This window comes from Equus caballus, chromosome 23 (assembly GCF_041296265.1).
Source record: "Equus caballus isolate H_3958 breed thoroughbred chromosome 23, TB-T2T, whole genome shotgun sequence".
NCBI lineage: Eukaryota > Metazoa > Chordata > Mammalia > Perissodactyla > Equidae > Equus > Equus caballus.
This window is the reverse complement of record NC_091706.1, coordinates 33,735,530-34,023,887: the sequence shown is the minus strand read 5'-3', so window position 1 is coordinate 34,023,887 and position 288,358 is coordinate 33,735,530. Positions and strand designations below refer to the sequence as shown.

Below are 288,358 nucleotides of genomic sequence, written 5' to 3'. Positions count from 1 at the left end.
CATTGTGTTTGGAATCCGAGTGAGAATGATCGATTACAGTGATTGATGTCTTCTGACTCTGCTTGCCTGATTGTAATAGTCAGGACTCATTGAGTTGTAAGTGACAGGCGCACAATTAAAATTATCTTGGGCCAAAAGGTGAGTTTTTAAAAGGGTACTGGAATACCTTATGGAACTCTGAGAAAGTCCATGGAAGAGTTGGGCTACAGAGACTGCTGGAATTGGGACTAGAAAACCTCAAGGATTCTCTTCTGTTGGCTTCGTTTATTCCCTCTGAAGGTAGGGATGTTACATCTCATGGTTCTCATCACAGGAGAGTGATTGGCCCTTTCCTGTTGGTCTCTATTAAGAAATCCCATGGAAGAGCCCTGACTGGATGTGGGCTAGAGGCTGATAGTTGGACTTAACAGCTACGGCTAGTGATGGAGTGATCGAGCAGGGCCACGTAGCACAGGCTTGTTCCTGGTGGTTCCAGACAATGAATTAAAGTCATTGTTGGCTGCCCTAAGTCAGATTGCAGCACTGGCCTTGATGTACTACAGCTCTTCTCCAAGAACCAGAGAGGTCTATTTATGAGCTGGGACGCCTCTTCCCCAAAACAATGAGGACAACCAATGCCCCCCTTATGTTTCTTATCTCTTAGTTTTCTGAGTTTCTCTGAAGGCCATTTTTCTTCCAATGGACTTGTTCTTTTTTTATATTCTTTATTCTGCTACAGCCTTAAGCTGATTTCTATGAGGAAGATCCATGTTGATTTTCCATATTTTTATTCTCAAAAGACCATCTTATTTCAAGTTTGATGAAATGTGTCACTTAAAGATTGTTGCCTTGTTCTTCAGATTAAGAAAAGGGGGATCAAAAAGAGTTTGTAAGTAACTGACTGAAAGTCATCCTTCAGTATTATAAAAGTTTCCATTTTGTTGAGCCACATTGTCTTTTCAAAAAGATAACTGAATATTTTAATCTTCCACCTCTATTTACTTTGAATTCTTGTTGTAATAAATCTATATCTCTTTATATTCTAATTTTATTTTTATTGCTCTATTTATTCAATAAATATATCTCAGTGCCTACATTGTATCTAACTCTATGCTGGGAGGTGATAATAAAGAGAGGGAGGAGGACCCGAACATGGGTGCAATGGGTTTCTGCTTGCTTTAAGTGAGTTCAGAGATGCCCAGTGTTGCCTTGCAAGGTTGGCCTGCCCAAAGCAACACTCTGATGTTTGACTGATATTCTTATCATTTGAATCATAACTTTGGATGAAAATACAGTAGGGAAACAAGTTCATTGTCATCTAGTAACACTTAATACATTTAAAAATTGTGGAATATTTCCATAGAAAATCCTCGTCAAACACGCGTCTACTCATTACCTGCGTATAATGTAAGTTAATACTTTTATATATTTGCTTCATATTTCTTTAGAGAAATGACTTAAACAGCCATCCAATATATCTACCCTATTGATGGACATTAGCTTCTGAATTTTCACTATTACAATAAGGCTGCATTGAATATTCTTATACATGTCTCCTTGAGAATGTATGCAAGGGTTTCTTTATACTCAGAAATAGAATTACTGGGTCCTAAGATATATGCACCTTCAATTTTGCATGATATTGTCACCAATGGTGTATGAATGTACTCATTCTTTTATATCCTTGTAAACATTATAAAGATCTTTAATTTTTACCAATCTAATGGGTATAAACTGGTACCTCAATGTTGTTTTACTTTGCGTTTTGCTTATTTCTGAATTTAAGACTGAATTTTAAGCCTGAATTTATCTTCAATATTTATTAGCCATTCTGATGTCTTCTACTGTTTAGAGCCTTTGTTCATTTTATATGGGATTTTTTCTCTTATTGATTTGTAGAAATTTTTAATTTATTCTGGGTACTAATTTTGTTTTGGCTAATTTTATAATAAATATCTTCTTGTCTGTGGCTTCTCTTGTAACACTGTTTATGGTGTCCTTTGATCAATGGAAGTTTTAAATTATAATTTAATCAATACCTATATATAAAATGTCAGACTATACACCTTTTAGAAATTATACACACACACACATATGTAACATATATTGAATCATCCATCTATAAATAAAGGAATTATTTTGTGTCCTTCAACAAATTTTATAATTTTCTCCATAAACGTCTTGTAAATCTTGTAAGCTGTATTCCTATAAGAACCTTAGAAATTTTATTGCAGTTATAAATGGGATTTTTCCACTTTAATTATGCTTTCTAATTTCTTGTTGCTAGTATATGGATATGCTATTTTTGTATAGTGACCTTGTGTCCAACAGCCTTCCTGAAACTTGCCTATTGCTATGATTTGTCGATTCTCTTGGATTTTTTTAATGTAGACAATCTTATCATCTGTGGAAGATGAAAATTTTTTCTTCCGTTCTACTTATTATACTTATGCTTTTCGTTTGTTTGCTTTACTGCATTTGCTAGAATCTCCAGTACATCGTTGAATAGAAATGCTGATGGAGGACTTCTGTGACTGTTTAGGAATGTTTCTGGGAGAATATTTTCATCACCTTGGTTTTGATTCTCATTTACTGTTTTCTTCTCATAGTATTGTTACCTTTTTCTGTTCATTTTAAGTATGTTGAATTTTCCTGAACTAGCCACAGTGAGGTAATTCTTTGGAGGGGCAATGAGAACTTTGAGCAGTTTCTTCAATATCTTAGTTCAAGATTGCCCTCTTCTGTTGGAACAGTGAAGCGAACTTTATTTCCTTAATGATGTCTCTTTTGGAAGAGTGATAGTTCTAGGACTCTTAATTTCTGGGCTTGATTTCTTATTTTTCTTTACCTTGCAAGTTGCCCTCCGCTTTCCCAGAGGCAGCACCTTCTCAAGACTGCCATTGTTGTCTTGCATGCTTTCCAAACCTCTTTCTTGGAAAGCCAACATTCACATCCTCTGGTCTCAGACTCATTTTCAGTATTTCTCCATCAGGGAAGGATGCTCTCTCTCTGGGGGCCATCTCCTCTGTGTTCCATCCTCAGTAGGGATTTGCCACTCTCTCCTCTTCCATGTAATCTCTGCCTGATTTTGCTCCAGCATGGGCTCCGTATCTGGTTCTCCTGATTCTGGATTGTTCTCCCAACTACACATAAGCTGAAGTTTATAGTCTTCTCTAGCCTCTGTTGTGTTCTACACATGTGTGGTTGTGTGATTTTATTTGCTTTGCTGTTGACATGTATGGTTTTGGAGGATGTCAGTAGAGATTTGGATTTAAGGAACCAAAGGATCTAGGGGTGTGTTATAATATTGCTCTCCGACTGTGGGTTTGTCATTTTTGTCTTTGTGATTCTGTCATTTTTTGCCCTACATATTCTATGTGTTTTTAGGTTTATTGACTTAGGATTATTATATCTTTTTGATGACTTGTTCCTTTAATCAGTAAGTGATGATCTTTATAACTAATAATTTTTGACTCAAAGTCTATTGCATGTGATATTAATATGAGAACACTAACTTGCTTTTGGTTAATACTTGCTGGATATATCTTCTTATATTCTTTTACTGATGTGGGGTCGGTGAGCCGAGGAGTCAAAAGAAAGATTTCTTAGACTCTTAAGATCTGGCAGTAGTGCTCTTTTATTTAGAGAATAGAATAGCATGGGGACAGGACCCATGGGCAGTCAGAGCTTCTGCTGCCCCAAGTTGAGGGTTAGAGCTAAATTTAAGGCATAGGTATGTGAGTTATCTCTTTACAAGACAAAGAATATGCAAAAAAGTTAAAATGGTATCAGTGCCTGTAGGGTCCAGCCATTTGGTGGTCCCACAACTTTTAGATAAGAATCAAACCGGATTGAGTAAATGGCAGAAGTCACCGCTTGAATATTATCCTCAGCTAAAGACAAAGGAGGATTTGGCGGGGGGCGGGGGGGGGGGGGGGGGGGGTCAGTTACATGAGGTTGCCAGACAGTAAACAACTTAAGTCCGTGCCTCTGGCATTGATTAAGAGTTTCTAGAGATAAGGCCATCCCCCTTCTTCCTGGCACAGAGAGGGAAGCATCTTCACAGATAGAGGTTTCCCTTAGAAATGTAAATGTTTCCCAACAAAGGGACAAGCAAATTCCACCCCTCAGAGCCTGCTTCTCATCTGTAGTTTTAAAATTAACCAATCTAAAAATCCTCATCATTACTTTCAAACTTTCTTTGAAAATAATTTTAGGTATAAAAGCATAGAGTTGGACTATATAACACAATTTGATTTCAATTTAAGTCTGAGAAAATACTTTCGCTGTTAGGTTTAACCTCTTTACTTTCATTGTGGTTGCAAAGATATTTAATTTTATTTTTGTGATTTTAATTTGTCTTACAAGCGGAAATGATTTTCTTCTCTTCTTTTTGTTCTCCTTTCCTACTTTCTATGAGGTTGGTTTTTTACATTAAAAATCCCATTTGCGGGGCCGTCCCGTTGGCACAGTGGTTAAGTTCACATGTTCCACTTCTGCGGCCTGGGGTTCGCTGGTTTGGATCCTGGGTGTGGACATGGCACTGCTTGGTAAAGCCATGCTGTGGTAGGCATCCCACATATAAAGTAGAGGAAGATGGGCCTGGGTGTGAGCTCAGGGCCAGTCTTCCTTGGGAAAAAGAGGAGGATTGGCAGCAGATGTTAGCTCAGGTCTAATCTTCCTCAAAAAAGAAAAAAAAATCCCCTTTGCTGGTTTGAAAGTTACACTTCTAATTTTTGTTCTTTTAATTGCCAACACTCAAACTTTAGTATTCATCAGGATCACCAAGAGGGCTTGTTAAAACTCAAATTGCTGGGGCCAACCCCATGGCACAGTGGTTAAGTTTGCACATTCTATTTTGGTGGCCTGGGGTTCGCTGGTTCAGATTCCAGGTGCAGACCTATGCACTGCTCGTCAAGCCATGCTGTGACAGGTGTCCCATGTATAAAGTGGAGAAAGATGGGCATGGTTATTAGCTCAGGGCCAGTCTTCCTCAGCAAAAAGTGGAGGATTGGCAGCAGATGTTAGCTCAGGGCTAATCTTTCTCAAAAAAAAAAAAAAAAAAAAAAAAAAAATCAGATGGCTGAGCCCTACCCACAGAGTTTCTAATTCAATAGATCTGAGGTAGGACCCAAGTATTTGCATTTCTAAGAAGTTCCCAGGTAATGCTAAGGCTGCTACTCTGGAACCACACCTTGAAAGCCTGACAGGAATTGGTTACCACCAGAAAAATATAAGCACCTGTACCCAATAACAATTCTGGGTTGGACTTTCTTCTTGTCTTGGAATTTTTTTACTGGTTGAGTTCTCTTACTTCCCCACCACCTCAGCCATACATTAAAATGTTTAAATTTCCTTGTACCCAACATTTTTAGGTGTGCAGTTCTCAGAGGAGTTTCTTTGACCATCTAGTCCCATAATCTGGCCAGGAACAGAAGTAGGGCTTTAACTTCTCATAGGAGAATAATATTTTCCCCCACCCTGAGTTCCAAAAAGAGAGAAACTTTCTTGCAAGTTTCCCTGGACTGATGGCTGGAGTTTCTTTAGTCTCTTTTACGTGGAAGTACACCCTTTACAGACTCCTGGCTGTAAGCAGGAATTCAGCTCTTTGCCTTCTGTGAACCCAAGACTGTGTCTCCTACCCTTGTTGTGCAGTTCAAACTCCAGCCTCAGCTTTGGGACATCAGTTTAATCATTCTGTGTCATTCTAATGAGGGACATCTAATGGGACATTCTAATGGAACATCACTCATTCTAACGAGTATCCTCTGCATTTCTAGCACCTCAGGGTTTCCCTTTGAGTTTGGCTGTGCATGTAGAGCTGGGGGCTGGGCGGATGTAGTTCATCCAGGATTTCTGTGTGTTTAATGGGGTGGAGGTTGGGGAAGCCATGTAATCTCAGTCCACCAGGTTGTCTTCTATTATCTCCTCAGTTGTCATCTAGCAGAGATCATGGGGCATAGCATCAAAAATGTTTGAGAGGCAGAAAGTGGATGGTAAAGAGAATCCCAAAAGTCTGGGCTGCCCCTGGGTTGAGGGACTTGGGATTGATAGAGCATCATTAGTATAGGAGAGTAGCAGGTGGTGCTGAATTGAAAGTAATTGAAGGAAGAGCACCCCGCTGCTGGGAGGTAGCACTGTAAATAAGGTATTGGAGCATTGCGGGTTTTAAAAGTTTTATTAGGGCCAATCTTCCTTTACATGAAATGGTATTTATGTCATGTAAAGTTATACCACTAAAAATTTAAAAGGTCTTTCTTTTTGGAGTCATTCTTTTCTCAAATACTGACTTATCCCTCTTAGGTGTACATTGACAACATACGCTGAAGAATATGCTCCACCATATGATTATCAGGCTACAACTCCACTTGTGAGTATAAGAGGGCTGAAAAGCCATATTCTAATACTTATTTATATACTTAAAATGATTCTTTCCATCTAATGTAAATAGTCAAGCTTGGGAAGAAAGGACAAATTGCTGAGATTTGTGATGTTTTATATTATTTAGAGATATTAGCTATTTGTGGGAGTCAATGGAATGTTTTATGGTTATGATTTATTTTTGGAAGTTTATAGATTACAGGGAGAAAATATTGCAGTGTCCAAAATATATTAGTTACTTTCTTCCTATCTTGTTTTATTGTCCCCTTCCTGAATTCAGTTTATCTGGAATAAAAACCTACCTTTCTACTCATTTGTATTGCATTGAGACATAAAAGTGGCTTAATTTAGCTCTGGGAAATGTGTATGTTGATAAAATATGTCTGGTTTATAACTTCAACATACTTGTACTTTAAAAATTATATAACAGAAACAAGACAAGGCTGCTTCCTATTAGTCTTGTTCTGGAAGTCTTAACTAGCACAATAGATAAGAGATTTAACTGTTGCAAAAGGGGAGGAAAAAGTCATCTTCATTTTCACATAGTATGATTATCTTCTTAGGATAACCAAGATACTAAACTAAGAAGTAATTAGAGTAAATAAGACCATTTAGTAAGGTGATTGAATACGAAATAAGTATATCAAATACCATAGCTCTCCTTCATGTCAGCGCTAACTGCTTAGTAAACTATAAAAGAAAAAACATACAGATTTGTGCTATGATAGCAACACAAATTTAAAATACTTTTATGAGGAAAATTCTAGATCAAACACAAAAGAAGGTGTGGTAGTTTGTCTCCAAAGATGGCAGACTTTGCTGTTTGCACAGGCCACTTCCCCAGCAAGAGGTGAATATTCTTCCACCTTTCGAATCTTGGCTGTCAGGTGACTGATTTGATCAATAGAACGTGGAAAAAGTGACCCTATGCTAGATCTAGGCTAGCTTTAAGACTGCTTCCAACTTGGAGGCCTGAGATACCATGTAAGAAATCGAGGTGGCTCTGCTGGAGAGAGGCCATGAGGAGGAACACTGATGAGCTTGACTTATGATTGAGGAAGCCATCTTGGGCATCTAGTCCAGGTGAGCCTGGGCTGCAGCTCTCTCTGCCATCTGATTGCAACTCATGAGAGAGTCCAAGAAGAAGATAATGATAAATTGTTGTTTGAAGCTGTTGTTTCTTTCTTTTCTTTCTTTCTTTTTTAATATGAACCCAAAGGTAATAGAGACAGAAATCTCAAATACAGGGGAATAACTACCATTTTAGGGGACTGGAAAACTAAATTAATTGTAAGTTAAATTTATAAATTTAATATGATGATAATAAAAATCCCAATGGATTTTGTTTTCTATCAGAACTCTAAGATTCTAAGACTTATTTGAAAGAATAAACAGATTGAAAATAATCAAAAGTTTTTTGAAACAGTAGCACAGCTTGAGAATAATTGAAAGTTTTTCGAAATGGTGACATAACCAATTTAGGGAAGTAAAGAACTCATGATACCACCTTCATTTTATCTTATATTCTTATTTATTTATTTTATTAAAAAATAGCGTTCAAGCCATTAAAAAAAGCAAATATGATAGCTTATGGTTAATATGCCTTGTGTGCTAATTGTGTATATTATGGATAATATACAAAAAGAACTCATATATATTGGCAGGAAAAATGTTAAGACCCTAGGGAAATGAGCAAAGGACATATATAGACAGTTTACAAAGTAAGAAATATAATTAACTAGCTAATAAATGTAGGTAAAATCCCAATTTACAAATAATAAAAGATGTGAATTAAAACAATGATTTATTTTGCTAATAAAATTGGCAATATTTTTTAAAATAATAATACTCAGTGGAGTGAAGATGGGGTGAGATGGGCACTTTTATCTGTTGCCAGGAAGATTGTAAATTGTTTTAATCTTTCTGGAAAGGAATTTGGCAATAGGTATCAAGATACTATTTGATCTCATCATTCTTGTTTTAAGAAATTTCCCCAAAGAAAAAATAATTCAAACTAGGGATAAAATTTATATCCAGAGATACTCATCACTGAATTATTTACAATGGCAAAACTTGGAAAGTACCTAACGTTTTAGTAGTGGGAGCAGTACTAATTAAATACATTATAATCATATGATGAGATACTTTATAGCCTTTATAATGTCCATAGATATTTCTTAGTATCTTGGGAAAATTTCATTTAAAGTTAAAAGAAACTTTAAGATACAAAATTGCATGTATACTTAAACTATGTAAAAATATACTGAAGGAACTGTCAAAATGCTAATAAAGTTAGCTATTGAATAGTGGAATTCTAGGTGATTTGCTTCATCTTTACACTTTTTAGACTTTTCGAATACAGCATGTATGATGGTTTATAGTCAGCAAAACCACAAGGAAACAAATATATTGTTTAAAAATACAATTCAGGCTCATTTCCTTATATACACGGGATTTAGCTCCATCTCTAAACAAAAGGACGTTGCAAGACATAATTAAAAATTCACAAAATTCAAAGGACTGATTTCCCCATAGGCATAAACATAAAGAATGTGGGATGTATTCTCAGGGTGTATAAATCTTAGCTATCGTGCTCTATATTTGTGATTTTAATTTTTTCAGCATTAGTTCTACCATTTCTCATGTGGCTTGTTTCCACATTAGTAGCACAGCATGCCGTGGCAGTTGTTTGGCTTTATTTAGAGTTTCGTTCATTCACTTCTAAGTTCTATGCCAATGTGATTGATTTTGAGGCATGTTTTTAGCACTGCTTCTAGCACCCCCATTTAATGAATGCTTGCATTACATTGTCACAGGATACAAAAAATATTTTAAATGATCATGTCAGCAGATGGTTAAATAACCATAGAATAGTGACTGAATTCCAACGTAGATGTTACCATGCACATAAATAAGTGTATTATTCATAAAATGCTAAGGAGGGAGAATAATTTTTACTTGCTGGAGACTTCACCATGTGGCCTTAGCATAAACACAGTTCACCATTCATTCACTGAGGCCACAGCCTTTGCAACTATGCAATTCCTGAAGAAATCTTAAAATATGTGGATTCATATTATTTCAGATTTTGTGCATGAATTGAGACCTTATTAATTTTTATATTATGGTCTCTTACATTTGCTTAATTCATATTTGCGTAAAGTAGGACAGCGTTATAGGAAGTCTAAAGGGAACTCGAGATAACACCCCATAGCTCTAGACATCAATAAGGAAATACAGAGTATTAGCAAACTATGAAATCATTTCCAAGGAGAGAAATGGAAGCGAATTGCAAGCTACTTCTTCATAACTCCACCTCTTAAGCTTGGTACTTATTATGGCTCATCCCAATTTCAATGAAAAATACCTTCTCTTAAAAGCTTTGCCATCCTTCTCCCAAAGAACCAAAATAGAGGAAAAGTTGCAGTGAAGATACATTAGAGGATTGGTCCAAGACTGGCTGTTTGTAGGTATCTGAGCCTTTACAGCAGGGGCTAAGTGAGCTGAGAATAATGGTAGAGAGCCGACTGAGCACACTCAGGATGAGTAAGGAAAAGAATTAGTTCAGGCAGGGACTAGCAAACTCAGGAAGTTGAATGGTCAAAGGAATGAAAATGTTGAGATAAAAGAAAAGCAAGCATGGCAGTAGTGAAGGAGTGAGACAACTAGAAGAATTGGAGGAATGAGCAAAAGGGATATACTGGAACTTATTGGAATTTCAGATGTAGAACAATTCTGGGGAATGACAGAGCCCAGGAGGTGGCCCTGGGAGTGTTTCTATAATGGAATCAAGGCCATTGATTTGAGAAGGTGAAAAAATGGTAAGACAGAGTGTTGGCTAGATTCTAAATATGGGTGTTAGAAATCAGCCTACAAGACAGCAGGAAAGAAGGGTGGGGCTAAAGACTGAGTCAAATCACCAGTCCCTCAGTGGGAGCACTTTGGAGGTTAACGGCTCCTCCCAGCTGTGCAGTTGCCATTGGGGTACATCTGTTTGGTTGTTATCCAGTGTGAAGTACCATTTTGTTTTCCTAAATAGAGCTGCCTATTGAATTATCTTTCCAGGCATATGAGTAGCTTTAAACCAAAAAGTGTTGCATATCCTAGTTCATTCAGGGCTGGAAAGCCTGGGAAGTTCTTAAGAGAGAATTACATCTTAAAGTTGGCATGCATTCCAAATTGACCACGAGGGGTCCATGCAGTGTTGCATAGTAGGTGAGAAAAGGGGCTGCGTCTGCTCAGCATTATTCCCAACAACAGCAAGATTGGTCTGTCCTACTGCTGGGGCTCCTTGCACTGGTCTGGATATAGCATTGTTAAAATAGTGATATTTCTGTGCTCATTGGAAATTCGCTGTGGCCTTAAGTCCCTCAGAATCTTGCCACCTGAGTAGCCCCAGCCCCTTCTCTGGACTCCTGGGACCCAGGGCTGCTTTATGGCTTTCCTGGGGCCTAAGCACTTTTGCCTTCTTTGGCTCCTTCTTCCATTAAAAAAATAAATTAATTAAACAGTATATTTTACAACTGCTTTAGTATAAAGACAAATACAATCCAAGTTGGATTATATTCTTTTTGGAGGGGATTTAAAGGCTTATTAAAGAAATATACTTCTTAGGTTATATTTCTAATTGGCATTTTGTAAAGATTACCCACCTTTTTTCCCTTCTTTTACACTGTCTCCTTGCCTATTTATGACTCTGTTATTGTCTTTTAGGCCATGTTATATGAACATCTTATTGTTAACCCTCTTGAAATTATTACAGATATACTAATGAATGTTATTACACAAAACTAAAGCATATAATAATCACTTTTTTCTTGGAAGTACTTTGGACTTGTATACCCTATTTTAAGCAAAATTTTCAGTGTAATAGCTACCATTGGTTTCTGTCCTGAGATGTTTATGGATATTAAATTACCAGCATCATTTCCTGGCTTAGCTATGAGCCTCTATCATTTAATAGAGTTAGTTTTTCAAAATGGCATCTGCATTTTTTTTATTGTGGTAAAATATATATAATATTTTAGCCCTTTTTTAGTGTGCAATTTAGTGGCACTGAGTATGTTCAAATTGTTGTTATATTCATTTTGAAAATTCTGATTTTAAGAAAAATGAAAACATTTTTGTGGCCTCCTGAAAGTCCTGTGAGCCCTAGCCACCTGTGCCTCATGGCTGAGTGGGCCTAGCCTGGGCCTCTGGAACTTTAATACCTGCTTGACCAGAGGCCTCCAAGAGTTGTGCAGTCTGACTGGATGGTGGGTACTGATTGATAAATATCAGTCATCCCAGACCACAATGCACCTTGGCTAGGAGTCAGAGGTGGATAACATCATTAGAAAGCCTTTGTTGTTCAGTTAGGCTCATTCACATTAAAGACACTTCCCAGAGGCTGGAATTACCTTTAGTTTTCTGCTTCCTAGGATGGGATGCCTACCAGGGGCCTTGAAAAGAAAATAAGGGAAAGAATGGCTTGCTGAAAAGCACTAAGAGCTGGGACAGAAAGTGAATCGAGAACAGACCGAGGGCTTTGTAGGAACCATCACGTGTCTGAACTACATTAGCTTTCATCCCCACTTCTTTTGAAGTCCCTTTCCTTGTATCTTTGCTCCATTCTGTGTCCACCTGATCTTCCATAATTCCATTCCACCACAGACAGTCCTTTTATTTTTCTCTTGTTCTTTTTTTGTGTGTGGGGGTTCTCTTTTGAAAATATATTAGCATGAAAAGTTGTGCAATGTAAATCTGGCCACATGAAATTATCGTGTATAAACCTTGTAGTCTAGAATAAAGTGTGGTTTTGCCAAACTTTTTTCCAGAAAATTAAGGCTGAAATTTAACTAGGTAATGTTCCAGACTCCGTGATGTGTCTTTATGACTTTTATTTTTGTGCTACTTGTCTTTGTACTGCATCTTATTATATCTACTATTTAATTTTCTCCTTTTTGTCCTTTTAATGTTCTGACTCAATATCTACTAACAAAAGAATAATGGCCATTTGATAAATGTTTGTTTAGTTTATTATGTGCTATTGACTAACATGAAATGAGAGAGAGTTTTAGATTCTTCTGCAAATGAGGTAGTTGTTGGGGGTGGAATTGGAGAAGAGGGAAGGGGTCATGTGATTGTACCTAGTATTTTTTGATCAATGTCAAGGTGTTCCAAAATGCTGCTAACCAGCATTAGTTAACCATGGAAACAGCCCTCTCTTACTTGGTTCAGAAGTAGAAGGTGGCCTTCCTGACCCTAAAACCATACCTGAAAGATCTCAGTGTGTGTCATACACATGTGTGCTGACCTTGTATGTATAGATGTAGGCGTGATTTTATAGCTTACAGGCAGACACTTCTTGTCCTGAGTCTCATGGCATTCTGCCAGCACTAAGGGACCACATTTTCTAGGCCCAGTTTCAATCTTAGGATCTCCTGGCAGTTGCTCCTATAGCTCCATAGGCTTCCACAGCTTCCCTAGCTGATTGGGATACAATAGGATTTGTCTTTTTGGGGGAACTATATAGTTGCTGATGGGTGAGTAGAAGGACGGAAGGAAGGAAAGATCTCTCTCCTTCTCTCTCTCTATGTATATACACATCTTTATATATGGAGAGATATATATACAGAAATAGAACAAATAGGGATAGATATGATAGATGATAGCTATCCTTCCTATCTATCATATATATCCATCTCCTGTTGGTTCTTTTTCTTTGGGGGATGCTGACTGATAAAGACAGAATAACTTTATTAACTCTTTGGCTCTCAAATTCTACTATTTGATTTGTTTCTCTTGCATTGATCCTGTCCCATCCTAATAGTTGTTCATGACTAAGTAATCTTTTTGATTAAGGACATTGGCAGACATTCAATTCAACTCTACTTGAAAACTAGGAGATAAATATTTTAACTCCTGCTTATCTCGTATGTCACCAACAGTTGACAAACTGTGGGTCTGAATTCTCAGGAACTCAGATTCTTAAGTATGTTTTAGTGTTGTGTCCTTTTAGTGGAAAGACACCAGTTTCCTCTTAAACTATACCTTTACCTTTGAGGTTAATTGTCCATGATCTCTGTTTTGTTTCTATGTCAAGTCATAAAAGCTCAGTTCTACTTCAGGAACTTGAGATTGTGGGAGATTTTATTTTCTTCTTTTTGATTATCGTTAGTTTCTATAGTGAACATATTTGACTTTGTAAAGAAGAAAAAACAAAAAATTTAAAAATAGAGAACCCTGGGCCTCAGATTTATACCTAACTACACCATTATAAATATAAAAACAGGTATCCTCACGTAATGTAGACTGAGGAGTAAGAAAAATAATATTTGTGTTTCATATGATTAAAATGATACTACCAATCAAAATTGGTGCATGAGAAAGAAAAATGTGTCAATAGCTAAGGTTTAATAGTGGATTGCTTAGCTTTTGATGCTGGCCATTCCTAAGTTTATATGATGTTAATCTTTAAAAGTCAGCTTTTTTGATGAAGTGATCGTTCATATAGAGCTCCATATTTTTCTTCATGATGACCGGATTCACTAATGATACAAATATTTAGTTTTATATCAATAGCCCAAACTTCCTGGCACTTACCATGACTATTTTCTTTTAGTTAAATTACCTGTATTTGTTACAAATGCTTTCCTTTGTAAATTTTATTAAATAAAAAGGGGTAGTAAATGTTTCTTGAATTTGTAACAAAAATATATCCAACTAGTTACATGTTCATTATAGCTACATTGCCAATTACTCTATGTCTGTAATGCAGTCATTGGGAGAAAAAATATCCAGTAGAAATGAAATCATTTTAAAAGTAGTGAAGGAAATGAATGAAGGGATCTGTCTGAGATGCCTATGTCCCGTGATCCCCAGGGTTCATGAAGTAGATTTGGCTGTAGAGGAATTGTTCTTTTCCTCCCACATCACTGTGCATGTGTGCTTAGAACACAGCCTTATTAGGGGAAGGCAGGTCTTCAGTCAAGTGCATATAAGTGCTAAAGAATTTTGTATATGATATGTAATGAAAATAATGAAACAAAATACTACAGCTCTCTACTTTTATATCTACTTTCATTCCATCCAATGTGACATTCACATAAATAAGCCTGTCACCTCAAATACCTGTTTAAGAGTAAATGCAGTACCCCAAATGAGCACACTTACAGGCATGCTAGGGAAGAACAGTCTTTGCTGTATGAATGCCAGGTGGCTAATAGCTTTCTCTAATGGTGGACACAAGCTTAGTTTGCAGTGACTGATTTGGCCAGGAAACATTGCCCCTTATACATTTTTATGGATGATCTGGATGAAGGAGTTGAGGCTATGCTTTCAAATTATCTTATAATATTAAATTAGGCAGAGTTACTGATGTTCCATAAGGCAGGCCTAAAACTGAAAATAACCTTGAACAATAAAGCTATCAAAAATAAACTGTCCTAAAGAAAAAGGATGAAATCAAATAAGAGTAAGTGTAACCATGGAACAGTACCTTGGAAGATTGGGAAAAAGTACGTGAGGACTGGGTATAAGGTTGCCTAAGAACATCAATGTCATTTTATTCTGGAAAAGGCTTTGGGAGATAACGGTGCTTAGAGTAAGAATATAGCACCCAGGGGGCAAAGGGGGTGGGGTGGGGAGCGGATGGGGATCTAAGAGTAAGATACCCATCACTTAAAGATACAGTGATACATCTTACTGACATAAGAGATAAAACCATATTGTTTGTCCTTCATAATGAGGGAAGGTCAACTGGGGGACCCACTCATCAAGAGGACCCTCCTGTAACATACTAACCTGTCTTTCCACGATCTGTTAAAAAGAAGAAGGAAGAGAAAGAGAAGAAAAGGAAGGAAGAAGTTTTCTTAACCTTAAAGCAGGTTTTCCACGTGGTGATTCTCTTGCTCCATCTCTAGTGTTGCCTGTTTCCACAGGGCCCGTCTGCCCTCAGTGTTCCTTTCTCTCACACTCTTTCTTTTCCATCTTTTATCAGGATGTTTCATTCTGCTTTCTCAACACTACCCTGAAAAAGCACACTCAAAGATGATGGGATTGATTCTTACCGTTGGTTGTATTTTGTCAGATCTTGTGCTCCAGATGCTTCTTTGAAAGTGAGAAATTGTTGGCTACAACTGCATTCTTCCACCTCCCTCTCCCTTCAGAATCTATGACGTTGCAACACTCTCTTCTTCTCTGTCCTTCCTGGCTTCTTTATGGACCCAACCATGGGTGTCTCTAATAAGATTTGGATCCCAGAACAATGTTCTTCTCATTTTATACAATCTCAGAGAATTCATCCACTCCATGGCTCCCCAACCATCACTTTTTTGGGGTAACTTATTTTATGTAATTTCAAACTTGTGGGAAAGTTCCAAGAGTAGCACAAGGAGCTCCCATATAATCTTTACCCAGAGTTACCAGTTGTTTACCATTTGAGAGTTGGCCGGAGACATTGTGCCCTTTACCAGTAAATAGTTCAATGTGTATTTCCTAAGCACAAGGACACTTAGCTATGGTAAAGTTTTTAACCTTAGGAAAATTGGTACAGTATAATTATGTAATCCACAGTCCATATGCAAATATCATCCATGATCTCAATAATGTTCTTTATAGATATTTTCCCCAGCCGATGGTCACTACTGTGCATAGGGCATTGACCTCTGTCCCAGCCATCTGTCCCACAGCACCACCTTCCAAATAAAGATTTTATACTGTCATCTAAGATTAAAAGTATCTAAAATGGACTCATCATTTCCTTCCTAAAACAAGTCCTTCCCCATCTCCATGTCTTTCTTATTCTTTTTAGTGGTGTTAAAACTCTCCCAGCCATCCAGGTTTGAAGCCGTGGATCATCTTGGTTCTTTAGCCCCAGTTAGCCAGGTAAGTCCTTGAAGTTCTTCCTGTGAAATGTCTCTTCCAGTCCGGCTCTACATAAGCCATTGTGTGCTGATGCCCACTCGTTCCACACCTCAGATATATCCTTCCAGTTGCCCTCATCTCCCTGAAGGGCTCAGAAGAAGCCTGCAGTGGCTGTCCTATGTTAAGGGAACTTGTCAGAACTCAGGATCTGTGTAGCACAGAATAGTGGGCCAGCCAACAGCAGCATGTGGTAATTCCTGAATCTGTTTCTATACACAATTTCTAAACGCTTCTTCCCACCCCGACTAAATAGATGTTGAACAAACATTTAAATATTACGTTAGGGTGTTGAAAATATAGCAACTGACTGCACCTCACATATGCAGAGGAAATGTGTCTAACTAATAACTGACCTTCTTCCTGAACCTGCCACCAGCGGGAAGACACTAACTCTTCAATCCATTTAAAGCTTAGTCTGATTCCATAATTTAAATAGTTCCTATAGGCAGTGTTTAATTTCCTTTAAAAAAAATTCACATTCTCAGAGATCTTCTCCCATCCCATTTGCAGAAAAGAGCTAACATAGCAGAACTGAGACTGCTAATCGTTAAAAAGCCTGCTTGCAAGGTTGGCCCTAGTTGGCATCTAGAAACTTGGCTTTCGGGATAAAAATTCCTTAATAAGAATGGTTCTCTGTGCCTAAACTGTGCAAACAACGTGGTTTATGCTGAACACCTGCTTTTCTTCTGGGAGTCTGGAATTTTGGTATGTGCGAAGCAGAGACTGCCTACATGACCAGCCCCCAAGAAAACCTTGGCTACTGAGTCTTTAGAGAGCTTCCCCAGCATTTCACAACTCGTTGCTGGGGCATTAAGTGCATCCTGTGTGACTCACTGGGAGAAGACTCTTGGAAGTTTGCACTTGGTTTCCTCTGGACTTCAGCCCATGTGCCCTTTCCCTTTGCTGATCTCGCTTTGTAGCCATTTGCTTGACTAAATCATAGCCTCAAATACGAGTATATGTTGGGTCCTGTGAGTCCTCCTAGCAAATCATCGAACCTAGAAGTGGTGTTGGGAACCCCGATACAACTACTTTTCTCCCTGTGGGAGATTGTTATTTTCTCAAAATGGCAGCAACATGTGCTGCCATCCCACATGCTCCTACAGAGTGATTTTGACACTCTTTCCATTGAGAGGCAGAGTCCGTGTTACCACCTCTAGAATCTGGGTGAACTGTGGCGATGGTGGAAATGATGCTATGTGGCTTCTGAGGGTAGCAATTCAACTACTTCCTGGTTCTCTTTGTGCCATCCTCATTCTTAGAATCCAGTTACTATGCATGAGGAAGCCCAAGCAACCATATGGAGAAGACCTGTGCAGTTGTTCCAGTCAACAATGCCAGCTGAGGTCTGAGCAGATAGCCAGAATAACTACCATTTAGAATGAGAGAGGTTTCCAGCCACAGCCCATAAGTCACTTCCAGCTTTCAAGTCTTCCCAGATGAGACCCCAGACACTATGGAGCAGAGAGATGCTGTCTTTGCTGTACCCTTTCTAAGTTCCTGACCCAAAGAATCTGGAAATGGCTATTGTTTTACGCCCCTATCAATGGGTTGGCTTGTTATACAGCAGTAGTAACTGCAATTCTCCCTAAGATGGCATCCAGGTATATGGAGAGAGGGATGTGATTTAGCATCCTGACGCCAGAGGACAAGAGTGAGGTTTTTTGTACGGTGTTCTCTGCCTGTTCTGGTCTCCGGGGTGGTATCCCTAGTCCATCTGGTTGCCCTTTTCCTTGCCAGCATCAGTAGCTAAAGTCTGTAGACATTGTAACCTTCAGTCTTTTTTTGTTTCTCTCTTTCTGGGCTTGGTTGGAGCCCAGATGGCATGTTTAGAATGACTCAGCCTCATTTCCACTCCCATAGATACTGTAGATCCCACAGAAACCTTCTGTGACTCCCATTCAGTCCAAGTTCCAGTGTTCTGCTCTGCAGCCCCTGTTAGTACTCCCCTCTGTAGATTTGCAGCTACTTCAGGATCTTGTCTTTTTTTTTTTTTTTTTTTAAGATTTTATTTATTTATTTACTTTTCCTTCTTCAAAGTCCCCTAGTACACAGTTGTATATTTTAGTTGTGGGTCCTTCTAGTTGTGGCATGTGGGACACTGCCTCACCATGGCTTGATGAGCTGTGCCAGGTCACGCCCAGGATCCGAACCAGTGAAACCCTGGGCTGCCGAAGCAGAGTGAGTGAACTTAACCAGTTGGCCACGGGGCCAGCTCCAGGATCTTGTCTTGCCACAGGATACCAAAAGTGGCTCAGGATTGATGATTCTCAGGCCTCCTGCTGCCTGACCCTGTTTCTCCACCTGCTTGGGTAGGGCTATGCTGCAGGCAAATGAAAGAGCAGCCTGAGAAGTGCTCTGTTTAAAGAATTCTCATGAGGGGTGGGGGCCAGGAGACTCTCTATTCCTTTCTGCCATTATTCTTATGTATCTTGTGCACTGCTCTCTGTCTAGGTCAAAGGGACTCTGCCTGATTAAAGTCTAAGGATGGGAAAATTGGGAAATACATGGGCTCTTTCTGCTATCCTACTTTCTCCTTTTTGCTTATTTTCTCCTTCCTACAATTCCCCAGACAGACTCTTCTCTGTCTTCCTGTTACCACACAAAGGGCATGATCTGCTCTCAGCAAGACAAAAGGCAATCGTCAAGAGGCAAGATGGTGGCAGAGAAGAGATGTTTTACTATAGCTTGCCAGCAAGAGGGAAGATGGCTGACTAATGTCCAAAAGAACCATCTTAAGGGGGGCACAGAAACTTGAAGCAGTTATATAGGCCAGTGGGTTATAGGGGAGGGGATTAGGAATGTTGACCCTCTGGTGTTACAGACTGGGAGTTGCCACACTAAATCTTTCAGTATTCACTGATGATGGCTATCAGCATAGACTCTCTGTTTGGGGGGTCATCACATTCCTAAGGAACTCAAAAGAATGAAGTTATCGGTCTTATTGCAGCGGGGAGATATATGCACTAGCAGGGGTCATAAAATCTATGAACAGGTAGATCTCCTGGAGGGTGCACATCCAGCTGGGTTAGTTAGTCAGAGGTCATTCAAAGTTACAACATGGTCTCTTTTTTTACAATATGGCTTCCCTTATGTCTACCTTGTGTTAAGCCGGTTTCATATCCATTCCAACTCTTAGTTAAGCCTTAATGGCAAAGGATATTTTTTCTAGACATTTGGAGAACTCTATAATCTGAGTCTTGCTAAAAAAAAATCATATTTTGCATGTTAGAAGGTGATAGCACTTTACTGTTGGCTTGCCATTTTTTCTGAAACAAATTTTGATCTCCCCTTAGGCAAATGGGTAACTACACACAGTGAAGGGGGAAAACTACTAATAATTTTGAAATGATTACCACCTGTATACTTCATTTGAGTGGTACACCAAATTACTTGCTAGTCCAAGCCTCCCACCATCTCAGTTTGGCCTTGGGTCTGAGCCGCAGTCGATATCAAGGTCCTGTAAGGTGTCTGGTGCAGCTGCTTTCTTCTATTCTACTTTGTGCCTCTTGTATTAAACTTTGAAAAACGTACTTGCTCTGCTTTCTTATAATGATTATATCCTCCAGGTTCCTAATAGTTTGTTCTTAGTTTTGAAAACCTGCTTTGTTCACCTATTCTATATTTGCATCCTGCTGATTCCTGATTATATGCTTAGTCGTAAATTTACTGTTTGCCTTTACTCCTACTATTTATGTTTGCCCTGCTCCCTTGGTTTTGACTCATTTCTCTTCTGACTCTCAGTACCTCAGTGTTTCAATATTGCAGATTATTCAGGTATACGTTGCTTAGGATGCTTCTAGTAGGTTGTACAAAACCCATCTCAAGCCAGGTCAGACAATAAAAGTGATTTATTGGCTCACATTTTTGAAAAGTCAGGCTTCAGGAAGGATTGATGCAGCAATGTCGTCATACTTCTTACTGACTCTCAAATCTGCCTTTTATGATGTTGGTTTCATGCTAGACTGGTCATAGGAGGGCTGCCAATAGCAACCTGAGATAGATGCTCCCTCATTTATGTCCAATAGTGGAAAAAGTGTTTCTTTCCCCTAAATCGTTGAACAAAAATCTTGGGCTTAACTCTGTTTGGACAAACTCACGCCACATGCCCAACACTGAACCAATCACCGTCACTGAGAGTAGAGTGAGATTATCCTGATTGTCTTAGGTCAGTTAGATTCGCCCCTAGAGCTGGGAGAGGGGCAATCTACCTAAATTGTGTGGTGGCTACACAATGGGAAATGGGAGAAGTGGAATCAGGGTGAGCTGGAGTCACCTCTTAAAGTTTGCACGAGCTGATTATGCTCACGTCTTCCCAACTCAGTGTTCACTGACTTCGCTTTGGTAGCTTGAAGTCACTCATAGTGGGAATATTTATACCACAGAAATTGGCAAATATTGCAAATAAGTTATGTTGGCTTTTGGTTTTTTTTTTTTTGCCAGGAGAGCTGGTTTACCAATACAACTGAAAATGGGAGGTATTCAATTTTGTGTATGGTAATAGGCAACAGTCTCTTAACCAGTTTTCCTAACTTCAGATTACTCACCCCTACTTAGCCACTTTTTAAAAATAACAGCTTTACTGAGATATAATTCACATGCCATAAAAATTCACCCTTTTAAAGTATACAATTCAGTGACCTTCAGTATATCCAGGGTCATACAGTCATCACCACGATCAATTTCACAACATTTTCATCACTCCAAAAAAAACTCCATGCCCTTTGTATTAGTCAGGTTTCTCTACAAAAATAGAACCAATAGGATATATATATGTGGAAATAGATTTATTATAAAGAATTGGCTCACACAATATGGAGGCTGAGAAGTCCCACAGTCTGCTGTCTGCAAGCTGGAAACCCAGGAAGGCCAGTGGTGTCATTCAGTCCAAGTCTGAAGGCCTGAGAACCAGAGGACCAAGAGCAGGATAAGACTAATATCTCAGCTCAGGCAATCAGGCAGGAAGGAGCTACATTCTTCCTTCCTCTGCCTTTTTCTTCTATTCAGACCCTCAATGGATTGGAAATGCCCACTCACTTTGGGGAGGGCAAACTGCTTTATGAATCTACCAATTCAAATGCTAATTTCATTGGAAATACTCTCACAGACACAACTCAGAAATAAGGTTTAGCTAAATATCTGGGTGCCCCCATAATCCAGTAGAGTTGACACATAAAATTAGCCATCACACTCATTAACAGTCACTCCTTATTCCTCCCCCTCCCCATCCTGTCGCAAAGTTACTTTCTGTCTCTGTAGACTTGCCTATTTTGGACACCTTATATAAGGAATCATCAACGTGTGATCTTTTGGTTTAGCTTCTTTCACTCAGCAGGATGTTTTCAAGATTCCTCTATGCTATAGAATCTATCCGTATTTTATTCCTTTCATTGCCAAATAATGTTTCATTGTGTGGATAGACATTTTGTTTACCCATCCATCAGTTGATGAGATGTGAGTTGTTGAAATCCAATTCTAATCACAGTTCCGGAACCCAATCCTTACCACCTTCAGTCTTTAATACCTTCTGCTGCCGGAATCCTTTTCCTAAAACATCACATTTAATCTTGTCACTCATCTTATCAAAATAAATCATCCTCTCCGCCTCGGAGATGCGAAAGGAACACGTTGAACTTGCATTTGAAGCTCTCTTCAGTTTCACGAGGGCTGGGGTGGGAATGAGCAGATCCTGCCTCCCTCTGGGGGGCAGTTTGGGCCAGTGATGCTCAATCTCACTTAAAGGGCCTCTGCCTGACCAAAACCAAACAAACACACAAACCCCAAAGAAATAGAACCCACCAACAAAAAGCAGAAACCCAAACTGCACGAAAAGTGACATGGATATTATGTAGCTTTAGGATTTTATTGTTTGTATTTCTTTTCATCTCTTAATTATTAAGAATTTCACGAGGGTCCTGGAGGGATAATGGATCTTACAGTCAAATAGCTAGTTGGCAGTCCTGGCTGAGTTACTTAATATCGGCATTCTTTAAATTCTCTCCTGAGATTTTAAGCAAATGACCTTTTCTTATGTGTAAAGTGGGAGTAATAATTCCTACGTCAGAGCCGTGTTATGGATTAAAAAATATGAACACTCAGCTACCGTGCCCAACCCGTAATAGGCACTCAGTAAATACATAGACACTATAACGATTGTTATAATTGAACATATGGTTAAATTTTTCAGTTATCTTCAATAAAGTCAACCTAAGATTAGAACTATTTGGGTGTTCTTTCATCGTTTTATAGTTTGGGTGATTTAATTTCAATATTGTCTTAGTGCTTTAAAATTAGTACCAATTTAAAGCAAAAATTAGATAATCAGTTCAAGGGCTTTATGTTCCTCGTCTACCATTACCCTTGATGTCATCTGAAAGAGTCCATATTTCCTTTGGGAAATGGTCAATGATAGTGTCTCATTGTATTACAATAGAAGCTTTCATGAAGTGATCTAAGGATATATGCCTTAAACATTATACCACATCAGACTGAGGTAAATTCTCACAGGAATGAATCTTTGAGCTTTACTGGCAAGTATGACTTGATAGCAATTACTAAAGTTATATCTGAAGATATTATTCTTTGGAATAATTATAACATTAATTTTAAAAAAGTATGTAATGATAGCTTGTTTTGGTCTTATGTAGATGATCATAAAATTTAAATTGTTCTTTATGCTGTATATTTATGGTTTAGAAAAATTTTAAATGTATAATAATTTATCTTTTTACTTTTATAAATAAAACAATTATGAACTACATTCTTCTTTCAGAATTAGAAGTACTTATAAATGCAATAGCCATTTTTTTCATTGAAACATTTGAAAGATTAAATTAATAAATTGTTTGAAAATTAAACTTGGATCATGATAATGCTAACACATTGAAGATCAACTTTTGTAAATCACTCCTTTTTACATATTTCAGCCATTCAATTTTATTTCTCTTTTTTTTCCCCTCCCCATAGGATTATCCTTGTCAAGATGATTATTCAATAGTCCACAGAAAATGTCGTTCTCAGTTCACAGATCTAAATGGTTCCAAAAGATTTGGTGTCCACACTTGGCATGACGAGAGTGGGGTTTATGCTAATTCTTATGTAAAACAAAAGCTCTTCCCATTGACTGGTGGTCCTATTGTCCCCTTTTTAAAATAATGTATGGAATCAGATTCTCTAACTAATGAAAGAATAAGGGATGTAACGCTTGAAGATTTTCTACCCTAATAAATGCAATGGAAATGTTACTTTAGTAGGTTCCTTTAAAAACAAAATCTTGGGCCCAGCTCCGTGGCCAAGTGGTTGAGTTCGCACACTCCGCTTCAGCTTCGCCAGTTCAGATCCTGGGCACGGACATGGCACCGCTCATCAAGCCATACTGAGGCGGCATCCCACATAGCACAACCAGAGACACTCGCAGCTACAATATACGACTATGTACTGGGGGGCTTGGGAAGAGGAATAAAAACTAAACAAAGAAGATTGGCAACAGATGGTAGCTCAGATGCCAATCTTTAAGAAAGAATAAATAAATAATGGTATTTGTTAAAAAAACAAGAACAAAATCGTACATTCTAGACCAGTATGTATACATCCTTCTTTTCACAAGCTACTCTGGTACTTTCCAAAGTTTAGTATGTGTAGCACTCAGGGTATACAACGCAATTCTAGATGGTACTTGGTAGAATTTTATTTCATTATATTTATGGACTGTATATTTATTTTAATTTTTATTGGAAAAATGCATAAAGCTAGCACAATCAAGCTTATGATTGCTTAGGATGTGGCTAATTTTTAAAAAGTGAGCTAATTTAAATTCCAATTTTAAGTGATAAAAATATAAGCGGTATTTAGATTTGCCATGAAATTCAAATGGCTGAGGTTTGGGCAACACTGGCCCTATAATAACAGTGAGTGTGTGTGTGTGTGTGTGCGCGCACGCGTATGTGTGTGTGCGCGTGTGTGCATATGTGTGTGTATGTGTATGTGTGTGTATATGTGTGTGTGTGTATGTGTGTTGGGGGGGAATGTCTATTTATGGACTTTGATTTATCTATGGTAGCGACCTGAACTGTGATTATTTATTCAGTGTAGTGTTTGCCCTTTTTCAAGATAATACTTTTTGTGTGTGTGGAACAGCAGAAATGCAAACAGAACCTTAGTGAAACTTTAGGGTTTTGATGGGAAAGTCCAGTCGTCTGGTGTTAGATTTAGAAGAAATCTTATCAATTATTTTGACTTACCCTCCTATTTTACAGATGAGCAAAGAGAGACCCAAAGAGGTTTAAGTAGGTTGCCCAGGGTTAGATAAAAAGTGCATTCTTTTGATCTTTTGAGTCAGTTGACTTTGAGGTACATTTGAACTTTTATTTCTTCTGAGAACAGGGTTAATTATTTGGTCAGCCTAGCTAAATTTACTCTCATTATTTTTCTTTAAAAAAATAAATTCATCAAATAGTATTTCATGATAAATGCTAATTTAGCACAGCCTCCAACTCTCGATTAGCAAAATATGGGAAAGATTATAAGCGTTGTGAGCAGAGAAATGGTAATTAATAAAGAAAATGTGGATATGCCACGTAAGCCTTCACCAGCAGTTTTACTATAATTTCTTGCTGCTTTAAAGTATGTCTCTATATAGACACACACACACTTATATATTTTATATGCATAAATATATATATTACATATGTATAACGTTAATTCTTTATATATTGCCTATTCTAGTGGATACCTACCTAGAGTTACCTTTCCTCCCACAGACTACAAATTCAAGTTTAATCCCTCCTAACGCTCATTAACGTATCTAGGGGGGACAGCTGTTTGAAGAATGCAAATCTGGATGTGAAGCTACTCATCATTTGATTTTTTTTTGTAAGGAAATAGTCTTAATGGCCATATTATTACCTTTGAACAATGCCTAGTACTTGGAAAATAAAGTTCAAATTCATATAGGAATTCTATATTGTCACAATGACTAACATCACATTTTGCATACATGACCTGGGTCTGCCGTGAGAGATCAACTTAGAAATCTGCTTTTGTTTGGTTAGCAGGAGAATGAAATAAGAGAGACTGTATTTAAACTAGTCACGTAAAATGGTGAATTGAAATAAACACTACAGCCAGGGAATTCCAAGTATTCAGTTGCTATCCATGAGTGAATGAGTAAATGTTGGCTCAATGAACTCTACAATGTTACTCTGAAACCTAGATCTTTTAAGTGTATTGGTATTGATTTCAATTTCTTGAGATAACTGTTTCAATGGTTCATCCTACAAGTATCAAAGACCATTTCAAACAAGAAAAACTGGAACTCAGATTCGGTCGTTGGAGAATGACTTCTTTAGGAAGTGACCACACTGCCTCCTGATGGGTCTACATGTATACTTCATGGGATTCCACCTGAGACACCAAAATAACACTATCTCTTGTGTGTTTATAAAGTTAACATTTGATATATCTGTATCTGTTTTCAAATTCGTTCAGTATTTTTCTTTCGGTCTTTGTGTGTTGCTATGTCAGACGTTGGTATAAGCCCACTATGCCAGCATGCAGACTGCTGCTGGGAGGATGGGAGATTGTTGGGCAGATCCTGGTAGATCTATCACAGTGGTGCTCCTTGAGTTAAACTTGGCCTACAAATAAATTTTATTTAGTCTGCACTGTGATTGTTTCATTAAATAAAAAAAGCAAGCCAAATTTTATAAATTAGGACATTCTACTTAAAAATTTGGATTTCTGTATTCTTGACCAATTGACAGATCTGGCAGCAGTAGGCCTCGTTTTGGTATAACAACAATCAACAGGGGTAGGGTGGGAGGCCCTCTGTAGATCAGGGCTAAAATAATCATTTTGCTGCATTTCTCATCTGGTACACTTCAGTCATTTATGGAGACATTGTGACCCTTTTCCTAAGGAGAGGAGCGACAAATATGAAATAGTAAGTTGTGTGGTGGAGGGGAAAGGGCAGTAGAAAAGTGGCAAAACTGGTAGCTTCCTGGTGACTGAGATTAGGATGGTAAAGGCAAAGGCTGCATCCTAACATCCTATATTTCACTCTAGAAATATAGAGAAACCTCAGACCCTCTAGTTTATAGTAGGAATCCATTTGCAATGAGGCAAGAAGTGAGGGTACAGATCCAACCCCTGGGATGTAAAACTGGCAGACAAAGACAAGAAGCAGTGCCCAGCCAACTCACTGGTTTATTTACAAAGGAAAGTCACTTCCTGGAGACCAGTGCTCCAGATTCACTAAGACCCTAGGCAAAGATGGTAAAATCTTTCCTATGAGACATAAGAGTATAGATGGTGGGCTAGGAGAGGCCACAGAAGTGACTGGCATTGCCACCTCAAGAATAGAGCAGGAGACTCTATTCTTGGGTTGGAAGAATTAACATAGTTAAAATGTCCATATTACCTACAGCAATCTACAGACTCAATGCAATCCCAATCAGAATCCCAATGACATTTTTCATGGAAATGGAACACAGAATCCTAAAAGTTATATGAAACAACAAAAGACCCCAAATAACCAAAGCAATCCTGAGAAAAAAGAACAAAGCTTGAGGTATCACACTTGCTGATTTCAAATCATACCACAAAGCTATAGTAATCAAAACAGTATGGTACTGGTATGAAAAGAGACACACAGATCAATGGAACAGAATTGAAAGCCCAGAAATAAAACCACACATGTGTGGACAGCTAATCTTTGACAAAGGAGCCAAGAACATACAATGTCTCTTCAATAAAAGATATTGGGAAAACTGGACAGCCACATGTAAAAGAATGAAAGTAGACCATTATCTAATATCATACACAGAAATTCACTCAAAATGGATGAAAGACTTGAGTGTAAGACCTGAAACCATAAAACTCCTAGAAGAAAACATAGGCAGTATACTCTTTGACATCAGTCTTAGCAGTATCTTTTTTAATATCGTATCTCCTCAGGCAAGGGAAACAAAAGAAAAAGTAAACAGTACTACATCAAACTAAAAAGTTTCTACAGGGCAAAGGAAACAATCAACAAAACAAAAAGACAGCCCACCAACTGGGATAAAATATTTGCAAATCATCTGTATATCCAATGAGGGGTTAATATCCAAAATATATAAAGAACTCATATAACTCAATGACAAAAAACAAAACTCGATCAAAAAATGGGCAGAGGATATGAACATACACTTTTTCCAAAGAAGATATACAAATGAGCAACAGGCACATGAAAAGATGTTGAATATCACTACTTATTAGGAAAATGCAAATCCAAACTACAATGAGATATCACCTCACACCTGTCAGAATAGCTATTATTAAAAAGACAAGAGGGGCCGGCCCTGTGGCCGAGCGATTAAAGGCCCACATGCTCTGCTTCAGCGGCCCAGGGTTCACGGGTTCGGATCCCGGGTGCAGACCTGCTCCACTCGTCAGCCATGCTGTGGAGGCGTCCCACTTAAAAAGTAGTGAAAGACTGACACAGGTGTTAGCTCAGGGCTAATCTTCCTCAAGCAAAACAAACCAAAACACAAGAAATAACAAGTGTTGGAGAGGATGTGGAAAAAAGGGAACCTTCATATACTGCTGGTGGGAATGTAAATTGCTGCACCCCAAGTTCACTGCAGCATTATTCACAATAGCCAAGACTTGGAAGTAACGTAAGTGCACATCAACCAGATGAACGGATAAAGAAGATATGGTGTGTATATGTGTGTATATATATGTATATATATAAACACACATATACACAATGGTATACGACTCACCATAAAAAAAAAAGACAAAATTGTGCCATTTGCAACAACATGGATGGACCTTGAGGGTATTGTGCTAAATGAAATAAGTCAGATGGAGAAAGACAATTACCCGTATGACCTCACTCATATGTGGAAGTTAAACAAACACATAGATAAGGAGAACGGATTGGTGGTTACCAGAGGGGAAAGCGGGTGGGGGGAGGGTGAAACAGGTAAGGGGGCACATATGTATGGTGACGGATGGTGACTCAACTTTTGGCGGCGAACACCGTGCAGTCTATGCGGAAGAGAAAATGTAATGATATACACTTGAAATTTATATAATGTTATAAACCAATGTGACCTCAATAAAATAAATTAATTTTAAAAAAAGAATAGAGCAGCAGAAAAATTCTTTGTTAAAGCCGTGCTGACCAACAGCTATCTTTATTTCAGAGACAGTAGCAGAGCAGTTTGCCAATAGGTGGAAGCCCACTCCAAATAGCTGAGGTGGGGCAAGCGTGAGCAACCATTGTATAGCAAAGTGGAAAACCCAGACAAAATCTCACACAGGAAATTAGTGCTCCACAAATTAAGATCGTAAGCTTTATAAAACATTTTAACAGCTTTATTGAAATATGATTCACATACTGTAAACTTCACCACTTTGAAGTGTATAATTTAATGATTTTTAGTATTTTCACAGAGTTGTGCTACCATCACCACAATGAATTTTAGAACATTTTCATCACTCCCTAAAGAAACCCCATACCATTAGCTGTCATTCCCCATTCCCTCCCAATCCTTCAGGCCTAAGCAGCTACTGATCTACTTTCCATTTCTACAGATTTGCCTATTCTGCATACTTTATGTAACTAGAATCATTCACTATGTGGTTTTTTGTGACTGGTTTATTTCACTTAGCATAATGTTTTCAAGGTTTATCCATGTTGAATGAAGTGTCAGCACTTCACTCTTTTTTTTTTGCTAATAATATTCCATTGTATGAATATACCACAATTTATCTATTCACAAGTTGATGGACACTGGGCCATTTCTACCTTTTGACTGTTATGAATAATGCTGCCATGAATATCCATATGTGAGTTTTTGTGTGGATGTACGTTTTCATTTCTCTTGGGCGTATACCTAGGAGTGGAACTGCTGGGTCATATGGTAACTCTGTGTTTAACCTTTTGAGGAATTGCCAAGCTATTTTCTAAAGTACCTTCACCATTTTATATTCCCATCAGCAGTGCATGAGGGTTGCAATTTCTCCATATCCTTGGCAACATCTGTTATTTTCCATTGTTTTGATTATAGCTATCCTAGTGGGTGTGAAGTGTTGTCTCATTGTGGTTTTGATTTGTATTTCCCTAATGGCTAATGCTATTAAGCATCTTTCCAAGTGCTTATTGGCCATTTGTTTATCTTCTTTGGAGAAATCTTTAGTCAGATCCATTTTCCATTTTTTAATTGGGTTATTTATCTTTTAAGATCATAACCTTTTATAACAAAATTTTTAAAAAATCGGAACATATCTGAAACAAATAGACTTTTGGGGGGCTTGAGAAGCAACGTGGAAAATTTTATTTAGAATCAAATGTCGGAATTTCTGTTACAAAGCAAGAGAATATTTGAAAATGAAGAGAGTCCTGGAAGACCTTGGAGGCAAGCCCTGTCATGAAAATTTATAATGCATGTGTGTGTGTTTAACGACTATTTTTGATAATGGGAATGATAATAATGATGATACAGTGAGTCAATAAAGTAATATTGAGATTATTCATCAAATGCTGCGGAAATATATTATTTAATTTTTCATCATGTGGTTCTACTTTTTATTTGTCAGGATGTAACTGAGGCTTGCTCTCCAGGAGTCAAACTCATCTCATTTTCGGACACTCTTCCCTCACACTAAAATTTCCCCTTTAAGCAGAAGATCTTAACCTGCTGTGCTCCTGAACTCCTTTGACAATCTAATCAAATCTAGACCTTTTACACTGAAATATTTACAAATATTCCTGTTAAGAGAGGAACATTGGGAAACACTCTGACCTCACTAAGTAATGAAGTTTTCCTTTTCTTTGGAAGAAGATGAAATAAATTGTGCATGTTTAATAAACTAATATTAAGGTCTGTGTGCTCATGTGCAGAAGACAAAGTTTATATGTATATATACATAGACACACACTTAGCGTATTTATAAATGGCAACCAGAAAAGAGAACATGTAGTTTTATCAATTAGCTTTTGCTAACCACCTGAAAACAGACTGACTTAAAACAACAAATGTTATTTTTTATTGTCCTGTGGTCTGTTGGGCAGTTTCTCTAGTCTGGGCTGGGTCGCCTGGGGCTGGATGGTCTAGGACAATCTCACTCATCTGGTTGGCACTTGGCTCAAAGTCAGCTGGGACGTAAGGGGTGCCCTGGCAGGAATGGTTCATTATGTGCAGAATAGGCTGGTCTTGTTCACAAAGTGGCGGTGGCAGGGTTCCCAAGAGCAGCAAGTGGGGAAGCCTCTGTGCACAGGACTTGTCAAACGTTTGTCTGAGTTACGTTTACTAGGGCCTGGCTGGAGCAAGTCCTGGGGCCAGCCCAGAGTCAGTGTGTCAGTGTGGGTGGGCTGAACCAAACAGTGTGGACAGAAGGAGGGGGTAATTTGTGTCAATTTTTACAGTGTGCCACGGTACTCTTGCGCGCTTCTTATGAGAAGTTCTTCTCACAGAAGTTCTTCTTTCTCACAGAAATTATGCCTCTTCCTGTTCAATATTTCTATCAGAGAATAGAGAGGGATTTCCCTAGTTGTCTTAAGTTGGTAACATAATTTGGTGCTTTTTTGTCATTTTAGGCCCTTGTTCCTGTCATTGGTGGTCCTCATGGAGTCTAGTTACGGTTTGGGCTAACCCTTCTGGGTCTACTTTTATAACAAAGCAAACCCTCCACTCAGGGGTCCCCAAACAGCCGAGAATTGTGAAGAGTCAAATAGTACAAGTAAAGAATAAAAGAACAAGAAAAAATAACCTGTTGACTTCTCTCTGTCACCTGGTGTCCGGGAACTATCTCACTGCCATTAAAGGATTAAAGCAGTTCTAGCTCAGGGCGGTAGTCAGCCCTTAGATTTGGCCCATGGTAGGATAGTATCATCCATCCTCAAATGCCACATAGCTTGCCCACTTTCTGCCTGATGTTGTATGTATGTGAGAGCCTTGTTTTCCAAGTCATTTATCGGCCATTGTTTTTATGAACCAGAATTAACGTGTGAAAGATATAAGCGTGCTACAGACTCAGAGAGGCTCAAAACATAGAATTGTGATCATTTTCTACTGTTTTAAGAAACATCCCCCTCCCCCAGTGAAAAAGTCCCTAATTATCTTCTCAAGCCTAGAATTAGTTTCTTCCTCCACCATTTGTGCTTTTTGTCTGTCTCTCTATTATGGCACCCACCTGGTTGTTTTATGGCCATTTCACAGGAGATCTTGGAGAGCAGCGATCATATCTACTCATCTGGGGGCCGCCTGCATCTAAAACACAGCGGGCATTCAGAAATGCCAAAGGAATTAGCATAAAATCTGTCATAATCATATGTTGGTATGAGAGAGTGCATGAGTAATTGATAATAACTGCAATCCGTATGATCAGAATGGCTTTGGCTAAAAAGATTCAGATAATTAGCACGTTTGTATTACCAAAGCCTTCAGTGGTAATCTTGGAAAATGGGAAGAGTTAGCAAAATTGGCCCAGGAAAATTTTATGTCCTGTGTGGCAAGACAGTTTGCCAGAGCATCCATCAATCTGGCCGAAATCCTCCTTAAAGTAAAGTAATATTTGCTTGCAAGCCAATCAGAACAAATACTGCTCGTGTCCCAGAGATGGTGGAAGTTGAATGATGTAGTGTAATGGGTGCGATACAGGCAGCCGGTCAGGCTGAGGGCTGCAAAGGTGGCGTGAAAGAGGAGCCGAGTGGAAAACTATTTTGAGGAAATGCTGCACCAGAAATAAAGCAGTGTGTACACTCCCTTTCTCGGGGCCACAGTCATTGTACACATTTGGTTATCTGAAGTATAATTGCCCATGGCGGCTGTAAACTTAGAATGATGATGCTGAACTAGATGTTTGAGGATAAATATTTAAAGTAGTATTATTCGCCTCTTTGTGTTTGTCTTAAGCTCTCTTCACTTAAATTTCTTATTATAGAAAATGAAATTGTTCTATAAGTTCTCTGAAGGCCACTGATGATAACTCATTTTATCTCTACCCATGGTCCGTTTTTTTGTTGTTTTATGGACTTGAGAAATATTTATGAATAAGTGACAGAATTTTGTCATTTTTTTTGTAGTCCTCTGACCACAAACTCTACATTGTTCTTACAAGTCACTTTTGTATCACAGACTGGGAGTGGACAACAGCTGTCCCAATGAGATAAAATAAGCCAAAAAAAAAAAAAAGCTGAAATAAATAACCAAAATGAGGTGTGATAATGACATTCAAATTTGCCTTCCCCTTAGTATACCTATTTACAGCACCATAGATGACCAAGAATTAACTGCAGAAGTAGCTACTCAGTAGGGCTGCTATTAAAAGAAAAAAAATTAATGGCAGGTGCCAATTCCCATCTTCCAGACAAAGCTGTTTTTTTAACATTCATATTCCCTTTATGAAAACTTAATTTATATTAACAATACCTAGGTCTTAGAAAATACAGAAGTTGACCAAATAGTAAAATTTGTAACAAAATATGGCAGACAGTCTGCAGTCTTGGTGGACAGCAATGAAGGAAGACGTATTTATAGAAAAAAATTTATAGTAATTCAACTCTGAGGATTCTAGAGAAAAAAGCAGGTTACTCTATTGTTCTGAGTTTGCTAATATTAATGAGCAATCTGGTTAAAATTTAAATATGAAATCTTAAAAGCATTGCTTATCTACAAATTTTATTTTGTAGACCTATATGCTCCTTGAATGCTTTCTAGAGAGCATCCAGGGCACGACCTAGAGAAAAACAGATGACTCTGTTAGAGGAGAAGCATTAAAGCAGTCCCGTAAGTTGGGAGGAAGAGTCTGGTCTCTCCAAATGTGCTCTTGAGTTGTCCCTTCTGGACCTTGACACATCAGTTATCCACCCCACCCCTTAATCCTGCTGCTCTGCCAAAGCACCGTCGCATTCTCACAGTGGATTCTACTTATCTATCTGCACCTTCTGCCCACAACTCCTTCTGCTGGCTTCTGCGTTCGTCTGTGCTGCACTCTCCCTGTTGCCCTTCAGATCCACTCCCCACGCTTCCTCAGCCTGGTCTCACCTTGAGTAGTTGCATCAGTAGACTACGTTGCCCTCTGGCTTAGAGTTGGTAGATTTAGCAAAGAAAAATATAGGACAGCCAGTTAAATTGGAATTTCAGCTAAACAGATAATTTTTTAGTGTAAGTATGTCCATGTGAGATGAATACTTAGACTCACCAGAAATTCATAGTTAACCTGCAGGTAACTCAGGAAACCAGAGTGAGGTCAGAGTGTTTCCCTGCCCTGGTTCCCCCTGGCTGGGTTGACACAGGCTGATTGAATCCCTTGACAGAGGGTCGCAGCTCCTGTCAGGCGGTCTCTTCATCCTTGGGTTCCAGGAACCTCTCCTTTCCCAAGTTCCTTCTGACCTAGGGAAGGTAAATACTTCTCCAACATCCACGCTCTTTGTTCCTCCTTAATACTACGTGGGTACTGCATTAACCCTGGCCCTTTCCCTACTTCTTTCTCACACTTCCCACACCTTTTTCACTGTATCTTTATTAAATACTTCTCAAATAGCGCAGCTTTAGCATGCTGTCTGTTTCCTACTTGGACCCCTAAATGGTTGACCTCTTAGAGACCTAGTCCCCAAATTGTCTTTTAGACCCTGACACCCTTAATTTCTCCCAGCAGTGGCAATGTTGACCTCAGATTCCTTCTATGAACCACAGACGCACTGCATCTCCCCACTCCAGCTGCTTCATCACTGGCTTGTCTTCCTTCTCCTACCTCTAATATCCAGGTATTTCCCAGGATTGACCTTTACCCTGCTCTCTGAATACATTGCCTTGGAATCAACTATCACCTTTATGTAGAACTGTGACTTCATTCTTGAATTTACCATGACACCCGTGATAGAAAATATTCACAGGTATGACATAGTGCCTTGGATCTGCTCGGAGTGTGATGAGCTCCCAAGAAATTGGTTAGGAACTAAAACATGGTTGTGATGGTTAATTTTATGTGTCCACTTGGCTGAGCCATGGTGCCCAGATATTTGGTCAAACATTATTCTGGATGTGTTCTGTGAGGGTGTTTTGGGTGAGATTTACATTTCAATCAGTGGGCTTTGAGTAAAGCAGATGGCCCTTCCTAATGTGGTGGGTCTCATCCAGTCGGTTGAAGGCCTGGATAGAACAAAAACGTTGACTTCTCCAAGCAGGAAGGAATACTGCAGTTGACTTCCATCAGATTTCAACTGCAGCATCAGCTCTTCCCTGGGTCTCCAGCCTGACAGCCTGCCCTGCAGATCTTGGACTTGCCAGCCTTCATCATCACATGAGCCAGTTCCTTAAAATCTCTGTCTACCTACCTATCCATCTATCTCCTTGAGTGCGTTTCTCAGGAGCTGGAAACCTTTCCTGGAAGTGTCCTGCCTGCAATCTCAGTGGCCAGAATTGGGTCACATGCACAGTTCTGAAACAATCCTTGGGAGGGTGATGCTGTGACTGGCTTAAACAAAGCAGAGTCTCCCCCTGAGCTGCGAGCGAGGTTAGCTTCCTCTGGCTCAGGGTGGTTACCTGAGGCAAAGCAGGGTTCTGTCAGGAGGAAAGAAGGGGGGAAACAGATGTTGGGCAGGGAGCCCACAAAGTCCACCAAAGGGGTCATCTGGACCTTGGCAGTCCCTTTTCTTCAGGCAAACAGATGCTGTCTTGGTACTCTGCCAAACAAAAGATTTGTTTCTTCAAAAAAAAAAATCAGGGGCCGGCCCAGTGGTGTTGTGGTTAAGTTCATGTGCTCTGCTTCAGCGGCCCAGGGTTTGCATGTTTGGATCCTGGGCATGGACCTACACACTGCTCATCAAGCCATGCTGTAGCAATGTCCCACATACAAAATAGAGGAAAATTGGCATAGATGTTAGCTCAGCGACAATCTTCCTCAAGCAAAAAGGGGAAGATTAGCAACAGATGTTAGCTCAGGGCCAATCTTCCTCACCCCCACCCCTCCCCAAAAAATCAAACTGCACTGAACATATTGGTCTTTGAGAACTTACTTCAGTTACTGGGGCATGAGTATGAGGTATATCACACAGCTTGTGACAATTTACTTGAAAACCCCCATTAAGTGTCTCTGCCTTCACCTCTCTTCCTCCTCCCCCTTCTCTTGCATCCTTTCATTCACCCAAACCCTCACATAGCTTCTCTTTCCTTTTCTATTTCAGGAGTTGAACTCACACCCTTTTTAAATGAAAATGTGAATTAAATGCCTAAAAGCGTACAACATTGGAAAATATACCCTTTTCTCATGCAGGGAAGTTCTGTCTACTACTATTGATTAGAGAACCTGAAGGCCCAGCCTCCACCCTCCAAAGATTTATGAAAGTATTCATTCACTCACCAGTTGCAGGGAAAAGAAATTTTCTACATATCATTCTATTGTGAAAAGTCTATAATACTCTATTTTCTTTGAAAGTGTAAATCCTTCACGATCTTTTTATTTTAACTAGTATTAGTAAAAGGCTCCTTGTGCCCTATCTCACACGTGAGTGTAATGGATTGGAGTGCTGAGACTGTGTGGTGGAGGCCTTCGAAGCAATAATAATCAATAACCCCAGCCCCGTCCTCTCTCCTGAGCTTGAGTCTCATATACATTGCTCATCTCTGCCAGGTGGGAAAGGAACCTCATTACGTTCAAAAGGAAATAATCTTCCATTGCAAAGTTGTCTCTCCTGTTTCCTATTGCTGTTATCAGCATCACTGTCCTCCCAACAGGCATTTTAAATTCCTTTCTCCCTTGGTTTTTGTGTTAAAGCACTTCCAAAAATTTGGTCTGGGGGTATTAATAGGTGTTCCTTGAAGAAAGTGTCCTGTGGCCAAAAGCCTTTGGGGAATGCTATATACCATCTCCCTATCTTGGAGCATTACAATGCATATCCACATATTAAAGGCCCTGAGAAATTCTGTAGAACAGAAGGCAGTCAAACCATATTTAATCTGGCATTTCCCAGACTTATGTAGTCACAGAATGATTTTTGCAGGGAATATCTGTCCATATATGCCGAGATATTAGTAATTTATGGAATAGAGTAGGGAAAACATTGATCAAAGCAATTTTTGAATAAGGATGAGGGACAAAATTAATATTTGTTGAGTGTCTAGCAAGTACCATATACATAGATGAAGTAGATTTAAAAAAAAATAACAACACTACTAATAAGGAGAAAAAGCCCAAGTACCTCTTTTATTAAACAGACTTAGATAGAAGTCTCGCTCCATGATGATGAAATAAAGTCCTGATTTACCTTCAGTGTTATGGTAGTTGGCGTGTGGGCGTTCTGCACTTTCTCCCTTATCTTTCCAAACAAACGGTGATGACTAACTCCTTCTGCTGTGTACATTCTCAAAACTGCTTGTGTCACATTTCACTCTGAGATTTTCGTTAAATAGCACTAGAACTTGTGCCTTATGGCTTCAAGTATCATTTTAATAAAGGCAAAACTGAGTATTTATAGGTTATAAATATTTTATTCTACATTGTATTACCAGACTAAGGACTTAACTAGAGTCTTTTTACCTTAACCCTTAATGTGTTGAATTCATATAGGTGCCTAATAAGTGTTCATTTATGAGAATGTAAGACTCTATGGGTTCTTAGCCTAACTTCAAGAACTATCAGAAAAAAACAGCATTTAATTAAACTTTATTTAAGTCTATACAAATGGGTAGAATCGCCAAGTAGGAAAACAAATTGAAAGGGATAATCTGAAGAAAATTTGGAAAGATGTGAGAGGAGAAATTCAAGTTGTGATTGGACAATGAGGAGAGATAAAGAATGGATTAAAAGGAGAGTACTTTTCAATATTGTATGCTTTAATGCACTTAATTCACATTTTTGTTAAAAATTTATACAAACTGGCAGTAGATTGAATTTAGGTAGTATATTGATAAGATAGCTGATCTGACATGGGCAATTAAAGAGTTGATTGGGCTGTTTTTCCTTAATGAAGCCCAAGAGTTGGCCGCAGAAAAGCCCGTAGTCACTGCTTAAAAAAACAAACTGCCCAGTGTATATAATGGCTTTTTAAAAATTGAAGTACATCACACAAAGAACTATTTCTAAAAGGCTCAAGCAAATACGGGAATCTGAAAACGCTTTTCTGTTCAAGCAGCTGAAGAGAACATAGGGAAGTCATAAAGTAAAGAGCATTTCTTTTCAGGATGCCTCTTCTCGTAAGTAGTTTAAAGTCCAGTGGAGTGTGCAAAAAGCTCTTTCATAAAGCAAGAAAATAGAAAAAGAAGCTGTTGGCATTTCTGATTTTATTGAATAACTGCAAAACAGTGGCTGTGAAAGAGAAGAAAAAACTCACGGAAATGGGTAGTTGAAAGACATAATAAAAGATAAAAAAAAAAAAAGCAGATGAAGTGAGTGCGGAGGCAATGTAATGCCTCTCACTTCAGAGAAGTCAGGCAGAGAAAATTATCCCAAGAGATTGCCAGACAGATGGCATGCTAAAGCGTTTTGGATTTCTCTGAAGATGGGCTTGCCCCAGTTGGAGTCCTCGAGCAGGGGAGGGAGTTTTCTGAGCCGTCTCACGTCTCAAGTGCTGCTAATGAAAGGAAGAGGTGGTGACTATTCATGGAAAAATATCAATGATGAAATTTTGAAACATGTCTAGACTTTTAGAACCAAGAAGTAGAAAATGTACATTGGCTACTCAGCTTGAGGTGATGTTTGACTTAAAAGTGTTTGTGGCACTCCTATTTTGGGACTCCCGGAGAAATGGTTGATTCTAAGGTGCAGCAGAGAATATACCAGATGAGTCTGGAACATCTTACAGTTCCAGAAAGTAAGCGAGTGCTAAACACACACACACGCATGCACACACACACACCCACAGAGTGATAGAGATATGTCAAAGGGACGCAAGAGTCAACTGAAAGAACTCCAAATGGTCTTAGCTGGAACATAATTTAAGCCAAAAAATTAAAAAAAAGTGTTTTGGATTATAATCCAAGGTATAAAATAAATATCCACAATTAAACAAATAAATAAAGGAAGGAGAACAGAAAAATCTCCCTTGCAGAAGAGTTCCAAACAATTTATGTAGATACTCCACCCTTGTAGACATGAGCATAACTTCCAAATTGTTAAACGTGGGCTGCACATAGTGACTTTCTTCCAAATAGTACCATATGGAAATGGGGGAATAAGGGTAACTTTATAGTGGAGAATCCTGAGAAACGCTACCTCAGCCAGGTGATCAATGACAACATCAGTAGTGCTAAATTATGTTGATAGTATGTCCCCTTGATATGATGTGAGGAAAATGGCACTTGACCTCTGTGGTCTTCCTCTAATACCCCATAACTCCAGTCTAAACATGAGAAAAACATTAGATAAATCCCAACTATAGGACATTCTACAAAATATCTGACCAGTACTCATCAAAACTTTCAAGGTCATCACAAACAAGGAAAGTCTGAGAAATTGTCACAGCGAACAGGAGCCATCCTAAGGACACATGATTACTAAAGGTAATGTGACATCCTGCAAAGGATCCTGGAATAGAAAGGGGACATTTATATGTTAGAAACTAAGGAGACTTGAATATAATATGGACTCTAGTTTAATGATAATATATCGACAGTGGTTCTTTAATTGTGACAAATGTACCATGCTAATGCTAATAATAGGGGGAACTGGGTGAGGGATATATGAGAACTCTTTGTACTATCTTCACAATGTTTCTGTAGACCTAAAACTACTCCAAAATGAAAATTTTACTTAAATATTAAAAAACAGCCTTTGTCATAAATGCTGGCATGTGAAGATATTGGCTGAGAAATTCTTACAGAGATATCTTATTTGATAGCCAAGCCTTGTGATATTAAACTTGTTTTTCCCATAAGCTGATTTGCTTGGATGAAATACCTTATTTTTTAAATGGTTAAAACTCTTCGATATAAATTCATAAAAACTAGTTCCAAAAAAATCTGTTAGGTTAAAAAAAAAAGCAGTAAAAAGTAAAGAAAAGGTAGCTGGGTCCATAGATGCAAAAAAAATACTGTGTAATTTTATTTATAAAAAGTTCAAAACATACAATTAAGGGAAAATTAATCTAGAATGTTAGAAGTTGAAACAGTGATTATCTTTAGGAGTATGACTAGGAGGGGCATTAGGGCTGCTTCAAGGAGCATAATGGTCCTTTTCTTGATCTGGGTGGTAGTTACCAGAGTATATTCACTTTGTGAAAATTCATTGGGAAACAGACTTATAAACAGAGAGTAATATATTATGATAATTGCTATAATGGATATGCATGCAAATGTACTGGGATTCTAGAGGTGATCTTTGGTCTCTCAGGGGAAGTCAGAGAGGGCTTTGCAATAAGGAGGGTCATGTGAGTTGATACATGATGAAAGAGTACACATTTGCCTAAAAGGAAGTGGGTGTTGTTAAGTGGAACAAGGTAAGATGAAGAGAGAATTCTAGACAGAGGTAACAGCTAGAGAAAAATCAGAGGCAGGATGGATTTTGGAAAATTCCTGTAGTTTGGGAGAACGGCAGGAAGTGACTGTTATTTTTTATTTTTTTTAAAGATTGGCCCTGAGCTGACATCTGTTGCCAATCTTCCTCTTTTTTAATTCTTCTTCCCAAAGCTCCCCAGCACGTAGTTGTATATTCTTGTAGGTACTTCTAGTTCTGCTATGTGGGATGCCACCTCAGCATGGCTAGATGAGCAGTGCTATGTCCGAGCCCAGGATCCAAGCTGCCTGGGCCCAGGATCCAAGAAACCCTGGGCCACCGAAGTGGAGTGCACTAACTTAAACACTTGGCCAGGGGGCCAGCCCTGAGGTGAGTGTTATTGACTGAATGTTTGTGTCCCTCTAAAATTCATAAGTTGAACTCTAACTTGCAATGTGATAGTATTAGGAGGTGGGATCTTTGGGAGGTGATGAGGTTTAGATGAGGTCGTGATGATGGGGTCCTTATGATGGGATTAGCGCCCTGTTAAGAAGAGACCGTAGAGCTTTCTCTCTCTCCACTGTGTAATGACACAGTATGAAGACGGCTGTCTGCAAGCCAGGAAGACAGCCCTCAACAGACACTGAGTCTGCCAGCACCTTGATCTTGGACTTCTCAGCCTCCAGAACTGTGAGAAATAAATTTGTTACTTAAGCCACCCAGCCTATGGTATTTTGTTATAGCAGCCAGAACTCACTGAGACACTGAGGCAATAGAGGAAGACAGGAGCAAGATCATAAAAGGCTGTGCATGTCATGCAGAAGAAAAGACTTTGTCTAGGAGGTGGTGAGGTTTAAGCAGTGAGTTATATGATAAGAGATATGCTTAGAAAGATAACTCAAAGGCAGTATAGACGAATGCTTGGAGGGGGACAACTGGAAGCAGGAATACCAGTGAAAAAGCTACCATAAGGGTGCAGGAGAGAGACGATGTCACTGGGAACAAAGAGCAGTAGACAGAGAAGTTTAAGATTTAGAGTTGGCAGGTCTTAGTGATTAATTAGATGGGGAGGGCAACAGGTAGGAGTCCAGGATGACATCAATGGCACCATTAGTGAGGATGGAGCAGACTAAAGAAAAAGTGGGAATATGGAGAAAGATGAGTTCTGTCTGGGCTGTGTTGAATTTGGGATGTCCAGGTAGAGACATCAGGTAGGTAGTTGGATATAATGGGAATGGGGCCCAGAAGAATGGCCTGGGGCTATAAGAGTTTTCTCTGGTGGACATATAGCTGGTAATTAAAACTAAGGGAGTCTGAGTTTACTTGTGAAGAATAAGTGAGTGAAAAGATCATTCATGGGTGAAGGTGTGTCGATAAAAGTGTTAGAGTTAAAGCTGTTGGAGAGTCACTGAAGTGCTCCACCATGCACAGGTCCAAACTCCTCAAGGAGGAGAGTATGGTCAAGTGTGGTTGCGTGGAGTGACCAGGAGACTGGAGGTCCTAACAAGGTGGAATTATAGGATTTGGAGTAGCTGGGGGATGAGAAAACGGAGAGAATGTGAGATTGTGATAAGAGAGCACGTTACTGTTTAACATTTTCAGGCTGGGCTAGTTCCAAGTTGTATATAGAATGTAAATTCCACGATGGCAGGTGTATTCCACTTCTGTATCTTCAGTAGGTAGAACAGAGTATGGCATATGGTAGGTGCTCCATAAACACTTCTTGAATAAATGAATGGGAACATTACTGAAGTAGACTGAATGGGAAGTTAATAAATTGGATGAAGTCAAGGTCGTCTGTTAAATTCTTAGAAAATTTGAATAGGTGTCATTGATTTGTGTTTAGGAGTACGTGTCTCTTGCTTTCTCTTGTGGCAAGCAAATTAATAGATGTAGTCAGGAGGTTTCTATTTCCTGGGATATGGTCATATTCAGGAAACATCTTTTACTACTTCCTGCTTTAGGGAAAATAAATTTCTGTGATGTATAAATGTCTATATTATATTTTTGTCAACACATTCTATTTTGAGGATTTCACCAGATTACCATTTTAAAGTGTTTGCTCTGAAATACGTCGTGTCACCTATGATGTAGTCTAGCTCACTGTTTAACTTGAGTACATTAAACCTTTAGTTCCATCCTCAAGTTTACAGGAAATATGGAGAGTAGAAGAGAAGCTAGATGACACCATGCAGAAATAACCAGACGAATAGAGAAGGTAGGACACTCTATAGGGCAGTTGGCCCAGTTTATTCAACAAGTCAGTGAGGTTTAAAGTTAAAAAAAAAAAAGAGGGGCAGGCCTGGTGGTGTAGTGGTTAAGTTTGTGTGCTCCTCTTCAGTGGCCTGGGGTTCACGGGTTTGGATCCTGGGTGCAGGCCTGTGCACTGCTCATCAGGCAATTCTGTGGCGGCATCCTACATAAAAAATAGAGGAAGATTGGCAGGGATGTTAGCTCAGGGCCAATCTTCCTCACACAAACAAGAAAGAGGAGACTTTGCCAGATTGAAGAGGGATCCTAGATTAGGTTGTTGTTTGGACCAAGCAATTGCAAAAGCATTTTGTGACAACTGAAGGTGTTAGACTATGGACTAGACATGAGAAAATGGAAAATTTAGTGATGTGGAAAGGTGTGGCTCATTAAGTGAATGAGGTGAACTATAAAGCACCATGTACAATATGATGTAATTTTGGTAAAAATTTTATCAATGTTTATAAATGTATAAAAAAGATCTAGAAGGAAATCCAAGAAGCTCTTAGCAGAGGTAATGTCTGGTTTACGGGAATATATTTTTATTTTCTTGCACTTGCTCATCTATATTTCTAACTTCTACAATGAATTTATATTTCTTTGCAGCATTAAAAATTTATTTTTAAAAAAAATTAAAATGAAAAGAAACTGAAAATGAAGTTTAGAAAGGATACTTTCATTGTAAACACTACAAAAGAGTGTAATAACTTCCTATATTAAGGAAACAACTTCCTCTATTTATGAAATAAATCCCATAAGGCTGCTGTAACAAAATACCACAAACTGGATAGCTTAAACAACAGAAATGTCTTGTCTCCCTGTTCTGGAGGTTAGAAGTCTGAGATTAAGGTGTCGGCAGGGTTGGTTCCTTCTGAGGGCTGTGAGAAGAATCTGTTCCATGCCTCGCTCCTAGCTTCTGGTGGTTTGCTGACATCACCCCAATCTGCCTTCATCTACAGATGGCGTTCTCCCTGTGTGCATGTCTGTGTCCAAATTTCCCTTTTTATAAGGTCATCAGTCATAGTGGACTAGGGGCCAAGCCTACTGTAGCATGACCTCATCTTAACTAATTACATCTACAGTGACCCCATTTCCAAATAAGGTCATATTCTGAGATACTAGGGGTTAGAACTTCAACACATGAGTTTTGGGGGAACATAATTCAACCCATCACACTTCTCAGGAGAGGATTCCTCATTATTTCAAATTGCGAAAACTTTCTTGCACAAAGGAATGTCGGCTACAGGCCACAAGCTGTTTTATCCTTTAGGACTGAACCAAAATGCTATTCTTAATTAAGACTTTTCAGCCAAGAACATACAATGGGGAAAGGATCGTCTCTTCAATAAATGATGTTGGGAAAACTGGACAGCCTCATGCAAAAGAATGAAACTGGACTCCTATCTTACACCATACACAAAAATCAACTCAAATGGATGAAAAACCTGAATGCAAGACCTGAAACCATAAAACCCCTAGAAGAAAACAGGATGTAAGTTCCTTGACATCGGTGTTGGCAATAGTTTATTTTTATTTGACACCAAGAGCAAAGGAAACATAAGCAAAAATAAACAAGTGGGACTACATCAAACTAAAACCTCTGTACAGCAAGGGAAACCATCAACAGGATGAAAAGGTGACCTATTGAATGGAAGAAAATATTTGCAAATCATATATCTGATAAGGCGTTAATATCCAAAATATAAACAGAACTCATGTAACTCAAAAGAAAAAACAAACAATCTGATTAAAAAATGGGCAGAGAAACTGAATAGATATTTTTCCAAAGAAGATGTACAAATGGCCAATGGTATGTGAAAAGATGCTCAGTATCGGTAATCATCAGGGAAATGCAGATCAAAACCACAATGAGATATCACCTCACACTTGTTAGAATGGCTATTGTCAAAAACACAAGAAATCATAAGTGTAGGCAAGGATGTGGAGGAAAGAGAACCGTTGTGAACTCTTAATGGGGATGTAAATTGGTTCAGCCACCATGGAAAACAGTATGGAGTTTCCTCAAAAAATTAAAATAGAACTACTATATGATCCAGCAATTGCACATCTAGATATTTATTGAAGGAAATAAAATCACTATCTCAAAAAGGTACCTGCACCTGCATGTTCATTTCAGCATTATTTACAAATGCCAAGACATGGAAACAAACTAAGTGTCCATCAGCAGATGAATGGCTAAAGAAAATGTGGTGTATACCGTGGAATATTATTCAGCCGTAAAAAAGAAGGAAATCCTGACATTGGCAACAACATGGATGGAACTTGAGGACATTATGCTAAGTGAAATAAATCAGACAGACAAAGACAAATACTGAATGGTCTCACTCATATGTGGAATTTAAAAAAACCCAAACTCATAGATACAGAGAACAGATTGGGGGTTGCAAGAGGTAGTTGGGGAGAGAGTGGGTGAAATGCATGAAGGGGGTCAAAAGGTACAAACTTCCAGTTATAAGATAAGTAAGTCCTAGCATGTAATGTACAGCATGGTATCCATAGTGAACAATACCATATCATATATTTGGAAGTTGCCAAGAGCAAATCTTAAAATTTCCCATCACAAGAAAAAAAATTGTAACTTTGTGAGGTGATAGATATTAACTAAACTTGTAATCATTTCTCAGTATATACATATATCAAATCATTATGTTGTACACCTAAAATTAATACGTTGTATGTCAATTATGTCTCAATAAAAAAGAAAAAGACTTGTCTCTTTACCTGTAAACAAAAAACGTCCTCAGAAAATGACCAAGCTATAGTGACTCTTTCATACACTTGTAAGTTTTATTTGATCTTTAATTCAGACACTCACAGGCTAAACAAATGTCTGCAAAATTTCGACCACTTCCAATGAGATTGATAGAGAAGGGTTAAAAAAAAGAAGAAACAATTATTTATTACTACGAAAAATCTTATCCTTTGGAAAATTAGTATTAGTCTCTATCACACAGTTTTAAACATATTTATTATGTAAGACCCAGAAATGAGGATTCACTGTCAAAATATTTTGTCTTTCTCGATAAGGCAGAGAGTGCCATGGAATGAACTGTGGTCTGGTTAACGCTTAAAATCTGGCTCCCTCTACTGGAGGACACGACACTTTTCCTCTCTTTTAACCTGAGGTCTGAGAAGCATACACAGAATAGGAGTTCACAGCTCAGGGTTTTCCAATCTTCATGCGTATATGGAAACTGTCTCATTGGCCAACTTGTGGTTTGTAACAGGGGAAAAACTTGTAAATTTCAATATTTATAAATTGGCCACCACCTAACCTCCACCCTCCACTTCAAACAGAGCTGATGATTAATTCAGCCCCTAAAGCAAATAAGAACATGGCCCTGACATTCAGTCTTCCCTTCACTGGGACACAGGCTGCTGGTCTGCCTTTGGGCTTTCAGAGTTGGAAGGAACCCCAGAGATCCTCCAGTCCTACTCTTCATTTTCCTGATGGGAAAGCACAGGTGCAGAGAGAGGCAGTAATTTCCCAAAATCATGCAGCTAGGACAACTTCAATGTGCAAATATAACAAATTACCTTTGACGCACTTCTCTAACATTTTACAATGATTAGTGCATCCAATCAAGTTAATACATATTTCTTGATTGCCTACTATGTGTCAGATACCAAGAGATATGCAAAGATGTGTGAGACATGATCTTTGCTTCTCAAAAAATTTACCGTTATTTAAATTGTATGAATGATGATTCCAGGTTAGACACAGCTGCCAGGTCTTCAACTCCAAATGGCCAATTAAATAAACTTTTTCACATTAAGAAGCGCTAATTCTTGACAGATGATTGATAATTTCTTTGCATAGCCAGTTAATCTCCTTGATTAGGTGTTGGCTCCTATGCAGCTAGCTTTGGGATTTGACTGGTTTTCGGAACTGGAAATCAGTGACTTTGATGGGGGAGGCGGTGATATTTGTGTTGGAATGCAGTCACAAAATTTCAGTTTTGTTGTTAATGTAGAAAATAACTTTGGATTATCCTAGTGAATGATCTAAAGTTGCTTTTGAATGGAAATGTCAGACTTTCCATATAAGGTTGATTCCTTGGAAAGCACATTTGCGTGTCTGGTTCTATTTATTGGTCCAGCAGTCTCAGCCTTATGCCCATCTTGCAATGCTAAGATGCCTATGCAAGTCTTTTGTAGTCAATTCAGTAAGTTACTTTTATCTGCCCACTGTAACTTTCACATCAGTTGTAGTAACACCATAACACCATTGCTACATACCTGTATGTGGATATAGACCCTCGCCTAAGAGTGAACTAGTAAGCAGAGAGAGAGTGGAACCCTAACGCCATTCTGACTTTGTTTGGACCACTCTACTGCTCACTTATTCTGCTGCCCAAGAAACAATATTAAATTACTATTCATGTGGAGGTGATGCATTATAGTGATTGCCCGAGCTTCAAAGCCCAGCTCTGCCATTTGCCAGCTGTGTCACCTTGGAAAAATTATTTAACCTCTTTGTGCCTCACATTCTTCATGAGGTTATTGTGATGAATAATGAATTAATATCCATGAAGCCAGTAGAACAGATTCCGGTACATAGTGAGGCGCATATGTGTGTTCATTTACATTATTATTACTTGATTTGTATATGCAAGGAAAACTAATATGGTGTTTATAAATTCTAAGAAAGGGCTCAAAAGGCAATTTACAAAATGAGACCCAACCAAATAAATATCATTTCATGCTGGTGCTGGACACAAAGATGTAGCGGGAGTTATTCTCTGGGGAAAATGAGCCTTTTCAGTAACCACAGGCACTAGGGTGAGAAATCTCAATTCTAACCTAATGAACTAAATGTCAATCCCCTGCTGTTCTCATATCTTCTGCTTAGAAGATATAAAAGCATTATGGAAATGATTTTTTTAAGTCCATTTATGGGGGAAAAAATCCCCTAGAGTCAAAAGTCAAATAATCTGTATTTGAGCACACCACAACTCTTCCTCCTGAAACATCTTTAGAAAGCATGGCTCTTCTATTTCAAGCTCCCTGTTCTTGGGTGCTAGGTGTTAGCATCAGAGAAAAGGTACAGCTTCAACCAAAGGACTCTGTGTTCTTAATATTCACAATGAAACAGCAGATGCTTCCCTCAGCACCTCTCTGAAGACTTTAGATATGAAATACCTTCCAGAGATGAGAATCATTCTGAGGTTTGGCCGTACCTCATTTTCATCAAGGTAGATGGAAACGTAGTTATTGCAAATGACTAGAGCTTTTCCAAGCATTTATCTTTTAAATCTCAGATGAGACTTAATCAACTCTTTCCTGTTTTATATCACCGACATCTCTTATTCTGTACAGCCCGGAAATCAAGCTGAGCTTGAATTAAAATCCTCTTTTCCAGGCTGTTTCTGAAAGATAAAAAGACTAATTGGTTTGCAGCTTCTTCAAAGCCCATACAACAGGTTGAGTTTAAGATGTTTAATCATTTGTGTTACTGTAGAGTATCTATCCAATTACTGACAAACACACACCTTCTGTAAGCTGTTTTCTCCTGGTGCTTGTGATTTCACCAGAGCAAAGCATGGTTTCACCACAAGCATCTCGTCACTATTAATTGGGGATCTCACACCATGTCACTAGTTGCTGCAAACCCATTTGGCATTAACAAGTGAACAGCATGTACTCCATGGCCATTCTGCTGTAAGTTAGCAATGAATAAACTCATTAAAATGGAGGGTTTTCACATTGCAGTGTGAGGAGCGCTGCTGACTTGCTTCATGGAGAAACTGATGAAAATTATATTTAAAAAAATTAAAGCCTCTTGAAATGTTCCTAAGGGCAGACAGAAAATGAAGAAACATCTATTCAAGGAAATACACAAAAATTTGGTAAGATGAGAGTCTGTGGTATCCGAAGCAAGACCACTCTCTCTTTCTGCCCTCCCTGCTCAGTAAGGCAGACTTCATGCCGGACTGCTGCTGCTGAGGAGACAAGGGTCCCTCTTCCCCTAGCTCCCAGTTGGAGGGCTTTCTTCCCAGGAGGAACAGGATTTCAGCATTTCTCATCCTCCCCCCAGCTATCTGTTGCTGAGGCTAAGTCCCGGGTGAGTGCAATCAATAAATCAGGGTGCCTTTCCCCTCAGGCCCCACTCATGGAATGGAAACTGTACCTTGGGCATGGCATTCTGAGAGTAGTGGGGCCCCATGACCGTTACCCCAGCTCGTGAAGTCATGACTCCATGCCAGGAGAGGCAAGCTCAGGCTGCTGCCTCCCTCATCTATGGAGCACTCAGCTCCTAGAGCACAGGTGACACTCAGAGAGAAACTTACCTTTGTCCCCACCCCCAGCTCCAGAGCCCAGGCTCAGAGATTTTGCCTGGGAGACTGGGGAGAAGCAGACCATAAAACAGATGGCTCTCAATCTCTTGCCAAGGGAACTGACTTCCTTTGCAACAGACCATGGAGAAGTGCAAGCCAAAGGGCACTCTTAAGATCAGTGGAGCTAGTGGTGAAATTCAAATGGGAGGCAAATTTAATGAAGATAGAGCCCAGACTATAGGTTGACTACTTTGCAGGAGAGAATCAGAATAAGACAGTTGGGAGGAGCCCTCCCGGGGTGAGAACAAATATCAAACACAGACATCAGAAACCATTCTTTCAAAGGAGCGATTTGACTGGATTAGCTTATAGAGCTATTTATGACCCAGGGTATTGTTGGAAACAATAGAGCAATCAGCTGGCAATTACTGTAGTTTAACAGATGGGTGTGGTCAGGGAGCAAAAGAAAGGAAGAGAGCCCTACCAATGGCACTGTCAACCCGGGGTTAATGAGGGCACGCCCAAAGGCTTGCCTCCTGAGGAGCAGCATCAGAGGCCTAACACTTTGCCGATAGAAGGAAATTGACATCAATAATCCAGCCAATTAAAAAATAAAAAAAAAGTGAATAACAGCCCTGGAGAAGGCAGTTTAGTACCCAGAATGGCTACAATACACTCTCTGAAATATCCAATTTTCAACAGAAAATTATGAGGCCTGCAAAGATACAAGAAAGTATGACCCATGTATAGGAAAAAAAAGCAGGCAGCACACACTGCCTATAAGAGTAACCAGATGTCAGACTTCGAAAAATATTTCAAAATAGCCATTAAAAATATGTTCACAGAACTGAAAAAAAAGCATGATGAAGGAAGCCAAGGAAGGGATGATGACAATGTTGAATCGGATAGAGAATATCAATAAATAGATAGATATTATATATATAAAAAAGAACCGAATGGAAATTCTGAACTTGAGAAGTTCAATAATTGAAATAAAAAACTCATTAGAGGGTTCAGCAGGAGATTTGAACTGGTAGAAGAAAGAATTACCAAACTTGAAGATGGATAAATAGAGATGAAACAAGTTGAAGAAGAGAGAGAAACCAGTTCACGTTATGAGGCTATTATTACACTGATATCCAAACCAGACAAAGACATCACAAGAAAAGAAAACTACAGACCAATTTCTTGTGAATATAGACACAAAAAATCCTCAACAAAATATTAGCGAACAGAATCCTACTACACATAAAAAGAATTGTATACCATGACCATGACCAAGCAAGATTATCCCGGTAATGCAAGGTTGGTTCAGCAGCTGAAAATCAGTTAATGTAATAGATCATACAAACAGAATAAAAAAACAAAAATCACATAATAATTTCAACTGATGCAGAAAGGCATTTTTGCCTTTCATGGTAAAAACATTCAACCAATGATGCCCTGAAAAAGGGCATCTACAAAAACCTCACATCTAACATCACAGTTAATGGTAAAAGAGTAGATACTTTCTCCTTAAGATCGTGAACAAGACAAGGATTCCACTCTTGCCACTTCTGTTCAACTTTCTGCTGGAGATTCTAGAAGGAGAATTAGGCAAAAAAGAAATAAAGGCATTCAGATTGTAAAGGAATTGTTCCAAGCACTGTTGTGGGGCAGTTTTTCTCAGGGAGCAAAGCAAAAATGTTGCGTCCTCATGGAATTTACCTTTTGCTAAGAGGAGACAGACAATAACCAGTAAGTTTAATAAATAAGTACATCGTAGGGTGTGTTTGAAGGTGGTAAGTCCTATGGAGAAAATAGACCATAAGAGCAATGATTTAATGTGTTTTCACGTGAAAAACCTGATGCCCAGAAGAACGCCTGGCTGAGGGGACATAAAAAATATTTATTGAATGAAAGAATGAATGAATGTAGTTCAAACTGTACATTCGGCTTCTAAAGGTTTGCAGTTTGCACTTTTGAACTGTTTCTTTTCTTTCCTTCTTTTTAATCACAGTGGCTGTGGAAAGAACTTCACATCTGTTCCCTTTTCCTGTTGTGCTTTGTTCTGAGAGGTGGCATAGTGTAGTGGTCAAGCACAGAAGTCTCTGGAAGCAGACTGCATGAATTCAAGTCCCAGCTTTACCAATGATTATTTCTGAAAATTTTGATTGTATTTATCTTTATTTAAAACAATTTTTAAATTGCACTCATTTCATCAACTAAAATTTGAGGCTTTGTGTTTTGAAGACCTCTTTGCTACAGGTAATGGATGTTCCTTGGCTTCATCCTGATTATTCCATTGAGTTCTTATATTCAGTCAAATTTATTTTGTTTCAGTTGTTTGCAAGAAACTGTGCTGGGTCCTAAGGGAATTATATAACAATGCATCCTAGGTAGATGTTAATGATCCTTTTCTGCAATTAATAGGAAATTTGATATATCTAGATTCTGTGCAAGATGTGAACTTCTTGTCAGATGGGATGTCTCATTGACCTCTAACATCCTCAGAACCTCACATGGTGACTGGCATGTATAAATATGCAGCAAATGTTTAATGAATAAATAAAAACTTATTATCCCGTAACAACAATCAGTTACATATGCAAAAGGCACATTTGCCACTGGTTGGGCACTCCGTTTAGAATATCTTTGATTTGTTTGAGGTTTGCACTCCTGGGTCTGGACTCTCTTTCAAACCAACAGAGCCTGCAGGGATGGGGGACCAGGGACCTGTAGCTTGGCAGAAGCCCAGAACACACCCCTATGCCTTGGACATCAGCCAGCCTGGGGCCAAGTTCGGAGAGTTACTCTTTCCCTCCTTGGATGTGCTGTTGCAACTCTCCCTTGTGAGCTGATTTTTCATTTCTGTGTGGTCATATGTTCTTATTTCCTCTTTTTTTGTTTGGGGGGGGGTGGTTTCCTGTTTCAAAAGTAAAACAACAGTAGGGTTTATTAAGATGTCTCAGTCAAATAGTAACTTATTAGCTATGATATATGATACTAGGAAATAGCAAACCCTTTGGCTGTTTATTTTCCTCTTTATTTTGAAGAGTAAGTATAGAGATGTCTCCACTGCTATGGATACCAAGTCTTGAGATAATAGAATCCTTTTAACATAATCCAGTTCAGTTAGATTGGCTTTTCTCTTGAATACTATGTCTACCCAACGTACTATATTATTTTTTTTCAGTTACGAAAAATTCTATCCCTTTCTCCCAACATCAGGAAGTATTTATTTTAATTTTTCCTCCAGTTTTGCCCTGAAGATTTTCTTTTTCCTGTATCTTCTCTTTCCTATGCTAGAAAAGATGATATGGAGAAATACGCTGTATCTCCGGCTTCCTTCTATCTAAGCAGGAAACCTGATTTATGTGGTCCCACGTAATTACATACAAATATTACAACATGATTGATCCAGATGTGATGTTTAGATTTTTTTAACTCAGTCTTCAAAAACCAAGTTGATGATAAAAAGTATATAACCATCTCCCTGACATTCCATTGGTTCATTGTCAGAATTCTTTAAAAAAGAATCTTTTTAAGATATATAATTTTGAACACAGCACTAATGTAATTTATTGTCAGAGAGGAAAAAAATCACCAAGTTTTCAAAATAAAACTGGAAAAGTGGCAACTCCTAGGTCAGAAGTGTGAGAAAAGTCTATTCCCATGCATAAAAGTAGTCAGGCACCTTGCTAAGAATATACATTTTTAAAAGTTTAAATGCCAGTTAAATCATTCTTCTATTTTTCAGAAGAAACCGTTTCAGTGGATTTATTAAAAAACTAATTTGGGGGGCCAGCCCCATGGCCGAGTGGTTAAATTCGCATGCTCCGCTTTGGGGACCCCAGGTTTTGCCGGTTTGGATCCTGGGCATGGACATGGCACCGCTCATCAGGCCATGCTGAGGTGGTGTCCCCCATGCCACAACTAGAGGGGCCTATAACTAGAATATACAACTATGTGCTGGGGGGCTTTGGGAAGAAAAAGAAGGGGAAAAAAAGGAAGATTGGCAACAGATGTTAACTCAGGTGCCAATCTTTAAAAAAAAAAAACCTAATTTTTTTGAGCTCCTACTTTGGTCCCTCATGCCTCATTTTAACTTGTGGTTTTCTTTAGAAGGGGTTGGTTTCATTATATAAATTTTAAAATCTGTGCAAGAAACAATTTTCTGGACTGTTTTGCTAGAGGCTGCCATATTGGAGACGAAGGGCCAGCTTATGAGTCACGAGGTGTGGATTGTAGTCCCAACTCTGCCTGTAGTTGTGTGGCCTCAAATGAGTCATTTAACCTTTCAGGTCTTAATTTCCTCATCCAAAAATCAGAGGCCAGACTACATAATTTTCCACAGCCCTCTTGATATCCTAAAATATTTACCCTGCTTAAAATGTACCCACATTTCCAATTGATATCCAGCATCGAGGTTAGAAACTGTTTTAAATGGGCTTACTGAGTTCAAAAACCAAATAGAAAAGAGAAAGCTTTAGAAGCACAAGCCTGCTAGCAACTTTATTTCCATCCTGCACTGCATGTAAAATAGTTTTAAATTTGCAGTGGAAAATAGGAATTAGGCCACATTCAGGTGGATCGTTTCAAAATCTTTATTGTTGGTGATCCTTTCTCCAGATGGAAAGTAAGTGTGTGAAAGTAGTACTGGCTAATGCTAGCATTTATGGTTCCCTTAGTAAATGTAAGACACTTTGCTAAGTGCTTTGTATGGCTCATCTCATCAATCCTCACAACAGTGTTGTGAGGCAGGAATTATTATGCCCATTTTAAAGATAAAGATGGACATAATAAAGAATAAAAAGCATCTTTTGTCCGAGGTGGCTCAGCTAGTAAGTGGCAGAGGCAGGATTTGAATCCACGCCGACTTTATGTGTCCAGAGCATATAAAGTCTGTAATGCACAGACATTCAGCGTTTGTTGGAGTTTTTTTGTGGCTTATACATTCTTTATATGTCTCATCACATATTGTTATCTCCTTTGCAGTGGTCCTTCCTTGCATGCCTGATCTCCGTGAAAGGCACCATGCCCATCAATTGCACAAGGTAGAATCTTGGGGATTACACCTGACACTTCCCTTTCCCTCATTTCCTTCCCCACATCCCCAATGCAGCCCATCACCAAGTCCTGTCCATTTTATTTATTAAGTAGCTCTCAAAGTGGGTGTATGAGTCAGAGTCCCAGAGCAGCCCTGGCATACTTTAAGGGTTTAACCTAAGAGACTTTAATGAAAATCATTTATAGAGGTGAGGGAAAGCTCAGTATTACCTACAAGAGATGGGGGATAGCCAAGGGACTAGCAACAGTGGAATGCTGTTAGCATCTGTTATGAATTGAATTGGGTCCCCCTGTTACCGAAACTGAAGTGGGTTCCCTACTGGCGAGTAAGACTCTCCACCAGAAGCAGTTGTCTCACAAAGTAAAGTATATTTGCAGCAAATAGGAGACCATGAGGAATCATTTCTAGAGTCATGGCGTCCTCAAACAAAGGGACGCAGGGACATTTATTTTAGATGGGGAATGAATATTCAAAAGAGAGAAGTGGGTATTCTCTTGCACAGGGTCAGTTGGAAAACATGCTTCCACATACACTGCAGGTTATGGTGATAAGGCCTAAGCTCCTCCTGGAGAGGCGATCTTAGCATTCAAAATAAGGCACAGGTCATAGATGAAGCTCTGGTGGTGAGGCTTGGTCTGGTCCAGGTAGGTTGGTGATTGCATCTCCTTAATGAAACAGAAGGAAGAAAAACAATTTGGAAAAACAATTAAAATATTCAAACCCACCCTTGAGTTCTTCGGGGTAACTAGTCAATGACACCCCTAAAACATATGTTAGAGTCCTAACGCCCAATGCCTTACCCTCTTGCTTAAGACTTTAACTGGCTCCTCATTGCTCTTAAGGTATAATACAAATTTAAAACTGAGCTGTAAGGGCATGTGGGGTCTTGCCCCTCACCTGGGACTCTTCTGTATGTGTGTGTGTGTGTGTGTGTGTATGCGTGTGTTTGTCTAGCCTCACTGGCCTTCCCTCATTACTTCTAATGTATTGTGTTCCCTCCCACCAGAGACCTTGGTGTGTGGATACTGTTCCTTCTGCCTGACGTCTTCCTAGGTTTTTTTCACCAGATAGAGCAGTCCAGTGAGCAGTCCTAACTTTTGAGTCATCTCAGGCTACAGAATGTGCGTGAATGAACCTTCAGATGGTTTCAGTCTCCAGCATCAAGTCAGAGTCTTCCTGACTAAGTAGCTGAGCCCCAGACATTGTGAAGTGGGACAGGCCATCCTCACTACAACCTAGGACTTTAGAGTCCTAACCTACAGAATCCTTGAGCTTAAAAGAAATTATTTCAAGCCACAAAATTTGGAGATAATTTTTTATTAGTGCCTGATGTGTATATGCATAGAAAATGTTTTGAATATTTGTATTAAATATATGAAGGATGAGTTTAGTTGGGGATGTGATTTGGAGAAGATATAGTAGGAAAAGTGAGGAGATTTTTCCGTGTTTAAGGGCATATATTCTTTTATGAAGCATAAAGTAAGAGAAGTGTTGTGCGTTTGAATGAACCAAGGGTTCTATAGAGAAAGTGACATGGCCCAAGGAACAGAGTTGGAGTTGGGGGTGGGAGGAGTCCATGAGCCTCAGGGCAGGCCTTCCAGAAGAAATCTCACCCCTCCGTTCCCTTCCCACTACCACATTTGATATTCTAGTTTGTGTCAACCAAATGCCACCCCAGGGTGGAAGTGAGCGGGGAGAATCTTCTATTTGGGGGCTCTCCACAAGAAGACCTTCTTTATTACAGTCGATTTCTGTAAGAGCTGCTGCAACCACAAAGCAAAAATCGTTATGTATGGCTGTTGAAAAGCTATCTATAGATTTAATGAGTGAGATATCATCCCTGCCCTATAAAAATTCACAGTGAAAGAATGAAACCCAGCTGCTACTGCACAGGCTTTTGTTTTCAGAGACATGCTACTGGTATCCAGGAACTAAAAGGGCCCTGAGGTGAGACTGAGCCTTGTGTGTTCAAGTGACAGAAAGAAGCCTAAAGCATCATGAATAAGAGGAGAGGTCAAAGCTGAGAGTTAAGCAGAGGGAAGAATATGTTGGGGCTTTTAGTCTAGAATAAAAAGTTTGGATTTTATTCTAAATGCAACAGATAACCCTTGGAGAGTTGTAAACAGGAGAGTGATATGATCTGATTTTTACTTTGAGTAGATCTCTCTGGGAGCCATGTGGAGAATGCGAGCAGAGGGACACCATTCAGAAGGTTGTTGTAGTTGTCCAGGTGAAGGTTCATGGCACCTTAGTCTTGGGTTTTGGTAGAAAAATGGAGAGAAGTGGTTGGATAAGGGATGTTCTTTTGGGGTAGTGCTGTCAAGACTTCCTAATGGGGCACATGCGGGTTAGGAGAAAGGGAGAAGTCAAACATGACTTCTAGTTTCTGACTAGAGGGACTGGGTGGACAGTGGTGGCATTTATTGAGATGGTGAAGATTAGGGGAGGAGTATTTTTGGTGGGAGAAAATGAAGAGTTCTGTCTTGGCCATCTTAAGTCTGAAAGGCCTGGGGCCATCCAAGTGGAAATGTTGTAATGACTCCAACTTCGCCTCCTGACTCCAATCCCGGCTCAAATTCCCTCCCCGCTCCTAACTCCCCCATTCTATTCCACAAGCCACTGCTCTATTAATCTTTCTAAAGCCTGGCTGGAATCTTGCAAGGTCCATGCTTAAAAATATCTAGCATGCTCTTATTGCCCTCAGAATCATAAAGAGATCTCAGTCTGGTTTTCAACTCTTACATTATGCTCTGAGCATCTCTTTTCAACCTAATCTCTTGTTTTAACCATCCTATATCTACCATATGATCCAGCCAAACTGGACAACTTTCTGTTCCTCACATGGGCCTTGTACATTCCTACTTCCAAATCCTTGCTCAAGGTTTCCCCTCTGCCTGGAATGTCCTCAAACTCAAGGGGTCTTAATCAATTAGGACTCAATTGAAATTATAAACTGCAAGAACGTGACTCTAGGCCTTCATGGATATCGGTATAACACTGACACTGAATCGTTGCTTTTGTGATTCCTCTTAAGTGTGTCTACTACCCTTCTGGTGTTTAAAATGCTTTAATATAAAGTAATTATTTCAAATGCTTATTATTAAACAGTGATGCCTTGTACTGTGACCAAAATACTTATAAATGAAAGCGTCATGTGGCTCCAAATGAATAGAATGAGTGGTACCCATCTCTGAAGTCTCTTTAATCTTTACTGAGGAGCCATAAGAGCTAAACTCACCACTCAGAAGTTCAAAAAATGTTTTGAAAGGTTAAAAGCCTTGGCGATAATTTATGGGAAAATCCAATGCAAACCTCTTTTCATAAAGTAAAAGAAGGGCATCAATATGACTAAAGAAAAGCAAGGTAAGAGTAGGATTTTAAGAATAAAAATACCCTTGAATAGCAACTTAAATGCTTGCACCAACCAATTCTTACTTGTTGGTTTGTTAGACTCCTGCTTTAGTGAGAGGCCTTGTGTTGCCTTTTGAAAGAATTTGCAAACTCCTGGTATCTTTAACAGACTTTTGTGCTCTGTGGGCCACGTCATTATATCCACCAGAAAACACACCTGATAACAAGTAAGAAGAATTAGCACTTGCATGTTTTGTAACGGACATGGTGGTTAGATATTTATCCAGAATATTGTATAGAAAAAGCCACTTTAGGCTCATCAGAGTTTGCATACTTATATTCTTTTGGAAAAAAACAAGTCACAAGTATAATACCTCTAGGTTGTAGTTAGTAAATTTTACCATCAATTACAAAATATTTTCAAGTTCAGTGTTAGGCAGGGCACTTACCTGGGTTCTACAAATGCTTTTTTTATCGTTTGCATCACACATGATGAAAACAATGGTTATTATTTTTGAGTTTATGCTAAAGTGACAGAATAAATTGTATCTATTGGTCATCAAATTGAATTCTATTAAGATGCATAGTTCAACATAGATTGAGCTGTATAGTGAGCAATGGATCTTCTTTTACCCCAAGGTTCAGAATTCCTACTCTAGGCACTTAAAAATTCCCCTTTGAATAGCTCTCTTATCCCTGGGTTTATTTTTGAGGCCTTAAAATTTCATTCCCACCCTGAACATGTTAATTTAGTTTAGAACGGATGTGTGTGACATCTGCGTACATACGTTCCCAGCAGAGTTCTTGAGAGTGGAAGATCTGTCCTCCAACTTTGAAGCAGATCTCTTATGATGAACCCACTTGAAATCACTATTTCTGGATCTGAGAAATTATACTTACTCCCTATCTCTCAAGCTATCTGTGTTTTATGTGGCAGGCAGGCAATTTAATGAGTTGCCTTTTTATCCTCCCAGTGTTTTCCCCTAGCACATTGCAGTTTTCCAGCTGGGTTCAGGCTTGGGACTAACTTCTGGGCCTGGAAGTTGGCCCGGTAGGCCCTGCCCCAGAGCTATGGCCTCCTCACAAAGCCAGCTTTGTAATGAGGCTCCTTGACTTTGGAGAAACCCACTAGAGCATGAAATTTCTTTCATCAACTCTTGGGAGCTCTGACAAGTGTTCTGAGCATTTTCACCAGGCGTTCTGACTTCCCAGTGAGGTTTCTATGGCTCCATAGTCAACATTTTCCAATACTGACTTTGGAGCATTTAGGAGAGAGCTCCAAGAAATAATGTCTGTTTTACATGAAAAAAAAAAAAACAACACTTGTCATTTCAGAAGTGATTAGGAATGCCAGTTATATTTGAGAATGCACTGAAATGTCTCATGCCACAGGCAGGTGTATACTCCTGAATGGGAGGCCCCACACAGTCAAGGATTCAGGCTTACACATGCTGATGGTCTAGGGGTGAGTAATGCTCACCACGCCAGAGTCCACAAAGTACTCCTGACATCTGTCAGAGGACCATGAAAAGGTAAGGGTAGGAGACAGAATATGCCACCCCAAAATATGACTATAAGAGACCAGAATATGCCACCTTAAATAGGCCTCTTTGGCATACGGATTATTTTGAGAAACAACAGACATAGGAAAATCTCTGAAAACAGAGTAGAAGTTACCCTTTAGCAAGGAAATCACCATTTGTAAGGTGTCTCCTTCTCTGTACCAGGAAGAGAAAGATGACTGTGAATCATAACAGACTCTTATTAATTGAGAAGGCACTTAAATTTGCATAACAAAACTTACTCTTGTTGACTATACTTTTTCTGGCCACTTTCCCATAACTTCCCTCCCCCACATTTCATTTGTTTTAGCTGAAAATGGTATTTAAGCTCAAGTTCTAGCCACCTCTTTGAGTTTCTTCATCCTTGAGTTTCTCCCATGCATACGTGAGATATACATGTTAATAAGCTGTTTGTTTTTCTCTCTCTAATCTGCCTTTCACAGCAGGAGCCCTGGCCAAGAAACTGGAAGGATAGAAGGAAAAGATTTTTTTCCTCCACTATATAGAGATGTGATAAACTTGAGCCCAGTGTCACCTACAAACTTGACTTTTTTTTTTTGCAGATTTTGGAGCATACGGATACTTTTCTACTGCTCCCATCTGGGGAATCAATCAGGTTAAAAATAAATCTCCAACTCTTTGACATCAGTATTAAAAGGATCTTTTCGGACACCATGCCTTCTCAGAGAAGGGAAACAATAGAAAGAATAAACAAATGGGACTTCATCAGGCTGAAGAGCTTCTTCAAGGCAAATGAAAACAGGATTGAAACATAAAAACAACCCACTAACTGGGAAAAAATATTTGCAAGTCATATATCTGACAAAGGCTTAATATCCATAATATATAAAGAACTCTCACAACTCAACAACAAAAAAATCAAACAACCCAATCAAAAGATGGGCTGGAGACATGAACAGACATTTCTCCAAGGAAGATATACGGATGGCCAATAGGCACATGAAAAGATGCTCATCATTGCTGATCATCAGGGAAATGCAAATCAAAACTATACTAAGATATCACCTTACACCCATTAGAATGATAAAAATATCTAAAACTAATAGTAACAAATATTGGAGAGGTTGTGGAGAAAAAGGAACCTTCATACACTGCTGGTGGAATGCAAACTGGTGCAGCCACTATGGAAAACAGTATGGAGATTCCTCAAAAAATTAAAAGTAGAACTACCATATGATCCAGCCATTCCACTACTGGGTATTTATCCAAAGAGCTTGAAGTCAGCAATCCCAAAAGTCCTATGCACCCCAATGTTCATTGCAGCATTATTTACAATAGCCAAGACATGAAAGCAACCTAAGTGCCCATCAACAGACGAATGGATAAAGAAGATGTGGTACATATATACAATGGAATACTACTCAGCTGTAAAACAGAACAAAATCATTCCATTTGCAATAACATGGATGGACCTTGAGGGAATTATGTTAAGTGAAATAAGCCAGTGAGAGAAGGATAATCTGTGTATGACTCCACTCATATGAGGAATTTAAAATTATGGACTAAGAACAGTTTAGTGGATACCAGGGGAAAGGTGGGGTCGGGGGTGGGCACAAAGGGTGAAGTGGTGCACCTACAACACGAATGACAAACATTAATGTACAACTGAAATTTCACAAGATTGTAACCTATCATTAACTCAATAAAAAAAACAAGACACGAAAAAAAAATAATAAATCTCCAAAAGTGACTCTGTCAAAATCCCAGTCCATAATGCTCTGCATCTCTCCTAAGCCTCTCCTACTGTGTCTACTCTGGCCCAGTGTGATTTGACGGAGAGTCAGGTGATCTTGGAACCATTTCCAAATCACTGGGTTACAGTTCAACAGGCATTAGGTTTTAAAGGTAGTTCAGCACTAATTTAAATGTAATTCAGATTTTTACAGTAACTTCCAGAAGTTATTATAAATACTTAGAGTATATGTTATGAGTATTTAAGAATTACTGAGCTGACCCCAGTGTGGGAGGCTTCTACTAAGTGCTTTGATTGCATTATTTTATCCTCATGAAATCTCTCTGGGGTAGGTGCTATCTGTGCCTATTTTACAGGTGAAAACAGAGATTCAGAAAAGATAGCTCGCCTACCTAGTAAGGGTTGAAACTAGAACCTGAACCTAAGGTTATCCAAGACCAAAATATGTGGTTTTAACTACCACACTACTTTTTTCCTCACTGTCCTCTGTTTTGTTTTTACTTTCCGGTCAAAATCTGAGCTAATTTTCTCCATTTCCCTGGCCTTTGGGAAAGTACTAACCTTTCTCTTAGACCCCAAGTTCATCCCTTTCTTTGGGTTTCAGGCAATTGTTGGGAAAATAAAATCAAAAACAAAATCTCCCAGCCCAGAAAATCTCTCCACAAAAGTGGAAGAGAAAGAAAACAATTTTAATATTGACTAAGCATTAAACCAGAATGTTTATGGTTTGAAGGGATTGCAATGACGGGATTGCAGAGACACAGGGAAATCTCCCTCTTGTCTGGGGCTGAGGGGTGGATGCACTAGATAGGTTTTGCAACTTGCAGTGTCCAGTGACAAGTTAGACCCATCTCTTCCCAGGACACTGGGGGATGGGCCTTATTTTTCTTAATCATTACATCCCAAAGAGGTGGCTGACAGGTCCTTGAGGAAATTTTCCTGAGTTGTGAGACTGGCAAGAGGCTTATTTAGCTATTAAAAAGATTTACATACATTTAAAAAGGGTGGAGAACGAAATTCTGAAAGGAAAGGGCAGGAAGGAGAAAAGTCTCTGTTACTTTCCACAGGGAGAATTAAGGCCTCTTATACTTACCTTGTATCTTCCTCTTACTCTAAGTCCTAACTCTTCTGGCTTACACTGAGCTTGACCTGCCCTGTTCCACACACTCAGGTTTTGGAGTCAGCGCCTTTTTACTGCTTCTGCTCCGACGGTGTTGTACTCCTGAAACTAATGCAATACTGTATGTCAACTATCCCTCAGTAAAAAAAAAATTTAAAAAGATCGTATATTTTACTACTTTTTTGTAATGTTCCTCCTACATCACCCCACCTAGGATTTAACTTCTCTGGTCTCTCAAGTCTGTCTAAAACAACTACCACTCCCAGACTCAAGTCTCTGAGTCTATTCTCTTTCCTTGGGAAAGCGTTAGGGAAATCATTAGCTTCTCTTCAACTGAATCTACATTTGTCTTATTCTAGAGGTAGACTCCCAAACACACGTCCTGTGAAGGACCCTGCCCACAGCCTTCGGTGACTCAGATTATACTTTCTGGAAGAGGTCAGCCTCCAGGAAGAATTAGGAAAAATGGTAAAAGTGGTCTGTCAGACATAGATCTATCTTACAGTTAAATGATCACAAAAAAACATTTCATTTACTGCCTGAGCTTGATACAAATCAAGTCTCAGTGGGATCCCAGGCTTATGTAGGGGAGGAAAAAGTTTTCCTCAACCCTCCTAAGGTCCCTGGCGGGGTCTGAAAATTAAACTGACAAAGACTGATTAACAGGAGAAAAGCATGCAAGTTTATTTAACGTAAGTTTTATGTGACATGGGAGCCTTCATAAGGAAAGGAAGACCTGAAGAACAGTTACACCTGAGTATTTTTATGCTAGGTTTGATGGCAGGTGCACAGTTGTGGTGGAATATGATAGGCTAAGGAGTAGGAGGGAAGTGCAGTAAGGCGGGGGTGGGAGGGCAATTTAACAAGGCCTGTTCATTCAGATTCCTCTCTGTGTCCCTCTGTCTAGGAGATGAGGGTGGTCCTTTCCTCTTGGTATAGGGAGGGAACAGCTCACGTAAGGGTCTTACGACCTGCTTCAGGGGACAAGGGCAGGGGAAGTTCAGAGAGGCCTTCCTGCTTCTGCTGTTTTCTCAACCTCCTTCAGCTTAAAATATTCAATGTGCTGAAGTGCTGTATTTTGAGCTAGAGTGTTCTGAGCCCGTCACTTTCCATGAATTGCACGTCCAACTTTGGAGTGCACCTCCTGAGGGTGCCTCCCCTCTAATTCTCCTTTAGACAATTCTTGTCCTCCTAACATCTCTTTTACATACGGAGCTGCCTTTTAAAAACAGCTGATTTCATCAATGGAGGAAGTGATTTAATGTTGAAGGGAATTAGGATACGCCACCAAAGTATGCCACTTTGGCATAAGAATTATTTTTAGATGCAGGCATTTGAGTTCCTGAAATCCCTTATCTGCCTAAAAGCAATGCCTCCCCAAAGAACTCAAATGTTATAAATCCCCTCCCAGGAGCAACTCTGATCTTCCTTTCTGGGAGAGGAGAGAAGGACTCCACACTCAGATGGATATTGTCACAAGCTTCATGTCTTCACCTATTCTCCTACAGACCCATTTATCTTTCTAAAAAGTCATTTGTGTTTCCATAGTGCCCTTTCTCGCCCTACTTCTAAGAAGTTATTTGTCCTCCCAGAAGTGTCCCTCTGTCCCTCCTTCCCGCTTTTCCCCTGTTAAGATGGTATATAAACTCTCAAATCTCACCACTCCTTTGGGTATTCACTTCCTTCTGCGATGTCTCTGTGCACATAACATTAAAATTAAGAAATTTACGTGCCTTCTCTCCTGTTAATCTGTCTTTTGTCAGTTTAATTTACAGTCACTCCCAGCCACTGAACCTAAGAGGATAGAAGAAAAAATTTTCTTCTCCTGTCATGTCTAGGATTTGCTTCAAAATAATTTTGGAAGGGGACAGCGGATGGGAAAGAACTGGCCACAGGTTGATGGTTGCTGGGGCTGGTGATGTCTGCTTTTGTATATACTTAAAGTTCTCCATACTGAAAAGTTTTTTTTAAAAAAAAACTTGATTTCTTTTGTTGCTAAGAATTTGCTGATTTGGTTTCCTATCTTTGGTTATGATTTTGATTATTAGGATAACAACAAGGAAGAATTTAGGGCTGAAAATCCACCCACCAGTTTTTTGCAGGAGATATTTGGTTGCCTCTGTGAGTAGAGTAAGTTATCACCTATGTGTAAACTAATATCTATTGTATATTGAAGGCCTCCGATGCTAGACACCATGTGTGGTACTTCAAAAACACTGTTTTGAATCTTTACAAAAACCCTGCCAGGTAGGTGTTATTATCTCCATCTTATAAGTGTGGAGACTGAGACTCTGAAGACCAAGGTCACCCAGCTAGTAAATGACAGAGCTGGGACGCAAACCCAAGTATGCATGTACCTCTCAACTCTGTGCTCCTTCGTTAATATATTTGACAAAAGTTTATTGAATGCCTGTCATGTACCAGGCATTGTTCAGAGCCATGAACTTGGAAAATGCTCCCTCTGCCCAAATCAGCAGAACCCACAATTCCCTTCTTCTACCCTGAACCACTTCCAACCCATGGATTTGACTCTGGGCAGGAAAGCAGGACCTGACACTAATCTTCTCCCAAGTACATGGAAAGCCAAGATACAGCAAAGTTATTGTTAGGAAAAACTGTCCAAGACTTGGAAATATGCAAAAGAGATTACTGAATGTGCTTTCAGTGGAGTGCTGGGCTTGTTTAGCGGATGCTGTGGGGATTAGCTGATTCCATAGGGGTGACCCCTCTAGTTGTCTTTCTATTGATGGGTTTTGTACCACTTTATAGGGCTAGAAATTACAATGTAGAAAACTGATAGCAATGCGAATGATTCTGACCCATAGCAAGAGTATAGAGACAACTGATGTCTGCCCTGCAGAAGAAATAATCCCAAACATTACATTTTGTTACCTGATAGGATATTACTGAGATTTGCTCTGATTAGCAAATTTATGTCAGCATTCCTGATTGCCAGCGCCTGGCTGGTTTGGAAAAGAAGTCAGAGACCAGATCATGATAGGTCTTGCAGGCTGTAGGGAAGGAGTCTGTACGTTACTAAAAGTGATGTGAAACCACTGGGAGCTTTCCAGCAGAGAAGTGGCATGATGAGGGTTATCCTCCATGAGGACCACTCAGGCTGCAGAGTATTCTGAAGTCAGATAGACATGGGGCTTTGGGAGAGCTATTGCATCTTCCTCTGCCACAGATCCCTCTTTGTCAAGTGAGTAAAATGATAACTGCAGTGCAAGATTGTTGTGAAAATTATGTGAGGCTGGAGACATGCCTGCCTTCCCTCTCCTGACATAAATCGTTGCTCCCTTAGACAAGCGTGTCTGCACTAAGCTGGGCTGGGCTGACTTAGCCACAAGAAGCATCCAGACAGCATCGTCTGAATGATCCTAGTTTCATCTCCAAGGGGAGAGAGGGGTCATGGGGGTAGAGTTAGGCTAGTTAGGGGACTGAGGTGGAGTGAGAATAAGAATTTCAACACATGCTTTATGAGACCTGGCAAGCCTGTAAATCTAGGTCAAATAAGAGCAATTGAACAGGGTTTTGTTTTGTTTGTCTTAGTAGACAAATGCGTAATATTCCCTATTATTCTTTGAAAGCCAGAAAAGAAAGAAAGAAAGAAAGAAAGAAAGAAAGGAAATGCTCTAAAATGCATTTGGGGTTGAAGAAATTATCTCCTACATGGATATCTTGGTCTTCCTTTTTGAAGTTCTCTGAGTAATGTCTATCTATCCCTTTTGCTTGGAGCAGTTCTTTAAGCCTAGTTATAGGAGAGGGAAACTGGGACTAGAAAAACCCTGAGAAGAGAGAAGAAAAGAAAGAGCCTTTGGTTCCCTAGAATGTCTGGAGGTTCTCCTTGCCCTTCATGTGTGGGGGGTCAGTTGAGGTGCCCTACACCTGGCGCAGCAGCAACCCTTGAGGTTGATATCTCCTCCACTGTACAGATGCTGAAACTGAGGTCCAGAGAGCTTAAGTAGTAACAATAGCTGGGAAGTAGCACAGGTAGTGCTGAAAGCAAGTCCTCCCTGACCAAATCTCACACTCATAAACCTCGTGATAGGCATGTATCAGCATTTTTATAGGGTTTCACCTATACGAAGTAACTATTTCTAAATTCAAAATGTTTGAATTTTGAATTAAACAAAGATTCCACTGTTATATTCCCTGCCCTCATAAATTCCTTTCCTGCTTAGGTAGTAAAGAGCACATGGATTTAAGATATTTTAGATTTGGGATCTATAATCTTCAGTTCTTCAAGAGAATAAATATTCCTGACATTAAAAAAAAATCAGATTCCTTTAATTTCTTATTAGCAATACAGGATGTTATTGAAATGGTGCAAGAGAATAAGTTTGCTTTGTGTAGAATAAATTCATTAGGATGGTTAAAGCAAATATATTTCAGAATTTTTTTTGTTTGTTAAGAGAACTGGCCCAAGTTAGATAGCAGAGAAGCTGCACGTGCCCAGGGAGTCTTTTCTGTTTGGGACAGTGTTGGAAACTGATATTAACAAGGCATGCCATGGCTTTAATGCGCTAACGCCCTGGATTAGCTCAGGTTGGATTTTGCATCATACTGGGTTTGAGGGATTTAACATACAGCCACTTCTCTGCCATGTGATTATTTCTGTGATCTAAGGAAACTCTGTCTCCCTACCCCTGAATTGACAGAGTGGGACATGGGGCATTAAGACTGAGTGAGGAGTGTGTGTGTGAGAGAGAGAGAGGCTTGGTGTCTGTGTTTTTGAGGGCAGGGAGAACATGCGGATTTTGATTTTCGCAGACACAGTGCACTAATTCATCATCACATAAATTCTGGTTGGTGGCAGCCCTCTGCGGTATAGCCCACTAGTAAGAGTTTCTTCTTTCATTTCTTCCAGTTCTAGCCATTTTTGTAAATAACTAAAGCAATCAGTTCCTTAGTTTATTTTTCCTCCTGAGATGTATGTAGGAGAAAGGAGAATGAAACAGAGAGCTATTTTTGAGACCAGCAAGGGGCTCTCTGACCCTCCTCCTTACATTTCAAGAGAGGGATTTAAAAGCAGCCTTCTTTTCTGGTTAGTTCTTGCATATCTAGGGAAGGGAAGCAGAAGGGAAGCACTGTCGGTGGTGGTGGGTGATACAGTGGGCTGCCAAGGCTGTGTTCCCTCCAAAAACCGTGTCATCGCATATCACACTCGCTCCTCAGCACTGGGTCTTGTTCAACCAGGACTCATTGGGTGCATGTGAACGAAAACCACTCAAACCAGCTTAAGCAAAAGGAGACTTTAGAAAACAGGCAAGGAGGTGTTTAGAACACTCCAGGGTACGAACAAAGCTTAGACAGGAGCAGATGGGAACCAGAGCCTGAGACAGAGTCAAGAGGGAATCTCTGTGTCCACTTCATTCTTCTCTGTCTTTCAGAAAGACAGGCTGGCTTCCACTGCTTTTCTCATTCACCTGATAGAAAAAACCTCCTCTTCCAACAGATTTTGAGTTTAAATATTACAGTAGAGACTCTCCAGAAATACTTCTCTCTCTGTCTCTCTCTGCCTCTTTCTGTCTCCCTGTCTCCCCATTTCTCTCTCCCTGTCTCTTTCTCCAATTCTAAATTCTTAGAGAAGAGATTGATCTACCAATCTGGGTCAGTTGCTCACTCCCAGACCAATCAACTGTGGCCATGATATTGGGAAGTTCCTATTGCACAGCGAGGCTTCATAGAGCTCCATGGCTGTGACCATGCAGATGAGGGATGTCCACTCTACATGTGTTGGTTTGGGAAGGTATATTCAACTACAAATAACACCTTGAGATTTTCCAGGAACTATGGAAGCAGACAGGCTGACCTTCATAACTGGGGTCACATTTCCTATGAGTATTCTGTTTGTTTCCTATAACTTTAATAATAGTTCCATGTCATCTCATGAGAAATTTATTCACTGTAGCTTTAAGGAGGCAAAATGAAGCACTAATAGCTTGCAATGGTGATCTCAAGAAAGAAAAACAATTCTGGGAAAAGGGTATGTGATTTCCCCATTTAATTCAAAGCCTGAAAATCTCTAATGTTAAGCTTCAAATATTCCTCCAATATTAAGGTGAAAATGAATAAAATCTGTGTCCTCTATGGCCAACCTTGGAGGACAATGATTCTCCTCCAAAGACGACGGGGCTGGACCTCATGGTCTTGACTCTATTCTCCTTTATCATCTTCCCCTTAAGAATCTCCTGTCATTTTCTAATGTTAACTATCATCCTGTTTGGGGTGTGGGTAAACTGCCTGATTTTTAACATTGCTTCTCAAGGATGAACACATGACTGCCCTGACACCCCAAAACTCAGTGGTGACAAGGTTGGCACATTCAAATAAGACTTTCCTAAATGCCAAGAGAAATGAGATAAGCTTACAAAATATAGTTGCTCTTTATGAACATTTGGAAGAGTGTGCTTTCCATTCATTTCTATTTTGTATTTTCGTCCTTGCTCTTCACAGTACTGCAGAATGTGATGAGCATATGAGAAAGTGCTGCGAGTCCCCTCCACACATGAGTGTTACTAGGCAGTGGGGGAGAAAACGTCCCCAGAGAATGGCAGGGAGAGAATCCCTGCCTCACCCATGTGCCTTCTGTCGTCGTGTATTTTTTAAAAATCTTCTCTGCAAAGTTCACTTTTGTCATTGTGTTTGTTTTCTATTGCTGCTATAACAAATTGCCACAAACTTAGTGGCTTAAAAGAGCACAAATTTATGATCTGCCGGGTCTGGAGGTCAGCAGTCCAACACAGGACTCATCGGGCTAAAATCAAGGTGTTGACGGGCTGTGTTCCTTCCTGGAGGCCCCAGGGGAGAAGATGTTTTTTACCTTTTCTAGCTTCCAGAAACCACTCTCATCCCTTGGCTTGTCACCCCTTTCTTCCACCTTCAAAGCTGGCAAGGTTACAGCTCTCTGACCCCGCTGTGGTCACGTCTCCCTCTGACCAGAGCTGGGACAGGTGCTCAGATTTTCAGAACCCACGTGATTGAGCTCACCTGGATGTTGCGGGATGGAGGCCTGATCTCAAGGTCCTCACCTTAATCCCATCTGCAAAATGCCCTTTGCCACATATTCCCAGGTTCTGGGAATTGGAATAGAGGCATCATTGCAGCGATGGTCGTGGTCATGCAAACCACTTTTAACTAGAAGAAAAAAATTCTATCATAAGCATAAAATGACTGAAATGGCTTCTGCTTTCCAGGGAGGTGATACAATTCTTCTCCACCATAGATTAAACAAATTTTTTTCCATTTATTAGGAAAACACTATGATGGTCTTCACAGGCCTTTGTGGCTGTGAAAGGCAAGGCCTTCCTCAGCTTCAATAGGATGGGAAAAGCTCAGAAGAAGAAGAAAATTCTCCAAATAAAAAAGTAACAAGGACTTGGGGAACTGCACATATACTCAATATTTGTCACAGACACGTGCAACCCATTTACACACCCAGTTTAATGAACCTCTAATTTAGACTCTCCAATGTGACTGGAATCCCACAATTTCCTCCTTTTTGTGTGTGAGTTTTTTTATAGGAATGTTGCTTTTCTTTTCTTTTTTTTTCTTTGTGAGGAAGGTTGGCCCTGAGCTAACGTCTGTTGCCAGTCTTCTTTTTGCCTGAGGAGGATTGTCGCTGAGCTAACATCTGTGCCAATCTTACTCTACCTTGTGTGGGATGCCGCCACAGCATGGCTTGATGAGCAGTGCTGGGTCTGCACCCGGAATCCAAACCTGCCCCCAGGCCACCAAAGTGGAGCACAAGAATCTAACTACTAAGCCAATGGGCCAGCCCCAGAAACATTGCTTTTGACCTTCTCACTTTGGGTTATACACATGGAATCTCTGTCAAGAAGGGCATGGAGAACTTCCTTTGCACTAGTTTATAGGGATTCCTCCTTACTCCCTGCCCCAGGGGGATATCCCCCATCCACGTGGCCTTGCACACTTTTGTATGGTAAGCTATCAAACACAAGCACCTATAGAATTGTGGGTGCGGGCATGGGGGAGACCTCAGCATACAAGCTCCTTCTTTGTGGCTCACTTTTTTGTTTTATAAAGTGGGGAATATTTTCTCTGCTTGTTCCTGTGGTCTCTTCTTTATTCCTGGAGCTGTCCTTGCCTGGAATATCTTCTTTCCTGAGTTCATTGTCTTTTCAAGGCCCAACTCAGGCCCGGTCTCCTCCCCAAACAGCCTTCTCTGATTATCCAAGAACAAATGAAACACTCCCTTCTCTGAACCATAGTTCTCTTAAAAATACCACTTCTCATTTAGTCACTAAATATTACCATAGTTTCTGCCTTTCTTTCTTTCTGCGAGACACGTTCGAGAGGTCTCTGAGTTCCTGAGCCATTTCTTACGCATCTAAGTTTTCACAGTGCCTGGTATGTGGTAAGGACTCGATAGATGCTGAATGTAGTAGACAACTCTTATTGTTTTCTGCCCAGAACCATTCGCTTTGGCTAATAATAGCACTTTCCCTTTCATTTGGTAATTAGTCCATCCATCTATCCATCCATTCACTCACCCCTGTGTCCATCTGTTCATCTATCCATGCGTCTGTCCATCCATCCATCTAATTTATTGGGTACCTAGAGCCCAGCACAGCTCTAGGTGCCTGGAATCCATCAAAGAACAAAACGTGCAAAAACTCCCTGCCCTCATGGAGAGGGGAGAAAGTCAAAAGCATAAGTAAGTAAATTATATGTTAGAAGGTAGTATGAACATTGAAAAGAGAAAACTATAAAGCAGGATGAAGAGGGTTGTGAGTGTCAGGGGAGGGAAGTAGTCTGTGATTTTGAACAGGATGGTCAGGGCACGCCTTGCTGAGAAAGGGGTGTGTGAGCCAAGACTTGAGTGATGTAAGGAGGTGCATCCTGTGGCTATCTCAGGGGAGGATGTTCCAGGCAGAGAATAGCTTGTGCAAAGGCTGGAATGAGAGTGGGCTTGACGTATTTAAGGCAGAGCAGGGTGAGCCAGTGGAGAGCAGTAGGAGATGAGGCCAATGAGTGAATAGGGACCAGAGCACCTAGGGCTTTGCAGGCCATCAGAGGGACTTTCACTCACTCCTGTCCAATCAGTGGTTTCAGAGGAGTCTCCCAGCTTGACAGGGGTGCTTCCTCACTCCTATCCAATCACGTGGCTCCCTGATAGCCACATTCGTTAGGACAGGGGTGGTTCAGGACCAAATCCAGCCCATGTGGAGTCCTCCCACAGAATTTTAAACTTGAAACGGGGCAAACATCAAGATCTATTCCAGATATTGCAGATGCACTTTCTCAACTCTGTTCCCATCTCCTTGTAGCATGACTGCATGTTGGAGGAAGGAAAGCTAAAGAACATATCACCAAGACTTTTTTTATTGTGGTAGAAAACATAACATAAAATTTACCTTCTTAACCATTTTTAAGTATATGTTCATTAATATTAACTACATACACATTGCTGTGCAACAGATGTCTGGAACTTTTCCAACTAGCAAGGCTAAAACTCTATACTCATTAAAATACAACTCCCCATTTCCCCCCCCCCCCCTCCCCTGACTAACACCATTCTTCTTTCTGTCTCTCTGATTTTGGGTATTCTAAGTACCTCGTATAAGTGGAATCATGCAGTATTTGTCTTTTTGTGACTGGCTTATTTCACTCAGCATAATGTCCTCAAGGTTTATCCATGTTGTAACATGTAACAGGATTTACTTCATTTTTAGGGCTAACTAATATTCCATTGTATGTATATACCACATTTGCTTTATCCACTCATTCGTTGGATGGACACTTGAGTTGTTTCCACCTTTTGGCTATTGGGAATAATGCTGCAATGTACATGGGTGTGCAAATATCTCCTTGAGATCCTGTTTTCCGTTCTTTTGAATGTAAACCAAGAAGTGGGATTACTGGGTCCTATGGTAGTTTTATTTTTAATTTTTTCAGAAACTTCCATACTCTTTTCCATAATGACTACACCATTTTACATTCCCACCAACAGTGCAGAAGGGTTCCAATTTCTCCATGCCCTTACCCAGACTCTTTTATAGCTGGGTTTTTCATGTGACTTAACTGACACCAAGCAGATGCCCCTGAGAAATGTGGAAGGCAGTTCACATTGTGAAGCCGTTTCTGGGCAAGCGCGGTTTGCAGATGTTCGGTTTTCTGTGACAGTTGTAGCTGAGATCCAAGTGGCTGGTTCTTAGCTTTGTGGGTGTCAAGAAGCAGAACACAGGACATCAATTTCACTTGCACAGAGAGCAGCAGGGACAGGGGGTGGCCTGACTGTGGCAGGAAACTCTGCAGCTGTTCCTGGAGCCTCAGCCTGGTGCCTGCAGTTTCTCCCGGCTCTTCCAGTGACTCTGTAAGCACCTACTTCTGGGGGCGATGGAGGGAGTGGGGATCACGTGGTAAAACACGACCACCAGGTGTCTGCTTTTTGCTTAAATTTGCAGGATGGGTTTCTGTCATCTGCAACTGAACTCTGACTAATATAGACCCTTCTTGGTAGCAGCTGCAGGGTGAAGTGTAGTTGAGCTTTTCCATGGTTGGTTCCCTGCTCTGGGGGAATGCTCATTTGCCATGAAAGAGAATGAAGTCAACTCAGACCGAAGCGTAGACTGAGAGAGAGTTTAAGTAAGACTGAATATAGGTTCCCACTATCCGTGAGGCCATGCAACACACATTCCAAATTCATAATTTGGTTATCCAACCTGCCTTTGATTACTTGAGATATCCCAAAATATTTACTCTGAATTCCCCTGTTGCTTAAGCCTCTTTAAGATGGATTTCTGTCACTTAAGATGAATTTCTGTCACTGGCAAATCAAGAGTTGAATTGAATTGGGGTGTAGAATACTTTGAAGATGTTATTACTGGGTTATAACTTTTACATAATTAGTCCGCTAAACGTGTCCCCTCTCTTCTCTCTCTAATTTACGGCTAGTTATTTTGATCGTTTAGAGTTTGGAGGAAGGAGGTCAAACCTAAGCCGAAGGGGCTGCGTCTGCTCTGATTCACAGCCACAGCTGTCACCCTAACGGGTCTCTCACTGCCGGAAAATCACCTCAAATTAAGGGGCCTACTGTTGGCAGGTTAGAAACCAATAAAAAGCAGAAGTAGCATATAACTGGAGCACAAATGGGTCACCACGCAAACAGCTCCACCTAGAACAGTGATGCCTTCCTGCTGGAATGTAGCGATCTGCCTTGTGGAAGGAGCACACCAGTGTCGGCATTTCAAGCTTATGAAGACAAGCCAGTTGAGCCATAAACAACCCCAAAGCCAAATACCTCCTATCCCAAAGAGTGGCCTATCTGAAATTTCAAGCAAAACTGAACTAGTAACTGTAAAGTCATACCCCCTAAGCCCTGCCTGTTTCTACCACTGGGTGGCAGCCAGCTGCCAGGTGTCAGGTCAGCTATACTAGACAATTGTCTTGTGGGAGTGTGGCCATCCTGTGTGTCCTTCCGTTGTTTGGAATGATCCCACCCCCCTACCCTTTGCTGAAAGCATACACCTGGTAGCCATGTTTCTCCATGTGATTCCTCCTCCCTCCATCGCTCCTGCTCCCCAAATTCCTGAGCCAGCCATTGACTGGCTGGTGACCCACCAGATTTTTTCTCCAGAAAGTAAAGGGAGGAAGAGACTACCTAGTTGGTAGTGGGGGTTTAAGTTCAAGGATCCCATGGACTAAAAGCACAACCAATTAAAGAAAAAAAGATAGATAAGTTGGACTTCATCAAAATAAAAAACTTTTGTGTGTCAAAGGACATTATCAAGAAAGTGAAAAGACAACTTGCAGAACAGGAGAAAATGTTTGCAAATCATATATCTGACAGAGTCTAATATCCAGAATATATAAAGAACTCTTACAACCCAAGAACAAAAAGATAAATAACTCAATTTTAAAAGTGGGCAAAGATCTGAACAGACATTTCTCCAGAAAAGATATACAAATGGCCAATGAGTATACGAAAAGATGCTCAACATCATTAGCTATTAGAGAAATGCAAATCAAAACTATAATGAGATACCACTTTGTACCCACTAGGATGGCTATAACAAAAAAATGGAAAATAACAAGTGTTGATGAGGATATGGAGAAATGGAACCCTCATGCACTGATGGTGGGAATGTGAGACGGTATATCCACTGTGGAAAACAGTTTGGCAGTTCCTCAAAAATTTAACATAGACTCACCATATTTAACCCAACAATTCCATCCCAAGAGACATGAAAACATATGTTCACACAAAAACATATGTTCACCAAAAAATGTTCATACCAGCAATGTTAATAATAACCAAAAAAGGGGGAATAACCCAAAATGTGCACCAACTGATGAATGGATAAACAAGGTGTTGTGTGTCCATACAACTCCTTTGGAGATATACCCAGGAGAGGAATTACTGCGTCATATGGTATTCTGTGTTTAACTTTTTGAGGAATTGCCACCCTGTTTCTGGGAATTAATTTTTGCCTGCTTCTTCCATTATTTGAGGTACCTGATGATAAGGAATACAAAATCAGCAGTAAATAATATTTATTGCCATGCACTATACAGGTTCACAGAATCATTTTTACCAAAGAAACTTTTACTGAGGGCTCACTGTGTGCCAGGTACTAGACTGGGTTACATGGGCAGAGAAAAACGTGAGAGGCAGGAGGTGGTCCATGCTGGGGGGCTTACCGTCTAATGCGGGAAAGAGGCTAAAATAAATAGAAATGATGAAACACGCACACACACACACACACACACAATCCTATACAAAATCAGGAACTGGGTTGAAACAAGGATGGATTTTGGTATAAAAGATGGATCCTAAGCAAAGTTTAGTTTGGTGGAAAAGTGGGCTGAGAGAAGAGGCCCTCCCGATGAAGAGGAACAAACCTGGGCCCAGGGCTCAGGGCACCATGGCTCAAGCCAGCTCGGCCACCAGCTGACTGGATGAGTAGCTACATTTCTCTGGGCCTCAATTTCCCAGATTGCAAAAGGGAGAGAGGTGGATTAGATGATATCTATGGCGTTTAGGGATTTTACAAGTTGGTTTTCCTGTTGTAGTAGAAAATGGAGTTGGTTTAATAAGAGAGGAAAGTCTTGGGAAGAGAACTATAAAACTTATTAGCAAAACCTAATCCTTCTGATTAGGGCCCACTCTTGGCATCTGAAAGGAGTGTATTACAGGTTTATTCTCATGGATGTTTATAGGAGTGAGGGATGTTTGCGTGCATGGCTGGGGGGAGGAATGGAATTCCACATACATCATTGCCATTTGACTAAGTGATCCAGTTGCTGCTACCAGGTGCCCAGATATGACTAGTTTGTTCCTAAAACTGAAACTGAGACCGTGGAAACAAACGGGGGGAGGAGGAGTGTATTGGGGGAAATACAGCATTTTGGAAGAATAATTCCTTAAACTTCCTGTAGTACACATAGAGGCAAGGCAGAGAGTAGAAGATGAGGATGCCCTGATGTGGCTAGAACTCAGAGCTGACTTGCTGACCGCACACCGTGGCCTCCAGCTCTCCGCTCCGTCGTTCCTGCCGGGCTCACCTTCTCTCTCTACGTCACCTCTCAGCCCTCAGCCATTCTTTATTCTTTCAGTCGTTCAGTGTTCTCTTGGATCCTCTTGACTCCCTACAAACTCTAAACTTCAAGTCAGTTTTTGTCCCTTCCCCAATAATCCTCAAATTATTTGCCCCTCAGACCTCCCACCCTGTTTTCCACACTGGTGAGTGCTCCCTCAATCCCCCTCACCGTGACACAGGTCACCCACCCTTCCTTTTGGGACTTGCTGCTTGGGAATTTCTCTATATCGTCTCAAACCTCCTTTTCATCTCAGCCAAAATTCTACCGTGTTCCCTAGCAAGACTGGTTCCTGACAGCCGTCCCTTTAATAATCCTGTGTATCTGTATATTTTGTCCCTTTCCACTGGCATTTCCTAATTTACAACAAACAAACCACTTTTTTTTGGTCCAGGTTTAATGCGCAGAAATGGTAATTAACAAAAATAAACAAAGTAAAGTTAATATTTTAACCCAGTCTCCTGGTTATTGTTGAAACTTGGTGGACCAGAACTTCAAGCAGCTCTTGACCTATGAGGGAGGAGAAACTTCATCCCAGCATCCCCAGCCAAAGTCCTGACATTTACTCTGATTGGTCTGGCTTAGGTCGTGTGCTCACCTCTTATCACTGTGCTTATGGAGTGTAATGTCATGATTGTCATAGCCTTAGTCACATGCTTTACTCCTATAGCTGGAGTAGAGTTTTCTTTCCTGAAACCGCATGACTCCCTTAAATGAAATAAGAGCGTTTGCCCCTTGCTCATTTACTTGCAGGACTTGCAGATTAGATTGGACCCTACTTACTGACCCATCCCTACACTTATGTGTGGTTGGTGCTGTAACCTTTCTCAGCCCTAGTCCTCTCACTCAAGCCAGAGTGCTGGATGTTAACAAAGAACCATGTGGAAAACTCCAGAACCATGTGTGGAAGCCTGTGGGCAGAGATGAAAGGATGCAGAGAAGTGGTGAGGGGTAAGGACCGGTCGGCCCTGTAATAGTCATGTGGTGATGTCATGGCTTTAACATCTGCTGGGAGGCTCCTATTGCTAAAAGTGGAACAGCTGATTAGGGGACAAAATGAATAGCGCTCTACTGAATTCTGACCATAAAGTTAAAGCCAGTTGGTGAAACAGAAGGTACGGGAAACATGAGAGGAAGTGACTGAGTCACCTTGGAATTCTTAATGGCAGAGAAAGGAACAAATGGGCATGTTCAGGCATATCCATTGGATTTTTTTTCTTTTAATCAGAGGAAGGTAAAATGAGTCCATAGTCAGTTTCTCAAAGGGGCTATCACTTAAGAAGAATAGTAGCTTTAAAAAAAGGAATGACTACTCTGTAATCTTGGGTTATCCTAATGAGAAGGACACTGAGGAGACATTAAAGAAACAGAGCACGCTCAAGGAATGATCCAAGCCTAGATTTAGAAGTAACAAAAACAGAACCTCAGAGGCAGGGCACATAGTCAAGGATGAGTATAAGACCATGGACGTGGCACAAACTGCACAAATGAAACGTCCTGGGGACTAACTGTGAATAAGTTGACACTCGAGAAAATGTTAAAAGCCCCTGCTTGCAGGGCATTGTCTGCATGGCACTCCACGTACTTGCCTTGCTTCCTGAGGCCCTCCCCTTCGCCCACACCCCGAGTGAGTTCCACAGCCATTTTGCTCTTACGCTGTCACCTTTTCATGTGTACACATGTCTTACTCTTCTCAATTTCAGCCTCTCTTCAGCACAGTCTCTCACATGTACTACATGCTCCAAAACTGAATATCATTGACAAAGGAGTAGGTGAAGTTAATGATGACTCCAAGTTTCCAAGCACTGATTACAGGGAAACTGGCAGTGCCTGGGATGAAAGAGTGAAGCACAATGGGAAAGTCAATTAGCTTCAGAAGTCAATGCATTCAGTTTTGGGGTATAGTGAGGTCACAAATTACTTGGAGTTAGTTTCCAAAGATACCAAGGTAGGAATCTAATGCAGGTAAAATTACCATTTAAATCCTTTAAATCTCAATGTCTCTCTCTAAGTGATTTCAGTTGCATTAGAACTGGTCATTCTCTCTCACGTTGAACACATGAAGTTATTAGCTTATGTTTGGAGGACATGCTGCACCAAAAATTATGCTTTTCTGGGCATGTGAGGAGGTGGTGAGGGTGCTGTCTGTATCTTTCCAAAGAGGGTATCGGGAACTATGCATATTCACAGTGCATACGACACTGGACTCTGTTGTAATTATGTGACATCAAGGTAGAGATGCCTAATGAATTTACGTGAGTGGTTTAATGCTTCATGACTCCCTGGCTGATAACTTTTTAATGCAACCTTTAGGGGAAATTGCCTATCATTTGGCAAAGCTAAATAAACAAATGGACTTTCACTAAGAGGCTTGGAAGTTGGTGCAGAGTTGGAGGGGAAAATGAGTTTTCTCCACTCTTTTTTTTTTTTTAGAAAAATTAGCCCTTAGCTAACATCTGCCACCAATCCTCCTCTTTTTGCTGAGGAAGCCTGGCCCTGAGCTAATATCTGTGCCCATCTTCTTCTACTTTGTATGTGGGACGCCTGCCATAGCATGGCTTGACAAGCAGTGTGTAGGTCCACACCCGGGATCTGAACCAGTGAACCCTGGGCTGCGGAGGTGGAATGTGTGAACTTAACCACTGCTCTACTGGGCCAGCCCCTCCCTCTACTCTTTTTGATTTTCCCCCTCTTCTCCACACAAGGGGAGAAAGCAAAGAATATACTAGAAATGCACTTCATTCCTTCAGCCAATGTGGACTATTGTATCAACCAGCAGGTTAGTAGACTGGAATAAAAAGACTACTATCAGCCTAACCCTGTGCGTAACTATTCATGGTTATAATTCAGAGGGGACATTTTAAAACATTAATTAGCTTTGGAGGGAAAAGTGCAAATCCAAGTGCAATGTTTCACTTTGCTAGAATCAAGAAACAATTTTAATGACCCTGATGAATGTGGAACCTAGCAATTCAACAAAACAACCCATTAGGCAGAAAATATAAGCCTCATCATAGGAACAATCTTGCCATCAGCAGTGGTCAACAGTCAGTAGTTGACTGATAGAAATTAGCCATGAGCTAAGCCTAAACATGAACACCATGAGTCCTTCACCTCAAACGTTCCAGAAGGGTTGCCTTGTTTTGTTGATATTGCTGTTAAGGAAAAAGAAAGTCATGAATCTGGATATCCTTCCCCCTAACATTAACCATCTGCCCAAATGTAACCTACTTATTTCCTGGCTGACATTCGACTTTTGTGGTTCTTTTTTTTTCATAGTGATTATGAAAAACCCCTAATGGTGACTGGTGCTCACTAACATCATATGGAACAGTCATTTGGAGGCTGGCTTCCAAGTTCTTCTTCAACTACAAGCCCTTTCCTTCAAAATTCCTTAAATTCAAATATTGAAACTCTAAGAGGGTGGCAAGGCAAACCCATGTTCCTTGTGAAAACCTCCCAAAGGAAATTTATTTTGAAAGTTCTTTTAGAGGGTAAGAAGGAAGAGTTGAGCAGAAGGATGCAAGGCCAAGGTCAACTGGCTCTGAGGGAAGGGAAAGAGGGATGTAAGCCTGTGTTTCAGGATCCCCTCAGGTGCAGGGAGGACTAGTGCCTCTGCTAATGGTGAGCAGCTGTTCAAACAGAGGTGCTAACCTCAATGTCTTAACCAAAAATGGTTGAAAAATAATGTATAAAACAAGTGACACGTTGCCATCTCTAAGTTTGAAGGAGCATGTAGCAAAGTTGGATTAGAAGAATGGGAGACTGTCAAAGATACTCCTTAGCTATTTTGCTCGAACTTTTACTTTTGTTTGGGCTCTTGCCTGTATGGGGTTAATCTCTTGAGAGAGAAGTCTCAGCTTCCATGAGCTCAAGTCTGTATTGCATAAGTAATGCTGAGGGAGACTCCAAAAAAATTTGGAGTGATACGCATAACTAGTCACACCCTCAGAAGTTTTCTCATGAGCCTGAAATTCGACGAAGCCTGAAATCATTAAACAGAAGGGAAGAGTTAATTTTTGTTGAGTCTTGCTTCCATATGTAAGACAATTACCAGCACCTGCAATGAGATGCCTTATGAGGGTCCTTGTTTTGCGGTTCCCTGAACAGGGGTACATTCAGATTACCCATATTTATCAATCTGTATTTTCCACTTGCCTATCACCCTTTTTATTAATTAATTTAAAGTCCTCTATTGGAGGTGTCTGGGGCAGAGGCTGCGTTGCCTCTGCCTTTGTGTTTTTCCAGCCCCTATCTTTTCCACAGTAGGTGTTCGATTCACGTTGACTCATGAACATGTAAAGCCCCACTGAGTAGAGAGGATATGTAGGCAGAGGAAGTGGAGAGACTGACTTCGTCTCTCACTTGGTAGGTGATGACCTCTTGGAGATGGATGTGAAAGCCAAGAGTCAGGAGGGAAAGGAGCAGCTTGAGCTGGAATTCCAGACTTTCCCCTGCAACTGCTGGGTGATAGACGAGGCTGCTCTATTCTGTTCCAAGTTCTCCGGCTTTTATCCTCAAATGTTGGCCATAATTTCAAGGCTGTTGAGATGGATACCGTCTTAGTGGAATTTACATTGCACCACTTAAAAACTGTTTCCCTTTCACTTGGCCCTGAGTGATGTGTTTCTCCTCTTTACTTCTTCCTCTTGCAGAGATAAAATGCTCTGCAAGGAGTTAATGGTTTTACAGCCATGCAGCTGGCAGCAGTAGATCATAGAGCTCAGTGCAGAAATCCAATTATTTCCTTTGTCTGAGATGAAAACCAATACTTTGGGGGTGGGGGAAGGGCCTCTGCTGTAGAGTTGCTTGATTTAAGATTTTGTTCTAGAAAGGACAGGTTTTCCGAGGCAGCTTGGCTCCTGGGTCACAGAAGCTTGCCTTTCTCTCCTCCTTGATGCTGGCCACCTGAACACACTTGGGATCCAGGAAACAGGACAAAAGAACCCCTTAGTCTATGTTTCTGGCTACTTTAGGGCTTAGGATGAGTAGTTAAACTAGCGTTAAATATCCTAGGCGCATGATGATGGTGATTCCAGCTTCTTGCTATCAATGCAGGAGTATTGGTGGAGTAATTTGAAAAGAAAAGTGGCCACTGAGCCCTTTTAACTAAGCCTTGGAGAGAAAACCCAGAAAGAAATACATAAATGCACAGAGAGATAAGATAGATAGCTAGAAATCCTTCGTTCTGGAGTTTTTCATTGGCTTAGATGGGTAGGAGAATTTCCAATTCCAAACCAAGGATAGAATGTGTCTCATTAAAAAAAAAAAGTAGCCATTGCAAAATGCAAAAAGAATAGAAACAGTTTCACAGTTATCAGAAACCACTGTCTTCTAATCTGATACTCTCATCTATTCCGTATCTATCTTGTCCCAACAATCTTCTAGAAAGGGATGATTATGTGCTTATTCGCAAAAAAAAAAAACCCAGAAAACTGAGTGACTTATCCAAGGACACAAAATGATTAGAATCAGAACTGGAATCAGAAACTGGGCAGGATGGGATAGGGTGGGAGTGTGGACCTTGAAGTCAAAGAGATCTGAGTTTGAATTTTTGTTCTGCAGCGTAAGAGTGCTTATCTGTCCATTCATTCCTTCATCTATAAAATGGGGGAATAATACTTACTTTGGTGATATGTTAAGAGGATTAGTGATAATGTACATAAATGTATTTTTCCCATAATAATCCTGTAGAGTAGGTGAAAAGGAACAGCGGGTAATAAGACAGAAAGGAAGTCAAACCCAGATTATGGAGGAACTAGAATTCATTAGCTGTGCCTGCCAAGATAGGCTTTGACAACAGTGATATGGCATGGCCAAGCCTATTATAGGCTCAGTGGAAGCCTCTAGGAAATCTAGCACTGTGAAGTAGCAAAGCTTTTCCTATACGGCCATAGTTAAACTCTTGAATGCTGACTGGGTCCTTACTCCAGCCTCAGAGTATAAAAGGTGGGATTCTCACTTTGCATAGGATGCTCTGTCCTCTCAAGCTCAGCCATGCCTCTATGAAGAACTAGGATCCACTCACTCACATGTATCCTTTCCTGGTGTATATCATTTGCACTGCTTATTGGCTGGTTTGGAGGTAAACCAAAGTGAAAGTATGCTCGTCCAAGTTATCATTCTTGTCAGTCCTCAAACTTGGACATCCCTGTGTGGTCTGGCTTAGCTAACTAACTTAAGTCAAGGAACACTGAATTAAAAAGATACAAGATAGCTCAGGGAATGAAAGGAAATGCTGAGCAACCAGACTTCAACAGACAGGGGTCTGGGTTTATCTGGGGATCTGTAGGAGGCAGGAACAAATGAGCAGCCTTTTAGGGGTGCCACCAAAGGGACTGATTAGTTTCAATGATTTTTCACTCCCCTGAAGATTCAATTTCTAGAGGAAGAATCTGACTGGTCCAGCTCAAGTCACGTGTTCACAGTCCCACCCAGATCCTATCTAATGAAGGAGGGGCATTTTCTTCAAGGAGAAGGAAGAAGGGAAGCTGAGTAGGTCAAAACGTTGGCTGTCTCTTCTCCTGTGAGGACGCCCAGTGGAAAAGTTACAACCTCCTCATATTGTAGTCCCACCATCTCTCTGGGGGAAGCGACCTTTGCAGAGTACGGTGAGAAATGATTAACCAAAGCCTGTGCACGTTTTGCATATCACTCCTGAGCTAAGTACGTCTATGTTGTTAGTGAGTTATCAAGATTCATTATAATTTAATATGAAAATTGCTACTGAGCACCACATGGTCCAAACATTGCAGGGCTGCATTTGGAACAGGACGTCTCTATTTTGGCATCTACGCACTTATCAGGAAATACACCTCCTGATATGTGCATAAGAAGCTTATTCAATTCTAGGTCTTGTTGCTTAGAAAGGTATCTCTCCTGAGCAGCCGGAAGATGGGAGCTGCTTGGGATTGTAGCAGAAAGAGTGAGAGAGGGACCGGAGTCTTGGCACTCTAGAGCTAAGCATAGCTTCCTTAAATAGCTTTCTGGGGAATAGCGGATGAGTCTCAGATGCTCTGTCTCTGTAGCATAATATTCTGGTTCATCTTGGGTCAAAGCTTTCAGAAACAACTCTCTGACCCCCAACCCACCTCCCTAAGCAAAGTGGCTTCTTTCTGAGGCTGGGATCTCTATCCATGTGCCTTCTCCCTATTCTCTCAGGGGCCACACAACCCTATCAGAATCTGGTTTTTTTTTTTTAACTTTTTACTGAGATTATGATAGTTTACACCCTTGTGAAATTTCAGTTGTACGTTGTTGTTTGTCAGTCGTGTTGTAGGTGCACCACTTTGTGCCCACCTCCCAAACTCCCCTATTCCCTGGTAGCTACTAATCTGTTCTCTTTGTCTACATGTTTAATTTCCACATATGAGTGGAATCATACAGAGATTGTCTTTCTCTATCTGGCTTATTTCACTTAACATAATTCCCTCAAGGTCCATCCATGTTGTTGTGAATGGGACGATTTTATCCTTTTTTTATGGCTGAGTAGTAGTCCATTGTATATATATACCATATCTTCTTTATCCAATCATCAGTTGATGGGCACTCAGGTTGCCTCCACGTCTTGGCTGTTATAAATAATGCTGCAATGAACATAGGGGAGCATGTAACTTTTGTAATTGCTTTGGATTTCAATTTCTTTTTGATTTCAATTTCTTTGGATAGATACCTAGTAGTGGGATGGCTGGGTCATATGATATTTCTATTTTTAGTTTTTTGAAAAATTACCATATTGTTTTCCATAGTAGCTGCACAGTTTGCACAGAATCTGTTTTTAGCAAAGGATGTGAGGTACTCATTCATTAAAAAAAGAGTAAACAATAGCTAATATTTGCATAACATGCCATACACATCTAAATGTTATCTCTTTGAATCTTTGCAATGACGCTAAGAGCTAGGATGCTCATTTTCCCCTCCTTCTCCCCTTGCTACCTTTCTCTATCCTTCTTTCTGCCCCCAGGAGACTGACTTTCCATGGACTGTATCAGTGGTCTTCCTTGCCCATTGGTTTCTCATTGGGTTTGGCCAATGGGAGGCAACAGCAGCATAGAGGAGGGTGAGAAGAGAGGAAGATCAATGTATCCCCTCCACCAGCTCCCTCCCTGCTGGACCAGGGATTTACAGTATCTGTGTTTCCTTGGAAGGCCGCAGCTCCTGCGGTGTAGCCCTTTCCTATGGCTACAGCTATAGCTCTCTCCTTTTTATGGTAACTGTGCTCTCTCCTTGTCCCTCAGATCTGGGACTGGTAGAGGGCTCCCTGTTTCAACACTTCCCAGAGTGCTCGGCACGCCTTGTTGGTTTCTCTGAACCCTGAACTTTGTTAATAGCCCCTAATTAAACCCTCCTCAATTACCCTGTTTGAGTGCATTATCTCTTTGCTGCTGGGACTCTCCCCGTTACAGCTGAGTATTACTGTCCCTAATTTACAGATGAGTAAACTGTGGCCCAACAAACAGCATGTTGAACCCAGGTTATCCATCCACAAAACTCAGACTCTCTCTGCCAACCTAGTCTATGCAACTGTCTTCATATTTAAGAGAGCTCATTGCCTTCAGCTGAAGTATTACACTGGCCTTTCAGGCATCAACGCTTGTGTGGGGACATATTTTTGGAAGAGCGACCCTTCCTTCTTCCCACTAGGAGTGGATGCCACTCTGTCCTGCTGGCCAAATGTGATCTGGGTCCTGGTTTTCAATTTTTGAAGAACTTTCCTTCTTTAGTTTAAAAAGAATTGCTCTGAATCCCCTTTTATCACTCAGGAATGCCTCTTGAGATTTTGATATTTTCAATCCTGTTAAGCAGAACTCTTAAACTTAATTATTTGAAAACAACCTTAATAAAATTTGACTCAAGGCCAGTCTTGAAATACCAGATCAGAGAGAAACCTAATTAGCTATTTTTTTTCCTACTCTGGATGCTGCACAGCACATTTGAGCTGGAAATGGCCTTAGCGATTATCCAAGTTCTTAACCTCATTTTGAGTAACATAGGCCCTCTTAAAATTTGAAAAAGCTATGAACCCTTTCCCAAGAAAAATACAAATTCTTTCTCTCTCTCATACACACACACACACACACACACACACATACATATGCATACACACAAAATATTACATATGATTTTTGTGGTTCAATGTAATCCCAAAGCCCACTCATGGGCCCCCAGATTAAACCACCCTATGGGGTCAGCCCGGTGGCATAGTGGTTAAGTTCGTGCACTCAGCTTCAGCAGCCTGGGGTTCACAGGTTCAGATCCCAGGCACAGACCTATATACTGCTCTTCAAGCCATGCTGTGGCGGGGTCCCACATACAAAGTAGAGGAATCCTAGCATAGATGTTACCTCAGGGACAATCTTCCTCAGGCAAAAAGAGGAAGATTGGTAATTGATGTTAGCTCAGGGTCAATCTTCCTCACCAAAAAAAAAAAAAAAAAAAAACAAAACCCCAACACAAAAACCCCACTCTATTCTAGTCTAATCCCTTAGGTTTACAGATAAGGAAGCTGATACCCAGTCAGGTAAAATGACTGGCCCAGGGTCTCACAGCTCGTTAGCTGGCATATCAATCAGGTTGAGCTAAATTAGGCTGTAGTAACAAACAGAATTTCAGTGGCTTAAAACAACATATTTCTTTTTCATTCTTGCTATGATTCCACTGTGGTTTAGCTAGGTGCTCTGCTCCATGTCATTTTTACTTAGGGGTGCAGGGTAACAGACAAATGTTTTCTAGAACACCATCTGGCATCATGAAAGAAGAAGAGACAACATTGCAAACTAGGCACTGATTTTAAAGCTTCTGCCTGCAAGGGACACATTGCTGCTGGTCATATGTCATTGGCCAAAGCAAGTCATATGGCCAGGTCTAACTCAAGGGTGGCAGAGAAATATTTGATGGATAGCACAGTGACTAAGAAAGCTGGGAAAGTCAGAATGAGAGCAACGCTCATTTTTCAAACTAAAATCTCTTCTTCCTACTGTCTGAATTGCTCTTATGTTTTCAATGCTCTTTCATTTTTGCTGGCCCTCCAAAGCTTGGAACCCATGGTGCTGCCATGCAAGCAGAGAGGAGTTTCTGGCTTTTTCTTACTTTAGCAATTAGTCATAGTTGTGGCTCTATTTACACCTTTAATTGTTTGTTCATTCCACAATTTACCAGATACCTACTTTGCCCTGAGGGCTGTGGTGAAGATTAAGTTAGAAAATTCACAGAGCCTGGTGCAGAGTAGTTGCTCAAAGTATGTTGGTTCATTTGTGTGTGTGTGTTTATTTTTATATCTTGAAATCAACATAGAATAATGATTGAGAGCACACACTGTAAGTATAAGATTTAGATAATTTTATTAATCTCTCCGTGCCTCAGTTTTCTTATCTATTAAGCTGGAATAATAATACCAAACTCTTGGGCTGCAGTCAGGATTAATTGTAATAATACATGCAAAGCCTCTCCTCAGGACCTGGCTCAGAGAAAGTCCTTGACGAAATTAGCTATTGTTCGTGTTATCAGCATGATTATTGGGAAATGTGATTGCTGTTTGCCAAGTGGGCAGTGTAGCAAGAAGGAAAGAGCATAGCTTTGGAATTTGGTAGACTTGGGTTCCAATCTCAGCTCTGCTGTGGCGGGAATTTAGGCAGGTTACTGCTCTGAGCATCAGCCTCTTCTTCGGTGATATGCGCCAGCCCTACTCAGGGTGTTTGGAAGACTGCATAGGGATGTGACTTTCTAACGTCTCACACAGTGCATGGCACGTTGGAGACAGCGTATTAATATTAGTTCTTCTGGATGTTGTAAGGACATCCAAAGAGAACAAGGGAAACAAGTCCTCCCTCTTGCCTTCCAGGGGTTAATAATTTCATTGTAGAGATAAGATATGTCCACAAATAACTATAGATACCCTAAAATGGTGTCATGAAAGACCCACAGTTAATGGGCTGTAGAAGTTTGCAGTAGGTGAGTTCCTATAAGAGGGTCATTTGAGCTGATCTGATGGCTTTGGCTGCAAAAACATTGCTCCTTACTAAAGAGATATTTCAATTTACAAACACATTTAATTTTGCGTTCTCTCTCCTTATCACCCCCCGCAAACCTCAGAATACCCTATTATGCACCACTGGTAATTTTTGTATAGAGAGGAGAAATTCATTGCCCTCACTACCAGCACAGTTTGCTGAGCACTCTGCTTTCTGGCTGTGATATTTACAGCATCTCAGTTAAGATTTAATTTTCTGTTGTTCCCTGAACTTCACAGCCTTCATTTTTCATTTGCTGTCTGAGATTCATTGCTCTGGCACCCCAGAACCACTGCTGGAGAGACTGACTTAACATTCAGAATCAATGAACACACAGGAGAAACGTCATACCAGAGACAGGCCACAAGTGATGTTTAGTGGGGGTTAGCTTTGATCCTTAGCAATAGTTTTACATTCTTCTTTCCACTTCCTGTAGCCAACTGCATTTCGCTACCTAGTTATCAAATAAGATGCCTTGGAGGTACCTGAACTTGGGCATTCTCTCCTGGAAATGTTACAGTCTAGGATCTCTCTGGGTGTTATTATTATTTCCTTTTAATCTTGGCCTCTGGACTTACTTGATACTGTAGGAAACCTGTTTTTTTTCTTTTTTTCATCTCATGAGTTTCTTGCCAGAATTGCCCGATAACACAAAAACTTGTCTAAAGAGATCTCAGGGCCAGCAGGCCTCTTCCCTGCCTCGTTATCTGTGGATTTGTCTGGTTGGAGAGATAGCATTTTGATTATTTTTCCATTCCAGAGCTCACTGCTCTCTACACGACCCTTTCACCTAAACCCCATGAGAATGTTCACTGGGGATAGAGGTGGTTGAATACTTTCTCATCCCACTGCCTTTCACTCTGCAGCCCATCTGCTTAGGTGTTAGCAGGCTGACTGTCCTTCTGGACCTATGATGTTTTGGTAACTGCCTGCTCTTTGCCAACATGTATATCCACATTGTTGTACTGGGAACAGCATTTTCATACACTATGGCTTTGCTTTCCTTTCATACTTCATCAGTGGGATGGGAACTTGACACAAACCCTCTTCCCTGGGATTCCAGATACGAGACTGCGAGAGAGTTCGGCCTGTCTCTTTACAGGGGCTGGAGCCACAGAGGTGAAAGTGAGCGGAGTTAGACGGCATTTTCCTTCCAGGAAGAGCCAGGGCACAGTGAGAAAAAATATGGAGCAGGCGTGCAGAAAGGAGAGAACAGAGGTATAGAGATGGAGGGTCCTGAGGGCCACTTGGAGCTCTGGTTTCTACAGACAAGTAGTGCCTACTTTTGTGAGAGGTCAGCTCTTCATTGGGAACCACAAATATCCTCAAACCTTTCCTATAAATCTCATTGGCTTCGACTGGTGAAAGTTGGTTTCTGTCACAGGTAATCAAAGAGTCCTGGTGGGCACAATGTGTTTTTTTTCACCAAATTGCTGGCTTTATGCTTCTGGTGATAGCTAACAAGAGAAAAATTAGGTTATTATTCAGTACCTTTCCGACCACAAGGGAAAACGTTAAAACTTCAGCATGCTCAAAATAGAATCATCAAATATACTCAAAGGAATTGAAAGCAAGGTCTTGAAGAGATATTGTGTATCCATGTTCATGGCAGCATGTTCACAATAGCCAAAAGGTGGAAGCAACCCAAGTGTCCATTGACCAAGCAATGGATAAACAGAGTCTGGTACATACATACAATGGAATATTATTCAGCATTAAATAGGAAAGAAATTCTGTCACATACTACAACATGGATGAGCTCGAGGACATTATGCTAACCAAAATAAGACAGTCACAAAAAGATAAATACTATATGATTCCACTTATACAGGGTACCTAGAGCAGTCAAATTTATAGACACAGAAAGTACAGTGGTGTTTGCGAGAGGCTGGGGGAGGAGGGCAAGGGGCGTTACTGTTTAATGAGTACAGAGTTTCCGTTTTGAAAGATGAAAAGCGTTCTTGAGATTGGTTGCCCGATAACATGAATGTATTTAACACTACTCAACTATATACTTAAAAGTAATTGAGAAGGTAAATTTTATGCTTAGCGTATTTTATCACAATTTTAAAAAAAGGAATCATCAAATTCCCAGAATAATATCATTGATTTCTGGGATGTGGACAAAGATAGTGGAATGAACCTGGATTATGAGTGGGAGGCTCACATTCTCTTCCTGGCTTTGGACTCAAAGAAGTATGATTTGTCCACCATCATTTAATTTCCTTATACCTCACTTCATTCTTATGTTCCTTGAATTTATTTATATAAGTACCTGCTAAGTAGGTTCTGGATCCCATGCGAAATGCTGGGAGCATGAAGATGAATAAGATATAGGTTTCTGGAGAAGCTTGTTCATAGGAAGTAATCTCTGGGTGTGTCTAGAAATATCAACAAGAGGAATTCACCAGGTGGGAAAGTGAGAGATGGCATTCCAGACACACAGCAGCATGCACAAAGGCCCAGAGGCATGAATGGGCCTGATGTGTTTGGGAAATTCTGAGAAGCACTTTTGTGTTGAAGCCTGGGCAGCAGATGGGGGCAGATAAGAGAAAAGAGTGCTAGGAGATGGGGCTGAACAGCATGACTGTGGAAGGGCTTCTTATGGGTTATTTTGGAGAAGGCAGTTTTTCCCTCTGCGTGTTCTGTGGACCACTAGCATCTGCAGAGGATCATGGACAAATAATCTGGGAGATCTTCCCCACTCTATCCCCTTTAATTGTGTCTGGAGAATGACTTGTTTTGCTCATGTTTCCTGGCTATTGAATAGAAGGAGATTAGAAGGACCGTTTTGGACTATCCCTAAATCTGCCCTTTCGCTGCCCTCTAAGTCCCCAGACAAAGCCCCTTGGACATCCTAGTCTCAGGACTTATCTTTTCATCATTAACAAAGTCACACTTAATTTTTATAAGTATTTCATTTATTCATTCAACAAGAATTCATCGAGCATCTACCAGGTACACGAGGTACTGCTGCAAATGATCTCAGTAGGAGGTGAAAGGGAACAGTGGCTCCAGAGCACAGATCCTGGAAGCAGATGGGCTTGAGTCCAGGGCTCATTTCTGCCTTGAGCAAGTCAATTTGCCTTTCTTTTTTTTTTCAGTTTCTCCCCCCCCCCCCCGCTTTTTTTTTGGTGAGGAAGATTGGCCCTGAGCTAACATCTGTTGCCAATCTTCCTCCTTTTTTTTTCTCCCCGAAGCCCCAGTACATAGTTGTATATCCTAGTTGTAAGTCACTCTAGCTCCTCTGTGTGGGATGCCACCACAGCATGGCTTGATGAGTGGTGTGTAGGTCCATGCCCAGGATCCAAACCACCGAAGTGGAGCACACTAACTTAACCACTTGGCCACAAGGCCAGCCCCATCCTTTTGCCTTTTTGAGGCTCAGGTAACTCATCTATGATGTGAGAATAATCATAATACCTACTGTTAGGAGCTGAATTATATCCCTCCCCCTCTAAATTCATATGTTGAAGTTCCAACCCCCAGTACCTTATATTTGGGGATAAGATCTTTAAAGAGGTAATTAAGTTAAAATGAAACCACTGGGGTGGGGCCCTAGTCCCATATGACTAGTGTCCTTATAAGAAAGGGAAGAGACACCGGGGTGCACATGCACAGAGAAATGGCCACGTGAAGAAGCAGCAAGAGAGCAGCCATCTGCAAGCCACGGAGAGAGGCCTCAGAGGAAACCAACCTCGCCAGCACCTTGATCTTGGACTTCCAAGCCTCCAAAGCTACGAGAAAATTATTTTTTTGTTTAAGCCTCCCAGTCTGTGGCATTTTGTTCCAGCAGCCCTAGCAAACGAATATACCTACTTTATGCAGGTACTAAGAATGTTAAATCACATGATGCACATATAATATAACACTTAGTACGGTCCCTGACACACATGAAATGATTAGTACATGCATAGGATTACTTTTGCTCTTGTTATTACAGGGATAAACTAGATGGAGATGCCATATTGAAGATGCACTCTGCTGAGATGGAGAACTATGGCGTTTCTATCATGTGTGTTTCTAGAATATGTTGAAATATCTATAAAACAGGATGGAAAGTGTTAAGTGCCAAAATGGGGTAAAGAGCATTCCGTGGTAGTCAGAGGAGAAAGCACTGGGAGGAGTGAGTCGGGGGTGGGAGCAGTGCTGAGGTAGATTTGGTTGAAGGTAGCATCTGACGTGGGTGGATCGGATTAGTGCATACAGATGCATGCAGGATGTTAATTGCATATGTGTGTTTAATTATGTCTATTACATATTAATATGCTGCGTGCATAAATATCCATACTTGATTGACCTGGAACAATAGTCACTCATTCATTCGGTCAATAGATGTTTGTTGGATGCCCATGTGAAGGTACTGTTCTAGAAGGTACTGTGCTAAGGGAACAGCAGTGAACATGCAAAGTCTCTATCCTCCTTGATCTTACATCCCAGGAGGGGTGATGTTCATGATTGTTAAGAATAAAATGATTTTGAAATGGTATGTGCAGTATGATTCTATTTTTAACATATATGTGAACATTCAAATTTTATATTACAGAAATGAGATCATGTGTGTATAATTCTATATCAAGAGAAAGTGAGAGAGCTAGAGCAACAGAAAGTTGGAAAGATAGATGTAAAAGTGTTAACTGTGCTTCTATTTCAGGGCTGGAATGATCTTTTCTTAGTTTTATTTGTATTTTCCAAATTTGGGGGCAATAAACTTGTGCTTTATATATAACGTTAGAAAAGTTGTGCATTAAACTACATTGAGATATCACCTTACGCTCGTTAAAATGGCTATAATCACCAAGACAAAAAATAACAAACGTTGGAGAGGATATGGAGAAAAGGGAACCCTCCTACACTGCCGGTGGGAATGCAAACTGGTGCAGCCACCATGGAAAACAGTATGGAGATTTCTCAAAAAATTAAAAATCGAAATACCATATGACCCAGCTGTTCCACTACTGGACATTTATCCAAAGAACTTAAAATCAACAATTCAAAGAGACTTAATGCATCCCTATGTTCATTGCCACATTATTCACAATAGCCAAGATGTGGAAGCAACCCAAGTGCCCATCGACTGCTGAATGGATGAAGAAGATGTGGTATATATATACAATGGAATACTACTCAGCCCTAAAGACAAAATCATCTCATTTGCAACAACATGGATGGAACTTGAGGATAGGATGTTAAGCGAGATAAACCAGACAGAGACAGAGACAAACACTGTATGATTTCACTCATATGTGGAAGATAAACAAATGCGTGGACAAAGAGATCAGACTAGTGGTTACCAAAGGGGAAGGGAGTTGGGGGGGTGGGCATGAGGGGTAAAGGGGCACATATATCTGGTGACAACAATGTACAACCAAAATTTCACAATCTTATAATCTATTATGATCTCAATTTAAAAAATTGTGTATTATATATGCAATGAAACAACCAGGTGCTAAAAGTTAGAGTGTAACAGAAATTGCAAAAACCCCTGACTCCTTATTCCCGTCTCCTCAAGGGCTGTCACATTTCCAACCCCAAAAGCCTCTTTTTGTTGTTTTTGACATTTCCACCTGAAGGCATGTTGATGCTCGACTCTTTCCCCTACATTTGCTACCGTCCCCCTTGTTTGTGGTCCATAAATCCTTTTATTTGAGAAAATAAAATCTTCAGCTTGAGGGAAGTGCTTTTCCCAGAGAACATTGTTCTCAAATTCTGAAGCTTTGGACTTTTAGGAAGAAAAACACTCCATAAATGCAAGTGATGGCTGTTTCTATTTGTTTTATGGTTCTTAAGAGTATAGAAGATGTTCAGATAAAGCTGCCTAGAAAGTAGCTCATGGATTTTGTAATGAGAAACAAAGCCCTCAGAATTTAGGGCCCCCTTGATGGTGGGGGTCTCCCATTCACAAGAGGGTTTGTGATATAAAAGCATGGTTCCCTTCCTGGTCCCTGAATGCATAGGAGATGAGCCCCGACCCCCCAGCCCTGGAGCCAGAACCTCAGCCATTGGGTGCATTGGCAGAGCCAAATTCTAGGCTGAGGTTCAGGAAAAGTTTGTCGGTCATGGCATCACTTCTGGCAAACACAAGTATATCTTTTTTTCTTCCACTGAGGCCCCAGTTTGCTTGGCATGACCTGGCTTATCTGGCAAAGCTAGTTAGTGGTGCCCCAGCTTTCCGGAGCAGCGCGCCTCTCACCAATAGGCTGGGTGTGGTGATTTTAATGGGCTCACAGTTCAGAGTATGATATTTTCACATTTCCTTTTGTTTATTTACTCTGGTTTCTTATCCCAGTCATTCCCATCTTTTCTTCTTAATTCAAATGCTGAAATTTTCACTGCAATTTTGCAGTGCATGTATTTATTCCATAAATATTCTTTCATTCTGATTGGTTACTCGTGATGATGGGCCCCACTGTCATTTTAAGTAAAATTAATCAATTTGCCTATGTATTTTTGTTAAAGATGAAGGTCCAGTGGGGGCACTTATAATTTGAGTAATGATTTACATGAATTCTGGGCAAAAGAGAATGAGTTCTTTAAATATCCAAAATAGACATACAGAGATATGTTCACACCACTGGAAAAAACTTAAAGTTTTAAAAAAAAGTCTGATTCCTCATCGAGAAAGCTATTTATGTGATTGCTTCACTTTGTTACTTAAAATTTTTCAGTTTTTGTTGTTCTCAGGGTAAGTACATTAACTGACCTATTGGACCTGGCACGAACTGGCCCCTGCCTCTTCGGCAGCCTCAGGCCTCACGTTGTAACCAGAGCACAATCAATTTCTTCCATTTCCTCTAGAGCACTAAACACTTCCACATCCAGGTCTTCATGCTGTGTTTTTTCTTTCTGGAATACTCCATCCTCTGTCTGGGTAACTCCTTGTTATTTCTCAGGTCTCAGCTCACAAGTGGCTTCCTCTGAGCAGCCTTCCCAAATCCCCTTGGTCTTAGGTAAAGGCTGCCTCGTCCGTGTTGTGTGTCATAGTATGTCATTGCCTGTCCACTTCTCTGTCTCCTCCACTGGGTCTGTAAAATTGCCAAGGGTAGAGACCATGTCTTTATGTATCCCCTGTGCCTAGCACAGCACCTGCTGGCACATAGTCGGGGCTCAATAAATATTTCTTGACCAAATAGATACATTGGAATAATTTGTCCAGAGAAGAAGTCAGGTTTAAAGTGATGAGTTTCATGCCGCTATTAACTTGGGTGCCTGAATTATCCAATCAATTCAGATTGGACAGTTACTATTGAACACCGTTACGTGTCAGCGGCTTCCACCTACACTATTTCATCGATCTTCCCCTTACCTTTTTATTTTGCAGGTTCAGCAAGGCTGAAGAACTTGATCCTGGCAGCCGATGCATAGAAGGAATCCCAGGCTTCAGAGATCTTGGCCCTATATTGGGGTGCTGCCTCTTTAAACTTTTGAACTTTACGATGCTCTGTTGTTGCAACTGTCTGCTGGGCTACCGGATTGGAAGCTAAGAAGCCTTGAATTACCTACATAAAAGGTACAACTTAGATAGAAGTCAAAATAGAATCCTGGGGGGGGGGTGGGGGTCGGGGGAGGAAGTGCTGGTCTGGGGATCTAGACACCTGGGTTCTCTTCTTACCTTTGTTACTAACTAGCTGTGTGACATTGGGCGTGTCGCTTAGTCTCTCTGGGCCTTACCTTTCTCATCTATCCAATGACTGGGAAGGATGGGATAGTTTTATTAGGGGCCCTCCAGCTTTAAATTCTAGGATCCTAAGCTTGAAAGCTGGTACGAGGCATCAGAATTGCACAATGCTTCCTGCTCAGGGTAGTGTCAGATCTACGTGACAGAGCTCCCCTCCCAGGGGCTATTCTGACATCACATTCTGATGAAGAAGTGAAGAGGATGAACACAATTTCCTATCACCCTCTGACTTGGTTTTTTGTACAGGTACAAGTAACAAAATAGTAACCGTGAGCCATGGGGGTGTTGAACAAAAAGAACAAATCGCCGTAATATGCCGCCTTTTCATCAGCTGTCCTTATTGGCCTGTGAACGAGCCCTGGCGAGCGCTGGCCCTCGTCTGCACACCTTCCCGTCTTCACAGAACAGCCCCTCCGATCCACACTCGTTCTGTGAAAATTGTTTGTAGCTCTGTGCCTCTTGAAACTACCTTATATATTTGAGCAATTAGCAATCAGACTTCACATCTTACTGCTGCACAAGCAAATCTCAAATGTAAAACTGCAAATTGTAGGGAACGAAAATAGATTTTAAGTTGTTTGCATATAAATTGATTTCCGTGAACAATTAAAACTTACCATATTTGTAATGACTTTTAGAGGTGCCAAAGGAAACAGAATAATTATAATAATTATATTACCCACATGTGAACTTAGTAAAAGAACAGGAAAACTGTCGTTCTGAATTTTAAAATACAGCCAATTTTGGCTTTAATGAAGCTGAAAACAATAAAGTAAATTAAAAATATGTGTAACTTTAAAACCTCGAGGTTATGAGGTTATCATAGAACATATATCAGTGAGTACTTTAAAACTCCCTTTAAAAGTTGCAGTTGTGGGGGCCAGCCCGGTGGCACAGTGGTTAAGTTCACACGTTTGCCTTGGTGGCCTGGGGTTCTCTGGTTCGGATCCCAGGTGCAGACCTAGGCACACTTATCAAGCCATGCTGTGGCAGGCGTCCCACGTATAAATGTGTTAGCTTACGAATATTAGCTCAAGGCCAATCTTCCTCAGCAAAAAGAGGAGGATTGGTGGCAGATGTTAGCTCAGGCTAATCTTCCTCAAAAAAAAAAAAAAAATTGAAATTGTGGAAAGGGAAACAGAAATTAAAATTAACAACAGATTTGAACTTGAGGATTAGTCTGGGTTAAAACAATAACCATGGCCAAAATGATAGAAAGTGAAATAGAAAATGAGGATATTTACTTTTCCTGTTTTCTCTGTTTCTGTGACTTTGAAACTACATCAGAAACTCAGGAAATTCATTTTTTTCTGTCCCCAGCTGTATCAATTCAGGCAAGTCACCTTAACTCTCTGGAGAGAAATTTTGCTATACATGCAATTAATATATTATAAAAATTATTAAGCCTTAGTAACTTCACGAAAATTCTAGAATGTCCTACCATGAGTGACACCACAGATTGTGGGCTTATTCCAAATTAAATAAATTCTGGAAGTGGATGTCCATTCTTCACGGGAAAAATGATGCCTTTTGTTTCCATATTGAATCAACTTCCCGTCTTAAAATGGGATTTCTGTTAAGAAAATGGCCTGATCATTGACACTGTGGTGTAGGCATGTAAAGGCCAAACCCCACAGAAGAGAGTTGGGAAATTCCCAAGATTCTTAACCTGAGTGGCAAAATGTACAATATACCCCACTGAAGGACAGATTCAGAATCAAATGATATATTTCTAGCAGGATTTTTGAAGTATTGAGACATCTCACGGAAATGGATCTCTTTTCTCTTTTAAGAAATGCTGCACACTTTTGCGGGAAGTTCATTAAGAACAGCATTGCTTTCTTATTGACCAGGAAATCAATAATAACATCCTAGAGCTTTATGGTAGCTTTTCTGAAAGAACTTATACTCAGGTGAAAAATTCTATTTTTCATGTTCATAAAATTCCTGATTTGATTTGTCTCAGTGACAATGTAAAAATATGTATAACCTATGGACCATCGAGAGCGTTTATTTCACCTTTGAAGCTCAGAGAGAAGCAAGGAATGGGGTGCGCTTCAGTGTTAAATCGTGCAAGGGAACTCCACTTGAGTTTCAAAACAACCACAACCTCGACAAGATAGATTTAGGGAGCAGGGCTCAGGACTCATTGTGACGTTGAGTCTGAACCAGGTGTTCAGGAGTGACCTCTGTAGAACTCCGGGATGAGCTACAAGAGTCAGCTGAAACAGGGGAAGCTCTCCAGAGAAAAAAATGATGATTGATGCAAAAAGGATCCAGTTTGTGGAAGAAAGAATGGTGCTTGGCTCCATGGCTCAGAAGAAAGAATGGGGTTGGAGGGTATATGAGGAATAGTGGATAATATGAAAGTTATGGCGAGAGATTGTAAGGCTGTAAACCTGAGGTCAGAGCGGGAGAGACAGTAAACTTGAGGGTGGTACATTTGACTTCCCATCAAACATGCATTTCTGGAAAGTTGTGTGAGAATCTAATTGTCGTAAAGTAAAAACGTGTTTAATAGTTAGCTACTTAAAGGAGATTTATGTCTGTAGGGGAGAGAGTGCTTTTGTAACATGAACACCAATCCCCTATTTTTACTTCTTTGAAAATTCAAGATTTTTGTATATGCTGAGTTTTCTTAGAGCAGTGGGCAACCGAATCAGGCAGTTGGAAGGGTTATTTTACACGTTACTTTAGCTTTAGGTGTGGCATCAAGAAAGGACAGAATGTTCCCAAGTGAAAGAGGCTCTTGAAGATTTCTAATTCAACTCCATTCTCCAGAAGAGAAAACTGAAGATTAAGTGCTTTGCTCAAGGTCCACCAGGGGTTCCCTGAGAGTTAACCAAGTGTAAAGAGATTCCTTCACAGTCCTCAGCTGCCGGGCTGAAAAATGAGTGCTGGAACCCAGTAGTCCTGCTTTCTATTCAGGCTTCATTCTCTGCATCTCCCTTGGACTGGATAGTTTACTGTGTATGGAAAGTGAAACAAAGCCACAGGGCAGCTGCAAAACATTTGTCCTCTGGGCCCTCTCCAGCTTCAAAATTCTATGATTTTATATCATCACTGCCTTTCTTGTTTTTTAAGACTGTTACCTAAAAGTATTCGTTGTAAGATCAGAGGCAGCCAAAAAAAGAAATAACTGTTATTGGCTCCCAAATGGCCAGGGAGTATAGTAATATGTCTTACAGAAGGAGATAGATAATGTTAAGAGAAGAAATTTATCTTCCAGAAAGCAATAAAGCTTTAAAAAACACCAACCCAGTTTCGCATCACTTCTACCAGAATCTATCAAATATGGCACCTTAAATTGGTCCAAGTTTCACAGATACCAGGAAACCACAAGTGTGATGTTTTTGACGATGCCATATATCTCTAAAAACACGTCATTTTGTTCCAGCTTTCTCTTCTGTGCGTGCCATTTAACTTGGCTTCTTGTCATTTCTTCTCAGAGATTCCACATGTATCTCTAGTTCCCCAGAAATGAGCCCTTCATTTGTAACTGCAGAAAATGCATTATGTGAGAATTCAGAGAGAGAGATTCTACACCATTCTTAAGCACCCACTTTTGTGTTCTCTGCAAAGCCCCATAGAGATGACCCACAGATAAGGGCTCTAATTTTAATCTCGGTATTTGGAAATTATTTCTTTCTAAGTAGCAGCCTTATATCACCTAATTCCCATTGTGGTCTCTTTTTTCCCTTATCTAACACACACCCTTCTTGCTAAAAATGTTTTCGATACTTATGCATTCATATGAAGTCTTTCATGTGGCAACATTTTTACTTGACTTACCCAAAGGAGCATGGGAATGACTGTTCTTAAAGAGAGATCCTAAACTAAATTACCTGTAAATAGAAATCATGTTCTGTAATGACAACATTAATCTACATTTTAAATTGTATGTAAAATATAAAAAAAAACGTTTTATCAACAGCCATTCTGTGCTTCAATATAGGCGGAACCATAGAATGAAAGAATGCTAGAGCTGGAAGAGATATTCGAATTTCTAGGGAAGTTTCCTCATTTTATAGATGAGGAAACTGAAACCCAACACAGGCAGTTTCAGAGGAGAACTAGCCAGGCATTGCCTCAGCTTCCAGTCTATAAAGGTCACTGAAACAGCACTGGCATAATTGAGAAATTAGAGCCAAATAACTCAGGTGCTCATATACAGCTTGTCATTTGTACACAGTCAGCTGAAAGTTGACAGTCTGCTAAAATACCTGGAACTAAAGAATGGCATAATATGTTAACCAAGAGTAAGTGATGTATTTTATTGTCTGAATTTTAATTTCCTCAATATGCCTACAAGCACACTAATTTTTAAATTCACAAAAGAGGAAAAGAAATACAGAAGAAAGGATGACATATTCTTAGAGTTTTTAGAAACACTAATCCTATTTTGGCCAATAGAAAATATATTGTTAATGAAATTTACTTCTGAAAGCAAACACTTTTTAAAATTTAAATTCTCTGTGTTCCTACAATATAACAAAAGTGAAAAAATTAGGGTTGAGAGAGTGCTAAATCATTAACTTGTCTCAGATACCCACAATTCTTAGGAGAGGCAGATACTACCAAGATCATGGAGCCATGGCTACATTCATATCAGTGGATGTAATTCAACAAGTATTGATGCTATGCCTTTACCAGAACGCTGGAGCTACACAAATGAAATAGTGACCCAGTCTCTTACCCCAGGATCTTACATTCTAATCATGTGAAAGATGCACAGACATGAACAATATCACAGACTAGCTCTTTGCTGAGACAGCTGGAGGTCCCTAGGACCACGGGAGATGGAAAGCCTGTGCCTACTGATGGAAACTGAAAGGCTTCACAGAGGAGGCCACATTTGGACTGATAATGGAAGGAGGAGTAGGAGTTTGTCAGGTGGAATAGGGCAGGGAAGGGGAATGAAGAGGTCATCGGTCAGTGGGAACCTTAGCATATGCAACAATAGCCTAGAAGATTGGGAAACTTATTCTGGCGAAATGTTCAGCTAAAACATTAGCATTATTCTTTAAAAGCATCAATTTAAAAAGTAGGGAGGTGTAGTGGTTGCAATGATGCACTACTCAGATCCCTCTTTGAACCTCAAGGATTTATTCCTCCAGCTGCTGAGAGCGATGCTGAGATGGTCCTCAGTTATCAGCTTTCTCCAGGAAGACTCATCTGAAGGGCGTGCCCTTGCCTAAGGTCTTCTCCTTTTTCTGGGGCACATGCAATGACTGGTCATGGTGGAGGTTCCCCAACTTGAGACAATGCTGAGTGGTGCCTTCCTATTTCAGAGCTCCCTGAGGGACTGACTGAGTCCACCTGCATCACAGCGCAGCTTTTCTCTCTGCCCCATCCTGCTTCTACCCCTTTCTTTCTATCATCCCAAAAGAGCTCTAATAAATTTTCTGCATGCTACTCTCCACCTCAGAGTCTGCTTCCTGGGCCAGGGGGATAACTAAATGTTATAAGATCAGTAAAGATGTAGACGAGCACATTTCAACAAGCATGAGCCTACCAGACTTATACCTACTGAAGGGTGCAGGATGGTCTGAGAAGCCAGGATCAGTTACCAGCTTATGGCAATCACATCTGAATCGTTCGTTCTAGCACTTTCCACTTAGAGCAACTTTGCCCTTTCAGTCTTTTTTTTTTTGACAGCCTCCAAACCTTCTCCTCCATTCCTATCGTCAGGGGCTCTAGAACTTTCTTGGGTTTCTGCTTCCAGATGACTTTTCTGTGAGCCACTAGTCCAGTTCTATTCCCGGGCATCCTCCAGATATTTCCTCCAGCCCATATAAAACATTCTGACCGGTGTTTCTCAAAATGTGGTCCTCAGCCTGCTCTAATCAGATGCTTGTTTAAAATATGGATAATAGTCTCCACTCCAATTCTACTGATTCAGGCGGAGAAGTGGGGGGTTGGGAGGTGGAGGAGGGAATCTGCATTATACACAAGCTCCTTGGGAGATTCTGATGCTCACCAAAGTTTGAGAATCTGTTCCTCAGAATCTGGGGAATGTATTAAAGAGAAACAATGGTAAGTGTTTCTGAATTTCCTGTTGAATCAAGTGTTGTATGTAATTTAGACAGCTTTATAATTCAGTGACAAAAAACAGTGCAGACACTGTGTTTACTCTTGTTAGTGACGGTATTGGACTTCAGCTTGCTGTCAGTGGGTAGAATGGAGGCTGTCTAAATCTAACCAGGCTTTCAAAATCAGACAACTCAAACTGCATCTGGGATGGTTCTAGATATTGTTTGGGTTTAGCGGAGGGTGTTGGGGGATGATTTTTCAGAGAACATAGCAGCTTGCTGAAAGACAGAGGTGGGTGACCATCAGGTAGTTTTCAAAGGCTTGGCTCCAGGTCATTCACAAGTTTCTATTCAGTTGGATGTTTATAGGGCCGAATTTAACTAAGGCGAAGCAACCAAGGGTTTACCAAGGACACTGAAATTTAAAGAGTGCTGCAGTTGTTGAAAATAATTTTTTTAAAAAATCAACTTAATTGAAGTATAAATTAATTAAGTTTAATTAAACACCTCTTTTGAGTGTACAGTTCAATGATGTTTGACAAATGTACAGCTGTGCAACCATCACCCTGATCAAGATAAGGAACATTTCCGTCATCCTGAAATTCCCTCGTGCCCCATTTGCGGTCAATCTCCACACACCATTCCTGGTACAAGGTAACTATTGAGCTACTTTCTGTCACAATAGATTAGCGTGAGCTTTTCTAGAGTTTCATTGAAGTAGAACCATGCAGAACATTGAAGGACATCTCCACTACATATAAAATTCTAGGTTACAGTTTTTTCTTTCAGCACTTTAAAAACGATGTTCCATTATGATCTCACTTGTACTTTCTGACACTTTCTGTAATAATTCTTATCTCTGTCTCTCTCTATGAACTGTATCTTTCTTCTCTGGCTGCTTTGAAGATTTTCTTTCACTGATTTTCAGAAATTTGATCACGATGTGCTTTGTTGGGGTGTGTGCATATTGATACTTCTTGGATCTATCTTGGGTTTATATTTTTCATCAAATTTCAACATCTTTTTCTGGCCATTACATCTTCAAATATTTTTTTTTTTTGCCTCAGTTTCTCATCTAGGAGATGGGGATAGTGATAGTATCTATTTATGAGGTTATTATGGAATATAATGCACATGATGTCTTAGTACAGTGTTTTAGTCATAAGCTATGCTCCCCAAAATGTCTGCTTCACATAGGGTGTCATATAATGAATTGTGCAAAAGTGATCAATTTGAGATCGAAAGGGGACACTGGTTTTTCCAGTTGTAAGTATAATTGACATATAAATTTGTGTTAGTGTAAAGAGTTCAACATAATTATTTGATATATGTAAATATTGCAGAACAATTACCACAATAAGTTTAGTTAATATCCATCACTTCACATAGTTACAGTTGTTTTTATATGATAGAACTTTTTTTTTTTTTTTAAGATTTTATTATTTCCTTTTTCTCCCCAAAGCCCCCCAGTACATAGTTGTATATTCTTCGTTGTGGGTTCTTCTAGTTGTGGCATGTGGGACGCTGCCTCAGCGTGGTCTGATGAGCAGTGCCATGTCCGCACCCAGGATTCGAACCAACGAAACACTGGGCCGCCTGCAGCGGAGCGCGCGAACTTAACCACTCGGCCACGGGGCCAGCACCTATATGATAGAACTTTTAAGATCTACTTTCTTAGCAACTTTAAACACACCATATTGTTAGCTATAGTCAGCATGCTGCACATTGCATCCTCATAAGCGGAAGTTTGTACCTTTTGCCCACCATCACCATCTCACACCCTGCCTGTGGCAACCACCAATCTGTTCTCTGTTTCCACGAGTTGAGGCTTTTCAGATCCCACACACAAGGGAGATCATACAGGATTTGTCTTTCTCTGACTTATTTCATTTAGCAAAACATCCTCAAGGTCCATCCATGTTCTTGCAAATGGCAGAATTTCCTTCTTTTTTATGGCTGAATAATATTCCATTTTCTTTATCCATTCATGCGTCAATGGGCACTTAGGTTGTTCCCATATCCAGGGGGCACTATTAATATTTATGCTGGCTACAGCATAAGCCGAGATTATTCCAGGCAAACTGGCATGTATGGTCACCCTAGCTATGAGAATAAAGCTGCCTGGTCTAGCTTCCATTTGTGACTTAGTAGACAGCTCTGGTGTAGAGGAAGATTCTTCCTCTCTCCACCTCCTCCCGCCCCCAGTAATGAGTGGATTTGGCCTGAAATTATTGTGAAGGTACCGGGATTGTAGCTTGGACTATGGCGCTAACCAGCTATGTGGTGCTGAGCAACCCTTACTGACCCTCAGAGTTTAAAAAAATTTTAATTAATAGACTTCATTTTTTAGAGCAGTTTTATGTTTACAGGAAACTGAGTGGACAGTGCAGAGAGCTCTCATAGACCTCCTCTCTGCTTTACTCACAGTTTCCCCTATTATTAACATTTTATGTTAGTGTGGTGCACTTGTTATAATTGATTATCAATATTGACACATTATTATTAATTAAAGCCCATAGTTTACATTAGGGTTCACTCAGTGTTGCACAGTTCTGACAAGTGCCTAGTGTCCTGTATATACCATTGTAGTGTCATGCAGAATAGTTCCACTACCCTAAAAATTCTGTGTTCCACCTTTTCATCCATCCTCCTTTTCCCTTCAGCCCCTGGCAACTACTGATCTTTTTACTGTTGCTATAGCTTTGCCTTTCCCAGAATGTCATATACCTGAAATAATATAGTATATAGCCTTTTTCAGCTGGCTTCTTTCATAGAGCAATATGCATTTAAGGTTTCTTCATATCTTTTAGTAGCTTGATAGCTCATTTCTTTTTATTGCTGAATGATATTCCATCATATAGATGTACAATTTGTCCATTTGCCTTTCAAAGAACATCGTAGTTGCTTCCAGTTATGGTAAATTATGAATAAATTGACTAAACCTACATTTGTACGTAGGTTTTGTGTGGACATAAGTTTTCAAATCATTTGGGTAAATACCTAGGAGCATGATTGCTGGATCATATGGTAAGAGTATGATTAGTTTTGTAAGAAACTACTAAACTGTCTTCCAAAGTGGCTGTACCATTTTGCATTGCAACCAGCAATGAATGAGAGTTCCTGTTGCTCCACATCCTCACCAGCATTTGGTATTGTTACTTTTCTGGATTTTAGTCATTCTAGTAGGTATGTCGTTGTATCACATTGTTGTTTTCATTTGCAATTCCCTAATGACATATAATGTAAAGCATCTTTTCCTATGCTTATTTGCCATCTGTATATCTTCTTTGGTGTGGTGTCTGTTAAGATCTTTGGCTCATTTTTAAGTCAGTTTGTTTGTTTTCTTATTGTTGAGTTTTAAGAGTTCTTATGTTTTGGATAACAGTCCTTTATCAGATGTGTCTTTTGCAAATATTTTCTCCCAGTCAGTGGCTTGTCCTCTCATTCTCTTAGCCTTCAAATATTTTTTTTTTCTTTTTAAGCCATTTTCTTTAAAGATTTTATTTTTTCCTTTTTCTCCCCAAAGCCCACCGGTACATAATTGTATATTCTTTGTTGTGGGTCCTTCCAGTTGTGGCATGCGGGACGCTACCTCAGCATGGTTCTATGAGCAGTGCCATGTCTGCGCCGAGGATTCGAACCAACGAAACACTGGGCCACCTGCAGTGGAGCGTGCAAACTTAACCACTCAGCCACAGGGCCAGCCCCCGGTCTTCAAATATTTTTATATCCTCCTATCCTTCTGGGAATACAATTACATGTGTATTAGAGTACTTGATATTTTCCACAGATTGCTAAAGCTCTACTCACTGTTTCAGTCTTTTTTCTCTCTGTGCTTCAGTTTGGATAGTTTCAATTGCCCTGTATTCAAGTTCACTCATCTTTTCTTCTGCAGTATCCAATCTGTTATTAATCCCACTCAGTGAACTTTTCTTTCCATATATTGAATATTTTTATCTCTAGAATTTCTGTTGGCTTTGTTGGTTCTTTTCTGTGTGTTCAGTATCTCTTCTCATTATGTTTTCTTTTATATAGTTGAACAAATTTACAATAGCTATTTTAATGTCCTTGTTTGTTAATTTCATTATTTCCATCATTTCAGGTCCATTTCTATTGACTGATTTCCCACCAAATTATGGGTGACATTTTGCTGCTGCTTTTCATACCTAGCAGTTTTTTTTTTTCTTTTGAGGAAGATTAGCCCTGAGCTAACATCTGCTGCCAATCCTCATCTTTTTTGCTGAGGAAGACTAGCCCTGAGCTAACACCCATGCCCATCTTCCTCTACTTTATATGTGGGACGCCTGCCACAGCATGGCTTGACAAGTGGTGCATAGGTCTGCACCTGGCATCTGAACCAGCAAGCCCTGAGACGCTGAAGTAGAATGTGTGAACTTAACTGCTGGGCCACTGGGTCAGCCCCAACACCTAGTAATTTTTTATTGAAGCTGGACATTGTGAGTTTCAGAATATTGAATACCAGATTTTGTTTTCTTTCTTTAAAGAGTGGTAAGCTTTGTTCCAGTAGGTAATAATACTTGTTGATCATCTTTATCCTTTCAAGGCTCATTTAAAAGCTCTGATAGGGCAGGTTTGGAGCAAACTTTACTCTATGGCTAGTTTATCTTATTATTAACTTGTGAACATTCTGGAGTTTCTACTGAATGCCCTGAGTACTCTCCTCTTTGTCTGATCACAGCTTCAACATCTCCCAGTCCCATGTGAGCTCAGGGACTTGTTCAGTTTACGGTTCCCCAGTCATTCTTTGCCTGACCTAAAGGAATTTCACGTTATGCACTCATGGCTTAGTATTAGCAATAGACTCAAGAGGAACTCTGTGCAAATTTCTCCAGCTCTTTCTCTGCCACATAGATTCCAGCTGCCGTCCCCTCCCTGAACTTCAATCTCTCCCTCTTCAACTCAGTGATTCTATTGTACTTGCTTACAACCCCCCTCCCTGCACTGCTTTCCAAAAGCTAACTCCACACAGAAAGCCACAACAATCATAAGACTCACCTTATTTGTTTCCTTTTCCTCAAAAATCACAGTCCTGTCCTGCCTATTGTCCAGTATCTAAAAATGCCGTTTAGTATATTTTGCTATATTTACAAGTTATGGTGGGAGTATAATTCTAGTCCAATTACTTCATCATGGTTGGAAGCAGATCTCCAACATCAAATATTTTGAAGTTATGCAATGTTTCTCCAGCTGTGGTCGAGAGCTTATTCTAGCTCTGAGCCAGGCCTTCTGATAACCGGTAAGAGACCTAGGCAGGAGGGGTCCCTGTGCTGGGCCTCATACTTTAGACAAACACACAACACATACACAAGTGAGTTTATTAGGAGCACATGGGCAGCACTGCCTCTGCCCGTTGAGATCTGACGTTCAGCATGGTGCAGCAGGATCCATAACCGAAAACACTGACTTACGCTCGTCAGGGGACTGCGGCTTCACATCTCTTCCCCAAAGTTCTGGAATGAAAATGTTGCAAAATGTGACTACATTTGAATGCCAGGAAGGTTTGTGGGTTGTGCCACTGATGATTTCGGAGGCAGACACTGCTTTGGGGCACCGGAAGGGTTTGAATCACAGGGGCGCTTAGTGAGAGAGAAGACAAATTAGCTTAGCAAATTCTTCCTCTCAGACGGCCTGAATACAAGAAATTCTATTTATCATTTGCCAATAGTGCCAAATGTTCGCTTTCTTGCTTCTCTTTGTGTTATCATTTGATGGACCAGAGATACTCACAAATTACTGTCGTATTTGCAACAGTTACATGTGCAAGCTGAGGAATGCTTGGAAATCATAAAAGAATTATATTCCTGTTCAATTTGTATGTATGTATATTTAGACAGAGCATGTGTGGTGTATGATACTGATTCTTTACCTCACCAACTAGACTGATGTTGAACCCTAGAATTTTGAATACGTTAAATTTTGTTAAAATATTTATTAAGATTTAAATAAATTTTCAGAAGAGCAAATTTTATGATTTCAGCATTATTTGAAAACTTAACGTAACATTTTGCTATTCATTAGTTATAATTTGTATTTTGCCTTTAATTTTAGTAGATAATTTTGAATGTCAGAAGAAACAAAATTTCAAAAACATGAAAAATTTTATTTTTAACATTTAATTTAAATTTTTGATAAAAATACATTCAAGATTTATGTACTTTAAATAAATCGTATTTTAATATTTTACACCATTGGGGATGAGTACAGGTGGAAATCATGATAAATGTAGAAAATGCAAAAATATAGTTCAGTTAAGGAGCTGAAGAGGAAAAAATAAACATTGTCATTATGAAGGTGTATATATGTCAAGGCAGAAGGATAGAATGTACTTTAACAGTTGGTTGACTTGATTTGTAACTTTTAAATAATTACACTTACAATGTGAGAGCCATCTAGTGTACTCCTCTGACTCCATGGATATTAGAGGTGGCCTGGGTGAGAGGGTGGAGACAAAATTTCCTTCCCCGTTGGGAGAGGATCTGCCTGTGTGTGCTGCGTCCAGATTGGGCAGGGTGAGGCGGAGAGTATAGGAAGACTGGTTTGAGAACATTTTCCCCTAGAATTGCTAGTTATGGCTCTGGTCTAGGGTTCACTTTCACCAACCGGTAGTTCTGTGGTAGGGTCTGAGGGCAAGTAGGCTGGGATTGGGGGCAGGATTCCAGCCAGCAAAGAACTTAAGTGCAAACAGGGCCACTGAGGAAGACATCTGTTCATATGGACAAGGTTGGACGTGGTGATGGTGGTGGTTGGGGCAGAGGGGAGCATGGACGGGAAATGCCTGCCCTGTCTCCCCTCTGGAGGCCCAGTGGCATACCTGCACCCCTTGGATACAGGCTGCCACTGGCCAGTTGTGCCACAAGCCCTGGGATGCTTCCTATACCGGTCACGATTTGCCAGATTCCAAGCTGGTGGAAAACATCACTGACTCCTGCTCAAAAGGATAGGAGACAAAAAAATAATAGGGGCTATTTTTATCTGTCCCATGTGATTAAGAATAGTATTTTCAGTAATGTTTTATAAACAGTCTAGTCATAAGCACCTCGCTAGGCATGTCTCCTGTGACAAAATTTATGTTCTGTGTGTGATTGGCTCAGCTGGGTTGCTTCGGCTGAGCCAGGACTGATGGTGTGTTGTCTTTGTGCCAGTTTCTGTGCTGGGCACTGGGAGAAGCTTCGGCAGGAGAGAAAGGCTATCAGTGTTTAATGGACTGCTTCAGCCGTGAGAGGAAATTGTGCTTGTGAGAAAGAGTCACTGAAACAGATCAGAGAAGTTTTTAAATCCACGTGGGGCCATTCATTTGGCTAGCAGATATGCTTATTTCTCACCAAAGTGATCGCTGTTCTGTGCGAACAGTGTCAGCAAAGCCCAAATTGATGATTGCCTTACTCAAGGTGAAACATTAGTGTCAGTTACAAATTAGATGAAGACACATGATCTGACAGAGGGGAGAGACTGAGCCATGTCTGTTTCCGTTTCTCCAGTACCGAGCTCGGGGGTTCTCAGCCCTAGCTGCACATTAGAAACAATAGGGCGCTCTTAAAAGTGCTGCCACCTGAGTCCCACTCCAGCTCAATCAGACCAGAATCTCTTAGAGACTGGGCGCTGGCACATTATATTTTTTAAATCTTCCCAGGAGATTGTAATGCCCAGTTAAGGCTGGCGTCTGCTAAGCTGGCTCTCAAGCTGGACACGTAGTAATTACTCAATAAACATGTGATAAACCTGAACTTGGAGCAAGTAGCTTTTGCAGATACCACTGTAAGTGAGAGAGAAAAAAGGATGGGGAAGGGACTGTGTGCTTCCAGTTTAGCAAACTGCAGAACTAGAATGGTTTATCTAGAGGGGTGGTTTCGTGGCTATTAAAAGGGTGTGTTTAGGTGAGGGAGGGGTGGTGATTTTAGGCTCTTCAGGAAACAGGGAGGCAACAGTCTTTCTAAGATGGCCTCTTCTGGCCAAAGGGCTGTGGTGGCATCATTAGAATTTTAATGTTGTACCACATCTGCTGCTTTTTGTGGAACAAATAACCTCTTTCCAGATTTCCCCACTTGTTCATGCATCTAAGATGGATGCAGCTTCCTCTGATACCTGAGGGAAGACTTGGCCCATTGACCTTGGCAAAGGGACATGAATGGCCCTTCCCTGAGCATATGAAATGCACAACTGCAGACCGCTCAGTTCTGTGAGCTTTATATTTGGCCCAAAATGTGAGTCTGGGGCTAAGGGGGTCCCTAGTCCATATACTTTTGAATTTTTGAAGTCCACAGAATGATGTACAAGTTTGTGTACAAGACGAATATTAAAACACTGAACTAAGCATTCTAATGAGAGGATTAATGAATATACTGAGAGGATAACTTAATGGCTCTTACTCTTCCCTTCTCTTCTTCCCCAGGACGGGGAAATAGTGTATACCATGCACAGATGACTACTTTGTGTAGTGTTTTTACTTAGAACTGGTTCTCTATGGGAATTTCCTTCATCTTGGTTATTGGCTATGCACGGCTGAGTTCCAAGAGTGGGCTGGTTTATGACTATCCAAAAGGAAGGAACATTGCACCTAGTGTTGCAATGTTTTTCAATGTTATTTTGTATCCTCTAGTGTCTTAATAGCAGAAGACATGTTTGAACATTTGGCTGGGGGGGTTGCTTAATAACTTAGATAAGCTGTCTTAAGTTATCAATGAAACAATGAATGGAAAGATTAATAGATAGATGGATGAAGGGCCAACAACAGCAACCTGTGACATCTGTGGCTGTCCTGTGATCTGTTCTATGATGTAAAACTGGCCCATCTTGGTTTTAGATTAATTCAGGTTTTGTCTATGAAGAAGGAGCAGTATCTGATGATTGGCAGTGACCCCAACATTGATTTCACTTTATGTCAGATTTTGCTCTGTTCTGTTTATCGACCTATAATATCAGATGTTCCTGTGTCCTCATGTCTGTAATTCAAAGTGAGGGTAGAATACCATGAAATGTTTATGGTATATCACAAGAACAGAATTCACTTTTTAAAAATATGTAACTTTTATTCTGTTTATAGCCTTATACATCTAATGAACAATGACAAGTTTCTTTGGAATCCTTCTGTCACTTGTAAGATCAGAAAAATATTATTAAGTTTGGGGAATTTGAGAGTTAGGGAACTGGAGTTATCAAGTCGATTTAAAAGATGAGGAGGGGCTGGCCCGGTGGTGCAGTGGTTAAGTTTGCACATTCTACCTCTGGGTTGCCCGGGGTTTGTCGATTCGGATTCCAGGTGCAGACACGGCACCACTTGGCAAAAGCCATGCTGTGGTAGGCGTCCCACGCATAAAGTAGAGGAAGATGGGCATGGATGTTAGCTCAGGGCCAGTCTTCCTCAGCAAAAAGAGGAGGATTGGCAGTAGTTAGCTGTTAGTAGGGCTAATCTTCCTCAAAAAAAAAAAAAAAAGATGAGGAAACAGACTCAGAGAGATTGATTTGTCAAACTACGTCCTAGATGGGCTATAACTGATCAAACTGAATCAGGAAGCAAAACCTAATGTGGGTGCCTCATCATATGACAAAGAGTCCTCCTTGTTTTTCCTGCTATAAATAGGGAAAATGTACTTGTGAAGGCAAAGAGATTTGGGAGGAGGGGATGGGCAGGAATAAGAGAGTTGGGAGAAAGGGAGGGTGAATGTTTGTCTGTAGGAGAGAACTTCCTCATAGCTGTAGGTCGTATCATTCCAGCAGCCTTGGACACTGTTGGGATTTCCAGGAGACTGCGACTCGAGGCTACTTGTGAACTGATTGAGATCTGAACTGAGGTGCTGCCTATGTCTCATTGGTCTCAGAACCAGTTTAGGGTGCCTTAATTTTGTCCTCTTGACCAACTGACCCCTTGGCCGTGACAACAACACCCTTCTTGCCCTCATAGTAACCTCCACAATCCCTAATCACCTGTGGCCTCCAACACAGCGTAGCACTTGCATCAATTTAGTTTTACAACTGTCTCTAGGACTCAACTCCCAGCCCAGACATTTTAGGGATAAAATAAGAGTTAGTATGACAAATAAAACCTTAAGTATCACAGCAATGAATGTTAATAGCATCTCATACAAGGAGCCTGCAGAGGAGGGAAAGAGTGAATTAATCAATACCAATGAGCGTGTTACTTAGATTGACCTGAATGGGGTTCTATGAGCTGCTCCACCTTGGCCAACTCACTTTCGCTCTTCGGGTCTCATTTCCTCAACTGTGTGGTAAGACAGTGAGATGAGCAAGCCTAGTCTAGAATTTCTTTTGGTTCTAATGATCTAACTAGTATTTTATGACCTAATTATTTCTTCCACTCTTTCCTCCATACGTGGTTCACTGCTGGCAGTGTGTGAAGCGGTGGACTGTGAGCTGGCCAACAGTTGGGGATTAAGCACTGGTCCATTTGCAACTAGTTCACCAGCTGTGGCAGCTTGTGCTGTCACTTCAACAGGTCACTTCCTCTCCGGGACCTGCTACCCATAAACTTCACTGAGCATGCTCATCATTCCTTTTTCCCTTGAAAGAGCCACTCACTTCTAAGACTCTTCAGTGTTTCTCCCCAGCCATAGCCTCTCCATCCTTCAGTGAGGCAGAGACTGGGACAACGATTCCCCCTTTCTGTGCGTATAGGAAATAGTCTGCTTGAAGACCTGTTTTTACAGCCTGATGAGACAAACAAGCTGGCTTTTTATTTGGTGATTTTGGGATTTGAAACACAATGGCTAACTTTAAAAATAATTTTGAATTTTAGATTTCATTTTTGGTTCCAAAAAGCACCCCCACCTAAGAATCTTTCCTTGTAGAAGTACCTTACATATGATCAGTTCTGTTTTCTGTTGATTTTCACTCTCCTATAGTTCCTTGAGCTTTCTTTGTAACAGGAATTAACACATGGACATTCTTTGGTCCAAGAGAAAGCATTTTACCCAGGAAATGAAAGTCTGCTGTTTTCTCTGACAGCCTTTATTTTGTGTTTCTTTGAGATGGATTCCTGAGTCATGTAACCAGTAGACCATGCCAACTTCTTTTATTAAAATCTCACTGAAGTCTGTGAGATCAGCAAAGAATCACAGCATTTGAACATTATCTTGACCTAAAAGAAACTTTGAAGATTATCAAATCCAATCCTCTCTCTTTACAGATAGGGAAACAGGCTCAGAGAGGTGAAGCAACTTGTTTGAGGTCACACAGCTTACAGGTAACACAGAGTGAGAGCTACAATCTCCGTCTCCTAATTTCTACCATACGTATTTGATGGGAGAGCAGAAGGAAGGTAGAGTAAAATGGAACACATACCGTCATCTTTTTGGTAAATTTATGTTCTAAGGAAACCCATTTTCCTATTTTGTATTTTAAAGTTTTGACACTAAATTTGATATTTTAACAAAAATTTTCCAAGATTATAAAATAATCTTGGTACTAATATGTGTTACAAGAATATCTTCCTAGTCCAGGGTAGTAAACTCTGGGGACAGGCAGGTAATAGGGGACAAAGCCAATAGGATGGAGGGGCTTCTGGCCAGCTGGAGCTAGGAGCCTCGCCTCTGGGCCTTCGAGGCCTCTTCCTTCCCCTCCTCTTCTTCCAGCTCTTTCTCCTCCCGCTCTTCCTACGCCTTCTCTTCTGACATTTACAAAGCATTGGACCAATAAGATGGTGTAGCCTGGTTGACCAATTTACTCCCCTAGTGGAAGCTGGAGATTCTTTTACTGTAAGATGAACAAAGACTCCTTATCACTCACCATTAATCCCCAGCACAGTATCTGTCATATTGTAGGCAGTCAATAAATGTTTTTCAGTGGATCAGTGACTAAATATGTATTGAGGTTGGGATTTTTCAATTGAATGTAGTGAACTGCTTCTGTGAAGATAAACTGGTTCAGAGCATGATGAAAATTTTCCTACAACTTACCGTGTCCAGTGTACCAATTCCTACAGGGAGTGCCTTGGGAAGGCCACCAGTCATTCACAACTTAAGATGAATTAATTCCACTCACTTTGTTTTCCTTCTCGCCCTGAGTTGAGATCAATCCCATTTGGAGCGAGAATGAGGTAAAGGAAAAGAAGAATCATGTGCTGGGGGGGTGGGGTTGGGGAGGCCGAACTCAATGCACAAAGTGAGGGTGGGACAAAGGGGTTTCAGAGGCAGGACAAGAAGGGAAACGGTTGATGAGGTTAGCAAACCGAGCCTATTTCACATTGCATTTGAGGCTGGTACTGCTGGATTCCAGTATGAAGGAAATGGGTTCACTTTTAGATGCAGATGACTCATAAACAAGCTCATTGTAAATTCTTTGGAAGAAATTTGATTCTGTATTCTGTTTTTTATCTGAGAATCTTTTCCCTCCTGCATCTCTCTCCTTCTCACTCTCTCTGTCTCTCTCTTTCTCTCTCCCTCCATCTCTCTCCCCCTCCCTCTCTCTCCAAACCATTATACAGGATAGAAACATATTCTCACATTTATCATTGGGGCCAGGTATCATCAGTTAAATCCTGATCACTTCAGCAACATAGCCTGTGGTTCAACACACACCATCCCGCCTTCAGGCAACATGCCAAACATATGTCCTTGTTTAGGGGGAATCAGGAGCAGAAGTGCTCTGAATTGCACTTTTCAAAACCTGTTGCGCACTCATGCCAAAAGAATGGGGAAATTTTCCTTTCAAAGCTGCTGTGAAGAGCATCCAGATGTTTTCACAGGGCTAAAGTGCACCTGCACCAGAGGCCACTTGTTACAGCAGCTACCAGGGTCCCTTGGGAAAGCAAGCCACGCTTAGCTCCATGAAACGGTGTCATGGACAACTCAGGGCCAAGAAATTTCAGGGGAAAGGATACTGTCCTTCACACCAGATGATCTGGGTTTAGCTCCTCGCTCTGCTCTTTCCCGGCAGGTAGCCTTGGGTAAGCTGCTCCAGCTCCCTGAGCTTCCCTCCGCTTGTCTGTGGATAGACTCCAACCCCTGCTCTGCCTGTCAGTGCAGCTGTCCTTTCTTTAGCTTCCACTCCACGCTGGGCACCCTTGTGCCTCCAGTAGGGCATTTATTCCTCATTGCAGCCCTGTGGGTGGTTAGACACCTTTATCACCCTCACTTTACAGATGGTAAAGCCCTAGCTCAGAGTTTTTAAGAGAACTGTGGTAGCACAACTGGGAAGGGACAAAGCTGAAGTTTGAAACTAGGCCTATTTCCAGAGTTGTTGAAAAGACCAACTGTTACATTGTATGTGGAGCGGCTTTGAAAACCATGATCTAGAGATTGCAAACGGGAATGAGTTAAGAGCACAGGATTTTATGCTCAGGGAGGGCCCCCGGCTGTGGGTATTAGGCAAGTTGTTTCCCTCTCGCAGCCTCAGCGTCTGCATCTGTCAAACAGAGGTGATAACAGTGCCTGTCTCCTGGGCTATGGTGGGAGTGGAATGAAACCCTCCACATACAGCCTTAGCAAAGTGCCTGGCACATTAGTTCCCTATAAGCGTTAGCTACTGCTACTTTTGTTGGGAGGATGATTTTAAGTTATTGGTTATAAATTAGAGAAAACAATGTTGCCAGCCCTTTTCTCATCTCACGCATGCCATCTTCTGTTCACTTCCTATTTCCCCTGAAAAGCAAAAGCCAGAAGGAAAGCTGATTACTAATTCCAATTTTTAACAAGAACATTTTTTAGCGTAACACAGGTACTTAAGCCTCTTTGTTCCTCAACCTGAATGAATGAAAGTCAACATGCAGGACTTCAATAAACAATGGACAGCGTCTGCTCCAGCCATGTCCGTCCCCTGCTGGCCTTCAACAAGGGTCCTCAGGATGCACCCCTCCCACCTTTCATCTCAACCTGCTTTTGCTTCTTTCCTGTTTCTTGACTCTGAACTCTCAAGTCCCTTCCTACTTCTGCTCCTCTGGGATGGTATTCATCCTCTTCCTCCCGCTACTGGACCCCAGTGCTCCCTGATCACCTCTTTAGCGACAACTCTGGCTCCCACCGTCACTTTGGTCTGAGACCCAAACTCCAGACCCCAAGGAATCCCACCCCTGTTGTAACGGATGGCGAACAGACTTTGGCTCTCTCCAGGCTTTGCTGCTTTACCTTCTGTTGCTCCTTGTATTTAGCTCTCTGATGATTCACACTGGGGCATAGACCAAGCAAAATAGAAATTGAGGTTCAGACTGTGTCTCTCAATGTCAGACCTCCAGATGTTTCCAAAACCCAAAAGTTTTGATCACGTAGCTCAATTCCTGCTCCTGAGTGAGTTGTTAGCTTTTCCTCCTGATGTGGCATCATGTAGGCGCAGCCCATGACTCCTGCGAGTTAAGAGCAGGGTCTCTCAGCGCACAGACATCGTAATTGTCTCTGATGAGATATACCTTCTTGAAGTAAGCAGCTAAAGAGGTCTTTTCAGGCTAGCATCAAAACTGGATCGTGTAAAGTTTTCATCAAACTGTAAGTAGGGTTTAGTAATAGGGAAAGATGGTGTAGGATTAGTCTCTTTCAGACCAGCAAAGCATGCTTTTTCAAATAGCTTTTTCCCCAGTGGCCTCCAAGGTATCTCCAGGTTTTCCTTCTACCTACTCATCCTTAGCTCATATGGCCGACTGGAAATTGCACAATCTACAGAGGAGTTTCCCAGACCTGGGATGGAAGCCCAGTTCAACCACTGAAACCCGTGTGTGCTGAGCAAGTCAGTTAACTTCTACAGCTCCTGACAACAGAAGTGATAAAACCTAAAACCTACCTCTTGGGAGAGTTAATATCTGTAACATACTAGCACGAAGTGGAGATATATGTGTGTGATGTGTGTGTGGGTAGCTACATGAATGGTAGGTGTCCTTGAGTCTATATAGGTCTACCTGTCACCTTACACCCTCCTTATTTGGGTGCCATTTGCTAAAAATCTCTCTCTCTGATCACAGGGATCATGTGGAATTTCATGCTGATCTCAGTGGCAATTCTGGAGTGAGTTGTCCATTTAAAGAATATTCTTAATATTATTCAGCCAAAAAAAATGAAATCTTGCCATTTGCAACAACATGAGTGGACCTCGAGGGCATTATGCTAAGTGAAATAAGTCAGACAGAGAAAGACAAGTACCGTGTGATCTCACGTATATGTGGAATCTAAACAGAAACAAAAACAAACCCAGGCTCGTAGATACAGAGAACAGACTGGTGATTGCCAGAGGGGGATGGGGGTGGGGTGGGAGGAATGGGTGAAGGGGGTCGAAAGGAAGAAACTTCCAGTTATAAAATAAATAAGTCATGAGGATGTAATGTACAGCACGGTGACTACAGTTAATAATACTGTATTGCATATTTGACAGTTGCCAAGACAGTAAGTCTTAAAAGTTCTCATCACAAGGAAAAAGCCTTTTTTCTTTTTAACTTTGTAAGATGACAGCTATTAACTAGACTTATTGTGGTGATCATTTTGCAATGTATACAAATATCGAATCATTATGTTGTACACCTGAAACTAATATAATGTAGTATGTCAGTTATACCTCAATTTAAAAAATACTGTAGTCCTCCCCTTATCGATGGGGGATACACTGCGAGACCCCCAGTGGATGCCTGAAACCACGAATAGTACCGAACCCCATATATACTATATTTTTTCCTATACATACTTACCTATGACAAAATTTAATTTATAAATTAGGCACAGTGAGAGATTAACAACAATAATAACAAAATAGAACAATTGTAACAATATCTGTAATAAAAGTTACCATAGATCTTAGCAACTTCAGAAGCACTTTAAGACTTCTCTTTGGCATATCTGAATTGTCAGCATCACTACTCTTGAGCTTTGGGGCCATTATTCAGTAAAATAAGGGTGACTTGAACACAAGTACTGCCATACCATGACAGTTGATCTGATAACTGAGACGGCTACTAAGTGACTAACAGGCGGGCAGCATATTCAGTGTGGAGATGCTGGACAAAAGTGATGATTCACCTCCCAGGTCCAGATGGAGCTGGACAGCACAAGATTTCGTCATGCTACTCAGAATGGCATGCAATTTAAAACTTATGAATTGTTTATTTCTGGAATTTTCCATTTAATATTTTTGGATTACGGTTGACTGTGGGTAATTGAAGCCATGGAAAGCAAAACCTTGGGTAAAGGGGGACTACTGTCCAGTCACGCATCGTTCAACAACAGGGACACATTCTGAGAAATGCATCATTAGGCATTTTTGTCATTGTGCGAACATCACCTACACAAACCTAGATGGTGTAACCTACTACACACCTAGGCTATATGGCACTAATCTCATGGGACCACCATTGTATATGTGGTCCCGTGTTGACTGAAATGTTTTTATTTGGCTCCTGACTATATTCCTAAAAGTGGCCTTATTGTTCAGATGCTATAGGATTATTTGATTTGTTTTGATTTGTGTGTGTATCTCCTAATTTTCTAGTTCTTTCCGCTGTCACACTTTGTCTCCTGCAAGCTTGTGTTAGAAGCAGTCTTGGTGGCTGTCCAGTTGGGCTGGCTGGTGGAGCTGCTCCAACTCGCTGATTTCAGAATTTCCGTTGGCCTCTAACAGCCACTCTCCTTCAAATATGTCCTTAGCCAGCTTAGTATTGGATGGGCCGTTTACTCCAGAAAATGCATCTGAATGCTTTCTTTCGCTAGAAAACGTTTTACTAAGGTGCACTTTTTTCTTTTTTTTGCCCAGAAAAATATCCCCCTGGTGTTTGACAGTTCAGAACTTTGTGCTTGGTCTGTCAATGAATAAATTCTCTGGGAGTAAATAAAACCCTTTGGAGGAGTGTTAACTCTTTGAGGGTACCACTTTATTACTTAGTCATAATTTGAGAATTCTAAAAACATTACTTTCCTTTTCATCCAGAGAGGATTTGAAGTTGTTTCAAAAATACATGCCATCTAGATTAAATAAATTGCAAAGATCTCAGATATAGGTAAGAATTCAAAACAAGAGGAAAGAGGAAGCACATGGCCCTGTATAGATGCTATTGTCAGAGAGCCAGTTTGTCTCCAAGGTTCCCAGTAACCAAAGCAAAGAGGGAAACTCTCTCAGTTTTAAGAAATACAGTTTGATGATATAAATCCAAACTAACTTTTTCTCAAGACAAGAGGGAATTCGATAAGACCCTTCCCCAAGGAAAGCCAAAGTGCTGGTTTGACCTGAATTGGTGGACAACTCAAAAGTTTTGGGACAGTTTGTCAGTTGACCTGGGCCTAGGAAAACATGTGGCAGTGTTCATGTATGCATGGACAGAATAAAGCTATAATGTTTAATCTCCTGTGCGTGGACATAAGCGTGAAGGCTTTAGAGGGTAACATAACTATGCCCCTGCTCTTCCATGTAGCCACATTATGCAATGTAGTGTAATTGAAAACAGTACTAAATTGCTGAATGTGTGTAATTTTAGATCCAGGGGATTAAAACTCCAGGGAACGTTTATTTATCTTACAAGGGCCTGCTGAAGTATTCCTACCCTGTGAAGTTCTGAGACATTTCAGGAGTACCAGAATAATCCACAGCAAATTAGAGGGGGCCATCTATGTCCTCCACACTGATGTGTCTCAGTTATAGCATTATAATGATGTACTTCCATGTCTGCTCCTCACCTCAGCTTTGAGATCACCGAGGGAGGCTCCTAGCCACCATGGATACCAGTGCCCAGCATGGCGCCTTCTACACTGAATGTTGAGCGTAAGAGTGAATATTATGTTCTAGTCAGAGTTCTAAGTCCTTCACCTGGTTTCCCTCATTTAGTCCCTCTAACAGCTCTGTGAAGTAGTTAATATTATTATACCCATTTTACAGATGAGGAAACTATGGCTTAAAGAGTGATTTTCCTATTTCTTGGAAATAAATGATAGAAGAGAGAATTTAAGCCTGTTCTCTCCACCAATATCCTAGAATGAAGATTAAGCCTGAGTGTGATGAGGAGGGACTCCAGTCTTGGGTGTGGGAGGCACTAAATGCGTCAGCGGGTTGTGTCACAGGAAAAGAGTAAGATGCAGTGTTTATTGAGATGCTTCCGTCTGAATTCCCTCTCATTATCACGGTCCCAGGAACGACGGCTTTCTTGGATTTTTATGGCCACTGAACATTATCTGGAAGCCATGGGACATCTCTAGGGGCAAGCGCCTTATAGATCCTCATTTCTTAAGTTAAAATTTAGTAATACAGGTAAACAGGTTTGTGGATGGTACTGCATTAACTGCTTGGAAGATACCAGATAGAAAAATAGAGACAGTAATCTCTGCTTCTAATTTCTCCTAAGTGTTTATTCTCTCTCGATGCAAAGTACTGTTCACAACTTTGCATTATTTCACTCTAAACGCAGCAGGTTCTTAAGTGGCCTGACATCTTTTATGGTTTTCTGGGGAAAAGAATGAAACAGTTGCACTAATCTAATGTTGCTATTTGCTCTAATATTTTGATAAATAAACCCCTGTTCTGAAAGGGAACTATACCTTTTGATATGTTTGGCATATTTCTTTTGCAAGGGCATCCTAAATAGGTTGACTACAAATATTTCTACTAATGAGGTGGCCTTGAAATATCGCCCCTGTGATTATAGGCATAAATAGTGAATTTCATTAGGCTGCTCGAGTCTCACTTTTGATGGCATAGTAAATCTCAGGACCACTGTGGGCGGGAGGGAGATGAAGGGCTTTTTTCGGATATAATTAACTTACTCGAATGAACCTACTCGCTATCTTATAGCAATTCTATCTCAGTCTCAGGCTACTTTACGTACATAAAACAACTCAGCACTGTTACAGGGATTCTTCATGAGCCCAAAGGATTAATAAGTTAAAAAAAAATGACTAGGTTGAGAAAGGCGTGAAGATATGGATTGCTCTCTTTGCTTCACTAAGCAGTAAAGATACTAATACCTGGAACCTAGAGTGATAGTACATAGTATACTCATAATAAACTTGACTGAATCAAATCCTTAATGTTTTGTTCTAAATAATATTACTCTGCTTTGTCAGTTCTTAGACAATTATTCCTTTTGATGTAAATCCTGATGAACTCAAATCTTATTTATGAATATATATCGGCATGGAGGGTGGATAGAGGGATTTTTCTAAGCCAGGAATATGCATGGCCTTGGGGATACATGTAGAGTTATACCAACGGTGCGTGAGAACGCCTCTTCCCCCACCTCTTCGCTCATGCTGTTTGGAAGAGACTAGGCTATTTCTCTTCTAGAATGTTCCATATTCTGAATTTGTCTGATTGTTTCCTCATGGTAGTGTTTAACTTGTTGCTCTATCACCTGCGTTTCCTGAACATTTGAAGTTCGAGTTAAAAGCCCGAGTAGATTCAGGTTCAACATTTTTAGCACAAATACTTCAGAGATGATGCTGCATACCCCGTGTTGTGTTGTGTCAGAGGCACATCCTGCCATGTTAGCCCTCCATTCATGAAGCTTGGTTATGATGGTACCACAATGGTACCCACCATTGTGAAGGTATGTTTCTCACTTCAGAATTAGAAAGGAATTGATGAGATGCATTTATTTAATTGTAATCGGATTGAACATATTTGCATATGTTATTGGCCAAGGAATTAATTTCCATCGTTGAGGAAGCAAAGTTGTTCGTTTGTTTGTTTGTTTGGGGTAGGGCGAGGGGTTTGCATTCCAGCACTCCTCAGTTCACACCAGGCTCACTCCCACTGACCAGTAAGCCCCAAAGGATATTCAGGCCAAGGAAACCTGAGACGATTCTGTTCCTAAAATTGTTTTAAAAGTTAAGTATAGACAAAAGCGTAAGCCAGGGAATTTGGGGGATAATTTTAGTTTTTCTTACTTATTTAACAGGAAATATATTCATGTGATTCAAAGTTTAAAACACATAAAGGGTACAGTGAGGGGCCTTTGTTCCAGTAATCTGTTGCTGTGCAGCAAACCACTCCAAAACAGTGGCCTGAAACACTAATATTGTGATTCAATAGTGAAGCTGGGGGTCAACTGGTCACCCCTTCTGCAGGGTCTCTCTTGAAGTTGCTGTCAGATGGTGGCTGCAGCTGGTGCCTCTTCACTCATCTGCCTGGTGTCTGAGATGAGATGACTCAAACAGCTGGGCGCTGGAGCAGCTGGGGCTCCTTGGGCATCTCCTTTCTCCCTTTTCTCTCTGTCTCCCTGTCTCTCGTTACGTGGTCTCTCCACTGGTGGCCTCCTTGTGCCCAGGCTTCTTACACGGCAGCTGAAGCCTCTTGGAGTGACTGGCCCAAGGGGAACCTGTAGACACTGCATAACCTTCTCAAATGCAGCCTTAGACATCGTGCAGCACCACTTCTGCGTTCTGTTCATCAGGGTGGTCACCAAGTCCCACGAGGGTCCAAGACAAGGGTCATAGGCTCTACCTCCTAATGGGAGGGGGTCAAAGAATTTGCAGCTGTGCTTCGAAACCATAACGCACCCCCTCAAACTCTTTTTCCCCAGCCACTCAGTTTACTTTCACTAGCAACCAATGTCCCTAGTTTCTTGTGAAGCGTTTAAGAGATGCTCTATATACAAGACAAGCATACATATTCTTCTCACTTAGCATAATGTATGCAGTGTTCTGTCCTTTGTTTTTTTCTTAAAAATATTTCATGGAGATTATTCAAATCAGGCCATAAAAAGGATCTTCATTTTTTTAATGCCTTTGTAGTACTGCATTTATACATGTACTGTAATGATTTAACCACTCCCTTGTTAATGCATATGTAAGTTATTACTCATTTTTTACTATTGCAAACAACACTAATATGAATAACTTTGAACATACGTACATCATTTTAGATACATATAAGCACAGTTGTGCTATACATTCTTAGATGTAGAATTACAGGACTAAAACGGTATGAGCGTTTTAAATTTTGATAAATATCGCCACATTGCCCTCCACAGAGGATGCAAACATTTCCACTCCCACCACGCGTGTGAGGATCCACTGCCTCACACCCCTGCAAAACAGAATTTTCTCAAATGTTTTGGGTTTTGCTAAGTAAAAAAAAAATAATTTTAATTTGGTGTGGTTTTAATGTGCATTCTTTTTATCAACCATTTTTAACATTTATTTTCTCATGTTTAAGAACCACTTGTATTTTTCTTTTTTTTTTTAAAGATTGGCACCTGAGTTAACATCTGATGCCACTTTTTTTTCCCTCTTCTTCTTCTCCCCAAATCCCCCCAGTACATAGTTGTATATTTTCTTAGTTGTGCGTCCTTCTAGTTGTGGCATGTGGGACGCCGCCTCAGCATGGCCTGAAGGGAGGTGCCATGTCCGCGCCCAGGATCTGAACCGGTGAAGCCCTGGGCTGCTGGAGCAGCGTGAGTGAACTTAACCTCTTGGCCATGGGGCCAGCCCCTTCAATTCCTCAAAAAGATTGATGATCATTTCAACATAAAACAAATGTTTGAGATAAGCGAAAAGGTGAGATCCTCCACATTTTTGATAAACCTAAAGACCTTTTAATAATTCAAAAAGTTCTATTTTCCTGAATCCTGCAGATGAGTAGGCTGTGAGCATTCAGAGCTTTGTGACTCCTGGAGTTACTATGTCTCTCAAACCCAGCCCGAAATTCTCAGAGGGGCAGAAGTGGCGTTGAGATACTATAATTAGAAGTCTATTTCCGCAGGTATTTCTGTAGATCTTCTCTAACATCCAGATTTGGGATGAATGATCTGCCTTTGGATTTTGTGCACGTTCCTCAGACTTCCTTTTTACCCTCCACTTTTAGCGTCTCCTCTCCCTCCTCAGCTAACATTTATTTTATAGATTCATGGGATACATGGCAGTTTAGTCTGGTACAGTGACATGATATAGTAAGCGACAGAGAATTAGGTCAAAATTATGTAGGCAAGGGAAAGACAAATTAGCGTGGTTAGAAGGTACCAGCACTGGAGCCAGAAGACCTGCCATTTGCTCACCTGGCCTTGGGCTGGTTGGTCAACTTTTCAGAGAATCGATTTCTTCATCAGAAAATGATAATACTTAACTCACAAAACTGGGTTGTTGTGAAGATTAAGAGGAAGAATGTTTTCAACATTTATTGAACCCCTCTTATGTCCTGGTGCCTTTGTGTACTTAATCTCATTCATCCTCAGTAGACGTCCACTAACTTTCTGATTTACTGACTATATTGGTTTCCTAGGGCTGCGGCAACAAATTACCATATAACATGTGGCTTAAAACAACAGAAACTTATTCTTTCACAGTTTTGCAGACCAGAAGTCCGAAATCAAGATTGGCAGCGTTGGTTCCTTCTGGTGGGTCTGAGGGAACATCCATTCCATGCCTCTCTCCTTGCTTCTGGTGGCTGCCCACAGTTTTTGGCATTCCTAGGCTTGTAGATGCAAGCTCCAATCTCTGCCTCCATTTTTCCCTCTGGACTTCCTCTCTGAGTGTGTCTGTCTTCTTCTTTTCTGTCTCTTATAAGGACATTCATATTGAATTTATGGCCCACCCTAAATCTAGGATGATCTCATCTCGAGATCCTTAACTTACCTTACATCCGTAATTACATCCGCAAAGACCCTATAACCAAATAAGGTCACATTCACAGGTACCGTGGGTTAGGAATTGGACCTATCTTTTGGGGGCCAGCATTGAACCCACTGCAATGACGAAGTTAAGAACTGAATCCAGGTTCTTTCTGATTCCAAGACCAAGGCACTATGGACTCTGCCATGCTCTCTCCCTCTTCGAAACTTCTTTGCCAGCGTTAAGGATCACATCATGGTTTCTTCTCCTCCTTGTTCTGGAATTATATAGTTCCCTGTGCTTCTAATTTATACCAGAAAGTAGCCTGGGCACCTGGAAGAAATTATTGAATTCTACTAAATTTTTCATTTGCTTATAAGGGCATCCTCTGAATAGTAGGTTGGGTTATGCACATGGGAGTTAAATCATCTAAGCTTGTAGCAAAAATAAGAAGATAGTTAACATTTGTTAAATGCTTATTATGTGTTAGGCCTGTGCTAAGTGCTTCACAAGCATCATCTTATTTCATCCTAGGAGGTAGTGACTGTTACCATCTCTCATTTACAGAAGAAACTGAGGTTCAGAGAGATTAAGGAACTTGTCTCAAGTCACAGAGCTGCTAAGTGGTGGAGCTGAGATTTGAATCCAGACAGTCTGACACTAAACCCCATGATCTTCAAACTATACTAGAGTAACGTTACCACCGCAGCTCCTGGCACAGAGTCCGTTCCTCTACCACCAGGTTGGGCTGGAGGCAGTTGGGCTTAATGAACAACGAATTGTTAATCATGGAAATTAACCATTTATTTCTAATAGGAACAGACTGGGCATTCAGATGTCTCTTTGTTTTCCCTCATTTCATTTTTGGACTGACACTGTTGAAAGATATTTGGAACTGTTGAATGAAAAGCAGTTGGAACTATTAGCTCAGTTTTTTGGAAAAAAAACAAAATCAGGGTATTTCCTTTCTGTCATTACTGTTCCAATCCCTTTGGTCTGGAGTTTTCCTATGCATTCATTACTCAGAACAGTTGTTTGGAATTTGTCGGCACATTATAATGTAATTTTGCTCAAGAAATACAGCTTTTTCCCCCACCACAAAGTCTGAGTTTGTTTTGGTTTGCCATCAATGTAAAACAAATTCCCCTTCAACAGGGTAATATAATAAAAAGCCACCTAATTACAAGAAAGGATGTAGTAAGTTAGATATAGTCAGCACTGTAATTCTTTCTTTCTGATTACTATTTTTAAATTATCTTTAGCTGACACAAGAAAGATAAATCATTGATATGACCCCAAAGTCTAAACAGAAGCTTATTACATTAGAGTATATTCTTTCTTTTTTTTTTTTTTTGGAAGATTAGCCCTGAGCTAACGTCTGCAGCCAATCTTCCTCTTTCTGCTGAGGAAGACTGGCCCTGAGCTAACATCCATGCCCATCTTCCTCTACTTTATATGTGGGACACTTGCCACAGCATGGGTCACCAAGCAGTGCCGTATCTGCACCTGGGATCCAAACTGGCGAACCCTGGGCCATCGAAGCAGAAGATGCGAACTTAACCACCTGCGCCAGTGGGCCGGTCCCAATATTCATTTATTTTTAATGCTCATGTCTGCTTTTAAAGAACAGCTTTGTAAAAATATTTTAACTACTTCAAACATTAACTACATCATCTGCCATTCCATTGCCTTAAGTTAAATGCTGAACTTAAGTAGATCTGCTCCCTGTCTTCTCTGTAATGAAGTTCACTAATGAAACTCATTAACGATGGTGTATTTATAGCTTATATGGAAAGAGTCGTCTTCTTTTGTATATTGTCCTCTTTTAATTAACTTCAGATCCTTGAAAAAGAGTTTAAGCCTAAAAGTCCTTCTGATAAATTTATTATTTTCCTCTGAAAGTAACAATATCTCTTGTATTTAAAGGATCAAGATAGCTTGCTTCATCTCCAAAGCAGCCTTTGTAAATCATGTGTTTAGAGTGGTTCTTAGGAACACATTCTTGGATTCAGGGTTGCAACTTGATTGCACTGGGATGAGCAAGATTAGGAAACAAAAACAAGAGCACTGGCAAGAAAGGAAAAGATTGACCCTCTTGCCCCTTTGCTGAGCTACTTCCTCTCCTCAGTGTTACATACAGCAAGTCACCAGGACAACAAGAGGCAAGAGACTTAGTGTGGAATTGCATTGCAACTGGCAACCAATGTGTTTTGATTTCCGAAAGCCATAACAAAGAAACCTAGCAGTTGTATACAAAGTTTCTACTTTATTTGGGGCATTTTTTGTGCCCCAAATGAACATGATGATTCTTGCTCAATATACTATTTATAGAGTTTCTATAAATTTGAAAGGAACAAAATTTCTTCCCTGGGTTTCTGCATGCCATAGATTCACTTGACAACAGTGAATTCAGGGAATTTCCCAGCGCCCCTTTGGGGAGGCTGTGATTTTCATTGTACAGTCAGGGAAACTGAAAAGCAGAGAGTTTAAGTGATTTGCTAAAGGTCAGTTGGAGATCAGTGAATATCTGGCTCCAAACTTCCTGTGCTAATTATTATTTGATTGCTCTCTCCTTGATTTATGCGTCTGTTAATAATTGGCTTTTTTGTAAAGGGAAAATAGGTCTGCAAAAGAAAACTAGCTTTTGATATTTTTTGTTGTCAATAAGCACGTTCTACTACTCGTGATTTAAATCTTTTTTTCGTTGTCCGAGGACTGTCAGGTGTGGACTACCACTGAAATAAGGAGACTTGGACATAGCTGAGTGTCAACTTCACCAGTTTTTCAGTATACTGCACTGACCATTGGCTGCTAGACTATCACCGTGTTACCGAAATTCTTAGCAGTTTCACTCCCAACATTCAGTTCTCTAACATTGGTGTAACCCGTCTGTTGCTGAGCAAGGGGGTCTCACACAAAGGATACAACAAAAATCAGTCTATTTCCTTTTTTTTCTACTTTATCATCTGAGTAAACACAAAAGTATGGGGCTAATGAAATAAATTATCTGATCAATTTCAATTTCATTTTGATTTCTAAAACTACTAATCAATTCTATTTTTATTGTGGTAAAATATACATAAGATAAAGTTTATCATTTTAATCATTTTGATGTGCACAGTTCGGCAGCATTAATTATATTCACATTGTTGTACAAGCATCACCACTATCCATCTCCAGAACTTTTTGCTCTTCCCTAATTGATATTTTGTATCCATGAAACAATAATTCCCCATTTCTCTCCACCCCTAATCTCTGGTAACCACTATTCTGTTTTTGTCTCTGTGGATTTGACTATTCTAGGTACCTTACATAAGTGCAATCATGCAATATTTGTCCTTTTGTGTCTGGCTTGTTTCACTTAGAGAATGTTTTTCAGGTTCACCCATGTTGTAACATGTACTAGAATTTAATTTCTTTTTGAGGTTTCCATTTTATGTATATACCACATTTATTCATTTATCTATTGATAGACATTTGGGCGTTTGTACCTTTGAGCTATCAGGAATAATGCTTCTGTGAACACTGATGTACAAATATCTATTTGAGTCCCTACTTTCAGTTCTTTTGTGTATCTATTTAGAAGTAGAATTGCTGGATCATATGGTAATTCTATGTTTAAATTTTAAGGAACTCCCATGTTGTTTTTCATGTTGGCTGTACCATTTTACATTCCCACTTGCAAGACACAAGGGTTCCAATTTCTCCATATCCTCATGAACACTTGTTATTTTGATTTTTTTGATAATAGCCATCCTAATGGGCGTGAGTGGTTAATTCTATTTTAAGGAATATTAGCTATGGTGTACTGGTGTCACATTTGCAGTGACCTGTCATCTTCTGAAAAGCTTTTCCAAATATGGAGAATTTCCATAAGTTCTACCTCTCCAATATAGAACTCAGAATTCAAATCCCCAGCTTCCTTTTCGGCTAGAATAAAATTGTGTGACCTAGAGTTTGCTAATCAAATGTACCTATGCAAGATTTAAATTCCTAAGTGACTGATCAAAAGATATACGCCCTGTTCAGTGCCTCCATTTTGTTGGCTTAGGTGACAGCAGTGGAATCTGGCTTTGGGGGCCATTAACAGTTGCAATAGAGCCAATGCAGTCAAGTTCTGATGTCTACGGCCACAGTGGAATTTCCTCACCAAGCCATTTCTGTGGAAGGATTTTAGGCGTTGTTCCTGGAAGCTCAGCCCCAAGCCTGTTTAGCCAACCAAAAAGTCCCATCTAGTCTAGTTTAAAACTTCAGATGCATATCCAATTGAATACTCGTCTTCACCCTGCCCCATACCACCAGCGAGGCTTCTGCCTGGGGGCCTTGGAGTGCAGAAAGGGTATTGTTTATATGTTCACTCTTCCTTCTCTCTTTTTCCCTCTAGTCTTGGTTCTTGCAGTGCAGGGGCAGGAAGGATGGAGGAAGAAAAGAAAGCATGTTCACCTAACTGGTGCTATTGCAGTCCCCTGGCAGATAGTATTCCCTCTCTGTGGCAAGTGTCTAAATACTGGCTCTCTGGTGGTGGACTTTTCTATATATGCAAGTGGCCAGAAAGCTATGGAATCTGCACGAGATGTCATTCAAAAACAGTCAAGGGAGATTTAGTAACGCCTGGTTGAAAGCAGCAAGTGGACAAAGATCAAAGCAGTTCACGTCCATGCCTCTGTGAGTTCAGGTTGTCTAACATTCTAGTTCCTAAAGGTGCAGCTGTTTGAGTGCCCTATTCCTATCTAGCGGTCTCAGTTCCAGCTCTTCACACCACCTGGACCCATCTCCTGACCTGAGAGATCCACTCAGGCTTGACGTTTGCCACAGCTCCCTCACTCCCAGCTTTGATTAACTGTGGAATACCCCATAGACTCCAGTTACTGGTATTCTTGCTTGATGGGTCACCATCTTGGGCAGAATGCCAGCAAGGCAGCTGAAGCCTGGCTCCTTGTGGACCCACAGGAAACCTATGCGGCTTTGCCCCACTGAACAGTGAGAGTACAGACTGCTACACACTTGCATTCTCTCTGCCCTGTCATCTTTTTTCATTTCTTTTTCCCTGCACATATAGGTACAGGGCACGTACAATCAGCAAGTACAGCAAGTACACTGTGTAAACAGAACCCAAACTAAGGAATAAGATGTCAATAAGATACTCCTCATCTCTGAGAGTAATGGTGGAAGCTCTTTCAACACTGGGGGATTTGGAAAAAGGCAGCTTCCATTTCCTTTCCCAAGGGGAGAGGAGGGAAAAGCCACCTTACTCATGCTTCACCAGCAACACCCAGCTAGCAGGATTCTCCTTTCTCTCTCTAATCTTGTCTTACACAGACTGGAGGTGGAGGGGAGTATGGGGCAGAGGCTGAGGTGATGATTGGGGGTTACAGAGCCCATTTAGCCACTTCTTAGTAATCTCTGGAAGAACTTCCTGGCCCCAATTGGTTTCATTTCTCTTTCAAATCTGCGGCTTTCCACACCTCTTTTATCTCTGGGCGATAGGTCATGTTCCATTCAGCATCCTTTTATACCCATTCAGTGGATATTTTTTCTGGGGAAAACCCCATCACCCATAGTCTCCTTTCAGAATTTTATATTTTTTCACTTCATCCAAAGGCTGTTCTTATGTCTCCAATGATTTATCCTTATGGGTATAATTTTCGTGTCTGAAGATATTAACTAGCCCAGCATACAACTGTAGTGTTGTACATAGATTCTCAAAGGATCCCAGATGAGTCCTTCCAAATCTTCACTTGGATTCTTGGAAACCCTACAGAACACCAAAGATGAAGAGTAAAACCTAAAAGTGGCCAGAGAATAAAGGTAGATTACCTGCAAAGGAGCAGCTATTAGAGTGTCAATAAACTTCTCAGCAGTATTAACAGAAGCCAGAGGGTAATAAAATAATTATTTCCATATTGGAAGATAGAAATTTTTTTCTCTTCCTTCTGTATCCACCATTCATTTGCATATTTCCCAGACACTCATCCTTTTATTATAGTGATAGTATAATTTTGTTTAGATCAATCATCATTGTTTACATTATTAAGAATGTGAGTGACTTGATTTTGAGTATATGTGACCTACTTTTGCCCTCTGAAAGTGTTTGAAATCTTCTTGTTACCCCCATTGTTTTCATATTTCACAGTGATGTGCCGTTGTATGTGTCTGTTTTCATCCATTGTTCTGAGCACTTAGTGAGCCTTTCAACCTCGAAATGCATGTATTTGAGTTCAGAAAATTTCCTTAAATTACTTCTTGAATTTTTTTCTCATTCTTTTTCTCTGTTCTCAACTACTGAAACTCACATTGTACAGATATTGACCTCCCTAGATGGTTTTATATGATGTTTTATAATATAATGTAATGTTTTATATTCTCTCTGTAAAATACAAATATAGAAATATAAATTTATATAACATCTTATAATATTTTATACATTTTTCTCCTATTTCCTTTTCTTTGCTTTATGCTCTACTTTTGGGGAGATTGACTCATCTGTACTTCCAACCTTTCTATTGAAGGTTTCAATTCTGCTATCATTGTTTTTGAATTTCTAAGAGCTCTTTTATGATCTCTGAATGTTCCTTTTTAAATAGCATTCTGACCCTGTTTCTGAGATTCAGTATCATTGCTTATCTCTTTGAAGATATTAATAATAGTTTTATTTGGAAGTTCTCTTCTCTTCATAGTTTATTTTTCCTCCAAGTTGTTTTTCTCTGTTTGTGGTTTGTTTGTTTGATCCTTATCTTGTATGCTAGAGGCATTCTTCATCTGTCTGGTAATACTTAGGTGTCTGCTCATGTTTGATTGTGGATGAGTAAAAAGCTCATTGGAAGACCTGAAGGAGCTCCACTGGAGGGTGATGTGGCTGGGCTATTTGTTGGGGGAAACCACAATATTAGTATGTTTGAGCTTTTCCTCTTTATCTGCTCAGATTCCCCAGAGGTGACTTTTCTGTTCTTCTGATTCTCCTACCTGAAAAGAAAAGGTCTGGCCATAACCATTCTGGAAGCTGGGTGGGAGAGCATGGCTTGGAGGTGGTGTTTTGGTTTTCACTGTCTACACATTCACTTACTCATCCTGGTTTCTATGTGGTCCTCCTGCTCTTAACCCAGGCAGGGCCAACCAAATCCAACATACCTCTGTTTTGCCCTTTCCAGAGGATAGACATTCATTCTTTTGCTAGGGTGATGAGATAGTTAATTTTATGTGTCAACTTGACTAGGCTAAGAGATGCCCAGATAGCTGGTAAGACGTTATTTCTGGATGTGTCTGTGATGATGTCTCCAGAAGAGATTAGCATTTGAATGGGTAGACTGGGTAAAGAAGATTGCCCTCACCAATGCAGGTGAATGTCATCCAATCTGTCAAAGGCCTGAATAGAGCAAAAGAGTGGAAGAAGGGTGAAATTACTCTCTGCTTGAGCGGGGACATCCGTCTTCTCTTGCCCTTGAACAATAGCACTCCTGGTTCTCAGACCTTCGGACTTGGACCCGGACTGACACCCTTGGCTCCCCTGGTTATCAGGCCTTCAGGTTTGGACTGGAACTCCACTACTGCCTTTCCTGGGCCTCCAGCTTGCAGAGGGCAAATGGTGGGACTTCTCAGCCTCTGTAATCATGTGAGCCAAGCTCTCACAATAAATCTCCATCTAGCACTCACAACTAGAACATACAGCCATGTACTGGGGGGCTTTGGGGACAAGAAGAAGGAAAGAAAAAAAGATTGGCAACAGTTGTTAGCTCAGGTGCCAATCTTTAAAAAGAAAACAACTCTATCTATCTATCTATCATCTATCTATTCATCCTATTGGTTCTGCTTCTTTGGAGAACCCTGACTAATACAGGTGAAGAGAAGTCATCCAACAGCACGGCATATGGAGGGGATCTAGGGAGTTGGTGCTTCTCAGCTTTTCTAGTCGTCCTTATTTTAAACTACCCTCTTCACTCTCATTTCCAACATTACTTGGTGATGATGGTGTGGAACAAACTGAGCCAGCTTCCATTTTGACTTTCTTTGATCTGCTTGGTCAGTTTTTATTTATCTATCTTCTTTCTGTCTTTCAAAATTTTGTTGTTGTCTCCTCTCCACGTCCTTAAAGGTTTATACATTTCTAAATAATGACTATTCTTTGTGGTTTTTGAATGGTTTTTGGAGAATCAAAATTTGGATAGTGTGCTCAATCCATCCTCTTTACCCAGAACTTTAATCAGAAGCATACATCCAAGTGAACTGTTTTTTTATGACTGACGTTTTCGAAGACTGGGAGAATTGACTTCTCACAGATCTTTGCTGAAAAACGTTGCAAAAGGATGTATTTCAAAGATAAGGAAATTGAACCTCGAAGGAAAAAGTGGAATGCAAGAAACCATAGACATGGGAACCTGGTGGGGACCCAGGTGGATGCCACCTATGGGGAAGCTATTCCTTTCTGGAAGAATGTGTTAATGTCTTTAGCACAGAATGGAAACTTAGCAGATGCAGAAGGCAGCTTCCACTGCAAGGCATTTCCACAGCTAGAGTGAAAGAAGCCATTCCAGTCCATTCCAGTCCAGTGCTTTGTTTTGGAATAAAGCCTAGACGGGAGGGAGCAAGTTTCCCCATGGGATGTTCCCATCCCCCACCACCATGGGAGAAATCCTGAGTCCAAGAGTTAGATATTCAGAAGTCTAATTCAAGCCGGCTATGGGTGAATGAATAAATAAAGCTTCCACATAACAAAATAAATGTGTATATAAAGTTGTAAAACGGGTCATGAAAAACAAACCTTTTCAGTTTGTGAGGAGTTATAGGGGTTTTCAGCAGTTTGAAAATAAGGGGTCTCACTTAAAAGCTTTTTTCTGTTTCTTTTCTTCAGAAGACACTTCTATTGAACACAGACAGACTGGCCCCCCAGGCTGTAACCAGGGCCCAGGATAATTTCCTTTAGCCTCTAGAAACATAAACCTGTAAGTGCCTCTTTGTATAGGCCATTCCATCTTTGTTTGCTCCATCTCAAGTATCATCAAACAAATATTTCTATTGTAATCCTGAAACTATTTTCTATGTTCCTATTTTTAATGTCCTAGTTCTTGGTTTGTATAATGGCATCCACTCAATAGTTTACATTTTTCTTCTATTCTGATAGAACATCAAAGCTATAGTTTACCAATCGTCCAATTTACGTTTCTAGTTTCTGTACCCTCCCCCCAACTTCCAAAGGCAGGACACTGTATAAAACGTTATTTTGATGGATAGGCGATGTCATCAATTTCAGCTGCAAGCCTGGACCTGTGAACAACTTGAGTTGGTGTAAAATCAATAATAAATATTTATATAGTGCTCACAGTGTGCCAGGCACTCTTTTGAGTGCTCTAACAATACAAACTGATGTAGTACTCACGACCGCCCTGTGAGGAAGGTAACATTACTATTTTCAATTGATGGAAGAGGAAACTAAGGCACTGAGAGACCAGTGATGTGCTCTAGGTTCACAGGGAGTAAGCGGCTGAGCTACAAGCTGAACCCCAGCAATCTGGCTCCAGAGTCCATGGTCTCAATGACAAAATTACGCTTCCTGTTCTAATGTAACACTCTCTTACACTTTTTTAAACAACTTTTTTTTTTCTGTTAACAGTAATAGTGCTTAATTTTGTTGATGATAAAAAGATTAAGCCAGTGTGCTCTTAATCCTGTCTCAGTAGAGTGGCCTTGGAGAGCTTTAAGGAAATACCAAGGCTTTGGTCCTATCCCAGAAATTATGATTTAATTGGCCTGGTGGGCCCAACCTTTGTATTAAAAAGAATCAACTCCCCAGATGGTTCCGTGTGCATCTGGAATTGTGATTCACTGGGTTAGCTCACTGAGGCATCTTGCGGTCCCTGGTGGTAGAGTTTCTTCATTATCACCAATTACCTGGGCCTTGGTACTTTGAAAATCCGAAAGAATTGGTGTCGTTTAACATCCTTAAGTCCCCAGTGTTTTAGCCCTTTGCATTTCAAGCTTCCAGATCAGTGGTAATAGTATGACTTGGCTTCTCATCAATAATGTGTCTTTGGACACCACACACATGCATGCATGCACACACGCATGTACACACCTCATACACCTGTTCAGAGCTGATATTCACCATCTGTCCCTGTCCCAGTTGGTGTCCGTTCTGTCTCTCAGTTCCCAGGTCTTACTGGTTGTGGCTATCACTCCTATCTCTGCTCAATTTAGATCAAATAACACAATATGTAGATCACTAATCTAATACATTAATAATGCCAGAGGCTATAAATCAGAAGCTAAGCTGGGGTTTCACTGCTCTTTTTGGAAATGTTTTTGGCTCTGGAATGCTTTGTTCTTCCCTTTTTTACCATGCCACAGCACTTAAATGGGGATTTAGCCCAAGTTGTCCACAGGCCTCCCCAGTCTCTGGAGCCACCGTTAACTGTAATAAGTCAAATTTCAATGTCCTTCACCTCGCTCTTAGCCCTAACAGGTGACATAGAGCCTTAACTTCCAGGACTTGGGGGGAGAATGTCCCAGGGGTGAACATATGTTCCGGTGAACCAGCCCGCATGGCCTTCCGGCACAGCCACATGCTGCCCATTCTCACTGCAATGAACCCTGAAATGCCAAAGGTGTGGTGGTCTGCAGCAAAGTGGGACGTGACACTGCTCACCTACTCTTTTTAATACTGTCACAGGGGTTGTAGAGCTGTTTGTGGCCCAGTGTTTGGTAGAGATGTAGGGGAACAGATCCTTCTAGCTATCTATCTATCCTTCTGGAGTCCATGAGGCTGGGCTGGGACAGGCTCAGGTGGCAGGATCCAGGCTGTTTCATCCTCTCTACTTCCCTCCAGCTCCCAGCGTGGGGTGCCTCCTTGCAGAGGTTGGGTTCTCTCCCTGCAGCCTGTGCTGCATTTCATGAAAGTGGGCTTCTGAGAGGCTCCCCCACCCAGTTCGCCGAATGTGCTGCTCAGACCCCAGAGAGCCTGCGCTGACTCCCTGTTCACGCTGTGGCTCCTCTTTCCATGGCTCTGTGCTCCCAGAGTGCATCTGCGTAGTTCATGTTTCTGTAAATATCTCCTGGGTGACCTACAGTGCAGATTTGCTTCTTTTTCTTCTAATTGTAGGGCTGCCGCTCGGGCAGGCCTCTGGGCTCTGTGCACCAATGAGGATGGGCTGTTCCTTAGCCTTTCTCTCAACAAGCATTTATTGAGCACCAACAACTAGCGTGCACAGAGATGGCACAGACGCCAAGATAAAGCAGACTTGTCCGCCCTCGGAAACTCAGCTTCTATTGCAGATAACAGAGACACAAACAAAGTCATTGCAAGACAGTGTAACAGGCGGCAGCTTAGGAGGACAGTGAAGCACAGACGTGGGACAGGGGACCCTTGAACTGGGTCTGGAGAAATGAATAGGAGCATTTCGTTTCCTAGGGCTGCATACAAAGTACTGAAAGCTGGGTGCCTAAACAATAGAAATTTCAGTTCTGGAGGCCAGAAACCTAAGGTGAAGGTGTCGGAAGGGTTGGTGCCTTCTGAGGGCTGTGAGGGAGAACACTTCCGGGCCTCCTGCCTGGCCTCTGGCGGTTTGCTGGCAATCTCTCACATTTCTTGGCTTGTAGAAACCTTGATCTCTGCCTTCATCTTCACATGGCGTTCTCCTTGCCTACGGTTGTGTCCCAATTTCCTCCTTTTATAAGGACACCAGTCATATTGGAGTAGGCCCACTCTACTCCAGTGTGACCTCATCTTAAGTGATTACATCAGCAATGACCCTATTTCTAAAAAAGGTCACATTTTGAAGTACCGGGGGCCAGGACATCAGCATATGAATCTGGGGGCTGGAGGACACAATTCGACCCATAACAAGGAGATCACCAACGGGAGAAGGGGAGGAAGGCATTCTGATTCTGAAAAGAAAGAAGAGCACATGAGAATACAAGGGGAGTGACCAAGAGGACACAGTTGGGGAAAGGCAAGTGGCCAGTGGAGGAGTGGGTGTTGGGGTGGGATGGACGTGGTATGGAGAGGTAGTCTGACTCCGATCACAAAGGGCTTTTCCTGTGGTGCTCCGGGTATGGACACTTCACTGGAGTAGAGAGAAATTCGCCTTCCTGGCCTCAGCCCAGCCGAGGGGTAGAGGAAAGAGGCGGGGGTCCAAGAACAGGACATTTCTGCGACTGCCCAAACCTCCCTGTGTGGGGAGGATGGAGAGGTCCAGAGGGCTTTGCTGGTAGCTGGAGTGGGGTTCACACCTTGCCTCGCACCCTCGGGCAAGTCACTTAAACTCCTTGGGCCTAGTTTCCTCCGTAAATTGACCCTGAAACTGTCTGGCGCATCACAAAGACTCAACAAAAGGTGGGAGTATTGTCACTGTGATGAGTCAGCCCAGGGAAATTTGACCTAAAAAAAAATCAAAAGGCTGCATTCAAACCATAGTGAAGGATGTCTGACCCCAAGCTAGGATTCAGAGGAAGCTGATGAAGAAAAGATTAGTAACAGAGAGAAAGTATCTATTTAAGTATCTCTCGCCTTTTAAATGCCCACTCTAAAAGAAATATCTACCTTACCAGTTCAGGTCATTCGAGTGTGGGCATTTACACAGTGGGGTATATATTTTGTGATAAAAGGACATTTGTAATAACTGGTTAACCTTGGGCCTTGGTTCCTCACAGTGGATGATTCAGACCCACAGCAGGCACATGACTGTCCCTTAGGGGTGAAAGGCAGCTGGCGCTGGGCAGGAACCAAGGAACACCACCAGCCAGCCTCAGGGCAGAGCCCCCAGACACCTCCTGGTGGAATGCAATGAAGGTCACTGGCAGGACAAGCCGCAGAGCCTGGAATTAGTTTGCCAGCTCATCTTCAACCTGATAGCATGCAATGAGTGGGGGCATGTCGGCAGGCATGTGCGGAGAGAAAGAGAGGGCATGAAAGCAAAACAGGGCAAAACACTGAGGGGAGAGGGAGGGGGGAGGGAGAGGCAGAGGTGAGCCCAGGGTGCAGCACGGAGACACAGAGAGAGACAGACAGCCAGAAACACACAGAAACATAAAGAAAGATGGAGAGAGGCAGAAGACACACAAAAATCCAAAGCAGAAACAATGTCTTGGTATAGATCAAAGGAGACCCAGGAAGCAAGAGAGGAAAAAAGATATATGTATTATTTTAAAGCATATAGTCTATGATAGAAAGCAACCAAAGAATGATTACTATGAAGGACATTATGCATAGCCTTACACTTGCACAGGACCTACAGCACACAAAGTCCTTTCCACCTGCCCAAATACCCACCAATGAGGAGGCAAGCTAATGGCCTCTCATCCTGTCCCTGCCACTTGGAGCCGTGTGACCGTGTCTGAAAGTCACTTAGACTCTTTCTGCCTCAGTTTTCTTTTCTATAGAATGGGACTGGTCTCGTGTGCCTGGCTGCTCGGGTGGTGGTGAGGCACCCCGGTCTCCATCTCCATGGTTCTCATGGCTGCAAACGGAAGCTCAGGAATTGAATTTGGCCTCCCAACAGATTTTGTTCTACTCCCGCGGAGATTTAAATATGTTCTGTTTTAATTCATTGCCAGCATTTGAAAATCAGGAGCTATTGCAGATATATCTGGACATCAGGCCTCTTTTGAAAAGCGGGCAGAATGGGCAGGGCTGGACCTGTCCCACTGTGGCAACTCTGCTTCAAGCTGGTGCCAGCGATGCCCTTTACTTGGGCATGCTTGGTCCAGTTCTCCACAGTCCCCATCACTCCCTATTGTCTCCCTGATGCCAGCTCACTTCATTCATTTATGTTCCTTCCTTGGCCCCTGGAGTTTTTGGGTTTGCTGCCCTTGTTCCATCTCACCAACATATTGTATTGAAATGATCTTTTCATGGGTCAGTCTCCTGTCTCAGAGGCAGAGAATGTGTTTTGTTCACCCCTGGATTTCCAGCCCTGAGCTCAGTGCCCGGCACACAGTAGGAGCACAGGAAATGTTTGCTGAACTTAACATGGCATGGCACTACCTGAGTATGAGAGTAAGGAGAGAGAGAACCGAAGGGAAAGTGGGTGGTGACGACAGACTCTGAATCTGGCTTAGTATCAACCATGCACACAAGGGTGCCTTGTAGGCAGTGGGGTTCTTTATTCCCCCCAGATTAGCTCAGTCCCTTTACAGCCTCACCTGGCTATGAGAGAAGAAACCGGACAGGGCGTGATACAGGTTCCAGCGAGGGGCATCAGTGTTTCACCTTCCTCTCTTGTGCCCAGAAAGTTAGAAGCAAGAATTTGGAGCCCTCTAGACCGAGAATGGTGCGACAAAAAGCAGGACCTCTGGTTAAGGGCCTCTGAGGGAAGCAGAGAATGGAGCAGAGTGGCCAAGAGTACAAGGATGGGCCGGGCTCTGAGAGAGGCGAGCCTTGCGTCAGTGCCAACAGAGACAGCATGTTACTGTGCCTGCACGTGGTGTAGACAGCCCTCGTAAGGAAAGACAGGCTTTTGTAAAGAGGAAGCTTGTGGGGACAGTGCAGTGTGTGCAATCAAAGTCTAGCTACATACTGACTGGCTGTGTGAACTTTGACAAGTAAATTAACCCTTCTGGGCCGGTTTCCTCCTTGTATGTAAAATGGAGCTAACACTGGTGTCCACCTCACAGGGATGTTGCATGAGTTAAATGAGATAATGCAGGTAAAGTGCCTGGCTCGTGTTTGCTCGATGCCTAACATGCTCTGTATTCATTTCTTACAGCTGCAAGAACAAAACACCACAAATTGGGTGGTTTAAAACAACAGAAAGTTATTCTCCCACAGTTCTGGAGGCCAGAAGTCCCAAATCAAGGTCTCTGTAGGGCCACAGTCCTCTGAGGTGCTAGGAGACAGTCTGTTGTTTGCCTCGTCCAGTTTCACATGGTTCCAGGCATTTGTGGGCTTGGGGCTGCCTCACTCCAATCTCTGTCTCCATCTTTTCATGTGTCTGTTACTTCTGTCTCTTATAAGGACACTTGCCAGTGATTTAGAGCCCACCCTGTAATGCAGGATGATCTTGTCTCAAGATCCCTAACTCACTGACATCTACAGAGCCCCCTTTTCCAAATGAGGTCACATTCACAAGTTCCAGGCCGTAGCCATATCTTTTTGAGGGGCTACCATTCAACTCACTACCACACCTAATGTTTATTGAGTGCTTTCTATAAACCAGAACTTCACATGCATTATTTGATGACTTGATTAAGTTAGATCTTGAAGGAAAATCCAGGATAGTTCCTACCTTGGGGCCTGATGCTGTTTTCCCAAGTGATGAGGCAGTGCGCGGCCATGTGGCTCCGTGACTCGTGACCAAGGGAAGTGGGTTGACACACGCCATTTCTAGATTTTCTGGATTCCCTCCTTGACCCTTTCCATGTGCAGTATCCTTTCCCCTCTCTGTGGAATGTCTGTGGCGGACACGGATGTGCTGTCCAGATCCTCCTTTAAGGAAGGACTTGTTCCAGCTGCTGGGAGTGTGGTCATCAAACAGCCTGCAGCTGTCGGCCCCTTCTCGTGGGCCTCAGTGCAGAGAGCCGCCTCGTAGGAGAGCCCCTGTCATCAAGTGGGCCACATCTAGGGTCTGGTGGAGGAAGCAACACAAAGAACCTGGCCATATCAGCCTAATATGGGACAAGCAGGGTGGGCCATTATAACTCCAGAGTTCCCTGTGGGGTCACAAGAGGCTTTGTGGGGCCTGCATTGCAATGTCCCTTCTCCCAGCCCAGTCCTGCTTCCTCCTCTCCCATCCATAGGTGCCATTTTCACTGGATTCATATCGGTCTTGAATTTTTAGTTAAGTAATTTGATGAAATTCATCCGATATTTACCACCAACTGTGAGTAAGAAATCAAAAAAGAATATAAGACAAGGGAGACAGGCTACTGTCCCAGGTGAGAAAATAGGCTTTTGGAATAAAGCTGATCTGGGTTTGAGTCTTGTCTCTACTACTCTCTGTCACTGAACTCTGCACCTCAATTTTTCTACCTATTCTATGGGGATAATAATGATATATACTCCATGGAATCTTTGTGAAAGTTAAATGAGATCGTCTATCTAAAACATTTATAACAATAAACACCATAAATGTTATTTATTAGCATTAGCTACTTCCTGAAGCAAAGCATAGAAACACACACACCCCTCAAACAGCACACACTAAACAAATTTCAGATCATTTGAGTCACTGATTGCAGAAACCTCATGAAAATTTGTCTAAACTTATTTTAGAAGGATCCCAGGGGCTTTTTCCTTATTAGTGAGAAGGTTATTAAATTTTCCAATCCCGAAGGTGAACGCTGAGTAGACACCTACAGGCAGTGCAGGCATGCATCACATAGCTGTCCTGGGAAAAGCATTTTAAGCAGAGGGAACAGCCAGTAGTTCTGAGAGGACAGTCAGACTGTGTTTGGGGACCAGCCAAGAGGTCCATATGGCTGGAGGGGAGTAAGCAGGGTGGATGAGGTCAGAGATATACGGGGTGGGGCAAGTCTTGTAGGACCTGCTAGGTCATTATGAAGACTTTGGATTTTGCTAAATGATTTGGAAAGTTCTCAGGAGTCTGGAGCTAGGGAATGACATGGCCCAATTTCTGTACTAAAAGGATGCCCATGACCACTGTGTTAAGAATGAAGTGGAGGTGCACAAGGCAGAAGAAGCAGCGAGGTCACTGTCAGGAGGCTGTTGCAATCTCCCAGGCTAATAAAGATGGCAGCTTGGATCAGGGAAGCGACCACGGGCATGGAGCTTGGTCAGCACCTGCTCTACGTTTTTGTGTGTTTGCTTGAGGAAGATTGGCCCTGAGCTAACTACTGCCAATCCTCCTCTTTTTGCTGAGGAAGACTGGCCCTGAGCTAACACCCGTGCCCATCTTCCTCTGCTTTATACGTGGGACGCCTACCACAGCATGACTTTTGCCAAGCAGTGCCATGTCCACTCCCGGGATCCGAAACCGCGAACCCCGGGCCGCGAGAAATGAAATGCGCGCACTTAACTGCTGCGCCACCAGGCCGGCCCCACCTGCTCTATTTTGACTCCTGTGGTGGCAGAATTTGGTAACGTCTTGGGAGGAAGAGAAGAGTCAAGGAGAACTCTTGGCCTTTTGTCCTGAGCAACTGGAGGAGAAAGGTTCCTTTAATAGAGATGTGGAAGATGCCAGCGAGAGGCAGGTTTGGGAAGAAGAGAGGCGTTCCTGTCGGGACCTGTTAGGTATGAAATAGCTCTTAAGCACCCAAATGAAAATGTTGAGGTGGCAGAGAGATAGAAGAGTCTGGAGTTAGTGAGCAGTCTGGGCTAGAAATGTCGATTTGGGAGTCGTCAGGCTATAGTTGGTGTTTCAAACTATGTGACTGGATGAAATCACCGAGGGAATGAGTCGAGAAAGAAACGGGAGATAAAAGGACAGGACTTGGAAGCACTCCAGTTTCAGGGGTCAGAGAAGATAAGAAGAACCAGTCAAGGAGATGGACAAGCAGCTGCCAATGAAGGACAAGGAAACCCAGGAGAGTCTGGAAACCAGGGGAAGGCATGTGAGTTGGGCTTTGATGGTTGAACAGGAGTTTGTTAGGCCAGTGGTCCTCAAAGTGTGGTCGCAGACTAGCAGCGTCAGCATCAGCATCTGGAAACTTGTTAGGAATGTGCAGAGTCTCCAGCCTCACCCCAGATCTACTGGATGAGAAACTCTGATGGGGAGGGCCCTCCAGAAGATTCTGATGCAGCCGGAAGTTTGAGAGCAACTGCCCTAGGCAGAAAATTGCCTGCACAAAATTACAAAGAGGATCAAGAAGAAGAACCCCCCACCCCAAACACACACACACACCACTACCATTTTCTTTACTGGAAGAGAACATTTTTAAAGACCCACCTAGTGCTCAGAGCAAATTTGTAGCAAATTTGCTCCCCTTCCCCATATCATCACCCCCATCCCCCACATCCCTGTTTAGAAACCTTCTACTAATTTATCATGGCTCTTTGGAGGGGAGGAATGCCCCCATTTCACCGGACGGAGGGAATGCCGAGCACCAGGCATGCCAGACATTCCACTGCTAAAAAAAGGGGGGTGGTAGTCCAGGGTTAGCTTGACTGGGCCATACACGCTGAAACTCCTGAGATAGATAGCTTATTCCACCCAACAGTTTCCAATTCTTCCTCTAGGTTTTCCCAGGAGAATTCCACCCTCTTCCATTTTGGGGAGAAGAAGTTAAAATTAGGGCCAGCCCTGCAGGACTGGCATGCCAGATGCGGGGAGGCTGTCCCCATTAATAAGCTGGTTCCCACCGCGGATGGGCGGAGCAGGTCGCCTCCAGTCCCATTCCAGCCTAGGGGCTCCTGGAAGGCTTGCCTCTTGCAAGTGTCTACAAGGGGTCTGATCTCAAGCTTTAAAACCCTGAGCCACGCACCGCATCCTGACCTCTCCTCTCTCCCAGCCAGTCCTGGCTGGCTTTTCAAAAGTGTGCAGTTGTCTCCTCCCCGCCCAGCCCTATCCTCGCCCAGGACCAGCTGTGCGGTGGGCCGGCTTCACTCGGGACGCGAGCAGCCCCGCGGCGGCAGCCGAGGGAGCGGCGCTCTCCATTCAGGCACCCTCAGCTTTCCGCTTGGATCCGGGAGCCGCTTTGCAAAGTTGGGCAGCTCCTAGTGCACACTTGGCCTCTCCACTTCTCCCTCCCCGGGTTCCCGGCGCCCCCGCCTCCCACGCTCCCTTCCACCAGGAGCAGCCGGTCCCAGCTAGTTGGCAGCGTGTACCCCTTTCCGGTTCTACTCCCTGAAGCGCGACAATGCTGTTAAGGGGCGTCCTCCTGGCAGTGCAAGGTAAGGCCTGGACACGGGGGTACCCCCGGGGGGCGCTCTGGTGACCCCCTCCCGCTCCTGCAGCCCGGTGGCCTGCCGGAGTGGCCGTCCTGGGTTGGACCATCCGAGGGCGCCTCCCGATTTCTCTCCACAGCCGCTAACTTCCCTCTCCAAGCCACGCCTGGGGTGGCGATGGGGTGGGCGTGGGGTCGTGCAGTGGAAGCGCCCGGGGACGGGAAGAGAGGGGGACAGCAGTGCATCTCTCTTCGCCCCCCGCCCTCCTTCCCCCCCCACTCTCCTCCCCCCCCCCTTTCACCAGGTAGTCCCCTGGGGCGCCCCGAGTTGCTGCCAAGGCTCCCGGTCCGAGCCTAAGGGAAACTCGCTTTGTGCCCGCAGCCCTGCAGCTGGCTGGGGCGCTGGACCTGCCCGCTGGGTCCTGCGCCTTTGAGGAGAGCACCTGTGGCTTCGACTCGGTGTTCGCGTTCCTGCCGTGGATTTTAAATGAGGAAGGTAAGGGGCTCAGTGCACGGGCGCCCGAGGTGAACTTCCCTCCTGCTGGCTGGCTCTTTCACGTGGGTAATGTTATCTTGGAGTTAAATCCCCTCCGGAGGAAAAGTGTGAGTCATGGATCCTCCTTCTAACCCTCAGCTGTGCTGCCTGGATGGCCAAGGGAGAAAGGGGGCGGGGAAGGGGGGGGGGTCGTCCTTTGTTTACCTGGGCTGTGGGAAGAAGCTCTGAGATTTTCTCCCTCCCCTCAGTACTCCTGAGTGGAAGAGAGAAAAGAGGCACAGCTCCTGAATGTCATCAGCCTCTCTTGTCCTCAGTAGACACCTTTGTAAGTTGAGAAAGTTGGATGGGGAGAGTTCTCTTCCCACCCAGTAGAAATGGTTCCGTGATTCTGTGATGGAACCTCAGTGCTGAAAGCTCACATTTATGTTGTGCTTGACAGCTTTTTGTTGCCCGACTTCATCTTCATACTGTTGTTGTACTTAGAATCCAGCACTTGGCAAAGGAGGAGACCGAGTCCATGACCGTATGCCTGAGGTCACTCAGCTGCCTGGCCTTGGTCATTGTCTCACCACTACGCACCATCTGGGTTCTAGTGACAAAGTTTAAATGTGGAGTTTTCGGATGTATCTTCTTACCCTTCATTATATAGTGAAAAATAGGCAGTTCTTCAGTGCCCAACAGCAGGCACTGGGCGTCCCGCCTCCTTTCCTTTCTCACTCACTTGTGTCACCCCATTTAGAAGCCTGATGCCCCAGGCCATCTGGACTGGGAAATAACCTCCTTTAAAATACCCTGCAACAGAAAGGAGATCTGCTAACCTCCTTCTCCTCCCACAACTAAGGACAACTCCTCAGGCCCCCAAGTCATCTAGGCTGGCTCCCTGGAGGAGGGGGGAGCCCAGAACCGCTGGTTAGGAACTATGAACTATCACCACAACTCACTTTGCCCCAGGCTTCTGTCTGGGGGCTTGCACACATTAGCTTCTCTGACCCTCCCAGGTAGGAGATGTCAGCCCTATCTTACAGAGGAGGGAATCTCAGCCTTAGAATATTCAAATGGCTGGCCCCTGTCACTTGGTGTCACTGAGTGGCTAGCTCTGAGCTGTCTAGTTAGGGGCGGAAACAGGAGGGAACTAGCTCAGTGTAATCTTTATTTAGTGTCAACAATCGCCACGTGCTGACTATTGCAGTTTACTTAGGGGTAGCTGGGAAAAAGCAATTCCTGATTTATTATCTGAGGGATTCCTACCTTGCTGATGGCCTTAGGAAAGTCTCTTTCTTCTCACCACCCCGTCCTTTTCCCTGTTCTTGTTGCACGTGAAGCATTTTGAGACATGGCCTGACAGAGGGTACGTGACTGGCTTTGGAGCACTTTCTTGTCTAGCACAGTGCTTCTCAAACTTTAGCTGCATCGATTTCCCTGGTGAGCGTGTTAAGATACAGATTGCTGGGCCCCATCCCCCGAGTTTCAGATTTGGTGAGTCTGGGGTCAGGCCTGAGAATCTGCATTCCTACCAAGCTCCCAGGTGATGCTGCTGGTCTGGGGCTCACACTTTGAGAACCACTGACCTTCACAATGTGTGTTCACACACATACACACACACACCCCTCTGCTGGTGGCCCTGGGCTGGGCTGGGACTAGGACAAAGGGGCCACTTGCATGGCCCTGAGAGTGAAAACTCCTTAAATCTTGTGGCCTTGACACCTCTCTTGCCTCCCCCTAGTCCTGGCTCTGAGAAAAGGGAGTCACCATCACCGCTGAGCCCCCACTGCCAGTCCTCTGTCAGGACAGTGGCCTCGCACAGCCCACTCCTGGGTCAGTGGGCCTGCCACAGCCTGCTGAACTCAGCCGCCTCCCAGACCCACAGGAAGTGCTCTCTGCTGAGCTGGCACCTCTGCAGCAGTGGCAGTTAAACCAGTGCTCCTTCAGGGAAAACAGGAAGATGCTTATAGGAAAAGGTGATTATGGTTTAACAGTATAATGAAGGCACTGTTGCTTTCCTTTTTGCTTTCTTTCTAACTTCTAACGGCCACTGCTCTCTGGCTCAGGAATGGGACTACTGGCTGGGCAAAGTTAATTCACTCTCCCCTGAGTGCTCCAGGCGGAGCAGGCAGGTTAGGCTTCCGTTGTTACAGACGGAGTTTTTCAAAGGCCAGAACTTGGACGTAACAGTCCACACCAGAGGGGCAGTGAGGTAGGTGTGTGCCAGCTGCTGTGGTTGCCTGCTGAGAAGCCATCGCTAAGAATTTCCGTTGTAAACCCATTTCTAGGTTGGTAAATTAAAGATAATAAAATTGTCCCAGGCTGAATTTTGGCAAGCTGCTCACAAGCCTTTCTGCAAATGTACTTCATTTTGCTGCAGAAAACCTTGGAAACTGGTTCCATCCACCTCCATGTGTTGGATCCACCATAGAAAGTTGTAGGTTTCAGGGACTTTTGCCCACAAGTCTTTGGAACACAAATGTCGCTTTCTGTATGTCCTTGGCCACTAGGTTAATTTACAGTGGAGAGAACAATGCTAGAGCCCAGGGAGGGGAGTTCGGTAATGACAAAAATCTGCCAATTAGATTTTCATCACAGGAGATTCAAATCTGGGGAGAGTTGTCTCAGAATATCTCCCCAGCTGCCCTAAATTGTTTTTGAGGTCCACTCTTTTGGTTTATTTTGAGTGTTGGGTCTCTAAGCATCTTCAATGACAATTCCAGTGTCCCTAGTTCATGGCCATTTTGAAATATGCTTCATCTCTACTAGGCACAGAATAGGTGAGTTTGGACATGGCAGTGTGTTGGCTAGGGTTGTGTCCACAACGAAGGGCACCCCCAGGGACCAGGTGGCACCAGGGCAGGTGACCGGACCGGGGCTGCAACCTAGCCTGGTCTACTTTCTGGTTTCACCAATAGTTGCCTTGTTTTTATGATTTCCCCTCTATGTTTTTGTAGAATATTTTCATGTTCCCCAGCTTGTCAAGGAAGGTGAGGTTCTATCAGATGCAAATTTGAACTCGCTTCTAAGTTTCAGGTTTGAATTAAATCCACACAAGAAGAGGTCTATTTTACCTTATAAAAATCTTCTTTATTCATTCATTTGTCCTCTGAAATCTTTTTCTTTATTCATTTGCAGTTCAGAGAATACTGGAACCCCTTTGAACAGTGGTTCTTAGCTGAAATCCAGACTGTTGGTACCATTTCCCCAGTGCTAGTGTGGGGGCAGGAGCCCACCGCTGAGGAGCTTGGAGACTGTGAAGTTGGCCTCTCTTCGGAAGAGTCACAATTCAAATTAGTCATCGGGTGGATTTTGGCTGCACTCTAAGTTTTGGACATTTTGGCTTGGCACATTTAACCTAACTCCAGTGTAGAAACTGAGGAAGGGAGGAGGAAAATCCAAATCCAGGTATTCCTCCTTAATTAGAAGTCTGGACCACTAAGCTGCTTGGGAGCGGAAGATAGATGTGGAAATGTATCAGGTTAAGAGGAGGTAAAAAGGAAATTCAAAGTGCTTGCTGTAGGGAAGGCGTTTTTTTCCTACAACAATAGGGGTCAGGATTTGAGAAATTGCCTAACACAGGCAGTTTGGATGGTATTGGCACCTTGGAGCAAGTGATGGAATCTGAGGCAGGACAGCCAACTAGAGGTGTGGCACAACCAAGGGACGGGGGTGGGGGAGATGGTAGACTAGCATTCTAAGTGTATGTGTGTGTCTCTTTCTGACACCCCTTTTGTCACCCAGACCCCTTCCTTCTCTCTTAAGGACACTTTGGGACACTTGGCCATCTGGGTTTCAGTTCTGCACTCAGTCATGTGCCAATTATTATTAATAGTGGTAAATTTTGCCTGATATTTCTTGAGGCCCAGCTAGAGCCGAAAGTCTGGCCAGGATCCCAAGGGGCTTTCCTGGGAGAAGAGAACCAGTCCTCGCATCCCGTGGATTGCAGCTCTTTTCCGGGGGGGGGCCGACTCAGCAGCCCCGCCCCGCCCCGCGCCGCCATCAGCAGTTCGTCAGGCAGGTCCTGCCCCGTGGGCTGCTTGAACCTGCATCGCCTCTGCTTGCTGGGCTCTTGGTGTTCTCTTAGCAGAAACACAGCCCCCACTTCGTTAAGAGGTTGGAGAGCAGCATGGATCCGGGTGGTTCCTCGGCTGCCTCTCAGACAGCTGGTCGACCCCAGGAATTGGCGAAGTTTTACCTACCGTATCATGTGGCATTTCCCGGGGCTGCCCTGGCTATTCCTGCTGTCAGGTTGAGTGTGGCTATCATGCACTGTGCCTGAGCACGGCATAGGTTCCACCCCAGCTCTGCCTGGGATCCTAGATCCTAGAGCTGGGCCTTAGAAGTCAGCCAGTACAACCTCCTTATTTTACAGAGGAGCACACCTGGACCCAGACAGGCTATGGTCATGGTCACAGACCAAGAGTGGCAGCCCCAGGCAGGGCCTCATTTCCTCGCCTCTCCACCTGTTCTTCCCTCCAGGACTGCTGCCTCTTCTAGCATCCCTTTCTCCACTGGGTCCTGGACCCTGGACCTTGAGTGTGTTAATTAGACTCTATAACATGTTGGAAACGCTTCCTCAGAGATGTAATTATATTTCATCTGCGTGGAAGAACATGGTTCCCAAGGTACAGTCTTTGGGCTTACCAACCCACAAACCACTACATTTTATGTCACACAGTGCATTTATTCACTCTTTCAGATATGTAGCAATCCCTCCTGCCTGCAATCTGCAGCATCTAGAAAAGGGCTTGGCACATAGTAAATGCTCAATAAATATTTGTCGAATGAATGAATTTGTTGAATGAATGAATCCAGTATTGGATGATTAAAGGGTCCTTATGCGTTTTCCTGTGTGCCTCTGGTTCATTCTGCCCTCTCAAAGGTGGTTGCGTATCCTGAGAAGCTACGTAAGCCTAGTGGTTAATACGAACTCTGGAACTGAACAGCTTGGATCCTAATCCAAGGATCCAATATCTTAGGCCAATGGATCTCAACCCTGACTGGACATTAAAATCACCTAAAAATTTCTTCAAAAATAGCCATGTCCAGGGCCAGCCCTGGTGGCTTAGTGGTTAAGTTTGGCACGCTTTGCTTTGGCACCCTGGGTTCGGTTTCTGGGTATGGACCTACACCACTCATTGGTGGCCACACTGTGGTGGCAGCTCACATACAAAAAGAGGAAGATTGGCAACAAATGTTAGTTGAGAGCAAATCTTCCTCAGCAAAAAATAAAATAAAATTTAAAAAATAGCCATATCCAGGCCCTACCACAAGAGATTCTGATTTATTTGGCCAGAAATGGGGCCAGACTTGGCACTGTTAACAAACACACACATACGCTAACAAGTGAATAAACTCCCCAGGTGATTCCAATCTGCAGCCAGGGTTGGGGACAGTGCCTTAGAAGACCGCCAGCACCCCCACCCCCCACCCCCACCCAGATGTAAGAAAGTAGGCGTGCCCTCTTGTTAAGAATGCTTTGATCATGACCAGTTGCCCACAAGATAGGTGCAAACTGCCTCGCTTGGCACTCAGGGTCCTTCATAATTTGCCCCAAATTATATTTCTCTTCTTCCCTCCCGTTAATCCTTGATGTGCTGCTCATTCAACATGCCCTTTAATTTCTTGCCTCCTTGCTCTATTTGCACTATTGTCTACACCTCCATTATCCTGCTTTTTTATTCCCCTGCCCCATCCTGGCCTTTTTAAATCCTCTCCATGCTTTAAGGTCTGGCTCTTCCTTGGAACATTCCCTGAGTTTCCCAGGTAAATGAACGTCTCCCTTCCCTCCCTTCTGCCCCTTGCCTTGGCTCTCTTCACTTTCCACCTTGTAAGTCTGCGCCTTAGTATCTCCTTATTGGAGTCCACACCCCTTCACCTCATCAGAGTGTTACATCTTTGAGAACAGGGCTCACATCCTCCCTATTTGTCACAACCCCTGACAAACAGAATGTGGTATCAACAAACACTTTGAATTTAACCAATCTCCAAAGCCCTTATTGAGGTTGATGGAAAAAACAGAAAACCTTTGACATTTTTCCTATGGTGAAAGAGGTTGTGTTTAACCGTCCTTCCTACCAGAGCACCTCGACGACTTTGGAGGCTTCTGTTGTAATTTCCAGATAGAACAGCGAGGCAGTATTTCAGCTCGCCTCACCAAGACATGGTCTGTTTCTTCCCTGACATACCAACAGACAAATAGCCCTTGGATTATTTAGTCATCAGGGCTGCCCGAGCCCCTTGATCGTCTGCCATCACAAACAATCCAAGTGCGACCTTGAGAGTGACACGGCTTGGTCTGAAAAGTATTTTTGGCAAAAGATCATCGGACTTTGAACTAGCTTTTGAGAGCTGTTGTTTCTAAGGAACCCGAGTGTGAGACATCAGTAGTACCCACCTTGATGGGTAAAGGAAGGTGGAGATATTTGTCTGCTCCTAGAAGAAAGCTCTTGCCTCGTGGTGTGACTAACGGAGAAACCAAAGAATGAGGTTTCTGATTCAGTGAGATCTGCCAGAATATTTGCTTTCTCTACTTTGTGAGACATTTCTGTGTGTTTTAGGGGATTCCGAGGTTAAGAATAAGATAATAAAAGAAAGTAAGTAGTACCATACCATAACTTCATAGTCTTATATGAATGAATCATATATTTTACAGAAAAAGCTAGAGAATCTTCATTCTATCCACAAGCATGTGAGTGCCCACCATCCTTCAAGCACTATATTTGTAGTTGGAGTATGTAGGGAACAGGGAGTACATACGTGGTCGTGGTCCCTGCCCTCTGGCAGCTGGAGACCAATAGGAGGAAACGCGAATCTGTAATTATGGGAGAGAGCAAATGGAATTATATACTAGTCAAGGATCTTCATTGCAAACAGCGTAAGTTGGCTGTTTGAGCAGAAAAGGAGTTTATTGGAAAGGCATCAGTTAGCTCTCAATCAGCAGAAACTCTAGAGAGCTGTATTTGGGCAAGAAGAAAGAGATGCAAAGTGTAGGCAAGATCCTTCTGGGGGAACCATTTGTGTGACTTTGCCACTGGACATTTGTTACTGCTCTGCTGAACCCGTCTGTTCACTATCCTGTAGACAATGAGTCATGATGTGGCCTTCGGTCCAGTCCAATAACTGTGAGGAGGGTCAATTTGAGAGAGAGAGACCCCCGGGGAGGTTAGTCAGGGACAATCGAGTGGTCCAGCTGAGAGATGATGAGGGCTTGAAATAGGATAGGGGGATAAGGGTGAAAGGGGGGGACTAAATAAAACATGATAAAGGGGACTAAGTTGGCAGACTTGATGATTGATTGGGTGGGCGTGATGAATCAGAGGGACAGTGACTCCCAAATTTCTAGTTTGGTCACCTGTTTGTTTGGTGATGCCAAGAGTTGAGAGAATTTCAAAGAGAATATGATGTTAGGGGAGAAGAAGATGTATTCAGTTCTGAGTTCCCTAGGAAACATCCAGGTAGAAGTGGTCAGCAGGCCTTTGATGTAAGAATCTGAAGGTCAGGTACAGTCCGGCCAGGACTATGGCTGTGGGAATCTTCAGCATTAAGATAGTGGTTGAAATCTTGAGCAGAGATAAGATCCCCCAAGGAGAATGTATGAAGTGATAACAGCAGGAGCCTGAGGATGGAGCCTTAAATTCATGTTTACCGATTAGATACAGGAAGGGGGTGGCGAAATGAAAGAAACAGAGGGAACTGGACGTGTTTGAGGAGAATTAGGAAAGTGCCGGGCCACAGAAGCCAGAGGAGTTGGGTGTTCCAGTAGGAGGCTGTGATCAATAGGATCCAGGTCAGCAGAGAGGTGGGCCCAGTACGATTTGTCTGTTGGAAATGGCAATTAGGTGCCTGAATGTATGCGGTCTTAGTGGAATGGTGAGGGCAGAACCAGAATGCCCTGGTGAAAGAATGAAGGGGAAGTGTCTACAGTTAGCAGAGAATTCTCAGGAAAGAAGTTTGGATGTTCTCTTTCTCAGAGAGAAGTTCAACCATACCTACAAAGAAACTTGAGATGAAAGATTTTTTGTTTTGCTTTGTTTTTTAGGATGGGGAGACGAGCTTGTTTATGGAGCCAGAGGAAGGGCCCAGTAAAGAAGGTAGATTCAGGAGAGTGGGGGTCTCCTCATTAGCTCTGCCATAGACCCGATTTCCACAGTGACAGTTCAGAAACCTTAAGAACATACACATTTCTTTGGCCGACATAACCCAAGAGCCCTCCACCGAGTGGAAAAATAACACTTGAGTGTCGACTTCAAAATGTGTGGAATTTTAGTCCTACTCTAAATGCGGAAGACGTAGGAGATTGGGCTCGATCTGTGGTAATTATGATGCATCCTGCAACTTCCTTATTGAAAAGCAAAACCAAACTTTTTGTAAGCTACAAGAGAATGTTTTGGGTATAAGAAAACTTTAATGGCGTGGCGTATTCTATTTCTGTTCTAGGAGTAGTTGCCAATGAGAAGTGTGGAGTGAAACTTAATAAAACATTTACCCAGTAGCTTCCTATGCAGCCAGGTTCTGTGGTCCATAGGTAGCATTTCTTGGTATACGCCAAGTACATTTATTGTGGTTGTCTCTAACCTTCACAACAATCCTAGCAGGTGGTTATTATCAGCATTTTGTAGATGAGGAAGTGTGAGACTCAGAGAGATTAAGATAAAAGGCAATACAGTTAGAGAGTCAAGATGGACACAAGCCCACCTGGTTCCAAAGACTTGAGCTTCGTTTGGCCCTACGCCCTGTCCCATCTGTGAGTAGGATGATGCCATTGTATTTCCAGGGGTCAGGACCAAGGAAGACACACCTGGAGGATTTACGCTTCTCTAGAGATGGTGGGAACCCCCTGCGAAATATTGATGGTGTTCCAGCCTTCCAACTCCTTCCCCTGAGTTCTAAGCCTCAGCTATGACAAGAGTGCCTGCCATGCAGTAGTAGCCTTTGCAATCAAGGAGGCATCAAGCCGAGATAGGGAAATGTAATTTTACTTATTTTTTCCAAAACAGATTAGTTTGGTCTTGGAACCATTTGAAGGATTCTCTTCTCCATCCTCGGCATAATCTTGGCAGAAAACTTCAGGGAAAATTTACAGCTTGACCTAAAATACTTTGGCAGTCTTAAGGAATACTCCTAAACTTTGAATTCATCCCTTCCTACTGTGAACGAATTGAAAGAGTACAAGATAAATGTTTTTGCAAGTCAGTTACCCTCCTAGATAAGCAGTTTGCTACTTCTTCCTTCTATTACTCTTAACAGAATGGCAATGTTGCTATACAGCAATGTGATATATAAGTTTGCTCTATGCTTAGAGAAATTTCCATTCCTTATTTGAAAAACTTTTGCCTCACTGCCAAGGAGAGCTGAAGTGTTATTTGGGGCCGTACTTATAATGAAGATGACTTTAATATGCTCTCACTTCACTGAGAAACTTCCTTCTTTGCTTACCAATATTTTATGACTAAGACCATTTCGTCTGGAACTAAAGTTTTCTTTTTTAAGTTTCTACAGATTTCTTCTATTTTTGTAAAAACTTTATTAAAAATTGGTAATAGACTAGAGAATTTTCCTTTGAAGTGTGTTTTGACCCTGCCCATTTTAAAATATAAGCGTCATGGAAACCCTTTGGTTTTCCATTACAAATCCTAAAAATTGGAAATAAGCATCTGAAATCACACTGTTTCTGAAAACTTTTTTCCTTTTCTACAAATTCTGATGAGGAAAATATGAGTTAAATAGTATCTGTTTTTTTAAGAATCAGCACTGAAGAGCAGACCCTTTTGAACTCACATTTGATACTTAGGAATAACTGAAAAAAACCTAATATATCCTAGGTTATATATTAGCCCTGCAGACTTTCATCTTTGTTGTCAACATAAAATAGTCAACAAACTACCTACACATGATTCTCTACTGAATATTGTAAAATAAAAGTGATGTCACAGATAACATATCTAAAGATGTATAGTATTGGCATGAGGCATGATTTTTTTTTTTTTTTTTTTTTTGGTGAAGTAGATTGGCCCTGAGCTAACATCTGTTGCCAATCTTCCTCTTTTTGCTTGAGGACGATTGTTCCTGAGCTAACATCTGTGCCAATCTTCCTCCATTTTGTATGTAGGATGCTGCCACAGCATGGCTTGATGAGCAATGTGTAGGTCCATGCCCAGGATCTGAATCCAAGAACTCTGGGCCACTGAAGCAGAGCACACAAACTTAACCACTACGCCACCAGGCCAGCCCCATGGCATGATTCATTTTTAATCTTGGGCTTGTGGACCAGAACTTAATTTGCTTTCCGTACACGGGTGCTTTTAAAGAGTGTTGAATTCAAAAGGAAACGCTGGTAGCTGTAGATCATATGTCCCAGGTAGACCACCCCCCATTTAAAGAACAATAATTACCAACAATGGTATGTTCAAGTTTGATCCAGCGGCCCTCGCGTCTGTCAGGCATGCTCTTCAACAACTTTGGAGGGAAGATGCAGGTGACTTATTTGTGTAACAGCTGAAATTGGGCAGCTCGGTTGCTAGGAAAGTTTTTCTGTCCCTCAGATGTCCCTTAAGCCTCTCGCCTTTCCACAACTCAGCAACTCACAATAAAAATTGCTGGAAGATGGGGGCTGGCCCCGTGGCCGAGTGGTTAAGTTCGCGCGCTCCGCTGCAGGCGGCCCAGTGTTTCGTTGGTTCGAATCCTGGGCGCGGACATGGCACTGCTCGTCAGACCACGCTGAGGCAGCATCCCACATGCCACAACTAGAGGAACCCACAACGAAGAATACACAACTATGTACCGGGGGGCTTTGGGGAGAAAAAGGAAAAAAATAAAATCTTTAAAAAAAAAAAAAAATTGCTGGAAGATGAAAAGGGTGTGAAACGGTTTGTGTTTTTAATTAACTCCGTTTGGTTGTGATTTTGGTTATCAAGAAGTCATTCATAATCTTGTGACTATATTCCTATCATAAAATAAGTTTTGACACATTTATGAATGATCTCTTGCTGAGCAGAATATTAGCCTTGTAGTCTAGGAATTCTTAGAAAATTAATGGGTCTTGGAAAAATAGATAATATTCACCATCCCTCTATCCAAATGTGCAGTGAATCACGGTCATGCACAAAGACACTGCATTTGAGACTCAAATCATTTAAGAACTTTTCCTTGGAAACATTTGACGGACAAAGCATGGTGAACTGCGGAAATTCAGCGTTTCAGTTTCACTTTGGCTCCATCGCCAACCATGAGGTGCACTATAGAATGACTTGCTGTCACGTACCCTCAGCTGGAAGTTGAGGAGGATGCCTGGCATATTTTATTTAAATATGTTGAGAATGGACATATCAGTGATCATTTTTTATGTCCATCCTTAGATCTCGTTTCCGAGTTGCTAGAACAAACTCAAAAGACCAAGGTTGCATTTGCAGACGTTTCCTGAGTACTAAGAGTGTTGGCACTGAGCCAGAAGACTCAGTAGGTTATTGAATGATAACAGTGATTGTATCTAGCATTTATTGGGTAATTAATATATGCTAAGCACTGTGCTAGGTGCCTTGCATATGGAATCTCACTGAATTCTTACAGTGACCAAATGAGGAAGATACTCATTACAGATGAGGAAACTGGGGTTTAGAGATTTTTTTAACCTTCCCAAAGTCACAGAGCAAGTAATTGATGGAGCCTGGATTTTAACCTGCTTGTCGCCAAAGACTAAGAAAATAACGACTCTGCTATTTCACTTCTCTTTTCCCATTCTCCCTTAACATGGGGTCTCAAAGGATTTTTGTGATAGAAATAATCATGGTTATGATAATAGCTAACCCTTACGGAGTGACTTCTCTCGTCTATATACTGTTCTGTGTGTTTGGTGTTATTAACTAATTTAATACTCCCAACAACTTAGTGAGTTGGGTCCTGTTTTCATCCTCATTTTAGGGTTAAAGGAAGTGAGGCATACAGAGATAATGCAACTTGCAGGTCACAGGGATTCTAGGTGGCAGGGCTGTATTTTGTAACAGGTTTTTTGGCTCCAGTCTGTGTTCTGTGAAGGATATAGCAATTGTAATATTTGGGGTTTTTTTTCGATGCACTTTGAGCTTAAGTTCTGATGTGAATGACTAAGGGAAACATGTGAGGACATCATTTCTTCTAGATTCTTCCATACACAGGGGCCCTACCACCAAATAAGTTCTAATTTGAGGAAATTTCAAATCATTCTTTTCCTTTAGAAATGGCACAGGGCCCTGGGACAGCAGAAGAATTCCTGCCTCGTTCCAAGTTCTAAATGAGATTACTTTGGGAACTCCTACAAGAGTCTCAGACTCCAAGCGTCCCCATGACTGCCCGGCATTCTCTGGACAAACTCCAGGGTTTGTGTTCCTGGATCATCTTGATGTCTTGTTTTGAAAATGAGTCAAGTATCCTCACGCAAAAAGAAAAATGTAATATTTATCTGCTTGGGTTATGCAAAAGACTTGAGGACTCAAACCAGTAGGGATGTAAGCCAGAGACAATGAAAGTCCTTCACCCTTGGAACAAAGGCAGACGGTGAGCTCAGGCTTTCTCGTTGTCTTTTCATTCTGTAGTGGGTGAGGTCTTTGACACGTGGGATATGAACGTGCATCTCTCATCTAATTCTTTCCATGACCCAATGAGGAAGGTACGCTTTACGGACGAAGACACTGCAGTTTAGAGAGTTTGTTTTTAAGATTTCCAGAGTCTATCCCATGGGATGTGAACATGTGTTTGAAGACACCATGGAGTAATAAGGGTCCAGGGCCTGTTCTTCAGAGTGAGTACCTTTAGCTTAATTTTATTCATTTAACATTTGCCTACCTGTGCTAGGCAAGGAAGGTATCGGGGTGACTAATAAAGGTATTTCCCTCAAGGAGCTGCCAGTCTAGTAGAAGAAGTAAGATATGTGAATAGTAACTATCTCAACTACCATTGAGACCAGCGCCATGGCCAGGAAGACGTAAAAGGTCCTGGGAGTTCAGGGGTTAATGAGAGCTGGCAAGGATGGGCCAACCAGGTAAGAGGAGGCCTCTCAGTGGATGTGACCAAGAGGCTCTTTGGTCACATCAAGTGTCAGGAACAGCATGAGCCATGGAGATGGGAAAACAGGGGCCTGGTCTGGAAGAAGCATGAAATCTCTTTTGACAGGCATGTTGGATGCATGAAGCAAAAGGCCATAAATACCCTGGGTATTAGTCACTTTCCCTCAGGCCACATCCAGCATATGATAACCAGAAAGGTCTGTCTCATGTGAATCTGTAGTCCCAGTTGCTACCACTGAGAGCAGTTCTAGTCCAGGAGCTCTACACAACAACAGAACTGCCATTTCCCAGGCTCAGAGAGGATGCAAAGGTTACAAGTGGTTTCTTATAGGCTGAGAGGAGCAGTGGTCAGTCACTGTTACCACTCTCCAGACCCCACAAACTGTCACTTTGGGCGGTAAATGATCGCATGATAAAACTTACTTTGTAGTTTAGCTAAAGAAAGACATATATGTCAGTCTTGAGTTTTGACTAAATAGAAATAAACTCATGAGTAGTTGGCCATGAAAGCATAGCCCTAGGCGGTTGATCAGTGATTGTGTATCTGTCTACTAAAATGCAAGGGCCTGACAGACACTGTGCTGAGAGGGTCAGTATTCAACTCTTAAATGACCAGTCACTTGCTTCTGTGGAGTTGTAATATAGTATGGAAAATTACTTGTCAATCAGACCCTCAGCCATGATATAATAATAATCAGCATTAGTTGCTGTGTTGCAGATACTATGCCCATATTATCTCTAAACCTCATTATAATCTTGTATGATCTGTGTGGATATCTCCATTTTAAAGATGCAGCAACTGAGACCCGGTGAGGTGATTCAACCTGTCCCGGGTCACAACAGCCAGAGCAGGGATCAAGGCCCTGTCTTTCTGCTCCAAAGCTAGTGCCTATCCCACCATCTTGCTATTGAGTGTTCAGCACTGGGTTTGATGCTGAAGGGGCTCTCAAAGAAGTGCCCTTTGGGAGTGAATAGGATTCCAGTCTCTTACATGTTGACTATTTTGATTACCTTTTCTCCCAAACCAGCCTCTTTACCTCTTCACCTTTGCCAGGAGCTGTTCACCTCTGCCATCATCCATCGTAAACATCTCTCCCAAACTCTCTTGAGGCCAGGGATTGCTTTGTGTCCCCAGCACCTGGCTTCATCATGGTAGACATTCTGCAAGGGCTCAGTGAAGTCAATTCGACTCGTCTTCCTCCCTCCCTTCCTGTTATGCTCATGTTGCGTGATCCCCTCCCCCCCTTTCCTTTTCCCACAGGCTCACAGTCCTTTATGACTTGCTCTTCCAAGCCTAAAACTAGTTCTTTCCTTATTTATTCAGGGAACCTAGTGCCATTATCACAAAGCCGACATCACATCCCACTTCCCAAAGCTTCGTTACGGCAGAAATGGAGAGAAAGCTTCCACCACTACATTCAGTTCTTTCGGTCCTCAATCCTTGAAAAATAGATTTATTCAGATTTATTCAGAAAGATATCCTTTCTCCAGGGACAGTGGGGTGACTCATAGCTCTGTTAGCTGGAAGAGATGCTAATGAGGCTAAGATCAATGGTTGTGTCCCTGTGAAGCATGTGCTACAGCACCCAATACCCAATTCTCAAGATCCGTTTACTGGAGCTCAGTACCTGCTTGATTCACTCATGAATGAAATAGGTGAGGATGAGCAGCAGCGCCAGTTCTTAAGCCTGGAGCCCTCTTCCCCAGACCTTCACTCACGTAGCCATCTCTTTCTCATCATTCCAGCCTCACCTGAAATGTTACCTCCTTCCCTGAGCACCTATCCCAAGGCTGACCTCCCTCACGGTCGGTACCATATTGCTCAATTTAAATTCTCTCTAGAGCACGTTAGCTCTCTGACATTTTTCTTGTTTATTTAGTGGTGTGTTTATTGTCTGTCAACTCTTAAACTGTAAGCTTTTGAGAACAAGGAACCTGTCTCGCTTGTGTCGCTGTGGATTCTCCCATGCCCAGCACAATGTCTGCCACCTGAAAGACACTCAGTGAATATGTGATGAGTGGGTGAACACATCTTAGTCACTGTGGTGATGTTGCCTTAGAAACGTATGAAGGCCAGCATGTTGTCAGGTCTTATGAAATGAGGAGAACTACTGGATGAGCCCGAGCATCACAGGGACGTTCTGTGTAGGTGATGTGTGCCCTCCAGGATGGGTCTAGGCAGAAGCATCCGAGAGAAAAGGTGGACTTTTCAGTTACGCTTTGGTCCTGCTCTCCGGGTGCCACCAGCTCTCCCTTTGTCTGCTGGTGCGAGTGAGTGTTCCACGGAGGGAACAGAGATTCATTACCCAGTCTCAGGATAGCATTTTCCTTTTGACGAATGTAGGAAGCAATTCCTGCAACAAAGGAAAGGAATAGAACATTTAGAAACTAAATTCTAAGACACTGCTCAAACATGACTAAGAAGGGTGTGTGTGTGTGTTTCTGTGTGTGTGTATGTGTGTGTCAAGGGTAAATTGTTAGCTAGTCTGTGTTCTGAGAGCAATTTTTCAGAAAACTGGCTGGTTCCTCCTAGTCCTGGTTGTGTGTGAATTATTCAAAGAGTTGTCCTAATTTTCTTCTCTTCCCCTAAGATAAGCCAAGCTGATACCTGAAATCCATCATGGTAATCAAACTCTAGATCACATGGAAAACATTCTCCCTTATCACAGATTTTCTTTTAAGTGTCCAGTCATATAGAACTCAGTGTGGAGCCCTTGAAGCATTTGAAAAGAAATTGCCAAATAATGGATGTGAATGTGTGGCATAGTTCCCATGCATTCCTGTAAAAATGCACATAGTGTGTTGCATTTCTACACCCTTCTCTCTATGGAGGTATGTGGTAACCAGTCTCATAACTGAGATTTTAGATGTCTTCCCCAGGCCCACTTAATAGAACCACCACTGTTATTCATTGTCTTTTATTGTGGGTCCCACGTGCTTTACATCGTTTCATCTTACAACCGCTGTTTGAGGTGGGTGACATTTCCTCCAGTTCCTAAATGAAGAAACGGACCTCTCTGTGGTTAAGTGGTCTGCCTGATGTCACACAGCTCGAAGTGGCAGAGCTGGGGCCTGAAGGCTTATCAGGGATCTATCCTGCCTCATTACTCCCAAAGCTCTGTCATTGTTTCTGAACCTCTCTTAAAGCACTTCCAAGTCTTTCATTTTGTTGGCCTTATTTAAGAACATATCTTTTCCCTCCTAGTATGTTATGGTTCTAGAAGTTAGCATCCATGTCTCTTCCTTCTCTTAATCCCCCATATGCCTTAGCTAGATGCCCTGCATAAAATAAACCAGGGCCAGGACTGGGGTGAGGCAGATGAGGCACTCCCTTTGGGTGCAAAAGTTAAGGGGATGCCATCAGAACTCAGTGATCAAGGTACATGATATTTTTGTTCTTGTTGTTGTTATTGATTGATTGATTTTACCTTTTGACTCCCATCACCCATTTCTCCCTCACTGCTCCCTGCTTCTGGCGACCACCAATCTGTTCTCTGTATCTATGAGCTTGTTTTGTTTTGTTTAGATTCCCCATATAAGTGAGATCATATGGTATTTGTCTTTCTGTGTCTGACTTGTTTCACTTAGCATAATGCCCTCGAGGTCTGTCTGTATTCTCTCAAATGGCAAGATTTTTTCTTTTTTATGGCTGAATAATGTTCCATTGCATATATGTGTATATATGTCCATATATACCACAATTTTTTTATCCATTCATCCATCGATGGACACTTAGGTTGTTTCCATATCTTGGCTATTATAAATAGTGCTGCAATGAACATGGGGCTGCAGATACCTTTTCAAGTTAGTGTTTTCATTTTCTTCAGATAAATAGCCAGAAGTGGAATTGCTAGATCATACAGTAGTTCTATATTTGGTTTTTTGAGGAACCTCCAAACTGTTTTCCATAGTGGCTGCACCAATTTACATTCCCACCAACAGTACACAAGGGTTCCCTTTTCTCCACATCCTCGTCAACACTTGTTATTCTTGTTTTTTTTTTTTTTTAATAATAGCCATCCTAAGAGGTGTGACGTGATATTTCATGGTGGCTTTAATTTACATATCCCTGATGCTTAGTGATGTTGAGTACCTTCATGAACCTGTTGACCATCTGCATGTCTTCTTTGGAAAAATGTCTATTTTTAAAGCACAAAATTAATGTGAGAATTCCATGATGAACAAAATATCAAAATTTTACATAAAGACAGTCTCTGACACTGCGTGTAGCCTCCCTTTCCTAGTCCCAGCCCTGGAAGAACACTTAAAACGTGTTGAATGAATGGATTACAGAATTGGTGTGGCTCACATGAGCTAAATGTGCTGTTCATGATTGAGTGAAATGTTACCATTCAGAACTCACTGATGAATCAGATGGACTAATGCTCTTGGCCTATCTTGCTGTCAGTCTGTCCACGAAGATGTTGATTCAGCTGTACTGGTCACGCCCACCCAAGCTTGGGAGCCCCTGGAGTCCAGCCTCCCTACCAGCCTTAGCAGCAGTCTACCCGAGAGGGGGAGTTTTCTTAGCAGAAGATCAACTCTAAATTAAAAACGGCACTTGGTTGTCTAAGATTCTGAAGTTCCTGGAATTGCTCTTTCATTTTGTTATTTTCCCCCTTTCCTTATTCTTATTATTTTAGGAAATGAGAATAGTTGTTTTGGAAGGGCAGACTGTGAGATACATAAATATATATATATGAGATACATAAACATATATATATATATCTCGATATCTCCCCCACTATCCCAGCCCCTTCACCAGGGCTAGGTAGATAAGCTCAGTAAATATTTGTGAAATTATTAACTGGATTGTAGGAGACGGACTGTAGGAAGAACAAAAATTTAATTTTGAGCATATTAAATTTATATCTGAAGACCCCATTATGCTTTATATGAAACGAAAAGATTGACAGGTCTAATTTGCTTTCATTTAAGTTAAACCTGTTTTTCCATGCTGTTTCCGTTGTTTGTGTTTGGAACCCTGAAGACTTAGCCACATGAGGGATCTGTAAGTGGAACGCAGTGCGTTCTTGTTCACAGTGATAGTAGGACAGAAATCCAGAGTCTAAATGTATAATTGGGTAGCTTCTCCTCTCGGCAAACAGGCTCAATTACAGAACAAATCACCACTTTCTCGAGAACTTTAGTCTCCCTCCAAAGATGTCTCCCCAAAGCCAATAGAACTAGAATTTTGAAAACAACCTTCAAGCCCACAAATGGTCAGACAGACTAGAAACAGAAACTGAGGGGAAAAGATGAGCCCTCAGAGCTACGGCCATGAGGGATTGGACCCAGGAATCCTTCTTCTTTCCTGTAGGTATGGCCTTCTTAACTGGAGCACAGGTGTCGTTGCTCCGGGCCTAGACTGTTGAAAAGAAGGAGCAATTTCCATCAGAATAAATCTTTCTACTGCTTAGGTGTAATCTACCTAGACGGGCATGATTTGGAAAGACTTAGCAGTTTTCAGCAAGAGCAGATTATTCATTCATTCAACAAATATCTACTGAGGACCTACATATGCCAGGTGCTGGGGATTCAACAGTGAACAAAATAATGGTCCATCTCACGTGGGGCATGTCTCCTGGTGGGAAGAGCTTGCAATAAAAGAGGCAACAAACAGTGTGATGTGGCGGGTGGTACACGTTTTATAGAGAGAAATGGGAGAGGGTTGGTCAGGGTAGCTGCTCTGGCTCAGGTGGGCAGGAGAAGAATTTCCGGAGAGGAAACGTTTGATCAGAGGCTAGAACGAGACAGGGAGTGAGCGTAGCACATCGTGTGTTTGGGGAATGGCAAGGAGGTCAGTGTGGCTGCAGCTGGGTGAGCGAGGGGGCAGGGAGAGAGATGAGGTCACACAGGAGCCTGGGGCCCGGATTGTGTCGGCCTAGTGCAGGCCGTGGGAAGGACTTTGGATATTTTTCTGAGAGAGATGGGAAGCCTGTGGAGGTTCCGAGCAAGTAATGACCTGACATGACTTATGCTTTGTAAAGGTCACTCTGACTTCTGGGTGGAGAAGGGCTAGTGCTTTGACCCTGGGAACCTAGAAGCCAGGCATAACCTTGCCCTTGTGGAGCTTACAATCTGGTGGGGAATTTTGGCAATGGGCGCATAAACAAAGAAATAAAGTCAGTTCAAGTACATTCAGAATAAAATGAAAGAGGGCGGTGGGAAAGCAGGAGGGATGGGTTGGCTTGCTGCAGTTAATGGGTAGGAGAGCCTCTCTGGAGAGGTGACACTGAACCCAGAACAGAGTGAGGAGGGAGAGCAGCCATGCTCCAATAAGAGAGGATGGGGAATAGACCAAGTGGATGGTCAACAGTGCAAAGGCCCTGAGGTAGGGGTGAACTGCACGTAATGGAGGAACAGCAAGAAGGCCAGTGTGACCAGAATATGGTGAGCTAGGGAGAAAGGTTGAGAGGTAGGCAGGGCCAGACTTTGGAGAGATGTTTAAGCCATGATGAGGAGTTTGAATTTGAACTTGAGCGATCTAAGTTTGAATTCTATTTCAAAAGGATCACTCTGCTGCATTGTGGAGAATAAATGCTTAGTGAGAATGGAAGTTAGGACACCAGGCTTTGCAGTAACGTAAGCAACAAATAAGAGCAGTTTTAATACTGGTAGAGGTTGTGGAGGTGAAGAATGGATTTGGGATATATTTTGGAAGTAAGCCAACAGATCCATAAATGCAATGGATGTAGGAAGCAAGGAGAATCAAGGATAATTTCTAGGTAACTGGCTTGAGCAACTGGATGGATGGTGTGCCATTTACAGAGATGGAGAACAATGGAAGAGGAACCGATGGGGGAGGGCCATAATGGGGAGAGGGGAAACCAAGCATTCTGATTTGAGATGTTACATTTGAGGCCATGGATAGAGCTTTAAATGCAAATATCTGGTAGATGATTTGATATGGGTGTCTGGAGTTCACATTACATGTCTGGGGGTGAGACATAAATTTGGGGATTATCAGCATGCAACTGGTGTTTAATGCCCAGGACTAACTAGGGAGATGATATAGAAAAACCAAAGGAAGAGGGTAGAGGAGCAAGCCCTGGGGGTATTCCAAAATTTAGAGTGGGGAGATGAAGAAGATACCAACCAGGAGGACTGTGAAGAGGGAGGGAAAAGGCAAGTCGAGACAGGGGGCCTTAGAAGCCAAAAGAAGAGAATGTTTCCAGGTGGGAGTGTCCAACTGTGTTGAATGCAGCAGAAGTAAGATGAAGATAAAGAAACTGTAGGATTTGGCGACGTGAGATTTTTGGTGATCTTGGCAAGAGCAGAGTTTGAGTAGAATAGAGAATATTAGTTTTGAGCAGTTTCCCTTTGGCTGGGGGAGCCAAGTTTCATGACCTCTCCGTGAAGTCATTTCTGAATTTTTATCTCTTGGACCACAGAGGAATATACCAATCTCCTCTCACAGTTGAGCAGACTGAAAATGGTTGCATTCTCTGGCATAGAATTAACCAAAGCTTTTGGTATTCGGTTTCATTTGAAAACAAACCAGAATCCAATTTCTTCACATGTGCTTATTGCTTTTATTATTATGATGATGATTACTTACCTGTTACTGTAAAAATATTTGGAATCATAGAATGGCCCAAATGGAGAGACCTTGGTGATCATCTTTACAATCTCTTTATTTTATGGATAAGGAAAGAGAAGCCTGGAAAAATAGAATTATAAAGGCAGGCTAGAATCTGGGAATCTTTTAACTAGATCCTGTCAGGCTTTTATGATCTGTATAATGCTTCCCCTCATCCCCAGATGCACCCACTTGAGTAAGATTAGAAGTGTGGTCTCAGGCGGCTTGAAGTAAAGGCATTCTACCTCCTAGGCTGCTTCTGATTTGAGACTATACCTGTAAAATGGAATCAGCTTTACTGACTCGGTAATTATTTACGATATTACAGAAGACGTTACTGATAAAGGTCTGAAAAACACTCCATGTTCCCCATCTATGGCAGCCCTCCTATTGTGGTACTCTTTCCTGCCTGCTCAGATACAGTCTCTGGCAGATTTCCAGGCAGCTACCAACAGTCACTTCATATGGCTGTGCAGTGGAATCTATTTGCCTTGTATGTTTTAAGAAGAAGTTGCTTGTGCCCCTAGCCTCAACAAACTTAGAGTGTACAAGGGCAAAAACTGTACATAGAACCAAAGAGTAATAGATCCAGAGGTCTTTGGTCTGACAAGGCTCTCAGGTGGTCCTAGGGCCAGGCATTGGCTGGTATGGTCTTTACAGGAGTTTATTATTTAAAGGTAGGATTTTCACTTTGGTGGTACAGGTGGAACGGTCAGGTGGAATGTGCAGCTCTTTTGGATAACTTAAGCAAATCACGTTGTTTACGAAGACTTTCTTTGTGGCTCTGATAGACCTGCCTGGCTGTGTGGCTCACCAGTGTGATGTCACCATGGCAACAGCTCCTCACCTGGGGTTGGATCAGAGGACGAGATCTCAGCCTGTCACTGTGCACGGCCCCAGCCGGGGTCTGAATGTGCTGAGCCATGTGGTCTTACACAAGGCACTTACCCTAAGTGTTATTTTTAACATCTGTAAAATGAGGCAAATTCCCGTAAAGAGTGCCCTGAGGCTCCCAGAACTGCTTTGAGTAGCTGCACGTTATAAACTGTAAAGCACTGTATAACTGTGAGCTGTTGTAAGACTTAGAAAGAGACGCCAGAGCTCAGTTAAGCCTGACAGTTTGACATCTTAAAGTATGAGAGACTATAAAGGTAAGGAAAATATTTATTTTAGTTAACTCATGAATTAGACAAAGGGCTATTTTGTGAATACTCAGAGCACGCAGTCTACTTCTTAAAAAGCCCAATAAAATCCTGCATCTAGAGCAGCCTGTATTCCGAGACACTGCCTGGAGCTGGGGATGGAAGGAAATGGCATTTATTGTGCATCTCTTCCTTGCGGGTGGGGAGCTTTGGGCCGCGTGGGATTCAGCCATGATGGAGACAGGGAACCTTCCCTTGAAAGATTACAAGCCAATAGGGAATGGGAGGCGAACATCCAAATCCTAGGACAGAATGTGATGTGTATAACGGGAGAGGTGCAAAGGTCTCCCAAGGTCCAAAGAGAGGAGGAGTTTTGTTAGAGGGCGAGGGCAGCAGAAGAGGGTTCTTCAAGAGGCAGAATTTCCGATGTGCTGCGACTGATGGGTAGGATTCTGAAAGTTGGATAAGGCAAACAGGTGCAAGGCAAAGCCATGAAAGTAGGTTGTGAAATTTATTCCGGTAAAAGAGTGGTCCAGTGTGATGGGAGCAAAGGTCAAAGTGGAAGAATTAGCAAAGCTAACACTTACTGAGTGCTTATGCATATCAAGCACTGTCTAAAGGCAGTAAGGGTATTTCTTCAGGTAGTCATCATGGCAACCCTATAGGATAGATATTATTGATGCCATTGTATGGATGAGCAAAGTGGGGCACAGAAAGGCTGAGTCAATTGCCCAAGGTCACCCAGCTCATAAGTGGCTGAGGCAAGAGATGAACTCAAAACAGCATCATTCAAGAGTCCAAACTTTAGACCACTGTGCTATGCTGCGTTCCCAGGGGTCTAAGATGTGAAATGCCGAGATGAGGCTGAAAATCTCTTTGGGGGCTACACTACTGTGGAGGTGCTAAGGAGCAGATGTGAGGGTGTTGTTAATTCAACAGGCCAGGGTTCCCCAAAATTTGTACATGGGCTACGATGGGACAATAAATCTTTCAGATAGTACATTAACCACCAATTTTTTAACAGGATATATTTATTTTAATGTCTATTAGAAAATTATATTTTGCACACCAAAGCCTTAATCTCATGGAAATTATTATTTAGAATGCTGCTATATTTTTAAGTGTGTCAAATTAAAAAAAAAACTATCAAAAGTTTTATTAAAGAAAAAGTAATAATAGTATAATTGGTATAAAGGTTTGTTAAAAACTGGGAAAGTTGCCCTTGAATGCCTGAAGTTTGAGGATGGAAAGCAATTAAAGTTGCTAGACTATGGAAGGATATGTTCAGATATTCTCTTTAGGAAAATTAATCGTGTCTCAACATTTAGGATGGATTAGAGGATCCGGTGGTGAGATCCGTGGGGTCCAGCTTTAGTGGGCTGTATCAGTCAATGCTCAACCAAGAAAACAGAAGTCCCTCTAAGTCGTTACAGCAAGGGGATTTAGTGGAGAAAATGCATAGGTTACATAGTGATGGAAGAATTGAGGAACCAGAGTGGGTATATTAAGGCAGCCCAGGAAGCTGCTTCCACCCGTAGGCTGGAGGGACTAAGGGAAAAGGTAATGTTGAAGCCCAGGTGCCACGGGCACTGGCAAAAGCTGGAATCGCACTGGAGCCATGAAGACATGCTGGAGCCATATAGGAGGCATCCCTTAAGGCAGAGAGGGATAGGGAGAAATACACATGCCTCTCCCTTCACCCGTCTCCAAACTCCTCCCTCCAGCGCCTCCCATTGGCTGAACCCCGCCTAGGAAATGCAGCCCCCTGCAATACAGAGCGAGGGATGGGGGAGGGCAAAGTATAAGATCTGAGCCGAAGGGGCTCAGGACCAGCACTGGGGCTGTAGCCCTTTCTGCTCAGGAAGTAATTATAGAGTGCCAGTGGAACCAGGACACAGAGGGTGCCATCTAGACTCATCTGTAGACAGAATAGGATTTGGTAATTGCTTGGAAGGGATAGGGGATGATGGAAGAATTATGTGTGTGAGAGAGAGAGGGATAAAGCGAAGTAAACCCTAGATGGAGCCTTTGGTTATGAGTCTCCTGGATATCACATTCTCTTTCTTTTACAGATGTTTCATCTCATGTGTGGCATTTCATTTCCGTGCACACTGGAAAAATCTTTATTCTTATTTCTGTGGATTTTTTTTTCCTGTTACTGTAGTTGTTATTTTACTGGGCAAGTTAAAGATCCATATAATTACTGAAAGTAATTATATTTATTATACGCACAGGCATTTTTAATGTGCCGTTCCAATTATAGCACAGTTTTCTGGTGCAGCTATTATTCTAGCCTGCTTTCCTGGCTAATGTATGCTAACGCAAGCCTCAGGATCCTCAGGACTCTGTGGGTCGATAGCCAGGGCTTGTCTTTGTAAACATTTCCTGGATGATGGTCTCAGAGGCGAATGGTGAGTTTACAGAGCCTTCTGATGATGTATTTAGAATAGGATACCTGACAAGTTTTAAAATTGAAAGCTACTTTGTTCTTTAGTGGCTAGCAGAGGCTAAAAATAAATCCAAAGTTTTGTTTCAAGGGAGAAAACTGTGAAGGTTTCCAGCTCCTGAGATGGGGAACTTTTTGAAGTTGAATGTTTAGCGTTAGCCCTGACCCAGGCCGGAGCACCTGGAAGGGAACTGCTTTGCTTTCTGGAACTTCTTGTCCCTGAAGAGTTACAGGAAAAGTTGGAGAAGAATTTCAGCCAGAAACATTTGTTCTTTTAGTTGCTTTCCCCTCATTTCCTAGGACCTCATTTTCATGTCAGCATGATCTTGGCTGAAGAAGAATTTATTCTTCTTAACATTTTCCTCAACTAAGAATAACAATCTTAACATGTCTTTTCAAAGCCCTGTCTGAGCCTGGTCTAATTTCTCTCACAGGGGGAGGTGGTTTCAAAAGGGACGAGCCGAACTTCGGAAATAGTGTAGGATGTGTGAGGCCTGCTGGTGGGTCGTATTTTCATTGTGTATTGTTAGAAACGGGCGTTCACTTTGGGAGATCCACCAATACCCAAATCCTTCCTTGTCTAGTGACCCCTCAGTTTCTTGAGGTTCCTGAGAAACATACATGTTCGAAGGGGGCATGGGCCTGGCTGCTCATTGGGAGGAGAGAAAGCAAAATCTAGCTTCTTCCTCTGCAAGAGTGGGCCCGGACTTTTACCACTACAGGCATCTGGAAGGAGAAGAAAGACTAGACCCATGTGGGCTGATGGACTTGCAAAAGCTCCACTACTAAAAAAATGTGGCCCAGTTATTATTATCAGTTTGAAGAGATGCCTTCTTTTTTGGAGAGTGGAGTTTTTTTCTCAATTTTAATTAATTCTTTGCAATATGTAAGGTACGAGGTAGGGAGCTTTACCCTTCACTTCTACTGTAGTGTAAATAGCTGTTTAGGATGGATTAGAGGATCCGGTGGTGAGATCCGTGGTATTGTGTCGCTGAAATTACAGGGCTCAGCGCATATTAGATGTTCAATAACTTCCTAGTGATTGAATGTTTGATTGATTTAAGAGACAAGAAGATCTTAATTTTTACGTATGATGTCATCTGTGGCCTGGAACTTGAATAGTAAATTGTATTCAAACTCCCAACCATTTCTTGACTTTCTCTATAGGTATTTATTTTTCATAGATCCTTAGCTAATATGCTCACTGTCTCATCTCATTTCTTATTTTCCTGTTTTAGTGGAATATATTCCTCTGCTATTTCCATACTTATTTGTCCCCTCCCCCCTCTTTTTAAGGTAAATATTCTGAGATTTTAATATATAATATCAATAAAATATATCAATAAGTTGTGTTGCCATTTGCAAGGTGTTCAAAAAAATTACGAGCAATTAAATATTTGAATATCAATGGTGATTTCTATTAACCTCTTAACACCAAATATCCCAAATCTAGAGTCTATAAAACTGCAGGAAATAAAAAAGAACCTAATGGAATCTCTCAATAAACAGTAATTTTCAGAAGGTCAGAATGAGATCACTGGTTTGTCAGAGTGGGAGGCCCCTATTGGCGCTGATTTTGATCGAGTCAATTTGGGTAAGGTTGGGTTCATAGTGTGCATTTTACCATGTACTTCGACTCATTCTCCCTTCTGAAGGAGGCCAGCTGTGAGATGAAGGAAACTTAAACGCAGTACTTGATTTACCTAAGACGTCGTAGTTTCATTTCGTGACCCAGAAAATTCCCTGACTGGGGCTGTGCTGCATCCCAGAGTTTCCAGAATTAAGAGGTTACTCTATTTTCCTTTCCATTCAAGTAGAAATAATTAACTAAGGAACCTAACGTGAGTCATAAGTCTAAGGTTTTGGGTGAAAATGTTCTTTCTTTTTATGATTCTCAAATTTCATAAGATCACAATGCCTGCTTGTTTAACTTCTCGGAGCTGAATGATCATATACCTTACCTACCTCCCAGAATTATTGTGAGGTCAAGGGAGACAGTGCAGATATAAAATGTTTCATAAACCTTAATGTTCAGTACACACTTGAGGTATTATTGTTTTTATTCTTACTTATCAATAAGATAAAGCCAAAGAAAGAATTTGCACCATCCAGCCTTTGGGTAATTTTTTGCCTCAGCCCTAGTTGAAAGCATTTCCACTTGGGATTTGCTGATGGGGGAGAGAGTCAAGAGTCAATGATTCTAGAAAGAAAGCAAAGTGATGGTGTTAATGAAACTGATAAGTTGAGGAGCAGAAGGGGGCCACCTGAGCTTAGAGAAGATTGTTTATAAAGATATGAACAAAGAGGCCGAAGGAAGGGACCGAAATGAAATTGATGTTTTTCTTTAATTTACCAAAAACTTCCTAGGAATTCATTACAAAGTGAACTTGTGCAATATGAAGGAGGTAGATGGGTGCTGAATTTAAAAATATAAATGTGGAATATTTAAAAGAGCCCTCATTTTCACTATTTTAGGAACTGCTCAAGATTAAAACCTCGTAGAGTTTATTAAAGATTGGCTTCCCATTAAGTACTTGCCATCAATATTGTAACTGATAATAATAATTTAAGAATCATTTATCATTAGGAAGTCTTTAGTGTTATGGTAAGTCGGGAAGGGTAACAAAAATGAGGTATCAAGTTTTCCCGCACAATAGCACCATCTCCGTATAAAACCGGTCTCACAGAAATCTGGTTCACAATTATACTGGTGCCACCGTTATCTGACTTGTCCACCTGGAGCCCACGTTCCCCAGGAGTGAATGTCTGGTTCTAACTGAGGCTCCCTTTTCTCAGGAAGAGTACTCAATAAGCCACCCTGAATTCTAGTCCCTTCCAAAGGAGATTATAAATTCTCTTAATTTTAGAAGTATGGTACTGTATATGCTAGAGTAAAAGTGGTAGCTTCACACTTATCAAACATTTTCTACGTAATTCGTTTAATCCTCACAACAAATCTCTGAACTGGTTATTGGCACTATCATTATCCCCACCTTATGGATGAGGAAACTGAGGCACAGTGAAAAAGTCAGGTAACTTGCCTAGGTTATACTGAACTGGATTCGACTCTAGGCCATTTGGGTTCTTAACCAATAGACTGTATTGTCTGTCTAAATACTTGCATCCCCAAAAGTTTGAAATAGTGGAAGATTAATAGATATTTGACCCCATCTCTGCCACATTAAAAAATAAAAGTCTGAGATAAAAAAAAGGGTACCAAAAGTTAAAGGTGAGAGAATCACCTTTGAAGAAGGAAGATAAGAACGTATTTTTATGTTTCTGTTTATGATACCACAGAGATTTGTGTAAAGAAATGAAAAATAGGCTGCAAAAGAGTAAAGCTTTTGTTTCCAAGCTGAAGTGTCTGCAAACACATGGTTTAAAAGGGCGAAGGCTTTCACTCCTGACAAGCCAAGCTTGTTTTAACTTTTAGTACTTGTACATCTTGTACCTGAGGAGCCCTGAATATTTGTAATAAAGCGTCCTAGTTGGTTTAAAACCAATATAAAAGCAAGAGCTGGTTTAAGGGCTGATTCATCCCAAAGGGAAGATTCCCATCCAGGCAACAGAAATTCTTGGGGCTGACTTTATCTTGTTCAGAGGCCAGGATGGCCGCTCCAAATGTCAGTATGGTCCCTGCAGCTCACATACCTCCTCTGAAACTATTGAAGGGATTCTCAAACTGTGGCCTTTGAGTAAGGACGTTGAAAAGACTAGTTGGAAAGAACTGCTTCTCCTCAGTGATTTATAGACAGTGTACAGCAGCTTTTGAAGGATGAATTATATACAGGGTCCTAGCAGCTTTCAAGTAATGATCAAGTGTAGGTCCTTTACTCTCTGGTGTAAACCATGAGGCTCATCTTGCCAAGACAGTGCTGGGAATGAAGGGGTTAGAATCTCCTGTCCTGGCCTGGCTGTGATCCCCTTCTTTCATCATTCCAGTCACGTTGGTGTCTTAGCCATGGTGCTCGCTTCGACATCTTACATTGCTCTGGTTAGTGCCTGTTATTTCTTCAATATGTAAACAGCCACCGAGAACTCTGTCTGCAGCTGCTCAAAGCTCAGTCCTTAAACTCTTAGGGTCATGGGCCCCTTTGAGAATGTGATGAAAACCATGAATGCTCTCCCAGCAAAATAGTCAGACGCATAGTGTTTTGTCTACAATGTCAGGAACCTCTGAAACCATCTCTGTACCCAAGGGTAAGAACCCTGACCCTAGTAGCTTTAAATGAAAGGCTGTTGTTCAGGCTCCTTCTAGCTCACACTTTCCCATTCCCAGGTGTGGTCCATATCCTCATGGTCTCAGATAGTGGCAAATGCTCCAGCCATTATAAATGCATTTCAGGCAGGAAGATGGAAGGAAAAGATCATTTTTAAGGGCATCTCCCAAAAGTTGCACAGAAAACTTATGCTGATGTGCAAGACTGGCTCCATGGACATGCGATCAGTGCAGCCACACAAGCCTTTTGCTTTGGGTTTAGTGCTCTGTGGTCACCATCTTGAAATTCTTAATAAACTCATGTTTGAATTTGTATTTTGTAAGTAAAATTCAATGGCACAATGGAGACAGTGCTGGTGGCTTGAAGCCTCAGCTCATGAGAGAGCCCAGCCCCTGCCTCCTGTTTCCTCCCCAGGACTAGTTCTCCACTGCTGGCCCTTCTCCTGCAGACACACTGGGCCTTCCCAGTCTCCCCACCTAGCAATTGGTGTGGCCCTCTGCCCTGGGCACGTGGGCCTGGGCAGGTGAGCCTAGGGAGGGTCAGTGTCAGGTGTGGTGTCCCAAGGCATCTTGGGGCAGGACACGGCGATGGTGATCCCAACCCTGAGCTGCCAGCATCACAGTGTGCAAAGCAGGCAACTCAGTGGGGGCAAGTGGCTTACTCACCTTTGATATAGACACTTAGTGCATCCTTACTGCACTCTGTGCATCCCAATGCACAGAGGTTACAATGCACTTGGGGGTAACCCACCTGCTGTGGGTTGGGGCAGTGGGAAGGGGAGATGCCTGGCTTGACTTCACAGCCCCTGGCTAGGGCACTGCATGCAGGTCTGGCATTAAGCAGGAGTGGGAACAGCAGCCCCGTGGCTGTCCTGCCTGTGAGTGTCTCCACTTCCCCATGAGTTTCCGTGTGCCCAAGGGAGGAAAATCAAAAGCAAATAATAATCATCATGACAGGCCAAGAGAGAGATCCCAGAAGAAATGAAAACGCATTATGTTTAATACCTTTAATAGCACTTTTTTCCTGCTTTTGCAACAAGAGGCTCTGCATATTTATTTTGCGCCAAACCCCACAAATTATGTAGTCAGTCCTGCTATGTCTCACTGGCCAGCCACAAAGAACTGCAAAAGAGACTGATAAATACAGCCTTTCTTCTGGGTGGCTGTGCTCAGCCCCAAATCGGAAGTTCTGTTGCCATGGAAAATGGGGACAATGGATATTGGTGCAGATAACTAGCAGTTTCTACCATATAAGATAACATTTTTAAAATAAGTCTCAGGGACCAAGCATTATTGAAAGTGTTTACAACTTTTGGCTCATTTAATCCTAAAAGCAATAGTACTTTTAGTACTCAGTTTACAGACACAGCCGCAGCAGACAGAGATGAAGTCACTTGCCCCAGAAAACACATCTAGCAAGTGAAGAAGCCAGGATTCAAACCTGGTTGGTCTGGATTTGGAGTCCAGGATCCCACTATGCACCACCTTGCAGCTCAGCCTGCAAAAACCACCATCTGTGGCTCAGCAGGGTTCCTCTGGTTCTTTAAGACAGTGTCATATAAAAAGTTAGGTCATGGGATCACTTGCACCAGATTGCTACAAGAGTTGTTTAAAATGCAGCTTTCTAGGCTCTAAGCCAGGCTACTGAATCGGAATATCGGAGAGTGGATCGCAAGAACCTTCATCTTAAACGAATTCCCCCCCCAGTGATTCTTAGGAACTTTAAGAAATATTGCTCAAAAGGTTAGGGCACAATGAACTTCCTGGGATGAGGGTTGTGTGGGAAGTTGTGAGGAAGTAGATGCTCATATAAATATCCTGGAGGCAGGAACGCGAAAGGTTACAACCCAATGAAAGGGAATGTGGCAACATCTACCAAGATTACAGATGCATTGGCCCTGTGATGCAGCAGTCCCACTTCTGGAAATTTATCCTACAAACAGACCTACACACATATGAAGTGGCACCTGTACAAGATTATTCACAGTAATAGCAGAATATTGGAAGCAGCCCAGGCATCCAGCAGTGGAGAGCTGGCCTAGTCCATCCAGGCAGTGGCACACTGTGCTGCACGGAGAAGAACGAGCAACATCACTAAGTACTGATATAGGCAAATCTCCAGGACGTGCTGGGAAGTGAAGAAAGCAAGGTGCCAACAGTGTGCATAGTAGACAGCCAAGAGAATCCCCTCTCACCAGGAACAGGATGCTCCCCAAAATCCCTCCTGCCAAAATCAGTGACTCTCTCTTTGCAAACTCTGGCTCTCAGGGCCGGCACGGCATGTGGGGGCACTAGAGTCGGCTCCAGCCTCTGTTAGGAAGCCCTAGGTTGTTGAAAGCTCCCTAACAGCTGTCTTTAGAATTGGTAGAGGTATTTAGGCCTCTCTGCCGTAGGCTGTGGGTCCTGTCCACCAATTCTATGGCAAAGGAAAGCATCCTATTACATCTCTTTGGAAATGGTAACCCTAGCTCTCAAGTATAGAATGATTCTGAGGTTGTGTTAACTTTTTCATCATTTCCAATTGGAAAGGCTTCTGCCTCAGTCCTGGACTGGATTCTTTGTGGGGACAGACTGATTTTCTAAGTGCATTTGGATAATTGATGCCCTTCTTCCACTCTGTATGGTGCCTCTCTCCTTTTGACTTTGAATTGCTCGCCCCTGGTAGGGTGTTTCTTTAGCACCTAAGAGAATGCCTTCACTCTTGAGCGAGGGAGTTTCAATAACAGATTTTTCTCTAAAAATAGTCCCTTCAGCCTTTCCCATTAAACTAGGTGTCAAGACTCAAGTTAGCAGGGCGGTTTGTTAGAGCAAAAGCAGAACAGAGAGTTCCCTTGGAGATTGTCATATATGGCTGTGAAACCCCAGGAAGGCAGACTCTGGAATTCTTCGTGAGTTAGAGGAAAGAAACCCAAATGCCAGGTTGGTTTTTTTTTTCTTTTTTTCTATACTTAAAAAATAAGGATTAAAAAATACTCCGGCATCAGGAAGTAGATTAAATAGTAAATGATCTGTTAGCACAATAGAAATTCTGTCACTTCCTATGTTTTTGACCTGGATTAATTTATTCTGGGTTCTGTCATGGTCTGTAGTGGTTCCAGAGTGAGGGGTGGGTAGAGCTTGAAGCTGCATTTTCGTGGCCCTTTATGTAAGATCGAAGAAGCATAAATTGGCCACATAGAAAAAACGAAGGGAGGGGCCGGCCCCGTGGCCGAGTGTTTCGTCAGTTCGAATCCTGGGCGTGGACATGGCACCACTCATCAAGCCACGCTGGGGTGGCATCCCACATGCCACAACTAGAAGGACCCACAACTAAGAATAAACAACTGTGTACCGGGGGACTTTGGGGAGAAAAAGGAAAAAGGTAAAATCTTTAAAAAAAAAAAAAAAAGCGAAGGGGGAGCTGATGGACAGTAGAGGTCAGCCCGTCTTCTCCATCCCTCAGGCCTCACCTTGGCACTGTAATTTCTCTAGCTTGGTAGATGATTCTCATCACTAAGGCCCAAGGTTATATCTAAGGTTCATCTGGACCAACACTGTCCAGTAGAACTTTCTGTGAAGACGGAAATGTCATGTACCTGTGCTGTCCAGTATGGTAGCCACTCTCCAAATGTGGCTCTTGAGCAGCTGAAATGTACCTAGTGTGACTGAGCAACTGAAATTTTAATTATATTTTATTTCAATTAGTTTAAAGTTGAACAGACACATTTAAATGGCTAGTGGCTATCATTTGGACAGCACAGCTCTCCACGCTTGGAATGGCAGTCAGGAATTATGATTTCTGAACTCTGTCTTTATGTCAAATTATGATGATGGTAATGTCACATTAGCGCTGTATGCGTTAAATGTCCATCTTACAGGGTAGATGTAATTGACCCTCCCCTTCCGGTTGGATGTTCTGGGAGGTGTGGGCCATCCAGATTTCCGTATTGAGTTCCGTGAGCCGTCAACGCCAAGTTGTTCTTTGACTTTTGGTCCATTTACAAGAACCAAACCAGGGATTCAGTCCCTGGGGAGGCAGACGAGTAAGAAAGCCCTGCCCAAACCACAAAATGTGTGAAATCACAACACTGCCCCTGATACTCACAAGTGAGAAAACTTCATTTGTCTGCGTGTGTGTGTGTGTGTTCCTTTAAACTCAGAATCAGGTCACTGATTTCAGGAACTTGACTTTACTCACATAAAACCCATCTCAACCCCTTCCTGCTTATAATTTTTACCAAGAGATAGAAAAGAACTAATTGCTGTAGTGCATAGTTTGTGCGGTTGGACAATTAGGGGCTAATTTATTGTTACAAGTCTTGTGTGTAGTATAGATACCTAAGGGGGCTTTGTAAAACCAAACACCATTCAATATGTTGATCTTACTAACCCTAAATCAGTCTGATGACTCTCTGCTACCCACTTTCTCCCCTTCAGAGTGTTCATGTTTTACCTTAGTCCCTTCAGTGCCATTTTTCAAGTGTCCACTACCTAATATTTTTTATGCTGTTAATTAAGAAACAATGCATCGTTGAGCCTCCCGTCATGGAGTCCACCAGTCCTGCTAACAAGAATCCTCATCCAGCCCTCACCCACTCACATCTCTAGGCCTAGGACAGATCCAGAATTTTTAAGAGATGGGTCTAGTCCTTCTTTCTTAGGAAGTGGGGAAGTTGGATGGCCAGAGCAAACCCATCTACTTCAGGTCCCTAGCTCCAGTTGATCTTCACTCCTAAGACTGTCCATGTGGGAGTCCCAAGATCTCCAGGGTTAGCACAGAGGGAGCCATCTTCCAGAATTAGTCTTCACTCCAGCTTCCACTTAGCTGGTGTGTTTTGGGTCAAGTCTTGAGCTGGGTCTCCATCTCTTGGCTTCTGATGCACACCCATTGGTAATAAACCAGGCCTTACTTGACCCTTAAGAAAGAGCAGCCCTGGGGCTGGCCTGGTGGCAGAGTGTTTAAGGTTGTGCACTCTGCTTTGGCAGCCTGGGGTTTGCAGGTTTGGATCCTAGATGTGGACCTAGCACTGCTCGTGAAGCCATGCTGTGGTGGCGTCCCACATAAAATAATAGAGGAAGATTGGCACAGATGTTAGCTCAGGGCCAATCTTCCTCATGAAAAAAAAAAAAAAAAAAGAGCAGCCTGGAATGGCATAGGCAGGTGATATTGGTTCACTCACCCTCCACTGTTAGCAGAACTCCTGAAAGAGTGAATCCTCTTGGCACAGACTGTTATGGATCTAAGACAATTTTGTGATATTGGGACACAGAAGCTCTCCTAAGGGCTTATTCAAGGATCAAATTCATAACACGTTACAGGCTGCTATAAGAATGACCTTACTCTCCTCTCCTACTGAGTGAGCCACCCAGCAGAGTGCCATGAATATAAACAGCCCTAGAATTTCAGATCTTATTGTTTTGTTGACTAGCACACATGGTCCTTGAGCACGCAGTGTGGGTGGTCTGCTGAGGGGTTATGAATCAACGCCAAGGGGTTTTGTTTTCTGGTTGGCCTCCTGGTATTTGTGAGCACTTGACTAAATCCTTCTAAACTGTACATTTAATGGCCACTTCTGGGTTTTTGACAGGAAAATGGCTACTTGTTTATTCTCAGATGTCATATTACATCTGCCCTTTACGAACCAGGGTGTCGTGAATGGGCTCTGGTGTGAGATTCAGAGGACCTCCCTCAGATCCACAGCCCACTGCACGACGTTGAAGAAGTCATTGGACAGGTGTGCCTTTGGCTCACCCCAACACAAGTAAAACACACCTGCCCTTTATCTGGCTGAGTGGGAGTGTGTGCAGCTGCAGTAGATTAGAAACAATGAAGGTTTATCTGCAAACAGAGGTCTTGGTGGTAGGATGTTGCGCAATGACAAGTGTTATTGCTAAATATTGTTCTTATTTGCTTTGTATATATTGAAACATTTAAAATGTGTCATCCATTTTGTAGGACAGAGAGTATTTTTCCATGTCCTATTTTTGCCTTAATACACAACTGATTATGTTGAATGACCAAAACATTCATGCTTTTATGATGATTCAAGTAACACAGAAGTGTATAAATTACTAAATAAGTCTTCATCTTATCCCATCCCCTTGAAGTAACCAGTGTTATCAACGTGGCGCCCTGCGCGGACCTTTCTGCAATTCCTCTATGTGTGTAGAAACATCAGTTCTTATTTTTATAGTTTATAAAAGCACGGATATGCCTTTCATATGCTGTGGTTATATATATATATATATATATATGCGCACATATGTATACATTCTCATACATATGACATATTTCCAAGTCAATATAGAGCTACTTCATTCTTTTTAATAGTTGCCTACCAGTCAGTAATATGGACCATGATCTATTTAATCATTTCCCCATTGCTGGCCACTGTAGTTTTCCATCTGTTCTTAAGAGATAAGGGCAAAAGCAAAGGTTGTTGCCTCGGCTTTATGATTTTTTTCATATGCTTAATCTTGGCCTTCGCTTTAAGTTCCTCTTAATTAGGTGTTTTGTCCTTCACATGACAGGTGATTTTTTGAAGAATATACATGATTTTTATCTTAAGGCCCTTTATTAAGAAAATAGGAAGAAAAAAGTGCCTTGCTCTGTGATGGTAGAGCTTGTGGGCTGGCTGGTTTGGTTGCGTGAGTATTTGGGAGTATTGTTTGTTTACGCAAGTGGTTTCCTAGGTTTCTGTGTGTCCTTGCCAATCTGTGTGACTTGGCGGCCAACAGCTCTTTCCCAAACCATGTCTTGTGGCCAAATGCAAACTGAACGTCGAGGAATGGAAAATATTGCAAAGTTTCTAAATGGTCAGGAAGATTTTTTTTTTCTTTTAAAAAAATATTTAATAGAGTAAGTTCTTTTTAAAAAAAAAAAGATTGGCACCTGAGCTAACATCTGTTGCCAATCTTCTTGTTTTTCTTCTTCTTCTTCTCCCCAGAGCCCCCCGGTACACACTTGTGTATTCTAGTTGCAGGTCCTTCTAATTGTGCTATGTGGGACGCCGCCTCAGCATGGCCTGATGAGCGGTGCTAGGTCCGTGCCCAGGATCCAAACTGGCAAAACCCTGGGCCTCTGAAGCGGAGTGCACTAACTTAACCACTCGGCCACGGGGCCAGCCCCTGGTCAGGAAGATTTTAATTCCAAGACAGGTCTAGTTCCTATTTTGTGAAAAATAGTATGGAAACACCTACTTTTAAAAAATTCTCTTAAGTATATAATTGCACCCAAGGAATGAGAATATTCTTCACTTGGTGTTAAGTGAAGAGAGATTGGGGGTACTGGTTTGATTAGGTAACCCAACCCTGGGCCTTCCTTTAACATCGTGCTTCTGCGCTAGACTGTTAGCTCACCAAGGTAGGCCTCTTTATGTATTTTTGTATTATACATGGCATCAAGTAGGTTCTCGGTAAATGTTTGCTGAGCCACATGGATTTACATAGGGCTCAAAAGTACCATTTTTTAGAAGAATCTTGCTGAAGAGGGCCTCTCAGATGTTTGTTTGGTGCAAAGAGGAGGGCTTGGTGAGACAGACTATGGGAAGGAGAGCACAGGCATAAGATTTAATCTGGGAGTAGGAGGAGACCAGGAAAATGAGGTAATGCGGTTTGCTCTTGTGATAGATGCTAAATCAGATCTTGAGGATGTTTATCTTGGGCTTAAGAGCAATGGAAAGCCACAAGAACCTTCCTGGAGGGGGAGGGAATGGCCAAATCAGTGAGTGGAGAAGCTCATTGGGCTTTTTAGGTGTCGTTGTGACTGATGACCTGGGAGGGACTGTCCTCTCCTGCCCCTTGCAGGGGTGAGTTTGATACACCTTGTTTTTATAATTTGTTCTGCCAGGTTTCTATGCACCAAAGAATATTCTGAACAATAGAAACAAAACTCCAACTTTTCATGTTATGAGTTTGTCTGTAGTATGATTTTTATGTATCTACATGTACACCACACATTTCCACAGATCAATCAACAAAAATATAATTTGGGAACCATTAAAAAACCCTTCCAAAACAATGAAACGTCCTCAGCAGTCCTCAGTCCTCCTGAGTCTCTTGGTAGCCTCCAAGACTTCAGCTAGTTCCCAAAGGCTGTCGAAGCTTGTGGATAGATTTAGCAAATTGGAGGTCCAATTTTCATCACATGAGCTGGCCGCAGGCCCAATCCACTGAGAGAAAGAAGCTTCAAAAGATCATCGTTTTTTTTTGGAGGTCCAGCACTTCCTCCCAGGAATATCTAAGTAGGCTAACCAACTAAAATTGATTCACCTAAGACTTGTCTATTGCTTACTATGCCAGAGTTGGATGTTCTTGCTTGTAATGATCTCATTTCCAGGCTAAATAAAAGATATCCTGCCTGGACATCCCACACTGTCCCAGCTCTGGTGAGGTCCAGGAGATGGGTGTGGCTTAGGCCTGATCAGCGGGGAAAATGCAAGAGAAGGATAAATGGTTATAGGACTTTCCATCTTGCTTCTTGATACAGACAATGGAAGTGTTAAGATATAAACATGGAATAATAATAACAACTTCAAATGATTTTTGCAAAGCTCAATCATGGTGTGGGGAGCAGCTCTATGTAAACTGTGGCAAGCACTACGAATTAGAGTTGTTGCTTGTTCCAGAATGTGAAATTCATTAGGTAAAAAAACTTTTTAAAAGCTGTCTTCAAAATCCTGGCTTCGATCTATTGTAATTTTTCCATGGAAGTAAGTCTGTAATTCACATATTAGAAAAGTTGGTGAAAATATGTTCTCTCATCTAATGTCACTGGTTTTTTCATGCTTTTGCCTCAGTTGTTTCTCATTTGGAGTGTTATTACCTTTTAACTTCTAAAAATATTGGGGTATATTTTTTTCTTCATCTATATCCTCTGTCTTTTAACCCAAGAATTCAAACTGGGGGCTGGACTTCTCTCTTGTGGAAGGCAAGTCAAGAGCTCTTGCAGCCTTGCATCTAAAGAGCCTGGTATAAGGGAGTTGGCCCAGGTTCGGGTCTGTCTCAAGCATGAGTACTGTTGGTGGGTTGGTTAGAAAATGCTGCTAATCGTGGAAGATACTCTTCTTTGAAGAGAGGCAGTTCTCTGTTCTTTCAGACCTGCAAGCATAAGAAGCAATTTCCTGTACCTGGTTCACTCTTGGCTTTTAAGACAAAGCCACCTGCAGATCAGAATTTTCTAATAAATGCCAGCCACCCTCCACCAGAGGAATGTTGAAAATGTCAAAAAGTATATTTTTTTAAAAAGCTACAATAGAAATATTTTAAGGGACAGTAACCATCATCAGTGAAATCTGAAAGCATGTTTGTGTTAGTTCCTAGCATCTCTCGCCAAGGATTGAATTAACAAAAGGGAAACATAGGACATTGTATCTTAGGAGTAACATCAGAATCCAGAAAGCCCATATGACGAAGTTTTGGAAACCGTGGAAGTGAGCAGTGGTCGCGATCATCCTTTCCCAAGAATGAGAACAGTTTTCAGATATGAATAGGTGGTTTGTCCATTATTTCCCTCCCCTCCCTCTTTATATTCAGGTTATACTATTGATGGTTTTGCAGTAAAAAAGACAATTCAATTTTTTCACTTTAAAGTGCATATCTAAGGGATTCTCTAATTTTGGTTTTACAGAATTATATTTGTTTTGGACTAAATTTTTCGAAAATAGTTCACATTTCAGTTTTGTTGTTGTTATTGTTGTTTGTTCTATAATCAAAGCAATAAAGGGCTCCATAGTTCAGTGAAAATGCTCCTTCATGGATATAATATGTCTCCTGAGCTGAAGCAAGTCCTGTGTGATCAAGCACTTACGACGGTCTAGTCTATTAAAGAGCAATAACAATCACCAGGCCAGAAGGGAGTTGTAACTGAGGACGAGGATGATATTTCTCGATGAAAGAGGCCAGGTCAGGCCTTGTCTTCCATTCTCTTGTCTTCATTCCTCTTTTCCATACCTCTTATCACAAGCAAAGCCCAGCCTGTTGGGGACCTGAGGACGCAACTGAGATGACTTCCCTGTAGTCCCTCAAGCATATGTTTATTAATGTGGATTCACTTAGTTATTAAGGAGATTCTTTAGCCAGGCACAATTAAAGCATGGAAGTCATGCAGAAAAACATCTTGCTTCCATTCCAGTAAAAAGAGTATGTCCTGGCTTTACTGTTAATTAGCTGAGAGTCTTAAGAAGAGTTGAAACAAGGCTTGGACTCCATGACTTCTCAGGTCTTTTCTAAAGATAATGTTTTGTGATGTCAAAGAAACTATACAAAGAAACCTGACTAGGTGTCACCTATGTCTCCTTTAATATGTCAAGTCCTCCTTGACTTCAAAATACCACCTGGAACCATCTTCCCTTCTTCTGGTACACTCTCTACTTAGATACTGTGGGGCTAGTTTTTGTGAGGTAGGAAACTTATAACTTCTCAGTCTCCTGCCCAGGTCTCTCATGTTTCTCATGGTCAGATCTGACATCCTCACCACCTATTTCACCACCTCCTTATGTTATATCTTGGCCATAGTCTTTGAAGAGTCACCACCCAGACAGCTTTCAGTCACGGTGACTTGACTTGAGATCACCCGAAAGGAGTAAATAATGCCATGAACATCTTTTTTGTTTGTTTATAGCTATATCTCTAGGGCTTTAGAGCAGTGCCTGGTACAGAGTAGATGCTCAGTAAGTACTGTTGGACGCAGAGCTGGCACCACATCATTATGTCTTGGGCCCCCCATAGTTGCAGTCACACATGGGGACAGGCATCCCCAGTCATTCTGTTCTCTGTTACCACCCCACCCTATGCCCAACATTACTCACTTACAACTTGTTTTTTTTCTTCCTTCTGTTGATTCCTTTCCTAGGCTAATCTACAAAAATTTCCTGTTCACTTGATTAATAACCTAAATGTCATGTTTTCATTTACTGAATAAGCCATTTGGAATGGGTTTGGTTTTCCAGTTATTGTTAAGACCCACTGATACCATAAGGCAAACACAGGCAAAGAACTTTGAGAGAAATGATAGTGCTTGTCTTTGAACCCAAGAGACTTTGGGCTCTACTAGTGAGGAGTCAACTGAAGCAAACTTTTCTCCACTATTAATAGCACTTGGTCAGGGGGGAATAAAGTCTGGGAACAGACGCCTGCGTGAAGGTCACACCCAGGGATTATTATTATGAACTATATCTGAAGTTGTAGTAATGGGAAAATGTAAACTTGTTTTAATATAGGACTTTGTTACACCTAATAAATACATAATCCTCTATATCCCACTTCCTCTAATTTACAAGTCTAGGTACCCAAAAGAGACAGTATAAAATCAAAGGTGAACATTAGCTCATTAAAACTGCACCCCAGGGCGCCTCGTTGTTCACATCAATGTTGGTCCTGGAGTGAACTTCTGCTCCCAAATTTAATTGGGTTAGGCTTTTGGAAGAGTAATTATCTGCAGTTTGGGAGGACGGTACTTTCTATCCCCGCCCCACCCCCCCCCATCACCAAAGAGCCTATTACCGAGGGGCGTAGACTTCATCCCTAGGGCTTTAAGTCAAACCTTCCATTGGAATAGTGCAGTTGGTTCCCCAAGGCTCCAGGGACCAAGTTCATTCCATCAGGGGTGGTACCAATTGGGCATTCTGGGGTGTAGAGAATGAGATCCTTCATTTCTTAGGGTTTTAGCTTTGTCAGAGCACCTCTTGCCCAGGGAGCTATCCAAGGTGCTGTCTGAAGCTCCCTGTCATCCGGTAGATCTGAATATTTTGTCCCAGACCCAATATTTTGACATATATTTCTTCCTATCTTCAGCCTCATCCTTCTGCATTTGTCTAATCCTGAAACCATCTGTCTTTCCCAGTTTGGATTCTTCCTGACCGCTACTTGCTTCCAAATCCTGAGATGGGTTGTGACGCATTCATAGCTTGCTCTCAACTAACCCTTTGCCTGCATCTTGTCTGGACTCTGCCTTATCTGACTTAACTTTGTCATCTCTCACCCTGTCTCCCATCTGGGCTTTGTGTATCAATAGGGCATGTCAGCAAAGTGATAGAAATCAGAAGTTGATCCGCAAGAGAAATTAAACCTAAAGGCATATATGATTTTATTTTTGTATTAATATAAATTGCCCAGGTTATATACTGTTGAAGAAATAGTTCTCTAGTGAAAAAACTTCTAGTTATAGAGACTAGAAATTAGAAATAGAAAAACAGACAAATAGAAAAATAATGTTCATTTTTAATTTATTATCTTTCAGCATGTTTGTTAAAGTAAATTAAATATTCAGCTACTGTTGGCAAGATCAATATTATTCTTGGAACATATATCTGTTATACAGATTTTAGTCACATTTGCAATTCTGACCTGAAATAAAGCAAAGAAAATTGTTTTGATTATAGTAGTGGATGACCTATTCTGGCAATTTGTGCCAAAATGTATTTTTTATGGTACTTTTTTTTAAAGATTTGGAACACTCCAAATTTACATATTGTGTGAAAACTTGCCTGGAAGTTAATATATTTTAATGTAATAATAATAACTTATGTTCCTGTAAAAATGCTTTTAGATGCTTTCAAAAAATTATTGGTCATCTAATTTCCACTACAATATGTTTGTTGTCTCTATAAGGAAAAGCAAATCCGTGTTCACTTAGAGCACTGTGGATACGTATCAGGTGTTGTGCAATTGATTGTATAACAAGTGCTCTCTGGGTTTCAGTTTCTTCTACAATGATCACAGTCTTGAGAAAGAAAAACAAACAAACCTCCAAGCACACCACCCTCTGTCCTCTAGCTTTGAAGACATTGCCTGCGTTGAGTATTACCAGTGGTGTTTGTGTTGGCATTTAAGGCAGAGCTAACAACTATATGGAATCATTCCCATTCCTTTTCCCAGTCCTTTGTGTGACCAATGATCCACATCTCTGAGACCATTCTCAAGATTAGGGATGCAGATCATTGCCATTAACAGTTTTTTATGTCTTCATAAAGCTAATAAACCCTCCGGGGACTGAGCTCTTGACCTTGGCTTCTCACCAACTCTTAGTATAGAAGCACCACATTCTTACTGGCCCCAGATGAGCCTTGACTCGATTTAGACTTTATTATAAATAGAACTGGAATGGTCCATTTTAGCAGTAGAACCCATTCTTCCAAGAAAACCTTGTAAGAGAGCCTGGCAAATAATATAGATAAAAGGAGAACAAGTCCCACAGAATGGAAGTCTGGGAACCTGAGTCCCCATTCTCTTCCCATGACCTGAGGCACTTCAGTGCTCCACAGAACTCTGTTTGAGAACTACTGATTGCCCAATTCCTTTCTTTACAGATGGGGAAACTGAAGCTTGGAGACGTTAACTCAGTGTTCAAGGCTCACACAGCTAAGTAGGGGCAAAGTTGAGACAAGAAACTGGTCTCCTGATCACCTTCCACTGTCTAGTTCACGACCTCTGCCTCCTCTCTGTCCCTTCCCGTTTCCTCTGGTTGAAACTAGCACATCATGCACTCACTCTGACTTCTGTACTGACAGGGCTTTTTTGTCCCCAAGGAAAAAATACTCTAATTCATACTGGCTTAAACTAAAGGACTTTGTTACCTATTGTAAATTAAAAGTTCAGGGATATCTGGCCTCAGGTACAACTAGGGCCTTAAAAAATGGCAGGCAGGGCCCATCTGGTGGCATAGCAGTTAAGTTCGCATGCTCCGCTTCAGCAGCCCCGGGTTCACTGGTTCAGAACCCAGGTGTGGATATACACCACTTATCGTGAGCCATGCTGTGGCAGGCGTTCCGCATATAAAATAGAGGAAGATGGGCACAGATGTTAGCTCAGCGCCAGTCTTTGTCAGCAAAAAGAGGAGGATTGGCGGCAGTTGTTAAACTCAGGGCTAATCTTCCTCAAAAAAAAAAAAAAAAAAAGGAAAAAAAAAGCAATCCAGTTCAATCTTCTCTTTGTATCTCTTGCTTCTGTTGTGCTGGCTTCATTTTCAGGGGGCTTTCTTCATGGATTCCAGCAGGTGGAGGCATCCAACATTCTTATAGCTTATGGTTCTTGTGGAAAGAAAGCTTCTCCTAACAAAATTCTCATAATTGAGCCTCATTTACCTGAGTTGGTCCATAAGCTCATTCCTGAACCAACCTCTGTGGCCAAAGGGTTTAAATGATCCAATGGGTCAAGGCTGGGTCATGTGGCCACCCACGGAGGGGGGGTTGGGGTCAGTCGTGCTCAAACCATTTGGACTGAAAATAAGGCAGGGCAGGTTCCCCAGGATAAAACCAGGGTGCTGTTAACCAGAATTGTGAGGGAATGAATGCTGGGAAGGTAAAAATGACATGCATCGATTGCAACATCCTCAACTCTTAGCTGGCTTTTGAAGCTGATACTTAGAAATAGAGGTGAGAGGGCCCCCTGCAGAGCTGCTGGCACTGTTGCTGGTTCTGTAGGACCTCAGGCTCCTCTCCATTATGGACACTTCCATTTTATTATTGCTCAATTAGGAAGCATATAGGGATTTCTTGATTTTTTTAAAAAGCACAGGATTTAAACATATCCTGTGTTTTTGGAGGCAATTGGTAGAAATGTCCAGACAATCCATTAGAGGGCTTCATACATTCGAGAGTGTTTGGTTGAGAGAGGATGAAACAAGGTCAGAAAACTTCCAGAAAGGTCTCTAAACAGTACACAGTGTTGACCACTCCAAACTGCTCTGCTCTCCTCCGTTCCACTCCCCCGGGGCAGTATGCTTTTAGAAACCAAGCACAGCTCATCGCTAGGTCGGCTCAGATGTGCGCTCTCCAGCGTGTTCTGGGAGGGAAAGGCCGCCTTTAGGTTTCCTAGGTGAAGAAATAATAACGATGGTGTTGGAAGAAGAAGATGGCGTTAGGATGTCCCGGTGTTAATCCCGCTGTTTTATGGCAGGATTCTAATTATGCTTCAGTGGGAGGATTTTAGGAGACTGGCTGATGGAAATGTGGACCTGAAATCCAGAAGCTTGGGTTCTTGTCTCAGTTCTGTGATAGATTGCCTGGTTGACTTTGATAAAATTTCTCACCCTCTCTGGGTCTTAACTTCCCAATCTTGAAAAGGAAAGGTTGAAACTATAACAACCAACTTGCACATAAATTAGTGTTTCCCGAAGTGTGGTATGCATACCATGGTAGCTCATAAGATTATTTTAGGTGGGACATGGCCATTTTTTAAATTTTAATAATTATATATATATTTTCTCAGTTTTATTGAGATATAATTGAGCATATAACTTATGTGTATATTTTAAATGTACTAAATTAACCAACATGGCAACTCCCAAATTTCATGGGTAGTATTGGTAAAGAGCCAGACAAAATAAATTTTATATTTTTCAAAGATAAATAGAGTTAAAGAAAAACATTAAATAATATTAGTACCATTGGTACACAGATATGGCAAAACCTGAAGGTGGTAGATGAATTATAGAATTTGAGAAAACTCTGATATACGTGACCTCAAGATAAAAAAAAAGAGTTTTTTGATAGAGTACTATAATAATGATTTGACAGATGTGAAATTTGAGACCATGCTTTATTGAGAACCCACACTACACCAGTTGCTGTACTAAGTACTTCCCATGCATGAGATTATTAAATTTTCAGAAACATCACTTGAGGTGCATATTATTATTCCCATTTTACACCTGAGGAACTGAGGCTTGGAAGGAGTTAGTTACCTTTCCTGAAATCATGCAGTGATTGGCTGAGTTGTTATTAAAAGTAAGAACTACCTGAGTCTAAAACCATGCTCTTTCCACCAGCCACACTGTCTCTCTGGGACTCATGGCTAAGGGAGAAGTAAAACCAAGAAAGGACCTCATATCTTCTGACTTCAAATCCTGGCAAGTTTTTCTCTAAAATTCATAGTGCTCCGAATTCCTTCTGATGCTCCTCACAGCCTAGATAGGGCTGGACATGCGAGCAGACAGAACGTGAAGCTTCCCACTTCCTTCGACTCTGCGAGTACCTCCTGCCCCGTAACCTATCAGTTCATCATGATAGCTCTAATTTTAATGTATATTGACCTTTTTGCATTTTAAAAAATCGTCTTTGTGTTCTGTAAGTTTGAGGTTACCCTATATTTTACACCCTAATAGAGAATAGCTGAGAGCTGGCAGGAAAACCCAGGGAATTATAAACAGGCTCTTCCTTAGAGTGTACCCAGGATATCTGGGGAGGGGAGTGGGGACGTGGGGGAAGAGAGAAGAGTGGAGAAGTGCCATGCAGAAGAAGGGAGGTTGACCGAAAACTTGGAAAGACACTTTGGCAAACTCCACATTTTCTTTCAGTCCACTTCTAGGTCCAAAATAAATTTTAGAAAACACTAGTACAATGACTCAATTGTACCTTCCTCACGGATCTGAGGTGATGGCTTTAAGTGATCAGGACAGGGCTTGACCCATCATTAGCCCTCCTGAAATGTTACCCGTAATAGTCATGGCGGTAATCACGTGTGCGGTGGAAAATGATCTCTTCCCTACCCTCAATATGCCTTATGCTCGCTTAAATATCAGATGTTTTGAAAGCTCGTTAATTTCTGTATTGAAAAAGTCATAATGGACAAATGATGAACTGGGGAACATTACAACACTTATGACAGATATCAGGTTACTCTCTTTAATATGTAAAAAAATTTCTGTAAATCAATAATGAAAAACTAACAACCAAATAGAAAAATGGGCCAAGGACAGCACACAAAGGAAATATCCATGGCTTTTAAACATATAAGAAGATATTCAGCTTAACTCATAATGAGAGAAATTCAAATTATAGCTACAACGAGGTGCTATTTTTTATCTAATCAGATGGAGAAATATCAAGAAGTTCAACATACACTGGATTTATGAGGGTGGGAAAAATACTCTCATATATTGCTGCTGGAAGCATAAACTGGTCCAACTTCAAGAAGGAAAGTTGGGCAATATTTAACCAAAGTATAAATGCATTTTCCCTTTTATTCAGCAATTCACTTTCTAGGGCTTTCTCCCATGGCTATACTCAGAAATGTGTACTTAGTCATAGGCACAAGTAGATTTATTGCCACATTGCTTTAATAGCTAAAGATTAGAGGAAATGTGAATGTAGATCCCTAGGGCACCAATTAATTAAGTTGTAGTATATCTATATAATGGAAAAGCTATGGAACAGTTTAAAAATATAAGGCAGCTTTAGATAGACAGATGAGAGGGAGAGATAATAGATCAATAGATTATGTAACAATCTCCGAGATATTAAGTGAAAAAAATCATGCTACAAAATAGTGTATTGTATGTTAATCATTTGAATAAAAACTGAAAGGCTATACCTAAATATGTATTAGCACATGAATAAAGTATCTTTGGAATGATGTCCCAGAAGCTGAGGGTGAGAGAGAGGCTGACCTTCACGGTCTTATATCTTTCACTTATGCACCATTCTGTATCACCTATCCAAAAGATAATAATAAAAAAATTAAAAACCATTAATCCACCTGGAAAGTGTGGCCCTGGAGCCCTGAGAGACATTACTCATGTCATTCTTTGACAGTCCTTTCACTGCCTCCGCTTGGCCTAGCGCTGTGCTAGAGTAAGGCACCCATCCCCAGGCTGGCATGTGCAGAACCTTCAGGAAGGCCTAATCATAGAGTTAGAAAGGGGAGGAGAAAGGAGCCATAGTCTCAGCCCAGGTAATCTGGGAGGATCCACAGTGACCCTCAGATCTAATACATAGTCTCTTTTCACAGAAAAAGAATTGGCCTAGAGCCTAGGGTTGCCAGGTAAATTTCAGTTTCCATTTGAAAAGACAAGTAATTTGTTTAGTATAAGTCTGTCCCATGCAATGTGTGAGACATACTTAAGTATTTTTAATCGCTTAATCTGGCAATCCAAGTGGGATCCAGAGCCTGGCGGCTCATCAGGAAGTGTGTATTCTCCCAGCCTGGCTTTCCTGACCTGTGAAACGCAGAATAATAACTCTCCAGCTTTATCCCAGGGTTGCTATGAGGCTTACATACGCCCACTGCTATGTGAATAGTTAAGTGCTCTAAAATAGCGAGGAATGAACACGGTTGCCCTCAGTGTTATTGTTATCAAAACCCTGGTCTCCATGGCAAACAAGATATTGAAACCCACTGCCTTGTTTTCTACCAACTTTACTGTGATTTCCTATAAGCCGTAGGCACATAGTCATACGTTTATTTTTATATTTAAAGGGAATTTCTAAAATATATCAACAGGGACTTCATTCTTAGTATTTATTGTTCTTGCACTTCAATTTGTTGCCGTTATTTTAAACCATCTTTACCTGATGTGAATGGATAGCAGAGTATACTGATTAATTCTTTTAGCAGATGTCTGCTGAACACCTGTCTGCGCCAGGCATGGGAGGTAAAGTGGTGAGTGAAACAGACATAGACCCTGCCGTCATTGAGTGCAAGATCTGGCTGAGGCTCAGCAGTGATAGAACCGAAGGAGGAGAGTAAACAGATAAGAATGCTTCTCAAGCCTGGTGTGACTTTACAATCACTTGGGGAGATTCTAAAAATTCTATTGTTAGTGGAGTGACCAGCCAACCCAGTTTGCCCAGGGTGGAGGGGCTTCCCAGGACATGGACTGATGTCTAGGCTCACCGAAGACCAAGGTCGCCCTCGGTGATTCCAATGTGCATCCAGGCTTGAGAACTGCTGGATTAGGAGTGTTGGGCATGTTGGCTCTTGAGCTCAATAAAGGTGATGACTTCTCCAGCAGTGTGAATGTGATTACGTACATAGACATGTAGGGAGTGAGTTCATGTACTAGAGCCAACGCCAGCTAACTAGGTAAAACAGACATGGAAGGAGCAGGAGTCTGGCTTGGAGTGGGAAGGACAGGGAATGGTTGTGGTTTGTAGTACATTAGACCGCCATATTTGAGAGACCCAAGACTGTCTAAGTCAGGGGTTTCCAAACCCTCCCCAGGTCCAAAGGACGAACTCCAGGAGCCCCCTGTAAAGAGATTGATTGGGAGGGAACAGACTTAGTAGGCAAAATTGCCCTGGACAACAAATGACTCTATAAAACTATAGCCAACTGGGCAATCACAGCCGCTCTTCTTTTGTCTGTTAACGGATGAACTTCTGTGTTCCATTCTGTTTGAAAAACAAAAAGTTTTAAAGCCACTAATCTAGATGAGATCACTCACTTTACGGATATTATGGGGTTTACTTTCATTTAAACTCTTCTTTCTATTATTATGGTCACACCATTGTAAGTTATATCCTCTCCGCAATGCAATGAAATGAATTGTGTATACCTCTATAGCTGTATTTTCTAAGTTGAATATTCTTGCTCCTATTTGCTTTTATATTTTATAATAGGCATAAAATGCAGAATCTGAAATGAGAAAGTGCAGATAAAAGTAAATATATATGTATATCTATTTATATATAAAATGTCTACTTAAAATATATTTAAATTCAGATTTATTTATTTATCTGTACTGTGGTGCAATTTTCATAGGCACCCTTATTTTATTTTGGTTTGAATGAAGCTGAGATGTGTGTAACTCCTTTTGTTTGACGAAATTGCCCTACATAATGCATGAGCAAAAATTCAGCTGTCCTCTCAGCGGTGTTATTAGAAAACTGGTGAGACAGAGTCTCTTGTAAGTCAAAATCAGAAAATTTCCTTGTAAATGAACACCTATTCCATGGAAGAAGAATACTTTTTCCTTCCAGGTACACTCAGGGAAGATGAAGAGCGAATCCAGTCACCCATGGCCCCTGAGGTCATCGCCTTCTACATTTCCTTTATCTTAAATGGAGCGACACTTCTGTTTCCAAGGAGTATCCTCCCCCGCTGGCAAGTCATGTGGTGGAAAATGTGTTCTGAGAACTGATCTTAGGTAGAACCAACGTTGTCGGTAATGCAGCCTTCTTATCTTTTCGTGTTCTTTCTTAAATACTGTGTAGCGTGGAGCTCCCTCTCCAAATATCCCGCGACTTTTCCGTTGGGGTTCGTCACTTGGCTTTCTGTTGGTAGTTGCTAAGGTAAACTTCTCTTCTAAAACTGCCACTGGGGCCAGCAGGGTTTAAAGCTACATCCTTCCCAGACCCCGTGAAGTGAAGCAGGGTGGGGCCGACATCTGCCCTGGTGGTTTCAAATGTTGGCAGATTGTTGACACTGGAGATTGCCTCCTGGCTTTTGTTTTGCTTTTGCAGCCTTAATGCTTTGTAATCTTTGAAGTCTACTTTTTCAGTGTTAGCCAGGGCATAAGAATAATTTCCTCGTTGCCAGGGGGAACCAAAATGGCAATGGGGACGTCTTGGCAATGCTGACCTCGTCAGTTCTCTGTGGATTGCTGATCTCGGTTCTTTGGACTCCTTGAAATTTGAAGCTGATAAAACCACTGCTGTCTTGAATCTAGAAATGTCACACGCTGAGACGTTGTCTGAATGCTTCCCACAAACTCTGCATTCCAGAGAGGCAAAGAATTGTGCATTTTAACAATCCCTTGTGTATCTTGACATAATGAGAATTTGTGTTTCAGAAACTATTAGCAGTGAGAGCATATGTAAAAATATTAAGTGTGGCGTGTGTGAGTTGCTGGTGAAGTTACAGCCCTCATTAAATATCTTATTTCCTAGAATAACAGTACATTGAGTAATTGTGATGAAATTCAAACCTAATGAGAAATCTCCATAATAAAAATGTTTGAATGTTTCCTTTGTATGTAAACATAGCTAAATCTATCATTAGTAAGGAGTTTACTCATTTATTTAAAAGTATAGAAAGTACTGGGGCCAGCCTAGTGGCAGTAGTGGTTAGGTTCATGTACTCCGCTTCAGTGGCCTGGGGTTCATGGGTTTGGATCCAGAGCGTGGACATATACCCCGCTCATCAAGCCATGCTGTGGTGGCATCCCACATACAAAATAGAGGAAGATTGGCATGGATGTTAGCTCTGTGACAATCTTCCACACACACACACACACAAAACCAGAGAGAGTACTTGCCAGGAGGCAGGTAGATGTGGTATGTGCCCTTATATGCTTAAAGCCTAGTGAGGAATACAGATGAGTAACCAGAAAATCGTGAATTAAAGTTATAATGCTGATACTAAAAGAGACTTAGAAGAGACATTTAACCAAGTTTAGAGGTAGAAGTTAGCAAAGGCTGCCTGGAAAAAGCAATATCTAAATAGGACCACCATATATAGTTGTCTAGGTTGTACACTGCACAACTATACTTAGTGGCTATGTGAGAAGACCTGGAAGCAAGAAAAGGTGTGATGTCTTAGTTTAGAGGAACTAAAAGAAATTCTGTGGCTACCATGTAGACTGTGAAATGGGTATGGTGGTTAAATATGAGGGCCAGAACACCAGGGCCTTATAAATCAAGGACAGTGAGGAACCCCTCATGTGTTTTAGGCCAGGAAGTAATATGGTCAGTTTGGCATAGAAGAAAGAACACTCTGGCTACAATGTGGAGATCGGATTAGAGTGGGGCAAGACTGAAGCAGGAAGACCCATTGGAAGGCTCTCGCAACCATCCCAACAAAAGATGGTGTTCCAAGCTGGAGCAGTGGAGAGGACGGGGTGGAATGGATAGCTTTGAGAGAAGTTTAGGAAATTACATCATCAAGATTGATGGAATTTTGGAGGAGGGAGATAGACGAATCAATGAAAATGCTGAGATTTCTCGATTGGTCATTAGATAGTGTGGTCTCCATTCACTCAGATTTGGAACACAGAGGAAGAGCAGGATTTCGAGGACAAAGAATGAGTTTAAAGGTCAAGGGCATGTCCAAGTCTCGCCCAGCAGGAAATCAGATGTGTGGGTCCGGAAGTTAATAAGGGATCCGGCCAGTGATATAGACTTGGGAATCACCTGTATGAAAATGAGGCTGGAAGTCTTGGGGTAGTCAATCAGTCAGGTAGTTTGGAAGCCTGTAGCAGAAAAAACTATATACCAATGGTTTAAACTGGGAGATCTTTCATATGAAAAGTGCAGAGGTCGAAAGTCTAGACTGGTTAGAAAACTCAACGGTTTGAGCAGGAACCCAGGTCCTTCTGTGTTTCTGCCAGGCCCACTGCGACGACTTCCATCCTCAGGGTCGCCTGCTAGGGTGACCAGCTGTGCCACTTTGCCCAGGATGGAGGGGATTTCCAAGACATGGGACTTTCCATTTTAAAACCAGGAAGGTCCCAGGCTAACTGGGATGAGTTGGTCACCCTTGTCACCTCCGGTTTTAAGATGGTCACTGCATCTGCAGCCCATTGTGTCCACACCTCAGACAGGAAGAAGGAGGAAGGGAGAAGGACAAAAGGATATCCCAGCTGAGTCAGGCTCAACACTAAGGAGCTTTCCTGGCAGCCCCATCCAACTTTCTCTTCCATCTCTCTCTAGAACTTAGTCATTGGCTGCCTCTAACTGTGCGTGGGACAATGTCAGTGTCTCGGCTGGGTCCATTACCAGCCCCAGTAAAATGAGGGTTCTTTAGAGAGGAAGCAGGAGAGGATGGACATTGGGAGGGCCATGAGCAGTTCCTGCCAGTGAGAAAGACTCATCATAGTGGAGAAACCAGACCCAGTGAAATACAAGCACTTGAAGAGACGAGCAAAGTAGAGAATCCCACAAGAAGATGGAGAAGTAGCAGTAGAAGAGAGGAGCAAAACCATGAGAGAGGGTATCGAGGAATCCAGAGGAAGAACACTTTGTAAGATCAAGAGAGAGTCAGAGAGGGTAATGCCGCTCCATGCGATTTGTAAACAAGGACTATGGAAATTCCCCTCAGTCCCCAAAGGGCAGACACCCCAGATGTGGGAGAATTTGCTGAGCCGACTAGAGGAAGAACCTGGACTATATTGGCCCCCCATGGCCTTCTCCCGGGACCGGCGCTCACGCTGCTAATGGATGGCAATGCTCTATTCAGGGGGAGTGCACTGGGCCTCGCCATTTTCTGTGCTTTTAATCCTAAGGGCATGAGAGAAAAGCCTTCCCTGGCCTTGTTGAACATCAGGGTCCATCCACCCCCACATATTAAATTTCTACAGAAGTTCTGCAATCATAGGCAGAGTTCTGGCTCCTTTGGCGATAAGAGCAAATTCTTATTTATAAATGAATACAGGGAAGCCTGAAAAGTCGATTTCCACATTAGGAGGAAGGGTTGCCCTGCCCACAGCCCGAAGCTCGGATGTGGCAATTTTGCACTACTCTTTAAGTGCAGGCGTTTCTTTTTCCTTAAGCAAAGCTATATTTGAAATGTTCCAAGAATGAGAGCCTCTTTGCTCTACTGGAGAAGGTTTCCTTCTGGGAGAGGTTTCTTACCACTTGAGACCAAAATAGGACTGCAAATGCTCATCACTTCTTCTCAATTATAGATCATTTTGCCCATCACATTTCAGAAGCAGGACCTGCCTGTGAAGTTATATTACAAATCAAGCATCCTCAGTACATTGATTTCTGGAAAGATTTAGATTTAAGCTCATACCGCTTAAATCTTACTCATCTCCTTATCCATGGAAGCTAACCAGAAGCCAGGGGTTTTTTGCAGTTTTATTAAATGGAAATGAGAAGTTTCTTGAAACTGCGTCATTGTTAGGGACCTCATATGGCAAGAAATGGGAAGAAAAGAAGCCATTCCCATCAAAAACATTTACTGAAAAGGGATGCGTTTTGCAACGTCCTGTAGAGAAATCCTTTCTAATCCAGCAGGGAGACTGGGAGCCTGGCAGACTTGTTATGCTGGATATTACAGAGCATCCTGTTGTCTGGCACCTCGGGGTCCAAATCCAGCACTGAAATGGATTACCCATAGATGCACACATAGTGCCTTCTGCTCAATTTAAATTAGTAAATACTTGTTAAGACACTAGGCTGAATCTCTGGGCTGTGCCTTGCACTTACAGATCTCTGGGCTCCAAGGTTGCCCTCATGCTGAGGAGCTCCATGACCCTTCATCTCCATGTTGCCCCACTCCCTACTCCCCAACAGTGTCTACAGGGCGTATCGGCTGGGGTCCCCTGAGCTCAAGACTGTGGGGTCTCTCTGTCTACAGTCACTAACCAAAGAGAAGGTACCAATATCTTTTTCTGTAGACATTGATTCTAACCATCCGTTTGTTAACATCCTTTGGTGGGGATAAATGTGCACTACTATAGATCAATTATCAAGCATACCTAATTTTAGAAGACTTGACGTGTTTCAAACCTTTTAGATTTGAGGCAATGTGATAGAAAAGTTAATCTGGTTATTGTGTTATCAAACAGAAGTAGTATTTGTAGAAAAGCTTACATGGCTTCCATATAGAAACCTCCATCCATTCAGGATCCTGGTGTAAGGGAAACTTCGCTCTCCTGCTGTAGGAGGGTAGATCGAATTTTGAAAAGATAAATTAATAAAGAGACAGACGAGGAAATATTTGGAGGCAGTGTGGTGCAGGGGAAATGCATGGACTTGGTGCCAGACCCTGGTTTATTAGCTGTGACCATGGACTGCTGAATTAACCTGTGTAAATCTCTCTTTCCTCATTTGAAAAGTGATCATTCCCACTTCATAGAATCATTCATCAAGATTAAGAGAGAAGAACTTATGTCAAGAATCTAGTGCCTGGGGCCAGCCCCACGGCCAAGTGGTTAAAGTTCTGTGCGCTCTGCTTTGGTGGGCCGAGTTCATGGGTTTGGATCCTGGGTGCAGACCTACTCCACTCATGAGCCATGCTGTGGAGGCGTTTCCCACATACAAAGTAGAGGAAGATTTGCAGAGATGTTAGCTCAGGGCTAATCTTCCTCACCAAAAAAAAAAAAAGACTCTAGTGCCTACAGCACAATGAGTATTTGTTCCCTTTGAGTCTTTGTTTCTTAACAGTTGATTTGAGATGAATTCTTGAAAGCTATGTTCATTTTCATATGATTAAAATTATATTCAGGGGCTGGCCCAGTGGTATAGTGGTTAAGTTTGTGCGCTCTGTTTTGGTGGCCCAGAGTTTGCAGGTTCGGCTGCCTTGTGCAGACCTAGAACCACTCATCAAGCCATGTTGTGGTGGCATCCCACATACAAAATAAGGAAGATTGACATGGATATTAGCTTAGCAACAATCTTCCTCAAGCAAAAAGAGGAAAACCAGCAACAGATGTTAGCTCAGGGCCAATCTTCCTCACTAAATAAAAAAAAAATTATATTCATATAATGATTTGTTAAACTACAGAGGATAATAGTAAAATTGGAAACTTCAAACAGAAGGTGAGAATACTTTGTGCAAGTCATAGAAATTTGTGACTTTTCTTAGATGTTTTCAGAACATTCTTCTACCATAGGTAATCAGTAGATTGATAAATGGTTTGTGAATCTGATCGATTGAGAGAAAAGTCAGATGTTAATGATCCCCAATATTTAATACAGCTTTTTACATTTGAGGAATGCTATACCATTTATTTTCTAATAAGACAATCAACTGTTTTTGATAATCCCTATGTCCATTGCATTTCTATACATTTGACTTTTTAATTTTTTGAAAATCTTTGATGTGCAAAAAAAGCAAGACTCCTTCAAAATAAAGGCCAGTGGTGGGGCTGGCCCCATGGCCTAGTGGTTAAGTTCAGCATGCTCTGCTTCAGTGGCCTGGGTTCAGTTCCTGGGTGTGGACCTACACCAGTCATCAGCAGCCATGCTGTGGCGGTGACCCACATACAAAATAGAAAAAGATGGGTGACAGATGTTAGCTCAGGGCGAATCTTCCTCAGCAAAAAAAAAAAATATATATATGTAAGCTAATGGTTTCTACATAATTGAGGATGCAGTTTCATGGAGGCACCCCCTCTCCACGATAGGGATCTGTTTCTTGCAAAAACTGTATAAACGTTTGCTGAATGTTTTGTATGCATTATTGTCCAGGCTGCTTTCATTAAATGGTAGACCCCAGAGATGATTGTCATAGCAGAGAATGTAGTTGGGCAAGGGGATGGGACAGACTGGGAGGGGCTGAGACCTAGAAAAGGGTGTGTCTGCAGCTGTGGAGCAGGCACTAGGGATAATGGCTCCAGCTGCAGCTGGATCTTCTGTACGGTGGGCAAAAGTTGGTGTCAGAAGGGCAGGTCAGTGGGCAGCAGGTAGAACGAGTAGCAGTTAGTATCAGAGAGGTCCCACCCTCAGGAAGAGTGTGCTGCGTGGATATCTGGAAAGTAGGAGCTAACTTTTATTAACAGCTTACCACGTGCCTTTAGGCACTGGGCACTGTGCTTAGAGCTTGACTTTCGTTATTTTATTTAATCTTCTTTAAAACTCTGCAAAGTCACTATTTAAGCACCCCCATTTTACCAGTGAAAAAAGTGACTCTCAGTTAGTACAAGCAACTGGCTCAAAGTGACATGATTTGTTAGTGGTGTGACTGGGATTTGAACCCACATCAGGCTGGTTTGATAACCACATTCTTTTAACCGCTCCACTGTACTGCTTCCACTGGCAGGACCTGACCCAGGAAGGCTTTCAGTGAGGCATTCAGGAAATCTGGTGAGAAGCTCCCCACCTCAGTTTATGGGCTGGACTTCAGCCCTGGGAAGGAAGCTGCCAGAAAGAAGGCAGTGTCCTTGTCTTAGATACGCAAGGTTCTGAGAGCTAAAGAAAATAGAGACGTAGGCATTGCTATCAGAGCTGGATCACGAGGTTTCAGCCAGAATCATATAGGAGGAAATATGCTAAATTCTACTTTAGAAATGATTAATCCTGGTGGGAGGAGGGGAAATGTGAGAGTGGGTGGCCAGGAGGGACCACTCAAGAGGACAAAGGTGCAGATTTGAGCAGCAAAGGGTCAATTAAGGCGAAATGAGTGAAAGCTGTTCTCCTACCAGCATTGAAAATGTGCAGCTGGTCTGCTACCTGAACAAATATCGGCTCTGATTCTACTGGAAAAAAGGAAGGAGGCGATATAAATTTCTACTATCCCTGAGCAGCTAAACGTCTCCTCCCCCGATGATGAGAACAGAAATAATTAACAATTAACATTACAATTTACAGAGCATTTCTATATACGTCATCAGGTTCTCACTACTACCCCAAAAAGTAGATGTGAAGTCATATCTCACTTGAGCTTTAAAGTCAGCACAAAAAGTGAAAATTGGGTACCATCAAAATTGCTCTTGAAAGGTCCTTAAATTGCACGGAGAGTACAGTGCACATGGTTCTCTATATAGTATATCATTTCTGTGTACAACACAATTTTCCTTTCTGTGTTAAAATATGTAAAATAGATTTCGTTTAGTGGCTGTTTGTATGAAAAATTTATTTCATATGTGTATGTATGTATTGCAGTGGTTGGATTATTTTCAGTTGGTTTATTTTTTCTGAGTATGTTGAATGATTTTCCAAATATTGAATGTATATGTCATAGGACTGCCTGTGTTATTATTCCCATTTTGCAGGCAAAAAAACTGATGCCACAGTTAGCATATACATGATACAGTTTTAAACTGAGATTATACTTTGCAAATCCTGGATGGGCTTCTCTGCACCATACGGTTGCCTCATCACGATCGTCACACCGGAATGACAGTACATTTGTTAGCAAGTAGAATCGCAGGGGTACCTCACGATTCGTGCCCTGGCCACACTGCCATAGTGATGGCCTGGGATATAGACCCGTCATGCTGTGCCTTGGCTATGAGAAGTCCTTAATACATTGAGCTCCAGCTGTGCAGATGTGGCCAGCAATTGAGCATGACCTCAAAACTCAGGTCTTTATGTCTGCCCTCACTGAAACAGAAATGTTTTTCTATTGTTGTTTTCTGATGCCTGCGTGTGGCTAGAAGACATGTTCAGAGCCTCGGGAATATGGAGCCTGACCTTTTTGGCAGGATGGCTTAATTATTGATTTCGATTGCTGACACTTTTTTAAAAAATGCGTGTCGAAGTTTATGGCCCTTTTCTGACTCCTTTTAAAGGTTTTATCATTTCCAATAAATGTCTCATAAATCAGTTCAAGCTGACTAAGCAGCAGTATTTGAAGAGGCTCCTTCCCTCCCCTCCTGCCCTCATCTCTCTAACACCCAGCCTAGTGAGTCTCCCCCGACCCGTGGCCTCATGTGTCAGTCAACCTCCCAATCCACCTGTGATTTCTGCCATTTTCTGCCTTTTTATTTTTTGTTTGTATTTACTTTAACATCTCTGAAGCACCGTTTTCTCTCTTTATTGTTTAAAATAGATGGAGAAAGAGAGAGACAGAATAGGGAATGGTGGAGTAAGGACTCCATTGTCCATGAAAGCAATGAAAACACTGGCAACAATTGTCAAAATCAGTTTTTTAAGAATTTGAAATTAACCAAAGACTTGCAACATTTGGGAGCATTTATTAAAAAAACTCTTGAATATCAGTAAGAACAGTGAGCTTTGTGATATTTAAACTTACTCTATTCCCATCCTGATCTTTAAAGTCATATGGAAATGCAAGAGACCCAGAATAGTCAAACAGTCTTGGAAAAGGGGATGAAGTTGGAGGTCTCACACTTGCCAACTTAAAATTTTACTACAAAGCTATAGTAAGCAAGACTGTGTGGTCCTGGCTTAAGGATAGATACAGATCAGTGGAATAGAATTGAGGGTTCAGAAATAAACTCTAGTATCTATGCTGCATTGATTTTCAACAAGGATGCCTAGATGATTTAATGGGCAAAAATTAACTCAAAATAGATCAAAGACCTAAATGTAAGAGTTAAAACTATAAAACTCTTAAAAGAAAACATAGCTGTCAACTTTCATGACCTTACGTTAGACAATGATTTCTTAGCTATGACACCAAAAGCACACACAACCAAAGAAAAAATAGAAAATTGGACTTCATCACAATTAAAAACTTTTGTACTTCAAAGGATACCGTCAAGAAAGTGAAAAGACCACCCAGAGACTGGGAAAAAATATTTTCAAATCATGTATCAGATAAGATTTAGTATCTAGAATATATAGAATCTCATAATTTAACAATAAAAAGATAAATAACCCAATCTTTTAAATGGGCCAAGGACTTTAATAGACATTTCTCCAAGGAAGATGTACAAATGGCCAATAAGCACATGAAAAAATGCTCTACATCATTACGCTTTAGAGAAATGCAAATCAAAATCACAGTTAGATACCACTTCACATCTACTAGATTGACTGTAAGAAAAAAAGAGGGACAGTAGCAAGTATTGGTGAAGAGGTGGCGAAATTGGAACTCTCGTACATTGCTAGTGAACATGAAAGTGGCATTGCCACTTTAGAAAACAGTTCGGCAGTTCCTCAAAAAGTTAAACATAGAGTTACCATGTGACCTAACAATTCCATTTCCAAACATATACCTAAGAGAATTGGAACTTATGTCTACATAAAAACTTGTATGTAAATGTTCATAGCAGCATTATCCGTAATAGCCAAAAAATGGGAACAACTCAAATGTCCATCAACTGATGAGTGGATAAATGAAATGTGGTATATCTATAAAATGGAAAATTACTCAGTCTTGAATGAAATTCTGATATGTGCTACAACATGATGAACCTAGAAATATCATGCTAAGTGAAAGAAGTCAGTCACAAAAGGCCACATATTATATGATTCCATTCATACGAAATTTCCAGAATAGATAAATCCATATAGATAGAAGGTACATTCATGGTTTCCAGAGGCTTGGAGGAGGTAAAAATGAGGAATGACTGCTAGTGGGTATGAGATTTCCTCTTGGAGTGATGAAACGATTCTGGAAATAGGTAGTGGTGATGATTGCACAACTTTGTGAATATACTAAAAACCATTGACTTGTATTTAAAGGGTGAATTTTATAGCATATAAATTATGTCCAAGATTAACTTCCAGATGTCAATCTCATTAGGCTGGGATAAATGAAATAACTCACAAAGACAACCTCATTAACTCACTCACTCAGTGGTAAAATGATTCTTTTTAACAAAGAAGAAACAACTCACCAAAAACATTATGAAGTTGTTCTAAAATAGCAATTTTCTTAGTGACAGTCCAGGGTAAGGCACTCTTTCTGATATCAATATCTTCCTCATTCTGTCTTCATTTTCTAAAACTTATTAAAAATATACCATGTTCCTTCTAGTTCAATTTAGTTCTAACATGACCACAAAATATACTCTGATACTGAAGCCACAAGCAAGGATAATAAATATTTTCAACTCAAGTGCCAGCTCTGATTGATTGGGAGTGGCCACATGAACCACTTTGTTTAGAAGGATTCTGAGGCTATGTCAAGACTAGGCAGGAAAAATATGTAGTGATTAATTAAGAAAATCTATCTTGAACTTGGCAGTGATAGTAGGAGTGGGTAGCACTTGGCTAGTTATTTGATCTAGGAAAATGCATTATTCTGCTGAATGGATGCAAAATCAGTTGAGTAGATAAATCTTTGGATGGATTATAATGCAGCTAATAGGCACATTCACAGAACATGACCTAAAAATGAACTTGAGGTCTGTAATTTACATGTAAAATCTCAATATTTTGAAATAGCCAAGATTTAGGACTGAGATGTCAAAATCACTCAATAAATAGCATCAACTTTCATACTGAATAATATCAAGGTATTTTAAATAATACATTTTATGGTATGTGTTCTCAAATGTTCTTAATATGAGAGCATTAGCATATACTTTTAATAAAATCTGATATAGTGAGAGATTATGTCAAGAGAGATTTTTTTTGGCATTCACTGAAAAATCAAGATAATCACCAGAAGGTGGACTCTGCGAGCCTGCTGTAAGACGCATTTACTGAAGTTTGAGTTTCTGCCTCCAAGTGGAACTGCCTCCTCCCTGCTTCACACCCTACAGCAGCCGGCTCTTTCTTTGATAGACAAGAGGTATCTGGGGAGTGAGTCCTTTCTCTGTCAGCTGTTGTGTATCACTGGTTCTCAAAGTGTGGTCCAGACCAGCAGCATCAGCATCACCTGGCACTTTCAGAAATGCAGCCTCACTCTAGATCTACTGGATTAAAAACTTTAAGAGGGGGCCCGGCTGGGGCCTGTGTTTGACCAAGCCCTCCGGGTGACTCTGGGCTCAAGTTTGAGAAGCACAGGTGTGAGTTGTTCCCTTCTAGAACAGGGAGAGGAAGGAGCGAGTGGGAGAACAGGAGAAGCTGGGGAAGTGCCCCAGCAGAATTGGGCCTCATGGCAGCAAAGTTGGTTTGCGTTGTGAACCTCCATAGGACACAGTGGGGGTGTTCTTTATTTCTTTCCTCTTCTAGTCTTCATGTACCAACTCTCTCAAGAAAGGATTTGAAGTGCTCTCAGGATCTCCCCCAATCCCCATTCCCACCACACCCCACTACCAGCCTGTTTAGTGTCCCTTCTTTTGGGGCAGTAGCAGAGAGTAGGGAAAGGAGGATGGCACTTATACATTCCCTTGTGTCACAATGAAGAGTATTTTTATTCAAAAAAGCGTTGACATCAAGAACCCTGTCTTAGTATTTCAAAACCCAACAGGCCCCATTGCTAGTGAATGTGTGTGAAGCACCTAGAACAGTGCCTGGTTCTTAGTGCGTGTTCACCGTGCGTAGGAGGTAACGGTGTTGGTGGCAATTATTGCAAGGGCCAGATTTCTCCTGAGAGGGTGCCTGGTTGGCATCTAGAAGTAGTTGCTATTTGCGCCTAGTGGGTGGTTGCTATGTTAAAAGGCTGCCAGCTGGAGATAGGTTTTGATCTTGAAACTCTTCACAGGCGGGCAAGACTCCCTGAAGACAATGCCCTAACTGTGCCCTAACTGTGAGGATGGTCATCAGCTGAGCTGCTGCTGGCCTGTTGGCACTTGCCACAGAGACAAGGATCCAGACTGGAATCAGCATTTGGTGCAACAAGTGTGGGCGTAGGGGCTGAAGAACATCAAGCCAAGCAAAGAGGCATGTCAGGGCCTTTCTGGTAATAGTTTAGTGTCGGGGAGCCCAAAATACAAGGGGGTGGGGAGTGGCCACATGATGGAAGACAGCAGATTAAATGCTGGCCACCAGTGTGGGAACCTCTGAGCAAGCTTGAGAGTGCAGGCCAGAAAGGCAGTGGGTCCCCAAGACCCACAGGCAGATCAGATCACTGCTATAGGAAGCCAATGACCAGAGCTGGATTTGGAAGGCTCAAGTTAGGGTTCCCATCCTTTTCTTTGATTTTGTTCATAGAAATGTTGTTGTACATCCTGGTGTAGCTGGCAGAGCACCGTTTGTCAATATTGGGAAGATAGGGGGAGGCGGGGCAGGCGGAGGGAAGAGGAGCAAAGAGAGGAAAAGGAGAGGAGGAGGCAGTGAAGGAGGAGGGGGAAAAGGGAAGGAGAAGACAGAAGAGAAGAGGAGGCAGGAGGGGGTGAGAACGGGGAGGAGGGGATGGAGGAGAAGAAAATAGTGATGGCAGGTCCTGGTGTGTTCACTGCTTTCCAATCCCTGTCCTACATGTTTTGCATATACTTTCTCATTTAGTTAACAGAACTATGAGATTTGGTCATGGAAGAGTCTAGAGGAGAAGAGTCTTGTTCCTAATAAGGAAATTAACTTACAATGAACTTTTTCTACCTAGGCCCCAAGATCTGAGGTAACCAAAGCAATTCAATCAACTATAATGATGCGTGTTAAATGCAGATTGAATCATTAGGTATGAGGGGAGCTGTGGAAGGCGAAGGTTGAGTCCATCAAGGTATCTGACTCCAATCTTGGGTGTTTCACCTACTCTTGCTGCTCCTCCAGATTCTGAAGCCTCTTGGCCTGGGTTCTCAAACTCTTGTGCATATGGGGACCTGGACAATGAATGCAATGTGGGAAGTGGGCCAGCTATAACATAGTAATAGGCAACAGACACTTGGCCTCAATGTCAGGAGGTAATAGGGAGTAGTGGGGATTATGACAAAATGGAACCCTCATACTACCCTCTGAAGAGGCAGCACTACTCAGCTCCAGTTCTTTTGTTGTCATGTGTCATGTGACAGTGGCCTCAGAGTTGCTGGACCTTCTAATTTTTAACAAGAAGGCAGAGATCCCGTGTTCAGGCAACGTTCAATGGGCCAACAAAATGCATCTGCAGGATATATCTGCCCTCAGATTTACTGGACCACAGTATTTTCCTGAGTTGCAAACAGAAGACTGATCCCTTCCCTGTATTTCTTTCTCTTTCCAGGCCATTACATTTACGTGGACACCTCCTTTGCCAAGCAAGGGGAGAAAGCTGTGCTGCTAAGTTCTGACTTACAGGCTGAGGAATGGAGCTGCCTGCGTTTGGTCTACCAGATAACCACATCTTCAGGGTCTCCCTCAGATCCCAGCCTGCTGAACCTCTATGTGAGATTTGAAGATGAAAGCTTTGATCGCTTGCTTTGGTCAGCTAAGGAACCTTCAGACAGCTGGCTCATAGCCAGCCTGGATTTGCAAAACACTTCCAAAAAATTCAAGGTGGGTGGAATTCAGGAGGAAGGTGCAGGGCTTCTTATGTGACTTTATGCTATTCTGAGATCTTATGAGAACTTCTGCCATTGAATTTAGTTATCTCCTGTGTTAGGATGTGATGTTTTATAGGAGATGCGTCATAGAAGAATATTAGTAATGTAAATTAATATTTCGCTTATACCTAAAAAGAACTTCTTCCCAGATTTCTTTCCTGTCTATTTAAATGGAACTTTGGTAAGAATCTAAATGAGGCTTAAACCAACCTCTCGAATGGAAATTTATTTTCTAATGGGCTCGAGGGAGCATTTTCATTTCTTATAACTTTGTTTCATCCTTCTAAGTTGTGTGTGGTATGTGTTTATGTTATCTTCCTAATGGTTAGTTTGCTCAAGTTTTGAACAAAAGTAACTATAATAAAAGGAGAAATGAAAATACTTTGAAAGGGGAAAGGGACCTAAAGGTCATGTTCTAATTCCTGTTCAAGGATGGAAGTTGTTCCATCAGCAGTATCGGAAAAGGAAAGTGGAGAATGTAAGATAAAGTTGGATGTGGACTGGCGTAGGGAAAGAGGATGGAATTTGGACTCACTTGGCCAAGAAGTGTGATGTTTACTGAGAATATGTCATGCAGGACCCAATGGAGCCTTCAGGAAAACTTTCTCTTTTCCTAATCCCCATTCAATTTCCTATCCCATCCCTTTCCTTCTTCAGAAAGTTTTGAAATACGGTACTCTCTTATAACCCCTGTCTGCTGGTCGTCCCTCCCCATCAGGCAGTGGGGCGGTTGAGGGAAGGAGCGTTGAGGGTCTGAGGTCCCTATTTCACAATGTCCTCCCAGTGATATCTCACACCCTAAATCTACCAGCATCGTTGCAAAATATTGGGCTAAAGTCAAATAAGGAAAAGCAAATACTTTCAGAAACAGGACCAAACGTGAACCATAACGGTGCTTGAAATCAGCTGCATAAATTGTCGTGCTTTTCTCTGTTCTTTATTTAAAATGTCCGAAGTTTTCAGCAATATAGAAACCACGAGATGATTTGTGAGCCTCTTCCATCTCTGTGGAGATCTCCCACCGCTAGTCAGATTTTGCTTCCTACCTCCTCCCCCAAGGGGTTTTTTTCCCCCTGAGACTTTTGCCCTCAGTTCCTGACCATTCTCAGAGTGAGTTTCCCCAGAGACACAAGCTCTCCTCTCCGTCTACAGCCGATTGGTGCTACCACAAGCACTGGCGAAGGTGGTGGTTGGGATAACGATCAAAGACAGCTGACTCCAAGCTTTTGTTGGACTTCTTGCTCACCTCAAGGTTCTGAGCGTATATGTATATGTTTGTATACACACACACGAGTGCACGTGTTCCTGTGCAAACACGCTAACACACACACATTTTTTAAACAAAGTCCATCCAATAGCAGTTAGCTGAGACAATCTTGTTTTGCCATGAATTACTGAACAGCTCCTGACAAGTAACTGAAATACTGAACCAAGGAAGCATGGTGTTTTCAGGTCTAACTCCCTTCTCCCCCATGTGTTGTGCAGATTTTAATAGAAGGTGTGCTAGGACAGGGAGACACCGCCAGCATTGCCCTCTTTGAAATCAAGATGACAACCGGCTACTGTATTGGTAAGTGGGTTTCATTTTCATCACATCAGAATGGGAATCTTTTTCTAAAATCTATTGTTGTCAGAGGGAATCGGATCAACCCTAAAGCCAGAGTATTTTATAGATGCCACTGCATACTGCATAGTAGTTCCAATTCTTTGCTAGGTTCCCTTGAATATAGTATGTTGTTTCTCTGTCTTTAGCATGGCAAGGCTCCTTAGAGTTTGCCTGTGTGACTGGATTAATGAAAGAAAAGTAGATGCAGCAACTGGAACCTGAGTTGTCACCCTAACCTCAACGTATTCTAATAAAATAATTTCTAGTTCGCTGCGAATTCAGCTTTCTGTAGCATTTGCTAAAAAAGCAGGCATCATCTTACGCCTTTTCCTCTCTTTACTCCATTGCTCTCTTGCACAATATTGCCCCTGTCTTTGTGATCAGTTGTCACTTCGATTCTGCTTGAGCAGGGTTAGCTGGGCGCCTCTCATGTGCCAGCTTCTGGGATGGCGTAAGAAGACAGTCGACGTCTAGCTGTTGCTCCACTTCCTCCTGTCTGCCACTGAAGCTCTTTCTGTAGGGGTCTGATGAATCCTGCCGAGAAGGGCAAGCCGTGCTCTGGAGTTGAAGAGACAAGGAGAGGAAATGGGAGAGGACTGAATTCAGGAGAGGCAACTGAGCTGGAGTTTCAGTAGAATTCAGTCAAGTGCAGGCACAGGGTAGGAAAACCCCAGGGGGGAGAAAGCACAGAGCCTGCTCAGGCGAAGGCAAGCGGCTGAGGGGACTGTTTGAAGAGAGAATCAGGGCTGCTGTGGGAGTCTGTTACGGAGGAGTCGGGATCCAGGCTATGGAGCTTGGATTAAAGAATTATGGGTTTGGGAGGCCCTAAAAGTCAAGGCAGCGGGGGAGGGGCTTGCAGTTGCGTTTTCAGCTGACGGGTCTGGCTGCCACGTGGAAAATCAGTTGGAAACATGGAAAATATGTAAGAGGTTGGAAAACCCCAAGGGAACAATTGTGACCTTACAGAGGGGACACATGAGGGTCTAAGATTGGAGCTGACAGTGGAATGGGAAAAAGCCAGTCTATCTGAGAGATGTGTCAGCACTGACGATACATGCAGGCTGAATGGCTGTGGAAAGGAAGAGAAAGGAGAGTCAAAGACGATTCTTAACAACAACAAAAAAGCCTTTGCTAATTCCCTGAGTCTCCCTTCTTCGTTTTGACCTTGCAATGACGTCCTTAATGCAAATGAAAGAAAGCAGCCTGGGACTGTGACCATTTTCTGAAGATACAGTGAGTTGCTCCAAGCTTCCCTCCTTCAGCCTCCCTGTAGCTCCCACATGGCGGCTGCATGATCTTGGACAACTCACAGGCTTGAGTCAGACACAGCTGGTGGAGCGCCACCTGCTGGCCCAGTCACCTCACTGAGCCCCCCAGCCTCTCCTTTCACTACCCGTAAAATGGGATAAAATACTTCCCTCACAGGATTACCGTGGGGACTAATGAGATCACGGATGTGAAGGTGATTGCTACAGTCCTTGGCACTCAAAAAATGTTAATTTCCTTTCTTCAGATCGCTTGGTGGCTTCTGGTTTGTTTAAAAAACAAAAGGAGTGCCAATACTTTTACTTTGTTAAACTGTATGATGATGTTCTCATCTCTTCTTTCTTTCTCTGCATTCTCTCTGCTTCTCTCAGTTCCTCATCAGTAGCATGAGGTTAATAATAGCACCTCCTCTGTGAGTTGTTTTGAGGATTAAGTTAATTCATGTAAAGTGCTTGGAATAGTGTCTGGTACATTGAGGAATATTTTGCCTTTTATTTTACTCCATGCAGCCTTTGGCACTGAATGTTGGGCATTGCTTAGCAGATGCTGCAGGGGAAAAGTTGCAAATGAAAATCTTAAAAAATTTTCCATGCTTGCCAATGTAAAAACACATTGATAACTATATCAGTCAGGGTGCTGGCAGGAAAGTGGAGACAGAGGGTACATTCAACTTGAGTAATTTGAGGAGAGCTCATTAAAGGAACTACAAAGATGTGGGTAGATAAAGGAAACCAGCAAGAGATGGTGTGGTAATCCAGGCTAGTCACAGTGATGACTCATGAGCCATCACCATCTTTAGGTCTCATGGGCAAGGGAGGAGGGGTTACCAGAACCTGGAGGCAATAGCTGTATGGTGGGGGCTTGTTGACAGGAGCTGCACCCTCAATAGAGAGATACAGCCAGCTCATGGCAACCTGGCAGGGTGGGAGCTGGACGAATGAACACCCCCAACCTCATTCTCTTCCTGCTTCCATTGGTCAAATGCAATAGGAAGCCAGAAGCCAGGGGAATCCTGACACAGTCCATACAGGTCAACCTCCATGTTTTTAATTGCATGATTATGGGGATCAATGGAGCCACTGGCTTGTGAGTTTCTTGTTCCCACCAAAGGAGTCTGTTGACCGGGAACAATTTATCAGTGCAAACATGTCAATGCTACTAAAAGGGGGAAAAGGGAGTCCCTTTATCTTCTCTCTCTTCTCCACTCAGTAGCTGCAGAAAGACCCAGAGCCCTGGATACACATGCCCTGCCTATTCTGACTGGGTTTTTGTTTACAAGAAAAGCAGAGGATTTTAGCATCTAGGGAACATGCCCCTTAGCTCTGGGTATCTTGTCCGTCATCAGGAGAGAAGGGGATGGAGGAATGGGCTACCAGAAGGGTGGTGGATAAAATTTCTGGAGCTAAGAGCATAGCCCTGAATAGTACTTTGAAACAGAGATGGCTGATATACCAAGCACTAACCCTGTCCCTGGCACTATGCAGGAGCTGTCCACACTTACAACAGCCCCATGAGATGGGAGCGTTCCCCCCATTTCACATATGAAGAAATAGAGGCTAAGAGAGGTTATGCAGCAAGCCACGTGGCCAGTTAAGTGGAAGGGCCAAAATCCAAAGAAGCAATGAGGACTTATGATCTCTATGCATTACTGGATCTCTCTTCCTGATCAATATTGTCTAGGGGTCCTGGTACAAAGGTTCCAGTGGTCAAAGGGAGTGAGAAACATATAGCATAACCTATCTAAGAGCAGACCCTCAGTGAGTCTGGGTGTACCCAGGTGTAACCACGTCTCCATGAAGTGTTTTTATTTCTTCTCTGCCAGAATGTGACTTTGAAGAAAATCATCTCTGTGGCTTTGTGAACCGCTGGAACCCCAACGTGAACTGGTTTGTCGGAGGAGGAAGTGTTCGGAATTCCCACTCCCTTCTTCCGCAGGATCACACCTTCAAGAGTGAACTGGGTGAGCTGAGGACAAATGGAGTCCTTTTCCCAAGAGAACTGCTTCTGCCATCTCCTTCCGCCCCCTACACTGGCCTAACTGTGGCTCTGTCAACAGAGATGGAGGAGAAGGGAGGGTGAGTAGGGACAGGGAGCCTGGTGGAAGAGCAGGGAAGAGTAAGCCATGAGATAGAGACAGGCTACAGACCTGAGCCTAGAACTAAGGAGAAGGCCACCCAGTTAAACGCTTTTCTTTACCTGTGACCTGGTCTTGGTATTTTATCGTTTCCATTTTATGTTTTACTTTCTTATCTATTTGTTGTTCAATATTTCTCATTTCTAAAGACAAGGCTGGAATAATCCTAGGTTGCTTTTCTCTAAAATAGATAGAATGGCAGGAACAAGTCCTTAACTTCCCAAGTGGCAATGAGGTGAGCGAGCGGTCCCAATGATTAATCCTGAATGCGGTGTGCAACAGGGCCCCCTAGTGGCCATGTGGGCTGGTTCTCTGCAGGGAAAATGGGTAAGAGAGGTGATCAGTGAGCAGTCAGCTTTGAGGAGAAAGCTTCCATGGAAAGGAGACAAGGACAAAGTAGAACAAGAGAACAAAAGAATGCCCCAGAAACCATTTCTTTAGGTACATCTGGGATCACCTACACAAGGAATTGAGATTAGAAAAAGACAAGACATTTTCACTTCCTTCTTTTAAAAGGAAAGAAGGTTTAGCAATTTTGAAAATGACCAAAGATTGAGGTTTCCACATGTATATCCATATTTTGGCCCTCAAGACACACAGCTTGTCTCCACTTGTGGCCACTGTAGGGGCCACACTATAAATGAGTGTTATGTATAGAGTAAATGATAACCAATCATGACAGATTAATCCATGAATCTACATGAGCATTTTTAAAAGACAATTGGATTAACGCAAAATAATAGAATGTCACTACCTCTTGAGATCTTTGATTAAATGAATAAAGCAACTAACAATCTCTTGGGGTTTCAAGAAAATAAAAGCAAGGTGACTTAATTTATGGAAGTAGGCTAATTTTGAGATTGTTTTTCTGCCATGTCTTAAGAATCTAGTTCAAGGAGTAGAGAGAATCTTGAAAGACGAATGCATTAAAATTGTAATAATCCTTGGTGTCATTATCACAGAGGTATAAGCTTAAGTATGGGAAAGTATTAGAGAACTTTTCCAAAATCACTTAAAAGTTAGTTCCCAAGTCAGATCCTCTGGGTAACCAACGTCATGATCTGATGATCGCTTGTTCAGTACATCATTTTTATCCTCACTGATGGTGAGGACCAGCTGGCTGGGGAGAACATGGATGTCTTGGAAGAGGCAACAGATCTGTGGACTGTTGTGAAATCATTCATTTGACTGTGTTGCCTGAGTGCATTCCGTCCTTTGAAGAGTGTATCACGCTAGTCCTCCCTCACTCTCATTTGTGACCATAGACCATTCTGACCGTATTTGTGTCAACAAGAGATAGAGAAAGAGGACCAGGCTAGGAGTCAGAATGCTGTGCTCCAGACCCAGTTATCAGAGCACTGTATTACTCTGGGCAATCCCTTAACTTCTCAGGGTCTCCATTGGCCTGTTTGCAAGTGAGGAATTTGAATTTCATGATCTCTAAGATGCCTTTGAGTTCTAATATTTTACTCTTCTCTCTTTACCTAATGCTGTACATCAAATTCTCCAAATTCACCACCCATCGAGATCTATTTCCAAAATGTTTAGGGTCCCTCCTGATTATAAGCACCTTGCGTTTGGCATTAGAAAAAAAAGAAAAAGGGAGGACTAAGGGGTGAGAAAAAGAGGACCTGGGTTTTCTCCTCTTTTCACCAGAAGGGTCAAGAGAGAGGCGTGATGGTGCCATCACCTCTGAGGAGCACTAAGACTTGACAGTAGAGTGCTGTCACCCCAGCCACAGGTGCTTGCTTCTCTTTTCTCCCACTCGCTCTCCCCATCCCTTCGCCCCCTCTCCATTTTCCTATCCTTTCTCTTCTTCCTTGGGTATTCTAAAACACCTCCCAAAGGCACATAGCTTTGCCCACTGCCATTGCTTAGTCCCCTGATGTCAATACGGAATCCTAAAGAAGCAGCTGACACTGGGACTGAAGGGAAGAAATCTAGGGAGACCTTTGACCTCCCTTCCAGCAAGTCACAGGTTTATATAGTCAATCTAGGCAGAGCCCAAACACCAGAATGAGACTTCTTCATTGATCACTCACTTATTCATTCAACAAACATAAAATAACCACTTTGTCCAAGTCAGGCATTCTTGCATACCCTGGTGATCCAGTAGCAGTCACTGACCTCAAAAAATCATAGGAACCAAGTTTTCAGAAATGCTGTTCCCTTGAATACCAGTTCTTGAGTATAATAATCTCTATATGAAGACAGAAGGGCTATAGGTGATCAGATGTACTGGGGAAAACCTGAGTTAAGAAAGCTAAACAGATTTCTTTATTTCAGGACTTCTCAATGCCTTTAATATAGTTCTATGTTGATGTATATTATGGCATTTCTCAAATTATCCAAATATGAAAATGCTATGTAAACATGCACAGTGATGCATGGCTAATAGAGGCATGAAATAAATATATTATACAGGACCACTGAAAAGTGAGAGACTACCTTGGTTTTGGGATGCAGGGAAGGCTTCCTAGAGGAAGTAATATCAGAACTGGAATATGGCCAGATGGGAAAGGAGAAGATAAGTACAGCATCTGCAAAGGTGGGTAGGCATGGGAGTGGTTGGTTGTCTCTATGGTGGAGAGCATCTGAGAATGCTGGTGCGTCTGATGGTGGCAGAGCAGCCCCTCCATCCCAGGTTATGTTCCTGTTTATGATGGGCGGGGAGCCTGGATGCCTGCATTCCTCTCGGTTCATCCAATTCTTCTCAGCTAGTTCACCCCAACTTCTCTTCAACTTTTCGACTGATGGTTTGCCCAGTCATTAGCCAAACAGCCCTCTCATCTCCACCCAATGCACAGACACATGTGCACACACACATGCACACTCATTCACACTTCTCACGCCTGGACTCCCACGTAGGACTTCCTTCTATATAGGATGGGGCTAAAAGAAGATAAGTTCTAAAGATTCCAAAATATTTTATTTGAGAAGTTCTCTGCCCATGTGATTCAAAGATTTGACCAGGAGATCACTCTTGAGAAAAACCCTCCAATCTTCTAAATAGGAGAAGTTGCCTTGCTTATTACATTCACCTCTATCCGGTGTATTGATTTTCCCTGAGCTCTGTCAATTTGGGTGGCAAGTAAAGATTAAATGTTCAGATGTCTGCCCGCAGCAGCAGATTTTGCTCCCCATAAACTCATCTCATGTTCATTCATATCCTGGAAGGAGCTCATTACTTTGCTTTCAGGTGAAAACTGGAGACGCGAACAGCAGGGGTGGGGGAAGCTATGTGCCTGTTCAGAAACCACAGAGCTGCAGAGAGGCTGAGGGAAGCCTTCCCAGGAGGGCTATGGCCCTTGTGTTGTAGAAAAGAGAACAGTGAAAATGATATCTGAAAAGTAGGATGTGGGTATGTGTTTTCCTTCCACACAAATTTGTGTGTTTTTAACAGTTAGCCCAAACAGTGAGTCGGAGTTTTCGAATGTGTACTATGTCTCCAAATTATTTTTCTAATTGAAGTATAGTGACATACAATATCATACTAGTTTCAGGTGTACAGCATAGTGATTCGATATTTATATGCATTATGAAATGATCACCATGATAAGTCTAGTTACACGTCACCATGCAGTTATTACAATATCATTGACTATATTCCCCATGCTGTACATTACATTCCCGTGACCTATTTATTTTATAACTGGAAGTTTGTACCTCTTAATCCCCTCCACCTGTTTTGCCCACCCCCTACCCTCTGGCAACCACGAGTTTCTTTTCTGTATCTATGAGTCCATTTCTGTTTTGTTTTATTTGTATCCAAATTCTTGTCAGATGATGCAAATGGCTAAAATAACGCAGTGAGAATTGTGGTGGGACATCTTTGGAATCCTGGCGGGGATGGGGTATTATCTTGCTTTTTCATGTTCTATTCTGATTCATCACATATGGATTTTTTTTCTTTGTTCATATTTTACAAAGTGAAATAAAATCTTTCAGGAGGTAACCTACTGACAGCTCAGATCATTACCGTTTCCTACCTGCCTTAGCAAAAAGAAGATAATTGCCAGAAAAATAATGAGGGAAATATATTTCTTTGCTGAGATTTTTTTAAATTAAATCTGCTTATGCTGCCACTCTAGAAGGAGCTGAACAAGGCTTTCAAGCCTCAAATAAGGTCAGAATTATTTTATTCCATCAAAGACCATGAGATCGATGGATCATCTTTCCATAACTCATGGCGCTCTCTTCTCATTTCGGCTCAGATTGGGCTCAAGCGTCATCTTAATGGCACCTGTTCATTCGCTCTCTGCGTTGATCCATTTGGCTCATTGCAGAGCCCTCAGCAGGGAAGCAGCTTTTATCTCTCACCATTGCCTTTGTGCAAACTCTGCTGAATCTGCTTTCTCTGCCCTTTCCAGTCACTTTCAGGTATTAACTAACAGCCTCCTTTTCAAGGATTAAGTTCAGTCAACTCAAAACCTCCACATCTCATCCCATTCAAATCTTCCCCCAGCCCGGAGCACAGAGTGGTAGTAAAGAGAAGGGTTTGTGCTTTGTTCTCTATCCTTCTACCCCTGGCTCTTCCCTTCCTCTTCCTTTGCTTACTTTGCTGCTTCTGCTCCTCCAGGTTGGGGGAGGCATGATGGGAACAGAAAGGGAGGGGAAGGGGACAAAGGGTTTCATGTGAACAGTGCTGGAGTTGATGCCCTTCGTACTGCAGGTGGCCAGCTGCTGGCCATTTCTCACACAGCCCAGGGGAAACCCACCTCACTCTCTGGGCGGCCGTCTGTGAAGCCCCTTTAGCACCTGTCAGTAATGGGACAGCCCGCCATCTCCTTTCCGTTGGAGCTAGCACCCTGCATGCAGTCCTCTTGAGAAGGGTCCTCAAGGCTGCAGCCCAGCTACCTTCCGAGTTGTCCACGTAGACTAAGGGAGAACTCAAATTTTTACTCCACCAAACTCTGCAAGTACAGCTTGCTGGCAACAAAATCCTTTCTCTGCACTCTGCCCCCACAGGTCCCTACAGCCATCTTGCCTTTAGATGTTATTTTAGATGCATTCAAGAGTCAGGCACCAGCCTCTGTACCCAACAAAATCCAGTTATCACTGACCAAGTTCTCCCAGTAACTGTGACCACCCTCCTCTTGAGGTCCAGGGCCGTCGTAGAACCCAGGAATTTCTGTAAGCATGGCTGGGGGTGAGGTTAGATGGCAGTTTCCCTCCTCCACCTCTCTGCAGTGGTTGCCTTAAGCCCCCTCCCTTGGATGAAGGTAAGAAAGGGGAAGCATCCCCCCCCTTCCCTTGGGTTGTTAAAAGGAAACACATGGTAGGTCAGCTCCGTAACAACTCTCTTCAAAGAAACTATCTCCAATATCTCTGATCCCTCTCTGGCCTTGTCATAGATACAGGCTAGAGGGGAGAGATGGACCGAATCTGGTGGAGCTGGCTTAGTGCCAGGTCGGCCACAATGTAGCATATTCTGCATCAATGGTTTAGCACTACTCTAGAAAACAGAGATACTTGTCACCCATCGTTCTTGGCACTGAGGTCTTAGCAGAGACTAGGAGAAGCCCCTCTTCATGTTCATGTACCTTTATGTCATTTCTGAAAGCTTTTTATACAAAAGACTATAGTCCGACTCTTTTACAGTAAAATTCACCCAAACCCATAGAACTAAAAGTTCATGAAGATAACTGTTGGATTTATAGACTGGGAGAGCAAGCACAATAGCTTTTTGTTTTTGGGTGCTGTCTCCTCACAATGGCAGCAGACCAGTGGGTGTTTCCAGCTGGCATACGTTTCTTCAGACCAAGTTTCCCCCCTTACCCAGGAGACAGCTTGTCCAGACAACCATGACACAGATGCAGACGTTGCAACCGGAGCACAAATGTGGCCAATGGGGCCGAATCACAGCTGAGTCAGAGGACGCCTTTGGCATCACGGCCAAGCCAAGGGCAATCTTTGTGGAATGCTGGTTAACCAGACTGTTTGAAAATAAAAACTCGGGAACTACCCTCAGAGTTCTTTTCCTAATCCAAGGGAAAATGACTAACTACCAGGGGCCACTGGTTCCACATGAAAAGTTGAGCTCATCCAGAAGGCTGCTGCAAGGATGGGAGAGTCCTCTTCAGAAGCAAGTGTCCATGTGCCATCACTGCAGCCTTCACCCCAGAAGGGCCTGAGCTGGGCTGGCATCACTGAGAGTCTTGATCGTTCAACAGAATTGGAAATCAGTGTTTTCTCTAGAAACTGCAGGTTTTTAGTGTATCAGAGAAAAATAGACTGGCTCCCAGTCTGAGTATGGCAAAGTAGCACAGACTTCAGAGGAGTGACAATAAACTGCTCAATTTTTCGTCTTATGGGGAACCCATTGCCCCCTTCATAGACTCTTTCATTTCTCATTGAAGTTTTAATACTTAAAAATCTTGGTGGCCTGCAAGATCCCCAGTGATTTGGTTGATTATATGATCCTAGCCACCTAGGGTCCATCTATACCTAGTTTGATCCTACTCAGACTTAAAGGATCTGATAAAAATATCCTCTCCCAGAGGCTCTAGAACTCTGGACCAGATAAGAGGGTTGGCCTCACTGAACTCGGCAGGAAAATTCTCATAATACCAGGCACTAGGCAAAGTTTCCCAAGAGCTCCAGGCTACTTTTTTCATTCTCCTTGGAAAGGTACACAGAACGGTGCTGCACCCACCCAACCATTTGCTTCTCTTCTCCAGAGCAGATTGTACCCGATGACACATACTCAGCCTGGGCTTGTTGTCATTTCTCCAGCCTGGCGTCCTGAAGCAGACACCTGGTGATTTCTGATTCATCCCAACCCCTTCAGCAGAGATGAGGAACTATGATGAGCCACATTTTGTTTCCCAGTGAGAAACAGCCTTACTCAGATTGTCAGTAAATAGTGCGCAACCTCAGCAACGAAAGAGTGATGGAGAGGAAAAGAGGAGGCGACAGAATGTGGTCTAGTCTGGTGGTTCCACATGAGACTTGGTGTCAGCAGTCCTGGTCTTGTTCCCAGCAGCCTGTCTGACTCACTTTGAGCAGGTCACATTCTGTTTGCTGGAGGTTTTTTTGGATCAGAAATGTGATTGTGGCTCTCTTGGCATATTATCTTGTACATGAGTTGTTAATGAGGCACTTTAACTGCAAATTCAGGGATTAGAATATTGTCTACACAGCAGGTGAGTAACTAGCCTTTGAAGAGGACTATCAGATATCTGTCAACTGTGAGGAAGATAAACGTGTAGTGGGGTGGGGGGGGGGGGGGGTGGGTGAGACACACTCTAAGCACAGTTGTGCGCTCTGGAAGTACAATGAATAGTTTCAACTGCATTTGTGTGGTCTCCCCCAGATTCACTGAGAATCTCCTAGAACCTTTGGAGGTGCTTCTCACCCTGGATAGAATGATCTCTCTCTTTATGGCTGTGTCAGGTTGGGTCTTCCAAGAAGCAGACACTAAGGCAGGATTAGGAGGGAAGGAGATTTATTGGGGAAATGGCTGTGAAGGATAAAGGGCAAGTGAGCTGGAGTAGCTGGGGCCGGGCTCAAGGTATCCATTAGGTGTGGTAGTCCCAGTGCCTAGGAGCCTCAGCGTTCTTAGGGATCCACAAGGATGTTTTAATTTTATTTATTTTAACCAGGAAATTTAATCAGGGAAAAAATGGATATAATAATAAATATAATACATCCACCTTAGGTTATAGTCATCTTTATACCAATGAAGTCATACAATATCATTTTTAATATTTTTTATGGAGTAAGGGGCCCACAGCAGCCAAAGTGCCTAGGGCCAACGAAAGTCTTAACGTGGCCCTGTGTGGGGAGAGCCTTCAGCACAGGGTGGAAGGCTGAAACTTGAGAAGGAGAGAGGCCAGGCTGTGGGGGACTTGCCGAAGAACCCAGATCAGGCGGGATGGTCCTGCTCTGGTACCCCTGCTGTGCTTGGTCGCAGGCTGAGAACAGCTCAGTGTGATGTGGCCTTGGCACACCTGCTGTTGTGGATCCCAAGATGAGGCAGCTGGAGGCTGTCAGTCAGCTATGGTCCCTGCAGCAAGTTCACTTGAAGGAGATGTCAGCAGCCCACCTCCATGGCCCCCACAATGAGGGATAAGGAAACAAAGTACTATAGCTCTTCTCCACCCACATTCCCAACGGCATATCTTGGAAAGGGGTTCTGTTCCATTGGTAAGACATATTACAAAGGGCATTAACATCCTCTTTTGACACTCAGACAAGTTCTGAGTGAGCAAAGGCATGTTCCAGGGGCTGCTTGGCCACATGTGTTCTCCATAAGTGAAGTGTCCTAGTAGAGGCTGGCTGGCCACCAGCAGTGCTGTAGAAGGCATTGGAGCTTAGGATGGGGATTCGTGGCCTTACCTGCATGTCAGAGGTTCTCTGATTCTGTTCAGTCTGACATTCTGATTCTTCCTTTAAAATCCGTCCCCAGAGGCAGCAAACTGGGGGCCCATTAGCCACTTCCAGCCTGCAGATGTGTTTATTTGGCACAGGCAAAGTTTAGAAGATTGTGGTGGGTGATGTAATGGGTTGAATTGTATTTCCTCAAAATTCATATGTTGAAGTCCTAACCCTCAGTACCTCAGAATGTGAGCTTATTTGGAAATAGGGTTGTTGCCGATGTAATTAGTTAAGATGAGGTCACACTGAAGTAGGGTGGACCTCTAATCCAGTGTGACTGGTGTCTTTATAAAAAAGGGGAAATTTGGACACAGAGAGACGTGCACACAGGGAGAATGCCGTGTGAACATGAAGACAGACATCTGCTAGCCAAGGAAAGCAGAGTGCCAGCAAACCACCAGAAGCTAGGACAGTGGCATAGAACATACTCTCCCTCACAGCCCTGACAAGGAGCCAGTCCTTCCCATACCTTGATCTTGGACTTCTGGCCTCCGGAACTGTGAAACAATAAATTTCTGTTGTTGAAGCTACCCCAGTTTGTGGTACTTTGTCACAGAAACCCTAAAAAATTAATTCAGGGGGTGTTATTTAAAATGGATAGATGTGCTATAAAAATCTGGATTTTTGAGCTTCAGTGGGAAAATTTTAGTCAGGACATCAGCTTGGAGGAGAGGGCTGGGTTCTCAGGGATGGAATGGAGAACACAGGCCTACTCAAGGGACCGCCACTCCTTACCACCAGCTGGTTGTTACAACACGAGAATATGGGTCTAGCGCCATCAGATTTTCTGACTTTTCCAGAGAAGCTTGATTTCTCTTTCTTGTTGCCAGTGAAATATGGTTTCAAATACAGGCAACTAATTCATCACTCTATTTTCTCCCTGACCCACTCCACTTCAATCGTATACTTGATCTGCCTGGCTCCTCTGATCGTCTGAGCTTGTGATCTCTATTTATTCACAGTTGCATGACTTGGCGAGATGACCAGAGAAATTATATTTAAGCAAGGGAGATTATTCAGGGGGTTGAACAATTTGCTGCCAGGAGAAAGTAAGCTTTGATTTTTCCATCTTTCCCCTCTGCCCTGCTGAGGTGAGGACCTTTCTGAGACTATATTTGTGCTTTGAATAACCATTTGTTGAGGGCCCAACACATCCTGGGTGGTGTGCTAGATGAAAGTAAGCGTCGGGTATGTGAGTGCATATATTCTTCCTAATATCCTTCCTGCTATTTTGCCAAGGATAATAAGATTTATTACTAACCAGGCACCATGTAACAAAAACAAAGATATTAAGTTGTAATTGTTCTGAGCTTGTAAATAGAAAGGCTGTTCTATCAAAGCTACATTACATAACTCCTCTGTCATTGAAGCTTAAATAAATTCAGACCAAAATGCTAATAATAATAGCTATCCTTTATACAAAACAGACAATGGGGAAAGCATGTACTAGAATCAGTAATGGCATTACTTTATTTCATTATAATTATGTTGGGCGATTGCAGTGTGCTGGGCACATGCCGAACACCTCACACACATCTTCTCATTTACTACTTATATCAACCTATGAGAGAAGCATTTGATGCTCATTCTAGAGATCAGAAAATTGAAGCCCAGAGATATTTAGTAACTTGCTCAAGGTCACAGGGCTTGTAAGAGGTTGGGCAGGATTCAAACTCAGTTCGCTCACTGCCGAGTCCAAGCTCTCCCCATTCTGCCTCACAGTTTCTCTGTTTCAGCAAAATGCCTCAACGGAGGTCGGCCTCTGGGTCCAGAGCACACCAAGGCCTTGCCAAGAGTGACATCACAAGTTTTACCTTCTAAATCCTAACCTTGTCTCAGTGTTAGTTGACTGACATGTTCTATTAAAGAGCTACAACTGGTCATCTAGTTTGAATTCAAAATCTTCATTTCGCTCAAAGCATACGTAGTGACACTTTGTGGATATTGTAAAGATGTACAGGAGGGTCTCCCTGCTCTCTTAAGAACAGACGGTATGCTTGGTATGCTCTTAGAAGCCATATAGCCCTAAGAGGGCTCGGGGGAGGAGGGCTTCGGGGTAATGGTCTGTTTCTTTCCACAGATGTGTTCAGCTTGGGAAAATTCAAGCACCTCACAGATGATAGATACACCTCTTTAACTATATGAAGTACGTTTTACTTTACTCAAAAGTAAGGAAAAGGGGCCGGCCAGTGACACAGTGGTTAAGTTTGCACGTTCTGCTTCGGCGGCCCAGGGTTCACTGGTTCAGATCCTGGGCGTGGACCTAGCACCACTCATCAAGCCATGCTGAGGTGGCATCCCATATAGAAGAACTAGAAGGATGTACAACTAGGATATACCACTATGTACTGGGGCTTTGGGGAAAGAAAAAAAATAGAAATAGAGGAAGATTGGTAACAGATGGTAGCTCAGGGCCAATCTTCCTCACCAAAAAAAAAAGAAAGAAAGAAAAAAGAAAAGGAAAGCATGCCTTTAATAAAAACAACTAAGGAAAAGAAAAAGAATGGTTCTACTCTTGTATTTAGCAGAGTACAATGAACTCCATGTATTTACCTCCCAGCTGGGACAAGCCATGGCCATGCTTCTTCCTCCGTAACTCATTCGTTTCCTCCCCACCACTCCCACTGGATTATTTTGAAGTAAATCCCAGAATCGTGCCATTTCATCTGAAAGTCCCCTAGTCTGTCTTATGCTGTGTTTTCTCTGTGTAATCTTCAGGACACTACATGTATGTGGACTCAGTTTACGTCAAGCACTTCCAGGAGGTGGCCCAGCTCATCTCCCCGATGACCACGGCCCCCATGTCCGGCTGCCTGGCGTTTTATTACCAGCTCCAGCAGGGGAATGACAATATCTTCTCCGTGTATACTCGGGACGGGGCCGGCCTTTATGAGGAGATCTGGAAAACAGGCAGCCCAGGGAATGCTGTCTGGAACCTCGCCGAGGTGGAGTTCAGTGCTCCGTACCCCATGGAGGTAGGTGTGCCAGGTGTGCCAGGTGTGCCCCACCTGGCCGCTCTGCAGGGCTGCCAGCCACACACAGGCCTGGAGGTCAGGAGACTCGACAGTCTCACAGTCATTCTTTCTTTTCTGCTGTGTCTCGATCCTTCTCTTTCTTCTCCCTTCCTTGGCCCCCTCCACTTCTCTCCCTTCTTCTGTATTTCTTTCTGCCTTCCTCCTTTGTCACCTTCATTTTCTAAAAAGAATATTTTTTCTAAGGACACATATGGAAAAGCCAGTCCACCAGCTAGATTTCTTGGACACACCGTCCCCCTGAACCTTGCACTGTGGTTGTGATGAGTTCGAAAGAGGAGATCAGTGCCTTCTAAGTGAAACTCCCTCTTTTTAAAAAAAAAAAAAAAAAATCTTATTTTTAATTGTATTTATTTTATTGAAGTCACATTGGTTCATAACAGTATATAAATTTCAGGTGTACTTCATTATATTTCAGCTTCTGTATAGACTGCATCGTGTTCACCAAAACTAGTTTCCGTCCGTCACCATACATGTGTGCTCCTTTAAGGGGTAAAGAGAGACTCTCTCTTGAACTTCCATTCCTGAGCACGGTTACGAAGGTTTCCCTTACTTGAAGGAATAGTCTTAAGAGATTGAAAAAACACAGCTTATTTTCTTCTTTTCTCCTTTACAGTATAAATAATGTCATAAAATCAGAAATAAACTTAACGATTGTGGCCCTAATTTGAAACAAGCCTTGGTGCCTTCGTCTTAGGACTTTTTATAGTTACGTGAGTGAGAAACGTCCTTTGCAGAAGGATTAGAAAGTTCAGAGAAGCAAAACAAACTAAAACGCCCTGGGCCAACCCTGCAAGATGAGAACTGCTAATACTTGGGTGTTTATGTTGCAGACCGTTTTTCTAAGCACGTATATTAACACATACCTGTATCTAGGTATGTAATCCACAACAAACAAAAATCCAACAAAGTAGATTCAACTATCCCCGTATTCCAGATGAGAAAGGGGAAAGGGGAGAGTCCAAGAAGTTTGACATTGTTTTCTAGGTCACACGGCTGGTGAGTGCCAGGGCCCTTAGCGACGTTCCTGGACTAAAAGCTGCCCTAAGGCTGGAGGAGGAGGCCCAGCTCTGTCTGGGTACCCCGGAGGACCTCTGGAATCAGGGAGCACATCATGGTGGTGGCAGATTTGGAGCTTTAAGTAGAGTCTTAGTTACCACAAGTTGTTGATAGCCCCTACTTTTCACTCTGCACTTTTTTGCAATATTTTCCCTAGCTGCCTTTAAAGTACAGAAGGAGCAGATTATCCTCTGGATGCTGTTCGGTGGGGCCATCTGCTCGCCTGATGTGGAGCTCCGGAGAACCTTGGGGTCGCCTCTTGGTTTTTTGCCGTGTTCTGCCTGCTGATGGCGTGCCTGCCACTCCCCTCACCTGCTTCTCATCCCCCTCTGCCGCCCCCCTTCAGCCCCGGAGAGAGGACAATGCTTTTTGCAGGATGTGTGCTATTTCCTCTCCCAAAGTCTGACCGAGCCTCGACGTGCTCTTGCAGCTCAGTGGAAAATTTCCTGTGAGTTTGGGTTACAAGGAGGAAAAGAAATGCACATGCTGCTTCAGACATGTTTCCTCCTGTTGAAGGCCCATGAGTCACACACACACTGACGGCGTTTTCTTTGCACACTCCTTCCATCCTACAATAAACTCCTGGGGCGACATTGGGATGCGTGAGACTTCGCTGATTTTTTTTTAAACCAATGCTTGAAAAATTCTGGTCACTACTAAACTTCAATATCTATCCTCTTGATTCACATGTGTGCGATTTTGCTCAGTCTGAACTCATTATGCTATATTTTCTCCTGGTAATTGCCAGGAAAAGAAACATATCCTGCAGAAATCAGCAAATTTAGCGTCACCATATTCTCAAATGAATTTTAAAAAGGAAAACAAGCATTCGAGACCCTCTTTCTGAAAAAGAGAGCAGCACATGGGCTGTGATTAGCATACTGGCAGATTAGCATATTCTGATCGAAATATCATTCTCATTCAGCCTACTCAGTAAGATTAAGTGCTGTCATTCACTTTCTTTATCAGCTGGCACCTTGAGAACGAAATGTCATGAATCTGTGTTAAGTTTGTAAACTTAATTTGCTCCTTCTCATTTGTCCACATCTGTTCCCTTTGTTCTCAGCTCTTCCTAGTTCACCAGAGACAAACTTCCAGGGTCCCCCTTGGATTTTGCAGAGTCCAGGCACCGGGTCTCTGTAAGACCATCATTGTTAAGCTGAAAAGCACCTTAGGAACCAAACTCTTTTTTTTCAAAAATGGAGAAGCTGAGACCTGGAGGAGAAAAGGAACTTGCTAGAGCTAATTAGTGGCTAACTGGGCTTAAATCTGAATATGAGTTCAAGAGGGAGTCAACCTGGAGAAAAAGGCATGAATTTAGTTCAGAGCTCATTATGCACCTGACTCCGTGCTAGGATTTTTATATACGTTATCTTATTTAATTTCTTCATCAGTCCTACAAAGTAGGTGTTATTATGCCTATTTTATGAGAAAAGTGAGGCCTCGAGAGGTTAAGCAACATACCCAAGGTCACCTAGCTTCTAAGTGACGCAAATGGGATTTGAACTCCGGTCAGTCTGCCTGCAAGACACCATTCTCTTCAGAAGAGGTTGAAAACCAGAAGCCTGTGGGCCAAAGCTGGCCCACAATGACTTGCCTGGCTGCTGTGGTTGTGTTTCATTGTTTGTTTGTTTGTTTGGTTTTTTGTTTTAATTTTTAAATTAATTGCTGACATAAAAAATCTAAAGATTTCAAGTCAAAATCTAGCGATCGAGGTCCTCTTGACAATGTGGTAGATCCACACATATTGGGCCGGATTTCCCACTCATCAGCAGTTGACAAAGCTGAGCAGCAGCCCCCTTTAGACAAGGTTTGCCTTCTCCATTTCACCATCTGTGCCCTGTCCCGCTGTGTCATACCGAGCCCACGTCATGTATTTGCATTGCCTGCTGACCATTGTAGGCTTTTGAGTTTTAACCCCTGCTCAACACTGTATCTTCTCATGTTATCAGTTCACAAGTGTGGACTGCACACCTGGGTGGTTCCCCAACACGGGTGAGTGCTGTGCTCAGCACACCTGATCCCCATGGGCACAGGCAGAAGCTGTTGATTGAAGTCAGAATTAAAGTTGATGACAGAGACGACAGCTGAACTCATAAACCCCATGTTCTTTCTAACCATTTGCACATGCCTGGACTTGCTGACATCCTGACATCTGTGCACAGATTCCTGGGTCTGATTTTGCCTTGGCCATCAGGGTAATCATCTCTGATTGCTACATCTTTGTCCAGGACCCTCACATAGAATTCCACACATGAAGAAGAGAAAGGGCCTCGGAGGGGCTTAGTTCTCTGTGAAGGGCAGGGGAGAAGCTAGCCTGCTTTCTGCAAGTAGCCTGTGGTTTCTTTCGTTGAGGTTCATCATGCAAACTGTCACTTCTGTAGTTTGTCTGAAAGTGACATAGGTACCTCAGCTGACGCTCAAGGGAGGGGAAAACATTCACCAGTAAAATATAACTGAATGCTCAGTATCCACTCTCCCTAAGAGACTGTGGGTCGAGGAGCGAGCTGCCCAAACTCCTATATTTAGGAACACGTTTCCTTAAGTACTTTTAACTTGGCCTCAGCTGTCTTGACTGACACATCATTTTAAATCATGCTTAAGAGCATGTAAGCCTCACGGGAAATACGTGAACCTGTAGCAATATGTCATTTTCCTCTGCAGGTTATTTTTGAAGTTGCTTTCAATGGTCCCAAAGGAGGATATGTGGCCCTGGATGATATTTCTTTCTCTCCTGTTCCCTGCCAAAATCAGACAGGTAAGCTTTCCTTCTTTCTTCTTCCTCACATTTGGAATTTTCCTTTCTCAGTAGATGCCTGTGGGCAGGACTTGCTTTAATTCCTTCTAATTTCCTCACCTTTCCTGTTATCTCATCCTTAAAAGATTACTTAACCGAATAGTCATTTTTCTGGTATATTACTCTTTTTTTCCCCTCACAGACTGAATCTAATTTTTCTGACACCACAGGCCAGTGGTCATGTGCTAAGGAGCTTTCATCTTCCCTACCTCCTCAGAAACGAAAATTAAATACTACTAACTCATTCCCACCCTATCTTTCTCTTTAAAGGATATCTTAGGTTCATAGACAGGTGAATGGATAGGTGAAGAAAACTCTCAAAATCTACTGAGTAGAGGGGCTGGCCCCGTGGCCGAGTGGTTAAGTTCGCGCGCTCCACTGCAGGCGGCCCAGTGTTTCGTTGGTTCGAATCCTGGGCGTGGACATGGCACTGCTCATCAGACCACGCTGAGGCAGCGTCCCGCATGCCACAACTAGAAGGACCCCCAACGAAGAATACACACTATGTACCGGGGGGCTTTGGGGAGAAAAAGGAAAAAAAATAAAATCTTAAAAAAAAAAAAATCTACTGAGAATTATAAAATCTCTTCCCAGTTTTATATAATCCAAACCTATAAATGTCCTCATGTTTAAAGATGTTAGTATTTGGTATTCATTTCTATGATGGTTTTTGGCTAAATATATTATCTTCGATTTAATGTCTAAGTGAACCCTCAAATATTTTATCATGGCCAACTTTGCAATTTCCATTAACTTGATGTTTAGAAAATAGGAAATTTTTACTTTCTGGGAAAATAAGTAAGCAAATCGATTCAAAGCGAATTAGAAAAAAAATGTTTTGGAATAAGAAGGATGGCACTATATTAATAATAACTCAGATGAATGTAATTGACCTTCCTTTTAGTGAGTTTGTTTCCTTGAGAGGCCCTGGGGAGACTCTGTGGTCATCCCATCTTATTAATGAGCCCTCCTTCTGGGTTTTGAAGCCTGGGAAGTAAACTTTTGAACTTGGCCTTTGTAGTCTGATTTTTAATTAAGATAGAGTTGGTCTCCAATGTAATGCGGTTTCAGATATATTCTATAAGCAAGGGGACTGAAAAAGATACTATTTTCTACTTGAGCTAAACTGTTACCCCCAAATTAGAAACACTGCAATTTGCTGAAATCAAATATTATTTTTTACTAATTCTAATTTAAAAAAAAAACTAGTGAAACAGAAACTGACTGGATTTACATGTTTACATATTTTCATTGAAATGATTTAATCCAAACCGTAATCAAAGATTACATGAGTCTCTAAATTTGACAGAACACAGAAACCAAAATTGTTTTACTTCTTTAAATCTGATTGCTCCCTAATCCCATCAGTTGATATTTCAATGATGTTAATAGTAGTTTCACAACCTCTTTATCATTAGTTTTAGAAAGTTCCTTCTTTCGGACACCAGGCACTTACATTGAACTTGATATTTCCAAGTTATACATATGGGTGAAGAGGTGTTTATTCAGTATCTGCACTGGGTGGAGGGTGGGTGGGAGGTAATAGAATCTACTGGACCACCTTGGAAGTAACGTTGGGAAACACTCTCCCTTTTAAAAGATACAGGATATACATGAGCTCTTTCCTACTGAGTGGTGAAAGAAAAAGAAGGATTCTAGCAAAATAGGGACCATTTATTGAAAGGGCTGGTGGCCTCTCAATCTGTAAAATTCAGCCCACATAAAGACCCTTCCTCCTCAGGGGCCACCAGAGATTCACGTTTTTATATAGAGAGGTTAGCCAAGCCTCCCTATGGGTCTTGAGAACTTCCCAACGTACCAGCTTTGCTTTCAAATGGTTTAGTTGCATGCTCCATAGTGTTATGCTCGAGACCCGGCACTTTGGATTCACATCCCTACTCTGCCACTTACAAGCTATGTGACCTTGGACATGTTAATTAATTTTTCTGAGACTCTGTTTCCACATTTATAGGACAAGGATGGAAGAATCTGTTCTGTAGAGTTGTCAGGAAGATTGATGAGTTAATATCTGTGAAGGCCTTAGCAGAGTATGGCACACACAAAATGCTCAGTTATGAGACTTAATATTATTTACTTAATTTTCGGAAGACTCCCATCCATTTCCTGGAGAACAGGGAGTCAGATTGAAATTAAGGAGAACCAGCACTGCCTCTGTGGATGTGTAAGCTAGAGCCTGCTTTGTGCCTTTCATTGAGCAGCTGTGGACCAGATTCTGAGTCTTAGAGGCTGAGCCCTGGTACTTCGTCTTACATTTCACAAATAGTTTATACCCTTCTGGTTCGTAACAGGTGCCAACAATTTTTTCTTTATCTTGGTTAGCTCCAGACTCATTGTCTCTGCTTTTCCCAGCTGGATCTAGCATTTTCTCCCCTCATCTTTCTAGTAGGCTGAGACGGGAATTGTTTCAACACATGAAGCGTCTCGTTCCCACCATCTGGTTGGGCTTAGAGTTAATCCAGTCTCCCAGACCTGAGACCCATCGCGTAGTCACAGGTGTTAAACACCAGTGTCATGTTGCTTCCCAAATGTTCCCCTAGGATGCTTCCAGAGGACAGTGAGACTCCCTCAAACCTCCTCCCCCTGGAGTTGTAGCACTTGCCTTTCCTACCCAAAGACTCCCCCTTCACCACCACATTTGGCCTAGGGTCTAGATCATTGGAATAAGCTCCTCTTTTGGTCTACAAGTTCTTGAATGCCTAAGAGGTGATTCCATCCTCTTCTAGGAATCCTGCCTTCATGCCCAACCCAAACTGACAGCCCCACTGCTGTGCTCTTGGCACCCAGCCTCTTCTGTGGGCTTGGGTCCGCCTCACACCCAGGCCAAGGACTAGGAGGATCCTGACACTCATGGACATACCTCTCAAAGGACATCTACTGGGCCTAATTCCCAATACTGACCATTCACCAACAGCACACTGCCCAGAGCTCTTGTCTAATTGGAGGCCTGGCTCCAATTGTTGCCTAGGATGCAGCTGAAGTTGCCACAGCCTGCCTTAGCTCAGATGCCCTCAAGGGTCTCCACAGCCTGGTCAGTGGCCCAGCCCCTGCTCCATCACAATTCCTCAATCTGGTGCCAGGTCCCACTCACTCTCTTCCCCAAGGCAGCTTTGAGCTGTCTCAGCCTGCTTTCAGGCCGGCTCATGCTAAAATAAAGCTACTGTGCACCCCAGATCGCTCTAGCACTACAGGGGCTGGTGAGCCTTTTAGGTTTTGAGAGCTGAGAGTGGGATCATCTCCACGAACTCCATGGAGCAGAGGAAAAAATGAGAACTCCCAACGATTCTTCTCAAACTGTAACACTCTCCACCTGATTAGATTATTTTCAAAGCCTCTCATTTCTAAAAAGTTCAAATGTCTGAAAGCACGTAATTAACTAAATCTTACATTATGATGCTTTTTGATACCTGCCTCAAAGGGATTTTATTTCCTTTTTTTTTTTTTTCCAGATCAACTGAGGCTTAGGGGCTTCCAACAGCCTCTGATGCCTCCCTATGCTTCAAATATGTTGTTAACACTCAGTTGTGATTGTCACTTGACCCATGCTTCTGAAACAAGCCCGAAGCAAAGGCTTTCCATCCACCCCAGGTCTCTGGGAGCTCACTTTGGGCCACAAACAGGCCTTCTGGCCCCATCTTCAGGAATCAGATACTGTCTTGCAGTAGAGGAAGCGCTCTGGGTGAAAAAGATCCAGGCTTTGAATTATGCTTTTGAGATTTTCTTTTTATCATACCTTCTCAGGACCCTAGACAAATCCATTTCTAGGACTAGGTATTTAGCAAAAGAATATAATCACATCCTCAGAAAAATCTTTTCTGTGTGACAAAGTTTGTCACCATGGAGACAACTGATCCTTGCTGACTTTCAAGTTTTAATGCCACCTCCCACCCCTCCTACACACCTAATAAATGGGTTATGGTTCTCCTGTGGCTGCCCAGGGGGATAGTCCTTGGGGTATATTCCTGATGAGTAATTTCACTGACCTGCCCTTCTCTTTGTGCATGGCTTTTGGGAGTGCCATGCCATTTTCTGAGCTAGATTGCCATCTATAGATTTTGAATTTTCATCTGCTTTTTCATTACCAGGTGGCAGAGGGATGTCTAAGACTGGAGACCATCATGGGGTTTCCCATGGTCTCAAATCTGCATGGGAGGCTGTCAAAGGATTGTTGTTTGTATGACATATTAATTTTTCAAAGACTTTATCTTCATGGCTTAAAGATACTCCCTGATGTTGACAGAGTCAGGCCGAGCAGTGGGTGGGCTAATCCACCGATCTTAGAGCATTGAGAATTCTCTTCATTTCCTTTTCTCCTCTCTGGCTCATCAGGGTACTCTCCTTGTACACTGGGTAGGGCATATCATCTGAGATACAAGCAGGTTCCAGTTATGTAGGAACATTTTCTTTCTATTCTTTTTTGTAATGTGTGTTAGTCACTTACTTTTTTTAATTTAATGTTTTTAAAACTCATTTTTGTGTCATTTTAAACTCAGACAAAATTTGCAAGAATACTATAAAGAACTCCTCTGTACTCTTCACCCAGATCTACAAATTGTTAACGTTTCGCCTCATTTGCTTTATCAACCATTTAAGAGTAGGTTGCAGACATTGTGTCCCTTTACTCCTAAGTACTTCAGTATGTATTTTCTAAAACCAAACACATTCTCCAACACACTATGGGATAATTATAAAGTTGAGGAGATTTTGACACTGATACAAGGTTATCAACTAAATTATGGTCCATATACCAATTTTGCCAGTTGCCCCAATAACATCTTTTATAGCTGGTTGTTTTCCTGGACCAAGACTGAATCTCGGCTCCCTTGTAGCATTTGGTTGTCATGGCTCTTTCATCCCCTTTAGTCTGGGCCAGTTCCTCAGCCCGCTTGAAGGGTTTCCTGCTTTGAAATTTGGCAGATTGAGAGAACAGTGAGTGTTTGTCTGTAAAGAGCTCCCTGTTTCATCAGATCACTGCTCCCAGAATTCGTAAGTTTTTCTAGAGATGATTTCCCAGTTATTCAATACAGTGCCCTCTCTCTGGCCCTACAGGTTAGACCAGTGTATGTCAGCATGCAGGACAGGAGCACGCTTGGCTACATGGAATGTGTCCCAAGCTGCGTCAGTCACGTCCCCTCTGGACTTGAAGGGCCATCTGAACAGCGAAGTTCACAGCTACTTGTTAGGACCAAGTTATTCTCGAAAGAGCAGAAATCTTTATGTTCCATTCCCTCCAGGCAATCTGGAATGAGGTGATATTTTTAGACCAGGGTGAATGATACCAGAACTCAGCAAAAGCCAAAATAATAGCAGTATAGGTGATGGAATTGGTGTGACTTTTTCAACAGCGTGATGTATTCTGAGTAATGATTTTCCTCAAGCAGATCAGCTCCTACTCCTAACGTCAATTATAAATAGACAGCGGCTGTGCTTCTGACACAAAGACTGGGCAACAAAGGAAAATTAATTCTGGAAAATATTATTTCTAAAATGTCTTAGAGAGAAATTAAGAATTCCTTAAAATCCTTACCTTTTTCTTTCTTTGTAATTTTGTATGAAGGAATTCTGAGTTGTGAAGAAGTATGTGAATAAATTCTCCCAGTCTTTACATCATAAAAGGAAATTTCTTTTGAAGTTTTTTATTTTTATAGAGAACGTGAACAGAGCTCCTTCCTTCCATCCCTTTGGGGAGGAAAAAAACAATTTTCCTGTCATGCTGAGACGTTGGTTGGATGCTAACCTGTCAGCATGTCATTAGGATAAAAATATTGTCTTGTGTTTTACTTCTTCAGTCTCCCTGGGCACAAATGTGTGCGTGTTTGTCAACCAGCGCATGTAGTCGTTTGAGGTCCTGCGGTTTGGCTCTCTTTAACTTTGGTTCTCCTTTGCTCAGAGCTTCCTTTCAGCGCGGCAGAAGCAAGCTGCAATTTTGAGGAAGATCTCTGCAACTTTTACCAAGATAAGGAAGGTCCAGGCTGGGCCCGAGTAAAAGTAAAACCAAACATGTATCGGACCGGAGACCACACTTCAGGCACAGGTAAACCAGAAATCTGTCTGGGTGGGGATGTTGGGATTGGGGGCTGGGAGTTGTATTCATGCTCCATTCACCATTCTTACTCCACACCTGTTAAGTTGCTGACTTTTGTTTTTTTTTAAAGGCACTTGTAAAGAAACAAAGACAATTGGTAATCTTGTCTTTGACCTTTTTTTAAAATTGGAATTCAAGTTGCTATGCTAGGAAAAGTATTTGCAGTTAATTAAATAGCCAAACCTTTGGAAATTATCTTGCTCTTCACTTTAGATGGAGAAATACCTTTAAAAAGCTATTAGATTCCAATTACATGAAGCATCCAGAATAGGCAACTCCATAGAGACAGGAAGCAGATTAGCTGTTGCTAGGGGCTGGGAAGGGAGATGTGGGGAGTGACTGCTTAATGGGTTCAGAGTTTCCTTTTGGGATAATGAAAATGTTCTGGAACTGGGTAGTGGTGGTGGTTGCACAGCATTGTGAATGTACTAAATGCCACTGAATTATATACTTTAAAATGGGAAATCTTGTATGTATTTTTTTTGCAATAAAAAATATATTGTGGGGCAATAAGAGCTATTGGAATATGTTGGTGGGCACTTGGATATATCTACAAGGAGCTCTTAGAAGCCAGTTTGTGCTCCCCTTGAATAAGGATTATGTAATCACTTTAATGGATCCCTTGTGAAGCCCACTCTGGTAGAGACTGATGGAAAGGGCCTGTTCTCGAGGGGTTAGTGTCTAATTCATTTATTCAACAATTATTTATGTACTCAGCCCCAGGGTAAGTTTACCATAAAGCTGATGAAACTTAAGCTGCAGGACCCCTTACTTGTACAGGCCCTGGTAAAGGCGTTGCAAGGGGCCCTCACAATTTTATACTTGTAATTTTGTGCGCTTTTCTTAGAGGTTGCCTAACTTGTAGGAATACAGGCCCTACAAAAACCTGTTCTGACCTTGGCCAGACTAACTCCTGGGGGATCCAATAGTGAGCAAATCAGGTATGAAGCCCACCCTTGCTGGCTGACAATCATTAGAGAAACATTAGACAAATATATACACAAATAACTTTATAATTACAAGATGTAGTAAGTGTTATGAAAGAAATGAAGAGTGAGCTCTGGGAGAGAAAAGAGGAAAGAACCTAATTGTGATTGGGGACTCAGGGGAGGTTTTTCTTAGGGGAGTGGGTGTTAGCCGGGAGAGTGGGAGCAATCCAGCAGAGGGAACAGCATCTGTGAAGGCTTTGAGTTTGAAAAGAGCTGGGCACTCCAAGGAATTGGAGGGTTAGTGTGGCTGCACTGTGTGGAGGAGAGTGGAGGAAAATTAAGTTAGATAAGGAGATAGATCATGGGTGTGGCAGGCCAGAGTAAGCATTTGGGATTTTATTATAAAGGAAATGAGAACCACTGAAGGTTTTAAGAAGACAAGAGATTCAATTTAGGGTTTTTTTTTTTTTTTTTTTGAGGAAGATTAGCCCTGAGCTAACATCTGCTGCCAATCCTCCTCTTTTTGCTGAGGAAGACTGGCCCTGAGCTAACATCCGTGCCCATCTTCCTCTACTTTATATGTGGGATGCCTACCACAGCATGGCTTGCCAAGTGGTGCCATGTCCACAGCCAGGATCCGAACTGGCAAACCCTGGGCCACAGAAGTAGAATGTGTGCACTTACCCACTGCACCACTGGGCCGGCCGCTCAATTTAGGTTTAAAAAGGTTGTTCTGCCTGGTGTATGGCCACCTGTATTAGTCTACTAGGGCTGCCATAACAAAATACCACGGACTGGGGGGCTTAAACAACAGAATTTTATTTTCTCACAGTTCTGGGAGCTAGAAGTCCAAGATCAAAATGCCAGCAGGGTTGGTTTCTAGTTGGTTCAGGAAGAGAGAAGAGACCACTCTTCCTGGCTCGCAGATGGCTTCTTCTCATTGTGTCTTCATAAGGTCTTTCCTCTTCTGTACATGTGAAGTGGGAGAGAGATCTCTGGTGTCTCTTCCTCTTCTTCCAAGGACAGCAGTCCTATAGGATTAAGCCCCAACCCTTATAACGTCATTTAACCTTAATTAACTCCTTAAAGGCCCATCTCCGAACACAGTCACATTGACAGTTAGGGCTTCAACCTATGAATTCTACGGGGTAGGAGGCACAACTTAGTCCATAATGCCAGTCCTGTTAAATAACCAAAGAACCTTTTGCCGAAAGAATTAAATAATTGGGTAGAACTTGACTATATAGCAAAGACTGCGGCAATGGAAAGAAAATTGATGGGGGGAGAAACAGAAAAAGAAAGTAGGTTCTAGAGCTTATTTATGTTATTTAGGAAAAATAATTATCCTTTTTTAGGGTCCTTTTCTTGCACAGAAAAGGACTTGAGAGAGATTTTCTGATTGAATGACAGGCTGAAACAAAACAAATTTTGTAGGGGACCCAGTTCACTTCCCAACACCATTCACATGAAATAGCCAAAGTTCCACGGAGTTCCAGGCCAGCCTGTCACCTCTCCCTCGCCACTGATCACTGCAAGGATAGGAAGGAAAAGTCTGCTCTGGGCCTTCCATTCACTATGACCCACTCTAGGTACTCAATCTAAATCAGCTGGTTGACCCAGGCAGCTGGGAGCCTCAAGATGATTTCATGCTTTTTGTTTCATGCAAAACGTAAATCCTAATTGATGACTGGAATGTGAGCATATGCGGTTGGAAATCTGTCCTGGTTTATGAGGTCAACTTAGAGCTGGAGAAGGTTTATTTGCAACAGAGTCACATCGATGTAATCTGTTCCTTAAGCCACAGATATTAGAAAATGCTTTCAGTCATTTAAAGCCTATGGAAATAGCCTCTGTTGGCAAATTCTGCTACTTTAACCAAATTTTCCCATTTGATAACCGGGACTAGATTATTTAAGTTTTTCATTGCTGATACATTGAATGCTTTGTCCTGTTTGTAGGGTATTATCTGCTGGCCAACACAAAGTTTACATCGCAGCCTGGCTACATTGGAAGGCTCTACGGTCCCTCCCTGCCGGGAAACTTGCAGTATTGTCTACGTTTTTATTACGCCATCTATGGATTTTTAAAAATGAGTGACACCCTCGCAGTGTATATCTTTGAAGAGAACCACGTAGTTCAAGAGAAGGTCTGGTCTGTGCTGGAGTCCCCAAGGGGTGTTTGGATGCAAGCTGAAATCCCCTTTAAGAAGCCCATGCCTACCAAGGTACAGTAGAACCAGCGCGATCCATCGTTCTTTTTCCATTGCTGGACTGGGTTAGTGAATTTCTGTTTAGTTATTTTCAACTGGTGATGTGTTATTTTTCTTCTCTTCAAGCTGACAGCCACACCCCCACACCCTATCCCAGCCATGCACAGGTTATATCCTTCAGTTCTTTTTAGTTTTCTGTGTCTCAGAATCATGGCCACCTAGGGAATTTGTTTGTTGTTTATTTCTTAGATTCCACCAGCCTGGGAATATGTGACTAGTCCAAGTTCGGCAGCTAAACTTTAGTTTGAAGCCACAATTCTTTCTCTCTCTCTCTTGTGCATACATACACACACACACATACACGAATGCTACTGTTTTTAAAAGGTGAAATCAGTGAACCTGTTTCTCCATTGAGGCTTTAAGATCAACAGCCTAAGACTATAGCTGAACACAGGATGGGGAAGCTCAGTGAAAAATGAGAGCCAACCAGACAGAGTGCATCTATATAAGGGAACCATCAGCAGCTGACTTTGATAGCAATGAGAATACAAAGAGATCTCGATTGCAAGGGGAATGTAAGAGAAAACTGTGATTTCCCGAACTTAACAACTCGTAACCTCAAGGAAGTTTTACACATGTGATAAATTCTGTCAACTACAATCCACATATGAAGCTAGTATAGCAAAATGTTTTGTTTCAGCCTGTCGTTCACTCAGAAGCTATCTCTCAGGTACACTCCCAGTGCAAGTAGGGGGCCCAAAGGATTGGAAAGGTCCCTTCCTTCAAAGAGATGATTCGCACAGTGGGAGCTCAGTGAAGGCTGTTGAATGAAGGGATGAATCCATTAGTCACATTCATTAGCCAGGAATTACCCAAAGTCCCAGCTCCCCAGGGGAAGAGCCATACCTAGAAGAGCAGTTAAACCTTCTTCACAAAGATCGATGACCCGAACTTCTCTCAGTTAGAACCATCTGGACAGAATCACCGCTTTGTCTATCTATAACTTCCTGCTAAAGAAATTTTGTACACCATTCCTGTTGTAATGTTGCTTCGTTACTTTTAGTCCGTTGCGCTACCCACCAGGGCATGATTAAATCTTTACAATGATTAAGCAAAGATCTTGGAATATCTTTACAAAGTTCTTTTCCACTGCTAGGCAAGAAGAAGTTGTGATTATAAAGACATGGCCGCATCCTGGAGTTACTGATTTCTAAAAGGGTTGAACCAATTTCTGACACTTCTAACAGAATATAAGTATACAGATTTTACCACAATCTCATAGGCTGTTTGGATTATTTTTATGTTAATTAAATAGGTAGTGTTATTGGAGGTATCTCTTCTTAATTCCATTGTGCTTTGATGACTTGACTAGTCTGACAGATTTGGCTTGGGCCCCTGGGAATAGAATGAAAAGTCAGTTTCTTTATCACCCCCTACACCTAAACTCAAACTCCAATTCTTCTTCTCTTTCGGAAGGTTTTTCCCCGATCTTCTGTTTTCCTTTGTAATTCTGAATATTATATTTCCACCTCCGTTTCTTAATTCTTTAATCTGAACAGTATTCGCTGTCTCCTTGCTATGAAAGATAAGGAATTTAGCTTGTTTGTAGTATTCCTTATTCTTTTCTCTCTCCTCACAATTTTTAGTCATATTTTTATGTTCAACTTTTCTCTTGGTTCTCTTTGTAACTTTAATACACTTAACCATTTAGTTTTGGACCCAGAAACTTTAGATAGTGTCTCTTGACACCCCACTGTGTAAGATGAACAAATTTTCACCCCTGCATTTCCATTCTCCTCTCTTACCCAATTCATGTCTCAGAGTTTCTCAGCTATACAATTGCTTTTACATTGTCATGAATTTTAACATTTAAATTCCTACAGCGAAGCCTTCTAACTTTGCCAGTGGCGGGATTTCCCAGTGTGAGTCCCCTTGGCATTTTGAAGAAGACAGTTCTGCCTTTGTGGGGAGCCATCCATCACATTGTTGGGTTTTTAGCATCTGCAGTTACTGTAACAACCCAAATTATTTCCACACATTTCCCAATGGCCCCAGAGGTGCCACACCATCCTTGGATGAGAACCATTGGTCTATAAGCTGATTCTGAAAATTGAAATTAAACATAAACTCTACCTGCAATCCACTCTTGCCCCCATCCCATCTGTGCCCTGCCCAGCAGCAGCGTTATCACGAGGAAGCCGTCCCCTGAAGTAACCCTTTGGCCTCCTATTGCTCTTAGGGAAAAGGCTCTGCGTGACCTGACATCCGCCCCCTCCCCAGCTTCGCCTCTTGCTTTCTGCCTTCTAATCACACTGCACAATCAGTTCCTTGAACACACTCTGTACTCTCCTGTCTTGGATCGTTGCGCACTCTGTTGTTTCCACTGCCTAGCCTCATCTTAATTCGATCACACTTAAACTTCACTTCCACAGAGAATCCTTCTCTAGCCCCACTCCCCGGAGTTGGTTAGAGTTCCCCGGGCATGCTAGGTTGCTCCTTCATCATCTTGGGGACAGTATAACACAGTGATTAGGAGCATAGATCCAGGAGTCTCTCTGGTTTCAAATCTTAATTCTACCATTTACTGGCTTGGCAATCTTAATGTTTTTTCAATTGAGGTGTAATTGACTACTATAACATTATATTAGTTTCAGGTATACAACATAATGACTTGATATTTGTTTATATTGCAAAATGATCACCACAATAAGTCTAGTTAAGATCCATCACCATACATAGTAACAAAAAAGTTTTTATCTTGTGATGAGAACTTTCAAATGTGCAATAGAGTATTATTGACTATAGTCACCATTACATCCCATGACTTATTTATTTTTTACTGAAAGTTAGTATCTTTTAACCCATTTCACCCACCTCTGCACCTCCTGCCTCTGGCAACCACCAATCCGTTCTCTGTGTCTATGACTTGTTTTTTTTGGTTTGTTTTTCAGATTCTATGTGTGAGATCATACCGTTTTTGTCTTTCTCTATCTGACTTGTTTTATTTAGCCTAATGCCCTCAGGGTCCATCCATGTTACACGTGCCAAGATTTCCTCATTTTTAATGGCTGAATAATATTCTCTTAGTCATTTTTTTTTAAATCTCTTTCTTCCTTACTTTTCCCACCCAGAACCCAAAACCTAGCAGATACTTTGCTCACAGTTGATGCTCAGTAATTGTGGGATGACTGTCAGGTTCTGACTCTCGAGCAGTGGTTGTTGACCCTCATTAAAATCACCTGGGAAGTGCTTTTAAAATGCTAATGCCCAAGATATTCACTGTCCATTTCTCTCATAAAAATATAACCTTCCTGAGGACAAGGTCTGTGTTAGTCTTGTTCATTTCTGTATCTACAGCATCTAGCACTGTGCCTGGTGCACAGTAGATTATCAGTAACATTTTGTTCAGCAAATTTTGTTCGGTACACATATGTGGTCAATGAATACATAGAAGAATAATGAAAAGAACAATGAGAGATGAATAAATAAAAGAATGAATGAGTTGACTTTCTGACGCTGATAAGTGGCAGAACTAGAGTTTGAACCATGGTCTAGCCTACCCTGAAGGCTGCCCCTTGGTGCAGGTTTCCTTGGGTGCTCAAGGTTTCCATCTAGTCTTGGGGAAGGCTTCTTCTTGTGCAACTGGAAACAGTCAGGCTCCCCAGTGTGCTGTGGGGTATAGGCACCTTCTGTCATTTCATTGAATTCTTACAACATTCCTGTAAGGGAAGTAAAGTATCTCCTTTTAGTGCCCTTGGCACCCTGGAATGGTTAGACTAGCCCAAGCTCATGTTCTACTGGAAACGGATGCCTGAGCTCAGAGCTTAGTGTTCTGTGGCAAGGAAGAATGCTCCCTGCCTCTGCTTCTTGTCCTCACCACCCCGTTCCTGAAGCCAGTCAAGTGCCATTAGTCTGGAAGAGAGCAAATGGCTGCATTTTCACACCTACTCCCCAGCTCAAGAGCCATATATTTGAATCTTGACTACACCTGGCCTAATCCTGCTGCCAATTTTCACTGGTGGAAATGTCTTCTAGATGTGTTTGAGTATCTGTGCTGCATATCCAAAATAATCACACCCATAATCCCTTACATTTGCTTGTTACTATAACCTGCTGTCATGAACATTATTGTCACCCCTCAGTGAGTTGTCATGTGAAACCAGAGCTGAGCAGAGTGGGGAGCAGCCTGGACAGAACTGTAACAGTGTCTAAGCTTGGAGCCCCTCTCGCCTGTTTCTCTCCCTCACTCCTAATACCTACACACTACGTCAGCTGTGTCTTCCCAGATGCCTTCACTCTGGATGTTTCTTTACCTTTCTCTCCCCTCTCTACCCAGCGTGTTTTAAAGACAATGGTTGATACGATTAATAACGCCCTCTTATCTCCCCTAGATGGTGTACTGTTTGATGGAAACTATAATATATAGCTCTATTTAAGAAAGGATAGCAATGGTAGGAATTTCCTTGACCGTTCTAGCAAAGTCGCTGTATGGATGGGTTCTGTGTTATGTTGTCACAGCTGCCAACAACAACAGGAACTTCTGTCAAGCACTTCCCAGGCACCATGCTAAGCCCTCAATGGGCATTGCTTCATTCGATGCCACAGCACCCTAGGAAGGGAATCATTGTAGCCCCATTTAACAGATGAGGAAAGCTCAGGTGGAAAACGAAGGACATTGTTCAGCAGCACTCAGCTATTAAGTAGCAAAGCTGAGAAGTAAATCCAGAAAGTTCTTTTTGAATCCAGAATCCATGCTTTTTACACTGTTCCTTTATGCCTCTCAGCCCTCTCCTGGGTGATGTTGAAAGTGCAGGATCGGGGGAGAAGGGGAGCCCAGCCCTAACTCAAGATTTCTAAAAATTTCTAGGGCTTTATTATTAACGCATAGTTGTTCTATTTTAGAAATAACTTTGGCTCCTAGGAGGGATCAAAGTTCAAGTGGTTTGATACAAATACAGTGTAATGCTTAAAAGACTTGGCTATGGGTTGTCTGCCTTGTAATTTGGGTAGTTGTGTGACCTTGCTGAGCCTCACTTTTCTTCATATGTAAAATGAGTACCTTAGCAGTACCTGCCTTGCAGGATTATGGTGAAGATCAAATGAGATGCATCAGGTAAAGCACTTAGCATAGTACCTGGCACATACTTAGCGTTTATTAAATTTAGGAGAACAGAGAGAGAGAATGACAGAGAGACTGCAGACTGTGTTTTCTAGGTCCTCATCCTCATAAGGTTTCATAGGCAACATCTCTTTAGTTCATGGATAATTCTGCACCTTGATTTTTGCTGTGAAGTCTTCTTTAAACTAAAAATCAGGTCAGAATTAAATCCTTCTTTTAATAGTACTAGACTTTCTTAATGAAATGGCTGCTTTTACACAATCATGAACAGCCTACAACAATTTCTTTTCCTCCCCAAAGCCCCAGTGCATGCTTGTATATCCTGATTGTCAGTCCTTCTAGTTCTATGTGAGCTGCCAACGTAGCATAGCCACTGACTGACAAATGATGTGGTTCCATGACCGGGAAACAAACCCGGGCTGCCAAAGTGGTGAGAGCACCAAACTTTAACCACTAAGCCGTCAGGGCTGGCTCGACAACAAATTTTTTAATGTTTTAGAAATATTTTGAAAGGGCATGAATCAGGAAGTGTTTTTCGTATTCTGTTTTTCCCCATCAAGCTACTAAAGCAGAGAGCAGGTAATCAAGAGTTACCTTGAGACTTTCATATTTTAGAGAGGATCATGAGGAGAGGGAACAATTCACTCCAAAATGCTTTTCCTTAAAAGCCAAATGTCGAGAGAGACTAGAGAGTCATTGCCAGAAATTCATAATGATGGAGCACAAACATTAGCCGTTATATGTTCAAATCCTTAGTTTAACATTATGCTTGGTTACCGTAGTATGTTAGGTCCTGCAATATCTCCTGGCCTGAAGCTAGTTTTCCCTTTAACAAAGACCTTTAAGTGTCTGTTAATTAGAAGCACTGGGAGGAATTCAACATTGTGCTCATTAAATATTTCTTTTGGGAAAAAAACTGTTAAATGGCCATGAGAGAATGACCGGGCATTCTGTTTCATCTGGGTCTGGGTTAATGATCAGCTCTGCAGTCTTTCAAATCTTCGTGGTGAACCCTTCCAAGTCTACATCTTTACTCTGTTATAGGATTAAAAAACAAATAGATTTCAAAAGTCATTTATGGATTTGGAGAAAACCACTATGTGACCAATCTGAAAACAATATAAATATATTTTTTTTCACTAGGTAAGAACCTTATGTCAGCACTTCTCAGGGTATGTCCCATGGAGTACAAATCGCTTGAGTTGTTTCTTTGAAAAAAAGTTCTGTGATCAAATGAATTGGGGAAATTTTGCATACAAGGTCTCTACTTTTTCACATATGCACATGAAGATTCATAATGCGCAATAATGTATTAGAAACTCTGGTGAGTTCTACATTAAAGAATCCTGTTTAAGCTTGTTTAAGGTGGCAGTTCCTTCAAAGTATTTGACACGGAACCCTTGTCTTGTGTTGCTCCTATTAGCATCATTCTACTATCATAGCATTTAATGCGTTATATTGAAATCGTCTACTTACTTGCCTACCTACGTTAATCAGACTCTAAGCCTCTGGAGAGCAGAGATCCACGTCGTACTTATTTTTTTGTTTCTAATGTGAACACAATTTCTGGAGCAGAGTAGGTGCTCAATAAATAGTTAAGAAAAGAACTAAATTGTCAGTGAAGATGTGTTGATGGCAAGGAAGAACAACGTAAGTCCATCCAAGGAAGAAGGAAGAATAAATGTTTCTGCCTTTGAGTCATATAAACCATAATCCCTTATAGGCTAGCACCTGAGCAATTTGTTCTGGAAGGAATTTCAGTGCAAATCCTTGAAAGCAAGAATATCCTGCTGGAGTGGGTTTAAGGACATGCACGGACATACATATGCCAAGTCTGGTTTGAAGCTTTTCATGATATTTATTAAAACCAAAAACTATGACGCTTCCCTTTGAAACAACTTCCTATCCTTACATCATGCCATTGTCCTGTTCCCAAAGATCCGTGTGAGGTTTTACCAGCCCTCTTGATTTCCCGCCCCCAACACAGCTTCCTAGCCTCCATTCTGTGCTTGTGGTCCATGATGCACTCACTTTCACATCATAATCCCGACGCTCAGGTCCTTCTGGCTTCTGCCATCTTGATCCTCTTAACCCCTGAGAACTGTCAGCAGCTACTTTCATCTTCTTCTCTGCAGGCTTCTCAGCATAGCTGGAGAAAATGGCTTGTCTCCCCTGTCCCCTCCTGCAGGGAGAGCCTTTTATTCATCTCATCTCTTGTTGCCTTCCCTTCTCACTCCCCACCCGAGATGTTCACACCCTTTTTCTCTCACAAGCTTCCAATTTGATTCTCCCTGCCTCGTTCTAAGGATGTGACCTCATGGGTTCATCTCCCAAAAGGATGAAGGCATTCAGGACGAGCCCCTTCAATTCTGTTCCTCTCTGAATCTTCACTTGCCTCTCTTTGTCGTCTGATGTATCTGACAAAGGAAGTATTATCCTTGCTTTTAGTCAAAAATCAACCTGTCCGTCTGTACATTTGATCTCACCCTCCTGCCTCCTCTGGGACCTTATTTCATAAATTATCCCCTCTCTCATGAATCTTCAATCCTCATTAGTCCTCTGCACACTGCCATCATATTTTGGTCACACAAATAAACAACAAACCTTCCTTTCACCTTTTCACTCGTTTAAGCTGTCACCCTACCCCATTCCTTTAGTCTTCAGGCCTCTTGAAAAATGCGTCTTCAATCACACTCTGTGCCCCAGTGCAGTTTCTCATTCCTCAAATCCTCACCTTCTGACCTCTGCCTTCCTCCCACCATGCTTCCTCAAAGGGTTTATTCCGTTGATCTTGCTGCAGGAATCATCATGCCTGGGAAAACCCTTCACCTCTCTCAAAGTCCTTCTCAAGTGTCCCTTCCTCTTTGAACCTTTTACAAGTCATGAACTTGTGTTTTACTTGTTGGAATGAGATTTGAATAATAAAAGATCCTAGGTCAGGAATGAGAAGACTTGGCTTCAAGTCCAGATTCTGGCATTAACTATGTAAATCAGAATGTCATGTCACCTCTCTATGAAATAGGACATGTTTTAAGATGACCACTAAGTCTCTTCTATCTCCTATTATATTTTAGACGTCTTAATGGCAGGAACTGTGTTTTAATATTGTGCAGCACAATTCTTATGAATAGCTTTCTCTATTTCTTTATTTCTTCTCATAATATTCTTTTCCTTTTAGTAAAAGAATTAGTAAAATTTAAGTCTGTGATTTGGATTTCTCATTTTAAAATCTTCCTTTTAACTTTGCCCTTTAATAATGAAAATGCTTCTAAATGTAAAAGATCTAGGGTTCTGAAATTTTTTAAGGCAATACTTAGAAGTTCGCTCAAATAGAAGAGCAAGTCTAGGATGTTTCTGGAGAGATTTATAAATAAGTGCCTATTTAATAACAAGACATTCTGCTATAAAGGGATTAAGGAACCAGAAAACCAGTGTGTAGACAAGATAGATAAATTTCCTGTCACATTTCATGATGCCTGAGAACATTGGAAAATGGCTGCTCCAGGATATTGATGTCCCAGCATAATTAAAGCAGGACAGCTGAGTGCAAAGTAGAAATAACAAGTTTGTTAATTACTGACAAGATGATCAACACATTATAGAACAGATTAGGGTGGTTCTGTACACAGAGCAGGGAAAATTATACTTTCAAGTAGAATAAGTTTTAATGTGAAATTGGATAGAGAGGCTAAGTATGGACAAGGCCCCTACTCTTGAGTTTTTCAAGCTAGACTGTGCCAGTTGTCGGTCCAGGAATTCTAAATTGCTATAAATATGAAAAGGGCAGGGTTGGGTTACTCTTATTTTCCTTCTCTTACATTTCCTTTCAGGTCTTTGTTGAGGGCTTCTGCATTTCATGTCAGCTTATAGGGAAATGACTAGAAAGGCTGATTTGTACAACTCGTAGTTGCTTACACGAGTGTAGCGTTTATGTCAGTGCATTCTTTCATGACTTTTCTGAGGAATGAATTTCATGGAATATTGCTGGATTACTACACTTGTCCTCCTAGCACCACGGAGATATCTGAAAAGACAGAATAGACATTCTTTCCCCATAGTTTTATTAATAAGCTTTATTAGGCAAATGTATTCTGAGGATTGTCTAGGAATCTGAAAACACTACATCTCTCCACACTTCCAAATTCCTAATTTTGTATTTCACTGTCTTACAATGGCTGCATTTTTAAGGAATCTTTTCCTGAGTGTTTTTGGATGATGCAACATTATTTTTTGATGCTCACATTGAGATTCTCTGGGGATCTTCTGGCTTTCTGAGCTCATAGACAGGGTAATATTTGCTGGCCTCTGTAGCTATAAGCTTAATTCTCTTACTTGTAAATTGACTAGTCACACGTTAATAAAGCCTCTCTACTTTCACCTGGGGAAGAATATTTTATTTCCTTTTGGATAGATATCTCCATCTTTTTCTTCCTCTCTTGTATGACATTCTCTGGGTATTTTCTGCTCTGTCTTTCCGGTACTCACCTCCAGGAGAAGTCTCCCTCTAGATGGTCCACAAGCCACTTCCCTATGACATCTCCCATCACACCACTGATGGGCCATGAGCCTCTGTTTTCTGTTCAATGTCAGGTTACATGTGTATCTAGACAAGTCTCAAGGATGCATCACTATTGTGGCCCACTTATTTCATCTCAGTCTTCAAACCAGGACATTTGGTTCTCCCTTAGTTTCATTCTCCAGATAAGGATTGCCTAATAAACATATCTGAAAGGCAAATCCCGAGTCAGAAAAAAAGTTCACAACATATATGACAAACTCTTAATACAAACTCTTAATACATTTAGCATATATTTACTCTAATAAATCAATAAGCAAAAGACAAATTAAGCAATAGGAAAGTGGGCAATGGCTATAGACAGGCAAGTCAAAAAAGAGAAATACTGTTGGAAAATAATGCACAAATATATCTAACCTCATTTATAATCAAACAAATTCTAAAAATAATAAAATAGCACATTTGTCTCTCAAATGGATAAAAATACTTTAAAAGTATAATACTCTGTTGTGTGATGTTTGTATTAATAGCTGTGTTCATAAAGTATACTATTTGTATTGTTCAGTTTATCAATTAAGAAAATAAATCTTTCATTTTAAACCAAAAAAAAATATATATGTATATATACATATAGAGTTATATAGACGAATATATATATATATAACATATATATATATTAAAAATTACCCTAAAGAGGTGAGGATGCAAGGAAATAAGGATTCTCATAAGTTCTAATGTGAGGAAAAATTGATATATTTCTAGATGACAACTCAATTACATGTATCCAAAAGAAAGCCCCCAAACATGCATACCTTTTGACATAACAATTCTATTTCTGGGGATTTATCATTAGGAAATAAACATGGTTATGTACAAAGATTTAGCTACCAATATTCATCACCTCAAAGTTTGTCATATTGAGAGATTGGAAACTCCTCAATTAGCTATCAGTAAGGGTTGGTTAAATAAGTTGTGACATAGCTAAAAAGGGGGTAGTGTTTTGTAAGCTTTAAGTCACAGCTCTTCCTCAGGTCAAGGATCTACACTTTGTCTTGGGAATCAAGGAAAATAAGGCCAACAACTGTCTCTATGTCTCAGACATGAGTCTAGCCAAGTCAGTGTTCCTGTTTGCGTATTAGCAGGGCATGGCTAGAGTGTCTGCTGTCTTCTCCTGACCCAGGAGGAGTTCATCCAGAGCAGGGGTGGGCCTTGAGGGCCTTGACTAAATTCTTCCTTTTCTTGCTGTTTGTTGATTGCATTCTGCATGTCTTCTGGTAGGACTGACATTTTTATATCTCCATCCAAGTGAACCCCAATAACAGCTCCGTATTATGATAGTCCATCCTTGGACATGACAATTAAATTGGTCATTACGTTACATTAATCAGGGAAGTGTTTGAGCAAGGATCCTCCCTATGGGAGGTGGGCCAGAGATAAACCACATTGTATGTCCACCTGGCATTGTTTTTTTCAGACCACCTGCCCACTGAGGAGAGCAAATAAAAATAGGAAGGCATTCACACCTAATTTCCTTCAGTGATGATGAAACGTTTATGGGATAATTATATATAATTCTATCTTCATTATTAGGCTGTGGAATTAGACTCTAAAACACTAAAAATGATACCATCTTATCCTTGTCTGATGTTCATTTTTTCAAAGGCTTTTCAAATTTATTTTCCATTTAGATCCTCGATATTAACTCTGCAGGGTTAGGCATCTGTGTCCCACAATGAGAAGAGCATGAACTTTGGAGTCAGACAGGCCTTGCTCCCAAACAAAGGAAAGAAAGTGAGAATGGGTGCAAATATAAGGTGCAAAGATGGGTGCAAAGATGAGGGTGTAGGTGTGGATGTGGAGAGTTGAAAGGATTCTTTCCTAGGGGCATAAATTCTCCATGTGGAGTGGGATGTAAAGTCATCAGCTGAGGAGGAGAAGGATGCAGTGAGATGAGGGAGCGGCTGCTGTGCGGAGGAGAGGTTGCTAACTGAGAGGAGAGCTTTCAGCATTCACCGGTCCTCAAATTCAGCCGTGATTTATGTCAGATTGAGGTTCTGGTGCCAAAGGACCAAAAACTCTTTATAAACAGACATAAGGCAAAATGACAGGAAGCTGGTTGTAAACATGAGTCAAAGATGTGTTTGGTCCACTTCTATTAATTGGGGAGTTTGAAGATCATGCCACTCAGAATCATACTTTTAAATACCTAAAGCAAAAAGGAGAAAATGAGCGGGTTGGTATAATGGAATATGCTCTGTCAGAGATTCAGTGTGATGTTTCATGCCTGGGGCTGCAGCCGGCTCTTGTGTGACCTTGAGCTTACATCACAGGGTCTCCTGGCCTTTTCCTCAAAAATGACTGATTGTGAGGTCTCTTCTGGAATCTCCTCTCCCTTTTCAGTGACCAAAAGACCTGAAAATAATACAGATTTCTGAAATCAACGAGCTGAGAGATCTGGGTATTTACCACCAAAATAGCAATGAAAAAATTTGGCTGTAAATCTGCAAGTCTACCACAGCGTGCCCTTTACCCCAGAACGGAAGGCTCCTATGAACAGAAAGACTCATGCTGGGAAAGGCTGGAAGCTGCTCAATCTTTGTTGCTTGTCAAAGCCAAAAGTTGAATTAAATCAGATGAGTCTTTAAAAAAAGAAAAAACAAAACAGATGGGTCTTTTAAGAAAAAAAAGTGTTGGTCAGCTAAAGACTTATTTAAAAACACATGGTCATTCTGCCTTTTGTGAGAGCTGAAGACCAAATATAGTAAGTGCAGGAGGCATGCTCTTACAATTTAGCGACTATTTCTCAAAACATGGCTGGGATTCTAAAAATGCTTAAGTCTTATATTCATTTTTCTAGATAAAGCTCCACTCGGCCTGTCTTTAGGGATCTGTGAAAATTCCACCCCTTTGGCCAAATGTTTTAATATTGGAATTTTTGTTTTGTTTTGCTTTATGTTTTTGTATTTTAAAAATTATTACAACTTATTATCAAACAGTTAAATGAATGCAATTGCATTATATAGTATATCCTGCAATTACGTCAATAGCATCTTAATGAAGGGCTCTGGAATTTCACTGACTGGATTATAGTAGTTTTGTGAGTAATTATTCCACCAACTCTGTAGTCACCATATCCAAATTTATCTGCACAAATGATTTCAAAGGATTTTAACCTCATCAGAAGAAAAGTTAAATTTAACCCAGAATCAAACCCTCTGGTAAATTGTTGAGGTCCACCGCTTATAACAAGAACTTTTCTAGGTTCATTTTGTGAACATGGGTAATTTATGGTATTGTTGGCATAGGATTGAAATGTTTCTATGTGAAAATAGAGGGCCATTTATGGAAACTATCATTCACATACTAATTATAGGTCAAAGTGGGGCTATTCCATTGGTAAATTAGATGGTGGATTAACCCAACAACCTAGCCAACTGTCTATCCAGCAGGCCATGGAAACTGCTTTGAAAGACAGTGAAAAATCAGTCAGTTCAGCCAGTGTTTAGCTCTTTCATACAATCCTTTTTAACTGCAAGCGAAGGTTTGTGGTTGCATATACCACAGTTCCCTGCACAGATTGGTTTCCTCTCTCCCTCAGCAAAATCCTATTCATTGTGTGGGGTAGCCCTTAAACTAAGACAGTTCACAAAGTTAAAATCAGTAACCCTAATTCTTTTAAAAATCCAACCTGATTTGATTTTGGAAAATAGGTCCTGACATATTTATTTCTCTACTTTTTCTTTTTGGGTGTTTTAACCAGGAATTTTATGGGCTTTTCCAGGCCTTAGGGCAGCCTGGCCCCTCTGATAACACAACTTATGGCTGGATTTCTATCCAGACCCGCTCTCCTCCCTGCCCCATCCCCTCCCCACAAAACTTTAGAAGAGAGTTTAAATTATATGCTATGAGGAAAGTTTGCTCAGTTACCTTTAGGATCTGCTGCCTGTCATTGTGTTGTTTTGAGGGAGTGGATCATTCTTTTTGGAAAGGTAGAAAAATGAAAACAAAGAGGAGATTTGATTGCCTTTGACAATTTGCAGTTTTCTGAAGCAGGAAATTGGAACAGTAAAGCCCTGATCATCTCGGGGATGGTTATTCAGCTTGAGTTAGTCCATCTCCCTTGTTTTTTTGCTCCTCTGTCTTTTGTTTCCAGAGCTGGAGGATATTTCATTGCTTGTTAGAACCACCACCCAGGGATGTGCACAGGAAGAGAAAACTAACTCGATCTAGTCCGCATTTAAAATGGAAACTGTCCTCTTCTGACTGGGGAGAACAAATAGGTTGAAATTGACAGTGAATCCAAAAATGATGTAACAAATCGGAAAGTGCCTAGCACAGGCGCTACACATAATAGGAATTTAGTAAGTGGGGTTTTATAATCCACACGGCAGTCTTCTCCCACCCTTGACCAGTGGTTCTCAGCCAGAGGATATTTTGCCTCCCCTTCACAAGGGACATTTGGCGATCTCTGGAGACCTTTTTGATTGTCATGACTTGGGGATGATATTGATATCTAGTGGGTAGAGACCAGGGTTTCTGTTTAATATCCTGCAGTGCACAGGGCAGTCCCCATGATAAAGAATTATCCGGCCCAAGGTATCAATAGTGCTAAGACTGGAACACTCTGCTGTAGATAATGAGCCTGCGCAGTCTATTTTTAGTACAATAAAAAGTAAGTGATGTTGTTGATCCTTACTTGACTATGTTTAAAATGATTTGTTTGCAAATATGTTTATATAGCTCTCCATTCACTGCCTCTTTGTGTTTCCAAAGTTAGTCTAGGTAAGTTTCCTTAACAATGAATACTCTCTGTCAAAACAAAAGTTTTTAAGTATTGCCAGTACCTCAGGACCGGCCCCTTTAATGCGCTGAAAGAAGTTGATTTACACAAATCCAATTTGCCCCTCACTCTTCAGAGACTTACATAAAATCAGGAGCACCTTCGAGGGATGTTTTTGACTTTGCCCCTCATCTCCTCCTCTCTCAAATAGATACTAAGATACGTTCCAGTTGCCTAAGAATTTTTTCAGTCTATAGAGAGTCCACTTGCCTGTAAATACTGCTTAAAGTGAAATAAACTCTCTTTTAAAATAAGATCTATAAATAAACAAGAGGCTAATCCCCTCAAGAATTTAGACTATGTCCAATTCCCTTCTTGTCACATTCTTAACTGGACCCAGGCAGGGTTCTTAAGACAGACCAAGATGTTTGGCTTTCCTTTTGCTCTGTGTCAACCAGGCCTCGTTAGCTTTCCCAGTCACCAGCTACCTTAACATAACCTCTCCACCTCAAGTAGCCCTCAAAATGTAAGATGGTGGCACAAGAATAGAAGCTGACAATATAAGCATTATTAATAGCAGAGTGGAAAATCCAATGTGTTAGACCAAACAAGCTGATCTCATCATGTTTCTTTTGTGTGTTGGAATGCCAAGAGACAACTGACAAACAGATTTGAGGTTTGAGGCCATGGTTCGAATGTAGTCTATAGCTGGCTGACTTTGTGGGTCTTTTGTCAGACAGAACAACATATGGTCTGGCTAGTATTCTAAGTATGGAAAGAGTTCTAAGATAGGAACAATCTAATGGCCTACTGTTGTTGGGAATGTCTTTAGCATTTCGCTTAACCCACTGTGGCAGTTCACAGATTGTTTGGAATGCCCAAAAAGAGACAGGAAATTCTAGCCAATGGAACTTTTTGCAACAAGGTAATGTTATATATCTACTATGTCCAATTCACTTGACCACTAGCTATCTGTGGCTATTAAGAACTTGAAATGTGGCTAGTGCAAATGGCTAATTTATCCTAAAGAAATGAATTTCTAATTTTACTCAATTTAAATAGCCACATGTCCTCGTGGCCACTATAATAAACAATGTCAATCTAGGAAATACTAACTCATTATTCCTCATCTTAGTTACAGATATCTTCATTCCTTTTTCTTTTTTTCTCAATTCTAAATATAACAAAATTAAAGAATATTTAGAAAATAAGGGGAAATTCTGTTTACTACCCATAATCTCATGAGCCTAATATAATTGTTATGAATTTGGTAAATTTTCAAGGTTTTTTCTATGTATTTTTAGGTGAGTTGGATATAATTTATCTTATTTTGTTTCATTTTTATTGTATCTATTATAACCAGGTTTTTTTACTTAACATTATGAGAAGAATATATTTCTGTACTACTAAATAATATTCACAAGGTATTAGAGCTAATGATTGCCTGTTTCTTAGATTGTGGTACCATAGTTTGTTTATTTCCTCTATTTTCGAAACTTTGGGTTGTTTCATTTGTTTGCTTACTTGCTTGCTTGGTTTTATGGTCATCATAGTATAATGCTGTAGTAAACATATGAAAGCATGTTATTCCTCCTCCTTAGAATACATTTACATACCAAGTGTTTGAGTCTTATTCGGGTAATGGTTTACATGGTGAATCATTTCACTACCACAGATTCATTTTGGAAAAGTACTTTTTTCACTATTCATGTGAATAATAGACTTTAAAGCTGCCCAGACGAAAGAAAGTCAAGACTTTTCTCTCTGCAGCGTAATTAATTCACTAAGTTATGAGGCAGATTACTTTTCCTTCCCATGTAACAATAAAAATTGCTGATAAAATGTACCTGCACGCAGGGCTGATGACATAGACCTTTGCTTTTCAAATGGGGAATAAGTTCCCAGGCATAAATCCTGCAAGTAAAATATTGTACGTATTCAGATAATCTCTAGAATTTCTAGAATTTATTAACAGATGGTTTAAAAAAAGATTGGAAAAAGATGGTTTAACAAGATGAGAAAATTAACGGAGGTTAAAAAAAAACACTCCTTTTTATCTTGTTCCTTGTAAATATATATAGTTATTTATTGTTACATCTCCAAACTATCCTTTTTATAATTTAAAGCAATATGAGTACAGTCCAAGGAAACTTCCACATATTTTACAATTAGTAATTATCCTGAAGATATTGGCTTAAGACATTTTATATTTTGCATAGTGATAAACTGTCTTGTGATTTTAAAATTTCTTTTAAACTGAATTCTATATTCTGTTGGCTCTGATCATCAAAGAGCAAAGGGATTCTACCCATAGCACGGGTAAATTAGAGATATAACGTACTGAATATGAACCTGAAGCAATTGAATGTTCTCATTATTCATCATTTAGGATTTAGTGTCTGTAACATCTCTTTGTCTTTGTTTGAATTGATATTTATATTCAAGGATTGAACACGGAGTGAGTCACCTCGTGCTCATTAAACGTCAGGTTATACGTGTGAAGCAGCTTTGGAAACTGCGAAGTACAGTGAAAATCTAATAGAAATGCTTTGAAAAGTGCTCTTTGCTCCTCCTGTGTATGAAAAGGAGACTTTAAAATTGGCCTAATGGAAAGAAGTCTAAGCCTTTCCTCTCTCTCTCTAGCACAGTGAATTTAATAATTTATGGTATGGATTTGTTTCCTTCACATACAAGAGTAAAAATGTTTGGCCTGATAAAATGACTGTGTTTAGGGCGTTTATTAGTGTTACCATCCAGTGACATAGATCTTTTCTTTGGAAATGGAACACAAGTTTCCAGATGGCAAATCACTGGGAATTTGTTCACAATATGAATGAAGCACATGGCCAGAAAGTTATTTCCAAAAAATCAATAGTGTTTGTACTGGAAATGTTTGTAACAACGCTTAGAATACCGTCAACTCTGTATGCACTTTGTGAATTATCTGGGGAAAATATTTAAAACCTGATGGATTTTCCTCTGCCACCCAGTTAACTTCTCGCTTTCCTCTTTCAATTCTTTAAAGAATGCAAACTGATTTCAGCATTAGTATACACAATATATCATTATGAGCCTGACTCTGCTTAAGAAAATAATGGAAGTAATCCTGGGGTCATATCTAAATGGTTAACCATTGCTCACACCACTGTGATCTCTAGTTCTTATGGACAGCGGAGAGGTGTCTATAGTATGCTTATGCCTGTTTATTGTGCTTAAGTAAATTTCAGGTAAGAGCTTCCAATTTTAGGTTAACATAATTCACAGTTTTACTTTTCTGAATTGCAGGTGGTTTTCATGAGCCTATGCAAAAGTTTTTGGGACTGTGGACTTGTAGCCCTGGATGACATTACGGTAGAATTGGGAAGCTGCTGGTCTCCAGGTAAGAGCCATCGTTTCAGCTCTCTTGTCTCCCTGGGCTGTATGTGGCACACCTTGTTTCTCTAAGAACATATCACATACATTTAATCTGTGCTAGTTTATCCTTTGCTTTTCTTGCCAGAAGTGTCTCTCTACAGAGCTGTATAGTAAGTTTTGGAATTTAGAAATGATGATTCGAATGCAGTGTGTGACTTTATACGTATGACTTGACCCCTGTATCCTCATCTATAAGAGAGGTAGTAATACCTACCTAAATACTGGGCATAATACCTATAAATTCTCTAGTATAGGACCTGGCACAAAACAGTGCTTTAAAAACAAATACTTTCTATTATAATTACTATTGTTATTATTGTTGTTGTCTTACACAAGTGCAAGTTTTCCAGCAATATCAATGAAACTATTATTATACAAACACTATACTAAACATATGATTTTCAAGTGGTAATAGAATAAATATTTTCTAAGTGAGTTAAATGACAGTGGAACAATGGACCAAGCATTGATAACAGTGACAAATTAAATATGGTGGCTGTGTGTTGGACATTATGTGTAATGAGAAAATGGTGCATACCTCAACCCAGATCATTGGTCTCTATCTGCTAATTGCCACTGCATCCTAAATCATGGGGTATCACTTTCTTTAAGAGGCCAACTGTGATATCAATCTGGCACTGGAGAATAATCTCCATGTTTATTTAATTAAAAGACAATTTGTTTTCAGTCCCTTGATTCGTGAGGCACTGCAAGGACAACACAAAGAAGAACGAGATAAAAATCTCTGCTCTCGAGGCATAGAAAGAGTATGAGGCTTCATGAGCTTGTACTCTATGTAAAATAAAACAAAGTAAACTAACTGTCATGCAAGACAGGTAAATGACAGGCTGTTTATTAGAGAAATTTGCTAAGACTCTAAATGTAGGGAGATACAACCAAGTTCAGCCAAAGAAGTCCCCAGTAAGTTTAGAGTGGCACCTTTCTAATAATAATGAGTACCAAGTTATCGAAGATAGCATCCAAAGATATAAACATTCTCTTTTTTTGGAAATGGAAATTAAGCCTCCAGGTAGCAAAATACCAAGTTCTAATATATATTGAGAACTTTGTGTTCTAAATACTTTCTGTACACGTCTCATTTAGTCCTCATAACCCCATGGGGTGGATACCATTAATATTCCCGCGTTACAGATAAGAATCTTGAGGCACAGAAAAATGAAGTAATTTGCTGCACACATTTAAGCTCTATCTCCAGAAGCGCATTTAGTTCTCCCCTTTTCTCCCCTTCCTCCAAACAACTATAGTGTTGTTCTGAGGATTCCCTTCGCTCATCCAGGATTTCTGAAGAAAGCTCCTGCGTTACGCAATTTTATTTTCCATATTTCCATAAAGACAATATACCTTCAATTTTCAGAGCTTTGTAAGCTTGTGAACACAAATACATTCACGAGTCAGAGAAGGCTTCTTTCTGAAAATATCCCAATACTTTTGGATCTAGATATCTGATTGTTCTCTGCCTCTGTGGCAGGACCCATGGTGGAGTCCAGAGTCTAGCTGGAGGCCAGAGCTTGGCATAGGTGGGCTGCCAGGGAGGGGACTGCCTCTCCATGTGCATGGCATATGGCCAGATGACGCTCATACATGCCGAGTGGGCTGCCAACGAGCCATGGATACATATTCATTGAAAGTGCCTTGGAAATTGCAACTCCTCCTGTTTCCTTGCAGAGAGACTGCCACCTCCACCTGGAGAGTGTACTTTTGAACAAGATGAATGTGCGTTTACTCAGGAGAGAAGAAACCGGAGCAGCTGGCACAAGAGGAGGGGAGAAACTCCCACCTCCTACACAGGACCCAAGGGAGATCACACTACTGGGGTAGGTGAGTTATGCCACATGGTGCTGTTTCCTATGGAAACCTTCTAAAATAACATTCTAGGGATTGTTTATTGCATTTTGAAATGTGCAAATTTATGTCTTGTGTCTAGAATGAACTACACATGTGATTCCTCACACATGGGATAGATAATTCAATATGTGCACTTAAAATTATTCTGTTTATTGCATAGCTTATGTATGTTGCAGCAAAGAGGATTTAAATGGGCTTGTAAAGATACGCACACAAAGATAATTTAATTAGAAGTAGGTTAAAAATAAAAGACAAAGGGACAAAAGTGAAGAAAAAGAAATGTGGTGATCTAAACTGGAGCCAGGACTGAGCGTAGTATAGAAAATGTGCTGGCAGACAGGGGAGGAGATGTACAAGTTTGACTCTATGCTTTCCAGGAGCTGAAACAAAGATGGAAAACTCACCTGCAAAATATGAGTCATAGTGTCCTTAGGATAGAAACAGGTGAAGCAGTCCACCAAGGGGTATAGGAAATAATGGGGTACATTTTCTGTAGAAAATGTATAAACTACAATAAAACAGACTAAAAGTTGATCTCCTTCTCATTATCACCACATCTCATTACAATTGTGTCAGCAATTGTAAACAGCGTCAGTGATAAATTACTCCCTACGGAACAGGCCTTTCTCACCGACACTCAGTTTCACTTAGTGTGCCAGTTGGATAGAAGCACAGTATTTGGTCCAAAGAAGCAGAACTACCCCTGATGCTAGGCTCAGAGAGATACTTCCTAAAGGGCCCTTAGAGAGAAGGCATTATGATAGTAAGTGCAGAGGTAACTTGAATAGTACTGTCTCTTGTGGCCTACCTCAAGACAGGTCTACGGAATAACACCACAGAGCAACCTACAGCCTAACCTGTTTTCTAGTTGGCTAAACTTGGTAGGGTGCAATCAGAAATAGCTTTATTTTTTCTTTCCAACACTCTCTTCAAACTCACCCTAAAGGATTCTCCCATCTCCAGCCCCTGGCCGATCCCATAGCTTCCCAGTCCTGTTGAGGTATGAGAGCAGTCACGTATTCATGGATGTTAAAAAGGCCAATTCAGATCAAAACTTCAGTTTCTCATTCAATCAAATCATCTCTCTTTCCCTCAGCTTGGGCCTAACTCAGAGCTTTGGGGAAACTCTGTTCTTTCGTTTGTTTTGTTTCACTCTCTCCCTTACCCTTCATCTTCATGATCTTTTAGTCAGGGTGAATGGACGAGGGATGAAAAGAAAGGAACTTTTAAAATATTTGGTGCTATTTTCAATTCTCTCTTGGCTACTGAATGTCCTCTGTTATGACAGATATCTAAATATTGACTTTTTTGGGAACCGCTGCATTTTACCGTTTCTGGCAATGTACTCTCTGGCTAATATCCTGTGACCTCCTGTTCTTCCCTTAGCACTTAACTCTTCAGAGGTACAACCTACCTAGATTTTCTGCCTGGGTTCCACCTGTCAATCTTGGCTTGAGTCCTTTCAAGGACACTTGGTTCCAGCTACCCTCCCAGTGGGTATCCATCTGGCCTCCGATACCAATGCACTCTTGCCTGACTAAGAAGAAGATGTGCAGCTTGGTCCTCCCACTGACCTCTCTTTCCTTCCTGCTGCTTCAGCAGATTCTGGGACAGTGTTACTTCAGTAAGGGATGATGTTGAAGAGATTCAGCATTGATCGTAAAGTGGACCAGATTCCTACTGCCAGCACTAAGTAGAAGATTCTAATGGAGCTCTAAGAGTATATGAGGCTGTATCTGGAAGACCAGGAAGTTAAAAAGATAATGAGAAAGACTTGTATATGTTAAGACTGTTTTGGTTGGGAATAGTTTATCGTCCTTTCTAACAGACAAAATCCATTTTAGGGCTAACTTCAGGCACAACTTGATGCAGGGGATACAACTATGTCACCGGGAGCGAGTCTTAGATTCTCTCTCTCTGTCCGCCTCTCTGCTCTGATTTTTCTGGGTTGGCTCCAATCTTAAACAGGCTCTCCTCTCATGGTAGCAGTATGACTGCAGCAGCTACGCCTTTTAATACTAAGTCTAGTGGAAAGAGATAACTCAAACAAAAATACAAAAATTGAGTCTCATTGGCTCTGATTGGCAATGCCTTGAGGACAAGGTACTATCAAACTTGCTTTTGAATCCCCACAGGGCTTAATATTGTACCTTGTACACTATAGATCCTCCAAAATGTCTATGGAATGAATAAATGAATCTATAAGCCTTCACTGATGCATGTAAGAATAACTAACCATTTATTTAGCAAGACTCCTAGAAAATGGGATAGTGGGGAGGTACCCTTTTATTACAAGAGGAATAGAGAACAGTCAAGAATGAATCAGCTTTTGCTGGAGTCCATTTTAATCATGATGTTGTACGTAGGTACATTTTTCTGGGGAGAGGATTGATAGCTTTTCCTCCATTTCTCGGGGACACCAAGAGGGCTAGCAATAACAGAGCTGAGAAGAGGTACCCTCAAAGAGGGCTATGCTGTGGTGGTCTACCACAGGGGAATTTTCTGGGTAACAGGCTGTGGAATGTCTTGAACATGGAACAGCAGGCAAAGCAAAAATAGTAAGCAGTGGAGGGAGTCTCTGAAAAGGGCAAGGAGGGTCACCGGGCCGGGGTTATAACAGATCCCTGAATTTTGGAGTCAAGATTCCCCACTCACTAGGTATGAGACCTTGAGAAAGTTACTTAAAATCTCCAAGTCTCAGTTATGTCATCCAGAAAATGAGAATAATTATAGCTGCTTACCTTTTACCTACTTCAAAGGACGGTTGAGTTTAAAAACTGAGAGCTTTGGGATTAGACTGCCTAATTTGAGTCTCAGGTTGACTTTTCAACTTCTCTCAATCTCATTTTCCTTATTTGTATAGTAGGAATAATTAATAGCTATTTTATAGATTGTGGTGACATTTAAATGAGGTGATATATGGAACGTAGTATAGGACCTGGTATATAATAAGTACTCAATTAATGGCCTATTATTCATCTGTTCCTTCATTCAACAAATATTTACTCACTGCCTACTGCATGCCAGCCACCATTTAGGTACTTGGGAAAGACAGATAAACAAAACAGACAAAACAATTATTTGCCCTTGTGGAACTTCTATTTTAGTAGTTGGAGACAGATAATAAACGCTACACTTAGTTATAAATTATGTAGTATGTTAAAAGATGATAATTGCTGCAGAAAAAAATGGAGTGGAGCAAGGGCGCTTCGGAATTGGGAGGAGGATAGGGGGAAGTTAGCTAATCTGAATAGGAAAGTCACAGTAGAACTCATTGAGAAGGTAACCTTGAAGGAGCTGAGGTAGCTAGCCAAGGGTATATCTGGGAAGTGTTCCAAGTGGAGGAAACAGCCAGGGCAAAGCTCTTCAAGTAGAAGCATGCTCAATGTGTCCCAGGAATGGCCAGAAAGCTGGTTTAGCCAAGCAGAGTCAGCCAGAGAGACAGTACTCTAGCTCTCTCTAGAGAAATCAGAGAAATAATGGTAGGCCAGACCCTGGAGGACCTTGTCGTTAATTAGAAGGACTTTGGATTTTACTTTGCTTGAATGGAGGACACTGGAGAGTGTTGAGTTTAGGAGAGAAGTGATCTAACCTGGCTTTGAAAGGATCACTCTGACTGCTGTGTTGAGAAAACGCTGGGGGTGGAAGTGCAGCAAGAGTGAAATCAGAGAGCCCAGATAGGAGGATAATGCAAATAATCCAGGTGACCTATGATGGTGAATTTACAATGATGGTGGATCTACCAATGGCAGTGGATAGGATCAGGATAGTACCAATGGAGGTAGAGAGAAGTGGTCAAATTCTAGATATATTTTGAAAGTGGATCCTACAGCATTTCTTGATGCATTAGATATGGGTATAAGAGAAAGAGAGGAGTCAAGGATGATTTCAATGATTTTGACCTGAGCAACTGAAAAATGGAGTTGTCAACAACTAAATAGAAAAGATTGAGTGCATAGGTTTGTTGGGAAGATCAGGAACTCGGTTTTAAATATGTTCGATTTGAAATACCTAGTAGATATTGAAGTGGAGGTGTCAAGTAGGAAGTCTGGAGTTCAGGAAAGATGCTTAGCTGAAAGTTGTTGGCATATGGAGTGTATTTAAACCCTTGTGACTGGATGAGATCTTCAAGGGAGTGCTTGTAGACCCAGAAGTGGAAGAAGGGCTGAGCCTTGGGGCACTCCAAAGTTAAGAGGTCAGAGAGAAGAGGAAGAACCAGCGAAGGAGACTGAAAGGAGTGGCCAGTAATTATGAAGATATTATATTGATGCCACTGTCACAGCAGTTGTAGGAAGTAGAGACTCAACAAAAATGTCCCTTCCCCTCCATGACCTCTCCTTCCTTGGCTTTCTTATCATCGGTGGCAGTGGCCATTGCTGCTACCTCTGTCACTCCTATGCTAGTCTAGTCTACTTCATCTTTCTATGTTCATATCCATTTAATCTTCTCCGCTAGCTTATAAATAACTTGAGGGGCATGCCTTTGGACTCAGTATTAGTTTGCTAGGCCATGGCACAGAATTTGCCATGACAAAATACCACAGGCTGGGCAGCTTAAACAACGGAAATTTATTTTCTCAGAGTTCTGGAGACCAGAGGTTCAAGATCAAGGTGTCAACAGGATTGATTTTCCTCTGAGGCTTCTCTGCTTGGCTTGCAGATGGCCACCTTCTCTCTGTGTCTTCACGTGGTCTGTCCCTCAGTCTGTGTTGTCTGTATCTTAATCTCTTCCTTTTTTTTGTTTTTGAGGAAGATTAGCCCTGAGCTAACATCTGCCGCCAATCCTCCTCTTTTTGCTGAGGAAGACTGGCCCTGAGCTAACATCTGTGCCCATCTTCCTCTAATTTATATGTGGGATGCCTCCCACAGCATGGCTTGACAAGCAGTGCATAGGTCTGCACCTGGGATCCGAACCGGCGAACCCCGGGCCACTGAAGCAGAACGTGTGAACTTAACCACTGTGCCACTGGGCCGGCCCTTGATCTCTTCTTTTAAGGACACCAGTCATATTGGATTAGAGCCCACCCTAACCGCATTTGAACTTAATCACCTCTTTAAAGGCCCTGCCTCCAAACACAGTCACACTCTGAGGTACTGGGGTGAGAGCTTTAACGTGAATTTGGGAAGGACACAATTCAACGCGTAACAGAATCCCTCCCTGGAGTTAGGCAGAGTGCTAACCACGGAAGGAGCAGGGTAAACTCCTGTTACATAAGATGGCTGACCAGCTAACCTTTGTCCTGCTCCTCGCATCTTTATGCTAAAATAACTTGAACTTGTAGGCCCTAGTCTGCCTCCTCCCCGTACACACAAAATCTGTGAAAATCTAACAAAAGCACATGCAGCAAATATTCCATTGCTCATAATTTTGCTCTTTTATTTGCATATTTCCTGGTTTATTGGAGCACACATTAGTTAACTTGGTATGACTTTGTTTAAAGAAAACTATATGATTGTGTTTTGCTTTGTCTCTTTGAAAACTTTGAAGCTGGCTGGGGTAAAACTTCATAGCAAAAATTATAATGCCACAAGTCAGTGTGCTCAATATTTATTCCAGGCAAATACATTAAATGAAATTGTCTGGTGCACAACACAGAGACTTCTGATTTTTTTTCAGTAAATTGCTTCTAGGGTCTGCCTTCTTCTCCATTCTTTGTTTCAAAACAAATTTTTGAAAAGTTCTCAAGACATTCTTCAATTTTCTAACTAAAAAAAATCTTTTGTAGGTTGTGTCTTCATGTTCCTACGCACAAGAATGCAGATAAGGCAGCAAATTTTGCTATTCTGTGCCCAGGGTACCTACAGATATAGCATTGGCTGAAGATGTTTCAGTTCTGTTCTTAAAATTACTTTAACAATTGTTTTACTGGGGAAATAATAATAGCTATTGATCAGTTATGGAACATTTACCACGTGCAGGCACTGTGCTGGGACCTTTACAACCTGTCTTAGTTTGAGCTGCTATAATAAAAATACCAAAGACTGGGTGGCTTAAACAACTAACATTGCTCACAGTTCTGGAGGCTTCAAAGTTCAAGATCAAGGCACCAGTAGAATCGGTGTCTGGTGAGAGCCTGCTTCCTGGTTCATAGACGGCAGTCTTCTCTCTGTGTCTTCACATGGCAGAAGGGGCAAAGGGAGTTCTCTGGGTTCTCATTTAAAAGGGTACTAATCCCATTTATGAGAGCTCAGCCCTCATGACCTAATCACCTCCCAAAGGCCCCACCTCCTAATACCATCACCTTCGGGGTTAGAATTTCAACATATACATTTTGAGGGAACACAAACATTCAGTCCATAAACACATCCTTACCACAACCTGTAAAGTAAGTGAAAGTGGCATGTTCAGATGAGAAAACTGGAGCTCAGTGAAGTTAAGTGCCTTTCCAGAGCCACACAGTAGTAACAGGTATAGCAAGGACTGGATCTCAGCAATGTCAGGCTCTCATGGCCATATTCTGTCCACGTTGCCTCACCAGAGTTTCCCAGCCTGTGTGATACTAAGAAACCACACATGACCTGGAACAGTTATGTCACACATGGCTTGTGACAGCTTATATGTGAAAAATCACAGTTCTTCACATAACAGCATAATCTCACCCCTAACACTCTTCGCACCAAAGAGGAGTGTCTTCTCTTGGAAAGGATATGTTCAAACTGATGGTATTTTTAGACACCCATAGAAATGCATCCAGCAGAAAGGATCTACATTTTTTCTGAGCTGTCTCTAGTTTCAGAGAGCCAATGCTGTAAGTTCAACTCCCGGGCTGCACCTGGCACACTTATGTTTCCTCAACCTCAAAGAGTAGCTTCCTGTTCCCCTGGCCTCTCATGGCTTGAGCTGTATGTGCGCTGATGTCTTGGCTCTCAGATCACAATATGGCAAGGATCACCTATTCAAAAATTAAAGCATAGATAAGTAAAGGCCCCATTAAAACATTTGTTTATTGGTTAAAGCCACCAGTGTTAGAAGCTTCATGCATATAAGATGAAACATCTTAGAACTGGGAGCAGTCATCAGTATTATATAGTGCAGGGTCCCTAAGATCTTGATTTATTCCACATTTCCTGAGTACCTACTGTGCATTGTACACCAAATAATTGCCCCAGAATTATAAGGAAAGTAATAAGTGTTAAGTCCTAGAGATGATGGAACCACACAGAAAGGAGCAGCTAGCTCTCCTTGGAAGCATCTTGAAGGATGAGTGGGAGTTCACCAAGAAGAATGGCAGGGAGTGAGGAAGCATTTGAGGACGAAGGAATGACAGGTACAAAATATGGAGCCGTTGAGCAGTATGGCAGCTTCAGGGAACTGTGAGTGATTCTACTTGACTGGCCTGTAGGATACCATGAGCCGGGATTCCCAAGAAAGTGAAGACTAGGATAGAGTCTTGTAAGCAGGTTGTGTATTTGGAGATGTGATCCCCAGGATCAGAAGTGTGGGACACAGGCAGCAAAACAAGAAAAGAGGGAGAGCTGATACAAGGATGTGTCACTGACTTGGCCATTGCTGTGTCCAACTTGTTGCTTGATCTTGTAGGAACATCTGAGAAGCCATGTTGAAATATGTCTCATGGCCATCATCCACATGGAGAAGAGGAGAAGCGTTTGTGCATAGGTTCCCATCCTTCATTGGCCAAAGATATGTGCCCATTCAGCATTGACTACCCACTCCTCCCTCATTTCTGGGTTGTGTTTGTATGGCTGCTGAGTGGTTCTGCAGAGGCCCAAACCAGGAATGAATGGAGAAGACTCAGCATCAAAAACAGGAGGGAATAGGCACTTGGCATGAGCCCAAGACAAGACATATATCAAGTTGCACCTAACTGAAGCTGGTTAAAGACTGTGTAGAACTAGTTGTAGTAATGGTGATTAGAATAAAAGACAGGCAAGGCTGGAAAGATCTGTAATGGTGCATAGAAGCTTCTGATTCGGATCCATCTCGGGAAGTGGTGGGAGATGACCCTGGATAGTCAGATGGAAACCAGATCCCCGAGAGCCCCATCTACATGTTAGGGAATTTGCATATCCTCCCTATATGGAATAGACAGCCATGGAAGGGCTTTAAAGTAGTGATCCCAAAGCAAAATAATAAAGCTTTAATTGATAGTTTTCCCAACTAGACACCATAATAGCCTCAACTTACTTGGCCATCCTGCTTAGGGGCTTTACTTCCAGCATATCCTCAACATCTGCCTAAGTGATCACAAAGGTCTGGGAAAATGAGAAGTCGTTCCATCTCAGAAAAAGACTTGGAACCCATCTGTAGTGACTCCCTCATAAAGATGAGGGTAGACAGGCAAATTTGGGATGAGAACCAGGACTCAAACTTAGGGTTCTTAACACCACCTTCACCTGAGGTAATTTGTGAAGTGAGATCTGGGCATTTGTGTTTAGATCGGTCTGAAAAGAAACAGGCTAATACCATGCATGACTTTTGCTGAATATTGTACAATATGAGAGAGCTAGAGTATCAGCTTCATAAATCTTTGAGGCTGTATGTCAACAACATTAAAAGAAAGAGTACTATCACATCTCCTTTATTAGGATTTGAGAATTGGTTCTATATCAGGTAACTTTTGCTATATAGCAAACCACCCCAAACCTTAGTGGCTTCAGGTAATAACCATTTATTTAGCTCACCAGTCTACAAGCTGACAATTTGGTCTGGGCTCAGCTGGGCAGTTCTGTTCTTGGCTGGGCTCATTCATGCATCTGAAGCCATCTGCCAGATTAATTGGGAGCTGGCTCATCTAGGAGGTTCAGTTGGTATGGTTTGTTCTGTTTCATCATAGTCAAAGAATGAGGAAATAGACTCCACCCCTTGATGGGAGGAGCTGCAAAGTTATATTGCAAAATAGTATGGCTACAGGGAAGGAATAATTATGGCTGTTTTTGCAAACAGTCTACCAGAGAGTATATCAAACTTCGAAACAGTCCCTCCTGAGCAGATTATTATTGTGGAATCTTGTAAAGTCACTGGCATTGATGGTGGAAGTGCCAGAGTTAGCAAATAAAACCATGGCACACTTGGTTGAATTTGTATTTCAAATAAACAATGAATAATTTTTAGTGGAAGGTTGTCCAAAATATTGCATGCAAGTCATGGAAACAAAGAATATTAAAACCAGAGAAGACCTTAGAAATCACATGGCCTGGAGGTTGCAAATTCAAATGCATTCACATGCTAGGAAACCATGTCTTTAGCAACAGAGCTGTTATATAACAGAGTGTGGTAGGGACTGTAGTTTGCTGATATATGTGCATAATCTAAAGGTACTCAAAATCAAATTTTAAAAAATTATTCTGATATCCCGATAAATATCTGCAAGCGAAATTAGCTCAAAACCTCCCAGGCTTTACCTCCTAACAGATTATTTGATTCAACAAACTGATATAGCTAATTAAAAGAGGGTCCTGGCACTGGAACTAGACACTCATGACGCCCAGTCCTGCACTCTCTCACTACACCAAGATGCTTGTCCTTTAGCTTCTACTTTGACAATTACTCAGCATTAGTTTAGAACTGGGATTGTAATCCAGGACTCCTAAATACCCATCTTGGGATCTACTAGATAGTGCTAGAAAAGTACATTCCTATTCATTTTTTTTAAGTAAAACACTTCAAGTATAACATATACTAGGGAAGTGCTGTAAATTTCCCTCTAAGAGCAGTTTTAGCCATAACCTACGTATTTTAAGTCAAGTACTGTATGATCTCACTCATAAATAAAAGATAAAAACAACCACCACCAAATACATAGATACAGAGATTAGATTGGTGGTTATCAGAGAAGAAGCGGGGGAGGGAGGAGGGCAGAAGGGGTGACTGGGCACATGTGTGTGGTGATGGATGGTAATTAGTCTTTGGGTGGTGAACACAATGTAATCTATGAAGAAATCAAAATATAATGATGTACACCTGAAAATTAACTGTCCATAGATGTGTGGGTTTATTTCTGGGCTCTTGGTCCTATTCCATTGATGTGTGTGCGTTTTTGTGTCAGTACCATGCTATTTTGAGTTCTATAGCTTTCAAGTATATTTTGAAATCAAGGAGTGTGATGCCTCTAGCTTTGTTCCTTTTTCTCAAGATTCCTTTGGCTATTTGGAGTCTTTTGTTGTTCCGTATACATTTTAGGATTCTTTGTTCTATTTCTGTGAAAAATATAGTTGGAGCTTTGTTAGGGATTGCATTGAATCTGTAGATTGCTTTAGGAAGCATAGACATTTTAACTATGTTAATTCTTCCAATCCAAGAGCACAGATTGTCTTTCCATTTCTTTATGTCTTCTTCAATTTCTTTCAGCAATGTTTTATGGTTTTTCAGTGTACAGGTCTTTCACCACTTTGGTTAAATATATTCCTAGGTATTTTATTATTTTTGTTGCAATTGTAAATGTGATTGTATTCTTAATTTCTCTTTCTCCTACTTCATTGTTAGTGTATAAAAACACAACTGATTTTTGTATATTGATTTTGTATCCTGCAATGTTACTGTATTCATTTACTATTTCTAAAAGTTTTTCAGTGGATTCTTTATGGTTTTCTATATATAAAATCATGTCTTCTGCAAATAGTGACAGTTTCACTTCTTCCTTTCCAATTTTCATCCCTTTTCTTTTTCCTGCCTAATTGCTCTGACTAGAACTTCCAATACTATGTTAAACAAGAATGGAAAAGTAGGCATCCTTGTCTGCTTCCTATTCTTAGAGTGATAGCTTTTAGTTTTTCTCCATTGAGTATGATATTAGCTGTGGGTTTGTCATTTATGGCCTTTATTATGTTGGGGTATTTTCCTTCTATAACCATTTAATTCAGAGTTTTTATCATAAATGGATGCTGTATCTTGTCAAATGCTTTCTCCACATCTATTGAGATGATCATGTGATTTTTATTCTTCATTTTTTTAATGTGGTGTGTCACGTTGATTGATTTGCAGATGTTGAACGATCTCTGCATCCCTGGAATAAATCCCACTTGATCATGATGTATGATCTTTTCATGTATTGTTGTATTCAATTTGCTAGCATTTTGTTGAGGATTTTTGCATCAGTGTTCATCAGTGATATTAGCCTGTAGTTTTCTTTTTTTGCGTTGTCCTTGTCTGGTTTTGGTATCAGGGAAATGTTGGCCTCTTAGAATGAGTGAGGAAGTTTTCCCTTCTCTTCAATTTTTTTGGAAGAGTTTGAGGAAGACAGATATTAAGTCTTTGTTGAATGTTTGGTAGAATTCACCAGGGAAACCATCTGGTCCTGGATTTTTATTTTTGGGGAGGTTTTCGATTACTGTTTCAATCTCCTTGCTGGTGATTGATCTATTCAGATTCTCTATTTCTTCTTGATTCAGTTTCGGAAGGTTGTCTGATGCTAAGAATTTATCCATTTCTTCTAGATTATCTAGTTTGTTGGCATATAGCTTTTCGTAGTATTCTCTTATAATCTTTTGTATTTCTGAGTGTCCATTGTAATTTATCCTCTTTCATTTCTGATTTTATTTCTTTGAGACTTATCTCTTTTTTTTATTGGTGAGTCTGGCTAAAGGTTTGTCAATTTTGTTTATTTTCAAAGAAGCCGCTTTTAGTTTCATTGATTTTTTTCTCATGTTTTTTAGTCTCTATTTCATTTATTTCTGTTCTGATTTTTTTATTTCCTTCCTTCTACTGATTTTGGGCTTTGTTTGTTCTTCTTTTTCCAGTTCCTTTACATACACCATTAGATTGTTTATTTGAGATTTTTCTTGTTTGTTGAGGTAGGCCTCTATTGCTATAAACTTCCCTCTGCTGCATCTCATAAATTTTGGCATGTCATATTTTCATTTTCATTTGTCTCCAGGTATTTTTTGATTTCTCCTTTGACTTCTTTGTTGACCTAATAGTTGTTTAGTAGCATTTTGTTTAATCTCCACATATTTGTGGCTTTTCTTATTTTCTTCCTGTAGTTGATTTCTAGTTTCATACCATTGTGGTCAGAAAAGATGCCTGGTATTATTTAATCTTAAATTTACTTAGACTTTGTTTTGTGGCGTCTTATGTGATCTATCCTGGAGAATGTTCCATGTGCATTTGAAAAGAATTTGTATTCTGAGGTTTTTGAATGGAATATTCCATATATGTCTACTAAGTCCATCTGGTGTAATGTGTCATTTAAGGCCAATGTTTCCTTATTGATCTTCTGTTTGGATATCTATCCGTTGGTGTAAGTGGAGTGTTAAAGTTCTCTACTGTTATCGTGTCTATTTCTCCTTCTATATCTGTTAATAATTGCTTTATATATTTAAATGCTCCTATGTTGGGTGCATAGGTATTTACAAGTGTTATATCCTCTTGTTGGATTGTTCCGTTTATCATTATGTAGTGCCCTTCTTTGTCTCTTGTTGCAGTTTTTCTTTTAAAGTCTATTTTGTCTAAGTATTGCTATCCTCACTTTCTTTTATTCACCATTTGCATGGAGCATCTTTTTCCATACCTTCACTTTCAGTTTGTGAGGGTCTTTAGGTGTGAAGTGTCTCTTGTGTGCAGCATATATATGGGTCTTGTTTTTTTATCCACTCAGCCACCCTATGTCTTTTGATTGGATCATTTAGTCCATTGATATTTAAAGTAGCTCTTGGTAAGTATGTACTTATTGCCATTTTGTTACTTTTTTTCTGGGTGTTTTAGTAGTTCTTCTCTGTTCCTTTCTTCTTCTTTTGCTCTCTTCCCTTGTGGTTTGATGGCTTTCTTTAGTATTATGTTTGGTTTCCTTTCTCTTAATTTTTTGTGTATTTCTTATGGGTTTCTGGTTTGTGATTACCATGAGGTCCATATTATAATAACTTACATATATAGCAATCTGTATTAAGTTATTTTTAGTTTGACCTCTTGCTAAAAGCTCTACTCTTTTATTCCCGTCCTCCCACATTTTATGTCTTTGATATCAGATTTAACCTGTTTTTTGTCCATGTGTGTCCGTTACCCTCTTATCATGGAAATAGATAATTTTAGTACCTTTGTCTTTTGACCTTCATATTACCTTCATAGGTGGTTGATTTGCTACCTGTACCGTATATTTACTTTTATTGGCAATTTTATTGTTTTGTTTGTGTGGGGTTTTTTTGGATAATTTTCTTCTTCCTATTTGTGGGCTTTTCTTTTCTACTTAAAATAAGTCCCTTTAGCATTTTTTGTAAGACTAGTTTCTTGGGGATAAACTCCTTTAGTTTTTGCTTGTCTGGAAAACTCTTTATCTCTCTTTCCATTCTGAATTATAACCTAGAGTATTCTTGGCTGTAGGTTTTTTCTTTTCAGCACTTTACTATATCATGCCACTCCCTTCTAGCCTGTAAGGTTTCTGCTGAGAAGTCAGCTGATCGTCTTACAGGGTTTCCTTTGTATGTAACTTGTTACCTTTCTCTTGCAGCTTTTAGAATTCTCTCTTTATCTTTAATTTTGGACATTTCAATTATAATGTGTCTTGGTGTAGGCCTATTTGGGTTTATCTTTTTTGATGCTCTCTGTGCTTCCTGTATTTGGATGTCTGTTTCCTTCCTTAGGTTAGGAAAGTTTTCAGATATTATTTCTTCAAATAGCTTTTCTGCCCCTTTGTCTCTCTCTTCTCCTTCTGGGACACCTATAATCCTGATGTTAGTGCACTTGATTTTGTCCGAGAGGTCCCTTAGATTGTCCTTGTTCTTTTTAATTCTTTTTTCTTTTTCTGTTCAACTTGGGTCATTTCCTCTAGTCTTTGGTCCAAGTCACTGATCCTTTCTTCTGTATCATCTACTTTGCTATTGATTCCTTCTAGTGAATTTTTCATTTCCATTATTGTATTCTTCAGTTCTGATTGGTTCTTTTTTATATTTTCCAATTCTTTGTTAAAGTTCTCACTGTATTCATCCATTCTTCTCCCAAGCTCGTGAGCATCCTTGTGACTCTTAACTTGTACTGTTTATCAGGTAGATTGTTTATCTTTGTTTCATTTAGTTCCTTTATTGGAGGATTTTCTTGTTCCCTTATTTGGAACATATCCCTTTGTCTCTTCATTTTTCCTCATTCTCTGTGCTTATGTCTATGTATTAGGTAGATCAGCTACATCTCCTGATCTTGGAGAATTGGCCTTATGTAAGAGATGCCTTATGAGGCCCAGCATTGTGCTTCCCTCTTGTTACCAGTTCCAAATGTTCCAGGAGTGTCCCCTGTGTGGGCTACTTGTGTCCTTCTGTTGTGGCAGGGTTGCTCTTGCTGTAGGCACACGGGGAGGCTAGGCTGTCTCCCTGGCCAGCTGGTTGTAATGCTCAGCTGCGTGCAGCTGTTACCATCCCTTTGGTCACTTTATTGGGCAGGGGGAGTCCCAGCATAGTTGGCTGCAAGATCTAATAGCACATTCCTGTTGCACTCTTTCTGTTAAGTGAGTAGGCCCCCTGCATGACTGGTTGCTAGACTCAGGGGCTTACAATTGCTGTAGGCCTTGGCCTGTAAGGGTGTTGTCAACTCTCTCAGTAGTGCAGCTGAGTGGAGCTGGCCTCAGGCGTGGCAGCACACAATTGTTTCAGGCATTGAAATGTGGGGCCAATCCCGTATGTGGCTGTTTGAGAAGCACAAGTCTGCCACAGCTGACAAGGCCCACCTTCCACAGGCCTACATGCTCTGTCAATGCAGTCATGCCCTGTGTACAAGCCCTGCCCACTGAAGCAGACCCACTCACCCCACTGTAGAGGTCCCACACACCCTGCCTATGCAGGCCCACAAGTGGCCTGAGGGCTTGCTGTTGGGTGGGGCCAGTCCCTAGGGTGGGCTGCCTGCCCTAGCTGAGCTGGATTAAATAGGTGCTCTACTGGGTGCAGCAGACACCTGCACTAACAGCTCAGGGTAAGAACTCCAATAGTGTCTGCCAGTGTCTGTGTCAGCATGCCTGTACTAGATCACAATAATAGCTGCTACCAATGTCTCAGTCTCTGGGGTGGTGGTCCCAGCCACCTCCTGCCTTGCTGAGATGCACCTAGAGCCTCTTGAGTGAGTCTCTTTTCCCCAAAGGACTGTGCACTTTTCTTTCTAGTGATTATAGTTTGCTTCCTGAAACAGGTGAATTTGTGTGTGGGCACCTTTAGGAGCAGGATTTTCTTTCTTTTATGTTTGATAGCTTTTCTGGGGGCATTCTCTGTTGTATTTAATAGCCAGCAAAGCCAGATATGATGAAAGTCATCTCAGAGTTCTTCTGAGTTCAAAAGCTGCTTATTATGGCAAAACTCTCCCACTCGGATCCCCACTTCTCCAGAGAAAGCTTCATACCTTAAAATTGCTCCTAGCTGTGAAGTACCATGGCTAGAATGTGGCTTTTCCCTCTTCAGAAAGCAATGTCTGCTTCTTCCACCTCAGTCAGCACTGTATCTTGTTGTGGAGGTTCTTTTTATCTAGTTTCTGGTTCTCTCTCAGGGGTGATTTTTCCAAGGGTAGTTGTAAATTTGTTGTGTCCGTGGGAGGAGGTGGGTTCAGAGTTCTCCTATGCTGCCATCTTCCCAGGAGTCTCATCTGTTTCTTTTTAATAGATTCAAGTTCTTTAGTGAAATTCTCCATCTTATCAGCTATTTCTTGAATATATTATTAATGCTCATATTATTAAATTATTAATCCTAGTTATTTTATAGTCCTTCTGTGATAAGTCCATACCTGAGTCACCTGTGTGTCTGTTTCTATTGCCTGTTTTACCCCCCCTTTGGCCCTGTTTCTTGAAATATCTGGTATTTGGATTCAATACTGGACATTATGAATGAAAAATTATAGAATCCTTGGTGATGATGTTTTTTCCTCCAGAGAGGATTTAATGTATTTTCAAGTAGCCAACTAGAGTAGAGCGGGTCACCTCAGTCCAATCAGAACTGGGCTAACTGAAGGTGGTGTTGCAGTTCTGTTTTGCTGGGTCAACCTCTTGTTCTCCCTGACACCTAGGGAATATTCTCCAAGAATATATCCTGGGATTTTCTTAGGGTCTCTCCTCTCCTCTTTAGTATGTCCTAAACTTCAATTTTTGTCTCAACAGCTGGTGAGATTACTGGAAACTCTACTTTGTTTTGCATTTGGCTTCTTGGCTCTTAACCTCTGCAACTTAAGAATTTGGCTCATGCCTCTAGGGAAGATTGCCAAGTGATGGATTCACTATTCTGTGCCTCTTTTTTCTCGCAAAACTTGGTTCTCAAGCCCTGACTGATTTGGGAGCTCTGAACTCCAGTTATTGTCTTCCCCAGCCAGTGAGATCTGTTGGTTTCTCTGCCTCTTGTTAGCTGCTCTCTGCTTAGCTTCTAAACAGAGTAGGCAAATGCCCCAAGGGGAAAAGCAGCTTGAAGAATGTTGAGCTCACTTCATTGACCTTTCCCTTTCCCTGGGATCTTGACCTCTTAAGTTCTTGCTGCTTGGGAAGCTCTCTGATAGCTTCAAAACAAGTGTTTTCTAGAAAAGATATATTTTACCCATTATTTGTCTGATTTTTCTCAGCAGGAGTGTAGGTCAGCTACAAATTACTCAACATAGCCAGAAGGAGACGTCCCTGGTATTTCATTCTTTAGCATCATTTATTTAAGAACATGATTATTACACTCAGAATTTGAAGGCATCTGCTCTTTTCTTCTGTACCATAAGCCAACCAATCATAGTGTTTTGAATGAGATCTTTGTGTCTCTGGCCTCTCTCGACTGTATTATTTTATTGATGTTGCTGGCTGTTCTACCCAAGGTCTTGCTGTATCTGAGATTATGCTGTTGTATGGTGTTCTGTTCTTTGGCAAGGGGTAGTAGGAGGAGAGTATTAAAATTTACATTAATACTGCCTCTGGCTATAAACTGCCCAAGAGACAACGTAATTTTCTACTTCTTTCCCTTTATAGCACTCAATCTTTAGTAATAAATATTGGGGACAACTACGTAGTGATAAAATGCTGCAAACGTCTTTAATTATCATGGGAACCACTTGAAAATCACCTCACATTTTTTTAAAAAGTGATTTATATAGTAAATGCATTATTGCTTAGATGTATTTCATGGAATTTCTCTTCAACGTGGGATATAGTCTGAAGTAATAAGAAGATTTTCATTGGCTCAATAAATTAATAACAGTTCATGGATTTATAGAATGCTGGAAGTAGACAGGATCTTATAGATCAGCCAAAGCAACATACACATTTTAAATATGAAAACACTGAAACTCATTCAAGGGAGTTTTAATTATTATCTGCTTGGATCCTGGGATAGCAACAGCAAACCTGTCTGTGATTAGCTGTATAATTTAAACAATAATGGAATTACTTCCCAAAAGAACTCTTATTGTCTACTTTATTGATTTATTGCTATTTTTGCATTTAGTCCTAACAATCTTTTCTGTCTCTCTTTTTCAAATACAAGCAGTAAAATAATGGCAGGATGCATAAATGGAAGAACATCTTACCCTATACATTAGTAAAGTAATAGGCTCAAACTCAGAACCAGCAACATAGTATCTTTCTCCTTGATGACTGGAGGGTATTTGTTTGGCATGGGTGACAACAGAATTGTTTTTGAATGCAATGTGTTCTGGGACTTTCAGAGGATATACCTTATGTACTTGTAGACTGCATTCTACCTTTTCACTTCCCAACCTCAAAGCCTATCAATTTACACTTGGAAGAATAAACACAAGAAGAAAATAGAGGAGAGGCATACAAAGCTGCTTTATAGACAACTCCATTAGATGGTCAGTAAATATAGGCCCCATTCAATAAAAAGATAAGCTCAGAAAAGCACAATATTGAGATGCCAGTTTATCATGTGTCTATCAGAATCAGTACATCATCATACATAGCAATTCCAAGGGAGCTGTAGTTCCTGACTCACTAACGGGCAATGCAATAAACCTTTCCAATTCTAGAGTGTAGCATGGTATAGTCTAGTGGAAAGACTATGGGTGAACAGCAAGCTGACTTTGCCACTTGCTGCCTGCATAACCTGGGGTGTGGTCACATGACTTCTCTGAGCCTTTGTTTCCTCATGTGTAAAATAAAGATAACAGTGGATGTCCTGCTAATCTCTTAGGGATGCTATGATGATTAACTGAGATTATATTTATGAAGGCTTGATACTGTATAAGCTCCACTCAAATGCATGGTATTACTATTTTTACATTTAGTGAATCTTTTACGAAATCTAATGTTCATCTCTGGGATGCTTTCTTAGACTCATTGTTTTGTATCATTTGTGCTTTTACAAAGAGAAAATCATAGCCTATGACTACAAGTAAAGTGACCTAGTAGAAACCAGAAGGTTTGTAGACCTTATACCAATGGTTTCCCAACTACCATTGGGGAATTCTAGTGGTAAGTGGATGAATGTTTTTTAATTTGATAGTAATATCCATGTTTAAGAAAAGTACATAACCCGTACATCAAAATTATTGTTTCACAGATTTATGGTTTGTTTTCTGTTTTCATGCTAATAGGAAGTTTCCAATTTGAATAAATATATTTAAGTAATAATGGAATCTATTTAAAGAAAAATATTAAACATATAATAGGGCAGGTGATATATGGACAGGCAAAAAATAATCATGAAGGAGGTATTTATATGACTAAAATTGGGAAGCATTTCCAATGTTTTAGTCAGTCATCTGGTACAAGAAGTCATTCTAGTAGAACAACAACAAAGACCAAAAAGAAAAAAGAAATCTAGCCCCACAATTTGGCTCCTTATTTAATAAAATAATAAAGCCATTTGTGATAGATGGGTCTTGACTTGCATCGAGATGGGATGGACTCCGCAGGGTTTGTCTGTCCATTTCCTGCCACCGTCTACTTGAGTAGCTGTCTCCTGGCAGGATTGGAAAGTTTCCTGACACAGATGCTGTTTCTTTACAAGACAATAAAAACAAGTCGTAACAAAGCTCCCAGGGTTTTATTAGCTATTGAAATTTTATCAACATTTGTATGATGCCATACTGTCAGAGTTCTTTTTAAATAATCGTTTTAGTTGCCATAGAGTTTACAGGGGTTTTGGGGCCAAAAGATAGTAGATTAAATAAATCAACAGATAACCATCCAGTTGAATGAGAAAATGCCTTCAATTGTAACATTTCCTAGCTCACTGAATCCACCAGTGAATAGATTAAAAGTCACCCAGTCCTGTCTTTCTCCTCCCCCCAGCTGCATCCTAGAAAAGCAGCTATTCATCATTTTCTGAACAATTTCCAGAGAAAGAGACACCATCAGTTTCTTTGTGGCACTGTTCAGTGTTTCAGCAAATCTTCTGTATTTCTGGCAATTAAATTCTCTTCCAACATGCTGAGTAAAGTTAGAAGTCTTCTTCGTTTCTAAGAACATGCCCTTCTGGTGTGATAGAAGTATCATTGATGCATTAAAATACCAAAGAATGAAATTTATTTATAAAATTGTGCCGTCAGACAAAAGAAAATCAAAACTATATGTTGAATGTGTTATATAGCTGAAACTTAATAGCAGACTAATTGAAGTCTTTGTCTTTTAAGAATTTGGGTAGTTAATATCCAGATATGTAACAATGCTACTCAACAAATCTGTCCCCATCTGAGAAGTTAGCTCCAGATTATTGAAATCTCTGAAGTCTTTCACTCTTTCTTTCCATAATTTATCTTATTGCACTAGGTTCTGATCTTGCCAGATTCTACTTACACAGAGATGGCTTCTAAGACAAGCTGTTTAAAGAATTGTGGTAAAATACACATAACACAAAATTTGCCATTTTAACCATTTTTAAGCGCATAGTTCAGGGACATTGAATACATTCACATTGTTTTGCAGCATCACCACCATCCATCTCTCGAACTTTTTCATTTTCCCAGACTGAAACTCCATACCCATTAAATAATAACTCCTCATTTATGACAAGCTTTAAGAATCATTTAAAAGGTAGGGTAAAGAGCAATTTTAGAGAGGCACATTTAGCTCTCGTTCTTCCCAAAGCATTGATGTCTTTTTTCCCTGCTTGTTAAAAATCTTCCTCCAGCTTAATGAATGCAGCTAGCTGTTTGGTCTACACGGCCTCGTGCAGGAGACTCGGGCTCCCTCCCTGCCCTGGTGGAAGGGGGCTGCAAGACTGGAGGAACAGCTGCTTCACTGTTCCAAATTAGGAATATGGTGTATCTCAACACATCACAGTTGTTGTGCAAAGAACAGATGGGACCTGATCTCCCAGGAGATCCATCGGGGCCCTCGCCTTGAATGTTAAACAATGACCCACAGAGAGAAAGTGATTTGTTTTCTCCAGTTAATAATCCCTTGCACAGACTGGAGTCCTTCATGTGCAGGAACACATGAGCTAGTCTGAGGTTTCAGTGCTGGGACTTCCTGGCTCCTGTCCAGGGCTTTTGTCTGCTGAGACAGGCAGCATTTGGAGTTGTAACATGGCAAAGCTTCTCAACACACAGGGCTTTTCTCTGCTTTCCAAACACAGGTGAGGCAGATAGGCTTTCCACGAAGCTCTGATCTTTTCTGGGAAAAGGAAATGTCACTTCAAGTCAAAAAGAAAAATGTATTTGGAATCAAGAGGAATAATTGGTTTGTGCATCAAAAGGACAAATTCTGATCAATTGACAAATACATTAAAATTATTTGTAGGTGTTGGTCTAGATTGGTCTAAATTGGTACTGCTTTATAGAATATACATGGGTGCTTAAAACAGAAACTGTATCCCAAAGGATTTTTGGAAAGGCCAACATTACTCAAGAAAAGTAGGCTGGTATCAGTGCCCCAGAAAGGCACATTTGTACTTACATTCTTCTTGATATTACTCTCTCTTCCAAAAGCAGCACAATTACACAAGTCAAAAGCTTAGGAAATTTCTTTTCGTATTCCATGGTGCTAAACACAAAAATCTGGGAACCTTAGGTCATAGCTTCAGCTGATAACTGAGACCCAGAGGTGCAGGAGCTGAAAGCAGTACCAGAGTAATGTTTCACCCATTTGAGGCTAAGTGATTAGTGCATTGTACTCATGAAAGAAAGAATTCAGTTGGCTAATCCTGGAGGTGATTAAGGGTTTTCCTCTCTTTCAGGACCTCAGACTAACTGGTTGGAACTCATGTCGTGATCACTAGGAATGCACACTACCCCCAAATGAAAGACACTTCTCGGTCATCTCTCATGATGGTTCCTCTGCTTCCTCTCCATTCTGGAAAGACTATGTTTTAGGGCCCCACAGGTCTCTACTTCCCAGTTTCTCAGTGGCAGCATCTTTCAGAGGAGCATATTTTTCTCCTTTAATTGAGTGTTTCATCTTTAGCCAAGGTCCTTTACTTAGGGTTCACGTAGGCCTTTTGAGAGCCCCAAAGCCAGTACAAAAAATTATTTTTCTTTGATTTTGTTCTTGTTTCCTTCAGAGTTATTTTTTGGAGGAATTTTTTTTAAGTTAAACATGCATTAAGATATTGGATCAGTCCTCTGTGCCACTAACTTGCATATAGGATAGCACAGGATACCTTGGTCATGGTCATTTTTATGCTTTGACCTTATTTTCTGTGTAATTAAATTAAATACATCCTTCTATTAGGATTATGTGTATCTGTATTTGTTTACATCCAGCCTAGCTTAAGTTAGAAAATGCTGAAGGAAAGAGCAATAAAAGTTCCTTCCATTGCAGAAAGTGCAAAAATCCAGTGCTTCTTGTGTACCAATTTTCTTGCCAGTGAAAGAATGAAGGTAACAAAGTTAAAGAATTATCTTTTGTGTTTTCCATTCAAAAAACATATCAGATGGTGTGGAAGTAGTTTGAGAACATTTGCTTTGATAAGACTTTAATTTCATCAAAACCTGGATTTGTTCTAGTTTTGCTTTGGAGCATCCTACTCAAGTATGTGTCTTATTGCCAAGACCCTCACACAATTGGAGTGACTGTGGTGGAGCCATGTTCTCTGGAAATGGTCAGACTTGTTTGTGGCTTAGAGCTGTGGGAGAAAGCGCATCATTTGTTCATGCAGCAAGTATATACTGAGCATCTACTAAGTTCCAGGCACTGTTCTGAGACCTGGACACATAGCAGTGAACTGAACAAGGAAAATCTCTGCCTCTCTGTGTTCCAGAGGAGGGAGAAAGACAAACATAAAAAATAAGAAAATTATGTAGTATGTTAAGAGGCAATTAAATGTTATGGAAAATAATAATTAGGGTATAGGAGTGAGGAGTGCCAGAAGAAAGGGATTGAAATTTGAAATAGTGTAGTCAGAATGTGCCTAATAGGAAAGGTAATATCTGAGTGAAGACTTAAAGGATGTGAGAGAGTAAGACAAGAAATTATATAGGGAAAAAGCCATTCCAGGCAGCGGGATTAGTACATGCAAAGGTCCTGAGGTGGTAGCATACCTACCATATTGCAAGAGCAGCATAGAGGCCAGTGTGGCCAAGCAACACAAAGAGAGTAAGGAGAAAGGTAGTAGGAGTCAGAAACTTAAGAGAATGGGCAGGAGATTGGATAGGGCCCTCCAGACAATAGTAAGGACTTCAGCTTTTACTCTGAGTGAAATGCTGAGCCAACCAATGGAAGGTTTTGAACAGAGGAGGGGTAAGACTTAGCTTTTGTTTTACAAGGATAGCTATGGATACCATGTTGGGATTAGGTAGTAGGGGACAAGGATAGAAGCAGGCAGACTAGTTGGAAAGTGTTGCATTGATCCAAGTGAGAAATGATAGAGGCACAGACCAGGGGGTAGCAATGGAGGTGGTGGGAAGAGAAATGACTGGATTCTAGACATACTGTGAAGGTAGAGCCAACAGGCATTCCTGACAGGCTGGATGTGGAGAGTGAGAGGAGGTGAGGAGTGGGACGTGACTCTCAGGCTTTGGGCTTGGGCAACTAGAAGGGGCAGAGTGGGCTTTAGGGTGAGGTTGTTAGGAGTTAGATTCGAACATGTTCAGTTTGAGATGTCAGTTTGACAGTAAGTGGAGATGCCCATGAGGCAGTTTCAATAAACCAGTCTAGATTTCAGCAAGGAGGTTGGAAATTTAAATTTGAGAAATGACAACATATATAGCATTTAAAGCCATGAAACAAGATGAGATGACCAAGGGAGTAAGTGAGAACAGAGAAGTTCAGGATCTGGGCCTTGGAGCTCTCCAAGGTCAGAAGGTCAGAGAAGAGAGGGTGAATGAGCAAGGGAGCGACCAGTGAGATGGAAGAAACCAGGAGAGTACAGTGTCCTGCAAGGCAAGATAGGAAAGTACCTCTAGGAGGCGGGAGTGACATGCTGCATCCAGTGATAAGGTGGACAAAGATGACAAGGACCGAAAATTGTCCATTGGTTTTAGTAATGAGGTTGTCATTGGTGAGCACTCCAGAAACATGGACAGTATTTTTCCTAATATTTTAAAGCAGATCATGGGGATGACTGGTTGATGAAGGCCACATCCCTTGGCTCTGATGGCCCATTTTTCAGGGTGACAACTTTACTGAGTGAAACATGGGGAAGGGGTTGCACAGTGCATACAATTTGATCAGACCAAATTGGACAGGATTCTTTCTCCCACTCTTTCAATATCCTGTAGGACTTCTCAGGTCTGTGTTTGTGGAAATAGGGGAAAGGGAAAGAAGGAATGCCTTGAAGGAGAATAGACGGAGCTGCCAATCAATTCTGGTTGGGATTTCTCAAGCACTGTATTCTGGGAGGTGACTAAAGCTGGTTGATTAAACTTCAAACTATAAAGAAAGATGCCCTAGAAACCATTTCATTTGCATTATTTGGGATCTCTTTCTTTTTTGCCCCAAGTCAGCCATTAATTTCTGCATGAAATAATGAGTCATAACACTAAGTAAAGATTATTTTTTACATCATGTATGTAAAAAGATCAGTATTGGCAAAGAAGAAAATAAAATTGCATGCAAACATTTGTGCATATTTTTTTCTGGTGGAAGAAATATAAACTTTTCATCAAATGATCAAGTAAGAACTACTGATGTAGAGTACAGTGCCTTTTTAAAAAATGGGCTTTAGGAGCACAAGATTATATTACTGGTGCATTATTCTAGAAATTACTATTCATATATTGCCTTATTTCAGTGGCAAGGGATTGCTTTTTAATTCTCTGATTCCAGGCAGAAGCAGGATTAGTCTGCAGGTAAATAAAGTAGTGGTGTGCTGGCGCTAGTTTCCACTGGGTCCCAAGAGTCAATTGTCTGACTTCTGTCGATAAGTCCAAAAGACTGAACACTGGTAGTTTGCAATGGGCCATGATGGAAGTATTTACACCACAAAAATGAGCCATAGCTACAATCAGGCCCCACCTCTCCAAAATAGAGCCAGTTGGTATTAAACAATTATCATTAAATTAAAAAGCAAACTAAACTTAGGAAAGGAAAATGGAAATGTAAAGTCTTATATACTATATATCATATAGTATATGATATATATTGTACATAATATACAAAATATCATATATAATTATATCAAATGTTACATAAATATGTCTTCAAGGCTAAAAGAAATGTCACAAAAATTTTTGGGAAAGAGGGCAGGACAGGAAACTAATGTTTGAATATGTGTTAACATGTGTGCCATATGCCCACATGTATTTAATTCTCACAACTCTGTAGCACAGGTACTATTAACCCTTTTCCTTTTGTTTACAGTTTTATTGAAGAATAATTAACATACATCACTGTATAAGTTTAAGGCATTCAGCACGATGATTTGATTTCCATATATTGTGAAATGATTACCACAATAGGTTCAATTAACATCCATCTTCTCATATAGACACAATAAAAAGAGAAAAAAAGGAGAAGAATTTCCTCCTTGAGATAAGAACTCTTAGGATTTACTCTCCTAATAACTTTCCTACATATCGTACAGCAGTATGAACTATAGTCATCATGCTGTACATTACATCGCTAGTACTTATTTATCTTATAACTGGAAGTTTGTACCTTTTGATCACCTTCCAGTTCCTCCTTTCCCCACCCTCTGCCTCTGGTAACCACAAGTCTGATCTCTTTTTCTGTGAGTTTGTTTTTTCATTCTTTTTAGATTCCACATGTAAGTGAGCTCATACAGTAGTTGTCTTTCTCGGACTTCGTTCACTTAGCATAATGCCTTCAAGGTCCATCCATGTTGTTGCAAATGGTAGGATTTCCTCATTTTTTTATGGCTGAATAATATTCGGTTGTATATATATTTATACCACAGCTTTTTTATCCATTCATCCATCCACGGACACTTAGGTTGTTTCTGTGTCTTGAGTATTGTGAATAATGCTGCCATGAATGTGGGGTGCAGATGTCTTTTCAAGTTAGCGTTTTCATTTCCTTTGGATATATTCCCAGAAGTGGAATTGCTGGATCATATGGTAGTTCTATTTTTTATTTTTTTGAGGATCCTCCATACTGTTTCCCCTGGTGGCTGTACTATTAATTGTTATTTTTAAATAAGTACAGGTTCAGAGAGGATAATTCATTAGACCAGGATCACGCAGACTATATTAGAGCCAAGACTTGAACCCAGATCTATCCGACTACCAAATCTGTGCTCTCTCCCCTAAACCAGTGTCTGGAAGATCCCGAATATTGTCCGTGAATTAGTAGGATAAATTCTGATGTGTTAATCACCACGTCAGGGGCATAATACTAGTATGTTAATTAGCTCTTATATATTAAACTAAATTATTAAATGAAAAAAATGATTTTGATGATCTAAATTTTGTAGCATATTTATTGTCCTTGGATTATACATATTCTCCAAAATTATAAAATCCTTTATCAGTACTGTAGTAGAGTCACCCATTTACTGTAATTTGTTTCCAGGAACACTACTCAAAAGAGAAAGAAGACACTATAGTTTGTGTCCTTTTTAACAATGCCTGATTTTGCATTGCTCTCAAGGCTACTACATGTACATCGAGGCCTCACACATGGTGTATGGACAGAAAGCACAACTCGTGTCCTGGTCTCTGCGAGGAGTCACTGGAAAACACTGTTTGACGTTTTTCTACCACATGTATGGAGCAGGGACTGGCCTGCTGAGCGTTTATTTGAAAAAGGAAGGTGACAGTGGAGAGTCCCTCTTATGGAGAAGAAGAGGTGAGCAGAGCATTTCCTGGCTACGAGCGCTGGTTGAATACAGCTGTGACAGGCAACACCAGGTAAGACAAAAGAGCTAAGAATCAAGCGATGGAGATCGTTTCTATAAGCTTCTGAAGTTCTTTCGTTTTTTTGCTACCAGAGAGAATGTTTTGTTCTTTTCCAGGGTCATAGATAAAGGCAGTACTTGTTTAAGAGTAAACATAATTAGTCTATATTGATTAAATCTAAGCAGGGAATGGGAAATTAGGCAGAGAGAAAAAGCTTTGGGTATTTATGCGTAAAGTGATTTTTGCAATTCAGTGATGAAAGTGTATCTATTTTTGTCTTGGTACATTATGAGTGTCAAGTATATTCTATGCGTCCTGCAGATCTCCAAAACAGAGTCTCCCTTTCTTCTAAACATGGTTGTTGCAGCTATGTCTTTCACTCATCATCACTCACATGCAAGGGCTTTTGTATAAGCCCCTATTTGACAGAGTATATGGTCCAGAGTAAATTTTTAAGCCTCTGGCTGCATTGATGTGGAAGAAACTGAGTCTTGATCCTAAGTCTTCCCTTGAGTCCTCTCATGTGCTGTAGAGACCTCCATCCTGCAGGGTCCCGATTATCAGGGAGTCTGAGCAGCCATAGGAAAGAGCCGTTTAAATTCCAGTTGGTGAGACTGAGCAGCCAATCTAGTCTAAAGATCAGCAGCAGCCTCTTGACAGCCACCGACTTCACCTGCCTGCCATGAGCCCATGCTCCAGAAAGCTCTGAGGAGATAACCTTCAGACCTCTGATTGTTTCTGAAATTGCTCTCTAGAATTCTCAGATGTGACCTTCAAGTAAAAGCGCCACTTCTTCCTCATGCTTGCATCTGGCTGATGAACCCCCTGGACCAGCACCACTCGGCTTTAACCACTGGCTGCTTGGTCTAAGCCCAAATCTTCCTGGGAGGAGGCATCCAAAATAAGACTTGATTTGACACCACCCCACAACCAAAATTAATTTTCTACAGATCTAAATGGGAAGGGATTGCAGAAGCTTAGGTGGCCAGGTGGCAGTGCCGTCTAGGGTGCTGCATGGGTAAGGAACAAATTACAGAGGGAAGATTTCCTTTTATCCAGGAATGGCCCATTGTCTCAGCATGGATAAAGCTGTCTAGAAATTTAGTAAAGAATGACAGATACCCCCAGGAATGATTCTGTTAGTGATTTAATGTCTGTTTACAGAAGGAGAGTGGATCACTTAGGAACTTACTAGTATAATTGATCATCATTCAGAGGGGTTGGATTAATTTTGTTAAGCTCTTAGGGAACTCATACTGATACCCTATTCAAATGTTCTCAAAGTGTAGTCCTGAGACCAACAGCAACACCCAAAATGCAAATTCACCTGAAATGAAATTTACCTGAAATGCACATTCTCAGACCCAGCCTCAGAACTACTGAACTGGAAACTCTGGGGTGGGGCCCAGCAATCTGTGTTTTAATAAGCCCTCCTGGTGATTCAGATGCACGCTAAAGATGGAGAATCTCTGTTCTAGACTAAATGAATCTAAGTCTCTCTGGTAAGGCCTGAGCATTGATGTTTTTTAAAACCCCTAAATGATACTGATGCCCAGATTTCTAGGATCTGAGTTTTGGGGAACAGGTGACTTCTCAGCTTCTAAGTCCAGGGGGTTGGGTATCTGGCCTTGCATGTACAGGCATACCTCATTTTATTGCACTTCTCTTTATTGTACTTCGCAGATATTGCATCTTTTTACAAATTGAAGGTTTGTGGCAACCCTGCATCAAGCACCATTGTTCCGACAGCAGTTGCTCACTTCAAGTCTCTGTATCACATTTTGGTAATTCTTGCAATATTTCAAACGTTTCCATTATTGTATTTGTTATGATGAGCTGTGATCAGAGCTTTGATGTTACTGTTGTAACTGTTTTGAGGTGCCACAAATTGCAAAATTCCATTTCAGACAGCGAGCTTAATAAATGTGTGTTCTGATTGCCCTGTTAACAAGCTGTTCCCCCATCTCTCTCCCTCTCCTCGGGGCCCCCTATTCCCTGAGACACAGAAGTATTGAAAATAGGCCAATTAGTAATCCTACTATGGCCTCTAAGTGTTCAGGTGAAAGGAAGAATCACGTCTCTCACTTTAAATCAAAAGCTAGAAATGATTAAGCTTGGTGAGGAAGGCATGTTGAAAGCCACGATAGGCAGAAGGCTAGGCCTTTTGTGCCAAACAGTTAGCCAAGTTGTGAATGCAAAGGGGAAGTTTTTGAAGGAAATTAAAAGTGCTACTCCAGTGAACACACAAATGACAAGAAAGCAAAATAGCCTTATTGCTCATATGGAGAAAGTTCCAGTGGTCTGGATAGATCAAACCAGCTGCAACATTTCCTTAAGCCAAAGGTTAATCCAGAGCAAGGCCATAATTCTTCAATTCTGTGAAGGCTGAGAGAGGTGAGGAAGCTTCAGAAGAAAAATTGGAAGCTAGCAGAGGTTGGTTCATGAGGTTTAAGGAAAGAAGTTATCTCAACAACAAAAGTGCCAGGTGAAGCAGCAAGTCCTGATGGAGAAGCTGCAGCAAGTTATCCAGATCTAGCTAAGATAATTAATGAAAGTGACTACACTAAACAACAGATTTTTAATGTAGATGAAATAGCCTTATAATGGTAGAAGATGCCAGCTAGGACTTTCATAGCTAGAGAGAAGTCAATGCCTGGCTTCAAACTTCAAAGGACAGGTTGACTTTCTTGTTAGGGGCTAATGCAACTGATGACTTTAAGCTGAAGCCAGTGCTCATTTACCACTCCAAAAATCCTAGGACCTTTAAGAAGTATGCTAAATCTACTCTGCCGATGCTCCATAAATGGAACAACAAAGCCTGGATGACAGCACGTCTGTTTACAGCGTGGTTTACTCACTATTTTAAGCCCACTGTTGAGTCCTACTGCTCAGAAGAAAAGATTTCTTTCAAAATATTACTGCTTATTGACAAGGCACCTGGTAACCCAAGAGCTCTGATGGAGATGTGCAATGAGATTAATGTTGTTTTCATGCCTGCTAACACAATATCCATTCTGCAGCTCATGGATCAAGGAGTCATTTTGACTTTCAAGTCTTATTATTTAAGAAATACATTCTGTAGGCTACAGCTGCTGTAGATAGTTATTCCTTTGATGGATATGGGCAAAGTAAATTGAAAACCTCCTAGAAAGGTTTCACCATTCTAGATGCTGTTAAGAACATCATGATTCATGGGAAGAGGTCAAAATATCAACATTAACAGGAGTTTGGAAGAAGTTGATTCCAACCCTCATGGATGACTTTCATGGGTTCAAGACTTTGGTGGAAAAGCTAACTGCAGATATGGTAGAAATAGCAAGAGAACTAAAATTAGAAGTGGAGCCTAAATTGCTGCAATTTCATGATAAAACTTTAACAGATGAGGAGTTGCTTCTTATGGATGAGCCAAAACACAGTAGTTTCTTGAAATGGATTCTACTCCTAGTGAAGATTGTTGAAATGACACCAAATGATTTAGAATATGATGTAAACTTAGTTGATAAAAGCAGCGGCAGGGTTTGAGATGATTGACTCCAATTTTAAAAGAAGTTCTACTTTGGGTAAAATGCTGTCAAACAGCATTGCATGCTACAGAGAAATCGTTTGTGAAAGGAAGAGTCAATCAATGCAGGAAACTGCATTGTTGTCTTATTTTAAGAAATTGCCACAGCTACCCCAATCTTCAGCAACCACCACCCTGATCAATCAGCAGCCATCAACATCGAGGCAAGACGCTCCACCAGCAAAAAGATTATGACTCGCAAAAGGCTCAGATGATGGTTAGATTTTTAGCCATAAAGTGTTTTTTAATTAAGTTATGTACGTTGTTTTTTAAGACATAATGCTACTGCACACTTAATAGACTACAGTATAGTGTAAATTTCACTTTTATATGCACTGGGAAACCCAAAAATTCATGTGACTCTCTTTGTTGCAGTAGTCTGGAACTAAACCCGCAATATCTTGGAGGTATGCCTGGGTGGCTGGTGGTTTGAAATGTTTTTCAAGCACAAAGTAGTTCATCTGGGGTGGCATCTTGGGGTGTTCAAGTTCAAAGGGTGCAGAATGGCCTGAGAAATTTTTAGCTCACAATGTGGAAAGACTCCAGACCATTCCCTTTGGCTTCGAGTAGAACAGATATGAATCTGCCATGAGAAAGTTTCTTCTGGGTTTAGTGAGTCCCTGAGGAATCCTAAATGACTGTCTGGAGACCGGGCTGAACTACTTTCTCCAAAACATACTAGTGTCTAATAAAACACAGATACGCCCATGTGCAAATAGATTGGCCATCTTCTACATGCTAGGCACTTACATTGCTAAGAGCTGTACCTAAATTCTTCCAATTGATCTCATAGCTCCTCTTTACAGATGGGGAAAACTAAATGTCTAGCTGGTAAATGTCAGGGTGATAATTCAATCCCAGATCTGACTGTTTCCAAAGATTGGATCCCTAAGCCACTGTTCTACACTCCCTCCTACCATAGAAGTCCCCAAATACACTCATTCCTCTGGGTATCACGACCACTAGGTGATCTTGGAGAAATCTCATCCTCTCCTAGATTTTATACATTTTCAAAATGGGGCAATAATTCCTGCCATGCCGACATCACCAGAGTTAGAGTGAGGGTCAAATGAGATTATGTATATGAAAGGATTTTATGAACTTTAAAGTACCAAAATATAAAAAGATGTTATTGCTTCTATATTCCCTTCCGGATCTCTCTGGTCTCTCATTCATACCATGTCAGACCTGGTATTCTCAATAGCTACATCAGGCATCCAGACTGAGCTCCTGTAGTATGAGGTCAAAATATCTCATTTTAATAAATATTTATTGATCACTTGCTATTCTAAGTGCTAGGGATCCTGCAATGAGCATAACATATAAAGTTCCTACTCTTTTGGAGTTTACATTCTAGTGGAGGAGAGGTAGAAAATGTAAACCAGAAATATATAGTATAGCATCAGGCAATAATTAGTGCTATGAAAAAGAACAAGTCAAGCTGATCAGGTAATGAGGTCAAAGAAATATCAGGGCATAATCATGAAAGGCTTTCAACGATGTGGTAGACTTTGAAATTTATTCCAAAAGCAAAGAGAAACGATCAAATGGCTTTAAGGTAATATGATCTGATTTACATTTTAAAACAATCGCTCCAGCGACTGCCTGGAGAGTAGACGGTAGGGCAGCAAGGAGACTTTGGGGGTTACTGCAGTAATCCTGGCAAGAGGAGTGGTGGCTCAGGCTATGCGACCGAGGCGAGAGTCATCAGAAGCCCACAGAACTTCCTTATGGGTGGAATGTGGGGTTTGAGAGAAAGAGAGGGGTCAAGATGATTCCAAAGTTTTGGGCCTGAGCAACTGCTGGAATGGAGTTGCCAGTTATTGAGGTGAGGAATACTTTAGCTGGCGCAGATCTGGAGGAATGAGGACAGTGTGTGCAGGAGGAAAATTAACAGGTGGATTTTGTTTGGACTTGCTAATTTTTTGATGTCTACTAGACATCCAAGTGGGCCTGTCAAGTGAACAGCAGATGAGACTGGAGTTCAGGGAAAAGAACAGAGCTAGAGAAGTAAATGTGTACATCATCAGTGGGGGTGGGCAGGTGTGGATGATTTTTAGAATGCTATACTACTGCTGCCATTTGAAACATCCTACACGGGAAATATGTGAGTGGCCTCCTGATGACATTCCAATCATCAGATTATCCTTGTAGAAGAAATGCACCAAGTGGCAAAGTTTTAATCACGCTCCTTCTTAAGGGATTGATTAAAGTACTAAGCAGAACCTGACTCATGATTGATCAAAAACACAAAATGATTTTATTTCCGTTGGGTTCTTTGCTTACCTTTCCTCTGCTCTCAGGTATTTTCCTCCCTGGTTTCTTATATTTTGATGCCATTGAAACAAAGAGTTAGACAGATTCTTAGCTCACTGAAATATTTGCATCATTCATTTTGTTCGTTATACTGTCTAACATTTACTAGGGATTATTATGTGCTGGGTACTTAGCTAAGACCAGGTCTCTGAATTTTCTTGCTCATGATGCCCTTAGTCTCAGTGGATTTTTCCTGGTGCCCCCAGACCAAAAGAAATACTGAACAGTTCCATTTATTAAGTAGATGGGTCCAAACAGCTTAATAAGTATTTATGTCCTAATGACTTAGTAGCCATTTGAAAAAATAATACACTTAAATTGAAAGAAAAAATAACATTTTTATCTAATTCTTAAACAACCACAATTTACTAATAGAATGTGTATCTGTAATACAAGGGGAAAATCATAATGCTATAGAATGGTTATCATTCAGGTATTAAGGAAATTCAAAGGAGAAAGTTGTATGAAATCAAGTGTTTGGCCCAACCACAAACTATTCAGAATATAATTCCATCAGGGCCAATCTATTATGCTTCTATTGCAGACTTGGAGGCCAAAAAATAGATTGTATTGTCCACAAAACCAAAATGCTTTATTAACTGCACTCATATATCCTCCTATCTAGATGCATTAGGACGGTTATTTTTCTCTTCTTGCTACTTATTTGGATTCTTGTTTAGGATTGTGTCCTTTGAATTTTTATTAAGGTTTTTTTTTTGCCACATTTCTGTCATTAAAGCTTCTCTGAGTCATTAATTTCAAGATAGTTTCATATGCTTATTAATTATCCAGTTTATGTTCTTCGATTTAATTTAAATCGTAAACTAGTCCAATGGGGAGTCATTTGCTCATAAAATGAGTAGAGCAAATGTGTTTTCTGGACAATTTTCATTACCCACAAGCCTCCCTGGAGTATTCAGTCGTTTATTAACCATTATTGGGGCAGCCTTGGAGCTGGGAATGTAATCTGTTTTCCCTAGAACCTGAATATTTGGTAGTTGTTTTCTTCTCACAATCTAAAGTCATGAAACTGGTTCCCTCTTCTTCCTGGCCTGTGTCTTGGATGTTATGGTATTTAATACGATAAGTGAGCCATTGTCTTTTTGGTAAATTTAATTATTATGCTTTGCTGTTCATACATGGGTCTCATCAGTCATAGTAAATTCTTCCACCTAGTACCAGTATCAAAGGCAGATTTATGGAGAACCTAAGGAAGCTTAAGCTTCTGGGCCCATCACTTTCGTAGGCCCTATGAGTGCTGGGAGTAGAATGTTCTAGGTAGGGAGGGGAAAACAGGTTGCCACCTCTAGGAAGCATCTCTAGCTGAGCATTTCTGTGCAATTGCCTAAAGAGATCTCAGAAGAAGGGGGCCTGAGTGTCCAAGGCTCTAGTAATTTGTTGTGAATTTTCTTTAAATTCCAAATAAGTATTCTCTTTTGTACCTAAATTTGAATTTATGATTTTGTATTCGTTTCCTTAAAAGGGGCCCCAAGAGCGATCTAAACTTCTAGACCCACACAGTTTGGATTTGCCCCTTACCAGCTTTGTTTTATCAGAATGACTCTATTTCTAAATTCAAACTTCATTATTTTTCAGATAATTTTTGAAGCCATTCGGGGAGTGTCAATAAGAAGTGATATTGCCATTGATGATATTAAATTTCAAGCAGGACCCTGTGCAGGTAACAACATTTTTCCTGATTATATAAACTTGATGGAAAAGGGATTTTGCAATAGTCTCAAATCATAAGAATGCAAATTACACATTTTTATACACTAAAAATAGAGAAAACAATTATTGTCTATTTGTCTTTCCTGACAGAAATGGAAGATATAACTCAGCAATCATCAGGGTATTCTGAGGATTTAAATGAAATTGAGTATTAAAACGTGATCTGGATTGGATTAACTAAACAAAAGCCATACCTCTCTTCAATCAAAATGAAAAGAAAACAAATGAATACTGGACAGTCTTAACCATTTCATAAGTTATAAAATGACTTCAAGCACTCTTTCCATTACTTTTGCAAAAAATACTGACTCAGGGCTTTTTTTTTTTTTTCTTTTTGCATATGACAACTGTTACTAGACGTACAGGCTGCTAGTTTTGCATAGATCATTCATCTTAATTTTGGTACCAGTTAAAAATACAAATGTACTATATTGTAGTCATTTGAAGTAGGCAAATAGACGGCACAATCAAAATGAGATGTGCTCACTTAAATCTGCATTCAGTGAATGTATTGGGAGGAGAATAGGTCTTGTGGGTTTCCTTTTGAAATTCAAGTATCGTAAGTATTTTTAAAGTAATAATGTGAGGTGTCATTCTGCAGAATGAATGCAGTTTTTCATGGTAACAAGTTAGTCTAAGAAAATGAAGTCTTATTTTCTGTATTTTATTCCTAGAAATGGAGTATTAATTTTTAAATATTTTTACCATATGTGATAACAAAGGATCATTCATGAATGTCCCAGGGTATGTCAGTATTAATTAATGCTGTATTACAAGACAATGCTACCTTCTTTTTTCTTCTTTGAACTACTTTTGAAAGTCACTATAAACACATGGATATAAATTGCACTCTTTTTTTGTACAGCAAGCTTGAAAATGTTTATGTACACACACCCAAAAATTTTTAGAATGTGTTAAAGAATTTTACTGATTTTTATAATAAATGTTTTGGTAAGGTTTTGAGTAATACGAATTCAAGCAGATATACTAAACTACTGCTTTTTATTTACATGTTTAGAAAATTGTATATACATGTTTGTATACCCAAACAGCTGTTATGAAATTATAAGATTACCTAATAAAAGGTAATTTGAAAATCTTTTCGCTGACAGTTAACTCATTTCTACATTATTTCTCTTTGTCAGAATATCTTCACTACATAACTGCAGATTATAATTTGAATCTCTGCTCTGCTACAACTGAATACTTCTTAAGCCTTTTATTAGTGACTATGTAAGCACTGCATACATTGATGCAGTAATTAATTTTTTTTTTCAGGGAGATTATCCCTGAGCTAACATCCACTGCCAATCCTCCTCTTTTTTTGCTGAGGAAGATTGGCCATGAGCTAACATCCATGCCCATCTTCCTCTACTTTATATGTGGGACACCTACCACAGCATGGCTTGCCAAGCGGTGCATAGGTCCGCACCTGGGATCTGAACTGGTGAACCCCGGGCCGCCAAAGCAGAGCACACAAACTTAACCGCTGTGCCACCAGGCCGGCCCCTGCAGTAATTAATTTTTAAAGAGTGTTTTATTTCATATAAACAATCTAAATTTTTCCTCAAATTTTATATTATTAGAATTTAAATTCTGTGAGGATAAGGATTCTTGCCTGTTTTGTTTACTTTGCTAGTCTCAGTACTCAGAAAAAATATCTGGTATATATTAGGTGCTCAACAAAGAAATACTTGTTGAATGAATGAATGAATTTAACCCTCCCAACATCCTCCAAGATGGAGATATTATCCCTTTTTACAGATAGGGAAAATGAGGCTCAGAAGAGTGAAAAAATTCTTAAGATTCCACAGCTGTTTTTTAATTTTATAGTCCGGGTCTGTCTGCCCCAAAGCCCATACCACTCACTGCTTTGTGCGGCCAAAATCCATTGTTCTCATGGAGTTGGGAGGTTTTCCCACCAAGAATGTCAGAACCCATAAATTAATCTGTAAAGAGCATTACACTTCCCTGAACACCACATTCTTTAGAAAACAAAAAACACTCAGCTATACAAAATAAACATCTGAGGTTTATGGGGAAAATAGACTTTTATAGAAAGCAAAATTTTGTGAATCAAATCCTTTCTACTCATAATGATTAATTACTCAGAGTGGGGAAATCCCTAGATGGAGTTGGGACATTGGGAAGGAAGATTTCAAGATGATGACCAATTCACCAGCATGCTAGACATGATAATCTCCTGACAGTATTATCCCTGTCCAGAGCTTAGTTATATTTGCTGAATAAAGAAATGAAGATTGTATCTCCAGGACCTAACACAGTATCTGGTACATAGTCAAGGGTTTATACCTCGTGGTGAATGAATGAAGTAATTCACCAGCCTCCTTGCTTATGGATTGCATAAATCCATGTTAATAATCATAGCGAACATTTATTGAATACTTACTATTTTCAGACATTGCTCAAAGAGATTTATATGAATTTTCTTATTTAATCCTGATAATAACCCATGAAGTAGATCCAATGATATTTCCCTTTTATAAATAAGGAAACTGAATCTCTCCAAGTTCAGGGGCTAGTATAGGGCTTGGGTTTGAACCTGGTCTGTTTCGCTGACAAACCTGTGTTC

General features: G+C 41.4%; 2 protein-coding genes across 12 annotated transcripts in view; both read left to right on the top strand.

The window, feature by feature from the left end:
* The window catches only part of CFAP95 (cilia and flagella associated protein 95), a 138,084-nt gene extending 44,969 nt beyond the window's left edge, over positions 1-93,115 (top strand). The window contains exons 5-8 of one of the 10 annotated variants that reach the window (XR_011431547.1): positions 6,283-6,349; positions 50,236-50,483; positions 53,214-53,272; positions 58,763-59,897. Coding sequence is in view for 8 of the 10 variants with exons in the window: in XM_070248637.1 (XP_070104738.1) it covers positions 6,283-6,349; positions 58,763-58,975 (280 nt within the window). In the remaining 2 variants the exon portion in view is untranslated. Of the gene's footprint in view, positions 1-6,282; positions 6,350-16,153; positions 16,228-23,232; positions 23,511-50,235; positions 50,484-53,213; positions 53,273-58,762; positions 59,898-92,926 lie in introns of those variants that run through there. The other 9 variants (XR_001379671.3, XM_070248638.1, XM_023627227.2 and 6 more) reach the window with 9 other exon arrangements.
* A 45,885-nt stretch (positions 93,116-139,000) lies between these two features.
* Positions 139,001-286,864, top strand: MAMDC2 (MAM domain containing 2). Of its 2 annotated transcripts, none has more exons than XR_002803197.2 (14): positions 139,001-140,565; positions 140,941-141,054; positions 202,547-202,818; positions 204,351-204,435; positions 207,560-207,697; positions 218,969-219,225; positions 223,006-223,099; positions 229,047-229,190; positions 232,129-232,394; positions 250,080-250,173; positions 251,895-252,043; positions 277,909-278,168; positions 285,631-285,715; positions 285,856-286,864. XR_002803197.2 is itself a non-coding variant. In XM_001489321.6 (14 exons), exons 1-14 carry the CDS (start codon positions 140,532-140,534, stop codon positions 285,918-285,920), a joined length of 2,061 nt encoding a protein of 686 aa, XP_001489371.1. In that variant the 5' UTR covers positions 139,001-140,531; the 3' UTR covers positions 285,921-286,864. The 2 variants fall into 2 exon arrangements, 1 of the variants encoding a protein (XP_001489371.1); XM_001489321.6 differs by having other exon boundaries at positions 251,895-252,047.
* The last annotated feature ends 1,494 nt before the right edge of the window (positions 286,865-288,358 follow it).

Excerpts from the sequence above, each read along its gene's own strand:
- MAMDC2 (XM_001489321.6), top strand. The coding sequence starts at position 140,532 with ATGCTGTTAAGGGGCGTCCTCCTGGCAGTGCAAG. Across the intron at positions 204,436-207,559 it reads GACAACCGGCTACTGTATTG|AATGTGACTTTGAAGAAAAT; the intron begins GTAAGTGGGTTT and ends CTTCTCTGCCAG. Across the intron at positions 229,191-232,128 it reads AGACCACACTTCAGGCACAG|GGTATTATCTGCTGGCCAAC; the intron begins GTAAACCAGAAA and ends TCCTGTTTGTAG.